The 230,228-nt window shown below is 47.8% G+C and overlaps 31 protein-coding genes and 2 long non-coding RNA genes across 56 annotated transcripts; 12 read left to right on the top strand and 21 right to left on the bottom strand.

The window, feature by feature from the left end:
• Nucleotides 1–6,625: 6,625 nt before the first annotated feature.
• Nucleotides 6,626–29,365, top strand: LOC120902271 (protein phosphatase 1 regulatory subunit 14B). 7 transcript variants are annotated; one of them, XM_040310877.1, is made up of 6 exons: nucleotides 6,626–6,788; nucleotides 15,234–15,292; nucleotides 24,219–24,658; nucleotides 24,805–24,879; nucleotides 25,944–25,985; nucleotides 26,239–29,365. In XM_040310877.1, exons 3-6 carry the CDS (start codon nucleotides 24,446–24,448, stop codon nucleotides 26,278–26,280), a joined length of 372 nt encoding a protein of 123 aa, XP_040166811.1. In that variant the 5' UTR covers nucleotides 6,626–6,788; nucleotides 15,234–15,292; nucleotides 24,219–24,445; the 3' UTR covers nucleotides 26,281–29,365. The 7 variants fall into 7 exon arrangements, with proteins under 7 accessions (XP_040166811.1, XP_040166810.1, XP_040166807.1 ...); XM_040310876.1 differs by having other exon boundaries at nucleotides 6,626–6,798; nucleotides 15,237–15,292; XM_040310873.1 differs by having other exon boundaries at nucleotides 6,626–6,798.
• LOC120904996 lies at nucleotides 10,986–15,023 on the bottom strand. Its single transcript, XM_040315600.1, has 2 exons — nucleotides 15,015–15,023; nucleotides 10,986–12,338 (listed from the first exon to the last, which is right to left on the bottom strand). The coding sequence occupies exons 1-2, from the start codon at nucleotides 15,021–15,023 to the stop codon at nucleotides 10,986–10,988; spliced, it is 1,362 nt and encodes a 453-aa protein (XP_040171534.1).
• A 98-nt stretch (nucleotides 29,366–29,463) lies between the features above and the next one.
• LOC120902270 (ER membrane protein complex subunit 3) lies at nucleotides 29,464–30,798 on the bottom strand. The gene is made up of 2 exons (XM_040310870.1): nucleotides 30,114–30,798; nucleotides 29,464–30,043 (listed from the first exon to the last, which is right to left on the bottom strand). Exons 1-2 carry the CDS (start codon nucleotides 30,670–30,672, stop codon nucleotides 29,802–29,804), a joined length of 801 nt encoding a protein of 266 aa, XP_040166804.1. The 5' UTR covers nucleotides 30,673–30,798; the 3' UTR covers nucleotides 29,464–29,801.
• A 161-nt stretch (nucleotides 30,799–30,959) lies between these two features.
• LOC120900344 (protein dpy-30 homolog) lies at nucleotides 30,960–31,252 on the bottom strand. Its single transcript, XM_040307208.1, has one exon. It carries the CDS (start codon nucleotides 31,222–31,224, stop codon nucleotides 30,982–30,984), a length of 243 nt encoding a protein of 80 aa, XP_040163142.1. The 5' UTR covers nucleotides 31,225–31,252; the 3' UTR covers nucleotides 30,960–30,981.
• A 193-nt stretch (nucleotides 31,253–31,445) lies between these two features.
• LOC120900339 (zinc finger protein 431-like) lies at nucleotides 31,446–33,702 on the top strand. The gene is made up of 4 exons (XM_040307202.1): nucleotides 31,446–31,562; nucleotides 31,631–32,608; nucleotides 32,666–32,755; nucleotides 32,841–33,702. Exons 1-4 carry the CDS (start codon nucleotides 31,500–31,502, stop codon nucleotides 33,675–33,677), a joined length of 1,968 nt encoding a protein of 655 aa, XP_040163136.1. The 5' UTR covers nucleotides 31,446–31,499; the 3' UTR covers nucleotides 33,678–33,702.
• Nucleotides 33,703–33,747: 45 nt separating this feature from the next.
• On the top strand, nucleotides 33,748–34,728 carry LOC120900343 (ribosome maturation protein SBDS). The gene has a single exon (XM_040307206.1). The coding sequence runs from the start codon at nucleotides 33,858–33,860 to the stop codon at nucleotides 34,617–34,619; it is 762 nt and encodes a 253-aa protein (XP_040163140.1). The 5' UTR covers nucleotides 33,748–33,857; the 3' UTR covers nucleotides 34,620–34,728.
• Nucleotides 34,676–36,337, bottom strand: LOC120900341 (inactive hydroxysteroid dehydrogenase-like protein 1). The gene is made up of 4 exons (XM_040307204.1): nucleotides 35,938–36,337; nucleotides 35,611–35,847; nucleotides 35,072–35,532; nucleotides 34,676–35,008 (listed from the first exon to the last, which is right to left on the bottom strand). The coding sequence occupies exons 1-4, from the start codon at nucleotides 36,092–36,094 to the stop codon at nucleotides 34,901–34,903; spliced, it is 963 nt and encodes a 320-aa protein (XP_040163138.1). The 5' UTR covers nucleotides 36,095–36,337; the 3' UTR covers nucleotides 34,676–34,900.
• A 289-nt stretch (nucleotides 36,338–36,626) lies between these two features.
• LOC120900342 (inactive hydroxysteroid dehydrogenase-like protein 1) lies at nucleotides 36,627–37,785 on the bottom strand. Its single transcript, XM_040307205.1, has 2 exons — nucleotides 37,600–37,785; nucleotides 36,627–37,533 (listed from the first exon to the last, which is right to left on the bottom strand). Exons 1-2 carry the CDS (start codon nucleotides 37,760–37,762, stop codon nucleotides 36,749–36,751), a joined length of 948 nt encoding a protein of 315 aa, XP_040163139.1. The 5' UTR covers nucleotides 37,763–37,785; the 3' UTR covers nucleotides 36,627–36,748.
• A 281-nt stretch (nucleotides 37,786–38,066) lies between these two features.
• On the top strand, nucleotides 38,067–39,883 carry LOC120900345. The gene is made up of 2 exons (XR_005739187.1): nucleotides 38,067–38,181; nucleotides 38,277–39,883. It is a non-coding gene; the product is annotated as an uncharacterized LOC120900345 (long non-coding RNA).
• A 146-nt stretch (nucleotides 39,884–40,029) lies between these two features.
• LOC120900340 lies at nucleotides 40,030–61,244 on the bottom strand. The gene is made up of 4 exons (XM_040307203.1): nucleotides 58,911–61,244; nucleotides 42,315–42,573; nucleotides 42,024–42,229; nucleotides 40,030–41,953 (listed from the first exon to the last, which is right to left on the bottom strand). Exons 1-4 carry the CDS (start codon nucleotides 59,074–59,076, stop codon nucleotides 40,938–40,940), a joined length of 1,647 nt encoding a protein of 548 aa, XP_040163137.1. The 5' UTR covers nucleotides 59,077–61,244; the 3' UTR covers nucleotides 40,030–40,937.
• A 1,554-nt stretch (nucleotides 61,245–62,798) lies between these two features.
• LOC120899885 (rho guanine nucleotide exchange factor 7) lies at nucleotides 62,799–78,516 on the bottom strand. 5 transcript variants are annotated; one of them, XM_040306206.1, is made up of 9 exons: nucleotides 77,690–78,515; nucleotides 73,819–74,022; nucleotides 73,587–73,743; nucleotides 73,313–73,513; nucleotides 72,568–73,240; nucleotides 70,420–72,229; nucleotides 69,457–70,338; nucleotides 68,456–68,729; nucleotides 68,250–68,366 (listed from the first exon to the last, which is right to left on the bottom strand). In XM_040306206.1, the coding sequence occupies exons 2-9, from the start codon at nucleotides 74,000–74,002 to the stop codon at nucleotides 68,363–68,365; spliced, it is 4,185 nt and encodes a 1,394-aa protein (XP_040162140.1). In that variant the 5' UTR covers nucleotides 74,003–74,022; nucleotides 77,690–78,515; the 3' UTR covers nucleotides 68,250–68,362. The 5 variants fall into 5 exon arrangements, with proteins under 5 accessions (XP_040162143.1, XP_040162141.1, XP_040162140.1 ...); XM_040306209.1 differs by lacking the exons at nucleotides 69,457–70,338; nucleotides 70,420–72,229 and adding an exon at nucleotides 62,799–63,351 and having other exon boundaries at nucleotides 68,016–68,366; nucleotides 77,690–78,500; XM_040306207.1 differs by lacking the exons at nucleotides 69,457–70,338; nucleotides 70,420–72,229 and adding an exon at nucleotides 65,123–67,151 and having other exon boundaries at nucleotides 68,016–68,366; nucleotides 77,690–78,502.
• Nucleotides 78,517–78,548: 32 nt separating this feature from the next.
• LOC120899887 (mediator of RNA polymerase II transcription subunit 11) lies at nucleotides 78,549–79,192 on the top strand. The gene is made up of 2 exons (XM_040306212.1): nucleotides 78,549–78,715; nucleotides 78,807–79,192. Exons 1-2 carry the CDS (start codon nucleotides 78,643–78,645, stop codon nucleotides 79,136–79,138), a joined length of 405 nt encoding a protein of 134 aa, XP_040162146.1. The 5' UTR covers nucleotides 78,549–78,642; the 3' UTR covers nucleotides 79,139–79,192.
• Nucleotides 79,157–81,130, bottom strand: LOC120899886 (nuclear fragile X mental retardation-interacting protein 1). The gene has a single exon (XM_040306210.1). It carries the CDS (start codon nucleotides 81,085–81,087, stop codon nucleotides 79,195–79,197), a length of 1,893 nt encoding a protein of 630 aa, XP_040162144.1. The 5' UTR covers nucleotides 81,088–81,130; the 3' UTR covers nucleotides 79,157–79,194.
• A 236-nt stretch (nucleotides 81,131–81,366) lies between these two features.
• On the top strand, nucleotides 81,367–84,620 carry LOC120901991 (pre-mRNA-splicing factor CWC22 homolog). Its single transcript, XM_040310408.1, has 2 exons — nucleotides 81,367–82,875; nucleotides 82,948–84,620. The coding sequence occupies exons 1-2, from the start codon at nucleotides 81,498–81,500 to the stop codon at nucleotides 84,543–84,545; spliced, it is 2,976 nt and encodes a 991-aa protein (XP_040166342.1). The 5' UTR covers nucleotides 81,367–81,497; the 3' UTR covers nucleotides 84,546–84,620.
• Nucleotides 84,621–84,630: 10 nt separating this feature from the next.
• Nucleotides 84,631–93,374, bottom strand: LOC120901989 (serine/threonine-protein kinase Tor). The gene is made up of 4 exons (XM_040310404.1): nucleotides 92,600–93,374; nucleotides 86,636–92,523; nucleotides 85,738–86,559; nucleotides 84,631–85,670 (listed from the first exon to the last, which is right to left on the bottom strand). The coding sequence occupies exons 1-4, from the start codon at nucleotides 92,811–92,813 to the stop codon at nucleotides 84,999–85,001; spliced, it is 7,596 nt and encodes a 2,531-aa protein (XP_040166338.1). The 5' UTR covers nucleotides 92,814–93,374; the 3' UTR covers nucleotides 84,631–84,998.
• An 81-nt stretch (nucleotides 93,375–93,455) lies between these two features.
• On the top strand, nucleotides 93,456–95,055 carry LOC120901993 (MOB kinase activator-like 3). Its single transcript, XM_040310410.1, has 2 exons — nucleotides 93,456–94,474; nucleotides 94,583–95,055. The coding sequence occupies exons 1-2, from the start codon at nucleotides 93,938–93,940 to the stop codon at nucleotides 94,700–94,702; spliced, it is 657 nt and encodes a 218-aa protein (XP_040166344.1). The 5' UTR covers nucleotides 93,456–93,937; the 3' UTR covers nucleotides 94,703–95,055.
• A 117-nt stretch (nucleotides 95,056–95,172) lies between these two features.
• LOC120901992 (mitochondrial import receptor subunit TOM40 homolog 1) lies at nucleotides 95,173–97,296 on the bottom strand. Its single transcript, XM_040310409.1, has 4 exons — nucleotides 96,919–97,296; nucleotides 96,446–96,708; nucleotides 96,147–96,376; nucleotides 95,173–96,084 (listed from the first exon to the last, which is right to left on the bottom strand). Exons 1-4 carry the CDS (start codon nucleotides 97,100–97,102, stop codon nucleotides 95,757–95,759), a joined length of 1,005 nt encoding a protein of 334 aa, XP_040166343.1. The 5' UTR covers nucleotides 97,103–97,296; the 3' UTR covers nucleotides 95,173–95,756.
• Nucleotides 97,297–97,602: 306 nt separating this feature from the next.
• Nucleotides 97,603–104,113, top strand: LOC120901990 (ubiquitin conjugation factor E4 B). Its single transcript, XM_040310407.1, has 6 exons — nucleotides 97,603–98,390; nucleotides 99,625–102,272; nucleotides 102,362–102,533; nucleotides 102,618–102,730; nucleotides 102,806–103,674; nucleotides 103,764–104,113. Exons 1-6 carry the CDS (start codon nucleotides 98,370–98,372, stop codon nucleotides 103,829–103,831), a joined length of 3,891 nt encoding a protein of 1,296 aa, XP_040166341.1. The 5' UTR covers nucleotides 97,603–98,369; the 3' UTR covers nucleotides 103,832–104,113.
• Nucleotides 104,114–104,497: 384 nt separating this feature from the next.
• Nucleotides 104,498–106,801, bottom strand: LOC120902120. Its single transcript, XM_040310632.1, has 2 exons — nucleotides 104,668–106,801; nucleotides 104,498–104,565 (listed from the first exon to the last, which is right to left on the bottom strand). Exon 1 carries the CDS (start codon nucleotides 106,250–106,252, stop codon nucleotides 104,789–104,791), a length of 1,464 nt encoding a protein of 487 aa, XP_040166566.1. The 5' UTR covers nucleotides 106,253–106,801; the 3' UTR covers nucleotides 104,498–104,565; nucleotides 104,668–104,788.
• Nucleotides 106,802–107,131: 330 nt separating this feature from the next.
• LOC120901929 lies at nucleotides 107,132–110,432 on the bottom strand. Of its 2 annotated transcripts, XM_040310294.1 has the most exons (4): nucleotides 110,323–110,432; nucleotides 110,196–110,237; nucleotides 110,026–110,103; nucleotides 107,132–108,669 (listed from the first exon to the last, which is right to left on the bottom strand). In XM_040310294.1, the coding sequence occupies exons 1-4, from the start codon at nucleotides 110,405–110,407 to the stop codon at nucleotides 108,572–108,574; spliced, it is 303 nt and encodes a 100-aa protein (XP_040166228.1). In that variant the 5' UTR covers nucleotides 110,408–110,432; the 3' UTR covers nucleotides 107,132–108,571. The 2 variants fall into 2 exon arrangements, with proteins under 2 accessions (XP_040166228.1, XP_040166229.1); XM_040310295.1 differs by having other exon boundaries at nucleotides 108,265–108,669; nucleotides 110,196–110,432.
• Nucleotides 110,433–110,899: 467 nt separating this feature from the next.
• On the top strand, nucleotides 110,900–112,436 carry LOC120902389 (post-GPI attachment to proteins factor 2-like). Its single transcript, XM_040311101.1, has 2 exons — nucleotides 110,900–111,568; nucleotides 111,674–112,436. The coding sequence occupies exons 1-2, from the start codon at nucleotides 111,085–111,087 to the stop codon at nucleotides 112,027–112,029; spliced, it is 840 nt and encodes a 279-aa protein (XP_040167035.1). The 5' UTR covers nucleotides 110,900–111,084; the 3' UTR covers nucleotides 112,030–112,436.
• On the bottom strand, nucleotides 112,198–114,372 carry LOC120902388 (L-2-hydroxyglutarate dehydrogenase, mitochondrial). Its single transcript, XM_040311099.1, has 3 exons — nucleotides 114,090–114,372; nucleotides 113,703–114,012; nucleotides 112,198–113,396 (listed from the first exon to the last, which is right to left on the bottom strand). Exons 1-3 carry the CDS (start codon nucleotides 114,164–114,166, stop codon nucleotides 112,464–112,466), a joined length of 1,320 nt encoding a protein of 439 aa, XP_040167033.1. The 5' UTR covers nucleotides 114,167–114,372; the 3' UTR covers nucleotides 112,198–112,463.
• Nucleotides 114,373–119,266: 4,894 nt separating this feature from the next.
• LOC120902390 (bacchus) lies at nucleotides 119,267–127,915 on the bottom strand. The gene is made up of 3 exons (XM_040311102.1): nucleotides 127,730–127,915; nucleotides 123,240–123,390; nucleotides 119,267–122,413 (listed from the first exon to the last, which is right to left on the bottom strand). Exons 1-3 carry the CDS (start codon nucleotides 127,832–127,834, stop codon nucleotides 122,355–122,357), a joined length of 315 nt encoding a protein of 104 aa, XP_040167036.1. The 5' UTR covers nucleotides 127,835–127,915; the 3' UTR covers nucleotides 119,267–122,354.
• A 2,901-nt stretch (nucleotides 127,916–130,816) lies between these two features.
• Nucleotides 130,817–137,082, top strand: LOC120902387 (protein spaetzle 4). The gene is made up of 3 exons (XM_040311098.1): nucleotides 130,817–132,021; nucleotides 134,808–136,306; nucleotides 136,392–137,082. The coding sequence occupies exons 1-3, from the start codon at nucleotides 131,989–131,991 to the stop codon at nucleotides 136,816–136,818; spliced, it is 1,959 nt and encodes a 652-aa protein (XP_040167032.1). The 5' UTR covers nucleotides 130,817–131,988; the 3' UTR covers nucleotides 136,819–137,082.
• A 935-nt stretch (nucleotides 137,083–138,017) lies between these two features.
• LOC120902385 (disks large homolog 5) lies at nucleotides 138,018–146,751 on the bottom strand. Of its 4 annotated transcripts, none has more exons than XM_040311094.1 (8): nucleotides 146,428–146,751; nucleotides 145,282–145,431; nucleotides 140,522–145,210; nucleotides 140,209–140,428; nucleotides 139,898–140,133; nucleotides 139,596–139,819; nucleotides 139,295–139,514; nucleotides 138,018–139,220 (listed from the first exon to the last, which is right to left on the bottom strand). In XM_040311094.1, exons 2-8 carry the CDS (start codon nucleotides 145,313–145,315, stop codon nucleotides 139,114–139,116), a joined length of 5,730 nt encoding a protein of 1,909 aa, XP_040167028.1. In that variant the 5' UTR covers nucleotides 145,316–145,431; nucleotides 146,428–146,751; the 3' UTR covers nucleotides 138,018–139,113. The 4 variants fall into 4 exon arrangements, with proteins under 4 accessions (XP_040167028.1, XP_040167031.1, XP_040167029.1 ...); XM_040311097.1 differs by having other exon boundaries at nucleotides 140,522–145,192; XM_040311095.1 differs by having other exon boundaries at nucleotides 146,481–146,751.
• A 937-nt stretch (nucleotides 146,752–147,688) lies between these two features.
• Nucleotides 147,689–151,317, bottom strand: LOC120902471 (F-actin-capping protein subunit beta). 5 transcript variants are annotated; one of them, XM_040311226.1, is made up of 4 exons: nucleotides 151,242–151,317; nucleotides 150,621–150,957; nucleotides 149,853–150,437; nucleotides 147,689–149,208 (listed from the first exon to the last, which is right to left on the bottom strand). In XM_040311226.1, exons 2-4 carry the CDS (start codon nucleotides 150,621–150,623, stop codon nucleotides 148,969–148,971), a joined length of 828 nt encoding a protein of 275 aa, XP_040167160.1. In that variant the 5' UTR covers nucleotides 150,624–150,957; nucleotides 151,242–151,317; the 3' UTR covers nucleotides 147,689–148,968. The 5 variants fall into 5 exon arrangements, with proteins under 5 accessions (XP_040167160.1, XP_040167163.1, XP_040167162.1 ...); XM_040311229.1 differs by having other exon boundaries at nucleotides 150,621–150,953; nucleotides 151,242–151,296; XM_040311228.1 differs by having other exon boundaries at nucleotides 151,202–151,291.
• A 263-nt stretch (nucleotides 151,318–151,580) lies between these two features.
• LOC120900712 (probable serine/threonine-protein kinase MARK-A) lies at nucleotides 151,581–166,853 on the bottom strand. 4 transcript variants are annotated; one of them, XM_040308086.1, is made up of 10 exons: nucleotides 166,689–166,828; nucleotides 165,349–165,410; nucleotides 164,395–164,530; nucleotides 157,521–157,654; nucleotides 157,070–157,170; nucleotides 154,987–155,086; nucleotides 154,500–154,611; nucleotides 154,258–154,414; nucleotides 153,819–154,170; nucleotides 151,581–153,755 (listed from the first exon to the last, which is right to left on the bottom strand). In XM_040308086.1, coding segments are annotated over exons 4-10 (2,082 nt in total). In that variant the 5' UTR covers nucleotides 157,522–157,654; nucleotides 164,395–164,530; nucleotides 165,349–165,410; nucleotides 166,689–166,828; the 3' UTR covers nucleotides 151,581–152,496. The 4 variants fall into 4 exon arrangements, with proteins under 4 accessions (XP_040164020.1, XP_040164022.1, XP_040164023.1 ...); XM_040308088.1 differs by lacking the exon at nucleotides 166,689–166,828 and adding an exon at nucleotides 165,480–166,281; XM_040308089.1 differs by lacking the exon at nucleotides 165,349–165,410 and having other exon boundaries at nucleotides 166,764–166,853.
• Nucleotides 166,854–168,555: 1,702 nt separating this feature from the next.
• Nucleotides 168,556–171,986, bottom strand: LOC120900710 (male-enhanced antigen 1). Of its 2 annotated transcripts, none has more exons than XM_040308082.1 (3): nucleotides 171,864–171,986; nucleotides 169,807–170,160; nucleotides 168,556–169,061 (listed from the first exon to the last, which is right to left on the bottom strand). In XM_040308082.1, exons 2-3 carry the CDS (start codon nucleotides 170,155–170,157, stop codon nucleotides 168,810–168,812), a joined length of 603 nt encoding a protein of 200 aa, XP_040164016.1. In that variant the 5' UTR covers nucleotides 170,158–170,160; nucleotides 171,864–171,986; the 3' UTR covers nucleotides 168,556–168,809. The 2 variants fall into 2 exon arrangements, with proteins under 2 accessions (XP_040164016.1, XP_040164017.1); XM_040308083.1 differs by lacking the exon at nucleotides 171,864–171,986 and adding an exon at nucleotides 171,669–171,773.
• On the top strand, nucleotides 170,210–170,915 carry LOC120900711. The gene is made up of 2 exons (XM_040308084.1): nucleotides 170,210–170,355; nucleotides 170,424–170,915. Exons 1-2 carry the CDS (start codon nucleotides 170,310–170,312, stop codon nucleotides 170,888–170,890), a joined length of 513 nt encoding a protein of 170 aa, XP_040164018.1. The 5' UTR covers nucleotides 170,210–170,309; the 3' UTR covers nucleotides 170,891–170,915.
• On the top strand, nucleotides 170,965–171,929 carry LOC120900709. Its single transcript, XM_040308081.1, has 2 exons — nucleotides 170,965–171,072; nucleotides 171,134–171,929. Exons 1-2 carry the CDS (start codon nucleotides 171,051–171,053, stop codon nucleotides 171,844–171,846), a joined length of 735 nt encoding a protein of 244 aa, XP_040164015.1. The 5' UTR covers nucleotides 170,965–171,050; the 3' UTR covers nucleotides 171,847–171,929.
• Nucleotides 171,987–172,046: 60 nt separating the features above from the next.
• LOC120900708 (protein FAM151B) lies at nucleotides 172,047–173,484 on the bottom strand. Of its 2 annotated transcripts, none has more exons than XM_040308080.1 (3): nucleotides 173,375–173,484; nucleotides 172,939–173,043; nucleotides 172,047–172,881 (listed from the first exon to the last, which is right to left on the bottom strand). In XM_040308080.1, coding segments are annotated over exons 1-3 (885 nt in total). In that variant the 5' UTR covers nucleotides 173,376–173,484; the 3' UTR covers nucleotides 172,047–172,102. The 2 variants fall into 2 exon arrangements, with proteins under 2 accessions (XP_040164014.1, XP_040164013.1); XM_040308079.1 differs by lacking the exon at nucleotides 173,375–173,484 and adding an exon at nucleotides 173,148–173,362.
• Nucleotides 173,485–188,523: 15,039 nt separating this feature from the next.
• LOC120904987 lies at nucleotides 188,524–215,273 on the bottom strand. Its single transcript, XM_040315585.1, has 9 exons — nucleotides 213,025–215,273; nucleotides 210,339–210,488; nucleotides 208,904–209,146; nucleotides 203,438–204,510; nucleotides 201,199–201,483; nucleotides 200,194–200,203; nucleotides 197,274–198,345; nucleotides 195,035–195,263; nucleotides 188,524–194,967 (listed from the first exon to the last, which is right to left on the bottom strand). The coding sequence occupies exons 1-9, from the start codon at nucleotides 214,078–214,080 to the stop codon at nucleotides 194,568–194,570; spliced, it is 4,518 nt and encodes a 1,505-aa protein (XP_040171519.1). The 5' UTR covers nucleotides 214,081–215,273; the 3' UTR covers nucleotides 188,524–194,567.
• On the bottom strand, nucleotides 199,160–203,457 carry LOC120902996. Its single transcript, XR_005739517.1, has 3 exons — nucleotides 203,438–203,457; nucleotides 201,199–201,427; nucleotides 199,160–201,131 (listed from the first exon to the last, which is right to left on the bottom strand). It is a non-coding gene; the product is annotated as an uncharacterized LOC120902996 (long non-coding RNA).
• Nucleotides 215,274–230,228: the final 14,955 nt, after the last annotated feature.

Here is a 230,228-nt window from a genome sequence, read left to right as displayed (position 1 = left end):
GGTGGCGCACATGGCGCAGACGTAGAGGGAATCCTCCCAATCGCACACCGCATCCAACCGAAGAGAGTATTACGCAAGGAAAGGTCGCGGCCGGGGGGGGGGGGGGTGCGATAAACGGGCAAGCCGAAAGCCGATTGTTTGTTTGCGTATGCGACGTTTGGAAAAGATGCGACCGCCGTTGTTGGCGGTGCGGTTATGTGGCGGTTTGGATGGATCCGGGTATTTCCGTGCTAATCGCCTTACCGCACGCGTATTTTCAGCCTGCAGGGATGGGGAGTGTAGGCGGATGAGGCGAATGAAGGCGGCAAATACACATCGCTTAAAAGATCGCATTACAAAGGTGCAAGAAGAAATACTGTTTGAAGGGAATTTTATATGTTTTTATTTAAAATGCAAAGAAATGCATCGTTATTTTCACTTGTGTCATTTCGCTCGCTCGCCCATTTTTACTGGGCTGTGATGGTGACGTTGGTTGTGAGCGTGTTCACCCGTAATAAGATCAATTTAAGGGCCGTTGCACCCTATGCAAATTGCATCTAATGTTCGCGCCGGTGCCGATCAATTTACGATGCAAATTAGAATTTATAATCTACTTCAGGAAGCTGTGGACACGACCAGGGAGAGCAGGCAGAGCAGAGCGCGGACATCATCCGTTCAATATGCTGGTGGATGTACGGTAAAGACGTTTCTCCGAGTCGACCGGCGAACCGCGCGTAAAGTGGTTCCATCCTTTCGTCGGTATCTCCTCTTGTTGTGGAGCAGAACTTGTCGGAGCTGTAAATATGGATAAGGCGGATGAAAAACATACACACAAACGCCACAAACCTGCTTGCTCCAGGGTTGGTCGAGCGGGGAATGCCCTGCCAACGACACCCGGAGACCCGGATAAAACTTTTCTGCATTGTATCTGCTGCTGCTGCGATGACCGACAGACGGCGGGGGAAGGTGGACAAATATTTATCTTGCGTTGGAGCAGAAGAAAAAGTAGATGAGTGAATGAGGTTTGTCGTCACACATTTGCTCGAGAATCGAGGATTGGGATTCTGGCGCCACCGCCAGGCACACCGAGTGACAAATAAATCGTCCTCCAGAATGCTGCCTCTCGCGTGCTCCGGAACGACGTGATGTGATTTTCAACATTTGCTGCCTCAACACTGCTGCCGGTGGCGCTGCTGTGTTTGGCCAGTTGTGTGTGTGTGGCCCGCCCTTTTTCTTCCGATGGTGCTTTTGCCAATTTTTCAGCTGCTCTGCTCGCTTATTAGATTCTTGCCGCTTCCTGGAAGGATTCGTTCGACTTTCGGTCGTGACAGCGCTGTGTGGCGCGGGGGTTTTATTTCTTTTCCCAAGCTCCCTCGGGTGTGTTGCGTAATGCCAATCTGTGTTCCATTTACGAATTTTCACCCCGAGTGTCTCCACTTATTAGTCATTCCGAGTGAAAGGAAGAAAGAACCATCAGGGCACTTTTTGTGAGGTTAAAGCAGCGAGGTTCTCCTGAGTGGCCTAAGCTCTGGTGAATGTCGAGTTTGTTATTTATGGCAAGAATATTTTGCATCATTTCTCATCCCCAAATGACCAAGTGACGGAAGTGGTCCAAAGCTACCAAAAAAGAAACATTTTTATGGTGGCTCAGAAGAGGAGAAAAAAAACAATGCAAAGCTCCACCACAAAGCGCTTCTTCTCCACTTGCACGACATTGAGCTAGTTTTCTTTTTGGTTGCTAATGATTGCTTTCTTGCTGGTGTGTAAGCCAACCAAACGCAGCCAGCCAGTTCATGTATTGGCTCATCCTTTTTTTTGTGTTTTGCCATGATGCAATTCGAGCTTTGTTGCGGCTCAAAATGCCAAAGAAGGTCGAGTGCGCCAGGGAAGCAACAATTGATACAACAAATGGCAAAGAACCATTAACTGCTGCTTCCCAATCGCAGTGATCGCAAGCTGACGGCGCGCTTTCTTGGCAAAACGGTTGCTACGACGACGTAGCCGCAAGCAATTCAATCCCCCACGTGGCCTACTGAAGACGCGCGACTTCAAGGTTTCGATCGGTTTATGAAAATCGCGGCTGGTAGAGTTGTGTTGTGTGTTTGGGTTTGCTTGTTTTCTATATTTCGACGATGGCTCCTTTGGACTGCTGAAGCCTCTCGAGAGGGGTGGAAATTGCATCACAAGAGCGCGCCCGTCGCGTGCACGCTTCGCCGATTTTCCATCACGAGCCGCACGGTGGTGTGTGTACGCCTTTCGTCATTCGGTCGTGGCGTGGAAGCCCTCGGTGGAAGGCAACGAATTGGAAAGGTTATCGATGGCTTCACTCTTTTCGACCAGCGCGTGGTACGATTGCGCGACGGACCTGGCACCCGTGGTACACGACTTTTGGTGGTTACGTTCAAAGCGTTGCTGCTGTCCTCCTCCCTGGGCGGGATGACAAGTTGTTGGACTCCAGCGGGATCACGCAGGAGAATTGAGCCCACGCCGTCAAAAATGAATGACCGACTGGCGACTGGGACTATCCCGAGACGGGAACCAGCCTCCACCGTAATTCACACAACAAACTGAGACGTGCTGTGGGTGTGTGTGTGTGTTGGTGTGCCGCGTGAAAGGCTATGAAAATAGACAAAAAAAACAGAGCCGCGAGCCTCATTAGCCGGCTAAGCCATCAATCATGCACCCGATCGGTCCTTAGATCGCAATAATGATCCGCGGGAATCGGGCCAAACAGATGACAGAGCTCGTGACGCTGATTTCTTGATGCTTGTACCACCGTTTGGTGACGCAATTGGAGGTTGTATTCATTTTCGTTTCGACTGGCATTCTGACCAATGACTGTTTTGTGCAGCCGGTCGGTTTGCGTTCGGTCACGCGTCCACCACAAATGGGGCGACAATTTTTCCGCACCCGATTTTCATTAGCCATGGCAAATCGAGATGAAAAACAAGATAACAAGATCCCATTTCCCCGCCTGGGCGAGAAAATCGTTAAACAAACAAAGACCTGTTCTTCCCCGCAGCACTATTCACTATCAGTGGACTTGTGTTGATCGTTGATAGGCACGGTACCACACCAATCACGGCCTCCATTTCCTCTCTAACGATTTGCAGCAGCGGGCTGCTTAATGGTATAATTGAAGTTATTATCATATCAGCAACAGCACAGGGCTCGGGAATCGCAGCTCGGGCACCGATCTGCGCCGCACCGTTCGCTAATGGTTGTGTCGGGACGGCTGTGTGTTGCCCTCGTCGGGTTTGTGCGTACAGGCTTGCCCTGTTGTGGTGCGTGTGTTAAAGAACTCATCACTCCGGGTTCCCGCACATCAGCTTCCCTTTCGTACCCGTGTTTGGCCTCCCGGAAGATCAAGTTAGGGTTAATAAACGATTCCGTATTTTTTTCGCTCCTCTTTACTGGGTTCTCTCTCCTTTTATTACACGACACGACGGTGCTGTTACACGTTGGGCGGAATATGGGAAAGAGAGCAAAGCTGTTAATGTCTTGCACACCTCGGATCTCTGAAAGGGTGGTGAAATGAAGGGAGGAAGAATTGATTCCGTTCCCCCGCGCGAAGGGCTCCATCAAACTCCCATCGTCATCGTGATCGCGATCCGCCACGGCTCCGTGCACTCCGTGATTGCTGGCGGGGTGTGTTGCTGGTTGCTCGCTGCGCGCTCCTCAGTTCCGAATCATTTAAAGCCCAACAAACCACCTGGGCCTGTGTCGGCCCCGTTCCGCCGCATCCGTCTCTGGGACCGACCCTGCGAGACCCTGCTGATCCGCTGTTTCCTTTCGCCGGAGCCGCTAGAACCGGCGTGCGGTGTGGGAAAACACAATCTTTAACTAGTTCTTCCGCAGCAGTAGAGGCGCTTTTTCAGTTTTTACTACTATCCGCTTAGCGGTAGTCGCGAGTTGTTTGTTGCTCCACTTGCATAAAGATGTAATTAACGAGAGATGGAGCAGCAGGGTCTTTGGGAACGAGGAAGGTAAGAGGGTGGAATGGGAATGACCAAGCATAGCGCGCGAGGAAACGATGCACGACGCCTCTTCTGCAGGTCGTCTCGATCTCGCTTCACCGCTGAGAAACAACTGCTGCTGCTGCTGTGTCTTCCCTATTGGGTTGGTTGGTTGGTGGCTGTGCAAAACCCACGACCCGGCTTGGCACTGTTTATGAGTCATCGGTCATCGTGATACATTGAGATTAATTGCCGCAGCCCGGGCCTTTGTGACGGTGAAATTGTGTGGTAAATTTTGCAATCGTAAAATGGTAATGCCAAGCCATTTCGTGTGTAAGCTCGGTGTGTCTTTCTCGCAAAGGATGGAAGATGGATGGATGCATGATTCGTATTATCGCTTCATGATGACGAACAATGTCGTGTTTATTGCTCGCCTAGCCCGTAGGTTCATGTGAACTGTTGAATAAATACAGCTGTTAGATAAAGTGCTCCAAATGCGCGCCTCTTTGCATAGTTCCGTTCCCCGGGAACCCGGGGTTGCCCAGAAAAATCATCCAAATGGAAGGAAATGCCCCAACCAACATCAACCACAACCGGGCTACGAAATGCTACGATAGCCAAAGAATGGCATCCACTGGCCAGCCTCTTTCGCCCTTTTTCCCCCCACGAAGCTCCTGGTGAAATGGTGACGATACGGCGGCACGAAAAGTTAGGTGTTACGACTGCGGAATGCCCCACACATAAGCCTTTTTTTGCCGGCTGTCGACTACGACGACGACCACGACGCTGCTAGGGCCGCCATTCCAAGCGCTCACGGAACCATGACACCCCAGTGCGGCGCCTCTCTACGCACACGATGGCGATCCCATCTAAAAGGGTTGTTTTGTGTGTTGTGGCACCTTCAACTTCACGCGCTCTCTGTGCGCATGAAATTCCAATCCCAAAGCTGCTGTGGGATTCGGCAGAATGTGCTTGTTGAGCAGGTTCTTTGTGGTGTCGAGTGTTCGTGTGTGTGGGTTTGTGTTTTTTTCACATTACTCAAGTATCTTATTCGCACTCTCGATTGAAGTTGTGCAGCAAAGTTGAAAAAGTGGTTGAGAAAAGCAACAATTCAATTATAGAATGCGCCTGCCAGAGAGAGAGAGAGCGAGCAATGCAACTGCCCCCGAACTGCAATCAGTGTTTCGGGAACGTTCCAATTCGTTCTACTCCAGCATTCTTATCAAATGTTGCCACAGCGATGGAGCAGTGGCCAGCGTCTCGTGGTCGGAAAGTTATCAAAAGTTCGTCAGAAATGTTGTTTTTTGGTACAGCTCCGTCCATTGGCTCTTGGTGCATTGCTCCCTGCAACATGGCACGTGCCGTTGCTGATGTACCGTTGACAGCAAATTGCAAGTTCTGTGCAAAGGCGACCTTCTTGATTGATCCGATCCCACCTTCGCCCTGGGTCGTTGACGCATTCAGAATATAGTTGTGGCATATAGTTGATGAGGTGCATTACGCATTCGCTTTAGCCGTCTGATGCGCGTATAAAGAATGTTATCGACAAGGTAGACAAAAGCAGCCACGGCCTTGCCCAGAGTTTGGAGCTTTCTCACTTGCGCGAACGCACTGGTGTGAAACGAGCCCGCTGTTGCAAGCGCCGTAGCAGCAGCAAGCGCGGTTCGATATCGAGTTGGAGTCGTATGCTGCTGCTGCTGCTGTTGCATATCTTCACGCGGTGGTGCTGCCGAAGTTGGTTCGGTGGCAACCCCTGAGACATTTTCCGGCAACCACACAATTCCAGCGGCACCACATAACAACGGACCATGCACGCACGTTCGAGCGGTCGGTTGCATGTGGCCGAAGGTTTGTGTGCAGCCGCCGCGTTTTCTTCATTCTAGCTTCTTGGCGTTCGCTTCGGTGTTTGTGTAATTTTGGATTGCTTCACTATGACGGGACGGGACGGTGTGTGGAGAAGGCCTTGTGCGGTTGGTTGCGGCGACTGGCTGGCTCTCGTTATCGGTGCATCCATCCAGCGGTTGTGTCATCGACGACGACGGCGACGGTGGGCGAGAAAGGAAACAAAAGCGATGGGATAAGCGATTGCAGCGGCATTTGTTGGCGGTGTTTCCGGCATTGCACGTTTTCCCTCTCAGAAAAATGCTTATTTTTGACACACAAATAATCCTTCGGGCATCGGGGTTTCCCCCTTTATTCATCGTGGGTTCTGGACCACCCGGCATACACTGTGGATGTGCTTACCTTTGTGTTTTTTAGCACCTTTGCTCTTCTCCCCATTTCTTCATCCCCAAAATTGGAGGGATGCAGGCGGGCGCAATGTCTCTCAGCAATTGTTGCAAATATGGGAGAGAATGGGAATGCTCTCTAATTTACTCCCCACACTAGGCCGAAGCTGCTTTCCTTGCTCCGCTAGAGTCCCCCCTATATCACCTTCTCCCTCCTTCCTTTCTATAACATTAGCAACGCACCCCTCGAAACGCACCCCCAGAGAACGTCATATCTCTCGCTCGCACTCTATCTCTCTCTCTCTCTCTCTCTTTTTCTCTAAAGCTATTCTCTCTTTTGTTTTCCGAGTGGGTGGGAGAGAGCTTTGAATCTCTCTCTCACTCGCGTGCGCGATTTCTCTCCACTCGACTGGTTTTCTGGGGGTGACTTGGTTGGATCTCGACTGCTCCCGGTTCGTTCATTTGTTTTCCGCTGTTCGCGAGATTTAGTAGCGCACCCGACGCCATCTCACGTCCATCGGATCTCTCGGCTTCGTTATTCGTGGTTCCAAAAGCCTCTATCCAGGTCCGGTTCTATTAGTTTTTTTTTATTTCGCACCAAACCACCCTCTGTGCGTGCGTCTGTGTAAGTGTGTGTAAGTGTGTTCTTTTCACTTCTTTCTTTATCCGGTTGGTGGTGTGTTTTTTTGTTGTTGTTCGTTGGTTGGTTGGTTCGGTTCAGTGAAGTTCTGTTCAGTGTGCAGTAGCGAGAGAAGCGAACGGCTGCTGTACACCATCGTCTGCGTGCGTGTCCACTATATCCCGCTATCACTCCCGAGGGTCCCGAGCCCCGAGCTGAGTGCTGTGTGAGGTGTGGTGTTAGGTGTGTGCGAAAGGTGAGCAGAATCCAATCTTCCCCAAGAGCACACACACATACACACACACACACGCATGAGATATCCTGCAGTGAAAAGTGCGTCCCGTCCCGTCGCCTCCTGCGTGTCCTCCACTCTTGACCGTGTCCTTTCTCGTCTGCGAGTGTGTCCGTGTGAGTGAGAGCTTTTAACTGTGTGGTGCAGCAATGTTAAACCAGTACGGTGCGGCCTGACCCTTCCGACCCCAGAGATCGCAGACGGTCTATTAAAGATATTGTGTGATCGTGTGTGTGTGTGTGTGTGTGTTTGTATGCAACAATAGTGATTATGCTCGCTCCAGACGTGCGTGTGTGAACACAACTATTATCGGTGCGCTCTTCCCATGTTTGCCTTGTGTACAACCCTTTCTTCATCCCTCCCTTTCTTGGCCAGCTCCCCCACGAGGGGAGTGTATCTAGATAAAAAGCGCCCTCCCAACGCACTGCGGAAGAGATATGTACGCATAAAAAAGAAGAAGCGCAAGAAGAAGAAGTAAAACACTCGGCTTTCTTACATTGTACCGCTGGGCGCGCTGGAGCCCCGTGCAGACCACGGTAACAACATCCGTCGACAGCATCAACACCCCATGCGAGCTTGAAACTAAGCGAGAAATAATATGTACACTTCAAGACGGAGAGCTAGTGTGATGCGAGGGGGGAAAGGGGGGCGAAAGCGCTAACTTTCCTTCCAGTGGTGATGGTGGTGCTGGTGGTAGTGGTGCCTCAAAGATGGAAGTGCAAAAGGCACACAAGAATTTCGCTGTGTGAATATGCTTAAGGGCCGACGCCTGCTGCTCTCTTTCTCGCTCTCTCTCTATCGTCCCCATTTGTGCATGTGCGTGTGTGTGTGCCCGTGAGCCTTCCAAATTCGTAGCTCCTGCAGGGTCCCTCCCCACCCCACAGCTGTCGCCAAAGAATGTGACGCAAGGTGTGCCGTTTACGTCCCAAAAACCCTAAGGGCCTTTGCTGAGAAGAAAATCAGCTGTCACACTGGTGCGCGAACAAGACGACAAAAGGACCACGGTGACCCACCACCAACTCTCCCCTCCCCACCACCCCTTTGCGATTGTTCGTTGGCCGCCGTTTGGTTGAAGTTGCGCGTTGTTGTGGTTATTGGTGTGCTGTGCTCTTCGGTGATCAAAGAACCCATCGGTCAGCGCTATACGATAATATACGCCCAAACTCGCCGTTCCACACACACACACACACACACACACACACACACACACACACACACACACACACACACAAACACACACACACACACAAACACTCACAGCGGAGGAGAAAGCAGCGAAGCTTGTCCATTCGGTGGGCCGCATCAGATGGCTGCAGGGCAAAGCAGGACAAGGGGGAAGGTAGCCGGGGCTGGCGCGGTGGGCTGGTTGGATGGCCCGGGGGACGGGATCGTGTTATTGTGTAGTGTGTTTTGTTGTGTTGTGTTACCCCCATGTAAGAGCGTTGCGATGGTGACGAGCGGAAAACAGTGGAGGAACAAGAGATTTTCGAACTTCATGTGTGTCGGTGTGTGTGTTTGTGTGTGTGTAGAGGGTTTCTCCCCATGTTTGTGTGTGTGTGTGATTGAATGGGGGGTGCGATCGCGAAACACGCCAAGCGCATGGTGAAAAGATCTTCGTGGCTCGATGCTTTTCGTCTTGCATCTCTGTCTGCAGCACCGCACACATCCCCCCACCCGCGGACACGGAGTTGTTTCTTTGCACCATCCACCCGCTTGTTGGGCTGTTGTTTGATTGGGGCCTTCTGGCCACCCTCCCCAAGCGTTATACGTAGCGCCCAGAATCGAGATTTCGAGCTTTTTCTTACCAGTTTTCGTTGCCCTTGCACTGTCGAGCCCCACCGGTGATGCTGCTACACGGCAAATCGAGCTGTCGAGAATTCCGGTTCTCTGTGCTTCCCGTCCCTCGTCGTACGAAAATTGGAACCAGCGGGCTCATCCCGCAAAGTGGTGGAAACTTGCTGGCAGGAAATAAGTAGGCTGAGCACAGTGTCGTTTCCGCTCCCTAGCGTGGCGTTGATCGTGGCTAAACAGCTTTCCTCTGACCTAGGTAGAAAGGAAAGAAGGGCAATTTTCACCCGGCAAGAACGAAATGGTGACAACGTTGCCGCAAAATGCAACTCCTCAAATGCCGAGACAAGCTAAAGCGAATGCTAAGCTAAGCAGTAATCTAATAGCGCGATTTCGGCACATGCAGTCGCGGAAAGTCAACATTAATCTTTCGAGACGCCCTCGATTCGGCGGAATGGAAAGGAGATACTCGACGTCCGCTCGGGATGCGAATTCAGGTTGATTAAGGGTTGGGTTTTTGCAGCTGCCTGACCTGAATGTTTGGGCAGTATTTTTGGTTTTCGTTGCGCGCCCTTCTCTCGATGGGAGGCTTTTTTCGTCTTGGCTTTGCTGTTAAATGATGCCATCCCAAGGACAGCCGTACGCTAAAAAGCTCTGCTGTCATTTCAGCTGTTTCTTGCTTTTTCTCTCTCCCCTCGCGCTGTCCTCGGACAATCTATTTTGGTGTTTGGCCTGCTGTGGCTTTTTTCTGGTGGATGCATGATTTATTATGATTTGACGCCCGTACTTTTTGCTGAGTCGAGTCTTTGATGGCCAAAGGTCTGCTACGCCATAAAGTCCTTTCTTTGGCATCTCTGCTTTGTCCTAGACTCCTTAATACATAATGAACTATTTGCATAAAATTGAGCAAAATGAATACTTCTTCTCTAGACTACAACATGTTGGGGGACACGTTTGTCCTGAAGTTCACTAGAGTTTATCATCACCAAACAACAGTGCTGCTAGAGGAACGAAGTTTCGTATCTTGTGTACTACGACACGCCGTCCCAGAAACTGGGTCATTCGACGCGACTTTTGACTCCACGGCTCCGTACACTGTATTGCGCTGGGTTGGTTCTTTGGGGTGCACGATTTCGTTTGCTTTGTTTGTTTTCGGTTCGACTTTTGCTTTATCTGAGCGACCGTAGCAGCACCGACGAACGACCAGCATAAAACTTTACAGCACTGTGTCCTCCTGAGATTGGCCGTTTGTGACAATCTTCCACTGTTGCGCCCATTGGCCGGAGCCGAGCCGAGAAGGACCGGGTAAAAGCGCACCGAATGGGGCCGATTTAGTGGCGGGCCAGTTTGCTTTCGGGCGGTGCGCCAAGTCGCGGACCATTCCCTTTGGGAAATGGTGCAAATGACGGGGCAAATAATTAAAGGCAATCGAACACTTTCCGCGTGCCGGATTTTCTTGCCCGCGTAGCGGCTTGGGAGCAGTTGGGATCGAAATACAAGGGGAAAATTGCAATCGAAAGCAATCAAACTTTTCTATCGAGAGAGGGGAGAGGAGTGGTAGAGAGAAGCCAGCAAGCAGACAAGACGAAGAACAAAATCAATCGCGCACCAGTGGACAACGACGAAAGCCGATCGAATGGGAAAAGCGTCGCGCGAATTGGTGAAATTGTTATGCTTTCTTGCATGCTGTAATTGATTTCGTTCGGGTCCAAATGTAGGAAATGGTTAGGAGCTGCTGCTAGGAGCCATTTCTTTGACGAGTCTTGCTCAGAAGTAAATACAATAATAGCAATCATTTCGGTTTTATGAATCTGAATAATTATTCACTAATATGCTGTAATTTCGAACAAAACATTGAACGTGGTGGACCTAAGAGTACTGGAATTTACGTTGATGATCAAATGCATCTGCCGAACGATGGCCTCATTTGAAATGAATCGACGGCACTTTCAACCGATAGAACTCCGTGCGTTTCTTCATTAAACCCCGAACTGGTTTCCTGTATTGTTTGCTTATGTTTACATTAGCATTTGTTTATATTTTCAACAATGCTTTCTCTCTGTCTCACGTACAATTGAACATGAACAATGGACACGATGTTGGCAATGGTGCTGGGGTGTATTTTATTTTCGAACGAATATTATTTTTATGATCTGTTTGTTGCACAAGCACTTCCGCAAACGCTCTTTCAGAACTCGAGCAAAGCGTTGGAAATGGTATAAAGTAATCTCAAGCAAAAGCCAAATAAAACTAACAATTACTCCTCCAATATACAGATACCAAATAATAGACACATCCACAACATTGAATGCACGTATGGCTAAAACGTCCTGTCTGTAGAGCAGTGCGAAGCTGCTTTTGTTTTTGTAGTACTGATCAAACAGGCCCGACTCGAAGAATGCGTGTATATAGAACGGGAACAGCTCACGTATGAGAGATTTGTTGAAGAAGTAATACAGCAAATGATACTTCAAAAACACCGTGTTGGCCACTCGCAAATTGTGTTCGAATGCAGCTTGAGCCGATTTGTCGATGTTGCGCATATTTTTTATCAACAGCGTAGTGATGTGCGTATTATCGCGACTGTAGAAGAGATAGCACATGTTTTCCAGCGACTCGCCCGGCTTGCTTAGTGGCAGATTCAAATGGTTGGAAAATGTGGTGCTGCGTGGAAAAATGCAATTGTTGCGTATTTCTTCCGCTGAGTTGATCTCCGGGAAGAACCGCGTATAGGACAGGTACGAGAAGATCAACGATTGGTAGCAGGATACGATCACAATGGACAGCAAACAGTAGTTGGTGATGATCTGTTTCTCGAACCAGCTGCCATACGTTCTGGACGGTCCGCCTAGCAGGCACATGATCATCTCTACTGCGTTCTCCAGCACGGTACTCTTGTTGCCGTCTCCAAACAATGACAGTACCACAGCCAATACAACGACCAAGGAGAACAGTGCGATCCAACTATAGTAATCGAACGGATCTACTAGTACCCAGATGATCGGTTTCGGTTTGCTGCGCGGAACCAGAACACTGATGAATGTACTGCCAAGGGCAAGAATCTTGTCCGAGCCCAGGAACGATATGCCCATGTTCACTACACCGTAATCCGGGAAGTCGACCGTGCTCGTTGTAGCCTCAAACGTTCCATTCCGTTGTTGCGCTATGGTTTCTCCGAGATATGCGTCGAAGGTGACTACCTCTAGATTTCCAGCTGGCAGTAGCAGGCAAATCTTTCGTCCGTACAGGTTCTTCAGGTCGTTCGGGACGCGTATGTCGGACGGATCGAGCTGTATGGTTTGGTTCGTGAAGAAGTTCTTGTGATGAATCTCTATGCTGGATCGGCTGTACAAAATGTGATACGCCCGGTCGAGAATGAATCGTTTTCCACTGTCGAGTTCGTGCATGAAAATGTTTTCCTTCAACTTTGGGTGAAATATGAAGTACCGGCTGCCGTGATGGAGAGCTGTATGGGGCTGTGGAAACAAAAATCCGAACATTAGTTGGCAGAGATGATATGTTTAGTTGAAGTAGTAACATACGTCTAATCTTTCATGTCCTCGAGCCATCAGAACAGCACAACGGCGAGTCTCGTATGTCCAATAGCTTAAATCGCCAACCTGGTTAGATATGATTTTTGGTGGCTCATTTAGCTTCAAAATGGCCATTAAAATGTCTTCTGAGAGAGCGTCATTGGCGTAGTTGAGGATGAAAACCTTTTTGTAGCGCCATGGTGGGCACCACTGCTTTTGGAGTTCCACAAATGCTTTCACAATGAAGGTTATATCGGAATGTGGAGGAGATAGCAATGCAAATGAGTTTGTTAGATTTCCACAGACAGGCCAAGTGTAAAAATGTGTAATAACAGTTACTATTAGTAGTACATGTGAATGAGACATGATGGTGCATCAACACTTTCTGACTGCATCCTAGAATCACCTAACGTGGACTAGGAACTAGGAACGCAAATCGCACAAAGAATCGGCGATTTGTGACATTTCATTAAAGCATAACACAATTTAATGAAATTGTCTGTATGTTTTTGTGATTGTTCCTTACGTGCACGTGCACAACAGGCGCATTGCATTGTTAATGAGCTTGACATTCGACATTCGTTGCAATCACACTAAAAAGTTGAAATCGTTACTGTAATGTATCTAATAATTTCGAGCAATTTTTCAACACTGACCAGCTGCCACTTCCGCTGCCAGAGACAGATGTGAGCGATTCCTGGCAATGTGCGGTTTGGTGTCTTCACGTACAGCTCGCTCGCACAAATGGCAAGAGTGTGGCCGAACAGTTGTTGGTTCTCGTTCCGCTGCAGCCAAAATAAAACGTGACTCATGGAAACATCACGTACCTTTCCACTTTTCGTCATTAAAGCTGGTGAAAACTGGCATCATCCGGCTGGTGTTCTTTCCGATCGCGATAAACCGATACAAGTGCAAGACTGCTGTACCACAAATTCTCACAGATGTTATCGGTTTTCATGAAAAATCTGCCTGCAAACTGAAACCGTCACTCAGGACCATTCGTATACTATGCAGTGGTTGAAAATGACCAACAGCTTCGCTCCACAGCTCTGTAGCTGAATGGTTGGTCGTTGTATTTTTAGAACAGAACATTTCAAATTCCTTTATTATTTCTTGCGCATCTGCTCGGTGGTTGTACTGTGTGTGTGTGTTGCATTCGTGAGTATTGCACACTGCCACAGTGTGGTTGTGTAGGTTTGGAATGGTCATCAACAACGATGCGTTGCAACGGAGATGCATTTGATGATCGTGTGTGAAGGTTCAATCGGTAGTTTCAAAATATTTGCATACGCTCAGTGAGGTTGCATGTATCAAGATGCAGCTTCTTCTCGCTGAGTGTTTTAAGACCATATTGTGCAATACCAAGGGCGGCCCCTTGCGAGAGCTAATCGACAATCACTCGATCGCTTTCCGTGGTTGACGGAAATGGCACTGAGACGGAACGAACAGGCAGAGTGAGAGGGAGAGGGAGTGTATGGTTGCGTCAAGTGTACGCGGAAAGCGAAATGCTTTTCCACCGACTGGCGACGCATCTGACCATTTAAACCGTCCCTGAGTGCTTTCGATGTTGTCGCCGGATGAGCACAAAGGATGGGCGGCCGCACGACAAGCTCCCGTGGCCATGCTGTAACGTAATCTTGTCGAATCGATCTCAAAATCACGATGCGTGGCGACTTCTCGCACTTTGCTACCATCTCCGGTCCCCACACACCACACGCACACATGCTGCCCTTGGGCGCTTCTTTCTCCTGCCCAATACCGTTCCGATGTGATGGTGTGCCGCGTGTTGGATGATGATTTTTTAAGTAAATTACCCTTACGAAGCCATAATTAAGGACGGCATAAGTTTCGATAAGCTGCCTTTGTTGCAAATGACTCGTTCGATGGCACGGCAGTGTGTGGTGTGACGACAGCCGGGGGGTTGGGTTTTTTTCTGTGCCACCCGTATAAGACATCTCGACAATTTTGGTAAGAAATCATTATGCCTGCATGATGAAGCTCATGATGGAGAAGACTGCTGCTGCTGCTTTCTTCGGTGCGTTACTTGCCCGGCTGAAGGAAGTCGAGGAGGAAAGGGCACTGTGTGTGTCTTACGGTGGAGAATGAGCACTCGAGCATTGTAGTAAAAAATTGTTTTTATGGAAACCCTTCAAATTCCTGCGGCAGTTTTGGTTTACGCAGTCCATTAGCCCAAATAAAATACCTTTTATGGTGTCATATTACGTCGATTTGTTGCTTACTTCAAAAAGCCACATTTTTCATGCGTTTCATTTCGAGCAGTGGCTGCTCGTACCCAAAACGAGGCAAATCTGTTGAAGGCCATTCGAGCGGATGAAATGGTGTACAGACGAAAAGACGGAATCGAAATTGAAACATTTGAACTGAAACTTCCCTTTTTTTTCAATCGTTAACATTGGATTTCATACGGATTTGCCCTTGTTTTGCCGATATTGAATGACGGGAGAAAAAAAGTAAATCAGAATTCTTCCTCTGCTTCTGCTGGACGGATCACGTTGGAGTCATTTTCATTTAACCCGATTCGTCAGGCACAGGTTGCGTTGATAATTGTTTTTCTTTTGTTTACGTTTGATTAATGTTCAAGGTTTTGACAGTACGTACCTTCATCATCTTCTCAGTTTGGTGGAAAAAATAGGAAGTTAATCTTGGTCAGATTGAATCGAATCCATCAACTCGGGTTACACTCGATTTAAGAGTGATTGTGCAAGAAGCGACCCAAAATGCACATAATGTACACAATTTTGTAATAATAACCTATCAAAGCTAATATATGCTATATAAAACGTTTATCTAATAAAAATGTTTTTTTTTCTCTCTCAGCAGGTACGCATTGTCGAAGTTCCGTGAAGATTGACGTATTGCTTATAGAACATTAGACGGTAAGCAACTACATGACTGTGTCTATTATTGATTAAAGCATGGCTAAGGCTATTCGAATCAATGTAATACTCTTAGTTCCGCCAACGATAAGATCGCATATTTGGGGGATGTTAAGATAAGATTGTGGTTAGCTTGGGAAAGCATAAACGGCGAAGGGTTGGACAAGTGGAGAAGGATATCATCGTTTACAGAGCATTCGCGTACGTCACAAGCGTGGCTATAGGCAGTATTACTATCGCATGCTTCTGATAACGTCAGCAACAGCGCGTGAGGGGTATTGCTCGATTATTAATTCGCTCATCTATCTTATCAACGCCCGTTTACGTGGGAGAAAGGGCATACGTGGACGGTAGTACCATAAATCGTGGTTCACCTGTTCGGCAGGATATTGGTCAGTTGACCCAAGTATATCGAATGCTGCAGATGTGTGCACGCGAAAGCTTATAAAAGCATGTCCAAAAAACTCTGACCTGTGTGATAAACAAAATAAATATTTTTGTGGGCTGAATTTGCAGATATTCAGTTGCTACTCAGAACTGGGTCATGCGGCATACCATAAATGTTGCCAAGAGCGGAACCCTAACAAGACTTTACGATTGTTTGTATCTCGATGTGGCCCTCTGCCACTAAAGCTGCCAAGCTGCCCTTTTGCGAGTGATGCTTTAATAAATCGATAAGGAAGAATTTAGATAAGCCAAGTTGGGCTGATAAGCTGCCATTAGATGATTGTAGCCAATTAACGCTAAAACGCTCTCACGATAATGGGATTTTAAAGTTGTTTCTTTAGAAGTTGAGTGCTCGGTAAAGTTTCACTTGAAGATGAATCTGTTTTCATTGATCCCTCCAGTGCTCGATAAGCCTACCGTACTGTCAATACAGTAAGCAGCGCATCGTAATTATAGCGAATTGCTTTAAACAAAAAATCACCCTTAAACCAGCTCAGGGAATGGTTCTCACCGTGATGCACCGAAGGAGAAGACTTGTTCAAGATCTTGAGGTCATTCCACGCCACATCCCAATCTCACTCATTATAACAGTGCAGCAATTGCTGTGGGATTGTGCTTTTGTTTTCCTCTAAAAGATCACCTTATCTGCACGGTAAACATAAGCAAAAGTGATGAATGACTGAGATTATTGTGCTCGCTATTGCGAATGTGCGAAAGACGTGAAAGCAATATTGCAACGTACTTGCTAAAAAGGTCATCCCGTGGAGGTCATGTAGGATGGGAAACCGGTGCAGTTATAATGGGTGCACAGTGCATTCGTATGCACCGTGGCTGGCTCCGCGGGAACACCTTTGAACTGGAGGAAAAACAAAGATTGCCCGTGCAAGTCGTTGACTTGCAGACTTTGTTTGTTTTGGTGAGAAACGAATGCGAACACGTTTCATTTGCTTTGGCCTGAGAGTTTGTTTACAATCGCACCGAATCGCGCCCTCTGCAAATGGGTGGGCATCGAACAGTGAAAGAAAAGCGAACTGCTGCAACTGGCGCTGGTAAGGGCGCAAGAAACCGTTATGATTGTTTATGTTTTGTTTAAAGCAACTTCAGCCATAGCGCGGTGGGATATTTACGTTTCGTACGGGTTTTCATGTTGTAAATAGTCTTTATTCGCTTATGTGATGGGGAGATTCGCTCTCTGGAGGTGAACCGTCCCGAGTGTGACTGCGAAAGTGATAATCGCTTGTCACAATAATGTGTGTTTAATTTGCATATTTAACCGATATTGATATTGGATTCCACCGGGTAGCCACACAACAAGTCCAAAATCAGGGGTCAATCGTTTTGTCGTAAGATATGACCAATGCTCTTTTCCATGGCTGACCCCACATAGGGTGTGGAATAAAGCAACGTCCATGATCTTTGTGGTACTACGAGCTACCGTGAGGTTATTTATATCGCTGACACTGTGTATGGAAGGATAACTACTAGCAAAGTGTGAGGGTAGAATCGTGCGAAATGGCATTAGAGATTTATACGAATTATTTATAGCTCATCATACATATGACGCCCACGAGCAAATCGGAGTGATTTTTTCCTCCATAATACATCAACCATTACATCCGGATGTATTGTTTCGTTTGAGGCATCCCATCAGTCATAGTGCCAAAAGTGGAACTAATAGATGAGAGTAGCACGATTAGAAGACAATGGCTAGTGGATATATCCATTTATCATCTGCTCGTATTGTTGCGCTACTGAATGCTAGCAGGCAGCATTTAAATATAGCGTAATTGTGCGACGCAAATTTTGGGGAATCGTTCAAGGTTCACGTCCAGTAAAAATGTCAATATTGTATCTGCTCGTTACCATCAACTAAACGACGATTTCATGCTTATTGGGAAAGTAAATCCACACGACTGGGCACGAAGGGAACTTTGTCCGACTTTTAGCAAAGTGTACGCTGCTGAGTGAAACGTCGCAGACATTCTCGTGACACCCGCTCGTACGATAAGTGCGCTAAAATCGAGCGAGCTTTTGTAACATTAATTACCACTGACCACTGACACGTTAAATATTTACACGTTACTGGTTTGCGGGAGTCGTACGCGAAGCCAAAAAAAAAGGGAGGAGAAACTGCGACAAGGAACTGACATGGTTAGCATGATGTGAACAGAAAACCCTGCTGCAGGAATCAAGACCTGAGTCGTTTGAAAGTAAGCTAGCATGTTACGATTTATTTCATACCTCTTTTACCGCTTACACAGCTCCAGATGATGCAATATACTTTGCCACACGCAATTGTGCTATTACAACGATCTGTGTTGCAAAGAGTACGAAATTTTGGGATGTTGGCGAAGAGCCTGCTCACCCGCTGCTCCGGTTAATCGGCGTTGGCTAAAGATGTTAGTGTCTTGTAGTGTGTGCCCTCTTCTCCTTTGGCGAAATGTAGTTCAAGTACAACGCGCGTTCTTTATGCTACATGCACATATAGACAGCATGAAGGAATGCACGGCGCATGACGTAACCGGACATTGCGGTGCTTTTTTCCCTCTTGTTGCCACAATTAGGACGCAAGTCGCGTCCAACCACCGTCAACCACGGGGCTCAGCAGCTCGCGAATCTCGTTGAGGGCCTCGGCGTTGGCCTGGAGGAGTTCACCAATCGGTGATCGCCAGCACAAAGATCTGATGCGACGGGTAATAACCGGTTTCACCGGCACGATCGCAGGAGCCCATTGATCGGTGGCGGGATAAAAAGTAATGCGCGGAGCCCAAAAAGAACGTGAGATACAGAGCGAGAGTGAGAGAGAGAGAGAGCACGCACGGCAGACGGGAAGGCTCCTTCGATGTGGCCCCCTCCCAGGGGCCAGGGTTTCACGTTTCAGGTCGTCACGCGAGTGTCGAGTCGTTTGTAGGTGACATCATTCTCTGTCCAGTTTTGCTAACACCGCTAACACAGCATACTGGCGCGTCGTGGGGCACGCAAACCTGCGTCAGCTGTTGAACGAGTTCGGTCCAGCAGCAGCAGAACATAATGCGATTGGATTCTTCCCGCTCAGCAACGGTACTTCCCGCATAATGGACTTTTTGCTTCTTCTTGAGCCTTGGTCCTTACAAATCAACGGCTGTTTTGTCCTGTTTTCATGAAGCCTTCCAAGTAATTAATTATTCATTATCGACGCATCTCTGGAACACACAAAAACCTGCGTCAATTTTGTAATCAAAAATGTGTTCTGCACACTGAGCACACATAGTACGGGATCGGGGATAAAGTACTCCCATATCTTGGTCCACTTTGACTGTGTTCATGACACTTTTTTACGATTTGCATTATGATCCAATTAAACATTGTCAAGCGACCACGAACCGGAACCAAACGTGAAGTGAGGCAGCATTAAATCTCGTCTAATTATACTTGATTTCAAAAAAATGGTCTGCGTTGGAAGCGTCCGCTCTATGGTACACAACACGCTATGCCGCATACTCCGCCACGCTTTTGGCCACACAATGGCCCTTCCTAGAACGCCAGCATAAAGCGCTTCCGGTAGAGCAGGTTCCGGGGTGCTTTTGCTGAAGGTTTTATGGGCAGTGAATGTGTCTGCAGCAGTTCTGTTAAGTAGTGCACAACCCTTTGGCATGACAACCCTCGAGTTATTGCTCCACCTTTTCGCTTTCTTCCATATGTAGATTCCACATTACACACCCTATATCTCTAGAGATGGATGGGAGAAAGAGGTGTTGCGTGCTAGCAGTAGTAGCTGCACTACTTTCAGATTTTTATTCCCGCTGGTTGTAGAATTTTTATTTGCTTTCCCGACTGGGGACTGGCTGTGTGTGAGTGTCGATTGCTTTTTTGCCCCCGTTTGTTTGGCTTAGCTTTTCAAAACAAAATTTAATCGAAAGGTATAACATTATAATGATGTCTGCCTGGGTGTGTGTGTGTGTGTGTAGCCTCAGTCTGCAATTTGAAGAGCGATTTATCAAATCACAGACACAAGTGGCGGTTTGGGGTGCAAAACTTTACGAAACGTCTGCAATAATTCGTTTCAATTAACGTTGCCAGCACGCGAACGCTCGAAAATCGTTTTCAGCAATAAACTTCCTGCAAGGGAGTTACAATGGGATTGGCCAATGGGGCTGGGACTGGCAGCTCAAATTTGAGCGTGATATATCCCCACGGACGACAAGAACATAATAGCTTTCCAGCCGAGTGTCAGTTGCACAAACCACCATATCAATGATGTATTTTTAATTACATTCTCACAACTTTTACTGCCTGCACGCGAGTTCAACGCGTGAAAGAGGAGATAAGGAGCACCAAAAATGCTGACAAATGAAAGTCCATTGCCTAGAAGCGATTCTTCGACACGTCCTATACATCGGCCTAGCTAGCGGCGCTGCAAATGAGAATGCATGCACCAGAATATTGAATTATGGCAACACCATCAACCAAGCTGAGGCATCTTGTTTACATCTCTCGTGTCGTTAGAACGTCGCATTATATTTCAGGTGAAGCTCAAAATCTTAATTGGATCAGAAATTGGATTGGTTTGCGACTGACGGTGGTGGTGTGGCCGCACCTAGCCTCAGTGCTGAGTGGAGAAGGTATTATGTTAATAACCAACCTTCTGGGCTGAAACCTCGCAAGTTGGCGAACCTCTCGTGCATTCATGACACTTTATCTGTTTACACTGGCGCATATTGGAATATGAATTTCAAACCCCCTCCCCAAACAGAACCAAGCAACGCAATGCAGTTTATTCTCTGCACAGTCTCAGGCCTTTCAAGAAGGAAAAAAGACCCTTTCCGCTGCAGTAGTGGAGCCCTTTCAGTGTCCATCATGGTTGGTTTGCCGCCAAATGGGTACTCATTTCACATTCAATTAACTCGACGGTCGTTACGCACGAATCCCCCCTTGGTTGTGATGCAGCACAGTACACTGAAGCCCGGTGTTGCAGCCAACAGAGCTGGTTATGCTGATCGAATTATGCGGGAATAGACCCCCGGGAGGGTGAGAGAATGGGCGAACGATGAGCATACGCAAAAACACTGACAGTTAATGCTGGCAAATGGTGTGCTTATGTATCTTTATGGTTATGAATGCATGCTTACATCTAGTACAGCGAAAGGTGAAGCCATTCGGAGGGGGTGTTTTTTTGTGACACCAGCGTACAAAGTCATCTCGGGATCTGGTTTCGATTCACCGCCGTACATTGGTACTCACGATAGATCGGAGATGTGAGTGAATCAAAATAATTAATCTGATGCCATTGGGCATCGCTGTCCTGCGCTCTGGAGGGGCCGTGTCACGTTGTTGCTGACGTTGATGGAAAACAAATGTTTAGAAGCGGAGAAACTGCCAAATGGGGGTTGCACATTCACTTTGCTTGCCCTTCAGCCGCAGTTTACGTCAATCTGGGCACGATTAACGAATGCGCATTTGCGTCGGACGTTGGATGTAAAGGATACACGTTTAGTTGCTATCACATTTTTCCAGCTACGTTGTAGTACGCCGTGCAGTAGGTACAACAACCGGTAAGATGACACTCTATGGAATGGGAACTCTCGGAGCTGTGTTTATTACATCCGCTGTTACTGTTGTTAGAAAATAAATGCACTTCATGGGCATTAAAGCGGCAGATGGCGCGAGTACAGTTATATTACTTTGTACCTACCAGGAGGACAATGCGAATGTGTGCCGGGCGCGTGAGTTCATCATCATATCAAAGAAGTCGCCGCTTTTGCATACAATGGAGGCAGCGAAATTACCAAGCACAGTTCACTCCACCGACAGACTGTAAGGGGGGCCCACTCTCCTGTTACCGGTCATAACTGCGACAGTAGGGTTCCGAGTGGAGAGGACGCTTTACTAATGAAAATAGAGCACATGTACAAGAAAACATCAGTGTCAAGCTTCAGCTAGCTGCCTGTGCTTTGTTTCGGTCCCCATCCAATCTATTACCTGATCGTCGAGTACAGGTGTTGTTTGTGTGTGTGGAGGGTTGTGTAGAGAACAGAAGAATAGAGATCCATGTTTTTGAACAACATGAAGAAACGATACAAAGAAGCTAAATGGAGATGCACTCAAGGGGAAAAGTAGAGCAAAGCACCCAACCCAGCACTTGGGTATGATGAATTGCGAACCTGATTCTAAAGCAGGCGCTATTTGCATGCCAGCAACAGTACAGAAGCGAGGTGTGTGTGTGTGTGTCTCGGCGGTTTGATTATAATAAAATATCGATTATTATTATGGTGAATAGAAAAACTCCCATGCCCGTGGAGACCTGCAATAAAGGGGATGACACATATATGCAAGTCCCAAGAGAGACAATGTGTGCCATCCGCAAGGCAGGCAAAACGGCAAGCAGCAAAAGATGGAACGATGACATCCGCCGCTGTCGTCCCATCAGTCAGCCAGTCAGTTAGTCCGACACAGACGACGCCCGATAGAGAATGTCTTACAGTAAGGAGACAGCAAACAATCAAGCTTTTCCGGGGTGTGTGGAGCACAAGGAAGAGATGAAGGTAATGATTGCAAAATAAAGCAGCACACCTTCAATGCGACACAGAAACTATTAGCCCGGTTTCTTTCCACCGGCTAGGTCTCGTCCAAATGTCGCGTCATAATGACGGGGTCCTAGGAAGTGGTCGGGTGACGGTGGAAGGTGGCTTTGACATAGGGCTCATTGTTGTGATGATGGATTCATGCACTCAGGCCGGTAACACGGGTATAACTGCAGCAGCGCCAGTCCCAACACATACGTGATTACATGTTGATTGTGCAAAACGAGAGCGAAATGGGCTTCAAAGCATACTTCCGGTACGCGGAAGGGACACAAGACACACGGTGCATTAGGGACAGACATAAAATATTGCTTCCCGGTATGGTTCGGTACACGATGGTGATGATGATGATGAGTTGCAGCTGTAGTAGAAAACCGGTGCTTGGATGCGTGTGCATTCTCACCCAACCATTGATTTTCATTGACCTACAGGTGGTGCAGTCCACCGTGCATTGTGTACAACTACGTTCTAAATTTGTTGCCGTGCGTTCTAAGGCACAAAGGCAGATAATTTTATTTTAATTAGCAACTTCAATGCATAAATGCCCGTTTTTTGCTATTGTTCCTGAATTGTAGTTGGGGGATTTTTAGTTCGTCCAAAAACAGGTCGTTTTGGTTGCCCTATTGCCAACCGAATTGCGACGCATACAGAGTGAGCAAAGAGATGAATTGCTGGCACGAGTTCCGTAGGTCATGGACAAAGCCAGAGGGAACTGTTTGAAATTGAATTACAATGCAAATGTTATCCAATTGTTTCTGTCTGGATTGATGCTCTGGATCTTTTTTTATTCTTTGGAAAAAACTATAACTGAAGAGGATTGGAATAACGGCTTTTGCTTTCAAGTGGTTCGTAATGATGATACTAACATTTGGATCTTGAATTCAGAATAGTACGTTGATAGGTTCTTGTTCTCTAATCGCCTTGTTTTTGACATCGTTAGGCCATTAGATTGTTTCGTTAAATTTCTTGGATGATTCAGAAAGCTTCCCCATCCAGTAATGTTGCTATGTCATTGCACATTCCAACGACGCACTTCCTGGCGAAGCGACAAATAAATAGGTATCGTCCAGAAAACCCCTGTATCATCATGATCATGAGCGACGCGTGGTTCGATAACGATGAAAACCAGACTTTTCTTAACACTCGGCAAAGTACCAACGTAGTCCAAAACCAGCCTAACAGGCCCAAATTGATAAGGGACGTGTATCAATCAATGCGTAATGGAAACTCTTGTTTGTCCTATTAATAGCATATCTGTCCCCTTGTTTGTTCAACTGCACCGGCTGATTCATACTGTGCGCGAGAGCATACCCGCATCACACGCTGACCGTAATGGACAACCGGTGTTATCGCTCAGCATTGGTGTCTGTGTGGCTGGTTTACCTGGAATGTTGTTAAAATCCCTGAAATGTTCCCCAAATTGGGCGCAAACGGCACTCTCTAGACTCTGTGGTGACGGATATAATCTGAAAAGGCGGAGCAGTGATCCGTTGTTTCACACCTTCACGAGTCGTTTCGATCAGTCAATTGCCAACTCTCCTCCATTACGTTCGTGCTATTCTAATGCTGATGCACGAAACAAAAAAACAACAACCCACAGATGGAGATTCCGCCGTTCGGCAGCGGCAGTCGAAATGCCTCATGCCGACCGGCCGTTGGTGGTCAATTTCGGTGGAATCGTTTGAAAAATCTGCCGCCAAAACGATGCCGACTTAAGTAGGGACATGATAAATAAGGCTTAATTACATTAGCCGAGACGTGCGTGTGTGTGTGCGTGTGTGTAGAAGACGACAGAGGAAGCACCGGACTAAAGATCGTGACAACGATGCGCATCACGCGCTGAGCTATCAATTTAACGCTTAGTGTTATTAATTTATTAAATCCCACGTTTTCTTTCCCGTCCGTTCCGACTCTTGCAGATTGCCTGAACGTGTGTGTGTGTGTGAGAGGACAGGAGAGGAAAAGAAAGCCTTTCAAAGTTCGTCAATTTCGTGGCGGACGCGACCTCATCACCTTGGGTGATTAGAGACGAGCGAAGCACGGAAGATAGCAGAGGGCGTGGTGTGTGTGTGTGTCCAGCTTATAGCCCCAGAAGAGACGTCCGTAAAGCGTAAAGCGAAGATCAGCAGAGCAGCGCGAGAAGATCATGCAGTGCGGCGTTGAAACCATGAACGATTGCGAGCGATCCCCCGGCCGCACCGGTCTGCGCGTCAACTTCACCGAGAAGGGCGAGGTCAAGGAGCGCCGCGAGAAGTTCCTCACAGCCAAGTACGGTTCGCACCAGATGAGCCTGATCCGGAAGCGGCTAGCGGTGGAGATGTGGCTGTACGACGAGCTGCAAAAACTGTTCGACCCACCCGTAAGTAGTGACGATCCATTACGATCCAGCCAGCCGGCAGTCTGCAGGGAACCACGGTTAATTAATACGTTTAACGTGTTCTTTTTGTTCTCTTCGTTTTTTCTTCTTTCCGGCCCTGTTTTGCCCATGTCCATGCCCGAGCGCAGACAGAAGCTATTGACGTGGACATCGACGAGATTCTAGACATGGACACCGATGACATAAGAAGATCGCATTTGTTCGTAAGTATAATGGCGTGCGGCGGCATAAAACGGTTCTGGGCCGACACACGCACGAGCGGCCGGGTCCGGGAATGTGGAATGGTGGTCCAAAAATAATTCTTCGTTTGATTGGAAAAGCAACAATCGAACGATCGCGTCGCTGGTCTCAGGCCCAACCAAGATTATATTTTTAAATCCCATATCGTAACAATCGGATTTTGTGCTACCGGTTAAAAATGCGCATGACACGGGCAGCCGCTGGTGCGGCAGCGTTGATCATCAGCAGTAAAGACCGAAGAAAACCACATAAAATCTGGCAACTAGCGTGAAATAAATAAGCAACATTCCAACCGTCGCCAGCGAGCACAATCGCAAAATCGGATTCGATAGTCCCATGTCGGGCGGGCTGGGCTGGCGGTTTATACTTCTTCTTTCTTTACTATTGCTACCAATGGGTGTAGATGCGGTAGTAAACCGCTGAGACACCTCCAACCCACGACACATCGCATTAAAGGGGACCTGCACGCAAAAAAAAGGCACTGGCTGTAGGAAGGCGGCAGCTTCAGGAAGTGCTACAGATCAGCGGCGGCCCACAGTGACTGTCTAATTTGGAATACAATTTACACATATTTGTCCTTCCTATGAGACACGGGGAAGGTGTGTGAAAAATGAATGAAACGGTTCCCCATTTCCTGCCCTATCGGTTGGCTCCTAAAAACGAACGGATCGGAAATGCATCTAGAATAGCCGCTTGATGACTGTATTGCGTTCGTTCGTTTGCATTCCACGCCCGCGGGGGTGAGATAGCGGTATCGACCAAATACAAAAAATGAGCCCCAATAAATTTTGCCAGACCAGTATGGGCTTGTGTGAAGGCCGGCTGTGGAGGGGGGGGGGCTCGAGTCGCTGATCGTATCGTAACAGATTCACTAATTCAATGAACTAATTAATTGCACAATCTACCTTCCATTCCATAACCGAGAGCGGGCGGCTCAGACCCAGACGCACGCCGCCCCAGCGTTACACCGGCGTGATTTCACCTTATAATTAATTTACATATCCGTTTCTGCCTTTCTATCTTGCAGAGCCTGCTTTCCGCATGCAAACGACCACCGCAAGACATATCGGTAAGTTGTTTTTCGTGCTTCTTTCGTTCGGTTTCCATTTTAGTTAAACGATCCTCAGCCCATGCAATGCTGGATGGGGTTAGTTTCCAATTTAGATGGCGCTCGTTTAGTGCGCTCAGCTCTTCGGTTCAGAATTAACCGGTCTTTATGGTTTTTTGCTCTGTTGTGCAATTATTATTTGAAATTACACTTTAGAGAGCATCGTACACACTTTAATTGACTCTTGTTTTTACCTTCAAACATTTCGTTGCAGAAATTCATTAGCGATCTTTTGGACAGGGCCAAAACACTCTGAGCTGGACTGGTCATTTCAGTTTAAATGTAGCGTTTAATTAATTAATTTAATGTATTATCATTTAACGACACCACCACCACCACCACCCTACCCGTACTGCTGCTGCTGCCGCTGCTGCTACAGCTGCTACCGAGGCACAACAACAAGGACTCCCAACTGGCAGACGATCCTGTGATTCCGACAAAACTAAACCAACGGCTGGACGGACGGGAGGGGGCTGTTGGTCCGATTGATCTAAGCTTTATTAGCCGTGGGCGCTTTTAGTCCCAGTTGCATGATTGGGAGCATTACTTGCTCATCAGCATTGTGTAAGTCAGAGAATGGAAAAAACAACCCCCACCTCCCCTCCGCTATCCTAGCCTTTCTCCCCCCAACCCCTATAATTTGGCACACCGCATCCGAATTCACCGTTTGGGAAAATGCGCGATGCATTACACCAGCCAGGTGGTGTGAAACAAAAAGTGCACGGAAAAAGTCTTTCGTTTTACAACACGCCAACCCAGCTTAGGAACAAACAATAGGAGATAAAGCAAAAAACAAAACGGTACAGCTTCATGCGCGCAGCCAAAACAGTTTAGTAGAGAGGGTGGGCGAAAGGAAAACAAAACAAAAAAAGAAGAAATATGGTAGGATAATAGCATGGGCGAAGAGAAAGATTTAATTTTTCTCCAAAGAATACTTTAAAACAAGCAACATAGATGTAATCGCAGAGAAGCCCCGTTTGCGGAGAAGCGGCGGAAGAGGAATCCCATGCTCGGTCGATAAATATGATAAAAACATGGACAATTGAGACAACCATAACGATGAAAAAAAAAAAAACAATAATAATGATCATAGACGAAGAAGAAGCAGTAGGAAACAGAATACAAATTATGATGTAAGTTTAAACATAGAAATTATAACCGTAATTCGTTTTTGTATTTGGTTTAAGTTTACATCTAGCATTTAGTTGACAAAGGTTGTTAAGGAAAACTTTATTTTTTTTTACTATAAGATTATCTCACTCGAGTTTTAAACCTTCAAAGCAAACAACAACAATAACAACCACAACGGCAAAACAAAATGCAAACGATCCGACAATTTTTAATGTTACACTGCCAATTATAAGACCTTCAGGAGCCACAACAAACTCAAGATCATCATACAAACAACAACAACAACAACAAAAACTGAACAATATCAATGTCGTCATATTGGTTGTTTTGTAACACTAACTCTTCTCATTCAAAAGTGGCAAGCGGTTGAAGACTTTTAGTTGACTTTGAATTACATACTTCACACAAGCACACGGTGTCTATGAACAGCGCAATACACTCTCTATCCCATGCAAACTCTGTCGTATCACCCACAGCACACGCAATACTATCTGACGCTTGTATTTTGCAAATAGAACAATTGCTCAATCAACAAAGAAACTATGAAAGTATTACACTTCAAGGATGTAAAAAGTGTTGATTATACAAGCGAAATTTGGTTGATTGTTGCTTCGAGGTTCGAGGCGAGCAGCGGAGAGCGCAATCGAAGTAGAGTAAAGATCTTAAAAGACACAGTGATACAGCGGACGCCAGAACGATAGCAGAAGTAGGAAAGAATTGTGTAGACAACGTTTTCGCCCATGCTTTCAAGTGATAGTGGGGATAACACTTAGACAAAAGTAGCTACCATTTTGAGCGAAAACAAACTATTCAACACATAACACTAAATTAGTAGGAAGGATCGCTGTGCCAGGGGCTGTTGATGGACGGCATTGATGGGCGGCAGTTGTTCTTGCTCTGGCACGTTTTTATGTAGAGCGCCGCATTGCTTTAATATCGCACCAATATACTGCTTTAGAGCGTTGGTTTAGAGGTTTGTGTTTGGTTCGAAGCTGGCGAAACACGAGACAGTCAGCCGGTTAGGTTGACCATCGTTGACGCCGGATTGGGCGCTTACAGTGTCGATCTTATATTACTCAATTCAACAAACACAACGTCACATACTCTCATCCTCATATCACATCATATCTTAAAACAAGCTGTTGTACTATAACTATTCGTTTCGCGTATTCGACTGTTAAAGCCTGTGCAGCTGAGCATAGCTATTCCTTTTTCGCAATCTTAACTAAACGTAGACAGAATCTTACGAATTAATCATACGTGTGTGTGTGTGTGTGTGTGTGTGTTGTTTCCTAGAATAATTTTCCTTCTGTAAGGTATATCACGCTAGCTAACTAGTGCCGAAACTATGTGTTTGCCCAGTAGGAACGACCATTATTAGACGATCACACCATTAAACCGCCAAACTCAACATGAACTTAACTTGCTGAACCGAACGTCGTTGAGGCCGTGGTAGTTGTCATTTTGTGAGACAGTGTAACTAAAAGGAAAACGGAATTTAATTGCACCATGTTTGCCACATCCGATTCATCCCACAGTGTGTGTGTGTGGTAAGCATCAACGACACAGGCACAGTTGCCAAATTGTGCCATTATGTTTCCATAATGGAAGGAACGATCTTGTAGCAAACGGACACTTTTACTCGAACTCGTACTCGTGCACTGTCTTCGGATGTGTTGCATTCCTTTTCGTTTCAATTGCATTATCTCAGTGGATTATTCTATAGTTTCTTCTGAAACACGGTAGCCAGCCAACCCGACCCTATTTGACGAATAAAAATCATCGTGCATCATTTGTTGCAGTTAGCAACTAAACCGTGTTAGCGAAAAAGGGCGCCACATCATATGCTTTAAGCTCCTACATGTGAGATGCCGTCTCCGCATGAGAAAAGGTTGTGTAGAAACATATTGTGTGTCTGTGTCTCTGCGTGCGTGTGCCGTTCGTCGCTCGTATCGTAAATGCTTCCATGCTGAGAGTCCGACAAGTTGCAATCCTAACACTAAACACATTAACGCACCATCTTCCGATGTTTTGGATGTTTGTGCTACGACTGGTCAATGGAACGATCCTAGGAAAGACAGCCAATTTAGTTAGATTAGGAGAGTTAGTGGTATGTCCAACAGCAAATATACATCCTAACCACTCACACACATGTACGGACGATGCGCCTAGATAAGGAACACAGAACATGTAATAAACATTTACACAAACGTTGCTTGCTACGGGAAATCGTTGTCCGAATATCCGAAACGATGATCTTGGTTTGATTTCAGAGGTAACATTAACGAAAAAAAACGATTGCGGTAAATTACGCATGGTTTGTGTTGTTCTTTTTTTATTCCTCGTATCGCTTTGCATCGTATTAACGAAGTAGTTAGTACTTGGCAAAGCCGTTCGCTTTACAGTTGACTTAAATAATTCATTTAACTACCAACTCCTTACGAATGACTCCATGCCATTTTGTTAAACTGTCTGCACTAGAGCCTTATGCCAGCTGTTCTATAAGGAAAACCTTGGTCTAAGAGTGAAACAAAAGGAACGGATTTACTCTGCTAAAATCGCCCCACACCCGCCTTGCACTGCCTTTGACTTGCCACGCGTTCTAAAACAAATAGTCGGTAAATGTATTTGCTACAGACCTTCACACTAATTCCGAAGGGCGGAACTGTCCTCGCCTCGACTGGACTGAAGCAATGAAGGTGCACCTGTTTGGTCGCCAGCCAAACCACTACTGGCCAGTAGCTCGCTTTCCACGTTTGCTAGAACATTTTGATACTCCGTGATCTGCAGTGCCTCCCATTCTGCCTTGAAGGCTGCTTTCGGGTCTTGTGGCATGGCTACAGCAGCGCCCGACATCTGATCCTGCATCGATTGTGTTTGATCGGCCGCTACAAGTTAAAAAAAAAACGAAGGAACGTTAGAATTGTTCTGTTCCAAATCGTCCAATTGCCCACTTACCATTATTTTCACCCAGCACGAGTGTGTAGATACTCCGCAGGCCGAACACGTTCAGGAAGTACCACGAGGCGGACGATACCCAGGCAGCATCAAGGGAGGCGAGTTCGATGCCTCGCTGCAACATCGGCTTAAAGCGAAGGGTCAGCGGGAACGGCACCTTCGTGGTTACGAAGCCCGAAAACATCCAATTGATCCATCCGCCGATCACAATCATGGGTAGTACGTTGATGAAGTTCCCCTTCACCAGATCCGACAGCATTGCCGTCGAGTTCGGGCTGGGTGGCGCTCGCTTCTGGGTCTTGAAGTAGCCCGTATCCTCGTTGTTGAAGTAGTGTCTGCGCATCGCGAACGACTGCTGCGACAGGTACTTGCCGTTTTCGCGCAGTAACCGCGCACGGATCATTGCCTGGCTGTCCTGGATCTGGGTAAGTTCCGCCTTTTTCTGCGACGATATCAGGATGGAGAAGTAGTGCCGGATGATTCCTACCAGAAACGTGATCACAACGATGGGCAAAAACACCCATCCGCGGATGTTGGGGTCAATCAGTAGTTCGGCCATCGTGTGCAGAACAACCAGCGGATTTGCACGGCTCTTTTGCTAGGACGAGAGAAATTTCCAGCAACCACCAGCAGAAAAACACAACTTTGCACCAATTTTTCCCAACTACAGTCTGACAGAATTGCCCATCTGACAGTCCCCTCCCCCCACCCATCCCACCCTATCGTTGTTGCTCGATTCGTCGAATGTCATCCAGTTTGCTCGAGCTTCCCTTCACCCTCTCTTTTACCATTTCTTTCGCTTCGTTCCCTTCGGAATTTCCACTCACAGAACACCGAAACCATTCCTCCATTACTTATCGCATGCTATTTATTGTGTATCTTCCGTACTGGCTCCGTTGCTTTCCTCGACGCGGTTCTTGTTCTGCAGCAAAAAGTTGGCCAAATATTGCACCGGATCCTGGGGTCTTTCTTTGGCCAACACTTTCAGACCCTGCAGCAGGATGGGATTCACCGTTTGGTCCAAATACTGGCGGGTGGGTAGCGATTGCAAGTTGTTTCCAGCCGGTTTTCGCCCATTATCCGTGCCTGAGCTTTTGTTTTCCTTTTCCATTGCAGTACGCTGTGTCCTCTGGCTGCTGGGAGGCCGTTTCTGGACGCTTTTCTATCTTTGGCTTCAAGGCGTTCGTGCGGAGTTTGTTTACGAAATCGAAATTCTGTTTAGCGCCCGCAAATGACGAAAGATTTTGACAGACCCCGGAAGGCGATGTTTTATTGACAGCGGCGATGTTTGCTGCGATGTCAACGGACGGGATTGTAAACAACCAAAGGGGGGAAGTTCCTAACAGAGCAAAACAACCATTCCTTCTGTGCAGAATTATTTGAAAAATGCAACCCACCGAAGAAAATGGGGAAGGAATTGAACCAACACCGACAGAACACCCAGCCGAGGTTTGTATTTCTTCCACTCTGTTCGATGCTTCACTAATCCGCTCCCTTTCTAATCGGCCCTGCTCCAGAGCGAAAGCAAAGCTCCCATTATCTGCAGTTTTTGCGATAAGACGTTCAAATACCCCACGATGTTGCGACAGCACGAAAAGATTCACTACGGCATCAAGCAGCACGAATGCGAGGTGTGCCATCGCCGTTTTCTGCACAAAAGCACCCTAACGTGCCACATGCGGCTGCACACGGGCGAAAAGCCGTACAAGTGTCCGCACTGTCCGAAAACATTCCGTGGCCAAACGGCACTCAACTGTCACGTCTTCCGGCACACGAACGAGGGTGCCAAATGTCCCGTATGCTCCAAAGTCTTTGCCACCGGTTCGGTTGTGAAACAGCATCTGAAGCAGGTGCACACCGACGAGCGGCAAAATGTGTGCAATCTTTGCGGTGTGACTTACAAGCATCTGAAGAGCTTGAGGCTGCATCTACGCAACCACCAGAAGCGGATGTGCCCGGAGTGTGGCGTGGGATTTGACAATGTGCATTCCATGCTGAAGCACCGCAAGCACGCGCATGTCAAAGAGAACCTTCCATTCAGATGCGATCACTGCGATCGAGCGTTTGAGCAACGTGCCAAACTCGCTTCCCACGAAAAGCTGCGAGGCCGACCGTTCCAGTGTGAGCTATGTTGCCATAGCTTTAACAAGCAACACTACCTAACGAACCACCAGCGGCGTGCTCACTGGCAGGAGATGGGACTGGAGCGGTTGAAAGTGGCCGAACCACAGAATGGGTGGAATCGGAAGGGAATTCCAAAGCCAAAGCGTAGGAAGAAACTTGCGGAATCGCATGAACCGGAATGTCTTCCGAACGAGAATAATGGAACGCAATCTACAGTGATCGATCAACTTCCAAACAAGCCGGAAACCGGCACACATGAGACTGTGAATAAGAGCATACAATGCGAGGATGGATCTTTTGATCCCCAGATACAACCATCGGAAAATAGAACCGATGAAATGACGATACACGAAGAAGAGATGCTACTCATGGTAAGTGCTGGCTTGTAAAAGAATTTAAAAAATGTTTTAAAATTTTATATTTTTTAGAACTCTTCTAATAACCATACCGAACCGTTGGAAATTTTAAACAATAGTCATCATACGACTTCTTCTGGAGAGGAAAACAAAGGCTCAAAGGCTAGTACTTACTTCGATTCATTATTAAAATGGCTGTGGAATTCAAAAAACCATTATAAAATGTTAATTCTTCACTATCCCACAGGCGTTAATCTGCGAACTCTGCGGAAACTGGTACGCATCCGCATCAACCCTTGCCATACATCGTGCCAAACACCATCGAGCTGCTCGCTTCCAGTGCGACCAGTGTCCCAAAACGTTCGTTTTTCGGTGCTTCCTTGAGAAGCACATCAAAACCGATCATCAACACGAGCGCGTTTCGTGTGAGCTTTGCGGGAAAGCGTTCAAATACGGACAAGATTTGAAGGTGCACATGCTGCAACACGAGGATCCCAAACCGTACAAATGCGACCAGTGCTCTTCCGCCTTTCGGTTTCGCGGGGCATTGAGATCGCACAAACTGCTGCACCAGAAAGACCTGCCGTTCCGATGTGATATTTGTGCGAAATATTTTCGCTTCGCCAACAGTCTGCGGGTGCACAAACGGCTGCACAGTGGTGTTAAACAATTCATGTGTGAGGTTTGTGATCGAGAGTTTGCCACAAAAGCGCCACTGTTACGACACATGAAGGTTCACGATGCTGGCAGGGAGTTGGCTTGCGGAGTTTGCGGGGCAGTGTTTTACAAAAAGGTTGATCTCCAGATACACCAAAGCAAGGAACATTCCGCCCACCAGGCGTTGGGGAAGGTGAAACCCATCTACAGCTGTGACCACTGCGGGAGAGAATTTATCCGGAAAAGTAACCTGAAAGCGCATGCGTACATTCACGAGGAAGTGTACCGGTTTGCATGTGATCTGTGTGGTCAATCGTTCAAGCAACATTCCGGTCTACGAAATCACATGATCAACATTCACAAGCAAGTGCCTGGGTCGTTGGAAACTCCGAACGAACCGTACGAAGATGTGCACCAAGGTGCATAAAATTCAAATTCAAATATGCACGCATGCGGCGAAAAGTACGCAGCCACATCGAAAGTGCAGTCTGACAGCTGTCAGTGGGACGTAAACAAACGTGCTGCGTTTTGCTGTTTGCTGTGCGGAACAGTTCGGAAAAAAAACCCAGCCGCAAGTACTGCGGAGAACAGCAAACACAGCAAAAGTATGCCGAAAATATTCACCCCCACGAACCAGATCCGGCTCACGAATGTGGCCGTGGTTCGTATGAAGAAGGGCGGCAAGCGGTTCGAGATTGCGTGCTACAAAAACAAAGTGCTCTCGTGGCGATCGGGCGCCGAGAAGGATCTGGACGAGGTGCTGCAAACGATCGCCGTGTTTAACAACGTATCGAAGGGAGAGGTGGCGAAAAAGGAGGAGCTACAGAAAGCGTTCGGCAAGGATGATGTGACCGAGATTTGCATGGAGATTCTGGCCAAAGGGGAGCTGCAGGTGTCGGAAAAGGAGCGCCAGGATCAGCTCGATTCCATGTTCAAGGAGATTGCCACAACCGTGGCCGACAAGTGCGTGAATCCGGAAACGAAGCGACCCTACCCGGTGTCGATCATAGAGAAATCGATGAAAGACATCCACTACTCCATCAAGCCGCATCGGAACGCCAAGCAGCAGGCGCTGGATGTGATACGGCTGCTCAGGGACACGATTCCGCTCGAGCGCGCCAAGATGCGACTGAAGCTGGCGCTGCCGGCAAAGGAGGCCAAGCGGTTGAAGGAGCGAATAGCCAAGCTCAGCTCCACCGTGACCGAGGGCGAGGAGTGGGAAGGCGAGCGGCTGATGCTGACGTGCCTAATCGATCCGGGACACTTTCGGGAGATGGACGAAATCATACGCACCGAAACGAAGGGTGCCGGCGCGCTGGAAGTATTGAACCTGAAGGAAATCAAAGAAGGCGAAGAGGTGCTGGAATGAGCAGCTTGTGTTGTGTTAACCGCCCCCAGTGACTACAAATTAATGCACCCGTTGGATATAATTCATGTTATGTATTTTTAAATAAATGGAAAATTCGCATGCGAACTAACGACACATGGATTAAAACAAATCGGAGTCACTTTAAAGCTCCGAAAGCCCGCGATGAAGCTGCGATAAGGTAAGCGTTCAAATGCTTCAATACTTAAGTTTGGTTCGTTTGCATGGGTTTCGATTGGTGTGGGATTGGTGTTGGTGGCTCCGTTTTAGTGCAAATTAAAAGATCACGTAGTTTTTTTGTCCGTGTTGGAGTATTCGTGCAGCAGCTGTGTGTAGAGTCTGGTGAATACGCGAAGTTTTAGCGAAGCGGGCAACATGTTGAGCGTGGCGGTCTGGAAAGAAGGTGGCTGGTTAGAGTGGATGGATTCTTGTTTTTGTAACGCTGTGACACTCACCTGTATACCATGTGACCAGTGGCCGGTGGTTTGGTCCACTTTCCCTATACAGTACCCGGCATACCGTATCATATCGGCCACCTTAACGAGCCGTATTGAGAATGCGTTTTTCTGACCCTCGGCTGGATTTAGATACTCGGTCATGCTCGTGTGCACGTATCCCGGGGCAACGGTTTGGCATTCGATGCCGTACGGAGCCACCTCTTGCCGCAGGGCCAGGGAAAAGCTTGTCATGTAAGCCTTGGTCGCTGCATAAATCGCCAGATAAGGCGTGGGGGCGACCGACGACAGGGAGGAAATGTTTATGATAAGCCCACGGTGCCGCCTTTTCATCGCTGGAACTGCAATGTTGCACAGGTTGGTGGCCGCCCCGCAGTTGATGTTGATTAGATCCCACAGCATACGCTTCTCCATTCGGTCGACCTGGATGGGCTTTTCGTTGATAACGCCCACGTTGTTCACTGTGGCGAAAGCAAACAAAAAAGTGCCCCGTGAGCGTGAGATTGCGACCGCGGCACACGCAAAACAACCGCCCTTACCTAAGATACCGATATCGAACGCGGCCAGCTCCTGCTCAAGCCGTTCATAGATTTGTTCGCCTTTGGAGAAATCTGCTACCAACACTTTGACCTCCGCGCCCTGATGATTGGCCATAATTTCGTCGGCCACGCGCTTCAACTTTGCTTCGTTGCGAGCGATAAGCAACACCTTCATGCCTTGGCTGGCTAGGTAGTGTGCGTAGCCTTTGCCGATTCCATCCGAACCGCCCGTAATTACTGTGGAAGAACAGGAGGAACACCGAGAGAGCGGCCTGTTAATTGCAAACATCTACAAAGCACATTCGTTGGGGGGATTCGTCTACTCACCAGCCCAGGGGCCGTACTTTTGTGGCAACGATGTTTGTCCACCCAGGAACAGCTGTTGGAAGCCTTGCACCAGAAGCAGCACCGGTGTCCGGAGATTCTCGTACAGCCAGCAGAGTGTGGCGTACACTCCGACTACGGTGACCAGCTCCATAAACATATCGCCTAGTGTGTGTGTGTGTGTGCTGTATGGGCCGTGCGTGCGCCACAGCCTACCTATTCTACATTCAAAGCACAACTGATGGGGCGATGGCGATCTCTCGGGGCAACGCGGCCAGCAATGTGCTGTGCAATGCTGACGTAATGGATGGATGGGCTGGTGGAACGCACGATAAACGTTTTTCGGTTTCGTAGATCTACACGAATCGTTAGCTTCGTTAATAATGACGCACACGGTGGAAGTCGTGCCGTGCCGCGCTGCTATAGAAATCCGGTTTCCGAAGGGATTAGGGCTGGTGCACACATACAGGGCCGGTGTACGACGTTATCTCAGGCTCTCGGCGCAGTGTGTTGGTGTGCGTCGGTCGTTAGATGCTCGACCAGAACGCTGCAAGGCACATCAACCGTCGGAAGCTATTTGTCTGATGCTTCATTGTAACGGTAACAAGTCGGTGATGTATTGAAGCGGCAGCTGAGCTGAGGTTGTGCTGGTTTAAAATACCTTCGGGCACGGAAAGAAAACGTTTTTTGTGTGTGCTTTTGTAATGGAGTTTTTATTGCCGTAATGGTGTCGAAATAGAAGCAAAAAGTTTCTTTCAATTGAAACCCTACCGTAGGATCGTAGTAGGCTGCTCCACCAAACTGTCCTCTGCGTTTAAACGTTCTTTTTAGCACCTCTCAAATGGCTGTAAATCGTCTGCAGCACAAACACGCGCACAAATTCCGGCACAAGCTTCAGCCCGGCATACTGCAGCCCGTGCCACCAGTAGCCGCACGTGCGATCCGTCTTCCCAATTGTGAATCCTGCGTACCGCACGTAGTCGTCCACCCGCACGAGCTGCTTCGAGGCGGCCTTCCCGTCGTACTCGCTGGCCACGAACGCGGTCATGTTCGTACGTACAAAGCCGGGCAGCACGGTCTGCACCTCGACCCGATGCGGTCGCAGCTCTTCGCGCAGTGCCATGGAAAAGTTCCGCACGTACACCTTGGCGGCCGCATACACGGACAGATAGGGGGCGGGGGCGGAAGCCGAGAGGGATGAAATGTTGATGATCAACCCGCGGCCGCGCTGTTTCATCGCCGGCACCAACAGATGGCAGAGCATGGTCACCGAGGCCACATTGACGGTGAGTAGATCCCATACCAGCTTCTTCGGCAGCTCCTCCATACACATGCCTCGGTCATAGGAAAGGCCTACGTTGTTCACCAGTATGCCCACGTCCAGTGGAAGCAACTCGCGCGCCAGATGCTCGTAAACGGCCTCACCGTTGGCAAAGTCCGCCACTACCACCTTCGTGCGCACGGAGTACTTGCGCTGGATTTCTTCGGCCACCCGGTTCAGCTTATTCTCGTTGCGGGCAACCAGCACAATGTTCATGCGCCTACCGGCCAGATATTCAGCGTAACCCTTTCCGATGCCATCCGAGGCTCCGGTGATCACTGCAAGGTAGACACACAGCACGCTTGTATGAATGACGTGTCGCCATTGGTTACGCATCAACTTACCTGCCCATTCTCCATATTTTTCAGAAAACGGTTTCTGGGGTAAAACGAGCTGCGCGATGCCGTGCAGAACCAGCGAAACGGGTGTGCGGAGATTTTCGTGCAACCAGCAGATCGAGCAGTACGCTCCTATGAGCGCCAAAATTGCACAAACAAATGGCCACATTGTAAAGCAGACGCCCCCGAACGCTTGTGCTCCTGGAGAGTGCTGACGAATAACTAAACATTACCAGATTCGGTGGCTTCCCTAACGCGCGGAATCGATACCCAACGACTATTATTAGATAGAGATCATTCTAACTACCTGCGCGCGAGTATCGTGTTTCACATCACGCCGCCGGTGCACACTGATAGCATAGCACATCGAGCACACCGCGTCGACACGCGTGGGAATTAAATATAATTACACTACTATAACACTCCCGCCGGGTGGCGGGTTTTTGTGGTGCAGTCGCTGAGATGCACTCACAGTGCGTTTGACCTGACCGGGATGCAGGAAATGCAGTGCCGCCGCCACACAGTTCAGTTTGGTGAAGGACATCGCGATGGATGAATGGAGCGCCCTGTACACGCGATGCAAATGAGGTAAGTACAATCATTTGGTGTTGATGATGCTTTGTATTTACAAACCGTTTCTAACGCTTTTTGTTGTTATTTTTTACATGAAATTGTTCGCGCAGCTTCTTGTTGATCAGCCCAAAGATGTAGACGCGCACAACCTCCGGCACCAGGCTGAGGCCAGCCAGCTGCAGTCCGTGTGACCAGTGACCGCTGGTCATGTCGACCTTGCCGATCGTGCAGCCAGCGTACGCCATAAAGTTGTCCACCCGGACCATCATATTTTTGCTCCATTTCTCCTTGCCCGTGACCAGGAAGTCGGTCATGTTGGTGTGCACGAACGAGGGACGGACGGTTTGCACCTCCACCCCGAACGGTCGCAGCTCGTCGCGCAGCGCAATCGAGAAGCTGGTCATGTACGCTTTCGAGGCGGCGTACGTGGCCATACAGGGCGAAGGGCCAACGGAGGCAATCGAGGACACGTTTATGATGAGACCCCGCTGCCGTCGTTTCATGGAGGGTGCAAGGATGTTGCAGAGCAGCGTCGCAGCGGCCACATTCACGTGGATCAAGTCCCAAAGCGTCTGCTGCGGCACCTCGTCAACGTACATCGGTGTGTCGTGCGAGACGCCAACATTATTGACTGTGCAAAACCAAACCCCAATTAGAGTGTTACAGTGCGAAGGGGAGGGGAAAGGAGGCGTGGAGCCGACACTTACCCAAAATGCCAACATCCAGCGGAACGAGTGCTTTCTCGAGCTGGGGATAGATCTCAGCGCCTTTGGAGAAATCTGCCACCAGAACCTTGGTCTCCACACCGTGCTTGGCCCTTATTTCGTCGGCTACCTTGTTTAGCTTGGCTGCATTGCGCGCTACCAGCACGAACGCCATACCTTTCGCCGCGAGGTAGTGTGCGTATCCCTTTCCAATGCCGTCCGATGCACCGGTGATGACTAAAATTGAGTCGAAGATTGAGTCACTGGTTTAAAACCAACGCATAGGAAAGCGGTCGGAACTCACCGGCCCATTGGCCATATCGTTGAGAGAGCTTCTGTCGGAACACCAGCTGCCTGAGGGTCTGTAGCACCAGCAGCACCGGAGTGCGGAAGTTTTCGTACAACCATACGGCAGCCACGTAAACCCCGAGACATGCAGCTAACGAGCAGTACATGTTGCCGGTTTCAATAATCGCAACTTACTACACTGCACGAGCAATTTATCGGCTCAATGTACTCTACTTTACGGCCGAGAAAGAGCGAATGACGTTTGACCGGCAAGGCGCAGTGAATGAATGCGCAGCATATCGTGATAAACGACGTCTCGTAATCAGAATGACATAAACGAATAGTACGGGGCGAAAGGTGACCAAACAAATGGTGCATGTAGCATCAGCCAAGGCAGCATTTCAAACAGATTTAGCTTAACTTCACGTTTCGAAATCGGCACTGATAACGATTCACGATGAGAGTGCTCATTTCGTACGATAAGAGTTCGAAGGGAGTGATTGAGAGCGTGTAATGGGAAACAACAGCTGCTGTATGTGCAGGGTTGTCAAACTCAATCAAAGTGGGAACTATTTGCGTCGTTTTTTTTTTTTCGCTAAAAGAGTTATGGTGAATGAACTATATATTTAAACTTACACTGTGTAATCTGTTATTTTTGTTCCAATAAGATTTTTTAAGAGTACAAAAATAAAGAGCTACAAGGAATTGGGTTTGACACCCCTCAAGACGTGTTATTATGCTGCACGTGAGAGTTTCTTGTCACTTTCACGTTTCGCGCAAAGGAAAGGCAATCTTGTCTGCGCAATGCTGTTTCTCTCAAGTCTCTCCTCATTTCTTTCTTCATCCCCAAAAAAAAAAAAAACGTTCCACCTTTCGCTCGTTGTAAGTTAAAATCTTTATTAAAGACACAGTTGTTGCTTGTTGTTTCTGTTACTTTTCCTTTCCATTCCGTACCGGATACACTTACGCGCTAGATGTGGGTGAAGAAGCAAAATAATTAAAGTAAATCCTCTCCAGCAGCGGTTGGCCGCTGCCTTTCCTTCGTTTGCCACGATTGGGAAACATTCTAATGGGAAGAGCTAAGGAGGGGGGGGGGGTTAGCTGGGTTAGCTTAATTCTATGCTCAGTCATTTTCGTACGCTGAAACGTTTGTAAGCTGTCCGTCGAGCCTAAGGGGCGATGCATTGTCGATTGCTCGTTCGCATCCCCCTTTAAGACGCACGCAGCACGCGTTTCAAAGGAAACGAGTAAGCATAAGATAGCGCACATGTAGGGCAGAGTAGGTTGGATGGCAAAAAAAACAGCTGGGAATTGGATGCACTTCGGGACGTGTTTTGTTTACGTGTCTCTGTGTTTGATTGCTCTTAATACTAAACGATCCTTATTTGCTAGGGCTTCTCTTCTTCATGCTGCTGCATTCATTCTCTATGTGTGTGTTTGTGTGCACGTGCATTTTCTTTTTCGATTGCTCGATTCATTTGTGAGTGTATGTGTGTGTGTGTGTTTTCCCGCGTTTCGATTCGTCGTTGGGTTTTCGTTAAAATTGTATCGTTTTTCTTTTGTTATTGCTTACATCGCTAAATTCCAGTCACTGATACAGACACATCGAACTATAAATAATTATGCTCAAATCATAGTTGGCAAGGGAGAAGGTTGAGATGACAATCCCAACCGTAAGGAATGTAGAGAGTGAGAAGGAAGGAGGAAAGGCGGAAGAGAGAAAGAGAGGGCTGCTTTTGCAACAGCTCAGTCAAAGATCGTGATGCCTCCCCGCTACTACTACTGCATCGTGACGCCTCCCACTGCCGCTCCCCGACGCTCGGACGCTGTCCGTTCCATCTGCTGATGTTGGTGGATCATGCGCTGCTTCTTGAACTCTCGCTGGAGCAGATACACGAGCGCTCCGATCAGTATCACAGCAAGGCAGGCGGATATGAGCAGCCCGGTTGCATCGAACGGTCCGCCGGAGGAGTCGGAACTGCCTCCCGACGATCGCCGCTGGGAGCTGGGGACCGTTCGGGATCCAACGACACCAACCACACGTTCCTCGTCGGCTTCCTCCCCACCGGCCGTTTCATTCTCTGCCAGCTCCTGCCCATACTCGTCCAGCTCGTCGACCAGCCCCGTTCCTTCGTCCTGTTGCTGCTCGTTCAGCAAACGGGCATAGTTTTCAGCGCTTTTCGTACCACGCGAGTTCGACGGTGACGACTTGACGTCGTTCAGCAGCTGTTCCTCGTCGCTGCTTGCTTTCTTCTGACTGTCGGCTTCAACCGCGGGCAACTCTCGCACCTCTGCCGGAACACCCGAGTCCTCTTCCAGCTGCTCGGCCACATCGTTCCGCTCATCCTCCGACCCCGTTGCTCCCTTTAGCACCAGCCCACTCTTGTCCACCATGTTAAACTGGCGCACACGGGCATTGCGTCCCTGGGCGGGCCACCATTCGGAGGATGGCACCGGTGCCGCACCACCCTTCCCCGGGAGGGCCAGCCGGGCACGGACCGTCAGTGTGTCCGGCTGGAAGGTGCACACAACGACGAACCGACGCGTGCTGTGCGTCAGTATGCCCAGATTCTCCTGCACCGTGATGTACGTCTCGACGGTCAGATCCCTCGTGCTCACCTTGCTGCCGCACTGCTCATGGTCGATGCGCATCGTGTACGATTCCTGCGGGCTGGATGCGTCCCCCTGTATGCCACAGTTTCCGTTCTCCGCGGCGATGCGCCCACCAAAGTATGGGCCCGTTTCCACCTCAATTTCGGACGCGTGCGGCAAACACTGTGTCGCGTGGGCAGAGACTGAAAGCAAAAGGACGCGGAACGGAGCGATTAGCGAAATGAGAAACGTGTGCGAAAACACAACACTTACAGCCCTTCGTTGGTATGATGATCGTTTGGCCTTGATTGTGTCCGGCAGCGGTGGAGGAAGCGTTTTGCTCCTCCTGCTCCTGCCCGCCCTCGTCCGCCCGGCCACTGGCACGCTGGTCGCTCTTTTTCGTCTGCGGTTTCACGTGGAACGAGTACTTCGTCGCCATGCGGAGGTTTTTCACCAACAGTGAGTACTGCTTGCTGTTCCTAAAAGTAACACACATCGAACAACGTCGTGGTAAGCATCCTCTCTCCTGCAAGTGTCCCCCCTATTCTATTCCTTCCCACTTACCCACTATCACCCGACTCATCCTTCACGATCTTCGACCTGCAGCGATGCGGTCCCCAGTTTTGCAGCTCGCAGTAGAACACATTGAACGATCGGGGAGCACGCGCCACGCCCGCTGGGGAGGAGGTCAGCTTTGCCGAGCGTCCCTTATACCCTGCTGGCCGACGTCCGTCCGCTGCGTCATCCGTGCCGTGTACGCTTTCCACCTCCCAGGTAAGGTTCACCGATTTGTAGTCCGGTTCGCCGGACAGTGATCGAATCTCTGGAAGAAACACAGCGAAAGAAGAGGGCATTAGTTACGGCACCATTTCGTTGGTGGACAGGTGTGAAATCTGGCGGACAATAAAGCATCAACAAGAGAATGATTTTGGACGGACACACACACATTTTGCGTTCCATTTATTACACACACGAACACACACGTGCCTCGGGCCTAAAATCCGGGCACTGACCCATTTGTGAACTTTATGACAACGGCACCGGGACAGAGCGCAAAAAACTGGGTTTATGGCGTGTGTTAGGGAAGTGTAGGGGAACAAACCCCAAACAAACAAAACAGCCCATCATCCCGTTCAATTTCCACTACCCAACCAATAAAGCATTATGATTACGACCCGCTCCCCACGCTCGAACTGTAGGCGATCGATCGACGCGCGCAAAACACGAGATTTATAGGAGGAGGAACAGCAAGTCTTACTCTGGACACAAACTCGGACGGAATAGTTGTCCCAAGGGGAACCTTAAAGCAACAAAACGAATATGCAAACGAGACGATCAACGACGAAACACACGGCACAGGATCGACTGCAAATTACCGATCAAATCTAACGATCGGATCAAATCAGGCTCCAAAGATCTTCTCTACTCCATCCTCAAGAGATCTTCACTGGGAGATATCTTCTATGGCGCTTTATATACAGGCAGGGTCATACAGTGTATGTTGCTGTTTTTTGCAGCGGATTGACCCAACTTATTCGCCGACGATAAATCGACAACCGGTTTTGGCCTCACCGGTACAGCTGGGAGAAAATTAAGATCTACAAACAGCCATCCAACCCATTTGCCAGTCCACAGGAGGTTCGTTATCGATCGATCAGGGAATACATCAGGCATTGAGGTTGGGGTCAATTGCAGTGTGGTCTTTTCACTAAGCCATTGTCGCTCGGAATAGTGTGTGTGTGTGTGTGGCCCGAGCAAATGATCCAGATCGTTTGTGATTCTATGTGCCCATCTAATTACAGGGCTCACTGCCACTCATTCATCTTCTTTATGATCTAACAAAGAACAAACACACGCTGCTGCTCATCACTCATGCGCAGCCGTTGTTTCAATCCCTGGGGAACTCCCGCCCCAGCAGCCTTAGCCCTGTGTCTGTTTAGCATACTGACACACTTTTGGTCCGGGCTTTACATACTTCTCAGCAGACCCTAATGGCTTCAATCGCATAATGACCTTGGGCACAACGTACACCCGTTAGCGCTTGATCGCAGAAGCAAACAACAACAATAGAATCCCGTGACTGGTGGCATCATCCCGTCGTGGGAGGACGTCGACAGGTGGATAATGTTCCGTGTTCGTGTTCGCGAGACGAAGGCGCATTATATTCCACTTTGTGCCCTTAAAAGCACATGCAGCCCGTGAGCTCCAGAAAAGATCACACGATCATCCATTACGATAGCACGCGTACACACAACACAACAATGTAACATTTCGCCCTTATTAGTTAACAACGAAAAAGGTCTGAAACGGTGTTTGGGGAGAAAACATCCACCACACCACATGCGTCTCTTGGCGGACGAGTCGCGGCCGGACGAGAAGTGTGTGTGTGTAATACAACCGCAATCCACAGAGACCGTGAAACATACTTTAGCTTCCGAATTCCGAGCCAAACCGACAGACATAGCATCTCCTGCGCAGGTTTCACTGCTTAGAAGTAGCGCTCACGGAGAGGGCAGTAGGCCGGTAGACGGTGGCGTGGCGAGCTGTTCCAATGTTCCCAAAAGAAAGCCTCCATCTACACACACACATAGGCGCACTTCAATTAACCATCAAATTTCCTCACTTTCGTTGGATCGATCTACTGGACCCCCCGGGGGTACGCCCTTTTCTATCGGTTCCCACGTGCTTTACCGGCCACAAAGTGCCAATTTCCCATTAGTAGTAATATCCACACACTCCACACACGCATGTTCCTCTTTCCTCCGGGTGGTGGGAGGTGTTGATTGCCATTTTTTTTCATCATCATCATCATCATCAATTCTGCTTTTAGTGTGTCAGTCACCTAAAACTCACCTGGTCAGCAGCCCTCGTGTCCCCACGATGTGCGGTTTTAGTTTAGCGGCCACCGCCATCCATCTTCTGTAACCGATATCGTTTCCGCTTATTAGTGGAGAGACTCCCAAACTCATCTCCCCACTTAGCCCGGAGATCGATGTCAGCGGCCTTTTTCGGGGTGACCATTATCGGGCGTCCTCCGCGGATGTGATTCATTAGAAAGAGGTTAAACGCAACCTTTTGTCGCAACCAACAAAAGAGCCGCCACGCGATTCATAACCACCTTTTTACTGCAAAACGATGGCGACGACGGCCTGTCTTCACATCACGAGATCACCTTTTCCCACAACGAGATTGATTGGGTCTGTTCGGATTTAGGGCTGGGAGGAAGGATGCGATAGGCGACTCGATTTCGCGAGCTGATTCCAAACAAAAATGGCTACTCGATAAAGGCAACCGAGAGGTAAAAACAGATTGCACAGCCCTACTGCGACCTACTTCGCCTACTTCGGGGAAGACGCTCGCAGGAGAAACCTTACCGAAAAAGAACAAACAGAGGCGCCGCTGCCAATGGGCCGCGAGGAGGCCAACCGAGATACAAAAAGATGATTGAGCCGCCCACCGCCTACCCCGTCGTTTGCAAACAAGATGTGCCGGCCCCGTCCGACACAATCGTTGGTTGGGTGGAAATTTAGGCGGCTGAAAGGTAAAGTACAGGCTGATCTTTTGATAAGACGGCCCCTGCCCTTGGAACACTTTCACCGAATCTAGGCGCCGCAAGAGGATGGTCGATCGTGCTGATGATTTGCGCGAATCGTGTGTTTTTTTTTTTTTTTGTTCATAAACTTCCCAGCAAATAGAGCACTGATTCATTGTCGAGCGGTTTAAAGAGGGCAGGAATTATTGGAAACTGTTACCCACCAACCGCTAAAGGATGACGCTCGATGAGGTGGACGAACAAATCCTGCCAGACCAGGCAGAGCAAAACCTGCGCGAACCTATTTACCTCATTATGAACGGTTCAAACGTGTCGGTGATCGTTCGAGCACTTTGACATTTCCTTTCTGACAAGCCAAAACGCTCCTCGGCGGCGCGGCTCCGGTTGGACTCCGGTTGACCCGTTTCCGTGGACGAGAGAACTGGCTTCCGACCGGTACCAGCCAGCCAGGCCTATCCAGCCAACCAGATCAGGCTCAGCTTGGAAGATTATTCAGGGCACGTTGCAGGCTCGACCCACGGCGGCCCGGGATAGTTGGCCGCCCGCCGCACGTGGTGGGCCACCACCACTACTACAGCTACCGGTCGGTACGTACGCCAGGGCAGGAACGACTCAATTAGTAACATTAACCTATATCTGCAGCTGTGTGGTGTGTGTGCGCGTGTGCATTTGCGAACGGCGGTGGCAAGCAAAACTGGGCAAGAGCGTGGACCGACTCCCTCCAACCACTCATCTCGCTTCTCTGTCTTAGAGGAGCTTAGCAGGAGCAACACAGGCAACACCAAAAAGATGCTATTCATTTCGTGTGAGTTGCTCCAGCGCGTTTCCAGAAGATGCAGCAAAGCTCCTTGGTGGCCACAGGTTAAAGGTTCACCCGGCTCGGGACGGGCATTAGCACCCAAACCGTAGGCAGTACACAGCTCCGACGTGGAAATTGAGGTTGAGAGTGCATCTCATTAGACTACCCGTCGACCAGCACTGTCTTGGAATGGCCTTTCTCCTTCCCTCCGTGCTCTAGTGACGAAACCATTAATCAACGTGTCTACAGCAACAAGCAGGCCGAGCAGAGGGTGAAGCAGAGTGAACATTTTCCCAGCCTCGTCGTTTGAAAATCGACGTTTTGAAAGCCCCCCCCCCCCCCTCACGTCACACACGAAGATGCTTCCCGCCTGAAGGCTCGTCGTCACAGAGGGGGAATTGGGTACTCATGTCCACGGGGAACAATTCGCTCCAAAAAGATCAAAGCGCCCACACCACGAATTCGGTATTGTGCCTTCGCAAAAGCCCACTGGAAGTGGTCGTGGGTCGTGTCGTCGTAGTACATTATTTATATTCCCATTGTGGGAGAGATTTCAATGCACTCGACTCGCGCGCTCTGGGAAAGGATCCCCTAAGGGCACACCGAAATTGGTCCATTTCGGAAGCATTCTTGGGGGGGCGAGCGCGGCAGAGCGGGACGGCCTGTCGTGCTGTCCATCATTCTTAGCAACTGAATGCGCCATCCTAGAGATATTGCATCTGGAAACGTGGTATCTGCAATTGCAACGGTTGCATCTCTACCTCCACTCGGTGGCATTTACTTTATGCACTTTCCCGGACGCCTGCTGCATTGTTTTGGCGCATCTCTCCGCCTTTCTTTCCGATGCATTGTTCTGTTGGGTGCATATATTTCAGACCCGGCTTGCCCTCGTCGCCCCAGCACGTTCGTGGGAGGTCCCTGCTGGCGCTGTAACAATCGAATGCTAATTATGCCCGATCGCGGCGGCGGCGGCCCTTCGAGAGAATGCTACCGTTTGTCTAACTTGTGGACTAACTTCACACCAGTTCGGAGAACCAGTTGTTGGTTGGAGTTTGTGAGAGTGGAACGATTGTTGCGTAGATTTATTGAACCATCACCATGCGCCGTGGTTGGTGGAGTCTTTTGGGCGGTCGTTCGTACGGATGGATCATTGCACTCAGCCGTCGTAGGCTGTATGCTAAATGATGTCTGTTTTAACGACTTTCTCGCCGATGAAGCAACATGATCATGGGAGGGGAAGTGCATAAAAAAAGGAAAGATGTACCAACAGTAGCAAAACAAAGCCGTAAATAAAGCACATAACAACGCCATGAATGGATATTGGAGCAGCGTTTGTTACGTGTAGCTAGTTTATTATAACCGCGTGAGTAAGCAACCAAGAAAAGGCGGGCTTTGACCTGGCGTTGGACTCGGCAAAAAGCTCTCGTAAATCAACCTCCCCGAGCAGCGCAAGCGTGTAAAACTGCCAAATTTATAAAATTCGGCTGTCAATGGAGATTGGACATGGTGGCCGGAGATTGGAAGGCGAAACCCGCATCCAGCGCGCAAACGAGCTGAAGAAGGCCTCAAGTCCGGGTGTGCGGTACCGGGCTGTGTGATTTAATTACAAACCCAAAAAGCGGAAGCCACGCAAGGTTTATACATAATGCAACGAGTTCACCCTCCGACACGTCAACGCGCGCGCCTTACGCACGTCCAACAGTGTCTTACGTCAACGAACTGGATCCGATCGTCGCCGTGACTCTAATGACGATAGTAACGACCATTTTGATACACCAGAACACTGCGGGGGGACCCAGACCCCAAACAGCGTGCTTCTTGTTACCTGATTCGCTTTCTATCGTCATCACTTTGTCTTCTACCCAACCACCGCGAGGTATTCCTGCGGGAAGGTGGTAGCATCCGACCCAATTCGTCTAACAAAGCGGACACCCCTCTGCACTGCATTACGTTTGAACCGATGGGCAACAAACTGTAACTGTGCATCTCCCGTGTGCTTGCAGCAGACCTCCAGGGTGGTAGGTAGGGTCATTAACGTTGCGCGTTGCCCAACAAGGGGATGTTCTGTTCTGCCCTTTCTACCCGTTGGAGAGCATAGTTTTAGCATGCACAATTACTCCCACCCGCCTCCTCGTGCCGTTTCGCGTCGTTTACTGTGCGATCTCTGAGCTCTGCGATATGATAAGAGACGAATGGATGGAGATCTCGCGCACAGAATCAGCAGACGATGACTACCAACGATGGAGTGCAGAGTGCTCGCGATAATACAATTACATGCAGAGATTACCATCCATGCATCCAACAGTCTGTGACGCGATCATCATCGCTGTGGAGAGATCATTCTCAGCAGATCTGGGTAAACGACGCGTCAACCTCATTTACTGTGCGCGTAGGATGGTTGATGGCTCCAAAACCAACAAACACGGCGTTGGATTGTTTTGTTTTTGGGAGGGTATAATGCCGCTAATGCACAGCTCTCATTTATTCATACTTTTCTGTTTGTTTCCACTTTCCACCCAAGAGTTGTCATCAAGCTCTTTCTCTCAAGTCTAGAGCGGAGGCCACTCTGTCGCACAGAATACACTTTTACCACGTTGGTCCCAGTTCTGGAGACTCCTCCCGCCTGAACTGATCTCAATTTTAACGACCACTGTTCCAATTTCCCAGTATCCCATCACACACACACACACACACACACTTTCCCTATGCCCCTTCTACAATGTCCAGTGGAGCGCACCCTGCTGGCCGCCGGAACACGTGCGTGAAAACGAAGCGAAAGGCGCGGCGTGTGGTGGAGTGTTACCTTGCCTTGCTGCGACTGCTATAATTAATTGATGTATTATGTATGGCCGTGGCCGTGTCGTACACGCCTTTGCCTTAGCCACGGTCAGGGCCGCAGAGCCTCGTGCACCTCCCCGCCACGAAGGATAAACCATTGCTTCAAGCAGGTCAATCACACACAGCGACGACGAGACCCTTTTCACTCTCTTTCTTCCGCTCTCGAGTGGAGCACCGAAGCACAAACTGGTTTGATGGAAATGGTGGACCAACCAACCTTACACGGACGACGCTGCAGCAATCCGATATGCGATGGCGTGTAAATTTTTATTTTATTCCAACCCATGTTTTACCAACCACGCGAAGGCGCGTTTGCTGGAGCTTTTTGGACGGCGGGCGGCTTCGGCCCCTCTCTGCCCTTTTCGCCGAGTTTGCATGTCACATCCAGCTCGTGACAGACCCGCGAGAGCGCAAGTAATGGCCAACCGCGCCAATACGATTAGAGCCGATGGGTTTTCCGATTGGAAGAACGACGCGTTTGTCACAAGTCACAACAGAGTTTGCATGTGTGCATCGCGCGCCAATGGGCCAATACGATCGTAGATCCACAGACCACAAAGTGCAGTACTGGAAGTGTACGTGTGTTTGTGTGTGGAGCTGCTTTCCAGTTCTGCCAACCAGTTCCAGACTTTCCAGGACTATAATCCTCGATCTCGTCTTTTTTCGCCTGCTGGCTGTTTCTCTGTTGAATTTTAATTAAACTTCATTCTTTTAAGCGAAAAGAGGAGTAAGAGAGCCAATTCCCCCCCCCCCTGCCCCCTGTGGGACTTTGCGATCTTTATGGGCGGAAAAACAAACGCATGCTTCCCCCCCCCCCCCATCATCATGCATGCGATCACCCCGATATCTGCCGTGCACAGTCAGCCGCGCCAAACGTCACCGGACAGCATAATGGATGGTAATGGATGCGTATTCCCGTAATCGAATCAGGCAATGCCTGTGCGCGTGTGGAAGGGAGGAACACCTGGGACCTGGTATATGTTCGTGGTATTTTACGAAACGGTTACTCGCGAGTGATACGATCAGGATGACACACTCCCCGGACACTCCTTTGCTGCTTTAAAACCGCTCGCTCGGACAACCGCTCGCCCGGATGATATCTCTATTTTTCCGGTTCTGTAGAAACGAGGTTTCCTGTAAATCATGACCGCCACACACGACAGTGGGACTCGCTCTGCTGGTTTTTGGACAGTGCACGCTAACTCCGTAACGTTGGGATGGGACGTTTGGGGGAAAAAAGGGGATCCGATATACTTTCTACCATTTTTAAAATTATGTCGCACTGATCAGTTCTAATTCCCCACAACAATCTCGCTTTCAAAACCCGGTTGGAGCAGATCTATTCTTTCGTTTTTGGGACACAAATTCACACAGTGCACGATTACGAGCGTCGGTTACAAATCTAGCCCTCTGTCAAACTGTCTTTCCAGCTGTCAGATTCGGAACATGAGATATTCAGGCCCTAGCAAGCCATTACTCAACCGCATACACCTTGAACGATCGCTCGAATGTTCTCACTCAGTGGCCCTCAGTGCTTTCTCAAACGATGGGAGAAAATAGTCAGACAGCATGAGCCGTTGAGGTTGGAGCATTAATCCGAAACCTTACCCAAGCTTCACACGGACCGAGGAGCGGAGAAGAAGGAGCAAATTTGAAACGGCCTCACGTCGAAACACGATGTTGAGTTTGTTCAGTTCCGGTCGATGGCTAGAACACCTCCGCCGTGTGCAGCCGTGTGTTCTTAACCTTCTGCTTGCTGATCGCGCTTCTCCTTCAAACGTAACAAATGTTCTTCGGATGTCGGCCCCGTCGAGCTCGGTTGGTTGAGCTCGCAGAAAAACTGGAAAAACAACAACATGCCAGCGATTGAGGAGAACACCAAACCTTCAATCAAAGAACGCAATCCTTCCTCCTCTCACGGCCATATGTGGTGGATGATGGCGGCTGTGGCGTAACACAATTATGCTCGCCAAAGTTTATTGCTTCACCGCAGCAGAGCGGCGTGTGTGGCGCGCGTGAGCATCGCAACTGACCGTGCATGATCCGTGGCATTTGGTGGGGGAGAGGGGGGTTTGGCGAGGTGGTTCTGCTTGCGCCAAAAATCACCCACCTTTGCCAGTATAATAAGAAAAAAGAACGCAGTGGGGAAACAGAGGAATAGAAGAGAGTTCATTGGATTGCACGAGGGTTTATGCATTTCCCAAAGAGTTGTGTGCGCTTTGTTTGACATGTCTCTGTCTGTATATGTGTGTGTGTGTGTGTGGTTGCCAATGGGTGGTTGGCAAGATTTTCACACCCGATTCATCCGTGTTTTTCCAGCACCCCCTCCATCCCCTCGACATTCAGTCAGTCCGTCAGTCAGTGCCATTGCCATCTGCTGTGGTCGAGTGCTTTCGAGAGCATGCTTCAGCACCTACTCCACTCCAGCTGTTGGGGGCTGCTGCTGCTGCGGCTGTTGTTCTGCTTTATGTGCTCACCGAGGATTTACCGACCATGGAGATCGGTGAAGTGATCGTATCGCTTCAAATTACACGATGAAAAGCGAAACCCAGCACAGAATAGCTGCAGCGCGGGCAACCGACGCCGGTAATGAGTCCCCGCGGGTAGCGCAGGTTTTCCCGGGACGCAGCGGCGGCGGCGGCAGTGGCTCGTCTTGCTCGTTTTATGATCGGTTAAACGTGATCGCCGGTGCGCCATCATGAGCACTTCATCACCGCCGTCCGCCAAGATCGCCAATCGTTCTGCGGAAATGAAGAACAGCAAACGATCGCGCGTACGCTACCCTGGACGTTAGGATTGATCCGATGTGATCTTTTGCTCGTTTAGCAGCGGATCGGACGAAACAGACATAAGAAAAGTACACGCAAGAGACAGCAACTTCCGGCACACGGCGCAGGCAGCAAACGCCTGGCATCAATTACTGGGAGGCGGAGGCCATATCGTTTCATTTCCACTGGGCGGTTCTCTCACCATTTGAAACCACACAACCCTCCCCCCAAGTTCTTCGCACGTTCGTTGACCCAAACGTGCGAAAATATATGCCACAAGTTATTGAACTGCTCCGAAATAATTGCCCGAAACCAATAACCAACACAATTTCCATATCTTACAGCCTCTGTTTCTCTCTCTCTGCTGTGTTTAACTACCTCCCTCTTGTGTGTGGTCACCACACATTTGCATATCCTCCAATGGGCCGCACAGAAGCGCACAGAATGCGGGTCGCTAGATAAACGCTTCGACGGTGTGGTGGTGGTGTCTTTCGCACAAACGGCAGCCTGGGAGTGGAGAACATAAATCGCGCGTCGCTTCTAAAGGCTTAAACGCGGCCACCGCCAGGAAATAGGTCTTCGTCAGCAAACAACCACACACACGCACACATAAACCCATCTCGAACCAATCATCTTTGGCTCCACCAGCTTCCCACCCAACTCGCATCGATCGGGACAGGTTCGTCACTCACATGTGGACTCCCATTTCCCATCACTGGCTGACTGCGGCTTCGAGAGCAGCGGACTCGGGAGCGAGGTAAACGATTTCAAAAGATGAGAAAATGAGGCCCCATTAGTGGAGATTTTCGATCAAAACGTGCCAAAAACAGTGTGTGCGAAGGAAGCGAATACCGGTCCGGTCTGGTAGGGAAAAAAGAAGTGTTTGCCCCGAACTCACGAACACCGTCTTCAGAGAACCGGTACCACACCACACACTCCCGTCCAAATTTTAGAGTTGGTATTACCTCGGCCCCCCCGAGGGGTGGTATTTGGTATTGGTTTTAATTATAACAGCAAAATACCATTCTCATCGGACGGTCGATCGAGCCCATCAATAAAGAAGCGAAGAGGGTGCCGATGTGCGATCGGGCATGAAAAGGAAACGACTCATCGACGGCAAGTACTTCGGCCCCCCAACCAAAAAGGTACCGAGCAACGAAAATTGCACCATTTAACGTACCAGGGCAATGATCGGTAGTAGAACCGTGTAGTCAAAAAAAGAAACCAGACTGCGACATTAAAGATCGATAGCCGTAGCCGACGTTTACGCTTAACGACTCCTGTCTGCGGCGGGAAGGTGAACGATTAGATGATTCCTCCGCCCGCTTTGTATCGCGTCGGAGGAAGTGAATCGCCGAATTGGTCACGGGGTCTTCCACAGTCGTGTCCAGCCGTGTCCCGCACAGAGGAGGGATAGGTGGTAGACGGTGGCCACGAAGGACGTTGATTAACCGAAAAATTGAACTACAATTCGTGCTGCAGAAGGGAACGCTTTTACCGTCACGCCTTTCTCCACAGTGTTTATCCTTGCTTTCTTACACTTTGGGGTGAAAACAAACTCCCCTCGAATGGTGGCGGTACAGAACCGTCACATGATGAGCTCATTGTGTCGCACACACACACACCTTTCACGCCATTACGATTACCGCGAGAGAGTACTGCTTTGTGTACTACTGATTGCTTTCTTTGTGGGTCACCTTAAAACCACAGCGAAAGGGGTTGTCATTTTCACTAAGCCCAACGACCATTAGTGTGTGTGTGTATTGCGTTTGGGGAGTTTCGGTGCAAATTTAGTTTGCCATTTGCAGTATGAGAACCAATTCGTCAGTTCAATAAACACGACGACGAGCGCAAGACTTCCCTGACCTGGATCGTGTTTGCTACAACGAACTAAGTCGACAGCTTCCCAAGAAGTACCAGATAAATCAAACATCATTACGGGTAAAGTAAACAGGGCAAACACACACGGCCCTGTTGCATCGGTTTCAGCAAATGCAGCTGCCATCCATCATGAAACCAAACAGACGGACTGCGAATGCGGAGGGGCCGGACAGTCCACACACAGGTTTGCAATTAGAGAGGACACCCTGCGAGTGACGGCCAGTGGACTAATAACTGTAATCTGTCACACTTACCCCCGCATCAGAGTGTTTGTGCAGTTTGTCGCCTTGGTCCACTTGTCCCCGCCCAACACACCAAACAAGACTTGGGCACTGGGCCTCTTCTCCAATGCACGGAAAGAAACGCACGAAAGACGCACCACTGCACATCAGGTGACGTCGTGCAGCGGCTAATTGCGGATAATTGAGTTTGTTCCAGCCGGGACGGGGTTGGAAACATTGGTGCGTTGCGCAATGGCGCTATTGTAACATACTTTCCCCTTCCTCCCACAACTCCCTCCCTCTGCTTCCTTAACATCCCATTGTGTGCCACAAATAGTTCGACCAAAGATTTCCCATTTTCCGCCCCGTCGTAGGTGCCCGGCGAGATCGCACGACAAAAAGGGAACCACCGTGGTGAAGAAGCCAGCCTTCTCAAGTGTGGTTACACGATCGTGATCTTGTGTGTGCTGCTTTTCTTCCGCCCTTTCGCGCGGGCGATGGAAAGGGCGAAGAATTCAATTTGCCTCATGCGTGTCGAATGCCATACAGCGTGTGTGTGTATGTGTGGCGGTAACTCGGATACCGTTGCATGCCAGGAGTCATCCATCCCACTCCGGTTGAAGGGTGTGTGTGTGTGTCAGTAGTTTGGTGGCAAAGAACGAAGTACTTGAAAAGATAAAACACGCGCATGCTTTCGAGGCAAGATAACACCACGCGAGTTGGGCTTTTCAAACTACCTGTCCCACACACACACAGTACAGACAGCATGCAAAAAAGGGGACCCAAACTGTGCCGGGAGGGAGCAGCGATTGAGAGCGTCCGTGTTAAATTGCCATCAGCCAAAAGGTCCAGAGATGGTGACCGCTTCTCGGCCTCGGTTCCGTTGCTAATCTGTGAGCCTTCCCCTTCACTCTGCAGGCAATGGAACAAGTTTCTGCACATGACGGTCACCACTCCCCCACAACGGGCATGATGTTTATGAGTTAGACGAGGAGAGGCCGCCCCCATTCTATCTCAACCATAACCGTTCTTTTGCCACTGGCAGCTTTGAAGAAAGGAACCATTTCTATCGCGAGAAACGCCACATCGGCACGCACGGTTTGATTTCAAATGCATAACGATGCTCTTTTTCCAAATGTAAATGTTCATCGGGCAATTAGACACAGATTTCAGGCGAAAGGCCCTACAGCAGAAGACACCAGAAGTACCAAGAGTGCCAAGTGCAAAGCTTTGTGTCGCTGCGCTGTGCGATGGTAATCATTATTGTTCTGTCCTCCCCCCGTCTCAAACCACAACTACACAGCTACTAACGGGTGGGGTGGCTTTTGTGTTCTGCGTGCCGAGCCACCCCCCCACACCTCCCCCGGGTTCGTTGACTGAATCAGAACCATGTGCCCATAAGCAAACATGTACCTGCCATGCACAATCACACCATCATTAGCCCGGTGCGTACGGGATATGTGTGTGCTGCGCACGGTAGAGAGCAACTTGCGCATAATTGCGGTTACGCAACCGCAAACGGCATGTAAATGCATCATCAACTACCACCACCACCAGCATGGCATCGGATGAAACGTTCTCTCGCTTGCGCAGCCGTTCGCGCAAACAGTACCGCAAAGCTCTCGGCAGTAATAATAACGTGCACGGTGCGGCGCGACACCGTCCCGCAGGTCACGACACAACGGGGAATTTGTGCAAAAAAGGGAACTGTCAGAATGAGACTCCGCAACGTAACGAAAGCTAATTTGCGTAACCCATCCCAACCCTTGCCGCCCCGAACACAACCGGAATGACCACTTTAAAGCAACGCAAGCGGCGGTAGGAGAAAAACAAGACATCTTTGCCACCGCCACCACCGCCACACGTTGTTTGGTTACGGCACTTGCAATTTACGGCAAATTTGGCAAGACAAATCATCATCCCAGCAGCACGCTACCGTACCAGCTCTACTCTCCTATCTCTCTCTCTCTCTTTACAACGCCGGGAAACTAATGAACACAACACAATGCTCTACTACAATGCCCCTTTCCCAATTGCACCCTTTGCCTCAGTTTTTTGGGGACGGCGGGATGGCGGGCGGAATCTGCACGAGTTTTCATTAGACCGGCCCGGGAGGGTAAAAGGGTACACACAAACGCAAACACGTAAAAGCTTCTGTTACTGTACGTGTACGCTTCTGTTATTCCCTACCAAACAAGACCTATTTTGCGTAATTACTAACCCAAATCTAGCCGCCGCCGTTGCTCTCCCGATTGCGTATTTCCACCACGCGCACGCGAGAGGAGCATGTGCAATCATCAGCGAAATACACAGTTGGAACGGAGTAGGAAACGATCATTCCCTGTTGGCGGGGAGAGGAGGGTATAGCGAAAAGAAAATTACAAAATCAGACGCACGCGCGAATTGCCTTTTTGACCAGCTGTGATGTGAGAGAGAGAGAGATGGAGCCAAAGGGAGCTTTTGATTGAGCTGGAATAGCTACCGATCGATCGATCACTTGAGTGGGCATAAAAAATCAGCATAAAGTGTTCATTTAAATGAACAACAACCCTTCGGAAACGTTTCGTGGAATGGAAAGAATCGTTCTGAGCACCATCCGTGCGCTCGGGTCGCTTGATCGGCGAACCGTTAGAAGAAGATCGAGAGCCACACAACCCCCCCAACTACAGTGTTCTGTTCTCCAGCTTGATCGTGATTGTTTATCTGCGCTCGGGTTTTCGGTAATTAAACGGCGTGTGAAACAGTTCCCCTTTAGTCCCGTTGGTATTAAAACACGCCACCAAACCCCTGCCGCCCTTTTGTTGCTGCAACAATGTGCTTCTTTGCCCGTCTTTTGCCAGCCTCCCAATTTTCTTTTCTTTTACACTCGGCTTCAAACACTGGAGCACTGATGAAAATTGAATTTGGGAAACAAAACCAAACCTGGCCATGGGCCCAAAAGCATCCCACAACTAGTGCGATCCGTTAGCGACCGAGGCCGAGGGATGGGTGTTGATGTGAGAAGGTGTGTATAATTACGACAAATTATTTCTTCCTACCACAGCACCACAGCGCGAGCGCCACCCGAGATGCTCGCCGAGATCTAACTAACTGTGAACCGAGAACGGAAGGGAATGGACACGTAATACGCGCAGCAGCGTACCGCATTCCAGATTAAATGTGGAAGTGTGTGGGCTTCACGGCTTGTTTTGGGGATTCATTGGTGGATCCGCGGACCGTTCACAACAAGGTCGGTTCTTTTTTTTTTTTCAGCGCACATTACGTGTTCAATGAATTTAGAGCTTTTGCGGTGCGTCGATGCAACACCGGGTATAGGGCGAGGAAAAAATGCCCACAAAATGTAAAACAGCAAAAGCCAGATATAGCGTTGATTTTTTAAGCAAATGAAATCTTTTCACCATCCCCAACCCCTTTTCGTCCTGCTTTTCTACGCATAGAGCATTACCATTCCACCCCATGGGAGGAGATTTTAATGCAGTCAGGTGTGAAGTTTTGATTGATTCATTTTCCTCCCTCTCTCCCTCTTTTCAGGCACAGTCGAATGAACAACACACGTCTTGGGACGATCGGTCGGAGCGCTGAAGATCGTAAATTTCCATACCCCAAATCATCGATTTGCATTTCATTCCGGAAGACTTTTCCTCGGGCGTTTGGTACATCTTGGTGGACTTTCTTCCGATTAGCATTTACACTTTTTGATGTTACACATACGCACCGACACGCTTCGGTAAGAATTTTGCGTAAATCGAGTGGAAAAGCAACCCTCAATGAACCACTCACTATTCCTATTCCCACTCGCTCACACTCACTCTGTCGCTCTTCAAGCTGGAGAGAATATCTAATTTGAATTAATTTTTCCTATCATAATTGCCGCTCTGCTTAAAACCAATCCCAGCGGGCGTAATTCATGCACACCATGGTGTGGCACGGGTGCTACGGGTGGAAAAAGGCACACAGTTCCGTTTTCCGTGTCCGCCATCTAACGGAGGTTGCTGGCGATGCTTCAAGCGAGTAGAATTTTTCCCCAAAGCAAAAGGCCATCGCCATTGTGAAAGACTAATGACGATGCATTCCAACCCATCAGCCCCCGGCCGGGAAGGCCAGCATAAAAGGCTGAGAACATTTCACCCGGACGCAGCTGGGAAACAAAGCGGAAACACAAAAGGAAGAGGCAAAGGTCGTCCGAGAATAATGGCACCAAAAACAAACCCCCTCCCCGAAAGAGGTCCGCCCGATCCGATTAATTCCACGCACCACCCCCCAAAAACCGACCGGACCGGAAGGAAAGAAGAACGATTCTCTACTCTCCCCCCCTGCCCCTTGGCTACGTGTGCATTAGCGCATTGTTGTCCGCTAATTGTGACACTGAGCGACGACGAGACACACAATGGCAATGGTCAGAATTTTATGCAATGAGTTGGCTAGGAAGCGACACGCTCCGCTTTTGAGGTCATTCGCAACGGCCAGAAAGAATCTTTCCGTAAAATGACACCGCGGTGTCCTCCGGGCGGGCGATTAAAGTGAAAGATAGGTTCTAAATTTATTTAAAAGTTAAGCGAAACATTCTCCTCAAACGCCCCAAACCTCTGTCACAATCCGTTATTTCAGATCCCTTTCTGGCTGGGAAAATTGGAAAATGAATCTGTTTGATACGTAATAACCATTTCCTATTACATTTGCCCGATCTTCCCTTAATCATCATCCCAAAAGATGAGCTTAATGGAAAATCACAATCATTAGATCCCTTTTTTTATTTGGTTCGGACATGATTATACCGTATCGAGCAGCGAATTACTTGCCTCATATGGATAGTTTGGCTTTTACCTCGAGCCCCAAATTAAAAGCTTTGCATTTCCACTCTCCATACCCCGCACACCCCTCTTTTGTGTTTGCCCTCGATCATAATAGCACAAAGTAGCTAATGACTCACCGTAGATTCATTCCACACAACAAGGTATTGTGCGCTAATCGAAAAAAAAAATGCTTCATATGAACTCCAACATTTTCAAGGGCTTCCCCCTCTGACACAATGGAGCACCCAGAATATAAAGAAAAACCGTACTGATCTGCTGAAGGGCTAAATTGAGGTTAGGTACTTACCGAAACCTTGAGAGTCCTCTTGACCGGAAACTGTTGCCCGAGTTGCTAGCAATGCCAGAGCGGCCAGCAGTAGGCTGACGGCCGCCGAACTCACCGTGGTGCTGCTGCGTCGATGCGAGCTCCGCTGCTTCCTGTCGATGCTCTGCCACTCCGCGTAGAACAACATTTTGGGGCTCAACACACACACAACTTCACTAACAAAACACTTCTCTGTACTCCCGAGCGATCTGTGTCAATGGATGACTGGCGGTAGAGGGGGCGTGTGATTGCACTTTAACTCCCCCAGCGGGACACACACACTTGTCTTGTCTAGCTGGTCCTGTTTAGATCGCTGCCGTTGATGCTGTACTGATGCTGCCCATCGCAATGTGGTCGCAACGTGACGAGATTCTTGTCTAACGGGTCAAGTGCAGATATACCGGCCGCAACTTCACAAACACGCAACGAGTCAACAAATCACACACAAACACACACACACACACACACACTGCACTGTTCAATGGACTCGATTATGATCCGCATCGACTGGACACACCGATTTTCATACCTTTTCTTGGCGATCTCGATGCCACAAAACAAAAGAACGAATCAACACACACACAAGAGGGGGGGGGGACTTTTCTATTCTAGCGTTTCACACATAATCACGACACGACGCATACACTGAAGCCACCGCACGCTGGCTTCCGTTTTGCGCTCCCAAACGAACTGCTTCCACGCGGGCGCCCGAACGAACAGAACACAAACGACTTCAACGGTGGTATACGCAACGAACCCCAAAGATGGGAACAGAACAAGCGACCGGTAATCAGTAATCGAACTGTTCCACTTCTTCGCCCGCTTTGCTTCGCGTCTTCGCGTACCTCTAACGTTCAAGCACTGCCTCGCGGTGCAGAATTGACCGTAAAGAAGGAAAACCAACCCAGCGAAAGGGAGACGATTTCCATGGATCAAGAAGCACCTCTTCTGCTGCTCCAATCGGCCCCCGGGGGTGTATCGGGATCTTCGGGGTGGCACAACTGATACACCGCGCCACTCCAACCAAGAACACTGGCCAAGAAGGCTGTCAGCAAACAAATTGCTCCCGTCGTTCGTTCGCCCGATGCTGCTGATGCGCTGTGTTGGTGGTTGGCGTTCTCTTCTGGTCGCTGTCGCCTGGCCTGTGTAGCGCGTGACTTTGACTTGCCCGGTGAACAAACGCGACCGAACACGAGACGACCTAGGAGGACGACGACGGCGAGAAGCAGCGCGAGAGCCGTTAGAGCTGTGTAGTCCGGCTATCGGCAGCAGTTTTCAGCGATCGAAGCGAACTGTACGGGAACCGTTCGAACGAACGCTCATATTGCAACTAACTCGCGCAGCTGCGCAGACCTCGCGTGTAGACCACGGGCGTGAGTGCGCGCGCGCGCGCGAGCGCACCCATCAGGTTCACTTCCGTCGAGAGTTGCGTGCGCGTTTTTCTCCGTTTTCTCACTTTTCCCAGTGCGCCAGTGTGGGGCCATTTTCTCCCGCTCTTGCTCAAATCTGTTTTGTTCTTTCCTTCGCTTCTCTCCGCTTTCCGTTCAGTTTTCTCTCATATCTCATACGTTTGCATCGTTTGTACCTTTTGCTGCATGTTTTTCATAGTTTGTTTTCATCTCTGCTTTCATGTTAAGCACTTCCATTCGGCGGTATTGAAAGTTTTTCTGCCCCAAAAGTCCATTCGGCGCTCTTGGCTCTACACTGCGGTAAGTTATATTAATTGAAACAGTTATTAATTGAAAATGCATTACGCACTTCCTCCACTTAAATATGACCACCTTATTGACAAACAATCGCTCGCAAATCACAACCAATCACAAAGGCATTTTTCCACCCCGTAAAGACTACTAATGGCAGAATGGGTTTTTCTGTTTCCTTTTACGCAATCGGGCTCACTCATTCGTGGCGGACCAGCAACGGCGGGAGAAGCGCGGAATCGATCCTCCAACCATCATAGAAGATACGCTTCTAAGCTGATGGGCGTCCATTCCCTGCTGCGGTGGTCAATGTTATTCTTGTTGCTCTGTCCAGTGTCTGTATGCTTTGATTGATATGATATTAACCCTGATGCCCTCTTCCCGCCTTCATCGTATCATCTTCAGCTCGGGCGATCGGGCGGATCGATTACAGCGTGATTGCTGTAAGATATTCTTTGTGCTCTAAGTGCACCCAGTCAACTGTTGGTAGTACGGAGAGAGAAAGATACAATAAAGAAGCGCAAACGATGGGCCAAGGTATTTACAATGCGAGCAATTTTCTTCAAAAGAAAATCACTCAAGAGTCATCTCGCTTGTATAAAACCGAGAGAAAATGTTTTAATAAATGTTGTATGAATACTTTCCAGCGATAAGCAAAGAAAGGCGTATTATTTATCACACAGAGAGTTACATTATACATCGTTTTGTCAACTTTTGAGGGATATTTACAAACATGTGTTGCCCAAAAAAACAGCACCAAGTGAAGGTGAAACTTTCATTTTTCCACCTTTTGCGATACCATTAAATATTGCATTCACCACCAATCCGATGGCAGAGCTCCCCCGCACCACACCGAAGAAGCATCAAAGGCACAAGCGTAACATTAAATAGAACGTAAAATTTAATTAATCCATCATATTGCAATTTTCTGCAGCCCTATCTGCAGCAACCAACCTCGCCAATGCTTGGAGCTTGGAAGCTTTCCCTTAGCAGTGATTCGAACCCACCCACCCGCCCAACTCGACGATAGTGTTCAATGTAAACCCAGGACGGATGATAGTGAGGAAAGTAAATACCCCAAGAGGTAAGCGTTTTCCACAACACACCAGCGCCCGTTTAACAGACGCCATACTATTAGACATTTTTCACGCTAGATTGCTCCGGTGCGCACGAGTATATTTAGTATTTGTTTTCATTTAACTCGCGCGATACAAAAAAAGGAGAAAACAACACCGATGGACAATATCCGGAAACTTATTTCCTCTCAGTTCGCTTATGGTAAAGCGCGAACATTTCAATTAATATTGCTTCTTCTCTCACAAGCAATGGAAATGCTGTCTCGTCCTTGTCTTTTTAGACAGAGAATAAACACACTTCTGACCCACTTCATGAAGTGATGTCATAATTATCCACACGATCATGCCTTTTGTTGGGTTTGTACTGATCGTGAGTATTGCTCACTTGCTCCACCGTACGCATACATCGTTATTTTTACGACACGAAATATGTATCTTTTTTTTCCCCATCGCTGAAGGACACCAAATATTGGAAATCGAATCTCCCAAGCCACAGCGGCGAGCCATTCGCAGGCCATTTGCAAAAGCAGCGGTGGTGCGGCGGAAAATTGTTCTCACATGGTCAACTCCCCCCACCACTGCCACGGTCAATTTTCAGCGTAATTTAGGCATTATGTATGCCCAACGCGGTGCTACGCCAACACGATCCCACCAGCGCTTCGGGCAGCGGCGGCGGTTTGATCGATTTTCACTTTCGACAAACCCTCTCATTCACTTTTACCACCTCGCCATCGTACCACGGTACCTCCCGGGGACCGCTCCGAATTGCCGAAATTGATCGTTTCCCCGCGACCACCTCCACCACCTTGGAAAGAGTCGAATGGAAAAACTCTATTAACAAAACGCGATCGCAAGGCACAGAAGCAACCAACTGCTGACTGTTCGGGCGATTGGTTTGTGGGAACTGGTCAGATTCAAATACTGGGCCTCTCGACAAGCAATTGTTCGGATGTGTTATCACTTTCTCGGCCACACGGCTTTGCGGTGCTGTTTGTGTACCCAATTTTTCTTTGGGAGCTTTGGCGGCAGCAGCAACTGAAAACGAAAAATCCTTTCGGATGCCAACATTCCACGATACGCACGATACACGGCTCTTTCTTTTTTGTTTTCATTTCTTCTGTTTCATTGCGGGTTTCTTTGTTATTTTGTTACCATGAAAGCATTCTCACTTTCAATCAGATTAGTTGACGACAGACGACGGAGCGGAATTGCTCATAATCGCATCCGACACAATAATTAGACTAATTGTAAATAGATGTGTTAATAATATAAGCCGATCCGGCCACACTCCACTAAACGTATCTGTCTCTTGTTTTCGTTGAAAATACTAGCACAATTCCCGTCTTCCCGTGGTGTGGTGCCGTCCACTGGAATATCGTTAATAAAGTGTTAGTTCACTAAAGGGTCACATGCTCAAACGGTTAAAGTTGGTTGATTGTTTTTTGTTTCTTTTTTTTTGGTTCCATCAGCAGGTCGTGTTGGCCGCCCCGTACGTTTCCAGATGACCCATGAGCACTTGCTGCAGGTGACCCCGCTGGCTACGCTCCTCGGCGATCTGCAGCTTAACCTGCGCCATGTCTTGCTGCAGCTGGCGCACGCTGATGAATAGCTGTCGTAAGGTGGGGGTCATTTCGTCGTACTCTACACCTGATGGAGAGATTGAAGCGGGAGGGGCCCGAGGGGAAGAAGAAGGACAAACCGAGCGGCGGAGAAAACCAATGCATGATCGAACCGGATTAAAGATAAATAAAAAGAGAAAGAAAAGAAGAAAAAAATAAGGAACAAATATGAAACGATAAAACAATGCACAAATCAATGTTCACCTTCCACCACACCGCGAGCGGTGGTACTCATATTACAGAAAAAGAAGGCATAAATATCCACCGCACGGTAGAAACTATAACAAACTACAAAACATCAGCGTAACGGGACAAGAAGCACAACATAATCAAAAACGCCAACAGCCCAAAATCTCCACCAAACTGACCCCATTACTGTCCGAAACCGAAATACGCCGCACCGCACCGGCCAAAGGAGGACAAAATCGGGTCAGCCCTCCCTCCGTAAGAAGTGGTCCTCCCGCCTGCGGTAGGGGTTTTATGTTTAATTTGTACAAAAGCGCACGATGGATGCACTTCTTTTGAAGGTAGCGGCGGCGTAATTATTCACACTTTTAGATTTAGATCAGCCCTTATTACGGTTGCGACGACAGAAGTGTCCGTAAAGCAATAGCAGCAGCAGCAGTTAGGTTTTGCCCCATTGCCATTGTTTTACTGTTCGGTGGAGTCTTTTGGGAGGGGAGGTGAAGGTTGGGTGTTGTAAGGAGAAAGAGTGAAAGATGAACCGCGCTTACCATGGGAAAACACGTTCTTTTCGACCTCGAAACAAAATTACCCTTTTCATGAGCAATCTTGGCAGATAAAACAAGAACGCTGCTTTGTTCAGACCATAAACTACACTAATTATGTTCGATGCTGAGCAACACACACAAATTAGCGATCACACATAGCGCCGTGGGCAGTCCCTCCGTTTAATTCATTACATAAAGTCAATAATCGGAATAAAAATCTAACACTTTCCCTTCGTGATCGCTGCGTAGATCGCATCAATAAATCGATCGATTTGGCGTGCGAGTGTGTATCTGACGTAACGAAGCGTCACGGTTTAAATGCAACACAAATGAACTCAAGCATCTGCATAGGATTGCAACGAAAAAAAGGGATCAATCTGCATCGCCCATCTGCATTTTGAACCACAAACACTTCCGCCATCGAGCCGTTTCGTTACCGTTTTTGGACAACTCAAATGACGACCGGGTCGCTCAAGCGTGGCGGCGGCGGTTTGACTAAGATCGCTGAAGCAGCCGCCGGCAAGTAAAAACAATACGACTATTACACACTCCACACAAACACCACACCACACCTTCACCTCCGAGGTGATGCTCATTTGTTTTGCTGGCGTCGCGAGGTACAAAAAAAGTGATTTATTTTCGTCTGCTCCGCCATAAAAACCGAAACCCAAGCCCCAACTTAATCTTCTGTGAACGCGTTTTGCTTCATGCATTTCTGCATTTCTTTCGAGGCACGGGTCTCTCGGTTTTCTAGGTCGATATCTCTCCCCATGCTTGACACTCGCTTTCATCGCTGCTGCTGTCACCCTCAGCAAGGGGGATTTTTTATTTATCTAATTCTTTTTTAAACAACTGAAAACTTTTATTACTCTCTTGGTAAGGCTGATCACAAACAAGCGTTTGGCGATGAATTGCATAAACGCATCATCTTGGCGATTATGTGAACGTTGCTTATTCAGGCAACATATTTACTATGCAAGGAAAATAAGAAAATGGTGATTCTTTCAATTCTAACTACATTTCTCAGCACATAAAGCATAAAGCAGCTACGGCAGAACGTACAGGAAGAGGTTACACAGAAACACGATTCTTTACTACTTCGTCTAATATCACATAATGGTTTTTGGCCACTCTTCGAGAGGTGCTACGCGGCTGGATAAATAGTGAAAAGTGAAAGATCACTCTGGTAGACGTCTAACGATCAGATACTTCTTGCTAGCCGAATTGTGTAGATTAGTGTGTCTGTTTTTTTATTTATTATCATTCCATCATTTCTCGCCCACGTAGATCCCCCTTCCTTCCTGCTACACTACATTGTATATCCACAACAAGCAACACGGAGTATATATGTATATGCAGTTTGACCGCTCAGAGTACCACTAAGTGCACCATGTACTAAATGGCCAAATACCAGGCCGACACGACATTCATTCGCTTCAAGCGATAAAAAAACAACCAAAAAGCTAGCAGATTGCAAAATACACGGTAGGCCAATTTCGATGTTTGATCGTGTGCGGGTGGGGTGGTATATGCGAGTATATCATTTCCAAATTGGTGCCTTCTTTCCAAGCCGGCAGATTAATAAAGCAAGCCCACAGTAGATATATGAAGAGAAACACATCCAGCTAGCATCAAGCTACGACGGCAATACACAACTGATCAACAAACAAACGATCCTAGATCGATTATACGCGTCACACCACTACATTGTGTGAATATGGTTACCCTGTGTACAACATTCGGTTAGTAATTGGTGTATAAAGTATGGCGTTTGCTTTGCATACACATCGATCGAAGGTCCTTGAGACGGTGAGGGTAGCATTGCCGACGGATAGTGTTGTTGGTCGTTTACACGTTTAAACAGTGAAATAGTTTGTGAACCCAGTTAAGGAACATCCTTCGCTATGCGTTAGGACAACAGCCTACGGTACGGTACATATCTCTATAGAGTCCGGTTGCATTGGGCAACGCGTTGAAATGGCACAAACAAAAAGCTACTACCGCTAGTGTGGCAGCACAGCACGAGTCTACGAAACCTATCGACCCTATCGATGGTGCTGCCAGTAGAACATCCACAGCTTGTTGCAGCATGACACCGAGTTGCGGGACATATCGTCGCGCAGGTTGTCTTCCTGCAGCAGCGAACCTCGCGCCTCCGCGTCCTCGTGCTCTCCTCCATCGTCGCCGTTTAGCTGCGGGGTCGAACGGCGGAGTTGCGATATTTTTGAGTTTCGCTTCAATCCCTGCGCCGTCTCGAACGACCGATTCAAGCGACGATCGTACAGCGACCCACTGGTACCGGTGGACGGGTGCCCTAAGGGCAGATACTCCCCACCGATATAACCGCCACCTTCCGGTGCCGGCGGTGGCGGACTTGTGTCCCGGTCGGGAATGACCGCATCTAGCTCGCGGCTCGTCGTCCGGTGCCGATGCCGATGATGGTGCTGTGGTGGTGATTGGTGGTGGTGGTGTTGGTGTTGATACGTGGCGAGGTTTAAACTTCCACCGCCTGGCAGCTGATTCGCATTCATCCAAACGGTCTGCTGCTTAGAAACGCGCGATAACAGTGGTGTGTTGGTGTTTGTGTTCATGAAAATATTATCATAGTTTGAGCCGGATCGAGCGATCGGATTATGGTATCCTGTGGCTGCCGGCGGTCCTGTCTTTAACGTGTTAATAGAACGCGGCCCACCGTTTGCATTGCGGCCCGATTCCTCCGAGTGCGATCGCCACTCGGTACTGCCGTAGCCACCGATCGAATATCGAGCTCGTTGATGGTGTTGCTGTTGTTTCTGCTGCTGTTGCTGCAGGTGCTGCTGGGACTGGGGCTGCTGCACACCGTTCGGCATGCTGAGTGTCGCAATCGAGGCCGCGTACAGATTGAAACTGTTCGGGCTAGCTTCCCGCCAAATGTGCGACGAGTTAATGCTGTTTGTGGAGGTGTGTGTCCGGCTGTTCTTGATGCCGCCACCGCTCGGGAGGTAGGACGACAGCGAGGAGCAAGTGAAGGGTAGCTGCGGATTGGACGAGGAAAAGTGTTTGCTGGTTTTCAACTTTCCACCGCGGATTGGCAAACACGGTGTCCAGGGAAGCAGCGCTATGTACGGTTACAAAGGCGCATATTTATTGGTTGGTTTGCGTTGCGGATAGTTTGCATCAATTTAATGGCACAAAAAATAAACGATGGCCAAAAATTTGCCGCATGTCGGTACGTTACGATAGGACGGTGGAGTTAGGAAGCAAATGGACAAAAGGGAAAAGAGAGAAGACATAATACAATGAAACAGTTTAGCCTTCTGTAAGTGTTTGTTCGTTTTGCATTCTCGCATTAGATTTTGTAAGAAAAATACAGCGATGAAAATCATTATCACATTTCTTTGCCAAGCTTTGACAGACAATTAAACACAACACAAATTATGCAAAGTATAACGAGAAATAAAACATGCTCAACCAGCACTGTAAAGTGAGATGATAAAATTATAAAACAATCAAATTAATCTGGTGCAAATTAAATACACACTATTGATGTATCCAACAAAAACGCTCCTTTCCAACTTACCGCTTAGCATCACCCCATTTTATAACGCAACATTCAATCAGAAATGCGTGCAATGATAAATAAGCAACCAAAATTAATCCCTTCCCGTGCCAAACAAGAATCGACTATTTCTTGTTTGAATTGTGACGTTGCGTTAATCATTAACCCATGATCCCATTATTGTTGTGCGAGCAGAACCTATCCTTACGTCTTATAATCTCAAACAGCTCATTAAAATGATAAAACTACATTAGCCACTGTTATACGATAACCTTTGAAGATGCCCCCAATCCCACAACACAACAACAAGTGCGATTAATAATAAACACGTAGTGACGGAAACAAACGAAAATAAAACACAAGTATTATAGGAACAGAATAAAATAACAAGCAAGATAAGCCACAAACACTACACACGCTTACCTGAATGCATAGTGTTGCGCGAAGTGCTCTGGTAGGCGGCACAGTACGCTTCGATGACGCGCAGAACTAGTGCATCCTCCTCGTAGGTCGGTGACACCTTCGAGCTCGAGCTGAAACTCAAACTGTGATGCACGCTATCGGAGGTGTTTAAAATGGTGCTGCCTCCTCCACTGCTGCCACCGCCGACACAGCTGGCCGCCGCTCCCCCAATGCTTCCGGTAATGCTTGCCGTTGCACTTCGCCCACCGCCTGTTCCACCTCCAGCACTGCCCGTGCCGCTGACGGCAACCGAGCTTAAAAACGCTGGACGCAATGGAGGTGCCGGTCTTAGGTTAGTGATGTTCCAATTAGCTAGAACAGGGGAGAAAAACAGAGACAACATGTAAGATGAAGCGATTGACGAAGAGAAAGCAGTAGCAGAGTAGCATTATTCTGCATACCTTTTTCCGAAAAACCTTTTTGATTTAGAGCCGCTTGGTTTGCCTCGAGACGATTTAGGTTCAGGGAGTTCGGGGAAGCTGACAGATTTGGATTCTGTTGATGTTGCTTTAGTTGCTGTTGTTGGAGCTGCTGTTGCTGCTGCTGCTGTACTTGATTGTAGCTCAGATGGTGATTGAACGACTGGCTGCGTTTGTGTTGCGACATGTGCTGCACGATGCTGGACGTGCCGCTGCGAGATGGATGGCTGTTTCCGGTTGCTGACGGCGGTGACATCTGTGAGATAAAACAGGCAGACACTCATTAACAGGCAAATACCGATCGTATTGTTTCCAGCTTTGCTCTAAGCAACCAACCACAAATTCATTCATCATACACACCGAATTGCCCACAGCACATGGAAATGATAAGGTAACACGCCGGGAAACTTACTACGCTAATGAACAGAGCGCCAATGATGCACAGAGATGGTTTATTAACAAGCAATGGGTGTACGGTTTGGGTGAAACAGCGCCCGAAAAGCGAAAGCGAAGTGCGAATTATTAATGCATTCGGCAAAACTTCGCTATTCTTGTGGAAACGTGACTTTACTGATAGGAATGCTCGCTCACAGGGCTCAGGCAGGGTGCGATTTTGCTTTACTTTATGTACAACAGCAATGATTGTAATCAAACACACACACACACAAACACACACAAACACAAAGCAAAGTTGCATTCTGATGGTTGGGCAACGGGTTACGGACGGACAGTTGTAGAGCACGTTTATTCGACTGTACTAATCACAATTAGTTTTCGAGTGCAGTCGCAAGAACACCTAAAATATCACACAACATAGGAACATCGAAAATTAATAACAATACTCATCGAGAAGAACAAAAGCAACACAAGATGATAAGGTAAAGAAAACGGGGAGAAAATCATAGTAACAAAAATCAATAACAACAATAAAGGAAATCGAAAACATAAAGCTAACTCAAACAAAACAGAAAAAACACGCTTGCCTGAACCCCGAGCGGCTGCACCATTAGAGGAAATGTTCGGACGATGCGATAGACCATCACCACCAGAAGGAAAGACGCCCGCCTGGCTGGTCGTGGGTATGCTACTATTAGTACTGCTACTATTGCTACTATCACCAATGCATGGAGATCGTGGCGACATGGGCCGTGATAGTGGCCCCGAGGCCGGTGGCAACTTCAGCGACTCGTTGCTCGTGGCGACAAATATCGGTAACTTTTCCTTCTTCCACCAGTGTGCATAAAGCCCAGTTTTGTAGGTGATCCGGTCCTGCGCTGACTCGCCGCCGGTGGGCGGAACCGCCGATTGCATCAATCCACGTTGCATGGCAGCGGAAGAGCGATCGTACAGATTCACTACAATGCGACTTCGGCCAGAATAGAGCCGTGGTTCGGCGGCAGCATCGCCTTCTCTGTCCATCGAGGAGAATAACGAGAACACTCGATCTTCACTTCTGCTACGCACTACCCGATCATGTCCCGAATGATCATGTAGCGCCGAAAGCCTTCTTGGTTCGGACAGCGCAGCCGCAGACTGTTCCACTTCTAACGATGCCCCGTTACCTCCCGCGACAGTGGCACTGTTCTTCTCCAAGTCTTGCCGCATTTCACCATGAGGCTGAGAAGTATCATGAGCATGCTGATCATTATGGTGATCGTACTGTCCACTATCGGTGAAATCGAACTCACTCTCACCAACGAGCGCAAATCGACCCAAATTGTGACTTGAGCGAGATTGTCTCAGCGAAAACGAACGTGAAGGAACGCCATCGACAACATCTTCCGGAGGCTCACGATCGTGCAGCATCCCGTGAGCAATGTTGCTGTGCGCACTGGGGACGTTCTCGTCCAGAAGTGTACGCTGTTCTGGATAATCACAAAGAAGAAAATCACCGGAAAATTTAGCGGGTCCATCTGGCGACGAGATTGTACAACTACCGGCCATACCTGAATCGCTCGAATGGGGACTGTGGCCCCGGGAATAGAAACTACAGAATCGGCATTTGTGATCCGTGCCCGCTGGGCCAGTCGCACGGTATCCATCCGATATGTGGTCAGAATCGTCCTGTCCACGAGTGGCACTCTTGTCGTACCTTCCGCGATCCTCACCCGACAAATTGTTGTTCGAATCAAGGTTCTTCGGTGCGGCAGGCGATAATGGTTTACAGGACAGTTGCACGTACTGATAGCTAAGACATCGTCTGGCAGTTGAAGTTGAGGGTTCCGTTGCTTTTTTATCTAGCCTCGTCTCCGGCGTTCTGCTCGTATCCTGCGAATCGTCCTTGTCTTTTCTATGATGATTCGGATTTAGCACAAGTTTTTTATCGGAATTTATTGAATGCTTACGGAATGGTGACTGCTCGCGAGATAAACATCCAAGCACAATGTTGTCGAGAATCTGACGCTCATCGGCACCGTCGTCTCCGGATGCTGAACTCGTTGGAAAGTTGTACAGCAACTCCGCCGTCACCGGATCGGGCGCGGGCACGATGGCGGGTATGTCTAGCGAACTGGAATGTACACTGTTGCAATCGGTATTGCCCGCCCCGTTTGAGGTCCCTGCCGTAGTTCCCTGTGCATCCGCGACCTGGCAGTCTTCTTTCCACGAAGGAATGTATATTTCTGTTACCGACGAGTTGTTGAAACGGTTGCCCACGAAGTACGTCGGCATGCTGTGGCGCTCCTCGGTGATCGTTTTTTGCTGCAGGGAGTGTTTTATCTGCATCGACTCGTCTAGATTAAGCAGATTTTCGCAAGCCATTCGTCCGTGGGCATCCCTATGCTCGAAGCTGGACACTTGTGACTGTTCCGAGCACTGCAGTTTCAATTCGCCTAGCAGCAGGCGTGCCGTAGACGTATGGATTCCCGACGACCGTCCAGCGTTTGATCGAGCACTGCCGTGCGCCCCGCCACTGTTGAGCGATTCACGATCGTTAAGGCGTAGAAACGGAATCGCTGCCGAACCAATCATTTCTGAGCTACGATTATCATCGTTATCGTAGTCACCATCCTCTGATGCACTGTCCGCTTCGTCTGTGGAACACAAGGAGGTTTTTCGGGCACCAACTTTATACGTAAAAGAACCACCCGCGGTAGAATGTGGATCATCGTAACTTTCATACACTGTGCTGCCTTCACAACTACTGTCGGGATTGGGCTTACTTTTACCAGCAAAAAATGTTATCGTTTCGTATGCATCGTCGTCTTCCTCCACATAATCCACTGCATTCTGGCGTTCGAGGTTTGATCGACTTCTCGAGCAAGAGGATGAAGCGCACGATGACGACTCAGAGTCGCTGGAGCTGTAGCTTCTCTCCCGTGAATGACACTCTTTTCTTACATTGAATTCTGCGTCACCTTCCTTACTGGTCCGCTGCTCGGTCGAGTTTGCATCATTTTTGCCATGTTCTGAGGGCACTGCCCGTGCTGCCGCTTCCTTGTCGCGTCGTTGCATCCGCACAGTAGTTTTATGTCGCCGCCGTCTCATCACTACCAAGCGTCTGTCATATTTTTGAGTTACTTGGGGATATAGTAAAGCTTGCACGACATATCGGGACAGTTCACCCGCTCGGAAAAGGCGACGAAAATAACTGGTCAACTCGGCATAAGGTGCCGTAGATGGGTAATTCGGAGGCGGAAGTGTTGCTTCAAAGTCAGCACCGTACATTCCGCACCCCCGACCACCATTGTCGTCATATGCACACACGGATACACGAGTACTGTAGCCACGAGAATCGAGTGCTAGTTGTTTGCTGCACTATTTGCACACGTAATTCGGAATGTACATGTTGCAAACCGGGATTTTCCCCAAAGAAAATTCAATCATACACATCAAAGAAGATGCCACACGCCACCGGACATAATATGGGATTTAGTTAATTGTTTTTAAGAATAATTGAACAAGAGAGAAAAAAGAGAAAATAAAATTTAAATAATACAACCCACATTACACTTGAAGATTCGTGCTCCACTCATACATTCACGAATATTGTCTAGTAAAAACTGTCTTTAAACATTGCCTACCAGAACACCCTATCACCAACATTCATATCCGACCATTAACACACACACGCTCACACATATCAGCATACTTACATGCGGTGGAGGTTGTGGAATATTAACGGCCGAGCTGCTAACGTTGCGCTTCATGTCCACGGCTCCTGTGTTGCCCTGCTCAGCTGTTCCGGACTTGGGGCTCAGCAATTCCACCCAGCGATTGGCCTCATTCGGTCCTTGACACACTGCTACGATGCGATCGATCAGTGTGCCACTGATTTCAAACGCATTTTTTAGCTGATCCGTATCTTCCAAACGGTTCACCGTGATGCCCGTCAAGGGAAGCTTTCCTTCGTACTTGAAAGCGCTCATTCGCTGGCTGACACTCAATATCAGCAACGTCTGGGGAAACAGCACCAGGTAGCGGTCCTTATGCTCTGGCCCAACAGCCACACTGCCCATGTGGATGATGTCACCGAGCGTGCTCAGCTCAGCGCCCTGCCATCCGCGCACTGGTCCGGTCAGTATCTGCAGCTCCAGTTCCTTCTGCCGTCGAGTAGCCGAGCAAGAGGAAGCAATATCCTTGTACACGGCAATACTGCGTTGCGTATCGCCCCTGTCCGGATGTCCGCTTTCCATGTGGCGTTCGAGTTCCTGCAGTATGGCGGCATACTTATCAAGACGCCGAAACGGCTTCGAAAGACCGGTAGTAAGCACAAGCAGACCCGGCTTAGCTGCACCCTGTTTTTCCATGAACACATTCAGCTCATCACTGTGGGAAAGGAAAGATCAACAATCAATTAACAACATTCAACAACGGCTAGGGAGTTATTGATTTCATTACCGAAACTTATCCACTATCACTATGGCACGGGGATGCGCTGCACAGTAGAATTGGTGTATTTTCTTCATCGTTGGGGCATTCGACAGAAACACCTTGCCAACACGATCATTGCAATCCTCCAGGGTCTGTAAGAACTCTTCGTGCATTTCCACCACTTCGAGAAAGTTGCACATTAATTGCGTATACTCGTTAGAAGAAAGTCTGCAATAAAGATGGAAAACGTTAACAGTGCGCAATACCAGTAGATATTCACGCCATGCTAAGCTCTACGTACATTTGGCTGCCTTCCAGCGGTTCCAGGAAGTTTTCGGATAGGCCGCGCAACTCGGCAACATGTGCCTTCTCGCTTTCTAACAAATCACGAAACACCACCGATCGAAAGGCCTGTATTTCCTCGGGGGGTCGTATTGTTTCGGATAAGGGCAACGGTCCTGGGGAATTATTTTAAAAAAACTTTAGGTTAACAATCATGTAACATATTTTGAAACATTTTACATTGAACTTACCGACATATTCCTTCACGTAATTGCTAGGAAACCAGCCTGTCTTGTCGCCCAACGTTCCCTCCCACCAACCACCCTCTTCACGCTGCGTAAGTGTTATGATATCGCCCTTTTTGAAACACAGCTCATCGTTGTTGGAACCCTTGAACGAATACTGTGCCTGTACAGTAATTATCGAGGAGTCCATGGCGAAAAAGGCGGTTTGTTCTGCAAATAAAATCAAACGCATTACATGAAAATGTTCTGAACACAACAGCTTTCAATTCATTTCAATTCAAAAATCGTTCAGCTCTGAAGGGTCTTGGCATAACGCGAAGCAGAAAACGTGCCTCATATTTCCACCATATGTGCAAGCATACCAACCCGTTCCGTTACAGATAAATCATGCATATGTAGAAAGACAGATCGAATTCCACAAACTTATAAATAGTCCCTTGTATGTCTTACGCCTCAATATTTGAAAAATGTTCACCAAAAAAGATGACAAGCGCAAGCATCTACCCCGTTTTCCGTTTCGCACCAACAGACAGTATGACGCACGCACGTGTTTTAGTGGATGAACATTCGACACTGCTGCTCAGAATCGTTGCAATTTGACGCACATAAAACACGAATGGTTTCAAATACTTTAATCCAAATGGATTTAGACACAAACGGACGCTAAGCGAACCAATCAAACAAGGAACAAAATTGAAATGTTTTAATTTTCCAAGAGAAAGATTCAAAATACAAAAAATAGACGCTGCAGTTAGTTAGTTATTTTCGCTATCGTTTATCCTGTTCAGTTTATTGATAACAAATCACCACTATTAACCAGGCTCATTATCCCTAGCTTCCGTCAACCGCTGCTGCTTATACCAGGCGTTTCGAAGGCCGTTTCGAATTAATTTCGCACATAGTTCTACATTAAACACATACATTTTGTAACGTTGTTCCTATACGTGTCGGTATAAATAAAATGGAAATGATTCATATGATTATGCGAGTTCATGAGTGTGTGTATGTGTGTGTGTAAGTGTGTATGCTTAGGTATGTTTCGATCTTGTTATGATAATGTGGCCGCTGTTATTGGGAAAACACAAACAGGTATATCAGTATCATCACCATTATGATGTACCATATCAACACAACGTAATTTTGATGCATCGTCATGATAAGTGTCTCGCAATGCGTCGATTGATTAAGGTATGGATTACAAGAAATAACTTCTTTTTTTTTTGTATCAAACGCGTGACCAAAAGTCACTGGACTGGATTAATCGTCTTAGCCTGCACGGAATGCCAAATTTGCATTACTCATTTGGCCGCCGGGGCCCTGCGCGCTATCAAAGTTGCTTGCAGCTTGCAGAATTTCTATAATTATTCTTCGTCACTTGGCGCACGATCACATGACTTCTCCCAGGAGAGATATTATGCACTGGCTGGGCTGCTATGAGGCGAACCGTCGTCCGACGAATACATTCTCTTCCCTGGTGAGTTGTCTAAAATAAAAGGAATAAAATTGATATTCCATATATTTATCCTATTTTCTCCTACCAGCTCTATTGCCATTTCGAACTTCGTTTACTTACGCTCTCGGCTGTAGAGCTACGCATATGTTGCGTCCAATGAATCACCAAAATGCCATGACGAAACAAGATGTGTGGGGGCACCGCCTCGAACACTAATCGGAATCGGTTTGGTTCGTTTGGAGACGTCGCACGATTGGAAGAAAATAATGTCCACACAGGACCACGGAAAAGGTTATTCTTTCCTTTGAAAATCTCAACACAATACTGGTTCGAACGCCGTCCTAAGCACGGCACAACCGATTCGTCTCACTGCTCGCCAGTGATAGGACATAACGAGAACTGCCAAAAACCGTTTTTCGCGATGAACCACTCGGCCACACCACACCTAAGGTCCTCCCGTCCCGGGTACACGGCACGACGAAGAGATGCGTTATTTTCGAGGAAATTTATTTGGCAAAACATATTCGAGAAAATAGTTCCCTTTGGTCGCCGCACGCCCTGGCTGACACACAAGTGACAGCACCCGTCGCTTCCATAATGGCAGAATGGTGGCACGTTGGGTACGCCAAAACATCCACAACCAAAGCCAACGTGACGCCACTCAGCTACACATTATGCAAATCTTCGGATTTGTCGACACATTTGCAACAATACTTCTATGCATGCATACCAAGTCATATGAATACACCAACGCTGATGGGAACACAGTTTGTAAAGGCCTCATCTAGCGTACATTTGTAATTTACACCCCTAAACGTTACGTTGAACGTTAAGACGACTCTAAATGACCCCAAATCGATTGCATTACCGACTGGGAATTGCGCGAAAATCACATCTAAAGAGCGAAATAACTCACTCCGATCACCACGAGGGGTTGGGGCCCTGGCAACAGTCCAACAGTCAATGGAAACGGGTTTTGAAAATTAGACCCATAAACTATTCACCCGCAAAACCCGGGCTGCTGCGATAGGACATGGCGATGTACAATGATTGTTCGCGCGCATTTGCTAACACGTGGGGTAGTTGCGTTTGCCGCCGTTTGTTAAAACAGCAAACAGACTTTGACGCGTATCTTATTTCAGACACTTTGGTGCGTCCTTGTTGATGGATAGCTCTGGTTCCAGCAACGCTCCAAAGCAGCCGGGTTGCACAAGAATGTGTTTCTTTGGCTGAAACAGATCGGCGTATTTAGACAAAGTTTGAAGCTTTGCCGTTTTTTCCTCCTTTCCGATCTGCGTGTGGCCGCACGTCGCTTGTGTGCGGAATGTGACATGTCGTTTACAACAGGTGTTTTCGTTTTACTGGTGTCCCGCAGCAAGCCGAAATGCGCGAGGATTGTAGAACAAATTAAATACTGGCCACCCTTGGTTAAATTTAGAGAACAAGCATTTGCATTCTGTCTTAACAAACTAAACACTTTTACAGATGAATTACGATCCGCATTCGTGAGATGGGAGGAGGAGGGGTCGTGGAACGTGTCCTTATTTTTGAACACCCCGCCCGAATTTGAAGGAGGAAAGTGTTTATATCGCTCATGCCCGTTTGAAACAGATTGACGGTGGGATTGATGATTTTACAACATAACAGCGCGGGATTATTATTGCCCCCGTATGATCCCTCGAAAGGGCAATAAACCAGCACTCAGGTTCGGGTCGGGCTGTGGATTCACGTGCATTTCCCCCATTTCGTGTGGAGACGCTCGCGCTGTGCATGCCGTAGACATCGAGACTCGGCGAGGGATTTTACTATTTCCACTCAACGCACGCAGGCCCGATTATGAATGTTCCCCCATCTGCCCCTGCTACAGATCGAGCAAAGATATATCGCACCGCCACTACTGCTGCTGATGATGGTGGTAGTGATGCTCGAAAGATTCATTCGGCTCTCGATCGTTACTATAAATAGAAAAATAAATTTCATGGCGACACAGCAAATGTCCAATGCCATCCGGCGACGACAACCAAGAAACAACAACCGTTTTGATGGTGGTGCGATCACTGCTTGCTCTGATCTTCACCTAGAATGAGCATCGCGCCAGCATCTTGGTCGTCGTCATTTTCGCTTCGCATGGGTGCTTTGTGTCGGTTCACCGATCAATGGAATCTTGTTTGTACTTATTATTATCTGCGGCCTTTTTTGAGCTTGCTTGCTTGCCCAGTCACCGGTTGTGTCGCCTTATCAAATGCTCGCTCGAACACTGATTGATCAGCATCAACAAACCAAACAGTCCAATCGAACCGTTTTTCCAACCAGCAGGGGACACATTCGCTTGGCCTTAGACATTTAGATGGACCCTTCTCAAATATAGCAAAGCAAGAGCATAAAATATTCCTATACCCAGGATTTATAATTAGCATCACTTACATGGGAAGAGGAAAAGTGAAAAAATCTCCTTCGGTCGATACACGCTTTGCCACAGGCCTTAGCACCGCCACCGTCGCCACCGCCGCAGCCGCCGCCGCCGCTGCCGCTTTCGTCACCTTCTGCCGCCGTCGCTTCCGCCAAACCAAAAGGACAAGATCACTGGCACCCAAAAATATTTACTTTCCCCGTTTTGCTGCACCTCGCACGTACCGACATCCGACCATGCCAGCCTGCAGTGCCTGCTTCGTCGGCGTTTCTGCTGTCGCTTTCTTTCTTAACCCGTTAATTCCGTTGGGTTCTTGGGCCGAAAACGACGATCCGGCGATGGCTGGGTTTGGTTCCGATCTGGTTCCGAAGCGCAGAGTCGGATCTCTTTTTTCCTTCCGCCCCACAAATGTCGCACGGCACGAACAAACTTTTGCACGGGGGCAAGGGTGGACACTTGGACAGAACTTTGCACTCGCGCGTATCACAGGCCCAACAATTCTATCTTCATCGCCGAGTACATCGCCAAAAACGGGACAAACGGAGAGCAGGGAAAAAAACGCCCACCCGGGAAGCTGGTCGCCGATAACCTTCACTGCTCTCGCTGGTGTATTCGGGACGGGCAAAATGGACAAACGAAAACGAAAACCGAAAGAAAGCACTTCTCGCGTCGGCTAGGCACAGTTTTTCATCTTCCCGTAAAGGACGACATTTTACACGGGGTCCGACACGAACCAACAAAAGTACAGCAGCGCGCCGTACCGCAAACGACGAGCGACAGAAATTCTTTTGCTTTGCTTTGCTTTGCTTTGTGATTAATTTCTGCTCAGCTGCCTGTCAGATGGTGCCAGTGCTGCCAGCGCCGGCAAGCATTCGGAGACAATGTTGACAGATCTGGCAACGACGCCGCTGCCGACACAGATTGTTTACATTCTTCCTCGCAGAAAGGTTTTTGTGTGAAATTCACGATGACCGCGATCGACAAAATACAGGCGCTGGATCTTATCGAAAAAGAGCTGATCATGTGCTTGCAAAGTGCTGGTAAGAAGCGCCAAAGGCAATACAGCGCAAAGGATGCCAGCATTATTAGCTGAAGGTTGTTGACACCACCCCCCCGCGCTTTCCATTACAGGAGCGGCACTGATGGAGCTGAGCAAGGAAAAAACAAGCCAAAAGGCGACGGAAACAAACGTGAACCAGTTCCTGAAGTCGCTCAACAACGTCGAGACGAAGCTGTCGGAACAGATCAACTATCTCACGCAAGTGTCCACCGGGCAGCCGCACGAAGGTTCCGGGTACGCCTCCGCCAAAGTGCTGCAGATGGCGTGGCACCGCATTCAGCACGTCAAATCGCGCATCAAGGATCTGGAGGAGTGCAAAATGCGCTACATTCAGGCGAACCGGATGCAAAGTAATCGTGTCGGACAGAACGCGTCATCGAGCACGGCGGGAGTTATGCTATAGATGCTAAAGAGTAAGACATTTTCTGAATAAATCATGTGCATTAAAACACTTTTATTTCATTCTTTTGCTTCTTCGGTCACTGTGCAAACAGGAGCAGTCGTTTCCTCGGTCACTGTTGCAACTGAAGGATTTGCTTCTTCGGTCATTGTTACAACTGGAAAAATTGGTTCTAAGGTCATTGCTACAGCTGGAGTATTCGCGTTTTGGGTGATTGCCTCAACTGCAGAATTTGTTTCTTCGTTCAATCCTACAACTAGAACATTTGCTTCGTCGGCTACTGCAACAACTGGTACATTTACTTCTTCGGTAATTGTCACAACTGGAAGATTTGCTTCTTCGTTCAATGTTACAACTGGAACAGTCGTTTCTTCCGTGACCTCTTCAACTGGAACACTTGCTTCTTCGGTCACAATTGCAACGGATGCTTTCACCTCTTTCGGCTGTCCAATGCCGAAAAATTTGTTCACCAGAACGTACCTCACGCACTGCAGCAGCACATTCCGCTCGTGGCGTATGTCGGCATCGAGCAGCTTCTCCAACATGGTATTCTGATTGGACCGTCGGAGCTTCGAATAGTCTAACAATGGTCTGTTCGGGTTCCTAGCCCGTTTGTCTTTGAAGTTGTTTTGTCGTGTCGGTTTGTTCTGCTGTTTGGGCGGATGCTTCACAACGGTTGAAGAGCTACCACCTGGGACGGCGCAGTCGACACTTTTTGAAGCTGTGGTAATCGACTGCTTTACTGCACCTTTGCTTTGTGATTCATTCGGAGCAAGCACTGGTTGCGCGGCTGGGGCCGAACTTGTGCTGGGTGCATCGTCACCATCGTCTTCAATCTCCCCCTCACTGAGTGTACATTCCGGCTTCTGAGTGGGTTCCTCTACGGACGAAACTTCTAGCGACTTCTTTTGCGCAACTACCGGACTTGCTTGCTCTTCTTCGTCGCAGGAAGAATCTGTATCTGTGCCATAGTCTCCCAGCATTGACAGTGCGTTTTTGGGTGGGTCTTTATAATCTTTCAACGACGAAGTGCCCTTGAACGGTATTCTGTCTAATGTTTTTTCTTCTACAGGTGCGACGAAGGCAGGTTTCTTTGCGCGTCTTTTGCGCTTTGAACGATTTGCATTCCGTCCGTTCGGTGTCGTGTTTGGACCATTCATGCTAGAGTCGTCATTCACCGGCGCATTGCGCTTGGGAAAACGGTCCTTCTTTTCCTCGATACGTTCACCCCGATTAAACCGAGCTTCCTGTGCCTGCTGGCGTAAGATCACGTTCTGCTTCGTGGGATACCGTTTCCGGCGCTCCTCCTTCCACTGCTCTATCTCCTCCGCTGACGGTCCGATGGTGTCCTTCGTACAACCGCCATCGCTGTGCACTTGTCGACCGTGTCGCTTCATGATCATCGGATGGCCGACAAACGTACACCCGGGCACGGTGCACGGTGCATGGTTGGCCTTGTGTTGCTCGAACTCTTCCTCTGATCGGCAGTTCACGTCGCACCCTTCACACCACAACTTCCAATCTAAAACTAACAGTTCGGGTTTCACGTCCTTCTCCAGTCCATTGTTCGGTGGTCGAGGTGATCGATGGTTTGGCCCTCCGGCTTTGTTTTTGAACCCTGCCCCCTGATTGTTTCGTTGGTTCTGGTTGATTCCCCCTGGTTGGTTCTGGCGATAGGTACCCGGACCGGGATACCTGTGCGGACCGGACGCTGGCCGTTTTCGCGGATTGTTCAGAAACTGGGCCGGAACGGTGGAACCACGTGGTCCGAACATCGGAGGCGGTTGTTTGCTACTCGGTAGCAACATTCCATTGGGCGTAGAGAAATGTGGATTCAAATGCCGACTAAAGCTGTCCAGACCCTTTTTCACCTCGTCCTGAAACCTGGGCGATGGTAAAACAAACTTTTCCTCAGCCATCGCAATGTACGGCGGAGCACGTTTTGCTTGCATGCACCGAAAGTTGTTTACAAATTAACTGCGTTCTGTCGTGCCGTGCAGTGTTGCCAGTAACGATAACGAATATCCTTTCCTTTGCTTTTTTTTTGCAAATAAGACAAGTTACATTTTGATTTAATTAGCGTAATACACAATTCGGTAAAATATTACTCGACCTAAAAAACACACAGAAATCAAATTATTCATTTAATTTATTGGTAATATCCCGATGAAATCGAGTGAAATCATGACATTTTCCAATTGTCAAAGTTATCTGACAGCACTCGTGACTGGAGGAAGAAGAAGCGCGAGGAAAAGGACGGTAATCGGTTTGTTTACGCGTGAATTTACTGCGAAAAAGTGAAAATTTCTGCATTTTTCACAGATTTTAAGCTGTACGAGTGATAAAAGTGATTCATCTTGCAATGCCCGATATCGAAGAAAACCCCGTGACGAAACCAGCGGACGAACCGGTGAAGGAAAAGGATGATGAAGCACCGCCTACGAAAGCGGACGAAGTGCGTGCGTCAAGAAGCGCTAGCCCGCCAGCAAATCGTTTGAAATCGGTCGTCACCCGGCGGAAGGACCCGATAGAGGAAGGCGAACTGCCCTCTGATCGGTCTTGCTCTCGGTCACGCTCCCGCTCGTACTTGGATGTGGACAGAAAGCAAGACTCCCGCAGCAGAAGGCATGAGCGGCATCACCGCAGCCGTTCCCGACGGCGAACGCCGTCACGGTCCAGATCCCGTTCCAGGTCTCGGTCCCGCAGTCGATCCCGGCGCCGTAGAGGAAACCGACGACGTGGACGGTCTCGTTCCGATTCACGTGGCCGATCCTATTCCCGCTCCCGGTCAAGATCTCGTTCGCGTGATCGCCACCGCAATAGCCGCAGAGACAACGACGCACACAGGCGGCGGGAGGATGCTGGCAGAGACAATGAAAATCGCAACAAACCTGAACGCAAGGAGGAGGGCGATGAATCGCTGCTGCGGAACGAAAAACCTGCCATCCGCAAAACGGTCGATTTGCTCACGTCCAAAACGGGAGGAGCGTACATTCCACCGGCGAAGCTGCGCATGATGCAGGCAGAAATCACGGACAAATCATCGGCAGCCTATCAGCGCATCTCGTGGGAAGCGCTGAAAAAGTCCATCCACGGCTTCATCAATAAGGTGAACGTGGACAACATTGGCGTGATTACGCGCGAGCTGCTGCGCGAAAACATAATCCGTGGCCGCGGGTTGCTGTGTCGCTCGATCGTCCAAGCGCAAGCTGCTTCGCCGACCTTCACGCACGTGTACGCCGCACTGGTAGCCATCATAAACTCCAAGTTCCCAAACATCGGCGAGCTGCTGCTGCATCGGCTGGTCATCCAGTTCAAGCGTGGCTTCCGGCGCAATGACAAGTCCATCTGTCTGTCGGCATCGCGCTTTGTGGCGCACCTGGTCAACCAGCGCGTGGCTCACGAGATTCTGGCGCTCGAGATTTTAACGCTGCTGGTGGAAAATCCTACCGACGATTCGGTGGAGGTTGCGATCGCGTTCCTGAAGGAGGTCGGCCAAAAGCTGACGGAAGTGTCGGGGAAAGGCATCAATGCGATTTTCGAAATGCTTAAAAACATCCTGCATGAGGGCAAACTGGACAAACGCGTGCAGTACATGATCGAAGTGGTGTTTCAAATTCGTAAGGATGGGTTCAAAGACCACGTCGCTGTCATCGATGCGCTGGAACTGGTGGAGGAAGACGATCAGTTCACTCATCTGATCATGCTGGACGAAGCAACCGACACGCAGGACATACTGAGTAAGCAATCTGTTCTTCTTACTGCCGACGGAGGTGCGCATTGTCTAATTTGGTTTGGTTTTTTCTTTGCAGACGTGTTTAAGGTGGATCCGGAGTATGAGATCAACGAAACGAAGTATAAAGAAATCAGCAGGGAAATTCTTGGCAGCGATGCAGAGGACGACGAGGATGGCGATAAGAGTGGCGACTCGTCGAGCGGCGATAGCGATGATTCCGACGACGACGAAGGCGACAGTGACTCGGACGACGGGGATAATGCCAAACAGAAGCAGGATACCATCATCGACAACACGGAGACCAATCTGATCGCTTTGCGACGAACCATCTACCTGACGATTCACTCCAGTCTCGATTACGAGGAGTGCGCACACAAGCTGATGAAGATGGAGCTGAAGCCAGGACAGGAACAGGAGCTGTGCCACATGTTCCTCGACTGCTGTGCCGAGCAACGGACGTACGAAAAGTTTTACGGTCTGCTGGCGCAAAGATTCTGCATGATAAACAAGATCTACATCGCCCCGTTCGAGCAGATCTTTCACGACACGTACACCACGACGCATCGATTGGATACGAACAGGCTGCGCAATGTGAGTAAATTCTTCGCACACCTGCTGTTTACCGACTCCATCGGCTGGGATGTGCTGCAGTGCATTCGTCTGAACGAAGAGGACACCACTAGCTCGAGCCGCATTTTCATCAAGATTCTGTTCCAAGAGCTCGCCGAGTACATGGGCCTGTTCAAGCTGAACGCTCGGCTGAAAGATCCAACGCTGCAGGAACCATTTTCGGGCCTGTTTCCAAGAGACAATCCGAAAAATACGCGCTTTGCGATCAATTACTTCACCTCGATCGGGCTCGGCGGGCTGACGGATGAGTTGCGCGAGTTTTTGAAGCACGCCCCGAAACCCGTCGTTCAGCCGCTGCCGGCCCCGGTCGCGTCAAGCGGCTCGAGTGACTCGGATTCCAGCAGCTCGGATTCCGATTCCGATAGCACATCGTCGGACTCGTCCTCTTCTTCGTCCAGCGATTCTGACTCGGATAGCAGCAGCTCAGAGTCGGAAAAGGAAGCAAGCAAACGGAAAAGAAGGAAGAACAAGGAGAAGGAAAGCATGTCCAAGAAAAAGAAGTCGGAAAAGCAGAAGCAATCCGACAAAAAGACAAAACACAAACGGGATGATCGCGCAGACAAGAAAGAAAAGCATAGAAAGAGAGCGCAGGAGGAAGATGAAGAGGAGGAAGAAGATAATCGAAAAGAAAAGGGCTCAAGACGACATGAAAAACACACCGCCGGAAGATATCCTAACGAGCATGAAGATCGTCCCCAGCGGCGTCGAGATGAGGATACAGATTATGATCGTAGCCGAGAGAAACACGCTAGACAACACCGTGAAGAGCCCCCCGAACAGGATGTGTATTATCGTCGTGAGCGGGACCGTGATCAAGAACGAGACCGTGATCGTGGCCGTGATCGTGGACTTGACCGTGACCGTGAACGTGACCGTGACCGTGAACGTGATCGTGATCGTGGTCAAGACAGAGAGCGCGAGAGAGAACGCGAGCGCGAGCGTGAACGCGTTCCGAACCGAAATCGTGAGCAGTACAAGGATCATGATCGAGAGTATGATCGTCGTGAGCGCGACCACCGTGAACGTCGACAAGAGCGTCGTTAAAATCGCACCCGGTTGTATAAATGCATCCTAATTATGGTATCCCGAAATACATTTTCTTTTCTTTTTCACGAGTGATGCGCCTGTGTTGTGTGACGACTTTAACGATCACCGGATTTAGTTTTTATTTGCTGTTTTTCATCCATGTTTTTGCATCATTGTACAATATTAATCCGATAAGAAAGGGAAGGGTAAGCAAAAGTAAGTAGTAGTGTCGACATCACTGAAACCAGAAGCGTATGACGCGAACGCTTAAACACAAGGTTAATTAATCATTATATACGGGGCATACACATTAAACATAATCCCATGGGACACCAATATTTACAATTCAAAGGACAATACAGGAACGACATATTTATGACGATGGTGCAGCAGCGTAGGCGCGCACACGTGTAGAAAAGCATTGCAAGCGGGCAACAACATGTTCAAAACCACACACCAACCAAAACTCCTTTACCAAAACGGACACCAGCCGATATAGCACTGGCACAGATTTTCGTTGCTGGTTGCCTGCTGGATCAGCAGATCGATCTGTCTGTTGACGGCGACTGGTTCTGCTTTGCCGAAATCTTTACCGGTCAGCTTGTCCTTCACTCGATCGACAATTGCACGTGCCTTCTTATTGGTTACGTCGACGGGATTCTGCATCGCGGGGTAGTTACCATCGGGCGCATCACCTCCTGGTGGTACAGCAGCACCGGATGCGCTCGGTACGGGAATGGCGGCCGTCGTACCACTGGAAGGAACATTCACGGTAGCCGACGGTTGACCTCCGGCGGCCGGTCCCGTCGTTGCATTCAGCTCATTCAACCGAGCATCGCGTCTGGCATTGTAGCTCAGCAGAGAGTCTTCGTGCATGCTGCCCGACACGCTGTCCATGTCACCGGCGTTCTTTGAACGACGCAATCGGTCCGAATCTAGCAGGCGCCAGTTGAGCAGCGGATCGTACACGAACGCTTCCAGTACCGCCATAAGACTGTCCTTGTTACGGCGCAGCACGTTCATTACGCTCTCGCACGTGCGGCGATACGTTCCTTCGATGCCGGTCACCTCCATCGCGTTGATCAGCATGCGCGTCAAGCGGAAGGGTATTTTCTCCGGGAACTTTTCTCGCGTCATTGCCACCTGCGAAAGAGGAAGGAAAAGGTATGTTCAGCACTCTAAAAATGATCCCCGACCCAATTCTACCTACCTCGAAGCAATCGCCGAAATCGATGTGAAGAATTTTTCCACTCAGCCTATCCAGCATCAGATTGGAAGGATGGCGATCTCCGAGACCCAAAATGTAGCCCACCATCGACATGACCGCAAGGGAGCGGATGTAGTTCGTGCGCCGATCAAACCACTGCTCCGACGAAGGGCTTTTCAGCCAGAGCAGCTTCGCCAGATCGTCTCCTTTCGTTTGGTCAAGCGCATGCTCAAACACCTCCACCTTCTGCATCACCGTGAGATGATCGTAGTCCGGTGCCATTCGCAGCATGATCCTATGCTCGATGTTTAGCATCGTTTTCTTCGAATCGCGATAGTCCCGGATCAGCTTGTGCAGCGTGTCACAGTGGGGCACCCAACCGATCAGACCCGAGTTGGTGCTCAGCGGGATCACCGCATACCGTTGAATGGTTAGATTGCGCCGGAACGTGTCACGATCATTCAGCAGCAGTGTGTTGACCAGCCCGAACAGCTGCATCACTCGCTCATCTTGGCGCAAATCTTCGTGGCCTTTCAGCAGGAACATGTAGTTTTTACCATTCGACCCGCGGATGCACAGCTTCCTAGGACGTTGCTTCGAGCTGATGATCGTCAGGTTCGTCTCGATGCTGGCGATGCAGATCAGCTGTTGACCGGGCGTGTAGCTGCCTGGGACTGCCAGCTCAAGGTTGCGACATGCCAGCAGCTTCGGACTGACATACTGCAGCTCCAGGGAGGTGAGCTGAACGAGCTGGCGCGAAATGCGCCGGAACACGTGGTAGTACAGGTCCCATGCTTGATTCAAATCTCGTGTATTTTTAGAGTTCTGCAAAGAAGAAACATGCGAAACGTTGTAAAAGACATCCAACACACGCGTGACGAAGGAGATCGATCAAATTTACCTTATAATGTTTGCACCATTCCTGTGCCTCGGTCAAGTCACGTCCGTACGCCTGGTTGAAGGATGATTCCTTCAACGTTTGCGGTCCCCGCTGCAGCATGGCGTGCAACGGTTCCAGCGTCGCAAACATGCCTTCCACATTCTGCTCGCCAAAGTACAGCCGGGACGCTTCCTCCAAGCCTTCGTGCCACTGCTCGTGCCAAAGGATGGCCACCCGAATCAGCTCCTCACTGATCAGCAGTACCTGATTGACCAGCGTGTTCGAATGTTCGCACATGTTGTTGAGGATTTTGTGCGCCGCCTGCTTACGCGTGCCCGGCGCCGATTTCGACGCCACCGTAAGCGGATACACGAGCGCTTGCGGGTGAGTTTTACCGATCTCCGTCAGCAGATAGTTGATCAGCTGGCCGACAAGATTGCGCGGCGTATCGATGCGTGCGATCAGCTGCGGGATCACCTGCAGCCACGTGTTTTTGTCGATCACACGCATTCCTTCGACGAGCGCTTCGTACACCTCCTCGTACTGGGCATGATCGAACCAGAGCGTTAGCAGGCGCAGCGTGTCCTGCAGCGAATTCCCCTGCGAGAGGTTGATCGACTGGAAGAAGCCCCGGACGGCCGGCACGGCGTAATGCTTTATCAAGTTTCGCTCTGCCGCGCTGCCCGGATTTTTGGTGTATTCTTCCTGCTGCTTCTTCGCCTGCACCACTTCAAAGTTCATGTACGCCCAGTTGTGCCACGCTTTGTACCAGTTCGGATCGTGCTTCGTTGCCCGGCTGTAGCACACCAGGATGCCATTGATGAGGTGGTCCTTCACCAGGTTTCCGCCGGTGGAACTACTCTGCCACATGCCCAGCTTCAGGAAGCATCGCGCCAACAGGCGTCTATTTTCATCCTTCAAGTCATCCTGCCCGCCCGCACCACTGCTGGCGGTAAACGCCTGCGGACTGAACGACGCGACAAACCGGTTTAGGTGGTCGTAAGCCTCTTTCGTGTACCCCGCCATATGCAGGTGCTTTGTGTAGGCGAAGGTGACGTGCGGTTTGTCAATTGGAAGCGGTTCGCTCAGATTCTCCATCGGATCGTACTCGAGCAGCATGGTGAGTGTCTTCTCCGACAACTTTAAGGATCCATTCTTGCGACAGAGCGACGCAAACTTCAGCCACGTACGAATGTCCTCCTTGGGCGACAGTACCAGCGAGTGCACCTGTATGACGCGCTGCCAGTCCTCAACCAGCCGCTGGCCACCGAGCAGGCGGTCCCACCACATCGACTTGATCGTCTCGCGCCGTTCCGGGATCAGCTTGTACTGGATCACTTCCTCCAGCTCGGCAAGCATCTGCACGCATACCATCGCACCGTACGCACGCTCGTACGACTCGCCCGCCATTGCTGTCAGCTCCGTGTCCAGCAGATCACGCGTCGAATCGATCAAACTTTGCGCCAACGCGTATTGCTCATTATGCACGGCCAGCACGGCGCGATAGAATGCTCCGTCCTGCGTGTCCTCCGGAATGCAGCGCACGAACCGATGCATCCCATCCCAGTCCTGCAGACCCCAGGCGGCAGCTGCTGCCAGCCGACCGGCCTTGCTCTGTCCCTCCGAGCCGAGCGCATCCCAGTTCTGCGTGGTGACAGCATTCAATGCCGACCACTCGCCCAACGCTTCCAGGCAGCGCATCTCACCGAGCCGTGACTCCAAATCGTTCGGATTGCTCTTCAGCTTTTCCGAGTACAGTGACCGCGCCTGTTCCCAGCTGTGCAGCTTTTCGTACCAGCGCACTTGCACCTTCATCTCCTCGGCGCTGGACCGATGGCGGCCGGCATACTCCAGCAGCCCTTCAGCCGCTTCCTTCTGCTGCAGTTTGTTGTTGATCAGGATCAGTGACTCGAACAGCGACTGGGGCGGATCGTCTGTCCGGTGAAATTCGTCCTCTTTGTAGTGCAGCGCTTTCGCGTAAGCACGGCACTCCATGGCTCGTTCGCCCAGTATCTTCGAGTCGATCTTCAGCGGGTAGCTTTCGCAGTGCTCCATAAATTCCGCCAAATTCAACACCGTTTGGGTAATTTCGGGCAGGTCCTGCACCGTCAGCGCCTGCGTGAGGCTGTGAGCAAGATCCTGCTTCAGCTTTTCCGACAAATCCGACCAGCACGATACGAACGCAGCGTTGAACAGGTCCTTCAGTAGCTGTGGGTAGTTTTGGGCCAGTGTGGCGCACGATCGAAGGGCCGGATTTTTAGACTCCTTCAGCAGAATGATGCTCAGCCGGCGCAACCACTCCAACCAATCGTCCTTGGAGACGCGTCGATTCGCCTTAAACATTGCCTCCAGATCGGACATCGAAACGGGGAACTTCTTGATCGTGCTATCGCTCGGGAGGGAAATTTCGCGATTCCGATTCCGCGCCTGTCGTATGCGGAACTCGTCATCCATCGCCAGTGTGCTGTTGTTCTGCAGTTTCGTCAGCAGCTTCGTGTACTCCACCGACGGGATCTTGTGCTTGATCATCACCCGATTCACAAGCGGCACAAACACGAGGTACTTCCGACCGAGCTGGATCATGATCGAGCAGAGTGTCGTGAGTGCTACGGGACGCAGCTCGGGATAGAAATCGAGCACGCGCACCAGCGGGTGCACGATGCGCGAAGAAAAATCAGTGAAATCTAGCACCTCGGCGAGATAGTTGATCGTTTGCAGTGCGGTAATGGAAACGTTCAGCGGTATGTCGAGCGGCTCGAACAGCTTCACGATCGCCGGTATAATCAGGTGCAGATAGTCGTCTAAATTGTTGCCGAAGTTGCGCATCGCGCCGAGTAGCTTCACCGTCACCGCCCGGTCCTTGGACGTGTCGTGCAGCAGCACGCGCAATATTTGCGGCATCAGCTGAGGTAGATACACTTTGAACTCGCAACCGAGCGCAATCGCAATCTTCTCCACCAGATTGATGATGGTCGGTTGCAGCGAGGCGGCCGATGCGGTCGAGCTCGACGACCCACCGCCGCCCGGAACACCTGCCCCACCGGTCGTCCAGAACGTCTTGATCAGCTCGAAAATGTCGTCCATGAACCCGATAATGTGCTGCTTCACGATCGATATCAGCGTGGACAGCTGCTGAAACAGGTACTCCTTAAGGCTCATCTCGGCTGTGACGATGTTCCGCAGCAGACAGGGCAACACCTGCGAGAGGTACGGGACCCCTTTGATGCCCAGGCTGGTGAAGGTGAACGTGATGGCCTGCACCACGCTGAGATGATGGTTGGACAGGGTGGGATCGCGCAAAATTTTCATCAACGTCGATATGACCACCGCCGGATAGTACTCGTCCAGCTGGGTGCTCATGTTGATCAGCATTTCCGACGTGGACAGGTCCGTATGTTCGTCGGTTTTCGTGTCGACAGAAATAAGAATGTTTGCACTCGTCTGGCTATCGATCAGCCCGCGATTCATCTTGTGCTTGTACGGGTCGAGCGCTCCCAACAAACCCAGCACTCGGATCGTTTCCCGACGGACGTACAGTTGCTGCTCCGTTTTCAGGAAGTTGATCAGTATATCGATCAGATTCGGGTACTTGTTGTACGGTACCACTACCTGCCCGGTCGCGCTGACTAGCTGCCCAAAGGTCCACAGTGCCACAGCTCGCTTTTCCGTGCTGCCAGCGTCACTGAGCATGTCCAGCAGCAGCTGTAGCAGCTCGTCGGACCACTTCTGCAGCACATGGTGGCCGCCAATCACCTCCGCCAGATCACCGATCGCACGAAGCACGTTCAGCACCACACTCGGGTTCTGGTCCGGTTCCTTCAGCTTTGGCACGAGAATGGTCAGTATCGGGCGCATGTACGACGCCACCAGTCGGGGCGTGCTGACGATCAGATGATCCAGCATTCTCGCACTTTGCTCCTTGTTGCGGCTGACGCCCGAATGCTCCAGCTCGGTCAGCAACTGAACCATCGTTTTGCGCAAGCTTGGCATCACATAGGCCGGATTGATCGTCGACAGCCGGCCAATGATGATGATCGCCAGCTCGCGTATCTCAAACACCTCGTCGTGGATCGTCACTAGCAGCGAGCTGAGAAACCACGGCTGCGCTAGCTGCGTGTCGAAGCTTTCGTCCAGCGATTTCAGCACTCGCAAGCGCACCGCCGGATCCACGTCCGTGATGCCAACGACGAGGATTTTCTCCAGCACCGAGCTGAGCGTTTGCGTAAGCGTTTCCGACACATCGTTCCCGTTACTTTCCGCCGCCTGGAGCGCTAGCTTCAGCAAAAACGTACAGGTATGGACTGCTTCAATGCGGATCTCCTGCTGCTCGCTGTTGAGAAAGTGATCGGCACAGCGCTGCACAAACTGGAGCAAGCTGCATCCTTCGAAGCTAAACTTGCCAAGCGTTTGCAGCGCCAGCACTATCGTGGCTGTATCGTGGACCTGCTGCTGCGGCGGTTGCGACTGTGGCTGCTGCTCCAGACTGCTCAAGAACGCCGGCGACACGACCGAGTGTGACTTTGGCACAATAAATTGTGGCAAAGGGCGGTTCATCAGCACGTACGACAGTATCTTCAGCAGGCCCGCCGTTATCTCCTGTTGCGCCTGGGGCACCGTTTCGCAGAGCTCCCGCAAGCAAACGATCAGTGCCGGACTTAGACCGGTCGATAGCATCGGTGCAATTATCTCCTTGATCTCGTGAGTTATGCCACCTTTCAGCGCATGCCCCAGCAGCATGACGCACATGAACACGGAAGGATCCACCGGTGCCTTCCGCTTGCTGGGTGTATCCTTCAGCGGCAGTGCACTTCCGATCAACTCCATGATGCGTTTGGTGTACGGTTCAATTTCCTTTTCCACCGCGACCGCAATATAGCCGAGCGAAACAAAGGCGGCATTGCGTTCCTTCTCTTTGCTTCGTAGCAGCGTCAGCAGGTAGTTGGCGACAGTGCGCAGATGCAGCCGCACAAACTCCTCCCTGTTGAAGGCTGCCAGCCGCGGAAAGATCGCCAACAGCGTCTGGATAACATACGGTGACTTTGAGCTGCGCTGATCCAGCACCGCCTGGCAGATGGTGTCGTACTTCTCCTTCACCAGCGCTCGGTACAGTGCCGACTCCTGCACGCTGCTGTTCTGGCGGAAGAACTTCATATCCGTCACGACGTCGTAGTAGCGCGAGCTGTAGCTGACCGAGCTTTGTCCCGAATGGTTTCCAAACTTCTCCATAAAAGGCACACGGATGCGTGGGAAGAATCCCCGCCCTTCCTCTTCCCGCTGCGAACGCAACGATCGCTTCTGGTCCACCGGCAAACTGTCCAGCTGCATGTACTTCTTCTCCCACGCTGCGTGCGAACAGCGCAGTATTTCGTTGAACACGATCAGCGCACCGTGGACGCGATCGTCGCGATTTAAATTCTTCTCGCGCCCCACCGTATCGCGCAAGCACTCGAATGCCTGATCGTAGCAGTTCATGTGCCACTGGGTGTTATTGTTTTGCTTGGTTCCTTCGCGCTGCGACGTCACGATCAGTACGGCCCGCAGCGCCTGCCCGGCACCCTCCCGGATGGCCGCCTTCGGGTCCTTGATCGCGACAAATATGTGATCGAAGAAGCTTCCGACCTGCTGGTAGAAAAACGTGGGCATTGCGACGGCCAGCTCGCGCAGTACCAGCACGGCGGCGTGCCGCTTGTTCTCGACCCGATCCTCCGACAGCCACTCGAAGGCACGTTTGATGTCGAACTCGAACGAGCTGGCACCGTTCGAGCCGGGCAGCAGCGCCAGCTTGACCAACACGTTGGCGGCCAGCTGCATCACACAAACGTCGCTCATCGGCAACAAATTTCGCAGATTGTTCGAGTAGCGGGAAATCTTGTTGGTCGTGTTTACGACATCGCCGTTGATGAGACAATCTACAAGCGCAGCAGACATGGCATGGGGATTAGCAAAAGCCGTGTACAGTTGTGAGTATCATCTAACAACACTTACCGATGGCCAGTATTCCGCCCTTTTTCTCGTTATTGTCTGTACTGGTGAGCATCTCGAAGATGTGGTGGTTAAAGTCTTCGAAAAACATGTCGTCCGGAGTTTCGCGCAGCTCCGTCTTGACGTACAGCGACAGGTCCTTGATGGCCTTGTTCTGCACATCCTTGTTGCGGGACTTGAGCCCGTTCACGAACTGCAGCACCTTTACCATCGACATGATTGCAACCTTTCCCGGAACGCGATTTTGTTCGACAAACGATGCCCCGCGTACTTGTACTTTGTTTAAATATTCTTATCTTTTGCTTTGCTGTCCCTTGCGACGCAGTAGCCAAATCTTCCGAGCACTGATCCACCTTTCCGGATCCTACTTCTGAAGCTTATGCTAAGGTGAGGCCAATGTTTATGTTTTTATCCGCATCATAACAAAACAAGCTACTCAACACACGCACACTATCGCACCGCCGTCACACTCGTACGCATTCACACGGCAGGCACACGCACGCACACTCACACACACACACAGGCGCAGATCAATTTGTCAGCGCCACCTTCGCTCGTCGGCCGCAGTCACGCAACCCAACACTGCCAAATTGCTACCGAAAAAGGTTAATTTTAACGACCGGAACTGCCTGGAACCTGCGTCCTCCATCGGGAACCGCTGCGGGCGCGGCTAATCTCTGCGCTGATCCATACTTACGGCCCGGAAACGGTGGCCTGCAGTGCAATTTACCCAAAATTTTTCCTCCGCTACAGCACCGACGTGCAAAATTTTCCGACGACGGGCTGTCAAAATGGCCCCCGCTGACAGCTCACCGCGCTTGACAGAAGGGCTCGCATTCGGGCGAAGCACAAACATCGTCGCAAACGCGAGCAAGCAAGTAGTCGGTCGGTGTTTGGGGGCTCGCCAATTTCCTGCGACTGCTTTGGCGTGCCGCACTGTGTAATAGAAACTGTGTATTTAGAAGATCCGATTAAACTCCAACTTTAGAATAGCGCGGTTTTGGTAAGGCTTCCCCGAGTGTGTTTGCGTGCAAAACGATGGATTATCGCGCTTGACCCAGAGGACACAGTCTGGTTGGTTGAGTGCTGGGCCCGCTCAAGGCTCAAGGGACAGGAGTTGGGCGAAGCTGTGTGCAGTCGTAAAGAGGTACAGACAGACAGAATGGAACCCAAAAAAGGAATTGTCTTCGCCGTTTAAACGGACACATGCAACCACGACGCAGTGCGACAGGCCACAGGTGCAACGAACGCAAATACTATTGATCGCGAAGCGACGGCGAATACATCTCGCGAGCAAGTGGACGGAACAGCTCAATTGTGGCGAAACTACGACCGTCGAGAATGGCGCTGAACGGATTTTTGGAATTCTTCCAGCGGGAGAAAACGTTTCGACCGAAGAAACGCTTCACCCAGGGCACGATACGCTACTCGCTGCACAAGCAGGCCAATGCGAGCCTCCAGTCCGGGATCAACCTGAAGGAGGTGGTCAAACTTCCGGCCGGCGAGAACATGAACGACTGGCTAGCGGTGCATGTGGTGGACTTTTTCAACCGAATCAACCTCATCTACGGCACCATCTCGGAGTACTGCAACGAAACCACCTGTCCGACGATGAGCGGCGGCGCCAAATACGAATACCTGTGGGCGGACGGAGAAACGTACAAGAAGCCGATACAGCTGCCCGCCCCGCGCTACATCGAGCTGCTGATGGATTGGGTAGAGAACCAGATCAACAATGAGACGCTCTTTCCCGTCTCGACCGACGTGCCATTTCCGAAGACGTTTCCGAGCTTGTGCAAAAAGATCCTGACCCGACTGTTCCGGGTGTTTGTGCACGTATACATTCATCATTTCGATAGGATTTTCAGTATTGGCGCGGTAAGTACGCTGTCTAGGTAGTGTTGAGGGTGCAATGCCACATGATGTAATGCTTATAAATATCGTTCTACCCCCCCGTATACGCCCCGCGTATCTTTCTCGCCGTAGGAAGCGCACGTTAACACCTGCTACAAACATTTCTACTACTTCGTGACCGAGTTCGATCTGATGTCAGCGAAAGAACTCGAGCCACTCGCGGTGATGACCTCGCAAATGTGTAAAGACTAAACGGAGCGCGCACGATACAGGTAAGCAGAACATACAAGCATGTTTTCAACGACGGTTAAACAAACACGTGCCACTCGATAAGATACGGCCCGCATCACCAGCATGCTCAAGTGACGAATGGCAAGTAAACAAACAAATCGGCGCGCTATGCTTCGCAAACAAACAAATAAAAAACGGCCGCGACGTCTTGGAAACGCCGAATGGAAGGGAGAACACGAAGCGACCGCGAAACTCACGAGTTATGCAAAGCCTCATCATCAAGCAAAGAAATAAAGTGCAAACAAGAAGAAGCTACAAACAATAATCGGTAAAGGTTTTAACAGATTTTAATAAAAATCAATGACTGTAAAGTATCTGTAAAAGCACTCCTCCTCATCCCCCCGCTATCTTCTGTCTTAATCGGCTACAGTAGGGCGCAAAATGCAAAATGAACAAAACGGCAGAATGAAAAAAGTTTTAGAGAGGACAGCTTTGTAGCATTCAGTTTGTGTTCCTGGGGGAGTTTTGTGGCTCGCCTGCGCGAAACGTTTTATTTCTTGATGACACACTATGGCGCACGAGCAGTCAAAGAAGACGCAATACTACCAACGCTTGCAATATGTGGGCTGTGAAACGGGACACGGGCACTTTCGCCGCTAATCGTTTAAATTCTGGGACAAAACAACTGGACGTGGGGAAAAGCCAGGGGACTGTCTAAACTCTGGGTGAACCTTCCTGTACAGCGCTCGGTGTGTACCACGACGGTTGTTTGTCCACCCTTGCTGCTCTATTGTAGATGTTTCCGTTTCTAACTATGAACCCCGGGTGTATGGGTGTAGTAGCTTTTATATAGTTCTCTTCCTTTATATTTCTCTTCCTAGTTCTTCTCTCTATTTGATGCGCACAGTGTTGTTTTCGGCTATTCCTCTCGTTGCAGAGCACAGGGTGTGTCGGCTTTTCCAGTCCAGTTCTAAGAATGTGTCGGAATTTTTGTTAGAGGAAATGCTTGCTTTTTGATCGCCTTTTATATATGACTCTTCTATCGGCGTTTACTGAATCCTGAACCGAACGGTGCTTAACCGACGATCAACCCACACCCGAGCCGGAACTGATTTTTAGTGTGATTCAACATGCCGCTGAGCGCAAAGGTGAAAGGTAGCGGCTGTAGCTTCTTCTCCAGCACGGCTCCCACAGTCCAGTTGCTGTCCAGCATGCCGCGGAATACCAGATCCGACTTGGGCAGGTCCACTTGGTAGCCGATGGTAGCGACGGATTCCTGCATCCGGAAGCTAGTTTCCACCTCGGCGCCAATCTGCAGCTGCTCGCTGGCCCGCTGATAGTAGCAAAGGTGCACACCGGCCGCCCCTACCGTGCCGGACCACGTGTACAAGTCGGTGGCGTATCTGCAATGAGAGATTAGTGCCATTATAACAACCATGCCTCCCTGAGTAGCACACTCTTTTACCTGGCAGCAGCCGACATGAGAGCAATCTGTCCACCAGGTACCGCCGGTCCGTACTGGTACGCAAACTCTCCGCCCATGGCCAATTTGTTCGTGACCGCCTGCAGGTAATGTGCCACCACGACGCCGGAATTGTTGATAATGTTCGGGTTGCCGATGGTGAGCGAGGTTGTGTAGTTCGGGCCCTTGTAATCTGTCGTAAGTTGTGCCGCCGTTACCTTACTGCTTTGAATCTAAAAACAGAGCAGAGCGTTCGTTTTCAACGGACATTCGCCGCGGGTTCGAAGGGTTGGGTTCCGTACCTGTGATGCGAATTTACACCGAACCTTCGGTGTCACCTGGTGAATGATGTTTGCATTCAGATTTCCCGACGGATCAATGTCTCCCAGTACGACGGGGAATGCTTCGGTCGGAGACAGCTGCTTCGTGCCGACGTACATCGCGCCGAACCGGTAGCCGCTAGTATTCGAGGAATTCAGATTAATCGTGTGCGATACCTGAAAATGGTTGCTCAAGCCCTTGTTGATCATCAGTTTCGCTCCTTCAAAGTTTACTGGCATCACATCTGGATTTCATTGCCCACGGCCAGCAAAAACATGGCCATGGCGGAGCAGGCGCATACATGAAAATAAGAGAAAGGAAAAAAACAACATAAACCATGTAAACGCAACTGTCAATATTCGGTGGTGGTTATGCAATGCACACAGCATGGTCCTTGCTGTTAAGCTCTCCGGGTGGGCGATGGGCAGCTCCGAGAAACACGGCCCGGACGTACCTTTGCATTTCCTGTGTAGCTCTTCCATGGTGCCCGGGTTTTCCAGTGGTTTTGATTCGCCGGATGGCTTATCCGGTGAGCCGGCCCCATCGCCTCCAACAGCGGGGAGCGCTTCTGTGGGCATCGGTGGAGGCAGACCACCGGGGCCAGCGATCGGTTTGGAGGAAGCCAACACGTTACCCATTGCTGCACGGTAGCGATGACTGTTGCCGCTGTCTTTAGAGGGGGTGGGTTGGGTACGAGGTCGAACGCGCCGAGGAACACGGGACAACTCCTTCGCACGGCTTCACGATTTTCTGCCGATTTCTCGTGCGGTTTTCGTGCGTGAGAACTCGTGTGTTCTTTTCTTGCGCTGGTTTTTGACGTATGCTGAAATGTCAAACTGCTTTTGACAACAGCGGATCGAAATTACACCACACTTGAATTACACCACCACCGCTGTCACCGCCATGACAAAGCAGTTCACAGAATGAGCCAACATTTCAACGGTTTGAAATTGTTTTTCCGTTGGAGGCCACTTTAAAATAGAAATAATGTGTGAATTAGCATTATTCGTGTGATTTCACATAAATCTACGCAATATTTCTCAGCAAATTTGCGACCCATGGCATGACATTTTTTGCCTGCGCAAACTCTGCACGTGTAAAGACACCCTGAGAATGATAGACACTTTGACGTATCACTCTCGCTCTGTCCAATGTAAACCCACTCCGTGGAAGGAAGATACCAACGCAACACCGACTACGACTCGCCTCGGGGTGATATCCGTAACCATTGGTCGTGAATATCATTTCTCAGTCCAAATCATCCTCGAAGCGAATCAGCACCGCCAGCGCCGTAGACACGTGCCGTTCCCCGTACACAAACGATCGTCTCCATTCGTCTCGATTGTGCAAAGAAAGTGCAACTTTGGGCTTTGCTCGAGCAGCGATGAGCCCGAGAGCCTCTGCGTGCTAAAATTATTGAAGTTCTGTGAGCGACGGTAAATTGCACCTTACCTCGATGCATTGTTGACGCGTCACACCACCCCGTGCGCTCCGTGTCTCATCATTCACGTGTGTGTGTGTGTGTGTGTGTGTGTGTGTTTGTGCGTGTGTCATCAAATCGATCGAAATCGTTGACGAAATAAGAGACAGCGGAAGAAAGCGACGACGACCTTCCTCCACCAGACGACAAAGAACAGAGGGAGGTTTTCGTGTTGTGAAGGTAGAAAGAAAATAACAAACTTTCCAACCTCAGTAGCAGAAGGTTCGCGGATGTGTATGTGTGCATGTACGTGTGTGTGATCCCACGCAGAACGACTAAGGTGGAACCTCAGTTTGCTGCGCTAGGCGAGAAACGCGAATATTCCCACAATTGGTGCAAGAATTGGCAGTGCAATCGCAAAGAGAGTGGAGCAGACAGCGGAAGTGTTGTGAAAAGCTGCCGACCAGCACACTGCCAGCAACGCAATGGAGCTAACGCCGGAAGAGGTAAATCATTGGTGGTGTGTACACCTTTGCCCCAATCATACGCCCCAGTCTGCGACGAGTGTCATTGAAGGCTTCTCCGTCGATCTCTCTCTCCATCCAACAGGGGTGGGTCCCCTGCGGGGTACGGGGTCATCCATTGTCCTTGCGCTACTAAGACGATACGAAGAGAGGGAGAAAGAAAAAAAAACACACAGGAAATAGCAACATTTTCTTGAAGATATTGCTTGAAACAAGTTCACAGTCCTTCTTTTCACCCACGCTTTAGTTCAACAATTAGTGGGTATACTATTTTGTGGACAGCGCATTGGAAAACCTCCCCCCAGCATGAAACAAAGAATCGGATCACATTACCATTGATCTTTGATGATGGTGATGATGATGATTTACTTTTATGCTACCACTACCACCACCACCACCGTCAGTACAACTGCTGACTCGCTGTCTCGTTGCTACCGCCGCACACTGGTGTACGCTTGGTGGCGATGTTGAGATAAAATGATCCAAAAATACAAAAGAAAACACAAGCCACAAGCAGCGATCAGCAGGAGGAGCAAGAGAAGGAGGAGGAAGAGGAGAAACGGTGCGGTGGCGGTCGCTAGTTACACCGATCTCTTACACCCCGTGATCCATTTGTGCCAACTTTACCGCCTGCTCATTACGAACCGTGAACTGGTAGTTGGATTAAACAAAAAAAAAGCATTTTCTTCCAAGCCGGGACCGATTGAACAAAGCAGTAGGCGGTTAGTGGATGCGGTTGCCTCACGGCTACCAAGGCTACGCAGCGCACCCGGAACAAAGATCGGGTTGGAAAAAGAGTCCGGGAAAATTGGCCCGTTCTTGCTTTTCCTCGCGAACGCATGTGCATGTGATGGTGATGCTCATGTGACGTAGCGAAACCGAAAGAGGGTGCTTGTTGTGTTTCTTGTGGGTAATTCTTATTGCGACGAAAGTTTATTCACGCATCTGTGTCGCGCTTATATCCGATGCGTACAGAGGTGTCCGACGCAAACGCTGAGGTGTATTGAAGTGGTAAATCCAAATGAAATTGTTTACAGACTGTTTTTCGTTGTTTTAACAGAGATGTTTACTTCGAGAAGAAACGGAAAAAGCGATTCAATGGCTGTTATCATGGTCTATACAAAACAGTGCGATTAAGGACTGAAGGAAGCTATCTCGAAATGCCTGAAAATAGCCCAATTTTAATATGTTTTCTTTTTTTTTATTTCTCCTGCAGATTCGGGCACGAAGATTAAGAAAGTTGGGAGCAAAAACCACTAAAAATGTGGCCAACAGTAATGCTCCGTCGACTGAGGACGGCAATTCCACATCGCAAGCCACTACTAGCAACAGTGGCAGCAGCAGCACCACCACTACTACTACCTCTGTGGAACTAGAAAAAGTAGCAGATTCTCAACAAATGCCAACGACAGTAGCGTCGATCGGGCCGGGCAAAGCGGACGCGGTGCCGATGGAGAGCAGCAACAGCGACACTGTCGGGAGTAGCAGTAGCCTCACCGGGAGTAACACCGCCGATCCCAAGACGGATCTGATTCTGCCGGATAAAATTGAAGCCTCACTCATGCTGGGCCTCGAAGTGGCGGAACAATCTCAACAGCAGCAGCAGCAAAAAGCACGCTCCGTGCTAGTAGCGTCCTCCGTGTCTGCGTCAACAGCGAGTGCGGCACTGCGAAAAAAGCCAATCCCGTCGGCGGTGGTGGCCCCCTCGACGACAGCACCAGTCAACACGTGGGCAGTGAAGAAACGATCCTCTTCCGACCACTGCGCCACGAAACCGGATGGAGCGGATCATCATCCCAACAGCACGGAGGGCAACACGCTTGACCCGAAGACGCACTGCGAACAGGACAGCCGCGTGTCGGCGCAGGACGAACTGCTGCAGATTATGCTGCGAATCATGAAGATCAACAGCAAGGCGCGTTACTCCAATTCCCGCTTCACGATCGAGGCCAATGTGTTGGAAAATGCGCTCGAAATGCTGGACCGTCAGCGGTACGACGAGTTCTGCGCGGAGGTAATTGTGGAGGTCGTTAAAGGCATCTACTATGGCAAGCTGATTGAGTCGCACGGCGAGGACAGCGATGCGGGCCGTCTGTCGGACAGCTGGAGTACGATTCCGAGCAAAAAGGTGAAACCGATCATGCTGGACGAGGTGGTGATTGGGCGCAGTGGTCGCAGCGGCAGCAGTGGCATGGCTGCAGGCAGCACCGCCACCCCGATGGACATCGACATCGAGATGCAGCCGGAAGAGGACGCACCGGGCTACTGCTCGTCGAAGCCGTCGATGAAAGCGTTCGCCAACAATCGTGTGGCCGCGCTGGAGTACCTTATCGGCTGCTACCTGCGCTCGAACGAAGAGCTGTACAGCTACACGAAGGTGAAGAAAAGCAAAAAGATGTATCTGGCCGAGACGCTGCCCAGCGTGGTGTCGGTGATACGGCAGCAGACGCTCAAGTACGCAATACTCGTGCTGAAGAATACCTTCCAGAGCTTCTGCCAGCCGGACGGTGGCAGTGTGGAGAGTGGTGGCAGCAGTGGCGGTGCAATTAATAGCAGCAGCACCGGTGGCAGCACCAGCAGCAGCACCAGCAAAACAACGACCGGTAGTACCGCGTTGGAAAAGTCGCCCCTGCTGACGCTGATGTACGAGAACAAAGTGTCAGCCGACTTTATGTCCAACCTGATGGCGGAAAGCCGCAAATCGGACGGCGAGGAGGATTTCCGCATCATCTTCAATGCGGTGCTGGACGATCTGTTCATCGACATGCAGAATGCAATCTGCAACGAAAACATCGTGGCGGACCCGCTGAACCGGCTGAAGGAGCTGATCGAAACGCGCGTGGACAATACGCACCCAATCTGTTTGCTGATCGTGGAGCACCGGATCTTCCTGACGGCCTTCACGCCGGACAAGTACTTTGCGCGCGAGATATCGAAGGTGTCGTTTCTGGCCCCGTTCCTGTCGCTGTCCGTGATGCTGGACGAGAACCCGAAGTTTGCCAGCCACCACTTCTCCGATAACGTGTGCGATCGTACGCTCGCCAGCTCGTTTCACGCGATCCTGAGCAACACGCGCAAAGTGCTGCATTCTATCTTTCTGGTGCTGCTGTCCAATCAGTACAGCCGGTACGAGATGCTGAACTACATCGCGGCCATTCTCAAATCGAACGCCAAACGCATCCAGTACAATGCCGACGATCGCTTTCTGGCCAAGGACGGGTTCATGCTCAACTTCATGTCCGTGCTGCAGCTGCTGTCGGTCAAGATCAATCTGTCGCGCATCGATCCGCTCTATCCGCACCATCCGGAAAGCCTGGTCGAGATCGAGGACGAGACGAAGCTAAAGTTCTCCTCGCAAGAGTACGCCGACTGGCTGGGCACGCTGAAGGACGTGAAGGACTGGGAGCAACACAAGTTTGTCACGCACTGCTGGTTCCTGACGCTGCACGCGCACCATCTCGGCATCATCCCGGCGATCCAGCGCTACAACAAGCTGCTCCGGGCGACGAAGGAGCTGCAGCGCATGGTGGACGAGCTGAACGCGACCAAGACGCAGTGGGAAAACACGCCGCTCGCTCGCCGCAACAAGCAGATACGCGACCGGTGCGTCAGCCAGATGAACAAGCTGTCGAAGGCGAAGCTGAGCTGCGACATTGCCATCATCGACCCGAATGTGCTGAGCGCTTGCATGCAGTTCTACTCGACCGTGTGCGAGTACATGCTGTACCAGATCGAGAATCGGCCGATCGATGGACCGTTCACGAACCAGCAGCACCCGTCGACGCTGGTGGCGAGCGAAAACTTTTGCGCCCTGCCCGAATGGTACATCGAGGATATTGCTGATTTTATACTCTTCTGTATGCAGTACGTATGCGGGGGGCACCGGGGGAGAGGTATTTCCCGGAGGAGTCCTTTTTAAACGTTTTTTTCTATTTCCCTTTCGCTACACACAGACACAGCTCCAGCGTGATCGATTATGTGGATAATTCCATCATCACCTGGATCCTGACGCTGGTATGTGCACCGCATCTGATCAAGAATCCCTACATCACTGCCAAACTGATCGAGGTCCTGTTCGTAACGTCTCCAACCATCCAGACCACCTCGCAACGGCTATATCTGCAGGTAAGTCGGGTGAAAGACGGGTCACTTACACGGCCCCACGGAGAGAGTAATTATTTCTGTTTCTTTCCTTCCTTTTCGTAACAGATTATCAATCACGAACTTGCTCAGACTGCGTTAGTAAGTGCACTTATGAAGTTTTATACTGATATCGAAACGACGGGACAAAGTACTGAGTTTTATGACAAATTTACGATAAGGTAAATGGTGTTCCGTGTCGGAAAAACGGTCCGTCCAGCCTGTGCGTTAATGTTTTTATTCTCCCGTTTTTTCAGATATCATATAAGTCATCTGTTTAAGGGTCTCTGGGAAAGCGCACTGCATCGACAGGCGTTTGTAAACGAATCAAAGAGCGGCAAGCAGTTTGTAAAGTTTGTAAACTTTTTCCTCAACGACACCACCTACCTGCTGGACGAGTGTTTGGAGTATCTGAAGCGCATCCACGAGACGCAGGTGCTGATGATGGACGATTCGGGCTGGAATGCGCTGACGCAGGAGGCGCAGCAGAGCCGCCAGCGGCAGCTGGTGCAGGACGAGCGCCAGTGCCGGTCGTACCTGACGCTGGCGCGCGAAACCGTGGACATGTTCCACTACATGACGATCGACATCAAGGAGCCGTTCCTGCGCCCCGAGCTGATCGATCGGCTGAGCTCGATGCTCAACTACAACATGCACCAGCTGTGCGGCCCGAAGTGTAACGATCTGCGCGTCCGCCACCCGCACAAGTACGGCTGGGAGCCGAGGCGCCTGCTGGGCCAGCTGGTCGATATCTATCTGCATCTGAGCTGTGATGAGTTTGCCAACGCACTGGCGGCCGACGAGCGCTCGTTCGAGAAGCAGTTCTTCGAGGATGCGGCGAATCGCGTGGAGCGGATCGGCATCCGCTCGCACCGCGATGTGGACGAGTTCCGCAAGCTGATCCACAAGGCGGCGGAGATCTACGTGAAGAATCAGGAGAACGCGGACGAGTTTGCGGAGGCACCGGACGATTTCAAGGACCCGCTGATGGACACACTGATGACGGATCCGGTCATCCTGCCGTCCGGCACCATCATGGACCGGGCGATCATCACGCGGCATCTGCTGAACAGCAGCACCGATCCGTTCAACCGTCAACCCCTTACGGAAGATATGCTAAAACCGGGTCAGTATGCTTTCTGGGGGGCGACACACAACGCAGCATCGGAATCGCTTATCTTACCACCGTTTTCCATGTCTTTTTTTTTTTTGTAGCCACCGAACTGAAGGAACGCATCCAGCAGTGGATCAAAGAATATCGAGCTCAGAAGAAGTCCAGCTAAATTCGCTTCTATTCCTCCTTGGATAATCGTGGGCAAGTCTCCTTGCAATCTTCTTCTTCTTCTACTTCTTCCCCTTTCCGTGTAGTGTCGCCTACTCTGTCTGCCTAAAAAGCCACGAACGACGATAGATTTTTTGGAAAATTGGTGTAATGGAAACAAAACAAAAAACAAAACAAAACCCAAGCAAGGAAAAATTAACCTATTTTGCTGATGCAAAGATTCTCAATCGCTAATGTTGATGTATTGCGTGCGTGATTAAAGGAAATTTAAATCAAAAATGGAGTGCAACAACTGAGAAGATTTGCTTTCCGAAAGATTCCTGACTGATGCCTCTTCACTTTCCTAGTTGTAACGGACAAAATGCAGTCAAATTTGAATGTCGCACAATCTGTCATGGTGTCGGAATACGACTGTCACTTAGCACCAGTGTGGCCAGATTATTTTTGCGGATTTCGGTAGGAACTCTATATTTTTATCGGTAGTTTTCGGTAGGACCTTGCAAAAATTCGGTATTTTTCGGTATGTTTTGACATTTGAAGACCAGCTAGAAAGTGTTGATGAGCGGGGGGGAGGGGGGGGAGTTAATATTGCACATCATTGAACACATTTTTTGCTTACTCGTTTCTCTTCATAAAATTCATTTATTTGAATTCATTTATTACATAGCTTGAATGTAAACCATAGTTCTCAGTTTCCCAGATTAATAGCAGAAACGTTTATGACCTGTTTGAGACCTGTGGAATAGATTAGAATTGTTTTTCTCAATTATCTAACTTTCTGATTTAGTTTTTCTCTTTGCTTTCGTCTATCAAAATCAGAACAGCAACAAAACTTACTTTTCAAACTCTAAGGATTAGCATTTTGGCTAATTTTGCTCGCGGATTTCTGCAATTTTTTTAAGAGAGCTCAGTTTAGTTAATGGAATGACAATCCATAATATATATTCTTTTAAACATCTTACCAATTTTTCATGTTATACATGTTACTGTTTAACTTCTTCTTCATGTCGCTGGTGATTTCGATGTCTCCATTTGATGTTTTATGTAACTTTACATACTCTTTGGAAGCCAATAATCCTTCCAATACCTCGGGTGACAAACGATTCCTTAGTTTGTTTTTGTTAAGATTATACTGGGAAAAAAGTCTTTCCACGCAAGCCGAAGAATGTGGAAGAGATAACAAAGCAGGTACGACTCTTCGCAGTACAGGAAATGCAAAATTTCCATCAGAGCGCCGTACGATTAAGCATTTATTCCAAAAAGCTACACTAGAAGTCAACTCCTCTGGTTGGAAATCCTTTAACCCTATGTTCCTTGTTTCCCGATACTCCATATCGGCGACTTGTAGCTCTGCTTCTGATATCAAGTTAGGGAACATTTTTAGCAATGGGTAGATTGCCTCAAATTTCCTGTTTGCTACATGATTTGGATCCAATATCGCAAAATGAATAAGAATAGGATCACTTAAATCGATACGGCTTGTGATTTGGTTACATAATGTTACATAAAAATTTATCATATTTGTTGTGACCTCCCTTGCTGTTTGTTGACTTATGATGTGGTTGTGTAGGAGTTGTTCCATTAGCTGCATACTTTCTGTGCCGATGTACAACTTATCTATTGGTTTGTAATTTTGCTGGCAGAACACAACTTTGCTTACATCTTTAAGACCGTCCATATATTGAGCAGTTAAAAAGTTGTCCAGAATTGTTCGATATAATCTTGTAATGTCGCCGTGGAGCCGGCAGAGTTCAGGTGATTCTGATTGAAAGAGTCTATTTATCTGGTTGATTATTGGTAGAATATACTTCAAGAAGGTTAGATATAACTTGACTGTTGGATCTTCCAGACCTATCCGGATCGCGTTCATTTTTTCTTTTGTTGATTTGTCGGCGCGAACATCAACAAAATTGAAGTACATCAAAAGTACATCATACCTCTCCAACATGCGTATTACTACTGATTCCAACGATAACCATCGTGTGGCAGAGGGATGCAGCATTTTAAGAGGCTTCAGTGCGACGATTGTTTGTAGTTCCTTAAAATAACTCCCACGCTGTCCTCCAGAGCTTAGAAAATTATACACATCTCGACATAGCTGCTCAACCGTGCATGGGATATGTTTGCAAGCATATGAAGAGCAAAGAGCTAAGGAATGGCATATGCATTTTATAATGAAGACATTCGGGCAATCTTGCTTAATCATGCTAGCCACTGAGTGATATGCGCCCATCATTACATTTGCACCATCGGAACCGAATCCGATCAATTTAGATTTGTATGGAACACCATCCAACTCGAACTTATTTTTGATCATCTCATATAAGTTAACCGCGCTCGCATCCACTACCGTTTCGATATGATAGAAAAAGTCGTGTACAATAAGTTGATCGCTCTGCCACATGCTCGCTCTTAAGATCATGGCCAAGGATTTCACTCCCGAAAGGTCTGTTGACTCATCTACTAGTAAACTGAAACAGTTAGTTTTTACAATATGTAGAAGCTCCTCGAGTCCAGCTTTACCGATAACATTGGTTTGAATAGCTTGAATTTTTGTTCTACCTAATTTTAAACTTTGAGCAATATCGGAGTCTTTAAAAATGCGTTTAGAAAGATCAACAAAACTTTCTAAATCTCTAGCAGAGACATTGTGTTCCGCACCCCAAGCTGAAATCTGCAATTCTGCATTTATAGTATTATCCTTTTGAGTGGTCAATGCTTTCAACACAGACACACTACCTGGTAGTTTTAATTTTCCACTATTATTAATATGTTTTGTGGATTTTCCATGTTTTTTTAAGTCGGCTAATCCACCGGTGCTTCTCACATCCAGGTCACATATTTTGCAATATGCAAACGTCTTTCCTTTCTTACTTTTTGTTACCCATGGTAATTTTTGCTCCCAATGACTTGTGTATTTTTGGATCCATTTCTTTTTTGCGTTTGTCTTTTTATTTTTAGAATCTAACGAAGTAAAGATCAGAATGCAAAATAATAAATATGTTATTGATACTTAATGGTTATTATATAAGTAGATCTGCTAATATTTTGGCACTATTCTAATATAGTACTATGTATAGCAATACGGCCTTCTCGGACCGTTCCTCCTGAATAAAAAAAATAACCCTACAGGGCCGGTCTGGTGGTACAGTTGTCAACTCGAACGACTTAACAACATGCCCGTCATGGGTTCAAGTCCTGAAAAGACCGTGTGTCCCCATACGTAGGACTGACTTTCCTGATATGGTAACAAAAAGTCACTGAAAGCCAAGCCCACTTCACTAGTGGGTACAGGCAGGCCTTGACCGGCAGCGGTAGTTGTGCCAAAAGAAGAAGAAGAATAGTACTACATTGTATGAGTAACTTTACCTAATTGACCACTTGCGAGAGATCGATTTTGACCGTCATTTACAGTCCGAATTTTATTCCTTCTGTATAACATATTGAAATAATGGAATTAAATACATTTCCTTGCGATTCCCCGCTTTGTTTGCGGTGGTCAGCGGAGAATCATAAGAAAATGTATTTGATTCATTATTTCAATATGTTTTACATACTGAATACTAGGGAAATTGAATATCCTTTCTTTTGGTGTACAATAAGCTATATTTTGATAAATATTCAATAAAATATAGCAAAAAAACAAAATTTCACGTTCACTTTCAGGATCTAAAGCAAACCTCAAATAAACTATGCTGCCAAATTGCACATGCTGCTTAGAGAATATTCGTTTTACACTGCTTCTAGACAACCAACTTCTATACCGCAACAAATTTTCTGCGACCGCATTGTTCTAAAAAACGTAAAAGTTTTACAACAAATTCAAAGGCAACCGTGATTGTCGTGGGTTGGTAAGTTTTTCACAGAAATGCAACGCCCGCGACATTACAATCGAAGTAGGCCATACATTGATGCTAAAACAAGGATGGTTTGACACATAGAAAGAATCACCAAAAATTGTTGGATTTTTTGGGTCGTCTAGAAGCAGTGTTACAGTTGACACCCAGTCATATCCGAACCAGCAATCCGGTTCCTAGAATAATAGAAACTTAAGACATGGAACGATAGGAATAATGGGATGGAATCAAATTGTTAAGACCCTATGTTTTTTTAGAAAACATACTTTGACAAATATCCTAAAAACCTAATAATAGTGTTAATAATACATTTAGATTCGAATGCTCTTTTTACTTATGAATTTCGGTTGCAAGACCTCTCTCTTAAGGCCGAAAATACACGGACCGGAATTTCGCGGACGCGTGCTGTCAAACCCATACACAAACTGTCAACAGAATCTTTTCAAAACTGACATATTCATACATTTTTCAGTATGCGAATTTCCGCAGCCGCGAAGTTGAGGTCCGTGTATTTTCGGCCTAATACTCTTAAAACAAAAATATCACAATTTGGTGAGAAATATGATCCAAAAGTTAAAATATATCTTAAAGCGTTTATAAATATGTAATGTATCCCTATTTAATATCTGAACTTCCAGAAGCATTCGGTTGCATCGAATCGTAATTTGAGCAAGCTAACTAATCAGTTGTCTTAATCTACTTAATAACACAATAAAAATTTTAAAAGTGTTTAACCATCCATTCTTTCAAATTTAGCGTGAACCATATATGATATGTTTTTCATAGTTTTAAACTCAACGTATTAAAGTAATTTTTATTGTTTCGATAATCATTTAATTTAAACGCACGTAGAACTGTTGAGCATTTTAAATGATAATAACAAGTTAAGACAAACCTGTGTCATCAGAACAATCCATCTCCTCATCTGAAACATTAACAACTGATTCGTTCGCATCGTCGTTCGAAGAAATATTGTCTTCATCTGAAAAGCAGAACAAAATTAGATGTGGGAGCAGAATAAATTAACTGGGATTAGGACGAGAACAAATGCTATGGGCATGGCGCATGATAAATCTCACTTACTTCCGTGATAATTACCACAATATACCACAATATACCACAATGTTACCATACATGTAGCCATACATTATATTCAAGTAACATTGCAGAGCAACAGAACATCAGATATTATTGTTGAGAGGGATCGAAAAATGTTGGTTAATGTAAAACATATAACTTAAATCAAAGAGTTTTGAGAAAGCATAGGGCGTATGATACAGACTTCCAAGCAGAGCCTCCCATCGATGAAGACACCTGATCTCCTACAGATCTTGCTTCACCTGATGTGCTGTGTGTCCTGCGCTTCCTGCCGAGCTGTTGAACTCCTTCTTGATAAGACATGAGTCCGACATCCTCATAACATGCCCCAGCTATTGTATCCTGACGGTCTTCGTTACCGTCAGGATGCTCGATTCGCCGTACAGCCATGGTCATGTTGAAGCTGCGCCAGAAACCCACCGTGGTTAATAACCAACGGAGCCAGCCTACCCCAAGACTCAACGTGCACCGGTTGAAGTGTGCAGATGTGGCGGAGGGGTACGCGACAGCACTCGGGGAAGCGCTCCCAGCCAACTAAAACATCGCCGCGATGCCCATTGCAGACCGCTGGCGTATGGTGAAATGTAGTAAAAAACGTAAACGTAGAGAGAAAAAGGAATGGTTCGACAAAGAGTGCAGACGAGCACTATCCGAGAAGAATGCAGCATGCAACTTGCGCCTGAAACGTGGAGATCTACAGACGACTAAGGAAACAGCAAACCCTGCTCCTGCAGGCCAAGCAGCGCAGTTTTGAAGAGTCTAACGAACAGGTGCCGGAGCAGTTATCCCAGTCCGGGGCACCTGCCTTTTTTACAGGATATTGGATGTGGTAGGTGATCGAAAGGTGGAAGTGCTATTTCGAAGGAATCCTGAATAGAGAAAAGGCAGGAGGGGCAACTACTAATGATACATGAACCCTGTCCAAAACTGACGAAACTTCCTTAGTTGCGAAACCTAATAGGACATGAGAGCTTAATCCACGTTCAGCCGTGTGGAAAAATATAGGAAGAACATAGGAGGACTGTAAAATCGATAAATAAGAAGATCTCGGTTCCTAAATCATACAAATCAGAATCCGAAGTGCTGGTAGTATTTAGCTCATGCCATTGGCCACAAAATACCCCGTAAAGTTATTTCAGGTCTTGAGGACAAGCTAGGACGGTGAAGCGGATATAGCACCTGATTAGTTAGTAAACATTTCATACAAATTATTTACTAGGTTCGATATAAATGCACTTACGTTCTGATATTTCTACGGTCTTAGCTTTAGATATGGAAGGCAATGTTTTTGAACTCGTTGGTCCTTCACCATCGGATCCTGGAATGGATATAATATGAGGTTGAATAGAAATAAGGAGCGCGGTTTTTGTTTAATATTTGCTTATATCAATTATAATTGCAAGAAGCTACCTTTTTTCAAAAAATTCAACATAATCCGATTCATTTTCGCGGCTTCTTTGGACATCAAACACACGACGATATGGGCAGAATAAGGAAAATTATTAGTTTGCACTCAAATAAACTTATTCAGACTCACACAGGGAACTGAACAAGACGAATTCTAGAATAAAACGTGCAGAGTTACGCGTAACTGATAAACGAAAACATTCAGCTACCCTCATTCTATCTTACAGGTTCATTGCCGCGTAAAACTCCATGCATGCGATAAAGATGCATTCACACGACATTGAATATGGATTAAATATGTCTCTTGTATTAGATTGACACAAGGAAATTTGCTTTTCGATACGAAATTTGACATAACGTATGCATATGTGTTGCCGTGTTGGGGCAGCTGAACAATATAACATGGGCTGACAGACGGAGAACAAAGGTCTATGGTTGTCAGTTGGCGGACATGTAGAAAATGAAAAGGAAAAGGTCAAAGTTAAGGTCTCCCACACCAAATTTCGACAAAATCTGTGATTTTCGGTAGGAAAAATGAAAAATCGGTAGTTTTAGGGGATTTATCTGTGAATCGGTAGGCTAATCAAAAATCGGTAGGAATACAGATAAATCGGTATTTCTGGTCACTCTGCTTAGCACACCCCTATTTTGACAGCAACCAGCCCCACCACTTCTTCACCCCTCGCCATCTCTTTTCTTGCTCCACCAACGTATGTTTGTTTACATCGACGCAACCAACCAGTCTGACACGCCGCATGAGTCTGTGATATAGGCAATTTTGTGCTACGGTTGAATTCCATTTGCGGCAAGCAAGAAATGCAATGTTTTGTGTAAACAGTTGGCCCACGAGCCACTCGAAAAGATCCGTGCTTTAGTATTTGGGCCAGTAGAAATGTTGCCGCAGTACGAACGACTCGTGGATGGCGCGGCGAGCGATACTGGCCCGGGCGGATATGCGGGTAGCGGCACTGGTGGTGGTGTAGGCAGTCTGCGGCGAAGCAAATTCCGCGTCCGCTTTGGCCGGCTGGCCGTGGCGACGGTGATGCTCCCGGTGGCAGGATTTCTGTTTTGCGTCATCTGGTCGCTGCTGTACAACTTCGAGCAGGCGAACGCGACACACTGTCTGGTGTACAATTTTCTGCCCTCGCTGTCGGCCGCCATCGGCAACTACCAGCCGCAGCGCTTTGTGTGGCAGTTTTCGGTCCTGTTCCATGCTCCGTTCCGGTACGCGATTGCCTTTCTGTACAAAAACCATCACCTGACGCTGCTGTCCCGCAAGCACCGCAAAGAATGGGCCTACCTAGCGTGCATACTAAATATTATCGAGCTAAGCTCGCTCGTTGGGTTGAGTTTATGGACTTCCAGCAACAACTACGGTAAGCCACAGCCTGACCCCTCCCAATTGACCCCAATCAATCGATCGAAATTTAGTGTGTTGGTTTAACCCTAGAGTAACGCAACCTTTTCTCCCCCGGTTCCAGAAATTCACAAAATTTGTTTCAGTGCCTTTGTGATATGTTCCATCATCTACATGTATCTTGTGGTGCTGATCAACCGGCTCACGCGCACCGAGGAGCTGCTGACGCTGGCGGAGCGTAAATCGCTGCGCTACAAGCGCCGCCTGCTGCTGCTGAACGTGGCCTCGATTATGTTCGCGGTGTACTTCTTCGTGCGCCACAACAACCACTGCGAGCCGGGCATCTACTCGCTGTTTGCGCTCAGCGAGTACGTGTTCGTGTACTCCAACATCGGCTTCCACATGACGGCCTACTGGGACTTTATCAACGCACACGTGTACTTCCACTGGCGCACCGGCATTCACTTCAGCGCCGTCTGAGAGAGAGGAGGGGTTGGGTGGGGGGAGATGGTGTGATCTCGCCAAAGGACGCTGGCTGCCGCGACGACGCCTAGACGCGCATACTTGGATCTTAGAAGATAAGATAGCAGCAATACGCTTGTGTATGTATATATATAGCTCCACTCCATAACGTTTACGACGCTTCGGTAGGTTTGTTCTTATTCCGTTCTTTTTTTTTATTCGCTTTAACTTTTTTTCGTCTGTTTGCTGTTGCTTACTTTTGTAAGGGACGAGGTAAAATGCAACGAACCAGCGTGTCGATAACCGTTAAACAAGAGAAAATAATGTACACTCTAACAAGTTTCGTAAAAATAAATTGCAACGAAAGGGTGGGCTTTCGGTGGAATATGATTCCACCCCGCAATAGGGCCCCCGCATAATAGTAACAACCGTCGTTCAAGCGCGTGCTTCACTCACTTTCCGATATGGAACTCGTGCTCGATCTTGTCGGCAATCATTTTAGCGATCGACAGCGAACTCGTGGCCCCGGGCGAGGGAGCATTGCGGCAGTGCAGAATGTTTTTCGACAGCACCGACTCGCCCGTCCCGTGATCGAACACGAAATCGTCCACCAGGTTGCCGTCGTTGTCGAGTGCCTGCGCCCGGACGCCGGCCGGGCCACGCGCCACATCGTACTCGTGGATGTCGGGGATGAACTTTTGCAGCTCGCGCACCTGCAGCGGAATCAGCGCGGACCGGGCAATCTCCATCATGCCCGCACCGACAAACTTGGAAGCCATCTTGATGAATCCCGGGAAGCGCAGCGCATCGATCAGCTCCGGCACGTTGATGTCGGACCACTTGTAGCCCTCGCGGCGGAACGCCAGCACCGCGTTCGGGCCCAACCACACGCTGCCGTCCATGCGGGGCGTAAAGTGTACGCCTAGGAAGGGGAACCGCGGGTCGGGCACCGGGTAAATGTTGCCCCGCACCATGTGGCACTTGTCTGGGTTGAGCAGCAGGTACTCGCCCCGGAAGGGGACAATTTTCGGCACCGCCGAACAGCCCGTCATCTCCGCGATCTTGTCCGACTGCAGCCCGCCGCAGGTCAGTATGTGGCGGGCCCGTATCTCATCGCCCTTCTCGCTGCGCACCACAATCGGGTAGTCGAGGTTGTCCGGTGCTTCGCTGAACTTGGCCACCTTAAAGTTGATGTACACATCGCCCCCGGCGGCCTTGAAATCGCGCCCGTAGTACTGCGTCACCAGGCCCCAGTCGACGATGCCCGTATGGGGCGACCAGATCGCTTTCAGCCCCTGGCAGTACGGTTCGATCTCTTTGATTTTGGCCTGATCCACTACCTGCACATCCGGCACGTTGTTGGCCAGCGATCGTTGATACAAGTCCTGCGGGGTAGATCGTTAAAGGTCAATAAAAACTCGTAAAGTGGGTCGCTCGTTAATAACCTGTTAATGGGTTGCATCCCCGATTGCGCTGTGTTGTCCTACTTTACGCCAATGACATTCACCCCAAAGTGTTGGTGCATTAACTCCCACCCCTCTACAAAGCAATTGCTTCTACGTACACATACGCATCGCATCAGATAGCCACAGAGCGGGTTGCTACGATAACACGGTTTCAACGTTGTTGCTATACGGGAGGCAATCCCCAAAAGCATCGAACCCCACCATTCTCCGTGCACTTTTACTTACGTTTAATCGTTCCACTTCCACCGGATTGGTGGCCACGATCAGCTTGCCAACCTTCTTGTAGGGAATGCTCTTCTCGTCCAAATACTTGTAGCTTAAGTGCAGTCCCTCGACGCACAGTTTCGCCTTGAGCGAGCCCGGCTTGTAGTAGATGCCCGCGTGGATGACCCCACTGTTGTGGCCACTCTGGTGGAAGGCCAGCTTGGGCTCCTTCTCCACGATCGCAATCCGCAGGGCCGGGTGGCGTAGCAAAATCTCGCGTGCCGAGGCCGTACCGACGATACCACCGCCAACTACCACAATGTCGTAGTTTCTATGGGAACGGGAAAGTCGGGAACAGTCAGAATCGATCAACTCATCGGGCGAATCGGGTCGAACTTTTCTACACACCTATTGACGTCGGCGGAGTAAGCGCGGCTGGCGATGCCCGCTAACGTTCGCGGTACGATTTTCCTGGACAGCAGCATGTTTGTGGTGAACGAACTTTGTACACTACACACTACACACACACACGAACGCACGAAATGCTGCTACAACCGCCACCGCACGGTGTGGATCGAGGACTTAAAATAAAACCCTTCTTAACCGGAATCGCCTCCGCTCGGCTGTGCGTGAAGAGCAGGCGGATGAATGACCTTGTTGTTGACATTGTTTTCATTTGCGAAATACTTCTTAAGGTGGTCGGTACACGTGGTCTTAATTCAATTGATAAGGATGGGCAACATAGCAGGATTTTTAATCGATTTCTTTCCGAATTATCGACTAAAAAGCATGATGCTTGTGATCGTACATTTAACATTCAATTTATCGCGAATGAAAACGTTGTTATATCCAATAGGATTTTGTTAACGAGAAATTTAAGTTTTAAAATGTGAAAACAACACACCGACACACCTAGAACACTCGTGGCCGGGGGTGCTTAAGGCGGCTGTGACAGATTCGCAACCGTTATCAATGAAAGCTTCCATCGTTCGCAGTAAGCTTCGAAGCTCCGAGCTTTCCCCGTTTGCCGCTAGGAGCGCTGTAAAGAAGCGCTTTCAACGGGTTTTCATACGAACGGGCATGGAATTCAAATTCCGCAAATTTCATAACGGACACACCTCGTTGGCAGGGTGGTGGCATCGTTCACAAAACCTCCGCCGTTACATAACACATACACTCGAGTGTGCGCAGGTTGATAATCGAAAATACGGATGTGCGCGGAAGTGTGGCCGCGTACAAGCGAACCTACGGAAATATGTACATAGTACCGGCTGGAGAGATGTAGCACCGCTTCACGCTACACGCTCGCCCCTTCATCGCATCGCATGTACATTCTTTTATGCTTGTGGTGAGGAGGGATCGCACGACGCGCCTGTAGGGTTTGCGTCAAGAAGGTAAAAGAGCCTACTTCGTTCGAGCCGGGCGAATGGCAAAAAAAGAAAGAAAGGTTACGTTCGTATGCCACGCCAAGGTACTCGGGCATCGTATTGATGTGTACGGGCGCTTGTGTGTTGGAGAGTGTGTGTTGGTGTGGCTGACACAGGAAACTGGACTCTTTTCGTACATTTCGTCAACTTCCGGAGCAAATGCCGACCGGCGGTTTTAAAGCAAAGGTGAACCCCCCTTTGTACTTTCTATTTCACGTTTTCTCAACCAGCATACTTTCAACTCGCAACAGGCGCACAGGAATTTGGAATTTCAAAAGTATGTTGCTTCAATCTCGATAGCATGTATTTTTTTTTCTCCTCAATTGAAACTTTCCGAAGCATGCGCCGTAAGCTAGAGGGAAAGACTATCTTTCGAAACTGCACCTGTCACACTCCACGCCAAACGGACACGGTGGGGGGAGCGAGATATGCTTCGAGGGAGTTGCTGCTTGTGAAACGTGTTACGTTAATTTTGAATTATTGCAGTTAAAATTGCAAGACTAGCAAATGAACGCGCCAAATTCATAACAAAAAAACCCATCTCCCTTTGGCAGGAAAATCCCTGACGAAAACCGCGGGCAGGGTGATGACAATTTTATTAACACCTTTGCCTCAACACGGCATTGCCTACTTTTCTTCGCTGCCCAGAATGTGCGCGACCGGCAACACATGGCAGAGGCACGACGGCGTGGCTTGGAATTTTTCTTCTTGCGCGTGTGTGTGTGTGTGTGTTTGAGGGTAAAGTAGGCTTGGCTTGGCTTGGCTTCGCTTCTGCTAATGTCGATCGATTTAGGCTTCCTGTGTGTGAGCGTTCCCCCCCTCCTGGTGGTTCGGCCGGTGGATGGGCCATCCAGTGGGAAGAAAGAAGAAAGCATCAACACAGGAGAGAGAGCGTGCAAACCGGGGAACGTATTTAACGCCAGGGCACATAGGCTCATGTCGTCAGGCCAAATGTTGCGGGATAAAACCCGGCCTGTGTACACCCGGGGAAAAATAAGTCCCCCTTCGTCGCTTCACCCTTGGATCGACTTATATTGCACTTACTGAGAGGTACGGACTGTGTTTTTTTGCACCCGCTTTTCCCTTCCGTTGCTGGTGAGAATTTATTCTTTTCAGTGCGCACAGTTGTGTAGCACTGCGCCTATTATGTACAGTCACACAAACACGCTGCTATGTATTTCCATGCTGTTCCATGGCCATCTGCGCATGTGTTGGGACTTGGTAAAACAACCAACCCTCTGTACCACATCGCAAGGGAGCGTTCGCTCTCTCTCTCACACACACACTCACACATTTCCTTCCCACTCTTTTTGCGGCCTGTCTGTGCCCGTACGGTTGCTTGTGTGCGTGTTTTAGGCTCGATATGAAAAATATGCTTTCTCTCCCTCGAACCAGACCGAAACACTCTCTTCGTGAGAATTCCGCCCCGGGTCGATGATGATGATGATGATGATGCTGATGACGAATCAGCATATGCGGTAACGGTTGTACGATGACGATGACGATGGCAGAGAGAGCGTTCCACACACTTGGGCAGAGGGAAAAAAGATTGCTCGATGTGTTGTGTAGTAGCGGTAGCCGGCTTTTTTCTCGGCATGTAGCGCTCTCTACCCAAAACCCCTTGTGAAAATGATACCTCTGATGATGGTTTCGTCACTGCGTTACGGTGCATTTATGCTGACCGAATGTAAAAATACTTGATACTGGCCCGAGAGAGGAGAAGTGTGTGTGGAGATAACGCATACGAATCACGCATCAGACCCTGGGGCTTGTGTGTCGTTACTTTACTAAGGGGCCGAGAAAAATCATTCCGATCAACCTTAATTCAGCCGGTCTTAGTTGGCGGCGCTGCTTACGGGGTGTTTCGTGGCGTCGCGCCGCTTCCATCTTTTGCGCCAGCTGCAAGCCACGTGCGCTGCGCTTTGAACCTTTCCAACCTTTTTTTTTTCTTTTGGGTTACGGCTTTACAAACAGCTGCAGTGCTGCATCGGAAGTACACACGCACGCACGCATCGCATCCTGCACCGGGGGGGGAGTATGATGACACACACATAAAAAAGACATTCCCAACCAGCCGGAAAATGCAACTCTAGGACCTCAAAACATACACATCTCCCTCCCCGTGCCTGTTGTTTAGGGAACGCGTATGTGTGTCTGTGTGCGCATCCGATTTGTTCTTCCTTCCTTTCCCGGCCGGGGTACTGTTCTCTACTACCCCCCACCCCTCCGTCCTTCAACGCAACAAAACAAGCTGCAGCAGAGCAGCAAAAGCATTGCTTGTCCATCATGGCTCGTGTGTTGCTGTTGCTATGGTAACACAAATTGTGGTTTTGCCGCTTTTTTTCGAATCGATAACGATAACTCTTAGTCGCTTTCCTTAATTAGCCCCATCCTAACAACCTCCCCCCCCCCCGTACATACACATACATGTATAAATAATACACAGTGGCCCACATTATCTGATGCTACCCTTCCCCCCAACAGAGTCGTGTAGAGCCAAACGCACGAAATTATGAGTTTTGTTTCATGAACAGGCAACAACAGGGTGCTCTAGAGATGGTTTACAATATATTTTGCAACATTTTCTACAATAATATCGCACACACACAACACCGCACACGCCTGCACATAGCGAGAGGCAGACTTTAAATCTTTTATTCTATTACTTCCTCTTTCGTGTTTTCCTAGATTTTGCACGGTCGAAATATACGGTTCGTGTGTGGCTGGGACCATTTGAATCAGTTATAGACAAAACATGTTTGTAGTAATAGAACGGAGAATCTGATCCTTCTACCCTGCAAACTGTGGGAATCGAGAATTGAACTCACATCTAGGCGTGTTTTTCATAGACAGCTTGGCATAATGTCTGTGGCGACTGTGCCATTAGACCGACGCTGATTTGGGGGGAATGGTTTGCAGGGTTCGCCTACTCAACACAAATCTACTCGCCTACTCGCGATACAAATGAGCGATGAAACAGTTTGCATTGAGCAAATAAAACACACAATTGACAGTTGAAATGGGATTTTAGCAAATAATTTTGAGGCGTCTAGGGAATTTGAGATGGCTAGGAACCCCGTTACATGCGGATAAAGGATACGGATTAGTGATGTGCTCTCTGGAGCGCACCCACGACTCGGACAAAATGGGAAGTACTAATTCTGTCCGCATTCGTAGTTGTCTGGAGTCGTTTGGAGCTGTCTGGAGTCGTCTGGAGTCGTTTGGAATTGTCCGGAGTCGTCTGGAGTCGTTTGGACTCAAAGACGTCCGGAGTCCAGAGTCTGGAGCTGTTTTTTGTCTTTCACTTTGTATACAGGCCATTAAAGTGAAGGCTGACTCCTGGCACGACTCCGGACGACTCAGATAATGCTGAGCGGACCTACCACCTTCCGGAGTCGACTCCGGATTTTTGTCAACTTTCCCCATCACTAATACGGAGGATTCGGCTGCCCTTCAAGGCTTTTGCCCAGATAACTCCTCTGAGCAACTGCCAATACCTTATATCGTAGTGTAGTAGTTATTGGGTTTAGAGAGTAGTGCTAACTTTAGGTACACACTTTACGGAAATTCTCTTTATTGTACTCTGTGCCTCTTACAAGTGGTCTCTCTCCTCCGTGATTTCTCATCCTGGTGGTGAGGGTGGTGGTGGTGTGCGCGAGCGTGTGGCTTTGTGTCTGTATGTGGAAAATGGAAAAGTGTGTTGCTATGGAAACGGGATTGATTAACGCAGCGCGTCCCAAAACTTCCCTCCCAAAGAGACAGGGGAGAGAGCCATTCACTGGACTTCTGCCCTCTTCTTTCGCTCCCTGATAATACTTTTAAGGCTAATTCGTAATCAATATTTCCATTTCCTTTCTCCTCCTAAAGAAAACGATGGCATGCAAAGTAGCATGGCCTACTGCAAATTAAAAGTCCCCGTCGATAGACACACACTTCGAGGACTTCGAGGAAGGAAAACATACAAACACACACACACACAGCTACCATCTGTCTCTCTTTCGTCTCATCTGGGCGTCCACAGGTTTGAGAAGGAAGGTTTCCCTTCACTCTCTTCACTCATCTCCCCAGCTTTTGTCCAAAAAAGTTGATTCCTGCTGTAACGCTTTTCATCCCAGTGAGACCCACAATCCATACATATATTTATCTGGTACCATCATATGTGTGTCAGTGTTTTTTGTTTTTCTTTATTTTTCGCATCTCCCATGACGAATTTCGCCACGAAACGACCTTAAACGTTATTTACCATAATCATAGTATTTTCTGTCCGAAAACATTTAATTAAAAGATAGTTGTTTAGTTTTGTTTTTGTTTTTTTGCGTTTTTTGCTGGAGGGGTATAATCCTTTCTTTTTTTTGTTTGCTGTTGTTGCTTTTGTGGTCACAATCAGGCGTTCGGGTGGTATGTGTATGTAGTGTGTGTGTGTGGTGATGATGTTGCGTAGCAGGGCATGGGAAACAGAGAAAAGCAGTAGGCGGGTGCTGCTGGTCACCACGCTCTAAAACTATTCGCGTACGTTCAACATGCTGCTGCACCGCATCATCACCACCACACCACACCACTCTCCTCTTTCAACCCGCTTTCAACCACACTTGGAGGAAATATTACTTTCTTGTGTTTGCTTTTTGGAAATGAAGGAGATACACTTCTTCTTTGTTACTTTCTTCTTCTACTATTATCATTTGTAAAAGGAAAACAAATGTTTAAAAAAAAACCTAAAATAACCAAAAAGAACTTCATCATATTCCCGCCGCGTTAAGAACGCGCTTGTTTATGGGTGTATGTGTGTGTGTATGTGTGGTTGTGTAAGTGTATGAGTTTCCGTTGAAACACGGTTTGTGACTCATCTCTCCTGGCTATTACTAGAGTTCTCTCTCTCTCTCCCTCTACCTCAGTACCTCTCTTCCTTTCCGGTTAATAACTGTTGCTCAATGCGATCTACATTCTGTTTCCGGTTTATTGTGTGTGTGTTTGCATGGTGTTGCCGCATGCAAAAAGAACTACTACCTTTTCCTTCTATTTACTTTCTCTATTTGCAATTATAACGTCGGTTTTCCTTCTACCGTTTAGCTCCGTTCGTCTGATTGTCCACTCGTCCTCGTTAGTCCGTCCGTCCGTACGTCTCGTCTTAGTCTACCGGTCCGCGTTTGTCCTTCCCTTACTGGTCCGGTCGTTCTGCTGCTAAAGTGAATGAGTAGTCCACGCGGTCAGGGATCAGAGGTTAGATCCTTGGTTTTGTTTTGTTTTATTATCATTAACTCTGTCTCTCTCCCCCCTTTAGTCATTTTATTAGTCGCGGTACCTTATGCTTCTTGTCGTAATATACGTCAATAGGATGCGTGTGTGTGTGTGCAAGGGTAGACACTTGTGAGAAATGGAGTTCTGTGGATGGTGTGGTAGAGTAGGTGGTGGGCGTGTGAGCGGCGATTGCACGGTACCGAAGGCTCCTGCCGCTACACTAACACCTTTCTCTCTCTCTCTACTTCCCTGCTAATAGTCCGACACGAATCTTAATTGAGATGAGATCCATCACAAGTCTTACATACCACCACCATCGCGCGTCTTGCGTGCACCTTTTTCTTATAATTCTTGTTTGGCTGTTTGTTTGTTTGCCTAGTCTTGTGTGTGTTTGTGTGAATGTGTCTCATCATAGTAATAATGCTGTTGTTATGCTGGTTCTATGTTGCTCCTCTTCCTCTCTTCGTGACCCACTACACACAGCAGCTTCTTCCTTACTACGCGCGCCACTTCCCTTCACATCCCCACGCCAACAATCGTGGGGGTGGTGGTGGTGGTGGTTGTCAGCGGCTGTCCTATGCAACGTTAAATGTACTTTTTAACCCATTTCATTAATGACTAATGTTGTACCCCCTCCTCTTTCCGCCCTCGCGCACCTTGACGAGACACACACACACCGCGTGTCTATGTCTGTATGTTTTGCTAGAACACACACACATACACACACACACACACACACACACACAGTAGTGGAGTCGGTGCATGCGCCCCCTCCCCTCTCCTCTCACGCCGTGCTGGTGGTGAGAGGATGAGCCGATGTGACCTTCTCGGTTGGGTGCATGTGACCTGCGCGCGCTTTGTAGTAGGTGTAATAGGTTGGCGGCGGCAGAGACGGCGGCTTGCTTGGATTGCGCTTAGACGACACAAAATTGCTACGAACCGTGAAAATCTTAAGATGATCTGACCTCTCTGTCCCGCACATGTTGAATGCACGCGCGCGCTCTCTCTCGGCTCTCGTCGTCGGCTACTTATATCCTCGTTGGTTATGCTGCTGCTACTGTCGGCTGTACTACACATCACCGCCTGCCGCCATTGCCGGAGCACTTTCATGCTGCAGGTGAGCGCGCGTGTGTTTGCCGCTTGAAGGAGGCAAACTCTCTTTCTCTCTTAGGCGATTATAGTGGCATGGCGGCGGCGGCAGCGGATGCTCGTTGCGAAATTTCAGCAGCTCGGATACGGATCCTTTTTTCCGTGTGGCGCTGGGACGGCGTGGGCGAGCGGGTCCGGAAGGAGGACACATCCAGAGGCGGCGTGTCGTCGTCTTCTGAGTGTATGGCGGCGCGTACGCATAACTTCATCATGCACATTTTGCAACGACGAGATATTTTCGATCTGACTTCTCTCTATTGATTTGTGAGTGAGTAGTGGTTGATTTGTAATGCGCTTTCTCTATCTCTCCTCCACTTACCACACTGTGCTTCGCGCGAGTGTGCTTGACTACTACTACACGAAGGATGGAAAGTTCGGTTTTGGTGGTGGTGGGTGTTGGGAGCTGCGCGGGAGGTGTTTTTTGCCTACCACCCACCGATAGTAGTATTATTTGTGTTATTTCTAACGCTCTCTCTCGCTCTCTATCGCTCTCTATCTCTTTGTCGGTCTCTGTTTGCGCCGCCTGCCTTTTCAGTAGCTACGGGCCTCCTCTCCCCTTTACTCTCCTCTATCCAATATATCTGTCCATAGTGTGTGTCGTCCTTCTAGTATGTGTGTGGGTACTGTATATGTGTGTGAGTTCGCGTTTTTAGTTGGTTTTCTTCTTCTTCATTTTTTATAAAATATATACACAAACAAACTTTACACTCGTTTTCATCGATGCATATACTTCTTCTTCTTCTTCTTCTTCTACCTTGCAGCTCCACTAACGCAAATTCAAAATAATAAATCACCTATTACTAGAGTTATTTTGTTTTTTTGTTTTTTGTTAGTCTCACTCTCACATATGCACTTTCATTCATTACGCGTCCTCGTCCTCCTCCTCTCCCTCGACATCATCACCCTCCTCCTCTTCCTCATCTGTGTAAGAGAAACCGAACGAAAAAGAAAGAAAGAAAGAAAGAAATGGTGCAAAAACACCACCAAAAAGGTATTAGACACGGGTATACAATACACATCAGAGGGCGGCGGTAAGATTTTTCTACATTATTATACATAGACTATTCTAGATGCTGTGCAGGAGATGATGCTAAAAGCGAAAGGAAAGTAGAAAAGCAAAAAAATGTACTCCAACTAGGCAAAGTACAGTGCCGCTCGGTATTCATTCCCCGTGACTTACTCACACACACACACACACGCACAGTTTCCAACGCAACCCCTCTGCGAGGCTACTGTCTGCGTGAGTGTATGTGTGAGGTTTGTATCGAGGAAATCAGAGCGTCACGCCGCTTGCTAGGACGACACATTTTTTCCCCTCTACCGTACACATTTGGCGCGAAACGTCGAGCGGTTTCCATCGGAAAGGCAACGTGGGCAAGAAGTAATCGTACGCACACAGATCAGGGAAGGACCGCAGATCGTTTCTCTCTCTCATCGCTCTCACTCCGCGGCTACTAAGGATCAAAACTCGTTTCTGTTCTCATATGAGGTTTCAGCTCAAAAGAGAGAGAGAGAATGGTGTGTGGGCTACTCGGGCGCGCTCAAAGAATATTTTAATCCTACACAATTGTTCCGAACCTTCGTGTCCTCCGGTTCGCTTCGAATGTGATTCCTTTTTACCATCACTACCTGCACCTCTGCTTCTTTATCATAAAATACTCCCCCCCCCCCCCTCCACTCCCTCCGAAGCGGCTGGGTGCTTAAGAGCAATTTTATAGCGATTGATTTTTGGAGCTCGCTAACTTACCTTCTGCTTCGATGTCCTCCTCATCACCGTATGGAAGGTCGTACTCCTCATCCTCACCCTCCAGCTCCTCTCCCTCGTCTTCCACTTCTTCCTCTTCCTCGCCGGCACCGTTTTCGTCCTTCTTTACTTTTTTCGTTTCGGCGGTTTTTTCCTGTAAAAAGCAGGGCGGAGAGAGTGAAGAAGAAGAAAAAAGTCAGTTATTGGTAACAATCTTCAGTTATGATTTAATTAGGCAACATTCTTATCGTATGCTAAAATCAAAATGGGATACCGCCCCCACATACCACTCAGACTACGAATCGTATCCTCCCCCCTTCCTGCTCTACCTACACTTCCTCCCCCCAGGCACTAAAATTCGTATCGATGTTCTTCCTTCTCTAGCGGTTATCCCAAGGGCAAGGAAAGGACTTCTAGAGGACACACTACTACTGGGCGCGGTGGAGCTGGGGGAGGGGGCATTGGGAGTGTTGTTGGGGAAAACAAATCTTTCCTGCTATTATCATCCTTGCCCACATATAGGGCAGCGGCGGCGCACCCACGCGCAAACTCGCTCACATTTCCCTCCTCCCACATCCACTAGACGCCCTCCCTTTGCCCAAAATATGACCATTTGGAGAGCTCGGGTGGTGAACAAATGATACATTGTCTGATAAAAATGCTTTCAGTGACAGTGACGAAGAAGAAATCCATAAATCCGGCAATAACTCATCTTCGAATTGTTCAAATTCGAATATTGATCAATTTAAATAAATGTTTACGAACAGATTTAATTAGCATCGCCATGGATTGTGTAATATTGCATTGGACAACCTCCTCTTGTTCAGAATTTTAGTACACCAACAGGAGGGGTTACCCAATGTGGAGCGAGTAAGGAACCTGGGGGGTGAAAATATGAAAAACGGAAGCCCCCATTCTACAAGAAGAACCCGTAATATTTTCTTCCCCTAATTTCCCTCTCTCGCACACACTCGTACAGCCGCGCGCACACGTTTAGCACAGCGGTATAAATGGGTGCGCATGGACGCGCACTGGCCCCACTAGTGACACAATCACACGTACTTCCCCTTTAGACAACCATTCCAATGTGTTTTTTTTTCGTGTGTCCGCCCTTCTGGACAAACCGGTCATTCTTCTTCCACTCGGCGACTGCTATCGCTCTATAACCACACACTCATTGGTGTGCGCGCGTGTGCCTGTGTGTAGGACGCGTTTCCGCGCGAGAAAAAGTTTGTTTACCTTTCCCACTAACACACACTAACGCCAAATGGTCAAAGGCGGCACAGCAGCGCGTGTGTAGTGGTGTGTTGTGTCGATCGACACACCAACACTAATTAACGGCTACCCGGTCAATGAAAAACAGGCTACAGAGGGTACGACGCGCGCGCCATACAAATTTCATTATTAAAATACAATATTCCGCCATTGATTCATCTCCCAAAGGTGATGCCAATCGTTCGACACATTTTTTTCTCTTTGAAATTGTTAGAAAAGAGCATATGTAAATGTTTTTCTCTGTGTGCTGGGGGAACCATTACCAAGCGGCATTTTTATGCCAACCGTTGGATGTTTGAACGCAACGATGTACATATAGGTGAGATAAGCTGTGCGCTGCTGACAAAATCCCTCTCCTTCCACGCCGTTTGTGCCTGTGTGTGCTTACCGGCGGGCGTCCGCTCGCAACGGTGTGTTGGTGAAGCCCATTGAACGCGCTATCTTACAACCGGCCGTAGAGTAGAGTACTGTGTGTAACGCATACAAGGGGCGCAGAGCAAGCGCGCACGTACATACAGTGTAGGGCATATATTTTCGCTCTCAGTAGGCGACGCCGTTGCCGGGCTCGCTTAGCGTAACCATCATCACCATCATCGCCCGGTCGTCGTCATCTGCTCCTCTCTCTCTCACTGGGGTTCGTTTGCTTGTGGCTTTAATGGAAGCGGCTTTTTTCGATCAAGCGCAAGAGCACATAACGCGCTGTTCGATGACGGCGTCATCTTGGAGAGAGACACCGAGCAAAAATCCCGCTTGACGTTAAGGGCACAAAAACAGGAAGCGATGTAGGTGGAAATGGAGAACGCAACGTACCTAAATAATTTTATTTAAAAAAATCATTTCGCAAAAATGCAATTCGCACGCATCGCCATTTCTTCGATTAAAATTGGCACGTGAAAATAGAGACACTATATATTCCATCATTCCCCGTTTCTTCTACTCAATGAAAACCGCAAGCAAAAGAGAGCGAGAGATAGGGAGAGAAATGTGTGCGTGTACGACCATCAGCCGGGCGGAAGAAAAATATACACTCTCTCGGCATCAAGAAATGCCGGCGTATCGACGAACAAGCAGCAGCCATGTTTGCGCGCGTTCTACACAGCCTACACCGATGGAAAAGAACACACACGGGTGAGCACACCTTGCCGACATCCATCTTTTGCAAGGTCATTTTCAACGCCGTGTGCACCTGTAACCTGCTGTGGCGGGGGGAGGAGGTGTGTTGTATCCACCATTCGGACAATTATATTCAACGAATCTAGGTTAATCAAAAGTAGTCCCTAGTACACGTTGGAAAAGCATGTGAAATATGGTTCCCGCAAGGCATGCACGACAATTAATACACATTCCACCTCTCCTGGCTCTCTCCTCTAATTTGACGCTAAATTATGTTCTAAGGGTAGAAGAAAAGCGTCATCCGGCGAGACAGGCAAAGAGGGAAACCCCCGTTGGACGCGAGACTACTTCTGGTTCATCGTGTCAAAAATAGATTATTTCAAATTCACTATATTTCTCTCTCCGCGGCTTGAGTGGTGCGCCGCCGCCGCGCTACTAGAGCACCACGTTTTAATAGTAGTGGCCACACCGACCACCACCACCACTCTTCAGCAAAACTGCAAGTATGTTGCCTCCACACACGTCGCCTCTCCTCCTACTAACGACCCCCCACGCGCAACACAGGATGACATTTAATTATTAATGGATGCGCTTTTTCGTATCAGCGAAAAGAATGGCCTGTGTTACCACCTTCGACACGATTCCCATCATCATCATCATCATGATCATGCACAAGCAAAAATCCCATCCCCCCCCCCCCCCCCCCCTTTAAGCGGTCTGATCGGTTCGCAATAGAATCGAACGAAAACAAAGCGACAATTATAGCCCATTTCCATTCATATTTCAAATCCATGCGGTACGCAACACGCCACCGTCGCCACCGCTGCCCGCCTAAGGTGAGTGAGTTGTAAAAGGCGCCATAGCAGTTTTGGACGAGGAGACTACACATTGGGCCCGCTTTTCAAATTGGATTTTTTGTGTGCTCTCCGTATGCGCGCGTGTGTATGTGTACGTGGTGGTTCGCTTGAGCACGCCTGCTTAGCTGTATGCGTGTGTTGTGTGTGCCGTTGCTACACGCGCGCGCTTACGAGTGGGAGAGAGAGCGTGCAGCGGTGTGCATGCGTGCGTGGATGTATATGTGTGTGTGTGTGCATTAAAATGCCGGCCGGTACACACATTCGCAATGAAGAGAGCATTACCCGCGCGTTTGTATTATACTTGCTGTTGCATTTTCCTTCCAACAATAAAACGGTTTTCGCACTATTCCAAAATGGCCATCGAGTGGGAAATTACAACTATTTTCGTTTGGCAAAACCCAGGTAGGCGATGAGCGGTCCTTTCCTTGGTCCAACCACCACCATAGCTTGTGAGTGAGAAAGGGAGAGAGTTTGTTGTGAAAACTCATTCCAAAAATGCCAAACCAAAAGGAACGCGCGGAGGAGCGTGCGACGCGCCCACCAACCGATCGATCGAAGTTTACATTTTACAAGTCGTCTCCATCCAACAAGCAGCTTGCATTGAACTCTGCTTTATCAATGGCTGACCATCGCGTGTGTGCCTGTTACAAAACGGGCGTGTGGAGCGGGAAGGGGAGGGCGATGTAGTAGTGATGTACACACACTGTACTCAGCCAAGGAACGCTACTCGGCAGCCACCGCACGCCACCGCCACATCAAAAGCATTGCCCCCCCATCACACATCAATTCACAAATACCACATCGCATCGTAGTGTGTGCGCGCGCGTGCACACGTACAGTCGCACATACATACATACAGTCACACACACACGCATACACGCACATTCGTACACACGTAACGCGCGGCACATGCACATGGCGTTGAAGGTATTTCCAAGCGACCGGACCACACATCGGTGAACGGACACAAGGTGACGTGCGGTGGGTGAGGGAGGTGGTGGTGGTGAATTACTGTGCTTCGGTTGAATTCGCACTAAAATCACACGAGGACATGATGAAGGATGATGTGGAACAGGCGGGCAGGCGGTGGCGTGGTCGCGCGCGATTCGATTTATGGAAGTGGAACAGTATCAGCAACAACGGGCGGTGAAGGGAAGGAGAGGGGGAACGGGGGAGGAAGGTGTTGGAAGAGGCTCCAACGGATGGAACCTGGATGGGGGTAGGGTAGTAGTAGTAGGTAGTACTCACGTCGGCGGGCCGCTTGACTCCTTTCACCTCCTTGGTCTCTGCCTTCTCCTCGGCGGCGGCAACATTCTCCACCTCAACTTCACTGTTTTTGTCTGCGGAACTCATTTTTGCTTGCTTTTGGTTGTTTTTTTTTCCTGTTTGCGCGAGGCGGGAGCTAGTAGATGGATGCTGCGCTGTGGTCGTAGTAGTAGCTGGGGCGTCGTGCGTTGGCTTCTTCTCCTTTGGGGGACACACAAACACACAATCACACACACACAGAGACGGAATGCTCTGGGGGCTCTTCTCTGGCAAAGCTTGTAACTTGTTCCGGGACCGGGAGAGCGTTACTGACGACGACAACGACGACGACTGACTGGGCCTGGTCTCGACTGGGTCTGGTCTGATCGGGTCCACTGGCGCTTGCAAACTGACTGCCGCTGTCAAGGAGTCCGTTGCCTGCACGCGGAATGATGTGCGTTCCTCGCTGTTGCTGTCCCGCTCTGCCCTTTCCTGCTGCGGTCTTCTCGTTTCCTCTCTCTCTCTTTCTCTCTCGTTGCCCGCTGCGGTTGCTGCGCTGGGCTGTGTACTGTACTGTGGCAAGCTATGTGTATGTGTGTCTGTGTACCTGTGTGTGTGTTTGTGCTTTTTTTTGCTGCTCGTGGAGAGAGAGACACACTCAGAACACGCCGATGCTTACGCACTGACCGTTAAAATTCGACTGTGATGCTGCGAATGACAAGCAATGACAGTACGGCCGCTCCGCGCGCTTGGGGCTTTCCCTGGGCGTGGGGACGATTTTTCCCGACGCCCTTTTAGCTACCCGGGAAGTCACCGGCCGGTGCAAAAGGCTCCGTGCGAGCTAATTGGCACAATTCCCCGTCGAACGACACCCTTGCCGGGGGGCTGCGGGGGAAGTCATCAATTTCTTTTTACCCGCCGGAGGGATGCATGAGTAGGATGTAGGCGAAATTTGCCTTGCCGTCATGAGAAGCAAAGCTACCAAAGCTTCGGCCGAAGCACGCGGTGGACGCCGGATTTGATTTGTGCGTCTATAGCGGCTGGCTCAGTACTTACGCCGGGTGCACGTGTGTCGTTCGTGAGCGTTGCGCTGCAGGGCGCGAGCGTTGCGCGTGGTTGGGCGCAGAACAAATGCTCGCGGGTGGAAATCGTGCAAAGACATCCCGCCGGCACGGTGGACAGTATTCGATCGGGGTGTGCGTAAATTCAAAAATTCCCCCCCTCTTCAAAACGGAACGGATGACGTTGTGCTAATCAATGGAAAGCGTGCGGCAGGCGGCATTGTCTCGAAATGCATGGCTAGGAATCATTCGTGGAACGCATGACGCGCTGAGCAAAGGCACTGCCGTGGGACATCCATGAATTGGTTGCACATTAACGAAAGCCTGCTGCCGCCGTAATGTTGTGTGAGCATTGCTTTTTTATCGAATGCATCATTTTAAGCTGCCCAAAGTCGACGCTACGGAGGGACGGCATTGTCCAGCGGTGCTGTATATGAAAATGTTGTTATTATGCTTTCGTAATCTAGCAGATCGGTAACACCAATCTACACACCATCGGCAAGCAGCCAAGCATCGCGCAGTCTAGCAGAGATTGTATGGGAAACCTACGCGGGGGCTGCTGTTGTTGTTTGAAACCGATAAAGCTGGCCAATAATTGATACAGTGCATGTTTGGCGCTGGATTATGGTCAGCGGTGTTATCAACATGAACACCACCTCTCGGGTGGATGCTCAATTCCCTTTGCTGTAGGTGTGTACCTCTAGCCAGAACCGAAGCTACAAGGACATAAGGAAATGACACAAATTCCTCCGAAGAATCGTTCCTTTTTCATGCAGGTAGTATCAAGTTACTGCTTCAATAAAGCAAGGTACAGTTTGCAACGGGTACAGATGAGCAAAACCTTCAGTACAGCGTAAAGATGACCTTTTTTGTGTCTTTTGTGGCTCTAGCTTGATGAAACGTTGTAAACTCAACAAACATGAGCGTTTTGAAGTAAAAATACCGTTTGGTTTCTTATGCCAAAATGAGCTTAGCTAAAATAGGGACCGAAACAGTTGTAATGCAAATTTACAAACCAAAAAAGCAATTCAAAATGCGTACGAATTCAAGGAACTGTTTGCAAAGCTTTCGCTGCTGGCGCCCTCTAGCGAAAGTTATCGCAATCTATGAAGCTTTAAGCGTAAAGCTTTGCGGCTATTTGAAAAGCAAAGGAAAAGCACAAACCGTTAGACTTTGCAACAGCATTTCACTTTGCGTAAACTTCCTAGCAAATTTCTAACAATTATTTAATTGGAAGTTTTTGGATAAAACAAAAACGCATGGGATTTTTCCCTCGAAACTGTTGGCGGAGTGTTTTGGAAAACAAAACATCTCATTCAGTGTGAACAAAGGAGTATTTGTGAATGGAAAAGGGCTCTCGAAAGATGGTAAACTCACACGCATTTAAGCGTGTGATAATTGGAATCGATCATTATGCCCTTTTTCAACAAAACACCCGCGCCAATACGCAACGCTACTTTCTCTGCACCCGGGCGCTCTCTGCGCGAGTTTCTGCTTTTTGCAAACATGAGAAAAAAGCTCTCCCCAACATACCCTCCTTCTCTCTAACACCCCATCCATCCACCACCACCCATATCCTCACCCTCGTCTTCATCCTCTCGGTGCAGCTGAGAGAGCGCGCATGTGACTCGAAATACTACTGACCTACTAAAAGGAAAGCTTCTCTACCGATCGGCGATCATGTTCGCACACACACACACACACACACGCGAACACCCCGCACACAGCTGTCAGGTTGAGGGCCGTGTCTTGACAGTGTGTTCCGGTTCCCGTGTTCGCGAGTCGCGCTGGTTTAAACCCGCACGGCGCCGCAGTATGTGTGTATGTTTGCTCTGCTTTCTCTCTCGTTCCGTGCGTGCGCGCTAGGGGTGGTGGCAATGCACCTTGGCCATGTGTCCGGAGATTGGGCTGCTGCTGCTGCTGCTGTGTTCGTGAGAGGAACGTGTGTGGCGGATTCGGTTTACCGACGACCGACGACGCACGGTTTCCCGGACGGTGCGAACCTACACTAGACCAGTCCTATTCAGGCAACGGTTTGAGCCGCCAGGCGAAAGGCTTTCTGGTCGCACTCGTTGCAGTTCCGGAGCAGTACTCCATCCGTTAAGCAGGTGTGTGTCATCTTCATCTTGAACGTGCGCGATCGTTGGGGTTTGGGCGTTGTTTAGTGGATCATTTTTAAGCGAAATCCCGCAAGCGAACAGCATGTGACAAAAGAAGTGTGTAACTACATTAGTTAACCGATTGTCTCCCAACAGTCGTCGTCCGGCAACAGTGTTTCTAGTGCCAAAAGTGCCTCGATAAAAAAAATACAAAAATAGAATAAAATTGTGTTTAAAACGCTAGAAACAACCACAACCGTCGCGGGTCGCACAAAATCGCACACCCGGTGTAGAAAGCAAAAGAAAGGAAAAGGAGAAAGTTGAGCAAGTGCCCGGTTTGTGTGTGTGTGTGTGCTGTTCGGTCTGCCGCTTTATATTTGTTTTAAGCCTTTTGCTTCGCGCGATGATTAAATAAGTTCGATCGAGTGCGTGTCCGAAGTGAGCGAGCACCAAACAGGGACCATCCCGCGGGACCATGATCGCCAGCATGGGTGGCAACGTGCCGTCGTGCTACTGCTACCGGTGGAAACTGAACCGGCCGGATGAGTGAAGCACAGCGCACGATCGAGTGTTGTGTGTTGTTGCGAATTTTCTTCCCTATAAAGTGGGCGCGCGGAGTGTTAATGAATAATTACACTAATTGTGGCCATTTATGGTGACGAAAAGCCGAGCCGAGAAAAGCGTCCGTCTTTATAAGCCCAGCTCCTGTGTGGTAGAGCAAGTGCACACAGTTGCACAGGTTGCGGCGTGCCCATCTTAAGGGGTTCGACAAACAAGCACAACGGAAAATAACCGGGGAGCTTGGTGCGCCGAAGCATTCGAGGCAGATTATCGGCCGTAGTGCGCCGGAGGTAACAAACAAGTACCACAGACACACATCGGGACAATTCTGGCCGGTTTTGTTGGTCAGTCGGTTGGTGTGTGTGTTGGAAACTGGAAACTCGAACGGGATCGGATGCGGCCGTGCGATCGGTCCGGACTGATCATAACATACGGAAAGGTGAAGTTAGCCGTAGTGTACGCGTAGTGCAGTGCAGTCGGGCAGTTGCAAAACATTTGTATTACTAAGGTGACACTTAATTCCCGACTCATCACTCAACGGATGATGGCGTTTCATAGCGATCGTGTACCTAGTGTAAGTATGCCGGGAAAAGGGAGCTTCTTATAGATTAGTTACAACGACTTACTTACTTATGCAATCTGCACATGTCCCATACCATAATCCGATTGTACTACTTCGTGCCCACTGGCAAGATAAGCCGCGATCGGTTACACCTGTACATCCAGCCCTATGATCGCTCAAAACATGCAAACATGATCAGCATTTATTGGCGAGTGCAACGAGAGAAGAAGACGACATTCGCGCCCGATGCCCCTTCTGCATCAGGACAGAAGCAGTAAAAGGTTCGTGGCCTAGTTTCAATCCCACGCGTTGAACTCTTTCCGAGCGTCCGAGCTCGATCAGGAGCGAAATGATCGTCGTCAATCGCTTTGCGGATGCACCGCTTGCCATTCCTATCGCCGTATAGTGCAGTCCAGTGTTTTGGGCGATATCACTCTTCCGCTTCTTCTTCTTCTTCTTCCTCCTCATAACAAACCATTTTAATCCCGACCAGGAGAGAAAGTGATTTTGAGTGTCTGCGGCTCGTTGTCGTTGCGGTCGCTTTATTTTGTTTAACTGTATCCCTTTTGTGTCTCTCCTTTCGGTTGTTCCTTGTGCACCGGTTGTTCCGGTACGGGGAAGGGCCGTGCATGGGTATACAAACCGGTTTTAACCGTTGAAACAACTACCGTCCGACAACAGTTATGTTGCCCGAAAATCTGAACGACCAATAAAAAAGGGAATTAAATGAAATACAACCCCACCGCGGCTTTTCCCTTCGGTTCTCCAGAGGCCAATGGCCGCATAATGAGGGAAATGAGGGACAGATGCAAGCCAAAGGGCGGCCGAGACATGTCATTGAGAAAGGTTCAAGAGCTGGTTGGAGGGGGACGGGGGGGGGGGGTGTGGTTGCTTTTATTCAGGTTTTATTGACCTTCCGCACCTGCTCGCTTCGAATCGAATCCACAGCCACAGCACAGTCACACACACAGTTGTTCGATGTCGTTTTTGATTTTCCATTCCGTCGCCATCAGATTCGATTTCTACTTTTACTCTCGTTGGTCCCGATGGTGGTCGATTAGACGGCTGGCCCGGGCCCGGGGAGGTGCATACATACATGAAAATCGACTTTCGCTTTCTTTTGCGGTACAACCATCCTCCGGAAGCGCACACAACGGTATGTCGTTCTCATCCATCCTGCGCTTGGGGATCCGCGATCCGCGGATGATAATTATGATGAGGTTGACCGCAACATACTCACATACACATAGACACATCAAGCAGATCTCAATGAGCCCCGGTCACCCCGATGGGGGGCGATCGGATGTGAAAGCGCATTTGCACACAAGGTCACATAGGGAATTCGGAGAGCGCTTCCGAAGATCGTGAATATCGTGAAAGTGTTAAAGCCACCATTCCGAGCACGAATCGTATCGGAAATCGTGAAAGTTTTTGCGCACATCCAAAATCCCGTTCGTTTCATGCCTGTCTAGCGAAGCATCGGGCGAAACACCGGCACTTCAATCAATTAAAAGAAACACATCGTTGCCACACACTTATTTGTGATTGTACGGTACGGCTTGTCACTGGGAACTCATGCATTTGGAGCACACGGAGTACGTGTTTTGGAAAACATATTAACCACTTCGACGACAACTTCCTTACAGCGCGTTGTAATGAAGCTCCCAGGTGAGCAGCGACCGGTAAGGAGCGACTGGGCCTGCCTGCCACAGGGCGCAGAGATGTGGGTTACACACCGCACGTCCCCCCACGTGACTTGCATATCAATGGCGCTGGAAGGCAAGGTGGTGCATCCCCAGTGCTTTCCGGCACTGTCTTTTGCCGGGAAACAATGCAAAGCCTGACCTTAATCCCGCGGCAGTGTCTCGTGCAGCAAGCCATCTGGCGCGTATATAGAGCAGAGCGCGCATGAACCGTTCTGTTTTTTTTTTGCTTAGAATGCATAATGTAGAATGGAAAGAGCGCGCCGGGCGGGTTTGTTTACATAATTGTGGGAAAGTGGAGCATTGCTAGACGGGCTCGGGACGCTTATAGTTTATGATATTTGTTCATTTGCTCTATGGAATTGAGTCACAGAGCAGTCACAGGAGGAGGAGTGTTGACTGCCAGCATTACATAAATGATGCGCAAATGTTGGGTCATTCCCTGTTGGGATATGTTAACATTGCCCCACACACACTCACACACAAGTTATGCAAAAGATAGATTAACACATATCCGTGTCGTTGTTGGCGCAGAATCAATAATGCTGTCTCTTTGCAGGCACATGAAATGGACTCGTCCCAAACAGAGCAGATGACTCAGAGTTTAACCTTTCACTTTTCTCCCCTGTTAGCTTAAACATCACATCACCATATCATCCCCACTCCGTATCGCTGGCATTAACACCTTGTCATGGTGTGATATGGGGCTTCGCAGAAATGGTCAGAAAAGTAAAAGTACCCCAACGACAACTGGGACAGAGCAGGGGCCCAGTTTTTTTTGTTGTTGCTTTCATTAGACACTGCGCGTGCGCAACAACAGGTCCATGGCGTGTGTTCAACGGCGGTTCGCGTATGTCACGCGCCGTCACCAAAACTGTGTTGGATGATCACGTGATCGCGACACGGTGTGGGCATGGGCGAGGTGAAAGTGACCATAACAAAGCCTTCCGCAATCCCCGATAACAATACATTATAAAGTGGGGGAGAAAGAATGATAGGCCCTTTCGGGCTATGTTTAAAACAAACATGAAAATTCAACTCTCCACCCATCGAAGTAGTTCACTACAGTTCATTTCTCCCATTTTCTCTTTCCAGTGGCAAACGACGCGTGGTTTGCTGGGCTGGTGCATTGTTTCAACCATGCTGCTGTTGCTTCTGCTGGTTCCGATCGTATCGACAGCCGAGAGCTATGGATACGATTCGGCGTCATCCTGCGACCCAACCAGAGCCTCCCGCCGGGGACGTTCACAGCTCCTCAAAACCATCCCCTGCGATCTGAGCGTGCAGGCGTACTGCAATCTGCCCGGTTCCGCATATCCGTGGCATGCCGTGCGTCGGTTTGTGCACGAAAACCAGGGCCTGATGCGCCGGATGTACGGCGACGTGCGGCACATATCGGTGCTGAAGGAGGAGTTTGAAAACAACGAGATCGACATTGACGATATCGATCGTGCGACGGAGCGGTACACGAGACCCTCCGGCCATCTTGGGTCGGCCGGCGGACGGGATGGCAAGCGGATGAAGTATTTGCGGCCCTCCTCGCCCCACTACGATGGAGGACCGGGTCACTATCCGCGGGACAAGAGCAATGAGATCCCGCTGAATGAGCCTCACTTCCGACCGACCCAGACGAAGACGACGGTTACGACGACATCCACAACGACGCCCAGTAGTAGTAGTAGTAGTAGCACGTCAACTGACAGCAGTAGCACTACCACAACCAGCGCTACCACGACGACTCCGACCGTAGAGTCGAGTGATATCTCTACCACGGGTAAAAGCACTTCAACGACGACTGCGAGCAGTACCAGCACGAGTACGACCGTTGAGTCACCTCCGCCGAAAAATGGTAGTCAAGCATCGGTAGGGCAAACAGTGCCGTCCTCCACGCAGACCACATTGGAGCTGCAGGAAGCAAACCCATCAGTCGAGAGCAAAGTGGAGCAGCAGCATGCAACTACTACCAGTACGCCGTCTACCGCCGACAAGATCTCCCCAGTAGCTGGATCCAGTGTTGTTCCAACCAACAAGAACTCCATTCAAGCTGCGGATACGGAAGCTATCGATATGGACGCACTGTCATCGCTAGCTAAGCTGGAAACGAATGAATCGTTACAGGCGACCTTCGCATCCGGCGACAAAGACGTGGAAGAGACGGTTGTAAAGATATCCTCCACTCTGAAGCTCGCCTCGTCCAGTGCACTCGAGAAGGTAGATGATCGGAAGGAACCCCTGAACTCTGTCACAGAGAGTGGCGCTAAGGCCGGCGAGATCGAGTCCACGATCGGTAGCTATTCCAATGATCGGCAAGATACTGAAGAGGCAGTATCCGACGATATTGCTGCTGACGACCACGATTCACTGAGCAGCAGCAGTAAAACGGTGGCAGAATCGTTGATACAACATCAGCCGATTCAGACGACCAGCAATGTACAGCAGCAGCAGCAGCAAAAGATACGATTTGAGAGCATTAAACCTCACCCAGGCACGGTGACGGGCAGTTCGACGTCGGTAAAGAAGACATCCAACCCCGAGGGGCAACTGTTCCAAGATGCGGCCCAGAAAGAACCGCCCGTCGTTAATGGGCGCGGAGTGTAAGTGATCTTGCAGCAACCAACTAGCGATTTGCGTCATGTATAGCTCTTAATTAATGGATTTCATTTTGTTTCTGCTTTCTAGTAACGCTTGCCCAGTGAAGGAGGAGGTAGTCGCACCGTTCTGGGCCAACAATACCCGGGGGGAGGTGCTCGCACTGCTGAACCTGTATCCCTTCGAGCAGTACGTGCACTGGGAGAAGTGCACGCACGAGCTGAAGCAGATGTACTGCCGCGAGGGCTGTCGCTGCGAGCAGCAGTACCGATTGCACCGGCTGCTCGCCTACGACCCGCACAACGAGTGCCGTGGCATCTTTTCCGACTGGTTCCGGTTTCCGTCCTGCTGCATCTGCAAGTGTTACGATATGCCGTTCGATTTCCGCGTCACCTCGCGCAGCCCCCGGTCGTTGACCAAGGAGTCGATCGAGCTGGTGGAGGATGAACTGCAGAATGCCATCTACGAGCATGCGGCCGACGAGTGGTACCGACCGAAGGAACATGACGTCGAGTAAGTTGCAAGTGTGGGGAATGGCAAGGGCGTGTTGCACACGATTGCACACTTCCCACACCACCATGTGCGTCCAAAGGCTAGTGATAAAAATGTGAAACTTTTTTTTTACTGTTGTATCGTGCGGTTCGAAGGAGGTGGAGGAGGAGCTGGTAGGGATACGTTCGGACTGTTTTGTTTTTGTTTTTGTTACATCGTACTGTAACTCATACGCGAAGAGAAGGAAACGTATTAAAACGTATAATAAATGTAACGATTGAACGCGTCATTGTTTTGTTTCAAAATTTTTATGAATTTAATATAATAATAATAGTAATAATAATAGCAATAATAATATTAATAATAATATTTATATTAATATGTTTAATAAACAATTGTTAATCGTATAAAGATATATATGTATAGTTGTATATCAGGATTTGTATACTCTACCAAATTTCAAAAGATACTAGGTCATTGATTGATTCTGTTCCGCGTTTGATTACATTACGCACTCTACAGAAGATAAACGAACCGACTCTTTGTTTGTTCCTATCATTTGCCGTAGAGCTTATGGTGTTACTTTCTCCCTATATTGCATGTATCGCTCACATCATTTCCCTTTGCATCTTCGACCGTTCTAATCTAACTGTCGTACTGATTTTGATTACCTTCCTTCTTTGCGCTGTGACTGGCGCCGGGGTTACAGTCAAACAAAACAAACAAGTAACATAAATTATGCTTCGATTCAACATTTGTGATGCACGAAACTGAATGAATGAATAAAACAACAAAATGATGTAAATACTAGCTGCTGCTGTTGCTGCCAACACCACATTTGTAAATAGCACACAACACACACACACAAAAAACAATGAAATGAAAACAATCGGATGCTCGCTTGCTGCTGATGCTGCTGCTTGGCAAACAAACTTTCGCATTCGTTTGTGATTGAATGGTTGAGGTAGTAAAATATTGTGCATTTTGAATACATTTAGCACAGAGCAAAAAAATAAAACAAGGAGATCGCTAAACAACGTGTTACTTGCGAGTGAACTAAAACGGTACGAAGAACCGGTGTATATAGAAGTTATGCTTCTCTGCTCTTACAGATGGTACACTGCCGTACTTTCTTTTTCTTGTAACAAATATTCCTATCAATAATTTTGATAACTGGAAGACATAACGGACGAGTATAAACGATCGATCGACAAACAGTTCCAATTCAATCGGTACTCTTCGTCTAATACAACGATTTATCAATCATAACAGCATCACCCCCTCCCTGGCAAAGGGGTTAGTCAAATGTAACATCATTAAGCGCTTGGTTTCAGGGTACAGCGATATTTAAATGTTCAATCCCTCCTCCTCCTCCTCGGCTCGTATCAATAAATGCGTTCACTTTCCCGGAACGTAACAATTGTAATGCATTTTGTAAATTGCTCTATACTAACAATAGATAGTTTGGAAGACTTATTTATACTTTCATAGGTTTTAACGTTCAATGCGTAAAAGAACAACTCAAATTTACTGACTGTAAACGTGAAAACAACATTCCGTAAAGCACGATCATAGCGACAACGACAGGTGGGTGTGATTGAGCGAGCGGAAGAAGCTTTTTGTTCGATTGTGTGCTATCGAATTCGGTAGAGAATATATGAATTGCGTCTAGTGCGCCGAGTCTTCTACTACCCGGAGGACATTCGTTGATCTACATAAATGCACCCGTCCGTTCGTTAGTAACATACAGACGTGTCTGCTGTATTAATTTGCATGGAAATCTGTGAGATTCGGTATAAGATTGTTTTTGTTTTTCGTTGATAAAAATGCCGAAATAGGGATGCAATGTAATTGAGAGCTGCTATATCCTATCACCCCGTGTCGTTTAAGTATCATTCAACATGATTAGCAAGCCTTTGCCTAACAAAATGTAATCGCGGACACAATCGCTTACATCACCGCCACAACTGCCTAAAACTTGTGATGAAGTGTTTGCATTAAATATCTACCGGTACGGCTATCGCTTTCGAAAGTGGAGGTACCTACACAACTACTTGCACTGTACTTATTCCTGTCCAAGACATTCCATTCATAATGTATATTGCACAGTACTTATGCTAACTGTTCTCTTTCTGCAGTAGTTGTATGATAACTTCTTTTTTTTCCTTCGTCTTGGGGTCTAAAACTCGAAAGAGGGGGCTTAGTGGTGTTTTTGAATACTTTACCTTAACAACTTGTTTGTTCGTTGGTTGATACGCAGCTTGCGTATCGATTAGGCCAATCGTTCATCTTCATCGGGACGAAGATAGTTCATGGATGGTCACAACGGCGATGGGATCGAAACCCACAAGATCTTCTTCTGTTCGCAATCCACAGCCGCTTTAATCTGCGTACACATGTGTGTAATATTCACGCCCGAAATCACTCCTGTGGAAAGTAGTCGCGGTTAGTTGCGCTGGGTTAGTTACCTACACTCACTGGAAACCGCATTTCGCACTCACCGGAGATAAACTGTCGATATTCCGACTCCAGCTTGAGCGTATGCTCATACATTTCCTTGGCTGCCTTGGCCGAGATTTTGTCAGTCGAGTAGCGCGAGTCTTTGATCTCCTTGATTTGCTTGGCCGATTTGAAGCGCAACAGCAACACGATCGGGTAAATTTGTGCGCGCTGCAATCGTTCTACTGCTGCCATGCCCACGTTCAATATGCAATGACATTGCTGCAGAAAAGAAACCACGTAACAAAACGTTAATAAGATGCGATTGACAATAATCCATCGGTTTTAGACGCCGTATTCTACCTTATTGTCACGCACGGCTTGCATGCTGGTGTACTCGAATATGCCATTGCTACGCATCTTATAGTCGGCGATTGTATTGTTCTGTATTGCAAGCTCCATCTCGTCCTTGGTACATTTCTTCTGACTCTCCTGCAGGACGGCAAAGTCCTCCGGGAAATCTACGCACAGCTTATCGATGACAAACTCGTACAGTGGTCCCAAAATGATCACTGGCCGATAGGTGTCTGGTGCAGGAGCGTAAAGAGAAAACATATCAATACATTTCGCACTGTGTTTTGGGGACACAATCCCTGGATACTCACATTCCAACCGTTCAACGCGTTGGTAGCTGCTTAACCCATCGTCGCTCAGTGATCCCGAATCAAGGTACAGGCTCAGGTGCGTGTTGCTAAAGCTGGCCAATTCTTTTGAATCGCGCGATGAGCTCCGTTGTGGTTTGATGCGCTTGAAGAACGATCTCCGGGCCGAAGTTGATCCTCGGCGCGCCGTTGTATCAACGTCACCCGGATCTCCGAGCAATCGTAGCTCTTCCTCCACTCTGCAAAACGGGTTGGAAACGGGTTAGCATTAGAACAGGACTTCGAACTTAACTTTGCATCAATCGGACACTCACTTTAGCTTGTTGGGAATGATGCCGCATTGCCTCTTGTGGCCATATTCGTCCAGCTTCCAAGCACGCCATTTACCGGGTATTCCACCGAACATGGTGTTGTCGACGAACAGCACCTCGTCCTTCGTAAACGATAGCTCCGAGTCACCCTGATCGCAGTTACGATCGAACCCGACGCGGATGTACAATGCATCTCCAGGTTTATCTTTGATTTGATTGAACTCTGCAAACGGAAAAAACACGAAACAGTATCAAGCGATGATGAGCAGTTCTTACAACGAAGTACAAATGGGGCATCCGGCATTGGGGAACATACTTTGAATGTTGTACAACACGAGCACCTTCACATGGTCGGCGGGCTTTGCAATCTCGAGCGCTGCGTGCTCCGCCGTCGAACGACGCATATCTGTGCCGTTAAACTCCAGTATCTGATCGCCCACCAGCAGTCCGGCCTGATCCGCGATCGAATCCTTCTGTACACCATGCACAAAGATGCCGTAAGCGTTGCCACCGACCAACGTTATGCCCAGGTTGGACGTTTTACGCGTCTCAATGTAGATCTCGCGCGGCTGCTCTTTGTACATGTTGCTTTGACCGCCGCCGACGCCGGAGCTACCGACAGCCACGGAACCGTCCTCCTCGTCATCGTGCAGCTGCGTTTGGTGCTCCAGACTGTCGCTGAACTCCTGTGCCTTCACCAGGGACGATGTTTTAGGGGCGGTCATCGTACCGGTCATAGCGTTAACGGCCGTGGTGTTTACGGCCGATATGAGCGAGCGACCCATCGAGCGCGGCGAGTTCTGCGGTGTGGGCGACCCCGAACGAGCAACATTGTCCTCGCTGGTAGTGAGGTTGCTGTACACCACCGGATTGTAGAGCACGAGCATGGTAATGGAGTTGCCACACTGGCGCAACACATGCGCAGCCAGCTCGTACGTCGCTTTGCGTAGGTTTATTCCGCACACCTCCAACAGCTGATCGCCTATGTGCAAACCGACCTTGCTGGCTAGGCTGTTTTCTCCCACATTCGACACGAACACGCCCCCTCCATTGCGTCGGCAGAAAATTTTGATTCCGAGCGACATTTCACTCTTGTCGATCTGCACCAGCCGCAGCTCGCCTACGTTCGGCTTCGAGTGGCCATAGTCCTGCAGGGAGCTGCGCTTGTTGGAGCCGGGCCCGCCGCCCCCGGGTGGAGCGTGCCCTGGTTTCAGCACCTGCACCTCGAACGTCGGTATTGGCGAGGCACGTTCGGAGCTGCTGCAATCGATCGAACCGTTGCTGATCTTGATGCCACTGCCCCGGCTCGTTACACTCTGGTTCGAGGGAATGCGAAAGCCCCCCTGATGGTGGTGATGGTGATGATGGTGATGATGGTTGCTATTGCTCGTTAGGTGGCTTTTGTTCCGGGGAAACGTACCGCCTTCGTAGCCGCCCGTATAACCGGATATAGGAACGTCTTCCTTCGACGATTGAATCTGACTGTACCGATACGCAGAATAGTCCATGGAAGCACCGTGCGAATGATGTCCCATTGCTGCCGGCCCAGTGCCTCCCCCGCTTCCTCCACCGCTGGCAGCCGCTGGATAGCTCAGCAAGGCATCATTTGCAATGCTGGCACTAGCTCCACCGCCACCGCCCTGGCCACCGCCCGGTTGGTGGTGATTGCGCATGAACGGATGGGGATAGGAACCGGGAAATATGGTTGCTCCGTAACCAGCCGTCGCTGCTGGGTGTACTGTGCTGCCGCTTCGGTTGGAGGACGATCCTCCTCCACCTCCCGAACCACTGTTGCCCATCAAATGTTTACGCATGTGGGTCAGTGGAAGTGTGTTGGTATTTCCCGGACCAACCATCGCGCCTGCGATGCCCTGGTTGCCACCACCGCCACCCGTTGCGCCCATGTTCGCCGACATGCCACTCATGGGCGTCCCCGTCCCATGCATGCCGCCCATCCCACCGCCGAGGGAAAGCGTTTCCGTATCGATACTCTCGTTGTCGCTCGAGTACTTCGACAACGATTTGGTGATCTTGGACGTCATGAAGAATTCCGTCGTTTTCGACGTAGGAATACCGAGCGAGGCCGCCGCCGTTCCGGAATAGTAAGTCGGTGGGCTTTTGGACAGTGAATGGGGAGCACTGGCCGAATCGATCGAGTGATTGCTCTTCTGCGACGAAGAGGTTGGAATGGGAATGAAATCGAGCGAGTTTTGCTGCTGGTGTGGCGCAAGCATCAGTTGCTGCTGCTGCATTTGTTGCTTGCTCGTCGGTGGAAAGTTCAGACTGAAGCGATGCTTGTTTAGATTCAACCCGCCACCGTCATGGTGCCGATCATCGTACGTCGAAGATCGCGGAAACGGCACAATAGTGTTGGATTTGCCCATGGTAGGCACCCCTGTTGGCACCCCTCCAGTGATAGGCCCACCAGCCATTCCGGCAGTCGCTTCTCCATACTTTGCGGCAAGCAGACGGTTTAAATCCATCGGCATAACGGGGTTCGAGTTGCGTTTGCTTGAGCTCGGCAGCGTTCCCTGTCCGGAAGATGGGCCGGATCCAACGATACCACCATTTCCACCCGGTCCTGACGCACTTGCACCACCACCACCACCACCGCTGGTAATCCCTCCGGGAGACAGCGATCCACCAGACACCGTGTTCGGTTGGAAAGTGGTCGGAATCGTATGGGCTTCATTCAGCACAGCGGCGAAGTAGTTGTTATTGTCCAGATCTCCACCCCCTCGCGGGATGGTTAGCTGGGGTCTGATCTTCTTCTTCTGCACTATCGTTCCGGGATGCGTCTCGTTAATGTGCATTGCCATGTTAACCCTGGGCCACGTCCCACGCGGCACCTCCGACTGGTGGTGCGGGTCGTTCTTGCTGCGACGCTTCGAGCGTTTCCCATCCCGCGACTGCTCATCGCTGTCCAGCACGGAATCGAGGGCCGCGATAGCATCGTGCTCCTGGCTGCCGCCCGGACCGCCCGCCTCCTTGCTGTGATTGCTTATCGCCATCTTGTCCTTAATCTTCTGAATAAACTCCGTCAGCTTGGAGGCCGATTTGGTCGACGAGGGCGTACTAGCCGCGACCGAGTTGGGCGTGCTCGATGAAGGCTGGTACGCCGAGGAAGGCATCACCGACGGCAGGAAGTGATTGTTATTGTCAAACTCCAGGCTCAACCGATGGTTCATCATGGTCATTGCGTTGGCACTCGTGTTCACGCTGCTCGTGTTCGTGGTGTGCTGGCTGCCGAACGTCGACAGCGAGTTGTCCGTCTGCGTGCAGCTGGTAGTGTTGCGGATGTGCTTCAACCGGGGCTGGTAGAAGCTGGCGTAGCTCGGATGGCTTTCGGGCATCTCCTTGATGACGATCAGATTGAGACTGCTGTTGCGCATATCGTTAATGTACGCGTGCACATCGTTGATGTTCTTGATGCTTTCCATCGGTTTGTTGTTGATGGACAATATCCGATCTCCGACCGCCAGCCGGCCGTCCTTGGCCGCGATCGAGTTCGGCTCCAGCTTCGCGATGTACAGCCCGAGCTCGAGGCAAAGACCGTGGTTGCGGTTCGTGCTGGTGAATGGGATCTGCACCGGCAGCAAGCGCTTCGTCGGCCGCTTCACCGTAATGATGCACTGCGGCACACTGTTGCGGATCGTGCGATAGATCATGCGCCGCGAGAACGTGCTGCAGTCGTGGTTGTTTATCTGGCAGATGATATCGTTCGGCTTGAGCTTGCCGGCAAAGATTGAGTCGTGCTCCACGGCAGCCACGTACGGGCCGCAGAGATTCTTCGTGTTGCTGTGATCGCTGCCGTAGCTGTGATCGAGATCGCCGCTGATCGTGAGTCCCCAGTCGGAGGAATTGCTCAGCAGGGGCGAGGTGTCGATTTCCACCATCTCCACGTCGTACTGCTGCAGCGATTCCAGGTTGTAGATCGAGCTGAAGCTGCTGTAGTGCGAATTCCGATGGCTATTGCTGTTGTTCATCGACACCAGCGAGGCGTTCGGCGTGGTTGGCGTACCAGTCCCGGGGCCGTTCGGTTGCGACTGGGGTCCACCGCCCCCCGGCAAATTGGACGCGTTTTGGCCTCCCGCAGTGGCATTGTTGTTAATACTGTCGCGTGTCACCTGCTCCAACTGATCGGTTAGCAGTTCGATCTTCTTGTGCGCATCGTCCTTGTCCCGTATCGCTGCCAGCAGCTTCGACGTGGCCGTGTCGCGCTCTTTGCGAATTTCGTCGCACAAGTTCCGCACACTGTCCCGCTCCTGGACAATCTTTTCCCGCTCCGATATCGCCCAGTCCCGGCGCTGTTTGGCGACCTCGGTGTCGTGGACGGCTTTCGCTATCTCCGCCTTCGCTTTGTCGAGCGCTTTCTTCAGCCGCTCAATCTCCTGGTTGGCCGATTCCAAATTTTCCGACACAATACTGAACTTATCCTTGCTGTCCGACAGCTCCTTGCTCCAGCTGCTCTCGTTCGACAGCTGCTGGTACTCTTGGCGCGTCTTTAGCAGCTCAATCTTTTCCTTCAACGCTCCGCACTCCTTCACCTTACCCTGCACCTCCCGCTCAAGTGCTTCGTTCTTGTCGTACAGCTTCTGGTTCTCCTTCAGCACGCTGCCCCGCTCCGACAGCACCGTCTCGAGCTCGAGTTCCGTCGCCTTCAGCAGCTCCTTGTATTTGTTGCGCTCCTTTTTGAGCTCCTCGCACACTTTGATGTAGTGCGATGGGTCTTTCGTCATTTCCTCATACCGGTGGCGCAGCGTGTCGTACTTCTGCTTCAGCCCGCTGTACTCGTGGTAGGTGCTGTTGAAGAAGTCGCCCTTGCCTTCCAGCTCCTTCTTGAGCAGCTGGAAATCGTGCTCCAGCCGTTGCTTCTCGTTCGAAACCGTCTTCAGCTGGGACACCACATCGCGGTAGTTGGTCTTGAGATACTCGAGCTGCATCAGATGCTCGTACTCCGGGGCGCTACCGTTCGAGCTCGAGAACCCTGAAAAGACATTGTGTCCTGAAAAAATGGAAGCCGGTGTTTTTTCAGAGCAGATTTCATGCAAACAGTGAACCACCATCACAACCTACCTCCATCGTCGCTGTTGTTTTCGCTCGATGCCATTTTCACAAGCGTTCCACAAGCGATTTCGTTGTCAATTCTTCTCTTCTAATTAGTTCGTCATACTTTTGTTTTGTTGCCTCTTCAACCTTCAACACTGTCACTTTTCATGGATGATCCTAAAAGAAAAAGAAGAAAATGTTTTTAAATATCCAAAAATAGGGGCTCTAAGCTGAAAGGCTGGGAAGGCAGCAGATGAGGCGCTGTGGATGGATTGCGGAAAGTTTCACAGCCTGCTGGGGTGCGAAAATGATCGTTCTTCAATTAACAGCATAGAAAGCGGTTCCATACACACAACCGATCGCTTCTGAACTGCACATTGCGCATGGAAGGTGATGTGGTCGAGATAGGATCGAATCGCTCGGAAGGCGTTTAAATGCACGATCGAGCAATGAGCGTTTCAATGAATGGGCGGCACACCATTTCTATCCACTTTAGGGAAAGTGTAGTGAAATCTGTAGGGAATGTTGGATTTGACATGCTTCCGTCCCTTGCAATGATCAAAACGCTGATAGAGCACAAGAACTTGTAAAATAGATAATTTTTCGACATCATGTTGCTCTAGCTAAATCAGCCACTTAATTCCCGAAATGGTTCATAGGCCACGACTTCCGACTCGATCAAGCCATATAGACAAAAATACCTCACGACATGGTAACTTTAGGCAACCAAACAACAACAATTGGACTAGTTCCGTTCGCTGGGCTGGGATGGAAAATCGCACCACAACGGAGGTCACATTTTGCACCAAAAAGTTGAAAGTTTACCAAATGGCATTGGCGTAAGCGGACACTCGCGACCAGATTTATATAGGTGAAATGGGCCGAGAAAGTGTTGGCCGGATGGTGATTTTTATCTGAAGCTCCACCACTTGCTACACCGACTGATGACGGATGAAATGTCATTCTGCTTCAGTGAACAAGCTGAACATTGCTCGGATGCGCCCTGGCCCCGACCGCCGCCGCCCTCCTCCAAGCACGGGTAAACACAGTGGGGAAGAATTGCGATCGTGGGATGCTGATCCACCCCCCCCCCCCCCTCGACAGATCCGTTTCTGGAGCTGGCCAACTAGCGAAAGGGAAACTTGCCAGCAGGGCGGAAGCGCGCGTACTTACATCTAGCGGATCGAACACAATCCGCACACTAGCAACCATTGCAGTGTACGTACTTTCTTTCGGGCCCCCTTCGGGGATCACGGCACGCACCGAAGAATGCAATTGCCTAGCTGGCAATCGGTTTTGCGAGCAACTGCAACGAAACTATTGGTGGGCTTTCGCTGCACACCACGAGCACACCATTTTACACACACAAAAAAGCAACACAATCGAGGCGAGCAACACACGCACAACAAAACAACACACAGTCGCGAAAAGCAGCGGAAAAAGCCCAGATTTCCCTGCTGGGCAGAATGACTGCACCGTGCACACTGGGCGCACAGTCACGGTCCACGCGGATGACAGTTGTTAACTCGCGTTTGTTTACGGTGGGCGTGTTTTGTGTGTAGAAAAGCGTTTTAAATTGTAATTTTAGTGTTTGATCAATTCAACCGGAGCTACAACACTGTAATAGTAGTTCGTATTATATTTTGACCGAACATAGTCAACTCTGCAATTACGGTCAATTAGAAGGAAAATGCCTTTTCCCAGAGGTAAAGTTTCTTCAACGGTAACTAGAATGACAAGCCAGGGCGAAATACGAAATTGTATACAAACTAGTGATGGGAAAAATGAAGTTTTCGTCGGAATCGGTTCCGGCTAGCTCCGAAGTTTTCTGGAAATGATTCCGGATAGTTGGTCCGAAATCAGTTTCCGGAATCGGCTCCGAAATTGGTTCCGGAATCGACTGAGGAAATGGTTCCGCATTGGCTCCGCAATCGGAATCAGCTCCGGATTTGGCTCTGGAATCATAATAGGCTCCGGAATCGGAATCAGTTACGGAATCATCTCCATAAGAAGAGACGTTTGGGTCCAATGATACTACGTATTGATAACAGCAAAGAATCAAAATTTACTTGTAAACAATCCATTCTCATGGAGATTCCCGAACTGATTTCTCTTCTGAAACTTCTTATTTCAATTCAAGAACTGATTCTCATTCCGGAGCTAATTCCAATTCTGGAGCCGATTCTGATTATGTTACCGGAAGAAATTGTGACTCCCAGAGGTTGATTCCGATTTCGGGGCCAATTCTGATTCAGGAACCTACTCCGATTCCGAATTCAACTCTGGAATCGGCTCCAGAATTGATTCCGAACACGGAATCGGAATCAGGTAGGTCCGATTCCGAGCTCCCACCACTAACACAAACCACTTGCCCTTTGGAGATTTGAACCAGCACCGGAGAGGCACAGAAAACGACGATTTCAGGCAGGTTCTGTTAGTTTTGAATTTAATTATATATTTGTTTTGTCGCATGAACCTTTCTATTTCGTACATTTGCACATTTCGTTTAAATATAAAAATTATTTTCCCACATACCCCCTACTTCGCAGCTATCGGACACCCTTATCCTGTGTTCTAGTCCTCATTCCACGGACGCCAAAACGTTCACGGTTCAGTAGTGTGTGTGTGTGTGTGTGTATGTGTGAATTGTTTTTTCTAACTTCTTTTTTTCCCCATAGAGAACACTCGGACGAACGAATATTGATTAAAGATAATAGGAAATGTAATCGATTATTGTGTAAACCCTGCCCGTCGCGAACGCCAAAGTAATGAAATACAAAGATTGGGGAGTGTGCGCCACGCACCTTTGTACGGTGAATTGCGAACAAAAAATGACAAAACGCGTAAATAATAAGCATGGTTGAACAGCGTGGTGTGGCTAAAACCGTGAACACTACCCGATCGTTAAGCATTCTCCTCTGCTTGAAGATGTGTTGAGCCCCATTCATCGAGATGAACGGAAAGGTGGAATAACCGTCTAGTGTTTTCGGGGTGCCAAGCGTATGTCCTACTGTTTCCTATTTCAAAACTTTGAAAAATCCATTACGTACGACACCACACGTTCCACCGGATGGTAGTAGACGATCCTTTGTTTGATTTAAGCTTTTATTAACCTACGTTAATTGCGGTAAATAGGGCAGGCAAGACGACGACGACGCCGGTAAGGGTTCGCTCGGTACGAAATTCTGCCCCAACGTTTGCTCATCCTCTTCCTCCCTGCTAGCTTTCTTATCCTGTTTCGCAAAGCAAATGCAGTGATTTTCGTTGGCTCTATGCTAGTTATGTCCTTTCTCTCCTCTCTTTCTCTGTTTTGGATCGTACTCAGCCCGTGCCATATGTTGTTCGATTGCCCTTTTTGCCACCTGCCGGGGCTTATCGCGAATGTCACTCGCGTACGAAAGATCTCCCTATTGCCTCGAATACTATGCTGGATTGTGCAACTTTTGTGTTCTCATATCTTTCTATCCTAGAACGGTGATTTCTGCTTACTCATATCACCGTTTGGCGAAAATATCGGGCAAAAACGACACTATGCATGACGAACGTGTTGAACTTCGATGAAAACGATGATGACGACAACAACGCTACTAGTGATGATGATCATGATGCTGTTGGTGGTGGTTGTGGTGGCTGCGGATACCGATGATGGTGGTGTTCGTCGAACGGAAGTCGGCAGGGGAGGGGGCAGAGGACGATCGGCTGGCCATTGGCTGCTCAGTTCTCGCTCTTGCCAGTTCGTCGTAGCAGCGCCGCCGCTAGATCCTTCTTCATCGTCGCCTGCTGGTTCGTGTCGGCCAGCGACTGAATACTTCGCAGCCCGTTGACGATGTCCTTCGTCTTGCCGAAGTAAATCTCGTTTAGCGTGTTACGGATTTTGTTCTCCATGTCCTCGACGATGCGCCCGATGTTTGCAATATGGGGGCTCGTTTCGCTCACCGGCGCATCCTGTTCGATCTGCAAAACGGGAGGGTAAATCATGATTAATGCATTGCAGCATACGCAACACCACAACGCTAGTTGGACGACGTCGTGCCCGCATCGTCGTGTTTGCTGAAGGAAAAATGAAAAATGCATCACTCTCGAGCACCACCATCGCCACACCACTGCGCATCAGCACCATCAAAAGTGAAAGCTAACCCGTGCCTTTTCATGAATAAACAAACGCTACGAATGCGTGTAATGACAATGGTATTATCAGTGGCACAACACAGTACGCACTTTGCGCTGCAGCGAACGACGAAACTGACGAAACGATAAACTCTCTCTCTCTCTCTCTCTCTCTCTCTCTCTCTCTCTCTCTCTCTCTCTCTCTCTCTCTCTCTCTCTCTCTCTCTCTCTCTCTGTCCCTCCCTCCTTTTGTCTTTGCGTCTCTTGCTCCACTCCCCTCGTCGTGCGACACAATGGGTCACCCAAATGGACCGGTACGATCATTGGTGTTAATGATTTCATCGCTGTTAGGCGCCTATCACACTTAAGGTTCGTTCACTCGCAGGCCGTGGTTTAAAATTAGCTTCTGCGCTTTGGCGACAAGCTAAACGCGAGAGGGAGAGAGCGCGCGCAATTCACTTGTTGTTTTTAATCCGAATGACGTCGCTTACCTGTCTGGTGAGGCTGCCGCCAAGGTTGATCGTACCGGAACCCTGTTTGTTGGTCTGCAGCCACAGCATCGCGGTCGATGTGAGCTTGTAATGCGCCGTCCGACCGGAGCTCTTCTCCTGCACCTCCACCACGTGGATCGAGTCCCAGCAGCCCTTCGTCTTCTGGTTGCCTTCGCCGGCCTTCTTGATCAGAATGACGCCAGCGAAGCCGTGTTCCAGGTCCCACAGGTACGCGGACGAGACGCCTCCTTCGTAGTACATCTCGCGGTACTGATCGAAGGCATGGTTAGCCTCGACCTCCAGCTTGCGTAGCCGCTCGGACGGCATCGAACCATCCTCCAGCGGCGGGTCGTACGTGTTGGACCAGGGCGAACGGTACGAGTCGCCGTCACGGTTGTAGTCGCACAGCAGATAGTCCTTGCCCGTTTCCTTGTCCTTTGCTATCTTCAGCGGCTGGTCGACGGATGTCAGCAGATCCTCGCACAGGTCCGGCGCCAGGTCGATCAGATCGATCAGGTTCTTTTCGATCTGTTGGGGTGGAAGACGCCGCATCAAGTCGAGCGCGCAATCCATTTGTTGTTCCGACTGCAAAGATCATAATCAGATAAGTGTTTTTCGGCATCCCGTAGTCGTTCACGCATCGGCAAATGGAAAACAGATACTGCGCTGCGGGCAACATGCAAGTGCAACTGCGATATCGGAGTCAGGTGCAGCTACGGGGTGACTTAGGGTGAGTTGCGCCCCGCCCTGCCCGTACGAGATACTCACCATACTGTATGCGTCACTTCCGTATCACAGACTCTTTCGACCTGCAGACCGATGATTAGCTCAACACACACACACGCACCAACAATCACACTAATCGAGGCACACACACACGCACGCACACGCAACAGAAAACTCGGCGACAGGTACGGTTTCTAGTACAGGGTCTGGGGTGTATCTGGTGCGTGATGTGAGACGTTCACCACCAAGATTCACTCGATGACGATGATATCACGAATTCTTCCGTACGACGGGATTATGCGTGACCAGGGACCCTCTTTTAGCTCAGCTTTGCTTCTCACTCTCCGACACTGGTCCGCCGCGTATTCCGCTACACTTTCTGGTGCAGTTCCGATAAAGCACCCGACCCCAGAGAAAGTAAAGCACGATAAAAGGAAAAAAATGAAAATAAGGAAATATTTTGACGTGACTAATGATTGCGAAGGCAACAACGACTACGATGACGATGGCCACTGACGATTATGGTTCGCAGTCGAGACGTTTCTGCCTTTCGCATTTGATGAGAAATCGTTCCTAACGAATGCGGAACACTTTAAAGGCTTGTAAAATCCTAAAAATTGTACCAAAATGTTACACTTTGCTTATTACAACTAGGAAAATTACAAGTTTTTGCCCGAACAAGCAGCTCCGATCTTTGACAGCGTACTGACAGCTCGCCATAACGTCAAGCTGGCGAAAACAACAGTACAATGGGCAAAACGGCAGCTCGAACTGGTCAAAATTTATTTTTAATAAATAATTTTCCGAATTTTCCACCAACTTCGTAGGAAGATGCTAAAACGGCTTTCTATGGACAAATTGCGTTAAACAATACGGGTTTTCAAGGTATGCAATCTAATACCTCTGCAGAATAATTTTTTTTATCCACTACATGGCCGTCCGTCAGAATTCCTCGTATACATACAAAAATCTCACAAAAAATAAAAGACAAAAAGCCGCATGTAATGTTTGTAATAGATGTATATTTGTTTCTGGTTTGACCTTATTTTACCACGTTCAATGTTGCATAATGGTACAGCTTTAGTATGATTTGATCATCCGTTTGTAGAAATAAAATCAACAGACACAAGTAACTTAATACGCGAAACGCGCGCGCCCCGTCAGCGCATTTTGCGGTTAGATATTTCGGAACAATAGCACGATGTCTTTTCTGTGTTTACCTAAAAACTTGCCGCGAAGGTTTAGATCGGGGTTTTGGGAACAAAAATAAATATATTAAAGCTACACAAGGGCACAGTGCGTGCGATTGGCCATGCTCCACCGAGACCTGAGGTCGGTTCTCGGCACATCGAGTTCGAATATAGATAAGGTTGGTTTGTTGTTTGATTTGGTATTTTTTGTTTTGTTTGGGGGTTTTTATAAAACTTTTAAGCTGCTTCCCTTGCACTCTCCCGCCGCACATACACATCTCGGGGTTGGGAGAAAGAGAGACACCGAGATCGTTTACCGCGGATTGGCTGCGTCGGGTAATCTTTGAAGCGGGGCGGAGGGGCGGCCTTCTGACCGCCGGTTAAGCTACCACAGGACGTACACTAGAACTAACAGTTAACAACGTTATTTTCTTCTAAAAATATGACTTCTATCTTCTACGGTTTGTGGTCTAGTGCGGTAGTCACCGCTGCAGGGGCACACACATCGAGTACGTGTTCCTCCACATTCCACGGCAGAGAAGGGCACACACACACACATTAGACACGGCGATTAGGTTAGTAACATCAGTGGTCATCAGTGGTCGAACTTCCCGCTTCCAATTAATCCCACGAGGATTATCACATGATGGGGGAAAGTGTGGTAACGCGTGCACGGCGGTAGGCCCCGGACATGAGGTCCCCCTTTCTCCCCGTAGCGCTTTGTGTGTTTAAAGAATGGCACAGATTCTTCCCCGGTTCTGATCGATATGTCGCCGACTGTTGGCAGTGCTGCGCCCTGCGCCACTGTTCGGTCCGCTCCGTCCCGAGCTGCAGCCGGATGTCGTCGTGCCGTTGATTGATTTCAGCTCGAGAAACTCGTACGCGCCCCCATTGGTCGACGCTAGCCGAGCGTTGGTTTGCTCACGCTGCAACCGGTGCATGACGATCCGGTACACGCCGATAATGTCACTGCGCGGTCCGTTCGTCACCGCTCGCGCTATCATGTCGCCGGTAATGCCGAGCACTTTCATAAGCCGGCGCGTTTCCGTCTCGAGCGGATGCAGATGCCGATTGCCCTCGGACGAAACGGCCGTCGTCGGGTACATCACGAACCGGCCGTGCTCCTCGTCGATCGTTCGATGTAGCTTTTCGCGCAGATCCACTGCACGCGGAGGCCGCACCCCACCGTCCGGCCCGGTGAGGCTTTCCGCCGACACTAACTCCATCGGTCCGATGCGCTTCTTGAGCGAGCGGCCGAAGGAAAAGCGACGCGGCTTCCGCTCCTGGCTAGCGGCCGAGCTCTCCTTACGACTCCCGTTAGCTCCGCCGGTCGCATCGTTGGCGAGCTGATTCGTATAGTTATTCGTACCATTAGCGTTACTGTTAACAATATTATTATTTGACACATCGTTGGATAGATCCTTGATAAAATGGGAATGATGCAGGTGGTGCTCGGTAACGAGCGTGCCGGTGTCCGCCCCCTCGCCGGGCGCGCCAGCCGCCGGATCCGGCTTGAGCGGATGCAGATAGTTTTCCTCCAGTACGCTGGCGGCCCGCTTGGTGCTGCAAGCGATCGTGCGCAGGTTGGGAATCTCCGGCGGGTTGGCCACCAGCCGCTCGTCCCGCGAGGACGATGACTTCGTGGACGAGGACATGGGCTGGTGCCGTTGGGAGTTGTGCTGGTGGTGATGGTGATGATGACGGTGACGCTGATTGTTGTTGGCAGCACTAAGGTTGTTATCACGACTGGAGGTGGTGGACTCGGGCGAGGAAAGGCGATCGCGAGGCGAGGGGAAAAACCAGAACAACTTTTTCCGCCTCCGTCTAGGAACATTGTTGGGGTTACGAGTTTGGCCGACGGTGGTTTGGGGTTGGTTCGACGATCGTCCCAGACGACCGGCATGATCCTGCGCGTACCGGAACCATTGGCAGTCGAGCAGCTGTTCGATCGTAGGCCTTCGGGATGGTGTATGCACTAGGATGCGCTCTGGAAATGCAAAGCACAAGGCTATTAGCCGACCGGTAGGACACTCTTGCCCAAGCTACTTACGAATAACGCGACAGCACGGTACACTCAGGCTGGTCGAGATGACAAACTCGCCCTTGAGCACGGCCGTCCGCAGCAGTGGAACGGTCGGTGCCTTGAACGGCATGCTGCCCTCCAGCATAAAGTAGAGCAGTATGCCGAGCGCCCAGATATCGACCGGACCGCCAATGTAGTGGTCGTCACTGAACAGCTCCGGTGCGGCGTACGGGGGCGAACCGCAGAACGTGTCCAAATGCTGCCAGGGACCGTTTACCAGCTGCGTGCTAAAGCCAAAGTCCGCCAGCTTGATGCGCTCTTCGCTCACGAGCAGCACATTCTCCGCCTTGATATCACGATGCACAAAACCTAAACTATGCTGCAAAGAGACAAGAGCACCCGTCAATTTCGGATTCGCTGATCACCGTGCAACGCGGGACTCATTGCATTCTTCGCTAAATCCTACCAGATGCTTCACAGCCAGTAGCAGTTGTTGGAAAAGCAGTGCAGCGTGTGGTTCCTTGAGCGGGCCAACCTCCGTGATGCGATTGTACAGTTCGCCGCCTTGCACCCATTCGCTGATGAGATGAATCTTTCCCAATGTTTCTATCACTTCAAACAGTCTTTGGGGGGGAGAAGAGCAGAAAAGCGAAATGCACATCAGTAAACCACCCTATTCCAGGGCTGCGGCAGGAAGGAAGGACTTACCTTAGAATAAATGGATGATAGACACACTCGAGCGTGCTGACTTCGCGCGACAACATGCGCAGCGCCTTAGCATCTAAACGACTGGTGTCCACTACCTTGATAGCGACTTTATCTGCAGTGTCACCGTGCGTGCACGCGCAAATTGAGACATGTTCCGGGCATATTAAAGAAAGTGGGAAGAGAAAGAAACCATACGTGAAAAGAGCTCTGCGGAAATCCGTTCGTTTCATGTTAAATCACAATTATGGCGTTCTTCCTGGGACGTTTTCATTATCCTTTCCCCTCTTTTTTGCTTTCAAACGTCCTTCCATCCCATCTTCCCTCTCCATGGCGGGAGTTAATGATCCTCGTTAGATTATGTGTGTGTTGGAAGGAAGGTACTGCGCTGGAATGGAAGAACGCCCATATCGGGGCGCTTCATCGCACCCGACCGTCCGGGGGGAAGTCGCAAAGGGTGGGGGAAGTAAACTACAAATGAAATAATCACCTTTGGTTAATTGATGAACAGCGAGCTTGACACGCGAGAAGTTGCCTCGTCCGATATCGCCACAGAACCGGTACAGGCCGATGCGTCTGCCCAGCGCTACCTACCCACCCAGCGGACGGGAAAGAGAGGGAAAGCAGCCATTTATGCAGCACAAACCCCAACAAGCCGGTAGCACACATCCGGTCGACGGATCAATTAGGAAATGGAGAAGAGAGAAAGAGAAAGAGCGAATGAAGGGTAAATTTTTAAACGACATTAATACACATCCTATCGTTCTTCTTGTTCTGTGGACCCAGGATCATGGGTTAGTATCCTTACTAACGGTGGCATGAGCGGGAGGGGACCATGTGTTTATCGATGACTGATTGATGAGTGAAGGTGTTGGAATTGGTGGCGGAAAGAGGAATATTTAATGCATGTGTGTTTGTGTGTGATTTTGACGGCGCAGTCATTGAATGGTTGAAGAGGAATTTTACCAATGTGAACCTATTTGATGTTCACGATTGGGTAGAGTTGAACAGCTTCCATCAGCTGAAATGATAACATAAGCTTATTGAAACGAACGAACAAAATTCCTCCACATCTCCTCTGCTAGAATTGCTCCGTTCCAGAAATTTACGAACGCGTTTACATTCCTAATCGTTCGGCAAACACGGGACGGGGAGCCGCTGGGTAATTATGCAGCAAGAATGCTAGCAGTTGTGTTGGCATTATACCACTTTCTCTCCTTGTGCGCACCAGGGGGGCGTTGTAAATATTCATACCATGAGCTCAAATTCACCGCAAAAATGGCCCCAAAAAGGCACGAGGCACGTTGAGGAAGGTGACAGAAAGAAGGAATGCTTTAATCCAAAGCTCCAAAAAGAGCACCGCAAGTAGTAAAAACCTTGGGGGGACCTCCTGACAACAAAAGTCACCACCGCCGCCAGACGCTGGAGCTCATACTGGATTCAGGCCAATCAACTTTTGTGTGGAGTATTGTGGGGCGAAAAGGTTGCTGTTAACGTGGGCGGCGCTCGGGTTTTACGATATTTTATGCCTGCTGCTAGTGAGGAATAAATATGAGCTGAAAACAGGCAGATCAGCTCTCTCAGTTGAGGTCACCCCCGTAAGAATGATGGTTGGGGTCTTTTCTCGGCTTACACTTTCATGCTTTTCTGTACTCCTTACTGTGCTGCTTTGCTTAGCTGGAGTGTTGTAAATACACCGGCAAACCGGCATGTATGGTAACGCCATTACTTCTACTTAGGAGCTTTCTTCCAGGCCTTACCATTCCGTACAGTTGATGACTCTGTACAAGGAGTGGAAAAACCCATGTAAAGCTAATGGGGCACCTTCAACAGCGGGTTCTTCACTTGCGGGGACTTTTCTTCCTTTCTTTTTTCCAAACTGGCTAGTGTTCAGGCTGGCGGCTTGAGTAAAGTGGGCCGATGATAAACGCACTCGCCGACCGCACACACACACATTACGCAATGCAGTCACACAATCTTGGCGTGTCGTGAGGTGCGTCGCGTAAGCCTAATGGCCTGCAAGGTGTTGGTGGGAAATTAAGGGTGCTGGCACTCTGTGCAAAAGCATCGCGCTGGCGGCACGCTTCCGGAAGCAATACCTCATCACTGTACGTGATGGCGAGCAGAGCACCCAAGTACGGAAGTAACTCGTTAGACATTATTTGATCCGATAAGTAGCTACTCTCTTCCTTTTTGCGTTTGTCTCGCGTGGTGGTGTGATGGTGAGCGGAGGACCCTTTCCCCCGCTTCTCGAGAAGGGCCCTTGATGAGCGCAGTTAACGCCACCATTCGACTCTGGACACCGGGTGGCGATCGTATCAGCACACCGGAGGGTGGCGCCCGTTAGTGGCGCTTTGTTTGGAAATTAATAATCAACCCCTCCTCAATCGCGATGCGAGGGTAGGTGTGTGATGGTGTGTCAAGATGTGGATGACTCGTGGCACGCGCCCCCGAATGATTGATGGATGTCGTTCACGGACACAAACACACAATGCACAAAAGGCGATGGCGGTATGGCGGTTTTCGGGGAGGGTTTGGGTGTCGTCGCTATGTCTGGCCGGGGAGCTGCTTACCTCTTGCGAACACCGGGGGTCATTCTGGAGGGCGGTTGTGTAGCGCTGGTAGATTGGAGTCTTTGGCGTCGGTACAGCTGATGCTAGAATGCCTTGTTCCACTGCAAGAAAATGGAATAAATGGAGGCGCGTGTTTTATTAGGATTCGTGTCTGCGTTGAGCGTGGGTTCGGTTACTCCATGTAATTAAGCGCAGGATAAATATTTGATCCAGCGGGCGGAATCGTCCGTCATTTCGATGGGACGAAGAAGCAGCAGCAGCAGTACTAATTAGCCAGGACGCACAAAGGCCCATTATACGAGCGTCCCGTAGCAGTCGCCCGTGAAGCGCCGTGTTAGCCAATCAAAATTCGAATCAAATCATTGCCGCGGGGGTCGAGTGCCATTTTTATCGCTTCCATGGCAACACACACAGCAAGCGAGCAGGATGGTGAAAACTAATTAATACTTACTTATACATCTTTTAATTTGGAAGATCGCTGCTGAGCACGGATATTATGCTGACCGGTGCGAGAAGCGTGTTGCAGCAGAACATGATGCCTTTCCGACCCTCCAGAGCTTATTGACACATTTTTTCTCAATCTATCTGCAAGAAAATAAAGAAAAGGAAAAAGGGAGAACTTTAAAGTAAATGGAAAATTCCTCGACGATCTTGTGATCCAGCCAACATCATCGGAACGTGATTGACATCGACATGGACATGGGCGGATTGGGATCGTGCAGATTAGCACAGTGCTAAGATTATAAATCAATTATGAGCTTTATAAATATCGCCCGCCAACTCGTTCGCGGTAGACAACACAACACTATCCACACAGGGTGAATTGCTTTGTTAACCCCGGAACGAGTGTGTGCGTGTGTGCTATGGAAACAAGGGCACACAAAGCGTGTGCATTCTAATCCAAATCTAGCCTCCTCCCCGCCTCCTTGATTGGCAGGTTCATGTTTGTGCATTTAATATTTGACAAAGGATATAAATAGCTCCAGCACTCTGTGCTGGAAGGCAAAGGCGCGAGTCAAAGCGAGCAAAAGGTGTTAATTTAAGCTACTTCGTCGCGGATTAGTTACCCCTCATGATGAGGGTCGTGATCACGTTTGGGCTGTGCGTTGCTTTGTTTCCGTGCTCCGTTCCAACTGGAGAATGCAGACGAAAAGAGACAAGAGGCCTACTAAGTTTGCGTGTTGCTTTTAATGAAATTTCCTTACACCGGAGTAGAGTATATCAAACGTCGAAAGGACACCGATATCCTCCCCGGACGCATATCCGTGTTGGGTGGGCCTTTGGCGTTTAATCGATCAAACGAACCCGAGGACGGATGACGCTGACGCTCGGCTTGGCTTGGATCATCAATGGGTCAGAGTAGTGGAGTAGAGCGGTAGAGCGGAGGAACCCGTGGAGCGAAAACAGTTTAACTCCCATTCGCACGTGGAGTTGGAATAAAGCTACGTTTTATCACGCCATAGTTGTGAAGAACTTGCGGAAGACTCCGTGTTTCCCAAGTAGTTAGCTTCACATTCAATCTTTCCATGCCATCACGCGCCCACTATCGGGGTGAGTTGGGACGTGAATTAAGTCAATTATCATGTTCTCAGCCCATGTGTGTGTGTGTCTGCTCGCCCCCGTCAGCCGACTCAGAGAATAGGGTGCTAAATAATTTCACATTTTTATTGATTCGTCCCGCTTCCAGAAATGAATCCATTAGACCGTCGATGGTGGTCCCAAAGCCCCCGAAAGACCCTCATGTTTCTTTGTTGAGCGTTATCCCTCTCTCTATCTCCCTATGGGGTCTTTGAGGTCCTTGTGCCGAAAAGGGAAGCACCGAATAAAGGGTTCTTCTTCAAGAGGATCACACCGTACACCGTACACGTACACTGGGCGAAAGAGCTCATAAGGGCTTTTGGAGTATCCTGATCGATTATGATGGCACTGGAAAGTGATACTTTCGTGGCCCTATCCTATTACACACCGTAAATGATTGATTAGTTAATGGAAAAATGGTCGATTTTCAATAACAAATAGCAACGTTCAGAAAGGATGGATAGAGGAGTGGATTGGCAGTTTTCCCAACATGCAACCCAATCCCAACCTTCCAACTCCCAACCGCACTGCCACGGTGTCGGTCCAGTGTCGCTAATCGTCCTTAACATAATCCCAAGGTTCAAGGTTGTTCGAGTTCAAGACAATACGGGCCAAAGTTTGTTTTGTCGGTCGTTCGAATCGAGCAAGGAAGTTCAAGACTGGGGCGTATTGATTCTTCTTCCGTCCCGAGAAGTTGGGTGTGTGTGTGTGTGCAATGGTATTGTTTATTTGGTGAAGCAGAAAAGTTGAAGTTGTGCTTTGTGTATGTTGTGTGCCATGGGTAATGGCGGTGCTTTTACCAGGAATAAGCTGTTAAATATGTTCATACATATTTAACAGCTTATTCGGCACCCTTTAGGACCTTTTTCCATCCTTTTCTAATTACACGTTAATATTTTTACAAATCTCCCAAAAACCCAACCGCCTTCAACACGCTGCGGCAAAGCTTGCTCCTGCAACCATCAAATAATATGCTTAATTAAACAACCTTGATTAAAATCAATTGCGATTCAATCACACTATTTGATTGCTGCTGTGGGTGAAAGCCTTTCTCTTCACCTCTCTGCCCGCTTCGTTTCTATGCAAGTTTTCCCGCTATCGCGCCATAGAATACATGTAACAACAGTCATAGCATGCGGCTCATTTGCTTTCATTGTGCTGAGTGGATAGGTTACGAGCGAACGACCGTGCTGGCGGCTGTGGTGGGCTACAAACAAAACTTCATCGGACCTTCATGCTTTACATCCAACAACCAGCGGGGGATAGGGCGCGGTCCAGGAAGGTTTTCGGAAACGCAATGGAAAACGCGGGCTTGCGACGAAAGATGCGGGGAGGGGGTTCACAACAGCAATATGCTCCGGCGGGTTGCTGGCTCTGTAGTGGGTATAAAATTGGTTTTATTTGAAATCGATATTCAACGAGAGCCAGGTGAAGAGAAGGCGCTCCCAGGGTGCCAGGTGCGTGTGCGGGTGTGTGTGTAGTATGTGTGTCGGGCGATGTCCTTTTTCGCCATTGACGAAAAGCCGCCTAACCTGCGATGAAAATGGAAAATCCATTTGGAGAAACAAGCTTTTTGCGTAATGTACAAGGAACTTTAAATCCCACAGGATGGCACAGTGTCCTCCCCCGGGGGCCCCGCTGGGGTAGACAGCTGTCGTAAACATAATCCAGCAAAGCAAAGCTCATGCCTGTGAGGCTTATGTAAGTCCTGCAGCCCAGGAACTGGACGACTCAATCAAGATGGATGTGTTTTTAATATATTTTTAGCACATCCAGTAGGCGAACGCGCGTGCATGCTGTCTTTTTAATGTTTAATTTGTCCAAAAATGCCTCGGCAAAGTAGGCGATACGATACCCCCGAGAGAGGTCGCGAGTACGCGATAAGGCAAGGCTTACTGACACACTGTCGCATAGCTGTAGCACAAGATAGCGAAAAGGTTCGTCGTGGCCGGCGTGGAGAAAGGGCATGCCTTCAAATTAGAATCAATACCTCGTTGTGACGCTTCTTCTGTCCTTCTTCCCCCCATCCAAAGGGTCGGGGAGTTGATTTGACGCTCCGGCAAAGTTCCCAAGCAAGCACGGGTCGGCCTACACGGTAAGGTAAGTGAGTAAGTGACCGCTCGAGTAAGATAAGAAGACGGCACAACAACAACACAAATGGAAAGCAAAGTGCCAGGCTTTGAACCGGACGTCGCACACAACCACACCCGGGTGACGTGTGTGACAAGTCCGGAATCAAGATTTACGAGTGTTTCGGCAACAATGCCGCAGAGCATAATGCGTGACGGTGTTGGTGACTTGGCTTCCGGACGAGGTCAGTCCTCGCGCGCCAGTTTTGTTGCGAAGTGTTGCGGACAGCACCAATTCCGGCGCCCGTTGGCGTTGATTTTTTTACTCCTCTTCTTCTTCGCCCAAAGCCCCCCCCCCCCCAACCAAGGTGTGTTTAGGTTTGTGTCCAACACACACAGCACACAGCAAACCATTAGGGAAGAAGTTGTTAATGTCTAGAGGACGTTCTGATTTAAGCCAAGTACGCATGATATGATGTGTATGGTTGTTGTTCTGGTCTGAAAATTGTTTCATTTTCTTTCCCCATTGACCGCTCCTGGTTAGGATGGTGGAAGCACACACCCTTCACAATGCGGCAAAATCCGTGCGATGGCCCGTGTACACAACAGCCTGACAGGAATTCCCTGGGCAACGATTACTGCTACTTCCACCACACCGACATTGTCCCCACAGCACACAGCTCAATGTCAGCAATTGAGACGTTGTTGGTACAATTGAATTAAAAAATGCGTCCGCCTTATCTATGTGCCATGTGCCTCCTCTTCTCTTTCGCCCCTGTCTCCCCCCCCCCTCTCTTCCATCCCCTGTTTGAGGACCAACGCTTGAGTGCAATTGCGGAGTTTGATGCAATCTAAAGCAACCTTGCCACGGCGCAGCACGGTAGTAGTAGCAGAAGTCGTCCATTTTATTGCATGTATCGCGTGGAATTGAAAGTTTCCAGGATGTTTGTCCGCGTTTGGTTGGGGGCGGTGGTTGGGCTATAAATTATCGATCAATTAATGCGTCCAGTATCGATCCGTGTTGGTTTCGGTGTGTAACAACACAACATACTCTAGGCGACTGGCTGGCTGGCCTGTCTGCGGCATAGGGTACGGCCATCTATGATAAGTTTTCAAACAATCTAAACCAACGAGGCTGTAAAGCAATAAACGCCATTAAACAATCGGTAAACAGTTGCCTCGGTGGACCTACAACAATAGCTGCTTGCGTTTGCGAAGCTTGGACGAAACTTTCCTCCAAACAAGTTAAACGTTTCGCGATAATTCGCTTTAACGAGTTTGCAGAAAGTCTTTATAAGTTTGTCACCAGCACCGGCGGCGTGGATCCTTCCTTCCTTGCTTGAGTTAATTTCCCTTCGTGGTACGGGGACCGCGCCGCGGGAATTGATGCGACACTTGATGCTCTCCTAATGTTGTTATAAATAGTTTTCATTCCGTACCGACGGCTTCATGATGATGATGATGGTGGGAGGAATTGGCACATAAGAGACAGACTGGCTGGCTGTTCGCATTAGTTTGGCGCGCTTGAGGGGGGAAGTGGAGCAGAAATTTAACTAAAATGTCACTAATTCTCGGGAGTCGGGTCCAAGACCCAAGAACACGCGCCCGCGCACCGCGAGAGAGCTGAAAGGACGCGAAAGTGATTTAGATGAAAATAGCGCGCGAGCGCGCGCTGCCCTCTTCTTGTTTCGCCCTTTCGTATTACATTTCATCCAAGAGCTGGGCGGGCACGCCGACTTCGATCGATGGCTGGGAGAAATGTGATGTTGTGTATGGAAAATCCAACAGCATCCCGTTGCCATGTTTGTTTACTTACACGAACGATGCGATGCTGCCTGCTCTACGCGGCGCGATGCCTTGTGTACAGTCTTCTTGCTCCCCATGCTTTGCTAAAGGGCATTTGGATATGTCGATGGTGTTGTTGTTGGGCAGAGGAGGTAGGTTGTAGTACTCGTTGATGAGCGATTTGTTTTGCTAAGGGTATGGCGCGATGGATGGATGAAACGGATGCATGAATGGGAAGGAAGGATGGATTTAATCGCCTTAGGCGATCATCGTCCCATCATCGTCCCATCATCATCGCAAGGAAGCGAGAAGCGCTTTTGTTATCGACATCTTCCCTCTTATGATGTTGTGCAGCCAGAGCTCCAGAGACAGCTGAAAGGAGTTGTTTTTCAAATAAAAATCTAATAGCTTTCCCGCGAGCTCGAGGACGTTGATGGCGCGCCGTTGTCAGGCAGAAAACTCCCGAGAAACCATAAAACTATGTGCAACAGCAGCAAACTGCCAGTTGCCGTTGGAGCATTAAACGTGCGGATAGATGCTGTTTTTTTGTTTTGTTTTGCGCACACCATAGGCCCACGAATCGTGGAAATTATCATAATCATGCCGGACCACTTTAGCTGCATTGGCTACGGGTGTATTTGCATTATCATCGTCAACTATTATTATCATACCGCCTTACTTTGCTCTGCTGGGGGGCTTGCCGGTCGGAATGAGGTGGAAGATTTGTGAAATTAAAATCAATTGTCAGTGCAAAAAAAGAAAGAAGAAGGAGCAGTTCCATCACACTCCAATGATTTCGAATGACCTTGGCAAAAAGTGTTATTATGTTAGTGCAAAAGTGTTTATGCCATTGCACGGTATCTACCGATGTACAAGATACACACACAAGAAACAGTGGCATACAAATTGGCAATGTTGCTGCAGGTCGTCCCTACTCAAAGTCCAATGGTCCAGATCTGAACGACGACGACGACTGCTGCTGCTGCAGCTACTGCTGGTTGTGACATTGGTCCGAAGGAAAAGTTCACAATCTTTCTCCCGGAGGGCACTGGAACCCTTTTGCGCAGGTTGGCGTGGTCAAGGACTGTCGTCGTCCTGTGCTTGTTGGTGGTTGTTGGCTCATGCTCGCCTCGCATTGACAAAATGGTCCACTAGCACGAATACCGGTGCTGCCCACTGTGTGGTCAGTTCGGTCTGCACGGAATATGCTTGTGTAAATTACAATCATAAAAGGGCAGATTGTTCTCGCTCTCTGTGCCCCGAGTGATTGTCGCATGTTTGGAAAAGCACAAAAAACTGAATTCAAAACATATGCTACCCAACCAACAACGCAGCTGTGGCGTTTTCCCCGCGGGCAGCTAGCTCATCTGGGTTTGCTATTGCACCATATCGAAATTCTTCCGCACGCGGGAATAAAAGATTCCAGCAAGCATGTGTACCAAGTTTCTGTGCTTTATCATTTCAACATGGATAGCAAATAATAATGACGATGTACAATGACGCGGAGCAAATCGCCGGCTGGAGGGCAGACAGACCAGTGAGTGTGCCCTTCTTGCCCCTATCCAGGAAAACACGGGCGCGGATCCGACGACACATCATCGGGCATGCAAATTTGTGTAATTTAAACCAATCGGTGCTTTTTCTTGCTCTTCTCGGTCGAAATTGTTGAGGATTGCTGTATAAATATGTAATCATAAGAAAGCCGTGCAGTTGGGCACACAAGGAGCATGCTGAAGGAGTCCCTTTTTTGAACCCTGACCACGGTTGGAGACATGGTCGTTATGTCCCTTATCTCTGTTTTAAAAGCTCTGTTCTTTTGTATGAAGGATTTTGAAGTTTGCTATGAGTTTGTAAAAATTGTAGTAAATATAAAAAACGATGACTTCATCTTACCTTTTGGTTGGTTAAACTCTCATTCGGACTTGTTTCCTCCTGGTCTGATATCAACACTTTGCCATAAGTTTAATTTTATAATATTTGTATACACTTCAAGGACGGGTCGACACCGGTTCAATACGCTTATTGTGAACTGCAAAATATGTAAAAGTTTATATTTACTATTACCCTGCGATCTCAATGTTTACACACACACACAAGTTGCTCCCAGCAAAACAAGATCAATTCGCGCGATTATTTTAGCTCAAAACGCACACAAACAAGCACTGCTGCTGCTGCTTCTGCTGCATCAGCATTCTTGCACTTTTGTCAACAAAATCTCGCACACTCAACAAATTCATGTCAGCCGCAGGCAGGGAAAACAATATCACCATTTAAACGGGGGACAAGCAACACGAACAAAAAAAGGTAAATGCCTCGGTGAGGTTGGTGTGTGTTGTGTTGTTTGCAAGGTCGCGCGACAGGTACGCAATGGGCGGGCAAAATAGTGTTTCTTGGCGTGGGGTGGGGCGGTTCAGCAGCAGCAGCAGCAACAGCAGCAGCAGGGAATGGGTGAAGAGTGTTACGACCAGAACGAATCCGGATCCGGCGAATCCTCTCTGAGCCGATGATGGTTGGTGAATGCTCTTTTGTTAACATTCGTTTCACTTTTCGTCGCGCACCGCATTGTGCGTTTTGCTCCATTTGTTGTTGTTGTTTTTTTTTTTGCAAGGTGTGTGCGCGTTGGACGGATGCACTCTTACACTCCTCCCTTACACCACTTCCCGTGTACTGTTGATTTCCCTAATACATCCCAACCACCTTCGCAATGTTCCGATCGTTTGTTTTCCTCGTGGAATTATTTGGGGGGGGGGGGGGGGGGGGGGTTAAATCAATCTTTTCACTTGCAACACAACACACCAAATATCCCAACAATGACCCAAAATTGAAAAAAATATCACACACACGTACACACTCAGAAACAGCTTGCTGGTTCACTTATTTTCAGCTCAATGTCGCTGCTGGTGCGTTTTCTGCAATCAACAACAAACGAAACAATGATTGGAAAGTCACAGCATACTAGAGCGGGCAGACATACGCACACAAACACAACGGAGAGCACACCAGAGATGTCCCCAGAGTGTACGAAAACACAGAAACACACAGATGATGATGTAAAAAAACCGTTGTCAGGGTGATGGGAAAACTGTTCGCTTTGGGCTGCGGCACGCAATCTATCTGTAACATCCGGAGAGCACATCGGTTCGCCCACTACCCACTAGCAGCAGCCGAGTATAGGTGGTAGGTGGTCGGACACGGACGACACCGACCCGCATCATCCACCTGAGGAGAGACGCGGTGCATATCTTGCTCTCTCTCGGTGCATCTTGCTTCTCCCGGGGTTTTGCAACAAAGCCAAAACAAATCGGAGAGCGAAACAAAAGCGGAGGCCCGAACTTTGTGCTTGCCAATATGGCAAATTCGTACGATGGATGGGAACGAATTTTCCCACCAAAAATCGCAAGTGGTCGCTGCCAACTGTGAACGGAGAGTGAGCGCAACCAGCACGATGGGATTTGGATGTTCTAATGCAAAACCCGTCGAAACTAAGGTGAGAATGAGAGTGAAAGAAAGAGAGAGAATGTGTCAGCTAGAAGAGACAAGATGCTGCGGTGTTTGTTTGAGATGAGCTGCGAAAGAGGGTGTGTGGGTGCACCGGGGGATGGTTAGGGTAGATTGACAAACTGGATCATCCTCATCCGGTGTCAACATCTTGCCGGTCGATTGAAGATCAGGGGGAAGAACGGGCGGACGGCGATATTAAATTACCGCGCTCGAGTTGTGTTAGAATTACATCGAATTACAGCGCGAATCCCACCGCAGTTCACTTGCTACTATCGCGAGAAGTACGCAAAATTCTCCCTCCCCCGGACACACACTCCTACCTCTCCACCTTGTCCACCTACAGACCTCGTGGCTGGGAGCATTTGCTTATCAACACAAACATCAGCGCGAGGAGGTTTCAGTGTGCCTTGGGTGATCTCGCACCCGGCCCGGTTATCAAGGGGGGGAGGGGGGGGGCTTAACGTCGCGGGGTGTGTTGTGCCAGGCATAACTCTCCCTTTCCCCCACAAAGACACACACACAAGAGCACTTTTTGTTGGCACAATGAACATCATTCTTCTTTCTGGTGGTTGACGATGGTGGCACGATCTCCACACTGTCCCCAAATAGGAAGTCGGCAAAAAGGAAACAAAAAAAGGAACACCCATAATCAAATGCTCTTCCTCGCGCGCGCTACACACACACACCTTCACTTTTCACCAAATTCCCGTGACGATCCCCTAGCAGCACCGAAACGTTGCCGTGGGTGAGATGAGACTGACCGCGAGCAGACCGCGGCACACGCGAGACGGACCCGGCGATACGATCCGAAGTGAACTGACGGAATCGCGAGAACGTCGGGGTCGCGTCGGTCCCTTTGCTTGCCGAATTGTAATCGCGCTGCATCCACCCCGTTGGGCTGCTGCACGATGGGCCGTTCGAGCGGGTGAAAGTGTCCAAAATTTCGTAGCAAATTCAATACTGGATTCGGTCGCCATTGGCAACGCAGGATTTCAAAGGTCCGGAGCTATAGGAATTGTGCAAATCATGATATTATTTAAAAAAATATTTTGTTTTGTTTTTTAGAGAAAATTTAGAGAAAACTGATGTTTTTCCATATAAATTTGAAAACTGTTTTATTACACTTTCTTTAACGTGACCAAACATAGTGTTGTTGAGGCGTTCGGATCATATTTTGATTAGGCGTTGCAATTCGAGTGAACTGCCCATAGTGAGCAGGCGCTGGTTTGTCTCTCGCGAACCGCGCTCGATCTCTCTGTTTTGGGGTGAAAATCTCTGAATTATGCTTTCTCTCTCTGCTTTGTTCTCTTTGCAGGGTTGTTGCAATCGGGAGGGCCGGTTTCCAACATCTTCCGGCCGGTTGGTTTTTGCTAATACACGAACACTTCCCTCCCTTTAAACCTCCTTCTCCAACCCCCAGCTGCAGCTGATAAACGAACGCTTCGGTTGATGTTCATGATACTGAAACGGAGAGTCGCAGCCTGTTCTCTCCGGTCCATCCAGCTCCAGCTTTGAAAGGAATCTCAATTTTCCATAGCAATCAAAAATTGAAGTCCTCACAGGGGGTTTCGTGCACGCGGACAATGCATCAAATCCCGGGGCTGTGAAGCAAAACTTGGCCCTTGATTGGCTCAATCCTTCCATCCTTCGGGGATTTCCGTACGTCGCCGTGAAGGAAATGCTTTGGCACATTCTTCTACACAAAACAAACCACCAATTCCTCCTGCTCTCTCCCGTGTCCCAATGGTTGGTGTTGTCGTGTGTTTTATTTCTCAATCATTTTCCGCACGATACTCTTGATAAAGCCTCCCATCATCACAGAAAAACACATTGTCATGGCATGCCATGTTTGCCGGGTGTATCAACGTGTATTCAATTAGCGCCGCCACACATTGCATGCATGCGCCTGCGGTACGGTCCTGGTCCGGCACTACACCGGTACCGGACGATTACACTCTATCGAGCATAGCAATCAGCGCGGTCGCACTTAATCCCAGTCCTCTCTCCCCCCCCCCCCCCTTATCGAGTGACTTGCACATATAGAGCCGGCATACGGCGGCGGGCGAATTCCAACGGCGGGCACGCGCGCGGATATGTTAAATTACGTGTGAACATTTTTGTGTTATTTTAAAAGTTCATTTTCCCCTGCATGCATGCCGGATAAAGGGTTACCATTAGGGAAAATTTGGCATTACCGTTACCGGTCACTCGGGTCGGGTCAGACTTTATGAAACGTGCCCACACTGTACGACGACATTCACCTTTTTCCTTTGGGATTCGTGTGAATGGAATTTGTTTCTATCCCCCTTCCCAGTAGCGGACACGCGCAAGGCGGAAGTGCAACGGAAATGCAAATGCACGGCATGCCTGCCGGCTAAACGGTACAAATGTGGCAAAGGCCTGGACGGGGATCGCATGGGTGCATATGCCGAGTTCCAGCGCGCAGTGAACCGCGTGCCATTATGCTACACTGTACGTCCCGCCACCCCCTTGGAATTGGAAGTTGTGGCATTCATGTTTCGCATAAAATAAATCGTTAAATAGAACAACAACTCCTTTGCCGGCTTGCCGGGCCAATGTGAGTCCGCTGTGCGCTTTATTGTATTCAAAGAAGGATTCCAAGGATGCAACGTGGAACTAGAAGAAAGTGGTAGAGCCAATTCAATTCACCATTTTTTTTAAATATTACCATCAAGCATCAATGCCGTTGCTGTGTGAGATCCGTGGCATGGAATTGGGGGAGTGGGGGAATGTGGGAATGAAAGCTGACGCTATTATTGGCATGAATCGTATGTATGGCGTATAAATCACGTCCTAGTACTTGAACTACCACCACCAGCACCAGCACCAGCGCTACTACTACTACTACTGCTATTGGGTATCGTCGGGCAACTGCTTCCCACCGTGAAGGAGGTGCTACATCCATCGTCAACATCCGTTTGCTGTCGTTGGCGAATTCGCTGTAGTAAATTTTCCTTCCATTCTTCTTCCGGCACTCCGCGGGCCCACTCCGGCACGGCTGTGGTGGGCAGTTTTATGCCGGCCATCACGTTCACTATCTGCAAAGAGACGGGGGTGTGTGTGTGGAGAAGTACAAATCAGGTATGTATTAAAAACACACGCTCATCGCTATACAGAAAACAGTGTAATGAAAGACGGTGGCGGTGGCGGTTCGAGCTATTTGATGACCATTCCTGCGGGAGCACTTTGGCCTTGTGTGCCGGAACCGGAAGGGTAATGTTTTGTTTTGGGTGAGATGCAATAAATTCTTGTCCCGAAAAAAGAAAAGAAAAGGAAACTAAAACACAGGTCCGGTCCGTACGGGACGACGACCAAGTGTCCCATGGGTTGATGGAAATGAAAATGAATAATACACGCTCGCTTCTCTCGGGAGGGTTGGACTTGAAATACACATTTGAAAGCAAAGGAACGAAACAACAATGTAAGAGACCTGCAACCTTCACGAGGCACGTCCTTTCTTGACACATGTATGTGATCAATAACCCACGTTCTGTGGTAGGTTCCTTTTCAATCGCCGTGGCCGTTCTAATTACAATTAAACCGGTGTCAACCGAAACGCTGGGTTGTGTAATACATTTAAGTTTGCTTCAAATCACTTTCGTTCTCTTTCGGGGAGCACGTAACAGACTTTTGGAGGACGTGTCTTTAATGTCGCTCATGTAATCATCCACCATATGCATAACTATTGATTGATTTTGATAGCCAAAAATCCAATTATTTCTTACGAAATTAATCCCTCTCGAATTCAGCCAAACTCAAACGAATATTAACGCTGTGTCTTACCTCAGCGGCTTTAGAAGAATCCAGCTCGATGTTTAACTCATTGGGCCGCGGTGCATTCCAGACGTCTACGTTGAGAAAATCTGCATTGATGCTGTTATTCGCTCCATCCAACCCGACCGATTCTCCCTCCCCGACACCCGATTCCGCTTCATCCTCCATTAGGGACGGCCTCCGATTTGGGTGATTTAGTTCATCCATGTTCAATGGTTGATAGCCAGCATAGCCGTTCGCATCCATGGATTCGTTGTCACTTTCATCTTCGCTCAAGGGTTCCAGGTGTACGGTATTGTTTTCGTCCATCGTAAAGGCGCTATCGTCTTCCGGCTGGCCCGGTAAATCGGGAAGTCCCATTTTCTGCAAACAAAAACAACAGTAAACAGTGAAAACGTTTTCCTGTAAGTTGTGCGATCTAGTTGGCTTTGGGGCTGCCTTCATCAAGGTTCATTTGTCTGTTGGCGGATCAGAAAGCAGGAAGGAAAGCACAATTGCTGTGTCCGAACATAATGCTACCGGAAATAATGTACATACTACAGGAAGTGGGCAGACCCGGTAAGTGTGCGAACGTTTAGTTTGTTAGAAACCCCAGCATATGATCCACCCTTCCTTTCGCATTGCAGTTTCCCTGCAGGATATTTGCACCCGACTGGACGAGCTTGGCACAGCAAAATGGAAGTCTAAGGACGATTGTTCCCGGTCCGGAGCAATCTTTAGCGCACTGGACCAGGGTATCGAGTTCGGTTTCATCGTGGGCGATAACCGGCGCCGAACGTTTAAGCTCGGTGTTAACTATTTTCGCTTCGAAAACTATCACTTCAACAACAAGCTGCAGATGCTGAGCGACGACATAGCCCAGTACGGGCTGAACAAAATTCTTTGCAACAAGGAGCACCTGTTCCAGTCGGACATCAGCGATGACAGTACGGAGTTTGGCGACGAGGCCGCTTACGATACGGACGATGAGCGTACACCGACGCCGAAAAAGAAAAATATTAAACTGGACGAAACAGCTTCGAGGGGCCGTGCCAAGAGGCGAACTTTTTCGGGCGGATCGACGCCAAAGCGAACCTCTAAAAAGACAAAATAAACCAATGAGTTGAAACCACCGAGAATTTATTGCTGTGCTTTTGCATTGTGCGATTTCCTCCTCCCCAGCAAGCATAGCAACCCGGTTGCCATGGTGAGTGCTGGAAGGGAACCGTTCGCTGGTACCATTAAACAGTCGACGCTTGAAAGGCTTTCGCAACATGTCGTCCGATAGCAAGAAAAGTAAGTGCTTCAAAAGAAGTGAAAATTGGTTAAAGGAAAGATGATTTTTCCCCCTTTTTAGTAATACAGGTGCAGCTATCCAACATTGAGCGCAACTACCGCACGCTACAGTCTCAGTACAATTGGAAGCCAATGTCGGAGACGTTTGAAAAGTTTAGAGAAAAGTTTCCCCTTCAGTACGACGAGAAGGCGGGGCTCATTCATCGCACGGAGCGTCTGAACTACATCAAATCGTCCCAGCCCAAACTGGCCCAGGAAGTGCGAGTACCGTTGAAGCGATACGGTTCGTCCGTCGAAACACGCTGCATCCCGGAGCCAGCGGAGTCGTTTCGTTTCGGGCAAGTTTGCAACAAACCGGTCGAGCGTCCGAAAGCCGTTATCTACACAAACGAGAAAGGCTTTGCCAGATTAGTCGATCCATACGTGACCACCACGATGAAAGATATTGTACCGCATGTAAGGCATCAGCACGATACGGTCACGTTTTGGAATTGGACGGAACGGGAGGAACGCAAAAGGGCGCCCAAGAAACCGGAAGCTCTGCAGCCACGGCTGGTGGTTCCAGTGCATAAGCGGAAACTAAACAATGGTTTTACCAGTGAGATGCAGGCAAATTATGTGAAACCCGTCGAGCTGGAGTTTCGACTGGATCCCACGATCACGCGTCCGATTGTACTGGATCCAACCGATCACACGGAAACGGTCACTGAAAGTTCGATGTACGGTGGGACGAAAAACTGCGCCCAGATACTGAAACAGAGAAGATACGAGTAGGAGTTTTGGGGAATTACCTCGGATGTGAGCGATAAACGATTGGTGTATTTTCTTCCAAATTGAAAATAAACAAAGCACAGGAACAGCTGGCCTTTTGACGTTTCGTTTGATGCAAGCCGAATGACAGTTGCGCAGTGAAGCTGTTAACCCTTGAAGTACAAGGGTAGGACACCGAAGGGCAATGAAGAATGATTTTTAAATTATTATACGGTCTGACCAGTAGCCGATTTATTGTAACAAAGTTAATACATTTGACCTAGTCAAAACACCTAGCCTGAAGCGTTTTTTTGCATGTATTGCTGAAAGCATTTTCGTCCAGATGCAGCTTTTTATGCAGATCGTCCGGCACATCAACGTACGTACGGTCCAGTCCCGCGGTGAAGATAAATTCGCGTAGCTTCTCTACACTCACGGCATCATCCGCGCTGGACCAGATCGTGAACGTTACGTTGTTTGTGTCCTTCAAAGCACAGAACAAACGAATCATGTTGTTCACGCTATTTGCCACGATTCCGCCTCTAACCGGGAACGTAATGGCGTTGCCAACCTTGTCGATTCCATTCGCACGAATCGCATCAATCATCGCGTCTACTTGCGACTCGGTGTACAAGCCTTCGCTAAAATCGGGTCCCCATCGAGTGGTCCAACCGATCGAGAGCGTTGCTTTGCCGAGACGTCGAGCTGCGGTAAAGAACCGCGTCGGATCAACCGGGACGGTGGCAGTGTTATCGACCGGTCCGGGTAGAATGTCCGCATTGATCCACGTGTCGAATGCAGTCATATCGTAGCTAGCTCGAATAATGTCAATCGATCGTTCGAAGGCACCGATGGATTTGAAGTCCAGCTTAACTCCCTTCACCTTCGAGGGGTCGTTCGCTTCTCGATTGAACTGTAGAATACGCTGCAGGAACGTTTCGAGGGAAATGTCCGACTCAGTGGCAGGTGGGTGAGCCATGATGGGGATTTCACGCTCTTTGTTCACATCATCCTTCAGATAGCCGAGCGAAATGTCCGCTTCGATGAACTGAACATCGCCTGTAATGTATCGTGATTGTTACTCCAATATTCGTGGTGCCTCCGAACGTTACTTACTTGCCAGAACGCGAGTTAAAAACTCGGCATCGTTCACTGCATGGGCCCATGTTATCTTTGTTAGATTGGCTTTGGCATCGGCCACAGAGCTTGCGGTGGATAACACTGAAAGTAGAAACAGTTGTTTAGCAAACGAAATTCCAATCCTTCGTTCACCCATGATCAGCCTACAATTGCCTGCATAGAAGCTAGTTAGAACATTTGCTTACCCAAAAGTGAACAGAGCAACAGTGAAGGAACCATGTTCAATATTCCTCAACCGTATTCACACGAAGCAAGACGACATACACGAGACACTAATAAATCTTCGTAACAAATACGTCCTCTTTGTACCCATCGGCACTCTCTATTCATGGCTAATCAAGTTATTCTTATCTACTTAATGTGGCTTTATTGGTGTCTGGTGGCTGATAAAGGGCCAGCTAACGTTACTTACTTGCGGGAAGTTTGGAACAGATTAGCTCGCTTTGGATTATCACGAAAAAAAGCAGAATAGGAGCCACACGTGAACGGAAGGGAGAGCAGGAATGTAAACAAATGGTGCGCTGTTGTCAGAGTGACCAGAAATACCGATTTAGCTGTATTCCTACTGATTTTTTATATGCCTACCGATTCACAGATGACCGCCCTAAAACTACCGATTTTTCATTTAACCTACCGAAAATCACAGAATTTTGATTTTTCAGTCGTTTAAGCTTATTTTGAGGCGCTTGGGATGCTGTTTCAAGGATTGCTAACCTCATCTGTTACTTATCGCGCTAATGCACGTTTGTTTGCCTGGCACTTTTTATTTTTATCCGTTAAAATGTAATGTTCATAATAAGTAGAAAATGTCAGTTGCGTGGATTCCGAGAATTGCTCGTCAAAGAAAATCATTTAAATTTGAATTTGAATCTCGCTGTCGGCGGTTAAAGCTTACCCGACAGACAAAGAGAATGAAATTTTCAGGCGAGGGGAAAGTAGAAACACACGGTGGGGGTCCGGCCCAAGATCGGAGCCGAAGTCCGTTGTTTTGGGTTAAAAATTAAAAATGGCGGATGGAGCGCTACCACGGAAAGAATGCGCTCTATTGCATGCCTTTAAAATGCACGAGGCGCTCTCACTGAAAAGAACGCTCGCTCGCGGTGTTTCATTGTATTTTCCTTATACCCCTTCCTTTACACGGACTTGGTGCACCCGAATCAAAAGAAAAACTTTAACACATTAAACTTGGTTTATAAAATGTTGTGAGCTAACCTGGGCCGGATGGATTGCTACTAGTAACTCACCGTTGGCGCGTGAGTGATCATCGGTTGATGTGTGCCTGCAATCCATCCGGGTCATCGTTTGCGCGGTCAACGGGGTCGACCGGCGAACACGCCGGCACTTGGCAACTGGCAATTAAGGATAGCGCACGGAAAGGGAACGGCGGGAAACAGTCTTCGTTTTTACGTTAGAATAACGTCTTTTATGTTAATACAGTTATATTTTCGTTTATGTTACAAACGCGTGTACCTCTCTGAGTAATAATAACCGAAGAAGAAAAGGAACATATCATAAAAGACGCACACTTTTTCATTCTTTTTGCTAGTAGGGTAAAAAGAAATTGATCGTTAAAATAATGGATTAAATTTAAATGGTTGCGTTCTCAACAGTGCTCCGGCCGAAATCTGCCAATATAATCTGGCCACACTGGTCCGCAGGTCAGGCGAGCTTTTTGGCGGCCACCGTCGCAAAACCGTCGCAAAACGTCAAAACCGGCGTCGCATGTACTGCAAACCGACGTCGCCAGCGAGCGAAACTCGCAACGATTTTGAGGCGCTGGCGACGGTCGTTTTTGACGTTTGGCGATGGTTATTGACCTTTCGAGTGAGCTTTTGCCCTGCGGGCCAGTGTGGCCAGATTACATTGGCAGATTTCGGCAGGAGCTCTGTTGAAAACGCAACCATTTAACCAAAGTGAGTGTATATATCAGGTGGGCTTATGGTGTTCTTTCTCCCCAATACATCGACACACAATTTGACGGTTTGCTCCATAACAAAATCTAGTATGCCTTGAAGTTTAAACAAAATCTCGCAAAAATTGTATGTGGTTTTGCTCAGGCGTAGCACAAAGAAAGAAGCCAAAAAAACCTACGCGACGGCCAGTTCTTGGATAAAATTATGATCTGAAGATTACTGGATAACAACCCAAGTGCCACAAATACACTAAACGACCAATAAATGGTTTCTAAACGACTCAAGTTCTCTACCTAAACGGAATATAGTTTAGCAGACTTCGTTTAGCAGACGGCTAACGACTCATGCATTCTAAAAATAGCGAAAAAGCTGGTGGCGCTCTCTGTTGGTGGGATACCCCAACCAGTTGAGCTTCATCGCTTGGAGGAGAGCTTTCTCATCTCCTCTGTACTGTTGTATGGTTTCGCATTGAAGTTATGCATCGCTAGAACTAGAACGGCGATACGATTGCTTAAATACTAAACTCCAACGGAAACCACCAGCACTGAAGAAAGTGAAATTTGAGTAATGGTCGTTGGTGTTGATACCCGTGTATCTGACCACACGACCATTCATATAGATTGTTGCTCAGAAACTTAGAAGGCTATATTGGTCATGATAAGATGAAACTTGTCGAAACACATTGCAAGAAAAGGATAGCAATATAATGATGAGTTGTAATACGCCATCTATTGATCAAACCAATGAAGCTGTGGATCTTTCATTTTTTTTTCTATGGATATTCAATTTTCCAGTCGTTTAAGCTTAATCTGTGGCGCTTGGGAACAACACAGTTCCCTAGCAAAATCGGATATATAGGAAACGATTATTGAATCCGTTCAGTCAGCGAGCAAGGAGAAGTGTACCAAGCAAACCAAATATGAATTTATACTGAAAGTGAGGAATTTATCAGAGTGCCAGTGCATATGTCCTTTGCTCCTGTTCAACAGACCATCGAAATATCTCAAATATCGAGTAAAATTTTGAAAATTTTTGATAAAGTTAGTAGTGAGTCCATAGAAAATTCATCAAAGCATCCAGTTTGTTATGGATCTAACTGTCAAACCAGGGTTTCTTCCTATTTTCGTTTTTAGACGTCAAATTGCACTGGATAAGCCCACCTGATATATCAACTAATTTTGCATTTAACCTTTGTTTCTATGACCAAAAATACACCCCCATCTTTATGATCACCTACCCGTGTAGGTCATACATTTTGTATGAGAAATAGCTCTTTTGCGTGGTAAATTGATCATATCTTCTGATTTAGTTATTGAAATAACTTCAAATTTTCAGGAAAGCTTGAAGTTAGCTGTATCTTGGGGATCGCCTGTATATGAAAAATAATTAGTTTTATGTATGCACTTTTTACAACATTTATTACACTATTGAATGATACAAAACACAATACAATGTATGGGGCCGCGCGCACAAGCCGTACCGTGAGCCCTACCGGGAGCCCTGCTCGGCCGGTAGCCTGTTACACACTCCCTCGGGTTAGGTGCGCTCTGCACACACTTAGCGCGCATCGCTAAGTGCGGCGTATTAGTGTGCGTGAGCGCAGTGTCGATTTCTGGATGTCGACCAGCAGCAGCGCAACTGCTACGGCGAATCCAGGGCTCGGCACGTCCACAACAATTAGGAAAATCCCTTTTTTATACTGGAAAGAACAAAGTTTTATGCAGTGTTTGAATTTCTATGTATATATTGATTTGAATTATATTATGGCATGAATTATGGGATTATGGTAACGGGATTAGAAACAGACAACACTTGAAGGCTACAATATAAACAAGGAACTAGATGAGGATTAACTGAACTATGTAATGAATTGTACAAATGATCTCAAACAGACAAGTGAATAAACATTAGCACAGTGAAAGTTCAACCGTCTACACGTTATTTTCTCATTCCCAAAATATCACAAGTTTTCCTCAAACTCCCATACAAAATGTATGACCTTCCCGGGTAGGTGATCATAAAGATGAGGGTGTATTTTTGGTCTTAGAAACGAAGGTTAAATGGTTGCGTTCTCAACAGTGCTCCTGCCGAAATCTGCCAATGTAATCTGGCCACACTGGCCCGCAGGGCAAAAGCTCACTCGAAAGGTCAATAACCGTCGCCAAACGTCAAAAACGACCGTCGCCAGCGCCTCAAAATCGTTGCGAGTTTCGCTCGCTGGCGACGTCGGTTTGCAGTACATGCGACGCCGGTTTTGACGTTTTGCGACGGTGGCCGCCAAAAAGCTCGCCTTGCCCTTGTGGGCAAAGTGACCAGAAATACCGATGTATATATATATATATATATATATATATATATATATATATATATATATATATATATATATATATATATATATATATATATATATATATATATATATATATATATATATATATATATATATATACAGTGGAGCGCCGTTTATCCGGGCGAGGTCAAGTCCCGAGAAGCCCGGATAAACGGCGCTCCACTGTAATAAACTAGAACCTATATATAAACTAGAACGTCTTGGGTTCTCTGTTTCCATGGTGGAGTGGTTTAGATCCTACCTAACAGCTCGTAGCTACCGCGTACAAGTTGATTGCTTCTTTTCTACCGTGTTTGAGAGCTCTTCTGGCGTTCCACAGGGTAGCAACCTGGGACCACTACTCTTTTCACTTTTTTTCAATGATGTCCCAAGCGCCACAGATTAAGCTTAAACGACTGGAAAATTGAATATCCATAGAAAAAAATGAAAGATCCACAGCTTCATTGGTTTGATCAATAGATGGCGTATTACAACTCATCATTATATTGCTATCCTTTTCTTGCAATGTGTTTCGACAAGTTTCATCTTATCATGACCTATATAGCCTTATAACTTTCTGAGCAACAATCTATATGAATGGTCGTGTGGTCAAGATACGAGGGTATCAACACCAACGACCATTACTCAAATCTCACTTGCTTCAGTGCTGATGATATCCATTGGAGTATAGTATTTAAACAATCGTATCGCCGTTCTAGTTCTAGCGATGCATAACTTCAATGCGAAACCATACAACAGTACAGAGGAAATGAGAAAGCTCTCCTCCAAGCGATGAAGCTCAACTGGTTGGGGTATCCCACCAACAGAGAGCGCCACCAGCTTTTTCGCTATTTTTAGAATGCATGAGTCGTTAGCCGTCTGCTAAACGAAGTCTTTCTATATTCCGTTTAGGTAGAGAACTTGAGTCGTTTCGAAGCCGTTTAGTGGTCGTTTAGTGGATTTGTGGCACTTGGGGTTACTTCGGCTGTTAGCAACTCTGAATGTTTATTGTACGCTGACGATCTTAAGCTATTCCTTCCAATCCGTGAAGCATCCGATGTTATCTCCCTGCAAAGTTCTGTGAACTGCTTTTCCGACTGGTGTGAGAAAAATGACCTAGTAATATCTGTCGATAAATGTATGTGTGTGTCGTTCCACCGAACTGTCTGTCCCATAACCCATAACTATAATATTTCTGGAACCATACTGCAACGCTGCCAGACATTTAGGGACTTAGGCATTACCTTAGACTGTAAATTGAATTTTCATCAACACTACTCCGATATTTTAGACAAGGCCAACAAAATGGTAGGTTTCATTCGCAGACAATCGAGAGAATTTTCCGACCCACACTGCCTTTTAATGTTGTACAAGTCTCTTGTTCGTCCACTGCTTGAGTCTTGTCCTGTAGTATGGTCTCCTTCATCCAGCTTTTGGTCCAAAAAACTGGAGTCAGTACAGAGAAAGTTTACACGTTTTGTCCTGCGTTTTACCCCGTGTCGCAATCTTGATCCTCGTCCGTCTTATGAAACTAGGTGTTTACTGTTTGGGTTAGAGACGCTGGAAAAGAGACGAGAAGTAGCTCAGCAGAAATTTATGTCTAAGCTAATTTTAGGTGAGACTGACGCACCCGAACTACTAGCTAGAATTCACTTAACTTGTCACCACAAAAAAAATGTGCATCTTAGTCCTTCTTTGGCTTACCATTCCAATTTTCAGATCGACACTTCAGAAAAATCTTCATTTGTGTAACCGCTGAACCAATTCTAATCCATATCCTAAATAAAGGATGCATATTCTCGTGAGATGAAACTTTCATTTTCCGCATTAGCACCCCCTCTTATCCCGCTTAACACTTCTTTCGCCTTGACTTCTTTTAAGTTTCGAGTTTTAACCTACCGAAAACTACCGATAAAATTTTGATGCGCCTACCGAAAACCGCCAAAATAATCTGGCCACACTGGCTGTTGTTGTCGGGATGAGTTGTCAAATTGCTGCTTTGACATTTGCGCAGAGCAAGAAACCCAAGCAACAAAAATGGTCGGCTGCATAAATGGTTTGAAATTTATTGTTAATTTATTAATGCCATAGAATGATGCAAATAAGAAAAAAGGGGTTTTAAAATAGAGCGACTCGCAGAGCACAGTTAGCAACACGGGTACAGTGCACGCTCAATAAATCGCACAGTTATCAGACAGTGTTTGGTGAAAAGAAGCGAAAAGTGTTTGAAATTGAAATACCTCTTTTAAAAAAAATATTAGTATTCTCCATAAAACGATAAATATAATAATCAACTCATGATTCACATTCGAAAAAAACACACATCAAAACGTCATTCAATAATGCACTCTCTATCAAGCGTGCACTGTACACCAATAGAGACCGGGAACGACGCATACGCAGAGACGAAGAACGGACAACTGCGTTCTTGAATGGACCACCAGGCGGCTCCACGTGGGAAAAACGGTCCCTAAAAACGTTCATTTGCCACCTTGACAATGTAGACAAACCTTAACAATTGGCAGATTTGTCATTAGAATTGCACCAGACTATTCAACAACAAGTCAGGTTCATTTAGATTCGATATGGGGACAGTAGCATAATAGAAGTGGCTCTATTTCCGCCTTCCATACAGTGGTATAAAATGCAACGGCTATGACTTCCGCTCGCCGAGCTGACCGTCGTGGTTGGTGCGATTAAACTGATGGAAAAGTAAATATTGATCGGTGCCGTTTCGAATGCAATCGGATTGACACAACCGTACGATAATCGATAATCCGTACCCTGATGTTACTGCCGCCATCGCCGTCTAATTTGAATATTTCACACAGTAAGGAAGGGAACGAGCAAGGGCAACCATTGCCCGAAGGCGTGCAAGAGAAAGTTTATAATTAGGATTCGTCGGCCAACAGGGAGAGTGAGGCAGGCTGGGGCCTTGGTAAAATCGACAAGAGATCACGCTGAAATGATACGGACGATGTGCACACGATGCAGCGGCATGTTCGCCTTTTGGATTTATCCCCCGATTCCCTGTGACCCCGTAAAATGGGTTTGCATCTGCATCATTCAGCCAGTTTTTGATGAATAATAAATAATGCACCATTCGTCATGGGGCTCGCGGGGCATCCTGCGCGCACCACGAACCACACTACTGACCGCAATGCATGCCATAGGGGTTTCAGGGGGAAGGGACACGGGGGGTATTATCGAAGTCAAAGTGTGTGTGTGTGTATGCACTTGAAATGCTTTCGATTCGCGCTGGTGACCAACCAGTTACCGGAAGTGATGTTGGGCAGTGGACACGTTGCGCTGGGCCATCGGCGGGTACCACGGAGGTGGTACCGACACATTCGCAAAGCTCCTGACAACTTGCGTGACGTTGTGGTGACACGCGGCTGGGCATTAGATATTCATTAGGCTGTGAAATAATGTAGCGTGGTTGAAGCTGTACGCGGGAATGGTCGTTTGAAATTTCACATTTACTAACTGAAGGGCATCAGTCAGTCAGTCAGTCAGCGAGTGAGCCGGCCAGTAAGCCCGAGCCAGGGAGCCGGGAGCCTCTAGTACGCCTGGAGCTTACAGTTCTTCGCGCTCGCAAATCAGATTTATGGCGGTAATGAATGAGATTAATGGTGTGATTTGATATTGTAGCTCGGCTTCTTTTTGCGCCCTGTCGTTCGGTTTTGGATTAGTTCCGCAAGCTTTGTGATGTAAATGTTTAATCCACTTTGCATGCCTCGCTCGGCTTGCTCAAAAGCTGCGGGTGAGAATTGAGAACGATTACAGAGGGAAATGAATCTCATTATAATATTGTTTCATGCTCCGTTTCCTCTGCAGTTTTGCTTGTTGTTCGAACCGACTGCGATACAACGCCATACAATGATCAACTTCATTCTGTCCACTTTCGTGTCGTATCCTCTAGTGCACACACACACCTTTTCATGTGCCATGTGATTCAATTAGCATCAATACTCCTGGCACAGGAATTGAGCGCAAATCCACGGCCACATTTTGCCAACCAAACAACCGTCCCCGTCAGAAATAAATGATGAAAGTGCAGTTTCTTGTATGCAATTGTGTTGCTTTATATCGTGCATAGCTGAAAATTCACTTGTCTCATTTCGCTCCGCTTCCTGCGAAATGCAACTCCTTGCATCCTTAATCTGCAACTGCAACGGGGGAAATTGTGGAAATTGTGGGTCGCACGTGTACGGCAATTTACCACCGACACCGATGTGTCCGAACACATGTTACTCACACACAGACACAGACCCCGTTGTACCGTGTGCTATTACCGTAAGATCGAGGCTTGCTGTGATGTGCAGTGGGTATTGTGATACATTATCGCAATTACAGGACGAGATGTTTGGTTGCTACACAACCGGGAGATGCATAAATGCGCAGTGTGTTGCGCTTATTAGTCGAAGCGCGTTCGAAGAAGGTAGGATGCAAATAATGGGATAGTCCGCCTTTGGTGGATGTGTGTGTGCGTGTGTATGTGAGGATGAAATTTGCGCCGAGTCAGCATAATTGACTGTTGAGATTAATTTCTAGGAAGTAATAAGTAACAGTAGATGTGGAAGCTATTTAGAGTGGCATAAGAGCATTAGAGGATATGGTAGTTTGCAATTGATTAGAAAAAGAGGTCAATAAGCAGCTATTCTTAGTAAAACAAAACTGCAAAGCAATGTCAAAAAACAATCTCTTCCTTCAACAATGGGATGTGATATAAATAAATTGACAAATAACACGTCTTTTCGGCTTCTATTGCAGCATCTCGAATGTCGCGCATTCAGTTCCTCACGCCACAAAGCACTACACAAACCATGGTACCATCATTATCATCATCATCGTGCGTGGGTGCGTGCGTGCGTGCGTGCACGTGTATGCTTCCATCTAATAACTCCTCAAACTCCAATTTATCATTCGCAAAAGCGAGGAAAAACTTCCCATTTGTCCCACTTTTGCCATGCTTTCCCGGTGCAGGAGCAGGAAACTTTGGCCACGCCATCATGCGCCAAGTTTGGGACCTCGAGATGGGGGGGGGGGGCGGTATTGCTTGCTGACGCGTGGTGTGCGTCCCTCTTCCGTTCTGCAGCCAGGCAGTGATTTATGCACTCAATCCATTCGCCACATAATTTTCACCTGCCTTTTCTAGTTATTTCTACATTTGTAAATGCTTATTAGGAAGTTTTCGCTGTCTCCGCACGACTCCGTTCCCCTTCTGCCTCGTCTGGGTCTGGGGCCACGTGGGCAGAAAACGCTGCGCTAATGGAAGACTGTGTATGGGACTGGATGGAAATGGCTTTGTACCGAGATTAGTAGCTGGGAGAGAGATAGAGAGAGTACAGCGCATGAGGAAGGTGTGGGAAGATCTATTGCGTTTTATTTGGAAGTTTGTTCAACCATCCGCACATATGGGTGTGTGTGTGTTGAAATGCTTGAGATTTGAAGCGAATGAGAAGTTTTCCATCTGAATGACTCGTAACACGGTGGAAATGGTGATGGTCGGAGGGGGGGTGAAGGACGCCTCTCATTATGCACAGAGGATGCTTATTCCGCACTACGCAGCCGGGCAATAGGGCATAAGGAAAAGTTTTAATTAATTCGAATTTATCTGTATGATTACGTCAAAAGTCTTTTTCCGGTACTGTGTACTTAGTTACCGAATTTGCACCCAACTTCCTAATGTTTGCGGAGTATTTCGGTGTCTCAGCACGCAGCCGGAGGGGGGAGAAAGATTAGTTTGTCAAGTCAGCACTCTTTCAGCCGGCACTTGGCTAGGCACTGTGGAGGTGCCTCTAATGAAGCCATCATTCACGTAGGACAAAAATAGACCTATTTTTTCTTAATTTATTCTCTGTGAAACTCTCTGTGTTCTAAAAACGATCGTAGGATTATTAAAGTTTTTCCTTTTTCCCCCCTTCTTGCATAATGAACCTAATCCAAAGCAACACTCTGGCGAAACAAATTACTTTCGTTTAGTTTTGCTGCGTGGCCAAAGCACGATAGCGGTTAGTGTTTTACGCCCAAACTATACTCTACATAACAAGCGCAGCAAAGTGGCAGGAAAACGGGGAAAATCTATGCAAATTGTTTGCCCTGTGCCAATGGCGGTGCCGAGTGCGCAGGTATACAGGGAACGGTTTTCGCCTCTCGCATATAATCTGCCTCGTACAAGACTTTCTTGGGAGGACCAAACTATCAATACACTTTCCCTTAACCGCTTTCCCCTTCACAACCGAGTGTTAAGGTGACGTTTGGGTGAAAAAGCTCGGCCGATACGGTACGGCATGTTGAGCTTTACCGCTTCCTGACCTTCGCCGGCGCGTTGCGGCGACGTACTGCGAAGCATGCAAATGAGATGGACACAAGTTGGCCCACTCTTAATCGACGATATTACCGAAGTTCAAATTTTTGCAAAAAAAAAAAGATAAAAAGAAAACAGAACTTCTGAGCGGTTGAAAGAAGCGGCTAGAACTTTGGTCCAGCCGGAACCATTCCCGGGTGGCAAAACTCGGCTAAAGATGGGAGATTGAGCGATGAAAAACGATGGCTGGAAGGTAAAAGTTTCCTCTCCCCCCTTCTCCCATAACGTTGAGGAGAGGGGGGAGGGTCATTTTGTAAAATGTTCCTCTCTAACACTACAACAGCAACAACTACCAAACTGGATCATCCAGACCAACAGGGCGACGGGCGTTGTGCTTTGGTGCGCACAAGTAAATGTCTTTACACAGCTTCGTTGTATCCCCGCAGTGGATGGTTTTGAGGTCTGAGAAGGGATGTCTCAAGTGTTTGGAGAGCAGTAGCAAAAAACAACAAAGAAGTAGAAGAAACAAGGGAAAATCTTGTATGCAGAGCACTCGAACCGGCGCACCGGGTAACGGTAGGAAAATTAGTTTAATCATAAACGTGAATGGTTTATAAAGGAAAGTTTCCTCTACCTCTGCTTCTGCTTCCAGCTTCGATCTCAGATCTTGTAATCTTGCCTTTGAAGTTGCTCTGTAGACACTGTAGACACTTTATTTCTTATTTTCATGTGTGTTTTTTTTACTACTCCGAAAGATCTCCGAAGGATCCGTCGGTCAGGGATGATTGAAGCTTCCCTTTGGGGTGCAATCGTGCAGAAAGCACGGCTTCGATCGGGTTTTGATGTTTGGTTTTCGCTTTTGGGGTGAGCCTTCGCGTTGTATGGGGGGGGGGGGGGGAGGGTCAGGTCATCCGTGTCAAAGCACAGTTTAAGTATTTGGGGGAGGGTTTTGTGCACCTTGCTTTTTCGTGCTTCGTTTCTCTTTGTTGCAAGATTCGCACTCAAAAATCGCCCTGCGTCTAGCAAATGCTGCAAACACTCTTCTTCGGCTGGACGGTGAACTTTTCGGCGTAATGGTTTGCTTTCGGCGAACGGGACATTATCCTTGAACTAAGGAGGAAGGAGCGGGCAGCGTCACACCGCAATGCGAGACGGTGTATTACAATGGCGGCGTTGTACGGCGACTGCTGTGCCTTCTTCGACAGCTTCGAAGTCAATTTGAGTCAAAGTTGACACTGTGGCCGTGTCTGATTGGGATTATTGTGTTACATGTTTTTTCTCAAACTTGGTGCTTTGTGGCATTGTTGGCAAAGCTGAAGTGGAGAAAAGGGGACCCACGCTTTCCTCAGTAGCTGTAGCATGGTCGAGCAGAACATGAAGCGGGTGTATTATTCGATAGCAAGCATAACAGAGTGATGTGCAATAGGGAGCTTTATTAGATTTACATGTTAATTCGCGCTGTAAACATCCTGCTGAAGTGCTGGAGAAGAGGAATTGGGGAAGAGAAGGGAATGGTTTTAAGAATCATTATACTTGGTCAAGCTTCTTCTTCTTCTATTTGGCGTAACGTCCTACAAACACTCATGCCGGCCTATGCAGGCTTTCGAGACTTAATTCATTACCACGTAGCCGGATAGTCAATCCTTGCTACGGGGGGACGGTCCATTCTGGACTTGAACCCATGACGGGCATTGTAACACACGCGATTCTAAATTTATTTTTTCACCAATCTGATCCTAGTAACCATTGTTTATCCTCCCACGTCAAAATAAGAACTTTCTGGAAACACGAATTATCCAGTCCAAACGGATATTCTGGTAAACGTGTAAGGACAAATTTAGTGTTAATGTAGGCCATATTTTCAATAAAGATAGTATCAAACGCAGAAGCTCTTGGAGTTAAGAGGTATAATTCCAACATCCGAAATAGGACAGAGCCCCTGGATCTCCAAGCCAAACACCCCCTTCCGTCTGCATAGGCTTCCCAACCTTTGGATTAGATGCAACTAGTGGGAAGGACTGGTTAGTAGGGAAAGAATCAAATACTCAGTCCACAATTGCTGTTTTTTCTCCTTGGGCTGTTTTTATACCAGTTATATCAGTTTTAATTTGAACATAAATCCCCTAAAAAAGACTATTTTCTTTTCAAAAAAAAAAACCCACAATATGCAACACTTGTTCGTTCAAGCATCGCATTGGTTACATTTTAGAATGCGAAAGTTGAAATTAAATTAGGCCACGGAGGCATGCGGCCAGGTGACAAATTGGTATACTGATTTTCCTAAGCCACACCAACAGCCAAACAGCCAACAGCCAGCAGCAGCTTGAACCTGCCAATGATTATTGACACAAGCACCTTCGGTACCAAATCCTCGGTCTCGGAGAAAGAAGCACACCCTGACAATGGTGTGGCAAGGTGTGGCTGAGGTTATTTGAATATTTATTTACTCCCCCCCACCTTCACACTTCCTCTGCACCATTCTACATTCCATTCGAGGACAGCAGAAAATATCCACCTTCTGTCCCGATAATCCTCAAGCTTCAAGCTGCTGTGTGTGTTTTCTTCTTCTTCTTGTGTTTGTTTACCTCGTCACCGTCGCTCTCTGGGTTGGTCCGAGCATTCCGAGAAGAATTTGTAATAAAGAACTCAAAATGGATTTCGATCTCCATCTACGCGCACCATTTACGCTCTACCAACAACGAGTATTTGCACGAGCTTTCCACATCATCAACATTGTTGTTGTTCGAATCGGTTCAGTGCACCAAGAAAAAAAAAGAATGAGGCCAAATCAGTTCAACGCAAAAGGATAACGAACTGGCAAACACGGAGCTGGGATCAGAGAATTGAACCTACTACAAGGGGAACGGTCGGTCATTTTAGTGTGACGATAGAACCCGTTGAATGGGTTTTTACGGGATGTTTGCTCCGGGTTTTGGGACCTCGACTTTTTGTGAGGTAAGTCGAGGTAGAGACGAGCTGGTAAATGTAAAAATCACTGTAGGTTAGAGATCAACCGTTAAGCTGTAAGTGTAAGTCGATCGATCGGCATTGGAGGTTTGCAGGGTTGGATTACAGTGTAGAAAGCGCCATTTTTAGCATCTCGCGTCCATAAATGTAGTGCAAAAGCAAACAGGCGAAGAGTTAAATTGGAACGAAAACTTTTCCGAAAACCGAGCAGAAATGCAGCAACTTTGTTTCGAAAAAGGCAAATGAAGTTGATGCTAAAATGTTAGGATGTTTGCTAGCGATGGCACATATCCCAGGAGCAGGAGCTACACCTGCAGGAAAGTTTGTTGCACTTCATTGTCTCGAGCTGATGGGACAAAGGAGTGCAAATCCGATGAGCATGTTGCACACACCCCGTAACCGTATCGGTGGCAAAACAGAGCGCAAACTTTAGTGCAGCATTAATGCGGAAAATGGAAATCGTAAAAAGAGGACATTGAAAAGAATGTTCAGTTTCAAGAGGGGATACATTGTGTGAAGGTAGGGTTTTGCGGCTATAAAAGTTAACCGTGAATATTTCAGGACAATTTTGAGCAAACTAAGGAACAAATAATTCAGACCCTTCTTAATCAATCCAATGAACGCTTTCCCAAGCCCAACAAATTGCCTCAAAAGAAAGTATAATTCTTTGTCCAATTAATGGGACCCGAGGGAAAGAGCAGAGCTGCCTGTACAAGCGCAGTAGCTAGAACAAAAGCTCCACCCTGCCGTCGGTGCTCATAATTTAATAGCGTCTCGAATAAATCTACATTCCACTTTTAATTTAGTTAGCAAAACAAATTATCACCTAGTGCCACGCGCCCTGGCCGATCCGTTGCAGAAAAGGGAATTTATCGTCTCTCAAAGTGACCCTTCGGGAGACTTCCCCGAGAAAGCTTTCATGAAGGGGGTAGGCTTTTTGTGAAGTAGTAGTACTAATAGTAGTAGGCTACGAACATTTTTCCCAACTGCCATTTACAGTGACGCTCCCTAGAAGTGAGGGCCAACCCTTTAGGCCTGGGCGCAGGGTTTTAATTAAAAATAACACCATAATTAAACCATCACATTCTGGGGGCGCCTGTTTGTGATAGCTTTCTGCGAACTGGTTTGACCAGTTTTGGGGGCGAAAGTTTTTCGCTTCATTTTTCGGGCCTTCTGCTTTCGGGCGCGTTGTGCCTGATGGGTTAAACATATTGCCTAGGTTTGGGTTTTGTTTCTGTGTCAAAGATGCTATCCAGGCGTCTCCGGGACTATCGACAGTAAAGGGAGAAAGAGGCGTACAACGTTCGTCCCCCGGGTTTGTCTTGCTTTGTGGGGTTTGGGGATTTCCGCTAAAGGGAAAAGAGCTTTTCCAAGCATGCTGTAATTAGCCAGTGGAACCATTTGTGACAATTTTGTGTTTCCTCTGGCACGCTCTCTCTAGGGGCAGCTGTCGGTTGCGGAAAAATATCCTTGAACCATCATGTCTCCAGTGGGGTACGATTCTTGGTACATGCCCATGGGGAGTAACCTCGCGAAAAAGGCTACGGATGGCAGCAGGAGTAAGCTTAGCGAAATGTGGTTGAAAAAAAAGCACATTCCCTTTGGTGGACGACCTTCTCAGTGATAGATGGTTACGCATAATAAGCATAACGGGTGGAAGATAAACCGCCAACAGGTGTTGTGCTTAATTTAATTGTATTTAGACAGACGAAAGCTTCGCTAGCTTAGTGGCGGAACCGGAAAAGGAGAAAGTACAAGGACGGATTTGCTCTGTTTATTTTGTTGTTTTGTGACATTTTCCTGGAACCATGTGGTGAGAAGGTTTAAAGTTGAAGGCAAGCTTAAAAACGGATTATTATCGTATTTCGCTCTGGTGCTCTTTGTTTCTTTCGTGGAAATTTAAAAGCTTTAAAGCTTAAGCTTACCTGCCTGCAGGTTTTGTTTCGGTTTAGTGTGATATTTATAAACAAGTAACGAATATTGTTATGCTCAAATGTAAGATTTAATCCATTTATTTCACTCTATCAACTGAGTTACATGGTTTTAGTTTACTTACCTTATCTCTTCAACCCAAAACTAATGCTTCACAAAGCTTTACAGCTTCACACTTTACAGGAAACAATTCACTAATGCACTGCATTGTTCTAGTTTTCAAACAGGCGCTAAATTACAATCCGATTTCGGGTTTTAACAAAACCAGATTTGTCTGCCTGATCTGTGGATTATGCCGCCGGATCCGATTTCCGACTTCCGATGGGAGCACAATTGATGAAACTGTCGGCTAAACCATCAATAGGCGACTTTTCTAGGATGAAACTCTCGGGAATGTTCACTATTCTATGGAAACGGATCCGATAGCACGATAGCATCGCGCGAAAGGTGAGCTTCCCTTTTATGTGGTTCATTTATGGTGTAGTTCAGGGTTTTCACGTATTGGCGCCTCGTTTACCAATGGATGTTGATGGAACTTTCAACCTGCGGAGAATGCGACCGAAACGAACACCATGATGGATCACATATTCGAAGTCAAGCTTCAATAAATCAATAGGGACACAACGCGATGACGACCGATTCAATCCCACGATGAAGTGGAGCTGATGGGAAGGGAAGAAAGACAAAAAACGAGGGTAGTAAATGCTGCCCAAAATCCGCTTACTTACCGCTCTTCGGGAACGGATCATATCGCCGAGGACACGCTTTTCGTCACCCATTTTTTGACAGTGCAGATCATCCAGACCGAAAACTGTCACTGAAACTGGTTTCATTTTTCGCGAACAATCGCTCTGTGGTTTGCAGCGCACGTGTGCCTGTGTGGGGGGGAAAACAGACAAAGAAAAGGATAGCGAACGTTATCAACTTTAAATTGGAATACAAATGGGAATTTATGGCAAACTGGACTGCATTCCGGAAGCGGAGTGGGACCGACACCGACACACCGACGATGAGTTTTTGGTGTGCAGAGTAAGGTTTTGTTTTTGTTCTCCCAGTAAGCCATGAAACATTATGGTACTTTCTCACCATGACCACCGAGCTGACACGACAAGGCCTGCTCCGTACTAAGCCTGGAAGTCCTAGACACTAGACACAGTGGACAGTGGTAGTGTGGACGTGTTCAGCCGCTTTACTTTGCATCTTCCTTGTCAGCTCAAGGACTCTCTACACGTGTCCGTGTCTCTTTGTACGGCGAGGTTTTCTACGCTGATTTGTGTTTTAAGCTTTTCAGGAAAAGTGGAAACGAAAATGTAATACAAATTGCGACATACCGCGAAGTAACTGCGTGGAAGTGACATAATTTTAATGAAAAAAAGACTGTTCCATTTCACACAGCTCACAATTCCACGAGGTGAAAGGTTAAGTAGGTTACCTAACATTCACGGAACCGGCTCCAAGGATAGTATTTGATCCCGTTCTCTGGCTTCTGATTCGCGTTCCTTTCAAGCGTGTGTTGGAGTTGTGCAAAAATGATTAAACATTTGTTCCCGGAGCTGGAAAACGCGGATAGAGGGAAACATATGTTAATTACACATGCACAGTGTAGCGCTGTATCGCTGCGAAATAAAAGTATGTCGTGCGCCTACCGGAAAACCCGTTGCTCTAGCTAACAATCAATACAAATTGTTTTCTGCGCATTTGTATGCAATTTGCATACGCACCGCGTTTTCGAAGAATTCCCGGTTTATTTAATTCAAAAAACACGTGTCGCTATGGGGGCACGATGGGCAAACGATACGAAAACGTGTCGAGAAATGTGAAATTAATGTGTAAAAGCGTGTGTTTTGTAATATTAAAAACAATCAAATTAGCGGGAAACATATGCTTCGGGGTCGGGAATACTTTGAAATGTCGTTTGGTAGCGAGGAACCGTGCTGTGAGTCCCATCTTTAAATGTGCAACTTTAATGGAGAGCTTAAATATATGAGAAAATTAGGCAATTAAAAGTGAAATTTTGAAATGAAATAGTAACCCTAATAAGGCATGGAAAGAGACCTAATATAAGCAGCCAGTTATGCAGTACGTCCAAATGTGCCCAAAATGTGTCTCAAAAGCAAAGGCAAAAGTTACGTCCAGTCCATCCGCAGCAATTTGTGCGAGCCTTTCCTATTCTACGTTGCAGATACCAATATAGCAATTTCTGCTGCTTTCGTTGACGTCTCACTGCGCCACTATCACCCTTACCACACTCTTTCACTCTCTCTCTGTGTCAGAACTCTCTTTCTCGAAATTTTTATTGTCAAATCCGGATGCCGTACGGGCATCTGTGGTCGTGTGGATAGTTAGTTTTTGTGGGATTTTTGTGAACCGGCTCTCGGTGTACGGCAAAAGCAGCGAGGACTGCAGATGGTTGGCCTGGTTTAACCTTCTTCGCTAGTGGCGTGTAGGGCAGAACGGTTCGGTAGGACAGAACGAATGACATCCCGAGCGTATGCTTCTCGTTGCCCGAAAGCTGATGTAAGAAGTCATCAAAGGTCGGGCAAACAAGATGGATGAAGTTGGATTGGAATAATATGGGCCGATAAATGTGTAGCTTATTGAGGCATTTGTCTGGAAAGTTCTGGACTGATGTGCTTTAACGTATCTAGTCTGCTTCATCGCGTAAATCACAGCTACAGTGTAAGCTTTGTGAGCAATAGGAATAAGGTCTTTGCGAAATCCTTTCGATCAAAAGATGGCGCATGTTTGGCTGAAAAGAAATTAAACAATAATATTTAATTTGTCCCTTTGGCCTATTTCTAACCCCTCATTAAACCAACAAAAAGCAGGGGAAGAGGAATCAAGGGTACAGAATTCAACAGAAACAAGATCCCCAATTTGTCGGTGCTTTTGCGCCAACTCTCTCCCCAGCAATCAAGACTAGGATTGTGTCCTTGTCTTCTATTATTGCAGCCATTCCCGTGGGATTGAATGGTCGAGGGAGGGATGCGTGTACAGAACGTTCGGTCCTGCCGGAACGGTATGTAGCAATGAAGGATGCTGAATACATTTTCATTACTACTCCGACCCTTTCTGTGTTACGCAGACGCGCTACACGGAGAGCACCAGCACTGGCGGAAAGGGAGACTACCGCTGTTTCTGCAAAACGATGCTCTCTATTAACCAGTTAAGTTTGCGGTATTATTCAAAAGTGTCCTGGTGTTTGTGGCACGCTGTGGCACAACGGGAAGGTCGTCAGAAGTGTGATTAAATCGGCGGGGTAGTACGGTACGGAATGAAGTATGCTTCGTGGAGGTAGCACTTAGTGTTTCTGAGGACGCAACAAATTGATTGCTGATGCAAATTAGATAGTTGCTTGATGGTTTTGATTGCCTTTTAGCTAACAATTATCAAATTTGGGGAAGGCACGAGACATATTATTTGTGTTCGTGCAGTTATAACTAGTTTGTGTTTGAAGTTGGCGTCGATTGAAGTGCAATTAGTACATACGACATAATGATATGCACTTTGTTTCATTTGTAACATCAGTCGATTGAAGGATTTTTTACAAAGGATCTTAGGTCGTTCCATAAAGCTTTTAAAGCTTAATGCACTTTTCTTTCATATCGCTTCGCTTCGTAGTCACTGATTTTGTGCAATTGGAATGAAAAATGTAATCTATTCTCTTTGTATTAAAATCATGGTGCATGGTACTTAGGAGCATCTATATCATCGAAGTGCATAGACCAGAACGAAAGGCAGGTGGGTAGACCCATATGACCAAGCTTCGACGGTTACACCACAAAAGGACACTCCATTGCCAGTTCCAGTGGAAAGTGCATAAGTGATTTTGGCTTCCAATTCCAAGGTTTGGCCCAACCGATGGAACCACAATGACTCCCTGCTGCTGCTGCTGCTGATACTGCGTTCGATGCCACTGGCCATCCTTTCGCAATTTTGGAAAATGCGGGTGTTTAACTCTTCGATGGCCACACGAGCGAGCACATCACATGCAGCAGTCGCCACAAGGACGTGGCCGTCCATCCATTCCGGCCAACCGTGAGTAATCTCTTAATTATCTTTTATGGTCCCCGTGGAGCGCTTGGACTGTAATTATGGCATAACGATTGAAGGTGTGCAGCAGATTAGAAAGAAGCTCGGTCGCGTGTAGGTCCGATTCATCGGGGAGCATTATATTTTGCAGCCGTTCAAAGAGTTGGCGTGAAAATGAAATTCTATTTGCAAGGGCCCTTTGCGTCGTGGGGGGACAAATTATGGAAAATGATAGACCATTACCTTGCCGTGAACCGTGAAGTCCACCGTCGACCGCACGTCATACTTTGGTGCATCCGCATTGATCGAATCGGACCACAAGGTTTTGGACCGGGTGGAAGAGAATGCATTATATACTGTGTACTCAGAGGGCCACCACCTTCAACACCTATTAATGAACATAGTTGAATGGGTCACGTGGGAGACAGAGAGAGATAACGAGAAAGGCACAAGTAAATTAATGTCAACGTTATACGCTGTCGGGGCGATGTAAATCCTATTGAAAATGGTTTTATTTTAGTAATAGGTTTAGATGATTAAGGTATGTAAAATTGTAAATGACTTCAATGCCATTACATGCCGTGTTTTGATGCTTTACATCTTGTTAAACGAAATGTGCTCAAAGAACCGGACAACATCGAAAAGCTTAAACGAAGGTCAAACTCTTATATTGCATCGCTCCTAACGAAGTGGCATTTTAAGAACTTACTAATGAAGCAAATAAAGTCTCCATCCTAAGCTAAATAAACGGCACTTACCATTCGATTAGCTTTACATCAGCGATCAGCAGTCGCAATGGAAACGTCCATTAAATCCTTTTATCGCTCTCGGGCATTGTTGTCCAGCACTTAACATCAATTAATTCGTTATCATGCGACTACGACGACGCTATTGCGTCCTGATGCGATAATCGTTTCGTTCAGACCAATGGCCATCTTATTGTTTGTCTCGTAGTCGGTGCATTAGGTGGATTAGAAACAGGTACTTGATTAGCACATTTAGCCGTAAATGAAAGTAATCGGGATTGATTGATGTCCAATGTCTATTGTAGCACAGCCTGTGGCATGGTAGCAAAACTAATGGAGATAAACTGTAGGTTCCGTCATAGGGGCAATGAAGATCAGATTTCTCATTATTGTATTACTTTTAATAAAAGCTCTACCTCTAACGCGCTACCTGCAACTCGGTAATCGGTACATAAATTGTATATTTTATCGCTCGAGCACGAAGGTCCGAAAAAGGGGACAGCAATTTTGTTTGTTCTTTTACAAATTCCAGCGAAGGCCCCCTTGGTCACCGGATCTGCTATCTCATTTCCCAGGCAAAAAGGTTAACGTTATCCAATTAATTGAATGCAATCCTGGTACGCACAGCCTTCGGCACGTTCCACGGTACGGGAATTTCACAATGATTGGGGGAGGATGGGAAATTCTTTTAACGAATCGATGGAGAGTAAATTAATATTGCCTCGCTTTGAAACATTGAAACCGACGGATCCATCCGCCACCCTCCGCGGGTGCTGCCCCGCGTGCCATGGCGCTATGAAGCGTTGAAGTAGAAAGTGATTCGAAAGCTGTGCGCGCACCTTCCACTCTCTGGTTCCACCAAAGCCATCAGCAAGAAAGCGGTAAAAAAGGCGGTCGAAGAAGTTCAATAAAACTGCTTCTCATCAACCGGAGCAGCGGTGTGCCGGGCACTTCCGGCTGATCGGTCGAGCGGTTTGGCGCTGATGCGGAGCAAGGTAATTTGCATTGCTTTAACCCATTGCAAAAAAAATGGTAGGGCAACGCACAGGAGCGTATTTTTCCAATTTCGTTTACAACAGCTGCCCTTTTTTCACTTTGATTTTTATCTTTCTTCGCCATTCTTGCACCTTTTGTCGGGCTCTGGGCGGGCGGGCTCTGGGCGTTGGCCCGAGCAGCCGTGCTTCTGATAAGCTTCTTAGCGCGGGCGAGAGAGATTAATTTACATTATTTTTCAATCAACAGTGTGCCCTTCGCGTACAGGGTCGTGTTAATGGGTTTAACATTTTCTCTCCTTTTACGGTCGGCGATGGCTGGGGTGTGATAAGTTATTGCTTCTATAAATTCGGTACAAGAAATACGAACGCTAGGTACTGAAGTCAATAGTAATGGAGAAAAAAAAATGAGTACGCCATAAAAAATAGCAAACTTGTTAGAGAGAATAGGATTATGCTACAGTAACTTATGATAAAGGTTTTATGAAGATTGCAATTTGAATCTTTGCTCCATTTTACGTGTAATTTGAAGACACGGTGAAGCGTTCCAAGAGATAAAAAGATAGTAATAAAACTTTGCAAGAAAATCGATTGAGAGTGAACGAATGGAAAACTGGGCCATATAACAAACAGATAGAAATGAGCAGGACAAAAGTCCTGAGCTTTAGTTGTTTGCAAATCTAGATAACTGACAGAAATCTTGGATTCTAGGACAACATCGTTCAACCTCAGTTCAACCAGGACACGTATGCACACGAAGGAAAGTCTCTTCCACGGAGTTGAGCTAAATTGAAAAAGTTACTAATTGGACACACTCTGTGACACACGAGGCAGAGGAAGTTTATACTTACCGAAAATCGTTTAGCTGATTGTGAAGGAATTTCCGTATGTTCCACGGTAGATCGTTGTGACCATCGATTAAAGGCACTGTGTCGAGCAGCTGGGTAGCGACCTGCATCCGCTCCTCGAGGGGCGCACCGGACGAAACCTTGAGCGCGAGTGGGACGGCTACTCCGGCTGCTCCGGCAATCAGAAGTATGGAGGTCACCGCAAGCCACTGTCTCGAAGGAAGATCCCACTCTGGAAGCGGATGGACGGGCGAATGGTGCAAATGGTGTTTGATTAGTTTCTCTATTCTAACAATAACACTAGAGTGGAAAGATTACTTTTATGAATAAGAAAAAGTGGAACATGGTCATTGGAAATCCCTCGCAAGACATGATTGATAACGCTGTGTGTTGAGACGCTGTCCAGGAGGTTATTTAACGTGACTCCAACCAAGACTGTCGTTATTTTTTCTTAGTATTAAAGACACACATCTTCATGATAAGGAGGTATATAAGATGCAGCTGTGAGAAATAGTAAAACATGACATGATCCTCGTTTGCATATCATCCTCATCGTGCTTAATGCACAAGCTGACGATGGTGGAATGCAGTGAGTGGATTCTAAGTATCACGATTCATGCCTCCTAACGATGCACTGTGTTTACTTGCACTAAAAATACATTGTCACTTAACGAAATGCAATTAAATCATTTTATCCCGTTTGTTTGCAGGGGAATTTCTTCCTTTGGGTGTAAGAAAGAAGCACATTTCCCAGGGTGTGGGCACTTTGCTCTGTTAAAATACGCTGTTTTTGTTTGTTCAAGGAATTATCGTTGCTCCCAGCATACGATCTGGGGACTGGCAGGGAACCCATTACGCGCAAGAAGGAAGCCCACTAAAGGCAAGATAAAATGCAATCGCCCCGTCTCTGGTGGGACCATGCTGTGCGACGGTCATGTCGTGCTGTCATCGCCCATTTCCGGCCAGTGAGATGGAGCGAGTCGCTAGCCTCCTTCTGCACCATCACACCACTGCTGATTAGCATTTATTTGTTGCACAAAGTGTTCTAACTCCAAGGCTGAAGTGAAGTGGTGATGTCCAAGGGAAAACTTTCAAGAGGCAGAGAGTGGTGGAGTGTGGAGTGCTTGGAAACTAAATTGCAACGATGTTAATTTGCGTCCTTTTGACGTTCACGATCGCAACCATTCCAGCATCAGCCCTCGCTTCAACTTAATCTTACACACTTTTTGCCAACTCAGAACGAGCGCCGTTTATCCGTTCAGACTTTGGGTTTGTTTTTGTAGGATTGTGTGGGACGAGTGCCTTTAGTCCGGGTTTGGGATTGGTGTAGTGGACTTTACTGAAACATTCTCAGCAATGCCAGGGTTATTCCAGGCAACAGATTTACCCAATCTCTGGACCCTTGGACCTCGGGAAGTGTAGTACATTCATTAGCAGTACACAAAGGTACGGGAGTGCGTTTGTTCAACTTCCTGCTTTTCGGTAGAGCTCATTGACGGAGATAAATGTTAAACATCGTCGTCCCTCGCCGCTCGTGAATTCCATCCGACATGGAACAACACCCAGTGGCGCACCGTCACAGGAAGTGTGCGAGGTTATGTTGTGTTATTCCCACGCAAAGAGTGGCCTGTGTTTGTCTTCTCTGCATGATGAATAATTTATTAGAAATTTAAATTTGCTCCACACTTCCACCAACACAACATTCGTCGCTGCTTTCGACGAACCTTATTGTGGTTGAGGGTTGGCGCCTTAGATTGCAAAGCCATTATAGTTATGCTCGGTTGGCACACGACCAAAACATTGGTGCGTTGGTGTGAATCACGGTGCAAAGCTGGCGAAATAGTTGAGCACAGCAACTATTGAAATGCAAACGCAAAGTTGTTGATTTCGAAACGTTCGTTAGTGGTGGAGCGTTAGGTTTACCGGATATTAATGATGGTCTAACCTCAAACCCCAAATCATTCCGGCGGCGGGAATGGCGTCCGGGAGACCGCAACCTACATACCGTGGTTGGAAATAGTTTAACAACGTAATCTTTAGAGGATCATTTGGGTACTCGGGTATTTTCTGTTTGTAAGGCACTTGTGATATTTGGTTTAAAATTTATGAATTTGGGCGCTTAAGCCAGAAAATATGGCGAAAGTCCTGAGCTAACAACGTGATTGAATTCTGAGTAGCATTAACTTAACTTCCAAAGACAACTCTCCAGGGCCTAAGGTCCTCCAACCAACCTCATACTTACTTGATGATCCGGAACCGGTACTGCTCGAACCTCGACTCGGACACTGGCGATGTTTCCACGGATGCGGCTGCTGTTTGTTGGGCGTTCCGTTAAGGCTGCAGGACGAAGGAAACCCATCACCACCACCCATCACCCCTCCCATCACGCCGCCAGGAATGATGGTCGTCCCGGGTGGAGGGTCCAGCGCCGAACCAAAGTACTGCGAGGGATTAAAGTTGAAGTTGCTGATCGAGTTGGAGAAGTGATGGTTGTGCGAAGCGATGAGGTTGCTTTTGGTCGAGCCCGAGTACTGATTGATGTTGCAGGAACTTGCATGGTGACCGACACCGCCTCCCGCCAGCCCGGAAAAGTGTCCCGCCAGTGGTAAATCTCCATTCGCTCCGATGGTGTTGTACTTCGCGGGAAGATTCAGCGCATCGTAGTTGGTAATGTAGCCAGCGGGGACCGCGTCCGGATGGTGATGGTGCTGATGGTAGAGATACATCTGCCCCGCTGCATCCAGCCCAGCGTCCTTCAGTGGCACATCCGCACCGGTCTCCCCATTCCGGTAGTAGTAGTGGTGATGCAGATAATTATCATCGAAATAGTAAGGCGGATATGGCTTCGTGCCGGTCGGGTCAGTTCCATTCGGAAGCGGTGGTGCGACCGTTCCGTTACCGTTCATCAGGTCCACCATCATAACGGGAAGTGGGTCGTTCATCTTCGACTTGCCATCGGCGGGCATGGGCAATGAGCCGGAAGTTGTTTTACCGTTTGTCGACGATTTGGCGGATTTCAATGTTGACTTTAGTGTCCCACTCAACGAGCCGTTTGTGTTGGAGGCAAAGTTGAAGAGATCCGGCTGATTCATAGTTCCAATCAGTCCGTCCACTTCACGACCGTACACGTCGACGTTGGCGGGAGGTATGGCGGGCTGGGCGGTCGGATCGTACATTGGCTGCTGGTCTGCGTGTGTCGGTTCCGGTCCGGATGCAACAGGTTGCTGCACCACACAGCCGTATCCGTAGGAAGGGCGCCGGTTGAGTAGTGGCGGTGGTGGAGGTGGTATCATGTCTTCACTGTACGAGTCGTCCTGCAAAAGAGAAGAGAGAGAGAGAGAGAGAGAATAGTCGAGGTTTCATATGATGTTGCTGAACAAACACAACAAATTCTTTGCATAACTGATATTAGATTGTGAACATGAACGATGGAGTGATTGGTATAGAGCTTGACTGTACGAAGGATCGTTCATGTAGAATCGTTTGATTTTCCGCTGTGAGTTCCAAGCAGGTCCACTCCTATCTACCACTCTTATAATGAGTTTATTATAGCCATGCAATTTCTCGTTTTCCATTAAACAAAATACAGCGGAAATGCATTTAGGATGCAGGTTATTAGTGCAATGTATTTCTGCCATCTAAAATAAGGACATTGAACAATTCCTTAATCACGTAATAAATGACTTCGGAAGTGAAGGGAACTCATTTTTCTCGTTAATCCCTTCTGCAACAGTCAGCTTCCCAGTCAGGTTCCCAGCGTGTAGTTGCAGCTGTTGATGCAAAGCTTCTCGAAACAGAGGATGACAAACTGGGGCACATTTAACGCATCTGTATCGCATCTTCCACCGAGTTCGAGCACTTCCCTGCACCGAAACCACGATTCCCAAAGACCGGAGATGCAACTAATGGTAATGTCGTCCCGGTCGTAAGGAAAAACCGCAAAACAGACCGGAAAAGCACAACAACGGCATGGATCACGCTGCCTCTCGGTGCCTTTGCAATGGCAGCAGAGAAATGATCTGACTACGCCAGATGGAGCGGATATTTATGACGCTGGGCCGTAATGGAAATGAAGAGAATAAATGCCTTTCCGTGCAAGGGGAAATGAGATGATTAAGGTATGTAAAATTGTAAATGACTTCAATGCCATTACATGCCGTGTTTTGATGCTTTACATCTTGTTAAACGAAATGTGCTCAAAGAACCGGACAACATCGAAAAGCTTAAACGAAGGTCAAACTCTTATATTGCATCGCTCCTAACGAAGTGGCATTTTAAGAACTTACTAATGAAGCAAATAAAGTCTCCATCCTAAGCTAAATAAACGGCACTTACCATTCGATTAGCTTTACATCAGCGATCAGCAGTCGCAATGGAAACGTCCATTAAATCCTTTTATCGCTCTCGGGCATTGTTGTCCAGCACTTAACATCAATTAATTCGTTATCATGCGACTACGACGACGCTATTGCGTCCTGATGCGATAATCGTTTCGTTCAGACCAATGGCCATCTTATTGTTTGTCTCGTAGTCGGTGCATTAGGTGGATTAGAAACAGGTACTTGATTAGCACATTTAGCCGTAAATGAAAGTAATCGGGATTGATTGATGTCCAATGTCTATTGTAGCACAGCCTGTGGCATGGTAGCAAAACTAATGGAGATAAACTGTAGGTTCCGTCATAGGGGCAATGAAGATCAGATTTCTCATTATTGTATTACTTTTAATAAAAGCTCTACCTCTAACGCGCTACCTGCAACTCGGTAATCGGTACATAAATTGTATATTTTATCGCTCGAGCACGAAGGTCCGAAAAAGGGGACAGCAATTTTGTTTGTTCTTTTACAAATTCCAGCGAAGGCCCCCTTGGTCACCGGATCTGCTATCTCATTTCCCAGGCAAAAAGGTTAACGTTATCCAATTAATTGAATGCAATCCTGGTACGCACAGCCTTCGGCACGTTCCACGGTACGGGAATTTCACAATGATTGGGGGAGGATGGGAAATTCTTTTAACGAATCGATGGAGAGTAAATTAATATTGCCTCGCTTTGAAACATTGAAACCGACGGATCCATCCGCCACCCTCCGCGGGTGCTGCCCCGCGTGCCATGGCGCTATGAAGCGTTGAAGTAGAAAGTGATTCGAAAGCTGTGCGCGCACCTTCCACTCTCTGGTTCCACCAAAGCCATCAGCAAGAAAGCGGTAAAAAAGGCGGTCGAAGAAGTTCAATAAAACTGCTTCTCATCAACCGGAGCAGCGGTGTGCCGGGCACTTCCGGCTGATCGGTCGAGCGGTTTGGCGCTGATGCGGAGCAAGGTAATTTGCATTGCTTTAACCCATTGCAAAAAAAATGGTAGGGCAACGCACAGGAGCGTATTTTTCCAATTTCGTTTACAACAGCTGCCCTTTTTTCACTTTGATTTTTATCTTTCTTCGCCATTCTTGCACCTTTTGTCGGGCTCTGGGCGGGCGGGCTCTGGGCGTTGGCCCGAGCAGCCGTGCTTCTGATAAGCTTCTTAGCGCGGGCGAGAGAGATTAATTTACATTATTTTTCAATCAACAGTGTGCCCTTCGCGTACAGGGTCGTGTTAATGGGTTTAACATTTTCTCTCCTTTTACGGTCGGCGATGGCTGGGGTGTGATAAGTTATTGCTTCTATAAATTCGGTACAAGAAATACGAACGCTAGGTACTGAAGTCAATAGTAATGGAGAAAAAAAAATGAGTACGCCATAAAAAAATAGCAAACTTGTTAGAGAGAATAGGATTATGCTACAGTAACTTATGATAAAGGTTTTATGAAGATTGCAATTTGAATCTTTGCTCCATTTTACGTGTAATTTGAAGACACGGTGAAGCGTTCCAAGAGATAAAAAGATAGTAATAAAACTTTGCAAGAAAATCGATTGAGAGTGAACGAATGGAAAACTGGGCCATATAACAAACAGATAGAAATGAGCAGGACAAAAGTCCTGAGCTTTAGTTGTTTGCAAATCTAGATAACTGACAGAAATCTTGGATTCTAGGACAACATCGTTCAACCTCAGTTCAACCAGGACACGTATGCACACGAAGGAAAGTCTCTTCCACGGAGTTGAGCTAAATTGAAAAAGTTACTAATTGGACACACTCTGTGACACACGAGGCAGAGGAAGTTTATACTTACCGAAAATCGTTTAGCTGATTGTGAAGGAATTTCCGTATGTTCCACGGTAGATCGTTGTGACCATCGATTAAAGGCACTGTGTCGAGCAGCTGGGTAGCGACCTGCATCCGCTCCTCGAGGGGCGCACCGGACGAAACCTTGAGCGCGAGTGGGACGGCTACTCCGGCTGCTCCGGCAATCAGAAGTATGGAGGTCACCGCAAGCCACTGTCTCGAAGGAAGATCCCACTCTGGAAGCGGATGGACGGGCGAATGGTGCAAATGGTGTTTGATTAGTTTCTCTATTCTAACAATAACACTAGAGTGGAAAGATTACTTTTATGAATAAGAAAAAGTGGAACATGGTCATTGGAAATCCCTCGCAAGACATGATTGATAACGCTGTGTGTTGAGACGCTGTCCAGGAGGTTATTTAACGTGACTCCAACCAAGACTGTCGTTATTTTTTCTTAGTATTAAAGACACACATCTTCATGATAAGGAGGTATATAAGATGCAGCTGTGAGAAATAGTAAAACATGACATGATCCTCGTTTGCATATCATCCTCATCGTGCTTAATGCACAAGCTGACGATGGTGGAATGCAGTGAGTGGATTCTAAGTATCACGATTCATGCCTCCTAACGATGCACTGTGTTTACTTGCACTAAAAATACATTGTCACTTAACGAAATGCAATTAAATCATTTTATCCCGTTTGTTTGCAGGGGAATTTCTTCCTTTGGGTGTAAGAAAGAAGCACATTTCCCAGGGTGTGGGCACTTTGCTCTGTTAAAATACGCTGTTTTTGTTTGTTCAAGGAATTATCGTTGCTCCCAGCATACGATCTGGGGACTGGCAGGGAACCCATTACGCGCAAGAAGGAAGCCCACTAAAGGCAAGATAAAATGCAATCGCCCCGTCTCTGGTGGGACCATGCTGTGCGACGGTCATGTCGTGCTGTCATCGCCCATTTCCGGCCAGTGAGATGGAGCGAGTCGCTAGCCTCCTTCTGCACCATCACACCACTGCTGATTAGCATTTATTTGTTGCACAAAGTGTTCTAACTCCAAGGCTGAAGTGAAGTGGTGATGTCCAAGGGAAAACTTTCAAGAGGCAGAGAGTGGTGGAGTGTGGAGTGCTTGGAAACTAAATTGCAACGATGTTAATTTGCGTCCTTTTGACGTTCACGATCGCAACCATTCCAGCATCAGCCCTCGCTTCAACTTAATCTTACACACTTTTTGCCAACTCAGAACGAGCGCCGTTTATCCGTTCAGACTTTGGGTTTGTTTTTGTAGGATTGTGTGGGACGAGTGCCTTTAGTCCGGGTTTGGGATTGGTGTAGTGGACTTTACTGAAACATTCTCAGCAATGCCAGGGTTATTCCAGGCAACAGATTTACCCAATCTCTGGACCCTTGGACCTCGGGAAGTGTAGTACATTCATTAGCAGTACACAAAGGTACGGGAGTGCGTTTGTTCAACTTCCTGCTTTTCGGTAGAGCTCATTGACGGAGATAAATGTTAAACATCGTCGTCCCTCGCCGCTCGTGAATTCCATCCGACATGGAACAACACCCAGTGGCGCACCGTCACAGGAAGTGTGCGAGGTTATGTTGTGTTATTCCCACGCAAAGAGTGGCCTGTGTTTGTCTTCTCTGCATGATGAATAATTTATTAGAAATTTAAATTTGCTCCACACTTCCACCAACACAACATTCGTCGCTGCTTTCGACGAACCTTATTGTGGTTGAGGGTTGGCGCCTTAGATTGCAAAGCCATTATAGTTATGCTCGGTTGGCACACGACCAAAACATTGGTGCGTTGGTGTGAATCACGGTGCAAAGCTGGCGAAATAGTTGAGCACAGCAACTATTGAAATGCAAACGCAAAGTTGTTGATTTCGAAACGTTCGTTAGTGGTGGAGCGTTAGGTTTACCGGATATTAATGATGGTCTAACCTCAAACCCCAAATCATTCCGGCGGCGGGAATGGCGTCCGGGAGACCGCAACCTACATACCGTGGTTGGAAATAGTTTAACAACGTAATCTTTAGAGGATCATTTGGGTACTCGGGTATTTTCTGTTTGTAAGGCACTTGTGATATTTGGTTTAAAATTTATGAATTTGGGCGCTTAAGCCAGAAAATATGGCGAAAGTCCTGAGCTAACAACGTGATTGAATTCTGAGTAGCATTAACTTAACTTCCAAAGACAACTCTCCAGGGCCTAAGGTCCTCCAACCAACCTCATACTTACTTGATGATCCGGAACCGGTAACTGCTCGAACCTCGACTCGGACACTGGCGATGTTTCCACGGATGCGGCTGCTGTTTGTTGGGCGTTCCGTTAAGGCTGCAGGACGAAGGAAACCCATCACCACCACCCATCACCCCTCCCATCACGCCGCCAGGAATGATGGTCGTCCCGGGTGGAGGGTCCAGCGCCGAACCAAAGTACTGCGAGGGATTAAAGTTGAAGTTGCTGATCGAGTTGGAGAAGTGATGGTTGTGCGAAGCGATGAGGTTGCTTTTGGTCGAGCCCGAGTACTGATTGATGTTGCAGGAACTTGCATGGTGACCGACACCGCCTCCCGCCAGCCCGGAAAAGTGTCCCGCCAGTGGTAAATCTCCATTCGCTCCGATGGTGTTGTACTTCGCGGGAAGATTCAGCGCATCGTAGTTGGTAATGTAGCCAGCGGGGACCGCGTCCGGATGGTGATGGTGCTGATGGTAGAGATACATCTGCCCCGCTGCATCCAGCCCAGCGTCCTTCAGTGGCACATCCGCACCGGTCTCCCCATTCCGGTAGTAGTAGTGGTGATGCAGATAATTATCATCGAAATAGTAAGGCGGATATGGCTTCGTGCCGGTCGGGTCAGTTCCATTCGGAAGCGGTGGTGCGACCGTTCCGTTACCGTTCATCAGGTCCACCATCATAACGGGAAGTGGGTCGTTCATCTTCGACTTGCCATCGGCGGGCATGGGCAATGAGCCGGAAGTTGTTTTACCGTTTGTCGACGATTTGGCGGATTTCAATGTTGACTTTAGTGTCCCACTCAACGAGCCGTTTGTGTTGGAGGCAAAGTTGAAGAGATCCGGCTGATTCATAGTTCCAATCAGTCCGTCCACTTCACGACCGTACACGTCGACGTTGGCGGGAGGTATGGCGGGCTGGGCGGTCGGATCGTACATTGGCTGCTGGTCTGCGTGTGTCGGTTCCGGTCCGGATGCAACAGGTTGCTGCACCACACAGCCGTATCCGTAGGAAGGGCGCCGGTTGAGTAGTGGCGGTGGTGGAGGTGGTATCATGTCTTCACTGTACGAGTCGTCCTGCAAAAGAGAAGAGAGAGAGAGAGAGAGAGAATAGTCGAGGTTTCATATGATGTTGCTGAACAAACACAACAAATTCTTTGCATAACTGATATTAGATTGTGAACATGAACGATGGAGTGATTGGTATAGAGCTTGACTGTACGAAGGATCGTTCATGTAGAATCGTTTGATTTTCCGCTGTGAGTTCCAAGCAGGTCCACTCCTATCTACCACTCTTATAATGAGTTTATTATAGCCATGCAATTTCTCGTTTTCCATTAAACAAAATACAGCGGAAATGCATTTAGGATGCAGGTTATTAGTGCAATGTATTTCTGCCATCTAAAATAAGGACATTGAACAATTCCTTAATCACGTAATAAATGACTTCGGAAGTGAAGGGAACTCATTTTTCTCGTTAATCCCTTCTGCAACAGTCAGCTTCCCAGTCAGGTTCCCAGCGTGTAGTTGCAGCTGTTGATGCAAAGCTTCTCGAAACAGAGGATGACAAACTGGGGCACATTTAACGCATCTGTATCGCATCTTCCACCGAGTTCGAGCACTTCCCTGCACCGAAACCACGATTCCCAAAGACCGGAGATGCAACTAATGGTAATGTCGTCCCGGTCGTAAGGAAAAACCGCAAAACAGACCGGAAAAGCACAACAACGGCATGGATCACGCTGCCTCTCGGTGCCTTTGCAATGGCAGCAGAGAAATGATCTGACTACGCCAGATGGAGCGGATATTTATGACGCTGGGCCGTAATGGAAATGAAGAGAATAAATGCCTTTCCGTGCAAGGGGAAATGAGACGGTACGAACCTGGTAGGCCGAACCATGTTCCATATTCCACCGGCTCTTTCCAGCTCTTGCAATGGTTTGTCTTATTCGCGGTTCTTTTTTCCGGGCCTGTTCCTGCCTCTCTGTACCACCATTTCCATGAACCAAAAGCATGCGATTGTCTCGTTCGTCATTTTTCACGTCCGTAGTGCTTTTTCCTGTGTTTTAATTTCCTCGCTTTTCGAGTTGCTTCCGTTGTTTTTAGGCGAAATGGATGGTTAACAAGCTTTTCTATTTGCATGTGTTTTTTTCTTCGTACTGTAGAACTTTTTAGCTCGCTTTTGGCTTTGTTTAAAGATAAAATTTGCGTCTGATTGCTAACGAAGAAAAATGGCAAATCTCTCGTAGAAAGGATAATGAAGAAGCAAAAAGTCGAGATTTTGGCAAGCTAGAAAATTAAAATATGGCCTAAAAAAGAGGCGAAAATCGCAACTAAAAGGACAGCAAAAGATCATCAATAGGCTAGGGAACTAGACAAACCAGAATACCCAGCTTTGTTGCTTCATCACGTCTATGGTTGGAATTAATTTTCCTCCTTTGGTCTTTTCAGTTTCACTTTCGTTGTTATTAATAAGCTTAGAAAGGCTGCTCAGCAGTGAAGTTTATTTACAACGCTTTCATCAATCTGCTCAAACGAACCGATCAATTATTCTAATGAAGTGCTGCTTTCATCCTGTTTGCTGCTTCTACATAGGAATGAAACATGATTATCACTGCTTTTCCCTTACCAAGTCATATTCAACTTCGACATTTTCGTGTTTTTGTTCGAATATACTGATTAAAGCAGCGAATAAATTGTTCACCTTCATTTGTTTCGTTCAGTCTTTCTGGTGTGCTTTGCAATTTCAATCTACCGGTTCCCCAAGGTCACGTTTCAAGTACATCCGGTCAGTGCTAAACCCATTTTAGTACAGCTGTTCGAAACGAGACCAGTCGTTTGTATCGATAAAATTGAAGAACCTTATAGTCCCGTGTTCTGGAACCGTTTTCTTGAGCTCTGTTTTTATTTCGAACGGACAAAAGTGAGCACGGATCACAAATTGTGATTGCAAAGCCGTAACAATTTTGTTTGTGTTGTGTTGCTTCTCCTTCCTGGGGTGTTGTTTTATGTTTCCTTCCCCGCTGGTAATGTTTTGTAGCTTGGTGTGAGTGCATTTTATGACATTCAATAAAAATCGCATGAAACAAATATTAACCTCCAGTCAGCCAGGGTGAGATGATGAACATGGCAAGTCGAGAAATTCGGTTGAGAAGAGCAATTGTGTATGATAGGAAGGAAGGCTGGTGAATTGTGGTAAGTCCGCTGAAATCATTCTCCACACACCGGAAGGACGTTCATTACTCAGAATTGGGTGTTGGTGATGTGAAATAATCAGCCGTGGTCTAGGTCTAGGAAATCGAATGCACAGCACAATGCAGTTGGATCATTGTTTACGGTGCTGAACAAGCATCGTTGTGGTTTTAGCTTAGCAATTTCCAAGAGTGAAGGTAGTCCGTCCTATGAGTTGCTTGTTTTTCGGAGAAATTAATGCACATGAGTTGATGAGTTTGGTTAGGCTTGGAATCAAACATCGGAGGAAATTATCATTCTATGAAATTGACTACCGTAAGCAATCTTAAAGTCGCTGCTGAAAATGTTTCAATTGCGCTCTATCATAAATGATTTTCAAACGATTTAAACAATTTCAAACGAGAAGTGTTAAAAACTCGCATGAAAGAATCTCTTTTACTTTGTTCTATGACCACACACATCCCAGGGAAGGATTGAAAAGTATGTTTTACCTTTTCGATTAAAAACAGAACGTGAAAGGACATTAAAAATTCCATTAACGGCGACAAAGCAGCTCCCATTGCTGTGAGATAATATTCAAAAGCATTTAAATGGAATGCAAAAGGGCACATACAAAACGGGCTGCAGTTTTTTTTTTGTATCCCAGACGGCGTAGTGTGTGCTCTTTGCACTATCATGTTCACAGTTTCTTATCTTTATCTCGTGTGTGTGCATGTGCGGAAGGTTTGACCTGATTGCATGATGCATTTTGGGGTGAAAGTTGTGCAAACCATTGAAATGAAGAACCACAGACACGTCCGTTGGCTTTTAGTTCGCAGACATACCTGTTTTTGTTTGCTCGGTGCTTAAATACGTGGAAGAGTGAAACCTCAACACAGAACTAAACATAATCTGCATTGATTAAAAAACTTTCTAAGCGATGCTGATAAAGCCCATGATGGATGAGCCAAGCTCCAAACATTTCCAAAAAACTGTTTATTTGGGAAATAAATAATTTATTATCAGCCAACACAGACAAGGGAAAGCAGATAAAACCTATTCCCCTACTATGGCTACCTTTACCCAAAATCAATAAATCTAGACTGTCCCAAAATGCCTCGAAATCCCCCAAAATTCCCATACTCTCCCTTTTGGACGGGACACTCGGAGAATGGAAACAATTCGACCGATACTATCGGAATGCAACAACTACGGCCAGCTGGGGCGTGAAAATGGAGTGCCAATTTGCAAACGGAATTCCCTTCCTCATCATGCCGAAAACTTCGAGAATCCTCTCACAACCCTGTCTCACCGCTCACCATAGGTAAGTGTTCCTCAATTGAATCCTTCTTAGTCTTGGAACTCCAACTCCAATAAACCTTTCCTCCACCAATCGCTCTTCTGTGCTTAGCACGCTCTCGGATCTTGGAGCAAAACAAGAATTTGCAATTTCCTTCCCTCTGTACGCTGTTCATGGGAGAAACACGGGACATTCCATAAATAATACTCCGAAACCATGGCCGCAAAATGGTATGGTCAATAAATTTTGTCTATGCCGGGACGGAGCTCTCCGGGATTCCTTGGGTTTTGCAATCGAACGGACGGACGATGGTCTGAAGTCGGTCGGATAAGCTGTCCAATAATTTATGACCGGATGTAGCCATCGACGACATTCACTCATGACAGGGAGGGAGAACGAGAGAACCGTTGGAGGTTTTGATCGCGGGACGTAAAAAAGGGAAAGTGGATCGCTTTTTCGGATCTTTTTTGCTTTCCAAAGCGATAAAGTTTTGTTTTGTCGTTTTGCGTTCGCTTTTCCAGATAAATAACTCGTCCCATGTCAGTCCACACAGCTCTACTTCCTGCTTACATGTGAATCTAGATTTGGAGGATCAACACTCTGCGCTCTCTTCACCAGTTAGTGCACGGGGTAAGTGTTTATATTTTTACTTTTTCCGACTGGGTTTGACAGCTGTCACCTTTGCCGGAAGCGCAGAAAAATGGATCCATGGAATGGAGAATATATTCATCGTACATCAAATTCCCGAAAAAGCCTCGTGCTCTGAATAGAATTCCAATATCTGCGAAGGGATAGCATTCTTATCAGTCTTTTCTTCATTTCCGGAGTGATATAAATGCCTTTAGGAAATGAGGAACGAACATTTGACGGCGGTTATGTGGGCCTTTTTTGTGTAGTTTCGTACGAAAGGGGCTTCAGCAACACGAAATGTAGCCCCACTCGTCATGGACACATCAAACGAAGGCCCAAATGTGGCATTTAGATGATGTGCAAGCTTACCTCCGTATAATTATCACCCCGAGAGTACGATCCATGCTGGCAGTCGAATGTGAGCACGTTGGCGGCCACCTTACACGCATTTCCGCTGACTTTTCCGGCCGGCCCAGTGGGAGCAGCCGGCGGAGGAGGCGTTGGAGTGGGAGTCGAAACGGAAGAGGTCGGTACGGATGCACCCGTAATGCTCGAGTGTCGTTGCATCGCTGCGGGTGCTACACTCAAGTCGCCGGTTGATGTGGTGAGATGCTGTGAAGTGAGTTGATAACAGGTGGAATTGATGCATTAATGGTAGTTTTGCACAATTTTCACGCTATGAGAAAACTTTGGTCGGTGTATTTCGGAAGTGTAGGTCGTCGGAGTCACGTTTGTCGGATGCTGTGGCGATGGTGTTGGTGTTGTAGAGTTGGAGTATAACTTAAACATCAGTTAAACAGTGGCTTTCGGCGTGATGTTGTCGGAGGATGTGGTTGCAAACGGCAGAAATGTCGAAAATGATACGCATCACACGCGACTAGACCGTTGCCAGTGTGGGAAAGGTCGTTTATGTTAGCCGCAAAACGTCACTGCTAATGGAACTCGAAACAGTATGGGAAAGGGAGCAGGAAAAAGCAGGCTTCAACCGTTTCAGCTAAACAGCCAAAATGGAGGAACCCCAAAAAGGGAGATACATCAGCATGGCAGGCAGTGCCCGGGTTGAGTGAGATGCTGGTTGAGTTTTCATTACCAAATTAGTTTTCTCAAGCGCCTTTTCGTCATGCCCTAGAAGCCGTTGATGAAGAGCGCCCTGTTGGTCCTATCGTTTGTTGTTTCGATGCTGCTGGCAGGGAGAAAGCTAATTGTTTCTGTCATTGTGGAAATTTGAAGCCGTTCTGGAATCGGTTAAATGTGGGCCGTTTAGCTTCGGGTGTGTTGAATTCAAAGCAAGTCTCCAGTCACTTGAGCGCTGCTTAGAGCTTCTGTAGATAGGGTCTTGAAATTCTAGGAACCATTCTAGGAGTTGCTGAATGTAGAGAAGCGTTTAATGGTCTTGTTTTTTCCTGTTCGATTCATGCTAATACGGCATCTTATGGGAGGTAGAATTTGTTGCTACAGTACACCGTAAACGGCCTGGAGCCAGTATTATACATTACGCTTTTATCTATTTGTACGCCGAACGATGCCTTCAAACCGCCCATTTTAGAAGCGAATTGTTCGTGACAGGTACGTGAGTGTAATGTAAGCGTCTTCAAAGTGATGCAAAATAGCTCACGGCAGTACTCTTCCAAAGTCTTTTAGCGTGCTAACACAGAACTCGTCTAAGGGGAGAGACATCAAGAACAGTGATAACTCCACCCTCCAAAGATCAATTCAAACCTACCACCGACCAAACCTACACCTCCAAAATCGCATGGAAATAAAATCTCAGTCGAAACGAAGCCATAAACGAATAAACACTTACCAACTTTCCCATGGAGCCGAACTTCTTCTGACGGTCCTTTTCCAGTCGCAGCAGAATCTGTGCGTTCTGCTCGCACGTGTAGGTGTGTTGGCGAGGATTTCTCCTGTCCAGGCTGTACTGATATAATGGCCTTAATGGATTTGGTATTATCTGTAAATATTTGATTCGGAGAAAAACGAAACAGAACGACATAAGCTAAGGGGAAGGGATGCTGCGCCGTGGAGCCAGAAGAATGGCTAATAACAACAAGACTTTTGAAGATAGAATGAAATCGGAGACGAGAAAAAGACTGGCCTGAAAATAGTCCGATCGAAGCGATAAAATGCCCAGAGTAATGTGAAGTTACTAGGCATTGAATGTGAGGGCTGCTCTCGAACTGTGAAAGTGTAGAGTAACACCGGAATCAGTGTCGAATGCCTTCATTCAGTAGAAAGGCATCCAAACTTTGGCATCGTGTCCGGCAAACACATCAAGCTGAGGGCTAATTGGGATGAAACTGCCAGCAAAAGTAAGGGAATGATAGATTAGCAGACCATATTAGTGACACTTTCACACGTCCACACGTCCTGCTTGGGACGAACCACTCTGGCCGTAATCGGAAGAGCCCTGTCAGCTATTTCGTCCAGAGTGCCAAGACCACAAACCTACATCATGAGACCGAACGGGCTGTAGATATGTATTTGATGTGTGAATAGCACCATTACGTACGGTTATTGGTCAATTTGTGTAATTGTGAGCTTTATTTTGTACATTTGGAAGTGAAGTAGTGTGGTGAAGGAACGATAGCCTAGAAGCATAAAGGTTTTAGATGATTCGAAAAGAAATGAAAGTGAGATGCAGAGAAGCATGCTGGAGAGAAGGCAGAAATTTGCCTTGCCTGAAACCAATATAGTCATTCGATACGATCGATTGAGTAATGCAAATGGTCTTTAGAGTGAGTTGAAGTACCAAATGGGTATTGATGAAAGGTTTTAAAACGTTAAATGGGAATGTGAGAAGGCCAATTTGCTTTACAAAATCAATACAAAACATTCCTGAGGTTGTGAAGTGAGCCGAAATTAACCTCAAATGAAATATGTAATTAGCTGCATTCATCGGGATAGTTAAGGGCTATTCATCATAAAGGGAGGCCCATCCGTTAAGTTTCATTGTGTAGATGATTCTTTAAAGCAACACTTACGGATATACTTGAACTAACTCAGGAAAGTAATTGCTTGTAATCAATAGACAGGTTTTAAATATAGCTACAGAGGCGGTAAAGTTTATACCTCTAAGAATGAGTGTGAGCTTTAAGCACTTTCATCATGTAAACCAAAGCTTTCTACAGCAACTTCTACCCACACCACTTGACCGGAGAGAAGTTCCCATTAAAGGTCATCGTCCTTTTTAGGCAATTTTCACACCAGCAGACTTGGTGCTGTAAAAGCATCAGTCCAATCGACGTCCTTGAGAAAGCAATAACGACACCCCACCTCTCAACCAGAGTAAAAGATGAATTTTCAATTTGAATCTCAGGCGATAAGCCGAAATGTTTAATCTGGCTTATTCTATTTCGTATCGTTCCCAAAGCTTGGATTTGTGAGGTTTCTCTGGTAATGGGACCGAAAACTTGAAGTTACGTTTTGCTGGCGCTATTCGATTCCATTTTCATTTCTCTCTTGCTTATCTCCATCGCAGGACAAAAAACATTCCATCTTGCCGTGTCCTTGTTCTTCTCTCGAACGTATATCAACAGCTTCCGAGTCGCTCGGTAATATTGACGTAATATTTCGCCCACGGTAGCTTCTTATTCTTATGGTCTACGGCGCTTCTTGTGCGGAAGTATGATGATAACGTGATTAAGAAAATTAATTACAAACTCCCATTCCACCGGCCTGACGACGTCTGCTGACGGCAAAAGAAGTCATCAGGTCAGCTGCAATGACTGGGTTTCCGTTTGCCGTCGGCTCTACAATCGTTGGTCGAGTGGAGGGCGGTCTTGTTGGCGGTCAGTATCGAAGTGTCAAGACGTTGGTCGTTCCGTTATATAAATGATATTGACCTAACGGAAGCGATTATCGACTAAAAATAGACGAATCCGTGGAATTACTTTGGTGCAGATGGATGAAGTCTTCCTGCGATTAAGGAGATTAGAAAACGAGTCAGCGACAGGGATTTCTTTTCCCCTGTTGAGAGACACATTAACTTTTATAGCCTCGGGAGCGTGATGCGTTTATGAGATCGTGAAAGATTAAACAAGTGATTCCAGGGAATGGCTCAATGGAAGTTTGTTTTAATCTACGAACTTCTAAATGAACTGACGTTGTTCTAAGGACTATGCTGGAGCATGTTTAAAGGAAGTTTCAAGCATAATCTGAGTTATTGAAAATAAAATCATAAATCACGGGATCTCTTTGGCGTCCTGCATCCTTTATGAAGAGAGAGAAATATAACAGCCACTGTAATACCACTCCAGCTTGTTATTTTCCATGTCGACCTTCAACTTCAACTTGTTATCGAGTAAAAAAACTTATATCAAAGCGAACGTCAATGATTAACAAACCATATCGGTCATTTCATTCTCTTCCACCCCAATGCCCCATTCTAGTCCATCGATGTTTGAAAATGGATGAAAGCAAAAGAGCGAAACAGGAACGAAAGGAAGCAGCAGATGAGAAGGAAATTCCTGTAATAATGACTCACTTACCTCCGTTTCCGCGTCGCAGCTGCAGAGTGACAGCGTGCTTAATCCACCCGGACCTCGTTTGAGGCTGTTCCGGCTGCCGACCGGGTCCTGATGGCTGGTGCTGCTGTTGGCATTTTTCAATATCGAACCTCCACCGCCAGCGCGTGTCAATGTGGCAGTTGCGGCGACCGTGGCAGAGATGGGGTAGATGGTCTGAGCCAGCTGGACATTGGGATGCTGCTGCTGCTGCTGCTGTTGCTGCTGCTGATGGTGTTGATGGTGATGTACACGATAGTGTGTGTGATGCTTGTGGCGATGGTGTTGCTGCTGCTGCTGATGATGCTGCGGTTGCTGGGGATGCTGGTAGTCCGACTGAGACGAGGAGCAGGTTGAGTAGCTATCGTTGTCATGGTGCGGCTGTTGTTGCTGTGCTGGAAGTTGTCGCGAGTACTCTCGCAGCTTTTGCTGGTGAAGCAGGACCTGCGATTTTATCGTTTGGTCGGTGTTATTTACATTTAAATTGGATTTGCCGCCGTAGCTGTTGCGTAGTGTGTGGAAGCGTTTAAAATCGTCACTGAGCGATGCTTCCGTTTTGACGACGGTGGGTGTTAAATTTGTCCCCGGAGGTCGACCACTGCTGGCCGCTGTGTCCAGTGGGTGTGATGTTTGCTCCGCCGGACCATGCGATGTGGATTGCGAGGTGCTGCTGCTGGATGTTTTCGACCAGCTCTTGGCTAGACTGGAACCGGCGCCGGATCTCGTAGCGGTCGTTCCGGTCTGTTGTTGCTGTTGCTGATGATGATGATGGCTGAAACTGCCACCAGTTCGATCCGCTCCGTACTCCACGGGGCCACCATTAGAGGTTCGTTCCAGGGTGCTTGTGTTTGATTTTTTCAACCGCTGATGATGACTATTGTTACGTTTCAGGGAACCCCCGGTATGGCTGGCTGCACGGCCATGTTCGGTAGTGTTCGAGCCTGTCGAGAGCTGTCCCGGTGGGGATTGCACTGATTGCGGATCGATCTTTCCGTTGTGTTTGTGCAGATAGCTCTGTTTGCTGCGATTAGTGTCTGTCATTTTGTGATGTCCTACTTCGGAACGGTGTTTGAAGGAACGCGCAGTTCAATGCAATTGGAGAATGGCCGTTTCGCTGGACCAACACTTTACTTGAAACGTTTTACGTTTCCAACCATTATTTCCTATCAAAGATCAATTGGCACTGCCAAGCACAAGAATGCGAGGAGAATATCTCTCCATTGCACCGAACACGTTCAGATCATTGCTATTTGAGAACAAAAAAAAAAGACTTGCAATTAATGCTGGGAAAAGGTAAACTATACCTGCATTGATAATGTCAAATGGTCTTCAATAAATTGTGGAATCAAATAATCTTTGGTTCCTATCAATCTCTCCACTACCCCGAAGCATATCGATAACCGCAAAGCTGACAGTCTATATGAGAGAGTGATGGGATGAATTTTGCCCTTTTGAAGCCAACCTTCGCTGTATGAAAAGTTCGAAGCACGAAGGTCGAATGAAACGAAGCAAAAAGCGATGGAAAACCCCTTTCGGTGGTCGGTTGTTTGTCGCTAGTAGGAAAATGTGGAGCAAGTTACTAACGAGGTAATGTCCTTCCACTAGATGTATCTTTGGCAACGGATTAGCTTCCAGCTGCATCGGATTGGCCAGCGTTACTGTGGCTACGGAAAAGGTTCAAAATAACCCAAACATCGTTAAGAGCGAACCGAAGAACTATTCCTGTTAGAAAGACCCTTTTCGGTGGAATGATGCTACCTTCAGCAATGTGCACTGACTTGTGAATATTTTACGTTTCGCTCAAGGAAAGAATTGCATGGAAATTGTGGTCGTTTTGGTTGGGAAAAACACATACTTGTTTGGAACTCGTCTTCGTTTGATTTCTGCCAGTTCCTGCTTATTCGTTTCTCTTACGGTGTATGATCCTTATTTGCAACTTTATTTCAATTATTCTTTAACCCCATGTTCACCTGTGTGGTGTTTGTGGATGATTTCAGTACTTCTCCTTTGCAAAAAGGATCTCTTAATTCAGTAGCCATGGTGAGTTTGAGTGTCGTTCGTTCATGCCCTTATCATGTGGTTCTTCTTTTAGTGCAACTGTGCCGGGAAAGCTTGATTCGCTTTTTCAGGATTCGTGAGAAAGGACTATTTTCTGTTGGAATGTTCTTTGCATATTGTTGCAGTCTTCGCAGAAGGTCTCGTGTGTTGTTACTTGAATTTGAACATGAATTCATCTTGCGATGTTTCGAGAACCACCTCGTTTGCCATTGATTTCCCTGAGGCTCGCTGGAAAGTCGCCAGATGTATTGTGAAACCTGTAAGAAATGGAAAAGGCGGAATGATTTATTGTACAAAAGCTTAGATATAGGTTTGGTGTTGGTGATGTGTGCATAATAGTGTGTGTCTGGAAATTGATGGTTAGTGTACGATCGAAGGATATGGGTCAGTTTACTTAGAACGAGGCGCATGTAATATATTTACTTAGGACAATCTGTTTGCTCGCGCTACAATGCATAAGACTGCGAATTATGCCAACATTAATCGAAAGGTCGAACATACTACCCATGTTTATCAAAATAATATTTTGAATGATATTTGACAAATGCTACATGAACTGTAAAAGAAGGATTTTACCAAAAACTAGCTTGTGTAATGGAACAAGTAATTATAATCCTGCGAAGGGGTAGGGTTGTGGGCTAAAAATTCCCATGATTGCAGATACTACCATGACGAGATAGTTCCACGGAATTGTCATTTGTGGTGTATCTTTTTCCATGAAAATCCGCTCCATGGACTATCATTACCATGATGTTATCGTTTTTCACCCTCTCCCTTGCTCCGTGATAGCTTGTGGTTGATATGTTCATTAAGCTTGTACAACAATCATAGACATGATGCTGGAGTGTGTTTGTGGTTGACGGCCGTGAAAAGGTCGTTTTGATAGGTAAATTGAGCCGTGTACGCAATGGTTAATTGTAAAATAATACATACGATGGTGGTGATGTTAAATGGGGCTTTGTGATTTCCTGTCCAGCATCGGGATGTGTAAAAAAGCGTCCCAATCATAGCTGTTGTAATTGCTTTCGTGTTTAATGGTCATAAATCTGTTTCGTCTCGGCTCATCAAAAGAGCTCGCACAATTAATGGGAGTTGCTGTGCGTCATGGGAGGAAATTGATATGTACAATCATTGTGATTTATATGCTGTTGGTATGTTTGTTACTTAACCGGTAATAAAACATTGCAACGAACACATGATCTGCAATACGTTTAATATTATCAATAATCTAATGGATTTCTTAGGATTTTACAAAATTGATATAAAGCTGGAAATTGTTTTCAACTTTGATCATAGTTTAAAGAGAAGAATATGTTATCATCTTGTCCATCCAACCCATCATCTTGCCCATCATTTTAACAACTGATTGGCTAATTAAGCTTGAAAGACAAATATTGACCTTCGAGGAATGTGTTGAAAGTGACCAAGCGTCTCGTTGTGTTTGTTTTGTGTTGCTGTTGTCTTTGGAATCATTCTTCCGCTTGATGCTCATCAATGACGTAGTTGTTCGTCTAATCATGATTCCAAACATTTGGCCCAAATTCGGTGAAATGATTTATCCTATTAAGGCTGTTACCGAATCAAGCGAACAAATATCGTCGTTCAAGCGAGCGTCGAAGGAACGTACACGAACGCACCAATACGAACCAGATAGGAGCAATGAACAGCTAGGTGAGGAAACCACGATAATGTATTTATGTTGCTGATGCTTACGTTGTTGCTGAAGCCGTGCCAAGGATCATCGGCAACGGAAAACGCTGCTAAGCGCTCGGCTGATGGGCAACGGGCTAACGAACGAGCATACACACTTGAGATCCGCTTGAAGCTAATAGAGGTAGCTATGGTGCTGCGGTGCTTAAAGCTCGTGGCAATGATGTTGCTGTGAGCTTGTTTCGCTTCTCTCGTGCGTTTCCCAGCTCTTCGCTCCTTGTTGATCCCGCTCAAGTGCTATTTTTGTGCCATTTTTCCTGAGCAAGAGGACGGCTTGCGGGTGTGTTGGTTTGCCTATACATGTTCTCATCATTGGCCATGTGATTAACGCTGAGTTTTGTAGCTTGATAGCGATCCAACAACAAGCAACAATGAGGGGCGATTTCACTCATGCGTCCTTTATAGGGAGAGTCCTTTCGGTGGTGTGAGTTTCGCCAATTAATGGAAGAGTATAATTTTACCAATAAATGTTATCATTGGGTGAGTTCATTAGTTCGAACAAGTGAAACGAAAAATGTTGGTGGAACGTTTGGGAAGTCTACGTGAGCATATCTTAGTAAGGTTTGTTAATTCCTGGATTCGGCGAAGGATCCGCTTGGTGTCTGGTAATTCCATGAATGGGAGTTACCATGAATTTGTATCTAGTTTTGGTATAATTTCATCAGTTTATTACGGTTAAAAATAACAATGTAGTATTATACTAATCCTGTACTACGTAGAAATGTTTGTATTTGATAAACCAGACAGATTCTGAGCAGATCAAACGAATTTTAGTTGCTTGTTCCTGCTTTAATTTAAATCCCACCAATATCCGCTATCATGTTCGATAATTTGATTTATCTATCAGGATTTCCTCAGGATACCTAGGCCTTCGATGCAATTTTCACGTTCAACCCCGGTACTTCAGATCTCATCGTAATTTCCACTCGCTCGGGCCACCAGTAACAACAACTTCCGACTTACATAAGCCTCGCGCAATCACGAATTCCGATAAAACGGGGCTAAATCAATAGCGTTTGGCTTCCATTATTCGGTGGGGCATGTTAAGTATTGCGGACGTGCCTCGAATCCAGCAGCACGTTTGACTTTTCGGGGGAGTTTAACGAATTTATTCATCGTACAGTGTACTTCCCGCGCTCGGCGTGACTGGCGGGCTTTGTGCTTTGTTGGCATAAAAGGATCAAATGGGATGAAACACGGAAAAGCGTTCGCGATCGGGAAACAAATCACTTTTACCCGCAGGGGTAAGCTTAGTGGAAGGTGGATATGAATATATGTGTGTGTGTGTGTGGTGGATACCTGAATTTCCTTCCCCATCAAATCACAGGCGGTTGGAGCAAGATTAATCTTTCGAACGAATACAAACGGATCGTTCTGTTAAATGGTCAATACTTTTTTGTTGATGGTCCGTGACGAAGTGAAAGTCCGAAATTGGTGCTAAGATGTGTTTATTAAGGGGCTGTAATGTGTTGTTTTGCGCTCATGCGGTGCTAACGAACCTCAGTCATGCAGGCAAATTGTAATCAAAAGTTATTTATTTCCTCAATTTGTAACAGTTGACCTGCGATGGTTTGTTCATAATTTTATAGCTTTATGGCATGAGGATGAATCTTGTATGCATATGGAATTTACAGAAAAAACACTAATGGATGGAAGATAAGCCATCGAAGGATTTCAATACGCTTTTGTTTTCTATCGATTGAAACTCAAATACCGAATCTCTTACGCCACCACGAAAAGCCTAATCGATTGGCAATCGACCAACGTCTGGTCTTCTTTTTGTGTGTCGAGTAATTAAATCCCTCGAAGGATTAGAAAGTGCCGCATCATCACTGGCTTATCTGGATCTACGGATGCAAACAAAGAGCAGAAACCGCATGGAATTCATTAATATCGAAAGGTTCACCGTGGGACAACGACCCTTGTGTGAGTCGCTCGTGTGAATACGCAAATGAGGATGGATCCGCCTCGTTTAGAGCCTTTAAAAGCCAACCAGATGGGGCTTTTTTGCCATACCCCTTTTGACTGTCAAAGGAAAAAAACCTGTCGAACAAATTTGGCACTGACGAGATCTAACGACGTCCCTGAGCTACTCGCTTTGTTAGTGTGAGAAAGTGTCCCAGTCCCACCAAAACAAGGCCCACGCACGTACGCATAGGCCAGACTGTGAAAAGTGAATAAATATTCTTTCGCATCAATTAGTTACGAAAATGAGTGTCCCGCATTCGGCAACCTTTTAAGCCTCGTTTGATGGGCTTTCATGGGACGTTGAGCGATATCTAAAAACGGTATGATTTTTCACATGTTTGATGTACGCGAGTTTGATGCAGCTAAATAGGAACAAAAAAACAGGCTGGCCCTTTGGTCGAACCACTTTCAGCGTGATTACGGGGTCGCTTGGGCTTCTAAAAGTGACAATAAATTGAATGTAGGTTAATTAATCAAATTGCTATCCTGGCCAGTTCTGACAGCTGCCAGAGCTGCCAAACTGCTAGTGCTAGTGGATGGGCAGAGCAGACACAACATCGGTGTCTATGATAGAGCATCCAAATAAGAGCATCGATCAATAAAATGGCGATGGTGAAGAAGAGCAAAAACTCTCCGCTTGTTTGTGTTCGTTTGAGTATGCTAGATGCATCGATAATAGGGTATTGGCGACCATTAGGCCTAGCGAACCGGAAGCTCCACGACCAAGCCCGCGCCCACCATGTGGTGTGACTGTGTGAGCGTAAATTGATTTATGATTTATTCATCAAACATAGCTCAGCATAGCAGCATACCACCGGGCAGCAGCAAACACTTCTCGCTCTCGTAGGACACTTCCAGCCAAAAGCGCCCGACGCCAGGGAGCGATGCCCTCACAAACAACTAATCCAATAACCGTAACATAAACCGCAGACAGTTGAACATTCTTGTAGGCTGTTCGATAAAAAAGGGCAACATTCTTCCGAAGGACGGTGGTTTTGCGTTGATAAAATGTATCTTTGACCATAAAAAGTTGTCTTTAATGTGCTTAATAGAAAGTTAGTTATGATTAATTCTTGAAACAAAGAATTTATCCAAAATCTAGACACAAACTTTGGTGTGATTTGTGGAATAATATTGTTATATGAACTTAATTAAAAATCAAATTTTTTATTTAAACCACGTTAGTCGATTCTGAGTTTGTTTTTCTTCCATAAATAAACCGTCCTACTCCAGTTTCATCCACAATTTAAATCAGTACGACGACGCTCGCCTAGATGCATGTTAAAAATGCATTCATAATCAATGATTAGAGACACTCGAGCGAGCCAATTGCATCCCTTTTTTACCGTTTGACTCAGTTCTCGTTCTTCGATTTTATTTCATCCCTACGGCGATGGCACAGCGGTCGTAAAAGATGAAGATTTTGAGTAGCGAGAATCCTGTCCGGAATTTATAATATAATCCGGTGCACGCTTTTGCGATGCAAAGATGGGATAAAACTAGAGCAGTAGCAGTGCCATTACCACCAGCACAAGATGCTCTTTTTCTGGCATTTGCACCAGAACATCGTGCCAGAACCGGAGACCACTTTAATGGATTATTTTATTATGCTTTATTGCGCTAAATAAATTTGCGATGAACAAATTGAAATTTCCGATCAAGGAAGCAATCGTCTGGGTGTTGGTACTTTCACCTTAAATCATGGGCCGAGGGTCGTTTGCTTTTGGTGGGTTATGCTAATATTGATGCATGAAAGTTCAACAGTTGGTAGCAAAGGATGCAAGCAACTTATTTAACTTTGCTTGATTATTGCCCCAACGTTTATCGCCTTGGTAGATTCCAATAAACTTTACCTTATTTTAGAATTGATAGGACACTCAACCTTCATGACCTGGCTGTATTCCAATAATACCTGGCATCATGTTGTTGCAGAAAGTGTTTGATTGAAAAACAGGAAATGCTTCGCAGAAAGTACAAAACACAACACAATATCGAACTCAACATACGTGGAAGCGTTTCAAGAGAAGTACACTTCAGAGCAAAATGCATCAAGCAAAAGGCCTGCGAGCTTTCCAATTCGGAATTGCAAGCCTCACCATCAGGCAGATCAACCGTCAGCTCAAACACGTCATAACGAACGAAGCGTGGCGCGTTGCACGGTAGACCTGTTCGTCGAAATAGGTGTAGGAATTTCGCTGCTATTTCGCATCGACAGCACTAGGAAGGCAATCGATCTGATGAACGTGTTGCCTGTAGCGTGATCCTTGGCGTTGATGCAAAACGCAATCCTTTCTCCCTTCAGAGCGTGGTTGATTGATTCGAGAAAATTGAATGATTTTCCCAGCGCTTCTCCGAGCAAGGTAAAAAAACAGAGGATTTTGGTGTGTTTTCGTCCAAAAGGCTACCGGAGAGGCGATGTTAAAAGGTGAAAAAACATAACCAAAACGCCTTGTCTTATCAAAGATGTATGCATATCATGCTTTACTCCTTGAACCGTGTTTGATTATTTCTAAGAGCTCATGAATATGTGCAGCTGATCTTACCGTAAGAAAGCAGCATCCTTTGCCCTTCCAGTTTGTTCGATGAGCCGTTCAGATGATGTCAAAAATCGAACGATGTAAGTTGAGTGGTAGCAGTTCACCCTTAGCTATGCAAAATGTACCTTCGCAGGGAAGTTTTTGCAAGCGTTGCAAGAAAATATTTCCACTTTTGCTGACTAAATGCTGTCCCGAAGTTTGTTGTTGAACTGGGCTCTCCTCTTTCCAGGGTGTTGGTGGTTGTTTTGTTTGTGTTGGTCGGAAGTTTGCTTGTTGCTTGATGCCTGTAACCGTTCATCCGTTCCATTCGAATTCGATCGAATTTTCCCCCGAGGAAGCGGATATCCGGGGATGGCGTTGGCGTAAGGCAGTCATTCTACACGTGCTCCCACAAAAACACGGCCATTCATCGCCGTTGACTAGTTGAGGTCTGAGGGTAGTAGGAACAGAACCCAGCACATAGAAAAGAACCGAAACTTTGGAACAGCGAATGCCATCAATAATGAATTTTTGACCATATATCTTTCCATTTCGAAGTTGGAAGGGAGAAGTCGGACTGATCGGTTCTAATCGTCATCTGGGAAAGATGTCGTACATGATTTTGTATTTTTTACATGTGTCTCCCACTGGTCACAAGCCTCATCGCAATCACAAATCTCATCACAGACTGTTGACTTGTTGGAGGATAAATGATGGTACAAGAGAGCACTGTTGTCGCCAGACGCTGGGTCTGCGAATTTATAGAGAAAACAAGAATGTAAAGATGTCCCTCGAGTGTGTTGCGATAAGGATATGAACAGTACGGAGCTTCCGGTCAGAGAATGGAACTTCATTTGGTGATGTTCTATTGGGGAGCCACGATTTGTCTTTTCAGTGGGATAATTTCAGTGGACAAATACAACAAGCCAACGCGTTTTGAATGGAGTAAACGATTAAACGAATCACAATGCATGAAATTAAACAAAAATATTCATTTACAATTATCATCATCGTGGAAATCATGTCTTCATTAAAATGGTAATAGAAACCAAAACCCATTACGAATCAAAAGATCATCTAGAAAAAAAGAAAACCACAAAATGCTAAACAGTCCTCAAATCGAGGATTGATTATTTGATCCGCTCAACCAGTTCGGCATAAATCGACAGCATCGAATGCAGACACGTGTTGTGAGTTTTTTATCATCTTTTTATGCCCATGATGGCGGTGAACAGAAAAGGCCGCTGGCAAGTGGAGATGTTTGATGAGTGCGTAGATATCCTTTTTAACATTTTGCTGCCAAACTGTCAACCCCGGCGTGATGTGAAAGGAAAGGATGTTTGTGTGTGAGCGATTCAAAGGATCGAAAATGTTGAAAAAAGCATCTTTTGATAGATAGAATTGATACTTTCGGGTAGAATGAGTGACGTGTAATGCGTTTGGTAAAACGCGTTTGGTGTTCGTATTAGGAACATCAGAAATCAAAAAAAGAGAAATTTTCCAGAAAAGTTGAAGCTCGTGATTGTTGAGGTTAAAAACACACCTTTAAAATAAAGCAAACTTTATACCGTTCATTGATAATTGTTAATGACATTTCAATTGACTCTCATTTTTCATTCAATCCTTCAAAGTTTGCTCCTGGCTCAGATTTTATCATTATTCGTATCCCACCAATGATTTGTATTCCGCAATCAGCACGAACGTTAAATGCAAAGATTGAATCTATTTGTCGAATGGTCGGTTTCGAGCGCTTGACACGAATCTCCATTTATGAGACGAAATAAATTAGAGAACATCTCCTTCGAGACCGGGATGAATTTCGGACACACCCAACACACCAAAGCAAAGGGATACAGAAAAACAGATCTGTGATTGCTCCCAGCCGGCGTGCCTCAAACCATTGGGAAACGGGTGGATGAACAAGCGATGTAGAAAAACGACGGGTGAAATTAAATTAACCTTTTTTGGCCCTACCTTCTCCTTCTGGGGTCGATGTTTTTCTCTGGAGACCTTGTTCGAGCTCCCAAAACAGCCCGGAGCACATTTTCAAAGGCCCTTTAATGTTAGCTTTTCACTCATGAGTAAAAGCACAATCGTTTGGGCGGGGATATGTGTCTGTGAGTATGTCTGTGTGTGTTTGTGGGTTAGATCATGATGGAATATCCCTCAGGCCAAAAGAATGTGTGTTCAAAGGGAAACCAGCAAGCTGTACGTTCGGAAATTAAAGTGAAGGGAAATTTGTTTGCGTATAGAGGTCAAAGTTTCATGCTCTGCGTCGCAACGTGCGTGGTTGTGGTGGGTGAACATTCAATTAAAAGCTACCAACTTTTGATAAACATATCAAAGGCAAAACAAGCTTTAAACCTGGAGGAAGAAAGCAAAGAGTAGTACTATATTGTAGAATACAAGATTACAATGCTTGTCTGTAGCTGAACGGTATCCTCCGTAAAATTGAGTTGTTTTCTTCTAGCATCGTTTTTCCATGTCCTATGCAGGGGGAGGGGGGGCAAAATACTCAATCCAAAAAGGATTGCAACCATTGTGAATGAAGCCAAACACGCTAAGCTTCAATTTGCTCTTTCGGCACTTATCGGTACTGTTTGTTCGCGGTAGCGACATGGGCAGACGAGTGTTCCAGCTCGTGCATTTGTCTTCACATCCTAATGGCAAAGACTTAACAATGTGAAAAAGAACACAATATTCGAAGCAGTAGCACCATGATGCATTCGTCGCTACAGAATACAGCATTCACATCCGCACCATAAAGAACGGCGAGCCGAAACGACTGACAATCGATGATATGTATTCACACAACAGAACGTTCTGCAGCAAAAGAAATAAAATCACGACTCGGAGAGTTTTACGTCTGTAGGAAGATTCGTTTGCCGAAAACGTCACGTTCTTTCGTTTCCGCTCAGCGTCATCTCCTCTGCCGACTCTTATCCAAAGTCATCGTCGTTGACGTTGATGATATGCTGTGTGTCTGTTGTAGTAGTTTTCCTTTTTTACTGTCCGTATTTTATTCCATCCGTTATGCTTGTTCCAGTCTTTGGAACTGATATTATTATGCTTTTTTATCTGTGAGGTCTCATGGAAGATCTCTTCGCAGGACGTTTGTGCTTTAAGCTTGGTGCAGCAAGAAGCGCTGTTCAGTGCGCATTCTGTGGCCATGACATATCTTCTTTTGTGTTTACCATTTTTCCCTGCTGCCTTCTGTTTCTGCTTGTTATTTCCAGAAGTCATTTCATTTTAATGTGCTACCGCTTGATGGCCGATGGTTGGGATTTGTTGTTATCTTGGAGCTTTTTTATGCATGGGTATATTCCTCGATGGTTTCATTCGTCTCGTCAGTTGGCTGTCGTTTCATCTTCAAGCTCTTGGAAAGCTCTCCCAAGCGCAAACATGTACATGTGTGTCACCCAAACCAGTGGGTCGCAGCTGTCCACCGGGGGACAACCCTTTGGGAGACCTACATAATATTGATCCTGTCGTGCTCGTCAGATGTCCCCGTGGACTTTGTGGACTGCTGTCGACCGTTGCAAAGATGGAAAAATTTCAATAAAGTCGCTCACCCAACGGTGAAATGAAATGTGTGCCCATGTGCTGTAAGGGCGTGTGAGATCGTTGAATGTGATGAGAGTGAGCCATTGAGACACGAAGAACAAAGACAGGCGTACAAGAGTGTAGAAGCGATCGAGAATGTAATAAAGTTGAAGATATTTGTTCACAATTTAAAGTACGTGACTGGTTCCAGATGGCCAGATGGCGAGAAGCGAGGGACGAAGGAAGGTTGGTTGTTGAACGTGTGGGTCACTCGACTCACAGTCGCATGTTTACACTTATGAAGATGGATAGGCAAATAAAAGATGGAAGTGTGCAAAGCAAAACTACTCGAATGTGTAAGGCTGTTTGAAATAGAAAAAAAAGGATCGTTGAGTGGAAACAAGAATAGATGGAAAATCTCACTCAAAGAAACCATTTGTGTGACTGTCAGCTGTTGAGTGGAGTGACGATTGAAATCCAATTTCGTCCAAAGACTTTATTATGTCAGCGTACAGCTACAAACCGGTAGAGTGCATTTACAGACCAAGTGTTCCACTTTGTAGCAAGGAGTGTTGCGTAATATATAAAATAAGCAATCATGTAGCATTAAATTGAATTGTGTAAATGAAACTGCATTCACTTTCAATCGGATCAAAGCATTTTCGTCGTTTGCGTAGATGCTCAAAGACCATAAAACGACACGCTCAGTGGGAGAGCATTGAGTTAGCCTTTTTGAAGGTGTCTTTTTCAGCTGTCGTTCCTGGAAGCACGATTACTTATTGTGAAGCGCAGGGCAGGGGTCGTTTTAATACGTGTTTTGGAAATTTTATGCTTCATGTCTTCCGCTCCAAAAAGCACAAACGACGAAAACCTTGAAGCTGGTGAAACATAAAATCCCATTCATAATTTTCCCCTGATCACCTTACAAGAAGACGTGTAACGTAAGAAGCCTCGTGCAAATGACGGAGGTGATGGCTGTTTTTAAGACTTTAAAGATAGGCCGCGCCAAATGCATGAATGAAAAGCGAAGGAAGCCATCGCTTAGACTGATTACGGGAGTACCTGAGTGAAAGTAGGGCAAAAGTGTCTCGGTTGGAGTATTTTACGCTACAATATTTTAGTAGCAAAACAGGGACAGAAAACAATGAAAAGGACGAGCAAAACGAGTATGGTTGGTGTTTGTCAAAGTGAAACAAGCTAGCATTACGGGGAACTGGTCATGAGGGTTGTTGGGAGTTTAAAAATTACTGTTCTTTCAAAGTTTACCTCTCTCTTGCAGGGGGCTTAAACCATCGCACGCCTTTACTGTACATCTTCGGCGAAAATTCAAACACTTTTCAGAAGGGCTTCTGATAACGGTTCGAGGTTGTTGAGGAAGAAAGGTGAGCAAGAAATTAATTTGTTAATGCAACACACACACATCCAACGCATTGACGCGGGAGGATCCGTTGAAGGTGTCGACCGGATAGGATGATGAAGGTCGAATTGAAAAGTTTAGACATCGTTGTTTCGATCATTCCCCGTTGTTTGTTTGTGTATGTGCTATATTCCTGCGGGAATTAGTTGGTTGCGTTCTCCTTTGTGTTTTGAGGTGCTTGGAGAAGACGAACGAATGAGTTGGATTAGGACGTCGACATGACAGGTTGAGCATAAGGGCATGAATAATTGATGTAAAAGAAAAGGCGTCAGCACATGCGTTACAATGAAGGGGAAGAAACACGTACATTGGCGGCTGGTTGCGTAGATTGTTGTACTGAAGGTGAGCTACGAACGTGTTGCAACACTTTTTTGCTGTTAATTTAGATTATGATATCAATTTATACTAAGGTTTTGGATCCAATGAAACATTTCGAAGAATTTTGTAAAATGTGTCGCAATCTTCTAAAAAGAATGGGAAGATTTTTCTAAGAAAGGATTGGCTCTTGCCACACGTTTTACTCCCAAACACATGAGCTGTAAACTTTCTTCCATAAAATGTGTCCCCCTAAGCAAAAGTTTGTTAATGAAGACACTCTCGCGGTGCAAAGTGTCATTATAACGAAATTATGTCGTTAAGTACGCGCTCATAACTTTCTCACACTTCATTTATTGAGATTCTTGCGGAAGTTGATAACGATCTACCACAAGTCTGCAGTTACTTCCTGTCGCCCCACGGAAGTTTAGCATATTGGAGCACCATTGTATGTGGAGGCTCTTTCAAACATTCTGCACACGTGCTCGCTCCCATAATGCATGTTGCTTGATCTGTCACGATTCATGTTCGCCAACGGCAAGCACCGCTTCTTGACATGAATCATTGTCGCGTTCTTCACGTGTCTGGCGCTCCTGCTTCATTGTTTCGTTATATATGTTCTAGCGAAGTGTTTTCAGCTCATACAGTGTTCTAGAGAGCTCTTAGCCATTCGTGAGAAGATGCTCCATCCCCGTGACTAACGAGCATTGTTTTAAAGCTCATAAATCAAATCGTTTAACAAAAGGGATGCACGATGGTGGCAGAGAATCGCACATACTGTTATCCATGCGAATTGTGCGTATTTCCGGTTTGTTATGAATGAATGGACCAGGAAAGGAACCGTACCAGCTAAACAGAAGGAAGAGTGGGCAAGGATGTCATAACGAGCAGATCGATGTAAAACGTCTTGTTGTTGTAGCAACAATGTGGTTTTTAAGGCATTGTTTCAGGGGGGGATCTCACGCACAACGTGAGATAAAAGCTTCTTCTGCTTACGAACAGAAAAAGCTGGGCAAAAAGTAGATGTCACCTTTCAATGTCACAAAGATCATCTTCAGGCCGCACAATGAGGGGATGGTAATGCATTCTGTGCAATGAAAAGCAGATAACAAAATGAACGGTTTCTTCCACGTTATAAACCCTTCTTCTAGGATATCTCGCTGTAATACATTTGTTGGTTTTATTACAGTGGCTGTATCCCAGGCGTTATGCTCTGTTCTTGTCCCTGGGTCTTCAGTCTCATGATATTGTTCATCGGTAAGAACAAAGGCGGGTTCTTGTGCCTACTCGGTGAGATGGAGACAACCCTAAAAGAGGCTTTGTTTATGCTCTTTTCCTGGGCACATGGTCATCCAATAAACACTCCACTTCCTGCACATGATACGGGCGTATAGTGGGAGTAGCTTTTTGCCGAATTCGCCCTTCTTGGGCGTATGTTTGGGATCTTGCTGAGTGCGGAAAGCTTCAAGTGCAAGGTATGTGTCAGGAATGCCGCACGCTCAATAAGGTTGACGGCCTTGAAGTTTAATGTTCTCATAATGGTCCCATATTATTCATGGGTCTTGACGAGTTCTAACGAGGGAAAGCGTTGGAGACGAAATGAAGCAAAATCGGCGTGGTAGCTCTTTTCCAATAGAAAGGGTGTGAAGATACCGAGAAGAAGCAATGGACATGAAGGTGGCGTGTTATAAGCTTGGTTATAAATTTCACTTATGGTTAACATAAATAACCCAACGACAAAACACGAATGTGACATTCGGCAACACCTTAAGACTGAATGGAAGAAAAACGGAAAGGTTAAACGAAAGTTCGTGTGGGTGTGTTTCTGTTTGCAAAGTGGCTCGCCTACCGTAAAAGATGTCCCCGGCGTGGAAGAGAACTTTTTCTCCCGTTACGATAAGCACATTTCGTATCAAATTGAACACGCATGTCGATGTAGGAAGAGGCGCAAAATAGGATGTCGTGCAAACTAGCTACCCCTTGAAGCACCCCTTTTTCTTCGTATGAGTCTTTTCCACACGACAGGATAGGGTGGGAGAAAACTTTGAAGAGTTCACGTTACTTGTGATGCGTGTTGAAGGGTTGTTTTCCTTGTACATGCTCCTTGGTGTGTGAAGAAGAATGTAGGCATGTGAGAACTGATAGGATCGAAAAGATGCCCTCCTGAAAGAGCATTACGAAGTAGGTGTAATCATTGTCTTAAAATAGCTAAAGGTGAAGCTGGAAAATATTTAATTTACGAAGAATTGAGTAAGCATTCGATATCAAAACGATGCATGGGCCACACAATTGCCCATCAAAAGGATGTAAAAACTTCGGTTTGCTATTAAAATTGATCACACCATCGGCTGGCACCATCTTTACGTGCCTGCAATGTGTGTCAAGTTTGTCTTTTTTGTACCATAATTCCATGTTACGAGTGTTAACTTTCCAGTTGGGTTCAACTATTTACGGTCATATGAGACAGGCAGTGGGCAACTTCCTACCGAGTTCGTGTATGGTACCGTCCTGCATTGGCTTTTGATTGCATGTGAAACTTTGTGGTACGTACGTGTAAACTGTCCACGTACAGCTTTACAGCATTATTGAATCGGTTTACGATGGATGTCAGCTAGTGGCACTGGCAGAAAATAGAGACAGAAGGTTTGACGTGGCGGCACAGGCTGATGATGGATATAAAAATCTTTCGCAACTATGGACGAAGTGGTGTACTTGCAAAGAGCTCTTTCCCAAGACTTTCTGATAAGTTTAAGCATTTAGTATTCATGAAAGGTTCATCATTTTCTGTTTAACATAATTGATGATCTTCAGGCAGCACTCCGCCAAAGGGACAGCACCATTGTTCGATGACTTTAACCCTGGACGCGTTGAACGTTTCCGCCACACACACACACATTCGGAACGAATTTTCCCAATTCATCGTTCAGTGCGCTGGGGTGCTAGTGTTTGGTTTGAGGTTGATAAATGACTCGATGCTTACGACTGTTCTGAGATATTGTTTCGCATTTCTTTTCTACCGTATGTCGGAACCGAGCGGTACTGGCGGCGTAGCAGCAGCAGCAGCATGCATTGCGCCATGGAGGACGATTGCGTGGGCACTATTGGCGTAACTAGCACGTGTTAGTCCGAGCGGACTCATTAGAGCGTGTCGTTATGGTTTTGTTTGTTCGTTTGTGGGCGTAGGTAGCTTAATAAGGTAATTTTTCTAGCGCCAAAACGGCGGGAGGAGCTTCTGTACGATGTATTTGTTTAGGTTTTTGTCCTCGTGCTTTCACACAGCCTGCACAATGGGGTGGTAAATAATTGGGCAGTGAATCTATTTCGTATGCGATCATTAGCAAGACGGTGATGGATGATTATCTTGAGATTCGCTAATGGTTGAGGGGAAATTGTTTAGCAGAAGACCTCGAGGAACGTTCGTACGCTGCTCCCAAATCATTGCTAAACGTATGAAGTAATGGAATAAGTCGAGGGAAATATATAGAACAAAACAGGACTTGTTTGTTTTCATCGGCATTAAAATTTCGCACTCAAACACAAACGCAAACGTAAGGGAGCTTTTCAACAAGTGAAAGCAGCAAAATGTACCCAAGTTTATGCACCTCCCCTCCCCCCCTTCGAGGATAAAAAAGTTTTGAGTTGTGTTTCTTGATACACGAAAA

Source organism: Anopheles arabiensis, chromosome 3 (genome assembly GCF_016920715.1).
Source record: "Anopheles arabiensis isolate DONGOLA chromosome 3, AaraD3, whole genome shotgun sequence".
NCBI classification, from domain to species: Eukaryota; Metazoa; Arthropoda; class Insecta; order Diptera; family Culicidae; genus Anopheles; species Anopheles arabiensis.
This window is presented reverse-complemented; position numbering and strand designations above follow the sequence as displayed.

What these genes read in the sequence shown, in the direction of transcription:
- LOC120899886 (XM_040306210.1), bottom strand. Translation starts at nt 81,087, where the DNA reads ATGCAAGCAAAACGTGCTCCGCCGTACATTGCGATGGCTGAGGAAAAG.
- LOC120901992 (XM_040310409.1), bottom strand. Translation starts at nt 97,102, where the DNA reads ATGGGTAACGTGTTGGCTTCCTCCAAACCGATCGCTGGCCCCGGTGGT. An exon ending in GCTACACAGGAAATGCAAAG is followed by an intron (nt 96,709 to 96,918) that starts GTACGTCCGGGC and finishes AATGAAATCCAG; the next exon opens with ATGTGATGCCAGTAAACTTT. An exon ending in CTCATGTCGGCTGCTGCCAG is followed by an intron (nt 96,085 to 96,146) that starts GTAAAAGAGTGT and finishes CTCTCATTGCAG; the next exon opens with ATACGCCACCGACTTGTACA.
- LOC120900343 (XM_040307206.1), top strand. Translation starts at nt 33,858, where the DNA reads ATGCCGAAAATATTCACCCCCACGAACCAGATCCGGCTCACGAATGTG.
- LOC120900711 (XM_040308084.1), top strand. Translation starts at nt 170,310, where the DNA reads ATGCTACCGGAAATAATGTACATACTACAGGAAGTGGGCAGACCCG. An exon ending in ACAGGAAGTGGGCAGACCCG is followed by an intron (nt 170,356 to 170,423) that starts GTAAGTGTGCGA and finishes TTCGCATTGCAG; the next exon opens with TTTCCCTGCAGGATATTTGC.
- LOC120899887 (XM_040306212.1), top strand. Translation starts at nt 78,643, where the DNA reads ATGACCGCGATCGACAAAATACAGGCGCTGGATCTTATCGAAAAAGAG. An exon ending in CATGTGCTTGCAAAGTGCTG is followed by an intron (nt 78,716 to 78,806) that starts GTAAGAAGCGCC and finishes TTTCCATTACAG; the next exon opens with GAGCGGCACTGATGGAGCTG.
- LOC120902385 (XM_040311094.1), bottom strand. Translation starts at nt 145,315, where the DNA reads ATGGCATCGAGCGAAAACAACAGCGACGATGGAG. An exon ending in ATCATTCCCAACAAGCTAAA is followed by an intron (nt 140,134 to 140,208) that starts GTGAGTGTCCGA and finishes CCCGTTTTGCAG; the next exon opens with AGTGGAGGAAGAGCTACGAT. An exon ending in ACGCGTTGAACGGTTGGAAT is followed by an intron (nt 139,820 to 139,897) that starts GTGAGTATCCAG and finishes CTCCTGCACCAG; the next exon opens with ACACCTATCGGCCAGTGATC.
- LOC120902389 (XM_040311101.1), top strand. Translation starts at nt 111,085, where the DNA reads ATGTTGCCGCAGTACGAACGACTCGTGGATGGCGCGGCGAGCGATACT. An exon ending in GACTTCCAGCAACAACTACG is followed by an intron (nt 111,569 to 111,673) that starts GTAAGCCACAGC and finishes CCCCGGTTCCAG; the next exon opens with AAATTCACAAAATTTGTTTC.
- LOC120900344 (XM_040307208.1), bottom strand. Translation starts at nt 31,224, where the DNA reads ATGGAAAAGGAAAACAAAAGCTCAGGCACGGATAATGGGCGAAAACCG.
- LOC120900710 (XM_040308082.1), bottom strand. Translation starts at nt 170,157, where the DNA reads ATGGGACTTCCCGATTTACCGGGCCAGCCGGAAGACGATAGCGCCTTT. An exon ending in ATTCTTCTAAAGCCGCTGAG is followed by an intron (nt 169,062 to 169,806) that starts GTAAGACACAGC and finishes GTCTCTTTGCAG; the next exon opens with ATAGTGAACGTGATGGCCGG.
- LOC120900339 (XM_040307202.1), top strand. Translation starts at nt 31,500, where the DNA reads ATGCAACCCACCGAAGAAAATGGGGAAGGAATTGAACCAACACCGACA. An exon ending in CGACAGAACACCCAGCCGAG is followed by an intron (nt 31,563 to 31,630) that starts GTTTGTATTTCT and finishes GCCCTGCTCCAG; the next exon opens with AGCGAAAGCAAAGCTCCCAT. An exon ending in AGGAAAACAAAGGCTCAAAG is followed by an intron (nt 32,756 to 32,840) that starts GCTAGTACTTAC and finishes ACTATCCCACAG; the next exon opens with GCGTTAATCTGCGAACTCTG.
- LOC120902388 (XM_040311099.1), bottom strand. Translation starts at nt 114,166, where the DNA reads ATGCTGCTGTCCAGGAAAATCGTACCGCGAACGTTAGCGGGCATCGCC. An exon ending in TACTCCGCCGACGTCAATAG is followed by an intron (nt 114,013 to 114,089) that starts GTGTGTAGAAAA and finishes CCGTTCCCATAG; the next exon opens with AAACTACGACATTGTGGTAG. An exon ending in TGGAAGTGGAACGATTAAAC is followed by an intron (nt 113,397 to 113,702) that starts GTAAGTAAAAGT and finishes TCTACCCCGCAG; the next exon opens with GACTTGTATCAACGATCGCT.
- LOC120899885 (XM_040306205.1), bottom strand. Translation starts at nt 74,002, where the DNA reads ATGGACTCCTCGATAATTACTGTACAGGCACAGTATTCGTTCAAGGGT. An exon ending in CCGCTGGAAGGCAGCCAAAT is followed by an intron (nt 73,514 to 73,586) that starts GTACGTAGAGCT and finishes TCTTTATTGCAG; the next exon opens with ACTTTCTTCTAACGAGTATA. An exon ending in GTGATAGTGGATAAGTTTCG is followed by an intron (nt 73,241 to 73,312) that starts GTAATGAAATCA and finishes CCTTTCCCACAG; the next exon opens with TGATGAGCTGAATGTGTTCA.
- LOC120901991 (XM_040310408.1), top strand. Translation starts at nt 81,498, where the DNA reads ATGCCCGATATCGAAGAAAACCCCGTGACGAAACCAGCGGACGAACCG. An exon ending in CGACACGCAGGACATACTGA is followed by an intron (nt 82,876 to 82,947) that starts GTAAGCAATCTG and finishes TTTTCTTTGCAG; the next exon opens with ACGTGTTTAAGGTGGATCCG.
- LOC120902271 (XM_040310877.1), top strand. Translation starts at nt 24,446, where the DNA reads ATGCAGTGCGGCGTTGAAACCATGAACGATTGCGAGCGATCCCCCGGC. An exon ending in AAAAACTGTTCGACCCACCC is followed by an intron (nt 24,659 to 24,804) that starts GTAAGTAGTGAC and finishes GCCCGAGCGCAG; the next exon opens with ACAGAAGCTATTGACGTGGA. An exon ending in TAAGAAGATCGCATTTGTTC is followed by an intron (nt 24,880 to 25,943) that starts GTAAGTATAATG and finishes TCTATCTTGCAG; the next exon opens with AGCCTGCTTTCCGCATGCAA.
- LOC120901929 (XM_040310294.1), bottom strand. Translation starts at nt 110,407, where the DNA reads ATGAGGGTAGCTGAATGTTTTCGTTTATCAGTTACGCGTAACTCTGCA. An exon ending in CGTCTTGTTCAGTTCCCTGT is followed by an intron (nt 110,238 to 110,322) that starts GTGAGTCTGAAT and finishes TGTCCAAAGAAG; the next exon opens with CCGCGAAAATGAATCGGATT. An exon ending in GTTGAATTTTTTGAAAAAAG is followed by an intron (nt 110,104 to 110,195) that starts GTAGCTTCTTGC and finishes TATCCATTCCAG; the next exon opens with GATCCGATGGTGAAGGACCA.
- LOC120902387 (XM_040311098.1), top strand. Translation starts at nt 131,989, where the DNA reads ATGATGGCGTTTCATAGCGATCGTGTACCTAGT. An exon ending in ATAGCGATCGTGTACCTAGT is followed by an intron (nt 132,022 to 134,807) that starts GTAAGTATGCCG and finishes TTCTCTTTCCAG; the next exon opens with TGGCAAACGACGCGTGGTTT. An exon ending in GTCGTTAATGGGCGCGGAGT is followed by an intron (nt 136,307 to 136,391) that starts GTAAGTGATCTT and finishes TCTGCTTTCTAG; the next exon opens with TAACGCTTGCCCAGTGAAGG.
- LOC120902471 (XM_040311226.1), bottom strand. An exon ending in GCGGCAGCCTCACCAGACAG is followed by an intron (nt 149,209 to 149,852) that starts GTAAGCGACGTC and finishes CCCGTTTTGCAG; the next exon opens with ATCGAACAGGATGCGCCGGT.
- LOC120900342 (XM_040307205.1), bottom strand. Translation starts at nt 37,762, where the DNA reads ATGTGGCCATTTGTTTGTGCAATTTTGGCGCTCATAGGAGCGTACTGC. An exon ending in AAAATATGGAGAATGGGCAG is followed by an intron (nt 37,534 to 37,599) that starts GTAAGTTGATGC and finishes TCTACCTTGCAG; the next exon opens with TGATCACCGGAGCCTCGGAT.
- LOC120900341 (XM_040307204.1), bottom strand. Translation starts at nt 36,094, where the DNA reads ATGTTTATGGAGCTGGTCACCGTAGTCGGAGTGTACGCCACACTCTGC. An exon ending in AAAGTACGGCCCCTGGGCTG is followed by an intron (nt 35,848 to 35,937) that starts GTGAGTAGACGA and finishes GTTCTTCCACAG; the next exon opens with TAATTACGGGCGGTTCGGAT. An exon ending in GTTCGATATCGGTATCTTAG is followed by an intron (nt 35,533 to 35,610) that starts GTAAGGGCGGTT and finishes CTTTCGCCACAG; the next exon opens with TGAACAACGTGGGCGTTATC.
- LOC120900708 (XM_040308079.1), bottom strand. Translation starts at nt 173,181, where the DNA reads ATGGTTCCTTCACTGTTGCTCTGTTCACTTTTGG. An exon ending in GTTGCTCTGTTCACTTTTGG is followed by an intron (nt 173,044 to 173,147) that starts GTAAGCAAATGT and finishes TTCTACTTTCAG; the next exon opens with TGTTATCCACCGCAAGCTCT. An exon ending in TTTAACTCGCGTTCTGGCAA is followed by an intron (nt 172,882 to 172,938) that starts GTAAGTAACGTT and finishes GATACATTACAG; the next exon opens with GCGATGTTCAGTTCATCGAA.
- LOC120900712 (XM_040308089.1), bottom strand. An exon ending in TGTTCATCAATTAACCAAAG is followed by an intron (nt 154,612 to 154,986) that starts GTGATTATTTCA and finishes GTGACACTGCAG; the next exon opens with ATAAAGTCGCTATCAAGGTA. An exon ending in TATCATCCATTTATTCTAAG is followed by an intron (nt 154,415 to 154,499) that starts GTAAGTCCTTCC and finishes TCCCCCCCAAAG; the next exon opens with ACTGTTTGAAGTGATAGAAA.
- LOC120902120 (XM_040310632.1), bottom strand. Translation starts at nt 106,252, where the DNA reads ATGATCTTAAGAGCGAGCATGTGGCAGAGCGATCAACTTATTGTACAC.
- LOC120904987 (XM_040315585.1), bottom strand. Translation starts at nt 214,080, where the DNA reads ATGACAGACACTAATCGCAGCAAACAGAGCTATCTGCACAAACACAAC. An exon ending in TCGGCTCCATGGGAAAGTTG is followed by an intron (nt 209,147 to 210,338) that starts GTAAGTGTTTAT and finishes CTCACTTCACAG; the next exon opens with CATCTCACCACATCAACCGG. An exon ending in TACCGGTTCCGGATCATCAA is followed by an intron (nt 201,484 to 203,437) that starts GTAAGTATGAGG and finishes TGTTATTGTTAG; the next exon opens with AATAGAGAAACTAATCAAAC.
- LOC120901993 (XM_040310410.1), top strand. Translation starts at nt 93,938, where the DNA reads ATGGCGCTGAACGGATTTTTGGAATTCTTCCAGCGGGAGAAAACGTTT. An exon ending in GGATTTTCAGTATTGGCGCG is followed by an intron (nt 94,475 to 94,582) that starts GTAAGTACGCTG and finishes TTCTCGCCGTAG; the next exon opens with GAAGCGCACGTTAACACCTG.
- LOC120901989 (XM_040310404.1), bottom strand. Translation starts at nt 92,813, where the DNA reads ATGTCGATGGTAAAGGTGCTGCAGTTCGTGAACGGGCTCAAGTCCCGC. An exon ending in GGGCGGAATACTGGCCATCG is followed by an intron (nt 92,524 to 92,599) that starts GTAAGTGTTGTT and finishes CTGCGCTTGTAG; the next exon opens with ATTGTCTCATCAACGGCGAT. An exon ending in ATTTCGGCGATTGCTTCGAG is followed by an intron (nt 85,671 to 85,737) that starts GTAGGTAGAATT and finishes CCTCTTTCGCAG; the next exon opens with GTGGCAATGACGCGAGAAAA.
- LOC120902390 (XM_040311102.1), bottom strand. Translation starts at nt 127,834, where the DNA reads ATGAGTTCCGCAGACAAAAACAGTGAAGTTGAGGTGGAGAATGTTGCC. An exon ending in GAGTCAAGCGGCCCGCCGAC is followed by an intron (nt 123,391 to 127,729) that starts GTGAGTACTACC and finishes TGCTTTTTACAG; the next exon opens with GAAAAAACCGCCGAAACGAA. An exon ending in GGAGGACATCGAAGCAGAAG is followed by an intron (nt 122,414 to 123,239) that starts GTAAGTTAGCGA and finishes TCTCTTACACAG; the next exon opens with ATGAGGAAGAGGAGGAGGGT.
- LOC120900709 (XM_040308081.1), top strand. Translation starts at nt 171,051, where the DNA reads ATGTCGTCCGATAGCAAGAAAA. An exon ending in GTCGTCCGATAGCAAGAAAA is followed by an intron (nt 171,073 to 171,133) that starts GTAAGTGCTTCA and finishes CCCCCTTTTTAG; the next exon opens with TAATACAGGTGCAGCTATCC.
- LOC120900340 (XM_040307203.1), bottom strand. Translation starts at nt 59,076, where the DNA reads ATGTTGTTCTACGCGGAGTGGCAGAGCATCGACAGGAAGCAGCGGAGC. An exon ending in GATGAGTCGGGTGATAGTGG is followed by an intron (nt 42,230 to 42,314) that starts GTAAGTGGGAAG and finishes TGTTACTTTTAG; the next exon opens with GAACAGCAAGCAGTACTCAC. An exon ending in CATCATACCAACGAAGGGCT is followed by an intron (nt 41,954 to 42,023) that starts GTAAGTGTTGTG and finishes TTTTGCTTTCAG; the next exon opens with TCTCTGCCCACGCGACACAG.
- LOC120902270 (XM_040310870.1), bottom strand. Translation starts at nt 30,672, where the DNA reads ATGGCCGAACTACTGATTGACCCCAACATCCGCGGATGGGTGTTTTTG. An exon ending in CGTGCTGGGTGAAAATAATG is followed by an intron (nt 30,044 to 30,113) that starts GTAAGTGGGCAA and finishes TTTAACTTGTAG; the next exon opens with CGGCCGATCAAACACAATCG.
- LOC120901990 (XM_040310407.1), top strand. Translation starts at nt 98,370, where the DNA reads ATGGAGCTAACGCCGGAAGAG. An exon ending in TTTATACTCTTCTGTATGCA is followed by an intron (nt 102,273 to 102,361) that starts GTACGTATGCGG and finishes CGCTACACACAG; the next exon opens with ACACAGCTCCAGCGTGATCG. An exon ending in TATGACAAATTTACGATAAG is followed by an intron (nt 102,731 to 102,805) that starts GTAAATGGTGTT and finishes CCGTTTTTTCAG; the next exon opens with ATATCATATAAGTCATCTGT.